Below are 208,593 nucleotides of genomic sequence, written 5' to 3'. Positions count from 1 at the left end.
TGATTTGAGCCCAATGATGTGACGTCCGTGGGCCTACATAGGGTAGCGTTTGGCCAGAGCATGCAGAAATAAAAAAAATCCAACCCTGAAGATGTTTATATTGGTCTGCTAAAACAGGACCAGTAAACACCATACAACCGAAGTCAGGGTGTATGCACCCCGCCTGCCACAAGGAGTCACTGGAGTGCGATGGGAGAAGCACATCCGGCAGGCTGGGATGCAGTCTCCAATCAAATCAAATTTTATTTGTCACATGCACCGAATACAATTGGTGTAGACTTTACCGTGAGATGCTTACTTAGGACCCCTTTGCCAACAATGCATTGCCAACAATGAGTTAAAGTGAGAAAAAATAAATGCTAAATAAAAAAAGGAAAATAGTAACACAGTAAAATAAGAATAACGATGCTATTTACAAAGAGTACCAGTACTGAGTCAATGTGCAGGGGTACATGTAATTTAGGTAATTTAGGCAATGTGTACAGGTAGGGTTAAGTGTCTAGGCAATCAGGATAGAAAATAAACAGAGTAGCAGCAGCACGTGTGTCTATGTGTGAGTGTTGCATCAATATGCACGTGTGTGTGTGTGTTTTGTGTATGTGTGAGTGTATGTAGTGTGTGTATCTGTGTGTTGGGAGTGTCAGCGTAAATAGTCTGGGTAGCCATTTGATTAACTGTTCAGCAGTCTTATGGCTTGGGGGTAGAAACTGTTCAGGAGCCTTTTGGTCCCAGACTTGGCACTCTGGTACTGCTTGCTGTGCGGTAGCAGAGAGAACAGGCCTTCCTCTGACACCGCCTGGTATATCAATCAAATTTCAGTCAATTAAATGTATTTATGAAGCCCTTTTTACATCAGCCGATGTCACAAAGCGCTGTACAGAAACCCAGCCTAAACCCCCAAACAGCAAGCAATGCAGATGTAGAAGCACAGTGGCTAGGAAAAACTCCCTATAAAGGCAGGAACCTAGGAAGAAAACATAGAGAGGAACCAGGCTCTGAGGGGTGGCCAGTCCTCTTCTGGCTGTGCCGGATGGAGATTATAACAGTACATGGCCAAGAGGTTCAAATGTTCATAGATGACCAGCAGGGTCAAATAATAATAATCCCAGTGGTTGTAGAGGGTGCAACAGGTCAGCACCTCAGGAGTAAATGTCAGTTGGCTTTCCATAGCTGATCATTCAGAGTTAAAGACAGCAGGTGCGGTAGAGAGAGAGAGAGTCGAAAACAGCAGGTCCGGGACAAGGTAGCACGTCCGGTGAACAGGTCAGTGTTCCATAGCCACAGGCAGAACAGTTGAAACTGGAGCAGTAGCACGACCAGGTGGACTGGGGACAGCAAGGAGTCATCATGCCAGGTAGTTCTGAGGCATGGTCCTAGTGCTCAGGTTCTCAGAGAGAAAGAGAGAGAGAATTAGAGGGAGCATACTTAAATTCACACAGGACACCGGATAAGACAGGAGAAATACTCCAGATATAACAGACTGACCTTAGCCCCCCGACACATAAACTATTGCAGCATACTTACTGGAGCCTGAGACAGGAGGGGTCGGGAGACACTGTGGCCCTGTCCGACGACACCCCCAGACAGGGCCAACCAGGCAGGATATAACCCCACCCACTTTGCCAAAGCACAGCCCCCACACCACTAGAGGGATATCTTCAAACCACCAACTTACTACCCTGAGACAAGGCCGAGTATAGCCCACGAATATCTAGAGGTCCTGGATGACAGGGAGTTCGGCCCCAGTGATGTACTGGGCCATACACTCAACACTCTGTAGAGCCTTACAGTCGGACGCAAAGCAGTTGCCATAACAAGCAGGGATGCAGCCAGTCAAGATACTCTCAATGGTGCAGCTGTAAAACCTTTTGAGGATCTGAGGGCCCCCAGCCGTGACAATCGGTGGGGGGATTGCCTAAGCCAGGGGAGGCGTACCTCTAGGAATCTTAATCACACAAAGCCTATTATTTGTCAGGGAATACTATTTGTAGATCAGTGATTCTACACTTCACTTTGCTCAAGCTGATCCTCTCCAACATAAATGGAAGTTATAGCTTAAAATGGGTCAATTGGGGCAGTTCAAGGGAAGAGTCAATGAAACCAACCATGGAAGTATGTTTAACAAACCTGTTCAGTTTTCCCCTCCCCACTCAGACCACTCCCAGACAGTCGTAGCAAAAGTCTTGCTTGAGAAATTGATCTTTGCTAAGAAGCTATTTTTGTTTAATTTTGACCATTCTAATTGAAAACAATCACAGTAAGGTACTTCATTTTTAAATGAGCTGGGTTGGTTAAACTATTTGACCAAAAGGGTATACTACGAAGCAAGCTAGATCTACTCAGGGTTTTCTAAAGCTAGCCAGCTTCAGTTTCCCATTCCAGTTCAGAGTTTATCCGTATTACGATGGTGCCTCTGCCTGCCGCTAACTCTAGCAGGCTTGGAACTGCACGTGCATTTCGCATGTGGCTAGTCGAATGCCAAACTCTTCATTAAGTCTAGATGTGTCATTTCCGGTCACAACTTGCAGACTTGTTTACGTGCTGCTGTGCGTTTTAGTTGCTAACCTTACTTTGCTACCTGACAACTTTACGGTTTTTACTTTTTAATTACCATTTATATTTTTAGTTTTTCCCTCACTCAACTTTCTTTCATTCAACTTTTTCACTCCAGACGCTTTATCTGGACATGGGTCGTCAGGACCTCCAACAGCCGAAGCTAAGTATTAACATTAACATGATGCCTTCTAATTGCAGTCGCTGTACTCATAACATACAGGAGAACAATCGCCTTACGGCGAGGATAGCTGTGCTGCAAGCCCAGCTTCAGACGCAATCGTTAGGCAAGGGTAATTTAAGTGTAGGAAAGGATGAAACAGCGTCTGTGCCACCAGTAAGTACAGATAGCAGTATAAATCCCCTCGCACGGTCCCCGCAGCCGGACAACTTTCTCATGGCTTCTGGAGGGAAATGCTGTAGGAATGCTCAACCGGTGTCGCTCATTCAGCCGACGAAAACGTTCAACCGGTTCTACCCATTAAGCAGCAAGTCGGAGTCAGAGGCCGAGCCTTCTCTGGTCTCTATTCCTCCCGTTACGAGGTCTGAGATGCCGAAGCCTCCCACCATTTGCTCTGACAAATTTAAAACCCTAGTCATTGACGACTCCATTACCCGCAGTATTAGAATTAAAACGAATCATCCAGCGATCATACACTGTTTACCAGGGGGCAGGGCTACCGACGTTAAGGCTAATCTGAAGATGGTGCTGGCTAAAGCTAAAACTGGCGAGTGTAGAGAGTATAGGGATATTGTTATCCACATCGGCAGCAACGATGTTAGGATGAAACAGTCAGAGGTCACCAAGCGCAACATAGCTTCAGCGTGTAAATCAGCTAGAAAGATGTGTCGGCATCGAGTAATTGTCTCTGGCCCCATCCCAGCTAGGGGGAGTGATGAGCTCAACCGCAGTCTCACAACTCAATTGCTGGTTGAAAACTGTTTTCTGCCCCTTCCAAAAGATAGAATTTGTAGATAATTGGCCCTCTTTCTGGGACTCACCCACAAACAGGACCAAGCCTAGCCTGTTGAGGAGTGACGGACTCCATCCTAGCTGGAGGGATGCTCTCATCTTATCTACAAACACAGACAGGGCTCTAACTCCCCTAGCTCCACAATGAAATAGGGTGCAGGCCAGGCAGCAGGCTGTTATCCAGCATGCCAGCTTAGTGGAGTCTGCCACTAGCACAGTCAGTGTAGTCAGCTCAGCTATCCCCATTGAGACCGTGTCTGTGCCTCGACCTAGGTTGGGCAAAACTAAACATGGCGGTGTTCGCCTTAGCAATCTCACTAGAATAAAGACCTTCTCCATTCCTGCCATTATTGAAAGATATCGTGATACCTCACATCTCAAAATAGGGCTATTTAATGTTAGATCCCTCACTTCCAAGGCAGTTATAGTCAATGAACTAATCACTGATTATAATCTTGGTGTGATTGGCCTGACTGAAACATGGCTTAAGCCTGATGAATTTACTGTGTTAAATGAGGCCTCATCTCCTGGTTACACTAGTGACCATATCCCCGCTCATCCCGCAAAGGCGGAGGTGTTGCTAACATTTATTTCAATTTCAATTTACCAAAAAATAAATGACGTTTTCGTCTTTTGAGCTTCTAGTCATGAAATCTATGCAGCCTACTCAATCGCTTTTTATAGCTACTGTTTACAGGCCTCCTGGGCCATATACAGCGTTCCTCACTGAGTTCCCTGAATTCCTACTGGACCTTGTAGTCATGGCAGATAATATTCACATTTTTGGTGACTTAAATATTCACATGGAAAAGTCTACAGACCCACTCCAAAAGGCTTTCGGAGCCATCATCAACTCAGTGGGTTTTGTCCAACATGTCTCCGGACCTACTCACTGCCACAGTCATACTCTGGACCTAGTTTTGTCCCATGGAATAAATGTTGTGGATCTTAATGTTTTTCCTCATAATCCTGGACTATCGGACCACGATTTTATCACGTTTGCAATCGCAACAAATAATCTGCTCAGACCCCAACCAAGGAGCATCAAAAGTCGTGCTATAAATTCTCAGACAACCCAAAGATTACTTGATGCCCTTCCAGACTCCCTCTGCCTACCCAAGGACGTCAGAGGACAAAAATCAGTTAATCACCTAACTGAGGAACTCAATTTAACCTTGCGCAATACCCTAGATGCAGTTGCACCCCTAAAAACATTTGCCAAAAGAAACTAGCTCCCTGGTATACAGAAAATACCCGAGCTCTGAAGCAAGTTCCAGAAAATTGTAACGGAAATGGCGCCACACCAAACTGGATGTCTTCCGACTAACTTGGAAAGACAGTACCGTGCAGTATCGAAGAGCCCTCACTGCTGCTCGATCATCCTATTTTCCAACTTAATTGAGGATTGAAAATTTCTTTTTGATACTGTCGCAAAGCTAACTAAAAAGCAGCATTCCCCAAGAGAGGATGGCTTTCACTTCAGCAGTAATAAATTCATGAACTGCTTTGAGGAAAAGATCATGATCATTAGAAAGCAAAATACGGACTCCTCTTTATATCTGTTTATTCCTCCAAAGCTCAGTTGTCCTGAGTCTGCACAACTTTGCCAGGACCTAGGATCAAGGGAGACACTCAAGTGTTTTAGTACTATATCTCTTGACACAATGATGAAAATAATTATGGCCTCTAAACCTTCAAGCTGCATACTGGACCCTATTCTAACTAAACTACTGAACGAGCTGCTTCCTGTGCTTGGCCCTCCTATGTTGAACATAATAAACGGCTCTCTATCCACCGGATGTGTACCAAACTCACTAAAAGTGGCAGTAATAAAGCCTCTCTTGAAAAAGCCAAACCTTGACCCAGAAAATATTTAAAAAACTAATCGGCCTATATTGAATCTCCCATTCCTCTCAAATATTTTAGAAAAAGCAACTCACTGCCTTCCTGAAGACAAACAATGTATACGAAATGCTTCAGTCTGGTTTTAGACCCCATCATAACACTGAGACTGCACTTGTGAAGGTGGGAAATTACCTTTTAATGGCATCAGACCGAGGCTCTGCATCTGTCTTTGTGCTCCTAGACCTTAGTTCTGCTTTTGATACCATCGATCACCACATTCTTTTGGAGAGATTGGAAACCCAAATTGGTCTACACGGACAAGTTCTGGCCTGGTTTAGATCTTATCTGTCAGTTTGAAAAAGATATCAGTTTGTCTCTGTGAATGGTTTGTCCTCTGACAATTCAACTGTACATTTTGGTGTTCCTCAAGGTTCTGTTTTAGGACCACTATTGTTTTCCCTATATATTTTACCTCTTGGGGATGTCATTCGAAAACATAAATGTTAACTTTCACTGCTATGCGGATGACACACAGCTGTACATTTCAATGAAACATGGTGAAGCCCCATAATTCCCCTCGCTGGAAGCCTGAGTTTCAGACATAAGGAAGTGGATGGCTGCAAACTTTCTACTTTTAAACTCGGACAAAACGGAGATGCTTGTTCTAGATCCCAAGAAACAAAGAGATCTTCTGTTGAATCTGACAATTAGTCTTGATGATTGTACAGTCGTCTCAAATAAAACTGTGAAGGACCTCAGCATAACTCTGGACCCTGATCTCTCTTTTGACGAACATATCAAGACTGATTCAAGGACAGCTTTTTTCCATTTACGTAACATTGCAAAAATCTGAAATTTTCTGTCCAAAAATGATGCAGAAAAATTAATCCATGTTTTTGTTACTTCTAGGTTAGACTACTGCAATGCTCTACTTTAAAGCTACCCGGATAAAGCACTAAATAAACTTCAGTTAGTGCTAAATACGGCTGCTAGAATCCTGACTAGAACCAAAAAATTTGATCATATTACTCCAGTGCTAGCCTCCCTACACTGGCTTCCTGTTAAGGCAAGGGCTGATTTCAAGGTTTTACTGCTAACCTACAAAGCATTACATGGGCTTGCTCCTATCTAACTTTCAGATTTGGTCCTGCTGTACATACCTACACGTACGCTACGATCACAAGACGCAGGCCTCCTAATTGTCTCTAGATTTTCTAAGCAAACAGCTGGAGGCAGGGCTTTCTCCTATAGAGCTCCATTTTTATGGAATGATCTGCCAACCCATGTGAGAGACGCAGACTTGGTCTCAACCTTTAAGTCTTTACTGAAGACTCATCTCTTCAGTAGGTCCTATGATTGAGTGTAGTCTGGCCCAGGAGTGTGAAGGTGAATGGATAGGCACTGGAGCAACGAACCGCCCTTGCTGTCTCTGCCTGGCCGGTTCCCCTCTCTCCACTGGGATTCTCTGCCTCTAATCCTATTACAGGAGCTGAGTCACTGGCTTACTGGTGCTCTTCCATGCCGTCCCTAGGAGGGGTGCGTCACTTGAGTAGGTTGAGTCACTAACGTGGTCTTCCTGTCTGGGTTAGCGCCCCCCCTTGGGTTGTGCCGTGGCAGAGATCTTTGTGGGCTATACTCGGCCTTGTCTCAGGACGGTAAGTTGGTGATTGAAGATATCCCTCTAGTGGTGTGGGGGCTGTGCTTTGGCAAAGTGCGTGGGGTTATATCCTGCCTGTTTGGCCCTGTCCGGGGGTATCATCGGATGGGGCCACAGTGTCTCCTGACCCCTCCTGTCTCAGCCTCCAGTATTTATGCTGCAGTAGTTTATGTGTCGGGGGGCAAGGGTCAGTCTGTTATATCTGGAGTATTTCTCCTGTCTTATCCGGTGTCCTGTGTGAATTTAAATATGCTCTCTCTAATTCTCTTTTTCTCTCTTTCTTTCTTTCTCTCTCTCTCTCTCGGAGGACCTGAGCCCTAGGACCATGCCTCAGGACTATCTGGCATGATGACTCCTTGTTGTCCCCAGTCCACCTGGCCGTGCTGCTGCTCCAGTTTCAACTGTTCTGCCTGCGGCTATGGAACCCTGACCTGTTCACTGTGATTACTATTATTTGACCATGCTGGTCATTTATGAACATTTGAACATTTTGGCCATGTGCTGTTATAATCTCCACCCAGCACAGCCAGAAGAGGACTGGCCACCCCTCATAGCCTGGTTCCCCTCAAGGTTTCTTCCTAGGTTTTGGCCTTTCTAGGGAGTTTTTCCTAGCCACTGTGCTTCTACACCTGCATTGCTTGCTGTTTGGGGTTTTAGGCTGGGTTTCTGTACAGCATTTTGATATATCAGCTGATGTAAGAAGGGCTATATAAATTAATTTGAAGACAACACTGAAACATCAATCCATGTGCCACATTTTCATTTGTGCCGAAATCAAAATGAAAGAAAAGTTATCTTTCAAATTCAGCAGGTTATGGTATGAAATAGGCTTTTAGAAGTGTCGTCTTTATTTTACTACTTATCATTAATGCCGCCTTTGGTGTGCTTATCAATGCACAGCACCTTTTTTCTCACTCTTATCGATAAACATTTTACTGTGTGAAGTATCAAATGCATTTGTCATTGCTAAATGTGTAAGGTATTTTAACATGACAATTCTTAACACACAAAACACATTTGATTAATATTTAAATTAAATCACATTTTATTTGTCACGTAACCGTTTAGCAGATGTTATTGCGGGTGTAGCGAAATGCTTGTGTTTCTAGCTCCAACAGTGCAGTAATATCTAACAAATCACAACAACATACACAATACACACAACCTAAAAGTAAAATGTAATTAAGGAATGTATAAATATTAGGATGAGCAATGTTGGCGTGGCATAAACTAAAATACAGCAGAATGGAATAGGGTACATACACCACCGTTCAAAAGTTTGGGGTCACTTAGAAATGTCCCTGTTTTTCATGAAAACATACATGAAATGAGTTGCAAAATTAATAGAAAATATAGTCAAGATGTTGACAAGGTTATAAATAATGATTTTTAATTGAAATAATAGTGTCCTTCTAACTTTGCTTTTGTCAAAGAATCCTCAATTTGCAGCAATTGCGGCCTTGCAGACCTTTGGCATTCTAGTTGTCAATTTGTTGAGGTAATCTGAAGACATTTCACCCCATGCTTCCTGAAGCACCTCCCACAAGTTGCATTGGCTTGATGGGCACTTATTACGTACCATACGGTCAAGCTGCTCCCACAACAGCTAAATAAGGTTGAGATCCGGTGACTGTGCTGGCCACTCCATCCATTATAGACAGAATACCAGCTGACTGCTTCTTCTCTAAATAGTTATTGCATAGTTTGGAGCTGTGCTTTGGTTCATTGCCCTGTTGTAGGAGGAAATTGGCTCCAATTAAGCGCCGTCCACAGGGTATGGCATGGTATTGCAAAATGGAGTAATAGCCTTCCTTCTTCAAGATCCCTTTTACCCTGTACAAATCTCCCACTTTACCACCACCAAAGCACCTCCAGACCATCACATTGCCTCCAACATGCTTGACAGATGGGGTCAAGAACTCCTCCAGCATCGTAAAAATGTTTATGCATCTCATGAATGTTCTTCTTTGTGATCCGAATACCTCTAACTTAGAATTGTCTGTCCATAACACTTTTTTCCAATGTTCTTCTGTCCAGTGTCTGTGTTCTTTTGCCCATCTTACTCTTTTCTTTTCTATTTAAGGAAGCTGCCAGTTGAGAACTTGTGAGGCGTCTGTTTCTCAAACTAGACACTCTAATGCACTTGTCCTCTTGTTCAGGTGTGCACCGGGGCCTCCCACTCCTCTTTCTATTCTGGTTAGAGACAGTTTGCGCTGTTCTGTGAAGGGAGTAGTACACAGCGTTGTACGAGATCTTCAGTTTCTTGGTAATTTCTCACATGGAATAGCCTTCATTTCGCAGAACAAGAATAGACTGACGAGTTTCAGAAGAAAGGTCTTTGTTTCTGGCCATTTTGAGCCTGTAATCGAACCCACAAATGCTGATGCTCCAGATACTCAACTTGTTTAAAGAAGGCTAGTTTTATTGCTTCTTTAATCAGGACAACAGTTTTCAGCTGTGCTAACATAATTGCAAAAGGGTTTTCTAATGATCAATTAGCCTTTTAAAACGATACACCTGGATTAGCTAACACAACGTGCCATTGGAACACAGGAGTGATGGTTGCTGATAATGGGCCTCTGTACGCCTATGTAGATATTCCATTACAAATCTGCCGTTTCCAGCTCTTGTCCAGATGGGATAGGGCAGTATGCAGTGTGATGGCGATTACATCGTCTGTGGATCTATTGGGGCGGTAAGAAAATTGAAGTGGGTCTAGGGTGTCAGGTAAGGTAGAGGTGATATGATCCTTAACTAGCCTCTCAAAGCACTTCATGATGACAGAAGTGAGTGCTACAGGGCAATAGTCATTTAGTTCAGTTATCTTTGCTTTCTTGGGTACAGGAACAATGGTGGACATCTTGAAGCAAGTGGGGACAGCAGACTGGGATAGGGAGAGATTGAATATGTCCGTAAACACTCCAGCCAGCTGGTCTCCGCATGCTCTGAGGACGCGTCTAGGGATGCCGTCTGGGCTGGCAGCCTTGCAAGGGTTAACGGGCTTAAATGGTCTTACTCATGTCAGCCACGGAGAAGGAGAGCACACAGTCTTTGGTAGCAGGCCGCGTAGGTGACACTGTTATCCTCAAAGCGGGCGAATAAGGTGTTTAGCTTGTTCGGAAGCAAGACGTCGGTGTTCGCGACGTGGCTGGTTTTCCCTTTGTAGTCCATGATTGTCTGTAGACCCTGCCACATACGTCTCGTGTCTGAGCTGTTGAATTGCGACTCCACTTTGTCTCTATACTGACATTTTGCCTGTTTGATTGCCTTGCGGAGGGAATGACTACACTGTTTGTATTTGGCCATATACCCAGTCACCTTGCAGTTTTCTTTAATTTTATTAGGCTCTCTTTTAGTCCTCATTTGGACTAATCTTAAGAGTCCTTAAACATTAAAATAAAATGTATAATACGATCACATTTCACATATAACACACTTTTACAAACAGACATAATACACTGAAAGTATTGAGGTAAATACTCTAACAGTCTGAAAAGAAAGATTGATTCTTCATCTACCATAGTCCAGCACAACCTTCCTATGTATTATATTTAAATGGTTTTAAAGTGTTGTTTCAATTTATATATTGAAAGGTTTCTGGTTTGCTCAGTTAAAGTAATCCATTTCTTTATTGCTCTAAATCAAAATGTTATTTTGCCTATTTACCTTTTCTGTCTGGATAACACATATACTCTGAAAAAAAAATAGAAAAGAGGACCCTGTCTTTTAAAGATAATTCGTAAAAATCCAAATAACTTACTTCACAGATCTTCATTGTAAAGGGTTTAAACACTGTTTCCCATGCTTGTTCAATGAACCAAAAACAATTAATGAACATGCACCTGTGGAACGGTTGTTAAGACACTAACAGCTTACAGACGGTAGAAAATTAAGGTCACAGTTATGAAAACTTAAGACACTAAAAAGGCCATTCTACTGACTCTGAAAAACATCAAAAGAAAGATGCCCAGGGTCCCTGCTCATCTGCGTGAATGTGCTTTAGGCATGCTGCAAGAAGGCATGAGGACTGCAGATGTGGCCAGGGCAATAAATTGCAATGTCCGGACTGTGAGACGCCTAAGACAGCGCTGCAGGGAGACAGGACGGACAGCTGATTGTCCTTGCAGTGGCAGATCACGTGAAACAACACCTTCACAGGATCGATACATCCAAACATCACACCTGCGGGACAGGTACAGGATGGCAACAACAACTGCCCGAGTTACACCAGGAACGCACAATCCCTCCATCAGTACTCAGACTGTCCACAATAGGCTGAGAGAGGTTGGACTGAGGGCTTGTAGGCCTGTTGCAAGACAGGTCCTCACCAGACATCACTAGCAACAATATCGCCTATTGGCACAAACCCACCATTGCTGGACCAGACAGGACTGGCAAAAGGTGCTCTTCACTAATGAGTTGCGATTTTGTCTCAACAGGGGTAATGGTCAGATTCACATTTATCGTCGAAGGAATGAGCGTTACACCGAGGCCTGTACTTTGGAGCGGGATTGATTTGGAGGTTGAGGGTCCGTCATGGTCTGGGGTGGTGTGTCACAGCATCCTCGGACTGAGCTTGTTGTTATTGCAGGCAATCTCAACGCTGTGCGTTACAGGGAAGACATCCTCCTCCCTCATGTGGTACCCTTCCTGCAGGCTCATCCTGACCCTGATCCATGACCCTCCAGCATGAAAATGCCACCAGCCATACTGCTCGTTCTGTGCGTGATTTCCTGCAAGACAGGAATGTCAGTGTTGTGCCATGGCCAGCGAAGAGCCTGGATCTCAATCCCATTGAGCACTTCTGGGACCTGTTGGATCTTAGGGTGAGGGCTAGGTCCATTCCCCACAGAAATGTCCAGGAACTTGCAGGTGCCTTGGTGGACTAGTTGGGTAACATCTCACAGAAACAACGGGCAAATCTGGTGCAGCCCATGAGGAAGAGATGCACTGCAGTACTTAATGCATCTGGTGGTCACACCAGATACTGACTGTTACTTTTGATTTTGACCCCCCCTTTTGTTCAGGGACACATTATTCCATTTCTGTTAGTCACATGTCTGTGGAACTTGTTCAGTTTATGTCTCAGTTGTTGAATCTTATGTTCATACCAATATTTACACATGTTAAGTTTGCTGAAAATAAACGCAGTTGATGTTTCTTTTTTTGCTGAGTTTAGTAGCCAACAGACCATATGAGCATACCATTTGTTTTTCATTTCATAAACCATGAAAACATAAATGAAAAGTGACCATCTAGTTCTGCTGACAAGTTCACTAGAAAGACAGGCTGTATATCTGTTCATTTCCCCTCCTATGCATCCCAACAGGGATACAGCCTAGTGTGATAGGAGTTACCATACAGCAATAGCAGCATCCACACACTATTTATTTATTTATTTATTGATACATTTTGCAATCGCTCCATTTTCTTTTTCCGCCCGGTATAAAAGATTAAGTATGTGAACAATTTCCGTATGTTAAATGTTTTAATTCCTCTTTCCTGACAACCCATGTTAGAGTTCAGGTCCTCTTCAATATTGATGCCAGTGTTACGGAAACATTTCCTGGCTTTGCCATGTCACGCATTTTGTGTACCCCAGTCATGTACAGCTTTGCTTTTCCTAGTTAGTTTTTGCAGAATGAATTTACTCAAGGCCAGTGCACCTGCTCACTAAGTCAACTCAGGTTAGACAAGGAATGGACTGCCATCTTAACTCTGCATAGATGGAGTACAATACGTACGTACTGAAGTAACATGCACGGTACCTATGTCCCACTCCCAACACTATCTATCCCCTGTTGAGAAAACCTTTAGGTATATGCACCCTTATGCTTTTTATTTCAAACTAAGAACATTGAGCTTTCCCATAAGTTGTGCTAAAATAAACAAAAGAGAATGCAATTCAATCTTTTGAACTGGACAATTTAACAAAAAAAACTTGAAAGCAATTGAATTCAATCTATTAAATAAACATTCAATGAAGAACACCTCCCCCTTCTGGTGGACATTAGACTTTTTACTAGGGAGGAAAGAAGTCTGACATTCACCATATATCCTGGTTGTTGTGTTATTTAATATTCGGTTGTAAAACCACTACTTTACAGTCTGGCACATCAAAACATGATCAGGAACAACAAGGAAACAGTACACAGTAAATATCATGCATGCAACATTGCAGTACAAAACATTGTAAAAGTTCACTGGCAGTAGCACTTCCTCACAGCACCAGAATCAGTGATGCTTCTTCTTGCCTTCATCCTAAAATGACAAAAGACATACATTTAATAAAAGATAACCCTAGTGATTATGTACCACATTAAGGTGCCAGTATGAACCATTACATGTACTAATAATAAACACTTGTCTTGGGTGAAATACGCAGTCAGGCCCTGATGTGACTGTTGGGCAGGTAACACCTTTTTATTGCTCTCCTATCTGATCTGTTTTCACAGACACACCTAGTAACTCAGAGCATTCTTGTCCATTTCCTCTTTTACATTAACGGCACGACCAAGGTTACATGTCTTACTGTCTTGCCAATATACCTAGCGACAACAGATAACCTTTACAGTAAGAGGTAGCATGAATAGACTGCAAACGGAGATCTGTTTCTAAAATGATGTTTTACTAGCTGATAGTGTATGGAACCGCATGTGATAGTAGAAGTTCTGAGTCTCAAGTGTTGTAAATGGCAACAACCACACCTACATAACTAGGGCGTTTAACCCGAAAAACTGCCACAACTGGCATAACCTGCACAGCCTCTATTGACTTACCCATATTGATAGTAAGGAACCCTTGAACTAAAGGAGTGGTTGTCAACACGACTTGTTGGACCCCATTCTATAGCAGTCATATATTAACATTCGTTGGAACAATAATCACAACAACAAAAATAACAAATCAAGGCTATTGTGCACTACCTCATCGCTGCTGGACGAGGAAGATGATGACCCATCATCTTTGTCCTTATGCTCCTTTGGCTTCTTGTCTTTCTTCTTCTTATGACCTTTGTCCTTCTTGTCACCATGTTTCTTGTCTTTATGTTCCTTAGACTTGTCTTTGTCCTCCTTATGGTCCTTTGATTTGTCATGGTGCTTACAGTCCTTCGATTTGTCATGGTCCTTTGATTTGTCCTTGGACACACACTGAAAGTTGGTATACAGTCAGAATACTTTGTATGCAGTGTGTGCATGATTGTCAGCATTAATTGCACACAAATTGCCATTGTTGGCTGAAATACAATTGAAGCACTCATCAAGGAACTGGTTTAGGTAATGGTAACAGTATGTTTCTTACCTTATCCCCATCTTTGTCCTTCTTCTTCCCCAATCCAAATAGGGCGTTCTGTTCCTGGCCAGAGGCATCATCCTTTTTCACATGATCATCTTTACCTACAGCTGTGGAAAATAACAGACAGAACATGTAGGCTTAGTTATCTTTACATGAACAATCACAGCCTAATAAACTGACCAGAACCTTTTCATTAAAATTATAGGTTACCATCCTCAATAGCAATAAATAGATAGTGGCACTATGCATTCTTCAACTGAAAGGACATAAGGCCTACTCCACCTGTCCATGTTCGATTGCTAATCATGTAATATATATATATTTATAAGTCCTTCAGAGGCATATTTGCCTTCTGTCATTACTAATGTAAACATATTGTCTCAACTAAGGCAGTCTTCAGAATAATGAAATGCTTAATAGGTGTGAAGTGCATTCAATCAGCTCAAATAATAGGAAAATATTAGGCTCACATCTTAGACTAATAACCACCAAATCAATTGAGAAATGCATACAATGTAGTTTCTGTATTTCAGATAATATTTTAGAGTGGAACGAGCTGAATTCAATTATGATTCAAGAAATCAAGATTTACCTGAAGCCAAATCGAAATCCATGTTGTCTTGAGAGCACACGGCAGTAGTTACAGCCAGCAAGAGCAATGTTGCACTTTATCAACGGAAAAACTCATGCAACGCACCTACCTGTTGACCCCACCCCACGACCACGTGACCAACACACGTTCATGTTGGTCAGAAGGCACAAAACGGCATAAGGAGTTTTAAATGGAGGAGGGGCTATCTGATTTTGTCCAATAACAATGATCATGTTTTTTTAACGGTTTTGAAAGAGCCCCTGATTGGGCCAGGGTGGCATTTACCTGGTGGAGTCTTAGTCCGGTAGCATGACGATTAAAACTAAATTATTGTCGTCCGCTACATAGGCAAATTAGTCTGAGACTGCAATCACGGAGGGGGTTCGCTTATCTGGCCCGAAGAGTTTGAACCGGGTGAAACGTGATTGCTTTCGTTTTGGAACGGGGCTGCCTCCGGGGCGTGAGCCAGTGCCCAGCGCTCGCCGACCGCGAACACTGACAAAACAAACGTGACATAGCCACGCACGTGTAGTAATGAGTGGGATTGTGTTTTCACATGCAAAGGTAATTGCTTTTTATAACAATGCATTATCTGCCTTCCCAATAAAAAACAGTTTTGTAAATTCAAACATTTATTCCGAAAAAAAATGTTTTTATATTTTCTTCTGGATGATGGACCATGCTGCCTTATTGTCCGCATGATTTGAGCCCAATGATGTGACGTCCGTGGGCCTACATAGGGTAGCGTTTGGCCAGAGCATGCAGAAATAAAAAAAATCCAACCCTGAAGATGTTTATATTGGTCTGCTAAAACAGGACCAGTAAACACCATACAACCGAAGTCAGGGTGTATGCACCCCGCCTGCCACAAGGAGTCACTGGAGTGCGATGGGAGAAGCACATCCGGCAGGCTGGGATGCAGTCTCCAATCAAATCAAATTTTATTTGTCACATGCACCGAATACAATTGGTGTAGACTTTACCGTGAGATGCTTACTTAGGACCCCTTTGCCAACAATGCATTGCCAACAATGAGTTAAAGTGAGAAAAAATAAATGCTAAATAAAAAAAGGAAAATAGTAACACAGTAAAATAAGAATAACGATGCTATTTACAAAGAGTACCAGTACTGAGTCAATGTGCAGGGTACATGTAATTTAGGTAATTTAGGCAATGTGTACAGGTAGGGTTAAGTGTCTAGGCAATCAGGATAGAAAATAAACAGAGTAGCAGCAGCACGTGTGTCTATGTGTGAGTGTTGCATCAATATGCACGTGTGTGTGTGTGTTTTGTGTATGTGTGAGTGTATGTAGTGTGTGTATCTGTGTGTTGGGAGTGTCAGCGTAAATAGTCTGGGTAGCCATTTGATTAACTGTTCAGCAGTCTTATGGCTTGGGGGTAGAAACTGTTCAGGAGCCTTTTGGTCCCAGACTTGGCACTCTGGTACTGCTTGCTGTGCGGTAGCAGAGAGAACAGGCCTTCCTCTGACACCGCCTGGTATATCAATCAAATTTCAGTCAATTAAATGTATTTATAAAGCCCTTTTTACATCAGCCGATGTCACAAAGCGCTGTACAGAAACCCAGCCTAAACCCCAAACAGCAAGCAATGCAGATGTAGAAGCACAGTGGCTAGGAAAAACTCCCTATAAAGGCAGGAACCTAGGAAGAAAACATAGAGAGGAACCAGGCTCTGAGGGGTGGCCAGTCCTCTTCTGGCTGTGCCGGATGGAGATTATAACAGTACATGGCCAAGAGGTTCAAATGTTCATAGATGACCAGCAGGGTCAAATAATAATAATCCCAGTGGTTGTAGAGGGTGCAACAGGTCAGCACCTCAGGAGTAAATGTCAGTTGGCTTTCCATAGTTGATCATTCAGAGTTAAAGACAGCAGGTGCGGTAGAGAGAGAGAGAGTCGAAAACAGCAGGTCCGGGACAAGGTAGCACGTCCGGTGAACAGGTCAGTGTTCCATAGCCACAGGCAGAACAGTTGAAACTGGAGCAGTAGCACGACCAGGTGGACTGGGGACAGCAAGGAGTCATCATGCCAGGTAGTTCTGAGGCATGGTCCTAGTGCTCAGGTTCTCAGAGAGAAAAGAGAGAGAATTAGAGGGAGCATACTTAAATTCACACAGGACACCGGATAAGACAGGAGAAATACTCCAGATATAACAGACTGACCTTAGCCCCCCGACACATAAACTATTGCAGCATACTTACTGGAGCCTGAGACAGGAGGGGTCGGGAGACACTGTGGCCCTGTCCGACGACACCCCCAGACAGGGCCAACCAGGCAGGATATAACCCCACCCACTTTGCCAAAGCACAGCCCCCACACCACTAGAGGGATATCTTCAAACCACCAACTTACCGTCCTGAGACAAGGCCGAGTATAGCCCACAAAGATCTCTGCCACGGCACAACCCAAGGGGGGGCGCTAACCCAGACAGGAAGACCACGTTAGTGACTCAACCCACTCAAGTGACGCACCCCTCCTAGGGACGGCATGGAAGAGCACCAGTAAGCCAGTGACTCAGCTCCTGTAATAGGATTAGAGGCAGAGAATCCCAGTGGAGAGAGGGGAACCGGCCAGGCAGAGACAGCAAGGGCGGTTCCTTGCTCCAGTGCCTATCCATTCACCTTCACACTCCTGGGCCAGACTACACTCAATCATAGGACCTACTGAAGAGATGAGTCTTCAGTAAAGACTTAAAGGTTGAGACCAAGTCTGCGTCTCTCACATGGGTTGGCAGATCATTCCATAAAAATGGAGCTCTATAGGAGAAATCCCTGCCTCCAGCTGTGTCCTGTGTGAATTTAAGTATGCTCCCTCTAATTCTCTCTCTCTTTCTCTCTGAGAACCTGAGCACTAGGACCATGCCTCAGAACTACCTGGCATGATGACTCCTTGCTGATCTCAATCCCATTGACCACGTCTGGGACCTGTTGGATCGGAGGGTGAGGGCTAGGGCCATTCCCCCCAGAAATGTCTGAACTTGCAGGTGCCTTGGTGGAAGAGTGGGGTAACATCTCACAGCAAGAACGGGCAAATCTGGTGCAGCCCATGAGGAAGAGATGCACTGCAGTACTTAATGCAGCTGGTGGCCACACCAGATACTGACTGTTACTTTTGATTTTGAACCCCCCTTTGTTCAGGGACACATTATTCAATTTCTGTGGAACTTGTTCAGTTTATGTCTCAGTTGTTGAATCTTGTGATGTTCATACAAATATTTCCACATGTTAAGTTTGCTGAAAATAAACGCAGTTGACAGTGAGAGGACGTTTCATTTTTTGTTGAGTTTAGATGGTGGACAACCTAGTATTTACTGAATGTCTGTCTCTTACCAACTGAATACTATTGTGAATAGAGTTTGGCCGTTTTAAATGGTGTGTATTATGAAATAAAATAAGCATGTTTTTTTCAATTATCTTGTTTATTGATGACCAACCAAGAGCATTGCGCATGACTACCACAGAAGAACCATATCTCCACCTTAAAACAATCCTTGCTGCTTTGTTCTGTTCAATCTGCAGCCTCCTAATTTCACTTGCTGATGCATGTCCCCAGACCACAGAACAGTAGTTCACCTGACTCCCAATTAATGCTTGGGTTATTTGCTTAAGAATCTTTCCTGGTAAATATTTAGCTATCCTTCTGATCATGCATGCAGTTTTAATATACACTGCTCAAAAAAATAAAGGGAACACTTAAACAACACATCCTAGATCTGAATGAAAGAAATAATCTTATTAAATACTTTTTTCTTTCCATAGTTGAATGTGCTGACAACAAAATCACACAAAAATAATCAATGGAAATCCAATTTATCAACCCATGGAGGTCTGGATTTGGAGTCACACTCCAAATTAAAGTGGAAAACCACACTACAGGCTGATCCAACTTTGATGTAATGTCCTTAAAACAAGTCAAAATGAGGCTCAGTAGTGTGTGTGGCCTCCACGTGCCTGTATGACCTCCCTACAACGCCTGGGCATGCTCCTGATGAGGTGGCGGATGGTCTCCTGAGGGATCTCCTCCCAGACCTGGACTAAAGCATCCGCCAACTCCTGGACAGTCTGTGGTGCAACGTGGCGTTGGTGGATGGAGCGAGACATGATGTCCCAGATGTGCTCAATTGGATTCAGGTCTGGGGAACGGGCGGGCCAGTCCATAGCATCAATGCCTTCCTCTTGCAGGAACTGCTGACACACTCCAGCCACATGAGGTCTAGCATTGTCTTGCATTAGGAGGAACCCAGGGCCAACCGCACCAGCATATGGTCTCACAAGGGGTCTGAGGATCTCATCTCAGTACCTAATGGCAGTCAGGCTACCTCTGGCGAGCACATGGAGGGCTGTGCGGCCCCCCAAAGAAATTCCACCCCACACCATGACTGACCCACCGCCAAACCGGTCATGCTGGAGGATGTTGCAGGCAGCAGAACGTTCTCCACGGCGTCTCCAGACTCTGTCACGTCTGTCACATGTGCTCAGTGTGAACCTGCTTTCATCTGTGAAGAGCACAGGGCGCCAGTGGCGAATTTGCCAATCTTGGTGTTCTCTGGCAAATGCCAAACGTCCTGCATGGTGTTGGGCTGTAAGCACAACCCCCACCTGTGGACGTCGGGCCCTCATACCACCCTCATGGAGTCTGTTTCTGACCGTTTGAGCAGACACATGCACATTTGTGGCCTGCTGGAAGTCATTTTGCAGGGCTCTGGCAGTGCTCCTCCTGCTCCTCCTTGCACAAAGGCGGAGGTAGCGGTCCTGCTGCTGGGTTGTTGCCCTCCTACGGCCTCCTCCACGTCTCCTGATGTACTGGCCTGTCTCCTGGTAGCGCCTCCATGCTCTGGACACTACGCTGACAGACACAGCAAACCTTCTTGCCACAGCTCGCATTGATGTGTCATCCTGGATGAGCTGCACTACCTGAGCCACTTGTGTGGGTTGTAGACGCCGTCTCATGCTACCACTAGAGTGAAAGCACCGCCAGCATTCAAAAGTGACCAAAACATCAGCCAGGAAGCATAGGAACTGAGAAGTGGTCTTTGGTCACCACCTGCAGAACCACTCCTTTATTGGGGGTGTCTTGCTAATTGCCTATAATTTCCACCTGTTGTCTATTCCATTTGCACAACAGCATGTGAAATGTATTGTCAATCAGTGTTGCTTCCTAAGTGGACAGTTTGATTTCACAGAAGTGTGATTGACTTGGAGTTACATTGTGTTGTTTAAGTGTTCCCTTTATTTTTTGGAGCAGTATATATTTTTTTACATAGATTAGTTATTTGAGACAGTTTTCTTCCTCAAATGAAGTGGATGATGAAGTAATCTTTGCGAGAGGGAGAGAATCTGATTTAATTGGTCCTCAACTCAGACACTTCAATCAGGATAAATGTAGTTAGCCCTGGGTTAGCCTGCCCCGGAGCAGATTTACCAAATTTACCTGGCTTAAAGGTGAACCACTTTCATGGTACGGGTTGCCCCAAAGTTACCTCGCTAACTCCTTAAACTACATTCGTAGTATTGGGCTCTGGTGTGCAGTCTGACCAGCTAAGCCTGCATGAACACTGCTGGAAATTCCTGCATGTGTACACACACACACACACACAATTATCTTCAATCTTCTCACTTTTCTTTAGATAAACAAATTGCATGTCACTCACGTGTTGTCACAACTTCCGCCGAAGTCGGTCCCTCTTTTGTTCGGGCTGCGTTCGGCTGTCGACGTCCCGGTCTTCTAGCCATCACCGATCCACCTTTCATTTTCCATTTGTTTTGTCTTTGTTTTCTACACACCAGGTTTCATTCCCCAATTACATGTTCATGTATTTAACCCTCTGTTTTCCCCATGTTTTTGTGCGTGATTGTTTCTATGTTCATTCGGTATGTTATGGCTGGTATTTCGACAGGTGCCGTTTTCACCCGTGCGTAATTGATAACCGTTTATTGTTGGTCAAGTGTATTGTTACCTTGTGCCTTTATTTTGAGTAAAGCACGTTGCTCACTCATTCTGCTCTCCTGCGCCTGACTTCATGCACCAGCTACACCCACTTTCTGACACGTGTGAGGTTTCCAAAGAGCCAAAAGATTATTCATTGTAAAAGTTAACCAGCTTCAGTTGGAAAAGAGATTCACAAAATTGTACCCATTGACATGATTTCTTTATTTCTGACAGAATGTTCTACATTTGATCACTTTTAAGCCTGTACACCTGATTGTAATGAGCATGAATCATCTTGACCTATTTTCCAATCTCCATGTTAATTAAGGCTGAACAGATCAATGGGTTTGAGCAGTGTGGTTCTGCTGCTGGCTGGTCCTCTCCCGGTCAGTGGGTCCCCATCACTGGTCTTGGCTGGGTTCCCCATCAGGGCCTCCATGGGACTGAGTGGCAGGCGGGAGGGGCTGATATCCCTGGGACTGAGAGAGGATGAGGAGCTATAAAGGAACCCATGGCGAGTGTTGGGTCTGGCGTCCGCCAACAGCCCCCAGGATTCCAACTTCAGGGTGGGTTTTGGAGAAACAGCTGATCCCTCGTCAGATGGTTTTGTATCCATGCACCCTCCTCCCATCACCAAGCCACCTGCATGTTTCCCCTCCTTCTTCAGCTCTCTACAATTTTCATTCTCAGGTCCATCCTAAAAGGGAATAAAGGGGATGTTATTAGAATGGAACTGATATGTTTTAATGAAACTCTTCTCCCAGGCTCGCACCTATGAATGGCTTTTACTTCAAAGCTGTCCTAAATACCTGCTTTAGAACTGAGACATTGAGGAGATGATTGGACTACACCAGGGAAAACCTTGAGGGTTTGGCTTTCTCTTTGCATAGAATTCCAATATTCACTTCCTGATACCTACGTCTTTCTTGTCATCTTTCTTCTGTTTTTTCTTAGATTCTCCCTCAACATCGGAACAGTCCTACAACATACAAATGACCAATGTACATTTAAGGAGAATGAGTTTCTAAGCTATTTTTGTATCACATGTTTGTTTGTATACACAACAAAAGTCTACCAGGAATTTCCTTAACTTTTTTTTATCGTCTTCTTGTCCTTCTCACATCCGGAGGAAAGACAGTGTTCAACTCAGTATCATGTGCATCTCCAAATAACATTTACTTTCTTGGTACTTACCTTCTTGTCTTTCTTCTTTTTCTTCTCCTCATCATCATCACTTCCAGAAGAGGAGCCCTACAGGGCAAACAGAGGACATGGTCCATCAGATTCCAGTGTTTACCTCACTGTTGTTCATCGCCAAATAACATTTGCTTTAATGGGGACTTACCTTTCCTTTCTTCTTCTTCTGCTCCTTCTTCTTCTTATCGTCATCACTTCCAGACGAGGAGTCGTCCTAGACACAAATAAAATACAGTATATGGTGATCCATAACAATCTTATATTATTAGCCTCAACTATGTGCACTGGGCTAAAAACTCATAGAGGGGCTCATAAATAACCTACCTTTTTCCTCGTCTTGTCTTTCTTCTTCTTCTTGTCTTTCTTCTTCTTATCCTTCTTCTTATCTTCCTCGCTGTCAGAACAAGAGTCCTGGGTACACAGGAGGAACGTTCCACAGTCACATTCTGATAGTTACTGTTGTTAGTTTGAGGATCACTCTCCAAGACAGTCAATTAAAAAACATACCTTGTTCTTATTGTTCTTCTTCTTTTTCTTCTTATCAACCTCGCTGTCAGATGAGTCCTGGACACGCATAAGAAATATTCAGCTCATTCAGTTGTCATTAAATATCTGAAATGAACAGTTATTTCAATTATAATTGTGTTTTACACCCAATAAAAAACCTACCTTCTTATGCTTCTTCTTTTTCTTCTTGTCCTTCTTCTTTTTCTTGTCTTCCTCGCTGTCAGATGAGTCCTGGACACAAATAGAAATATGCTGGTCATCCAGAGGTCATTAGATATCTCAAATGAACTGCTCTTTCAAAATAAAACATTTTAATAAATACCCTCCTCAAGACAGACATTTGAAACATTACCTTCTTCTTTTTCCTGTCTTCCTCACTGTCAGAGTCCTGGACACACAAGATAAATATTCTTGTCATAAGATATCGCAAATGAACTGTTCTTTAAAAAATGGACCCTCCCCAAGACAGCACAATAGAAAACGCACGTTATCCTTCTTTTTCTTTTTGTCCTTCTTCTTTTTCTTGTCTTCCTCGCTGACAGAATTGTCCTGGACACACAAGAACAGTTTCATTTGATATCTCCGATATCTTTCAAAATTGAAAAGACCCTCCCCCAAGACAAACAATAGAAGAAAACGTACCTTCTTCTTATCCCTCTTCTTCCTCTTCTTCTTCTTCTTGTCTTTCTCGCTATCTGAATCATCAGAGCTGGAATCCTGAAACAGACAAAACTTTAAATCAGACATCTATCCTGTGTTTTCCAAAGAATAAGAAGCTTTGTAACATGTCTGCCTTTGCTTCCGTGCTGTAGTGCTGAGGAGATAGAGCCAAAGGGGATGCAATAGCAATAGCCAATGGAGTAGCTAGGGCAATATCGACATTTCATTGCTGCACTTACCTTTTTCATCTTCTTTTTCTTCATCATCTTCTTTTTGTCATCATCGCTGTCAGAGGATGAAGAACTAGAATCCTGAGGGACAACAACAAAAAGCAGGTCACTATGAAGTACTTAACATCTTTCTAGGACAGATGTCTGTCATAGGGCTATAGATGGCCATAGTTTTAGTTATGGCCATAGTTTAGTCACACTTTTATTGTGATCCAGAAGTTACCACAGTCAATAGTGAGTCAACAAAAACAATAAGCTTGTTTTGTGTTAAATCATACAACACATGGATTTCTCACCTTCTTTTTCTTCTTCTTTTTCTTTTCCTCCTCGCTATCAGAAGAGGAGGAGGAAGATGAAGAACTGGAATCCTGTGGCAAAGACAGAGTGTCCAATCCATCAGTCATATTGGGATGGTGTGGACCATCCAACAATACCATAGTAAACAATGTAGTTGCTAGTTTGGAATCACAAACTTCAGATTTCTTCTTCATGTTCTTTTTTTTCTTCTTTTTGTCATTCTCGCTGTCTGAAGAGGAAGAGCTATCCGAGGATGAAGAGGATGATGAACAGCCAGAGTTCTTCAATTGAAAAAAAACACTCAGTAGGTTAATTACAGCTATATTACTTAATTAAATACATCAATACATGACACTTTTGGAGAGGAGCTCAAGTCCTAGGGCAGAATAACACAGCTCAGCTAAATATTTGTGGGAAAGGTTGTCTGTACTGTAGCACAGGGAGCCAATGGGAACTGAGTTGAGTACCTTCCTCTTTTTCTTCAACTTCTTCTTTTCTTTCTCGTTCTTCTTGCCTCCGTCTCTCTCGTCATCACTCATATTTCCAGCTTCCATTCCTTCAGGAACATCTCCACCGCCTCTGGTCACGGGAAGGAAGACTATCATCCTCAAGATTTCCATCTCTCTTCTGAGACAATTCTTTTTTGATTTACTTACAAATCCATTCAGCTGTTGCGCCACCCTCCTTTCCTTTGCCTTTCTTGCGCTGTGATAGGGGAGAGGGTATTACAACAGACACAGTCATTCAGTGGATACAGAGAGTTTCAATTCAAATTGAGGAGAGGAGTGTCTGTCTGTAGATATGTTTGTGTTACCTTGTCACCACCATCACTCTGACACAGAGCCCAGAGAAAGAGTGAGAGGGTGAATTCCTTTGAAACTTTAACCTGTTAATCTCAGACGCTCTCTGCTGACATTTTCTAAGCGACACATATATTGTAAACTACCTTCATTAGATACATTTCGATTTCAAAACTATAAGTCTTACAAACACACGCTTAGTACTGTTAGAAAGGTAATAACCGTGGGCTTCTGATACGGGTGTACATTAACAAATTGACTATTAAAGAGCCAGAGCAACAGCAGGCAAGGAAAAGCAAAAGAAATGCACACTGAGTGCACAAAACATTAGGAACACCTGCTCTTCCCACGGAGTGCGTACCACTTAAGCTGAGCCGACGCTGTACTGGGTCCAAAACAACCGCTCAGAGTTTAACAGTTGATATAGGTTAAGAGATGCATGTAAAATAAGCTAATCATGCTTATTATGACCATTGATGGACCACATTATGAGCATTTCCGCTTCAGCACGTGACATGTTTCATGCACCTCGATGACCTCACCTTGTCCTTTTTTTTGTCTCTCTTGTTCTTCTTGTCTTTCTTCTTCTCATCTTTCTTCTTTTTTCCTTGACATGATTTCTGTCCCAGGGTGCCCTCCAGTCCGGCACCCTCCTCGCCTGCAGAGATACATGGGTTCGGTCATCATTTCTTGTTGCCATTTTTTCTGCCCAATGAAACCAAGTAGATAGGCGTCCATTGTGGACATGTTTATTGACGTTAGATAAATGAACATGAAAGATCTGATTTGATGTTCTGTTTACAATGACGAGGATGAGAATAGCTTTGCATGTAGAACATGCTGTGAAAAGACATGTTGTGACATTTGAAAAGAAGAAATGACATACCAGCTGCTGAAACGCCAGCAGAACAGCTGTACTCATCCTTGCCCTGTCCGTCTCCCTCTTCTCCCTGTTCCCAAAGACAACAGAACAGAACAAATGTAACTTTAGACTCATTTTAAAAACAGCTTTCAATGTTTTTGCCATGCTACCAACACGCTACAACTCCTAATCTGGTACTGTATATTACCTTATTTTTGTCTGCCTCGTTGTCGGAGGAACAGCCAAAATCCTAGAAGAGAAATGTCCATGAGTCAGGACGTCAGGTAAATGTTTCACAATAATGTCAGGTCATATTGTAAGGTTTCAGTCAGATTTGCTGATTTGGTTGAGGAATGATATCCAGTTTATAACACTTTGATATTGTTTGGCCACAATGGTGCAATGAGACATTTCCTTACCTTTTTCTTTTGCTTCTTCTTCTTTTTCTTCTTCTTCTTCTTCTTGTCCTTGTCGCTGTCCGATGAGGAGGATGACGAGCTATCAGAGGATGAAGATGAGGAGCTGGAATCCTGAAAAATAATCCGAACAAATAGTTAGTGTGCTGTGTAGACAAAATGGGCACCACACATTTCTCTGATGTCATGTTGAATCAAACCTTTTTCTTCTTCATGGTTTTCTTCTTCTTTTTCTCCTTCTCTTCCTCACTGTCTGACGAGGATGATGAAGAGGATGATGAGCTGGAAGATGAAGAAGAGGAACGGGAATCCTGAGAGACAGAAAACAGGAACATCGAATAGGACCTCTTTCATGAGACATTTCACACGTTACCACCTGATACAGGAGAGGTACAGTACATACTTTCTTCATCTTCCTCTTCATCTTCTTCTTCTGCTTGTCCTTTTCAATGTCTGAGCCTGAATTCTAAGAGGTGGGGACAAAAATGCATGTTCTAAATACTGCCATGGTAACATTGAAGTAAACGCGGACTTACTCTGCGATATAAAGTATTAATGTCGCTTCTTGTTACTGTACACACTCCTGGAAAAGGAAATTGGCCATGATGATGATAAGAAATGACACAACAAGTTATGAAACCCACTTACATCCTCTGTCTTCTTTTTCTGTGTTTCCTCATGGTTTAAATCAGTGCAGCCTTCAAGCCCTGCAAACAGCATGTCAATATGTTTTAGTGAACAAGAATATAATATTTAGAATAGTATCATTGTTCTGTGTATTTTGTGGTGTTTCTGTATAACGATGATTGATTGAACATAAACAATGCACATGGTCAGATAAAACGCCAACAGTCAACAAAAGTACAATCAACTGTAAAATTGCAATCAATACATGCTCTTTAGACTGTGATTACCCACCTATCCACCTACCACACCCTCGCCTACCCATATTCCATTGCTTTATTATAAAACAAATCGTGCCATAACCATGGTGTCTATACATATAATGTGAATTGAGGTGAATGTGTCACTTGAGCAGTAGGCAGGTAGGTGTAACATTTGGTTACAAGCAGTGGTGTAAAGTTCTTAATTAAGTAAAAATACTTTAAAGTACTACTTAAGTAGTTTTTTGGGGTATCTGTACTTTACTTTACTTTACTATTTATATTTTTGACAACTTTTACTTTCCTAAAAACAATAATGTACTTTTTACTCCATACATTACTCCTGACACCCAAAAGTACTCGTTACATTTTGAATGGCTAGCAGGACAGGAAAATGGTCCAATTCACACACAGACTCTAGTAGACTCACTAAACACAAACGCTTTGTTTTTAAATTATGTCTGACTGTTGGAGTGAGACTCTGGCTATCCGTAAATAAAAAATAAAAATGAAATTATGCCGTCTGGTTTGCTTAATAAGGAATTTTGAAATATTTTGATACTTAAGTATATTTCAGCAACTACATTTACTTTTAATACTTAAGTATATTTTAAACCAAATACTTTTAGACTTTTACTCAAGTAGTATTTTACTGGGTGACTTTCACTTTTACTTGAGTCATTTTCTATTAAGGTATCTTTACTTTACTCAAGTATGAGAATTGAGTACTTTTTCCACCACAGGTTACAAGGTAGGGTCATTTGTGTATAAAGACAGTCATGTACTACAGTGCGTAGCTTTCAGTACACATGCACAAACACACATGGGGCGGCAGGTAACCTAGTGGTTAGAGTGTTGGACTTCGAATCCCCGAGCTGACAAGGTAAAAATCTGTTGTTCTGCCCCTGAACAAGGCCGTTAACCCACTGTTCCTAGGCCGTCATTGAAAATAAGAATTTGTTCTTAACTAACTTGCCTAGTTAAATAAAAGGTAAACATAAACACAGGCTTCACTCACCAGGCTCAGATATGAAGGCTCCACCGTGTACTATGATATCCCCAGTGCCTTCTTGCTTTGCCTTCTTCCTTTTCTTCTTCTCATCCTGCAGACAGAAGTTACTACACTCACAGCGAGTTTGACTCATTCATCTAACGTTAACATATCAGAACAAAAAATATACCCTGACAGGTTGGACAAAAGCGCCTGTAGGAACATTGGCTACATCTCCTTTTAGGTCACTGGGTGTACACTGGGTGTACTTTCCTTTCAAGGCATATTGGGGTGTAAACATAGATTTATTCCAGGACCTGCCGTAACAAAAAGGTTAATTCAACAGAAATAAACAATCATGACTAATAAATGACTTATACACGCACGCACATACACCCACACACCATTCACACGCAGCCACGCACACACCATTCACATACAGGTACATCCACCTTATGCATAATTGTTAGTTTGTTTGTTTGAGTGTTTTGACAGATCATATCAGTGCATATTCCAGAGAGTAAGCAAATCCCTACCACATGAGTGGTAAGGGACCTCTCTGATTCCTGATCATGTGGGCACCAGCTCAACAGGTTATGACTGGATGTGTTTCCTATGCCTATCTTAGATCTGGGTCCCGAGGGTCACAGCATGCCTACCATATGGGTTTCAACCCCACATATCTCAAGCAATGAAACCTGTGTCTCCTGCTTACTAACCATGGCAGAACAGAGTGCCATTATTCCAGACCAGCATACAGCGCTGGCGGTTGAGTTTCTGCTGTGGCATCAAAGTACCTGCATTCGATAATCAAAGCAAATCTTAACAAATTAACTTATTTCACATTCGAATAAACAGGTGCACTCATTTCCCAAGACACATTTCCCAAAAATGTGATTCACATTTTTATCCTTGTATGAAAGACAAATCTAAATGATTGGACATCTAAAAGTGAGAAGAGTAAGATTAAATAAAGCAATTACATTAGTCACATTTTTATCAAATAAAAACTGCCCAGCCCAATGTGGCATAGTAAGACGATACTACATCCACTTTATAAAGCTGTGTGCTATGGCAAGAAACCTAATTTGGATGCGCTTGACAAGAGAATTCCCAGGATTAAAGCAACATTGGATTGGTTTCAGGTTAGATACCATCTTTGCCAAAACACGCTCTATAAAGCAATTTGGCTTCCTTTCACTTTAATTGTGTCATTGGGGGATTCAAGTCTCCTTTTGGCTTCGCATGAACAAGATATTTGTCTAAAACTAAACACACAGCCCAATCCAACCAAAACGTACTCTCTCTCTCTCTCTGTTTGTTCAGTGACTCATTCCAAACAGGCAGCTTTAGACTGGACTGCCAGATGGGCAGGGTTCACACTTGTATGACTTTTCTATTTGTTCCATTGCACAATACACGCTCAATCAAGCCCAGATCTTGATGTGATGCTGATGAACATTAGGTCACATGTTAAGAGATTTGCATAGCTTACTTCAATGTCTGAAAAGCTGCTGTCAGAGGAGGAGGAGGAGGAGGAAGAGGATGAACTGGAATCCTGTGTACAAGAAAAATAAAGAGGTTATTGCATAATTGACACCACTAAAGTACATGTCAGTAGATACCTCACCTATTTGGTTAGTTCCTACTTTACCTTTCATGTGTGAATGTAATGGATATGCTTCTCTATTGAATTTAAAAAGGGTCTTACAGAATGCCCACTATTAAATAACAATATTTCTAGATAACATACTTAGAGATGACAGACAGGTAACAGATAGCCACTCTCCAATAGGTTACTGCAAACACAATAACAAAATACATCTATGTTTTTGGAGATCAACATTTTTGGGCTCCCGAGTGGCACAGCGGTCTAAGGCACTGCATCTCAGTGCTAGAGGCGTCACTACAGACCCTGGTTTGATTCCAGGCTGTATCACAACCGGCCGTGATTGGGAGTCCCATAGGGCGGCGCACAATTGCCCCAGCGTCATCCAGGTTTGGCCGGTGTTGGCCGTCATTGTAAATAACAATTTGTTCTTAACTGACTTGCCTTGTTAAATAAAGGTAAAATAAAAAAAATCTGCCCTCAGCTGTGGAGCGACTACACCCTAAACGAGTAGTGTAGAGCGTACAGTTCTGAAACTGCACACTGACATGACACTGCATTTACGTTCGGGTCTCTTTTACCAAATTGGAGAGGCTCTAGTAAGCAATACATTCCAAGTAAGGAATGTTAAAACTGGAACCACTTAGGCGACTCACCTTCTTTTTCTTTTCCTTCTTGCCTTTGTCCTCATCCTCGCTGTCTGAAGTCTGGGAGCTGTCAAATGAGTACAGGTCAACCTGAAGGAGAGAGAGAGAATGTAATTGTTACAACTGACAGATGGATATGACGGAGTAAAAATAGATGTTAAATATACTATTGCTTTCATACTGCGCGCATGCACTAGTGCACACAGTAGTTGACCCATTGTTGCTTTCCTTGTAGAGTCTTTGATTAAACCATGAATAGAAACGTGCACTATATTCTCCCCCTATCACAACATTTTTGGCCTACTTTCATTGCCTCCCCAGCCCTCCCATTGAACCTGACCCTCTCCGACATACCTTTCCAGATCCTCCTGCAGGGGCTTTGGGTTCTGTCTTGGCTGCGTTAGTGGTGTCGGTTGCAGACAGCCCTCCTAACCCTCCATGCTCTGCAAGCACCCATTCACTCCTCCCAGGCTGGATCTCATCCAGCGGGCTCAGAACCACTCGTCCTCCCTCTCCCCCCACTCCATCTCCATCTACAGGCCCTGGAACTACACAAACCAGCATAGATTAATACACAATTATATTTTCCATCCACAAATCAATGTTTATTGTATTGCATGTGTTAGAATATTTGTTCAGTTGTCTTAGACTTGTATCCTATTGTACCAATCACCTACAGACTGAGGCTTTTGCAGTGCAAACAATATTAAATACAATACAAAAATGAGAACCAGAGTATGAAAAATGCATAGGCCAACTGTTCATGTATGAATGGCATAAAATTCTATTAATATTATGGTTTAAACATATTATCTAATGCACTTCCTTATTTCTCACACTGTACTCCATCCCATGTAATGATGCATTCACCTCAGAGTACATTTGCAGCCATAACGCACAAAACAAATTGACTACATCTATATATTGTCTGTTCTAAGTAGAATAACTGACAGATAACTGAATTATGCATGTTGAGTGACAACAACAGCACAGAATTGCATGACTTTTACTTCAGGTTTATTTTGACCACGCTCCTGCATGACCCTGAAAAAGACAAATATTTGTAGAGCTTTACAAAACAGTGCACCGCTTCAAGTGTCATATCTACATGTTTCAAATGTACGCATAAAGTAGACTGGAGTAGATTATACAGTTGGTAATGAGAAATGATTGTTACTTTTACCGGGGAATATACTTAAAGAACGAGACCCATTACATTTTTAACACCACATAAAGCTTTAAACATATGTCGGTAATCTATAAAATCTATAAAAGTCACTAAAAGTGCACGATCACCATACCTTTGGGTCTGTTGAACTCCATTCAACTCAACAGCCGCTCCAGTTACACCTCGTCGTTTGCTGTGAAATGATGAGCTGACTGAGTTACAACGATAGTAACTCCTTCTATATGGCCATCGGCCAAGGTGTGAGTGTTGTGTTGTTTAAATGTGTAGGCCTGTGCAGAACAGGTAAATCCGTTTTTCACAGTAATGGGCTGACCTTTCACATTGCATGTAGAACATTAGCCTAATATCTTTCAAAAATATATATTGTTTATGTGTCACAAGTGTCGTATTGAAAAGACCAAGGCGCAGCGTGGATAGTGCTCATTCTTAATTCTTTAATGAATAACACTTTACAAAATAACAAAATCGACCAACAGTTCCATCAGGTACAACAACTAAATGGAAAATAACCACCCACAAAACCCAAAGGAAAACAGGCTGCCTAAGTATGGCTTCCAATCAGAGACAACAAAAGACACCTGCCTCTGATTGGAAACCATACTCAGCCAAACATGGAAAATGAAACAAAGAAATATAAAACTAGAACAAATTCCCCTAGAAACAACAAACCCCAAAACACACAAAACAACCCCCCTGCCACGCTCTGACCATTCTACTATGGCAAATTACCCTTTTCACTGGTCAGGACGTGACATTATGTCTGATCTATATAATACGTTTTTGTAAGTTTGTCCAAATGTATTCTCTTCTCACAGTACATGGAGGTACAAAAAAACTAAAAAAACTATAAGTGTATACACATATAATTGTCAAAACATTACACCTGTCAGTGTGGTCAGTGATGACACACAGTATTGCGCTGAATACAATTTTTTATTTTGATATCTTGGAGTGCTAAAATTGATCTCTCAACTACAACCAAGGGGCAAATTATGGACATTGTTTGGTTAGAATTTAAAGGGTTATGTAGGCCAACCAAGGGTGTAACTTGGGGTCAGGGTCAATGGGGGATCCTGGGGCATTTATTTAAAGAAATAGCATATCGTAGCTGTGAAATGGTTGTTTCTGGTGAATGTTACAGGGAAAATCCAACACTTGATATTTCAGTCAATATACCCCAATCACAACTCAAATACCAATATTTTTCTGTATTACTTTAAACCATTGGTCTAACTCTAACAGTTCAGTAAGCCACCACCCCTTCTTTATGTACGGTAAATGTTAAAACATATTATTCTATTTGTGTAGTCTACCTTTCACAACACTTGGCTAGTAGGCTACATTTAATTTCATTTAACCTTTATTTTATCAGGGAGTCATATTGAGACCAAGGTCTCTTTTACAGATGAGCCCTGAATTACATAAATGACAGAAAATACACACATTAATATGAACACAAAATGCAAGTAGAAAGAAAAACAAGGTCATACAAAACAAACACATTCATCAGTAATAAGGTCCTCAATCAGCCTTCTGAATTGCACAAGGCACCAAAACATCAAATTCAAGAACATTTTGAAGATTGTTCCACAAATAAGGTGCAAGAAAACTAAAAGCTGATTACATAACACCCTAGAGACCAAAGGAATTTCTAGAGTTAGCCATCCCTGAGACCGGAGGTGGTAACTTGTATGTCTAAAGTAAAGATGTTAGGTACAGTGGGACTTTTTGTAAAAGGGCTTTATAAATGAAAAAATAGCAACGTATCAACCTACGTGACATCAAAGAGGGCCAACCAACTTTCTGCTGGAGAATGCAGTGATAAACTGCATCTAACAGCTTTAATGAAGTGGCAGCTGCATTCACATAGATGAGGTCGCCATAGTCTAGGACCGATAGGAACGTTGACTAAATAATCGGCTTCCTACTATTTAGCGGGAGGCAGGACCTATTTCTATAGAAGAAGCCCATTTTTATTCTCAGCGTCTTTACTAACTTATCGATATGCTTTTTAAAAGACAGCTTTCATCTCTGCAGATGCCCAGATATTTGTAAGCAGGGACATGATCAATATGGACACCATACAAAGTACGTAAGCTTATTTTTATGCGCTCTAGAGAACAATATATACTTAGTTTTATCTGCATTCAATATTAATTTCAGGTCAATAAAGTATTTCTGTAATACAATGAAAGCAGACTGTAGTTCAGATAGAGCCTGGTCAACTATTGGGGCAGTAGCATGCACAACAGTATCATCGGCATGCAAGTGCAGGGTTACAGTTTTTTTCAGACAAGTCAATATTGTTAATGTAAACAGTGCAACCCAGAATCGACCCCTGCGGGACATCTTTCGTAATATCCAGGAAACCTGATTAAACACCATCAATAGATACACATAGAACTCAATCTGTCAAGTAATCTTTAAACCAGTTACATGCAGCCTGGTCTAGGCCAATTGAGGAAAGCCTCTGAATTAGCAGTGAGTGATCAACAGTATCAAAAGCCTTTGACAAGTCTATGAAAGGGCAGCAGAATGTTGCCTTTTATCCATACAGTTAACCACATAATTTATAACTAGGGATGCAACAGAGATAGATACATGGTTTTGAAATGACTCATTTCTAATACCTAATTAACTTAAATGGCAGCTGAAGTCCAAAAACAACTTCTCTGGTTGAAAATGGTCTATGTTGCATCGATATTAGTCAGAAACATTGATTCAATTTTTTTAAGTGACTGCAAAGTGTAAATAGCATAATTTTGGTCATAAAGTCAGTGTTTTCCAAAACTGAGATTTGAGAGATTTACAGAAGCTATTACTTTCCTAGATCCAATTGAGGATTGGGTTTTAATTTCAATCATGCCCACTAACACGGGATGGGAACACCTAGGGAGAATTGTCATGCACAGAGAAACAGCTGCGCTGATTGCGCTCTATCCAAACGTAGTAACAGAACCTACAGACAGTGAGACAGACCTGTCCACATGACTTGTTTACATGAGACAATACCTCACCAATGTTGTGTTGAAAGCACACTTGGACCCTAAGCCCTTTATTGAGTGGTCACTTGTTGATTTGTTTGGGGCAAAATGAGGATTGAGATGATGTGCACTTGCATCCCAACTGCTACTTGTCAATATTCCAAAATTCGAAACCCATTTGCAAGCATCTTGTGTCCTGCTGCAACATGTTTTGTAGCATGAGTCGCTGTGAAACACTGCCAAACAGAAGTACACTCTGGTAATAGACAGTGAGAAAGTATATTGATTTGATACAGACTGAATAATGTAGGCTTATCTGTTACAACTAACTCGTGTTACATTTTAGCCCAGTTTTCCCCTATACAGTTGAAGTCGGAAGTTTACATACACTTAGGTTGGAGTCATTAAAACTCGTTTTTCAACCCCTCACAAATTTCTTGTTAACAAACTATAGTTTTGGCAAGTCGGTTAGGACATCTACTTTGTGCATGACACAAGTCATTTTTACAACAATTGTTTACAGACAGATTATTTAACTTATAATTCACTGTATTACAATTCCAGTGGTTCAGAAGTTTACATACACTAAGTTGACTGTTCCTTTAAACAGCTTGGAAAATTCCAGAAAAGGATGTCATGGCTTTAGAAGCTTCTGATAGGCTAATTGACATCATTTGAGTCAATTGGAGGTATACCTGTGGATGTATTTCAAGGACTATCTTTGCTTGACATCATGGGAAAATGAAAAGAAATCAGTCAAGACCACTGAAAAACAATTGTAGACCTCCACAAGTCTTGTTCATCCTTGGGAGCAATTTCCAAATGCCTGCAGGTACCACGTTCATCTGTACAAACAACAGTACGCAAGTATAAACACCATGGGACCATGCAGCTGCCATACCGCTCTGAAAGGAGACACGTTCTGTCTCCTTGAGATGAACGTACTTTGGTGCGAAAAGTGCAAATCAATCCCAGAAAAACAGCATAGGACCTTGTGAAGATGCTCGAGGAAACAGGTACAAAATTATCTATATCCACAGTAAAACGAGTCATATATCGACATAACCTGAAAGGCCGCTCAGCAAGGAAGAAGCCACTGCTCCAAAACCACCATAAAAAAGACAGACTATGGTTTGCAACTGCACATGGGGACAAAGATAGTACTTTTTGGAGAAATGTCCTCTGGTCTGATGAAACAAAAATAGAACTGTTCGTCCATAATGACCATCGTTTTGTCTGGCGGAAAAAGGGGGAAGCTTGCAAGCCGAAGAACACCATTCCAACCGTGTAGCACAGGGGTGGCAGCATCATGTTGTGGGGGTGCTTTGCTGCAGGAGGGACTGGTGCACTTCACAAAATTGATGGCATCATGAGGCAGGACAATTATGTGGATATATTGAAGCAACATCTCAAGACATCAGTATGGAAATTAAAGCTTGGTCGCAAATGGGTCTTTCAGATGGACAATGACCCCAAGCACACGTCCAAAGTTGTGGCAAAATGGCTTAAGGACAACAAAGTCAAGGTATTAGAGTGGCCATCACAAGGCCCTGACCTCAATCCCATAGAAAATTTGTGGGCAGACCTGAAAAAGTGTGTGCGAGCAAGGAGGCCTACAAACCGGATTTAGTTACACCAGCTCTGTCAGGAGGAATGGGCCCAAATTCACCCAACTTATTGTGGGAAGCTTGTGGAAGGCTATCCAAAACATTTGACCCAAGTTAAACAATTTAAAGGCTATGCTACCAAATGCTAATTGAGTGTATGTAAACTTCTGACCACTGGGAATGTGATGAAAGAAATAAAAGCTTAAAAATATCATTCTCTCTACTATTATTCTGACATTTCACATTCTTAAAATAAAGTGGTGATCCTAACTGACCTAAGACAGGGAATTTTTACTAGGATTAAATGTCAGGAATTGTGAAAAACTGAGTTTAAATGTATTTGGCTAAGGTGTATGTAAACTTCTGACAACAACTGTAGCTTCATGGGAACTTGACGGAATGAGGGAACATGAGGGAATGAAACACAAACTGTAAATAGGCTCATCACTATTTGAAACATGTAATTAACTAAATAGAATTACATTTAGGCTGCAATATGCTATGGCCAAGTAGGACCGCCATGGTAGCCTACATAAGAAGAAGAGGGCATGAATAAAAAGTGAGGAAATTCATTAAAAAAAATCAGAGGTAACAGATAAAACATCTGAGGGAATGGATAAAAATCAGAGGGAACAGATAAAAAAATCAGAGGGAATGGATAAAAAAACCCAGAGGAAATGGATAAGCCTGGCTGTTTTTTTTTCTCCACCACAACACCTAGCTCTGTGGTAATGCTTACAAATTGTACCATTTCTCTGAAAGTACCAGAGATTCCACTCTGACCATAAAGCAGGGTTGGCCCCCCTTTTGTAGGCCTGATGATCAATTTCCAAAAACGGGGCCCACGACCAAAAATATGAATAATAAATAAATAATTAAATATACTGTTGAGAGTTAGAAAAGTAGAATACACAGGGTGCAATTTCGAAATGTGGTTGTCTATCAGTAGTTTCTCTCTTGTTATGTCCACCACTCAATTAGCCCGACGCGGCGTGTCAAGGGGGCCTGACCTCCAGGGGGCCCCCATTGATTTTGTTAGTCCCCCTCACTCAGACATCATATTAACATGGCACAAGTAATGGCAAAATGTGTAGAATTGCAGGAAATTTGCTTTACAACTGCAAAAAAATGCTTTAAAACTGCTCTCCACCCCATGGCAAAATGAGTAGAATTGCGTGACATTAGTTAAAAAATTGTAAAACATTCTCTTCTGCCACTTGGCAAAATGTGTAGAACTGCAGAAAACATGCTTTAAAACTGCAACATTTTCTCTAAGCTCCTTGGCAAAATGTGTAGAATTGCAGGAAATTAACTGTAAAACTAAAATGTTTCTCTCTGCCATCAAGACAGGGGGCCAGTCAAATGTTTTGCACGCAAAGTACAGGTGCCTACCAACCAAATCTCGCTTAGGGCTCCCAAAAGGCTGGGGCCGATTGCACAATTTGACTGTATGTGTGGGTATGGATGTGGGTTCCAAGGTCAATACCCTGTAAGGGGGTCTGGGGCATTTTAAAAGAAATAGCTGTACATCCAACACTTTGGTGATATTTTAGTCAATATAGCCCAATCAAAACTCAAATACCAATATTTTGATGTATTACTTTAAATAGCAACAACTGAAGGCAAAAATCAACTTCTCTGGTTGAAAACGGCCTATGTGGCATTGATATTAGTCAGAAACATTTATTCCAATGCTAAAATTTACTAAAAAGTGTAAGTAGGCTAATTTCTGTGAGATTTGTGTAACTGAGATCATCACGATTTACATGAAGGTTGGGTTTGGATTACATTCATGCCCACATGAGACCACTGCCTGGCGCAGTCTAACCACCCCTGGCAGTAATCAAATTATCTGAAGCACAGCTGCCCAGTGTGCTGCAGTGCATGCTATCCAATCGCTCACCAGGACTAACCATTAGCACGCAGCACCTCGGACTTGTTTTGACAACGATATAGCGATACAGCCTTCCCTGTAGCTCAGTTGGTAGAGCATGGTGTTTGCAACGCCAGGGTTGTGGGTTCGATTCCCACAGGGGGCCAGCACAGAAAAAAAACAATTATGAAATGTATGCATTCACTACTGTAAGTCGCTCTGGATAAGAGCGTCTGCTAAATGACTAAAATGTAAAATGTGAATGTAATATAGACAAGACATCGTCGCAAATGAGGTCTTATAGGAAATCAGGTCTAATTAGGCTGAAGTTTATATCATGAATAAAATTATACAAGTCTTGTGTTGGAAAACCTGGAATCAGAGAGGCTGATTACTTTGGACATTTCTGACATTGATTTTTCTACTCCAAAATGAATAAAAATGTAAATGATAATGACACCATTTAAAATAAATACTTCCCCTCTATAAATGAGCTAATATCATATATTAGTCCATATTATAAGGCAGGTGTGCTATATCACATAACTGATGCAGCATAGTGCCTGTAAATAAATAGGCTGAAGCATGGGCATAAATACGCAATGATAAGATTTAACAATTAAATGCACGAGGACGCCCTGACCAAATTAATGCATTTAATAAAGTCACGAATGACCATGGAATAAAGTATGTGGACACCCCTTCAAATGAGTGTATTTGCCTCCATAGACAAACATTGGCAGTAGAATGGCCTGTACTGAAGAACTCAGTGACTTTCAACGTGACACCGTCATAGGATGCCTCCTTTCCAACACGTCAGTTTGTCAAATTTCTGCCCTGCTAGAGCTGCCCCGTTCAACTGTAAGTGCTGTTATTGTGAAGTGGAAACATCTAGGAGCAACAACGGCTCAGCTGCAAAGTGGTATGCCATACAAGCTCACAGAACGGGACTGCCGACGCTGAAGCGTGTAAAAATCATCTGTCCTCGGGTTGCAACACTCACTACTGAGTTCCACACTGCCTCTGGAAGCAATGTCAGCACAAGAACTGTTCGTCGGCTTCATGAAATGGGTTTCCATGGCTGAGCAGCTGCACACAAGCCTAAGATCACCATGCCCAATGCCAAGCATTGGCTGGAGTGGTGTTAAGTTTGCCGCCATTGGACTCTGGAGCAATGAAAATCCGTTATCTGGCGTGATGAATCAAGCTTCATCATCTGGCAGTCCGATGGACGAATCTGGGTTTGGTGGATGCCAGGAGAACGCTACCTGCTCGAATGCATAGTGCCAACTGTAAAGTTTGGTGGAGGAGTAATAATGGTCTGGGGCTGTTTTTCATGGTTTGGGCTAGTCCCCTTAGTTCCAGTGAAGGGAAGTTTTAACCCTACAGCATACAATGACATTCAAGACAATTCTGTGCTTCCAACTTTGTGGCAACAGTTTGAGGAAGGCCCTTTTCTGTTTCAGCATGACAATGCCCCCATGCACAAAGTGAGGTCCATACAGAAAAGGTTTGTCGAGATCGGTGTGGAAGAACTTGACTGGCCTGCACAGAGCCCTGACCTCAACCCCATCGAACACCTTTGGGATGAATTGGAACCCCAACTCCGAGCCAGGCCTAATCACCCAACATCAGTGCCGACTACACTAATGCTCTTGTGGCCAGATGGAAGCAAGTCTCCGCAGCAATGTTCCAACATCTAGTGGAACGCCTTCCCAGAAGAGTGGAGGCTGTTACAGCAGCAAAGGGGGGACCAACTCCATATTAATGCCCATGATTTTGGAATGAGATGTTCGACGAGCAGGTGTCCACATACTTTTTGGTAATGTAGTGTAGCTTTGAATGTTGTCTGTGTTCTGTGTTTTGGATTGTTTTATTGTTTTTTTGTGCCTTGTGTGTGAAAAAAGTGCTTTACAAATTAAATTTATTATTATTAATACTATTATTATGATTATTATTATTATAATAAAATATTTCGTTATGGTTATCATCACACAAAACAAAACACAAAGTGCTGCCTCAAGACCGGGCCCAACCAAAATAATAAATGTCGAAGGGGTGCCAAATAAAATAATAAAATAAAATTGAGTAGGACTGTATGGTATAAAAGCACAGAATGCAAGTAGCTGCCTGGCGCTTTAAATTGGGTAAAGAATTTCTAATCAATCAAATTCATTCTGGTATAGTATTGAAGGGATCAAATTTAGTCAATTTTACACTGGGGTGTATTCACTAGGAACCAAACTAAACGGGAGGAACCTACCTGAATTTGTCCAATAGAAACTCTCATTTTCGTTGCAAGGTTGCCTACATTTAGGCATAACCTTTCTGGTCAAACATTTGGCGAATGGTGAGAGGACACCACATTCTATAAGCCTACTCACTACATGTAATTGTAATTGAAAGTATTTGTTCATCCTATCAATCACATTTTGAGGTGTGGATTTCCCATAGGGATTTCCACATAAACATTTGCTGGCAGTCCGGCACTGGTCTCAAATTTGCTGCCCGCAAATGTTCAGCGTTCAGATGGTTACGTGATACTTTGGCGCCACCATGTGGAAGAAATTAGTACAAACCATGGACAAAGAACCTACATTTTATGTCCCCTTTGGTTTGCCGTAGCCAGTGTTAATGGCTTACAGTAGCTCGCGCTGATGGTCCTAGTCGTGGGAGGTACATGGATGGGATGATCCACATGTTGACTAATGGTTGTTCTGAAAAACAACATGTATTTAGGTAAAGAGATGACCTGAAATGATACATCCCAGAAGATGATCACAGCGCCGTGACTAGCGCACTATCCATTGTGTGCAGTAGAATGTCTCCACGGGTGGCGACTCTGCTGTCCGGACTGTGGCTGTTCTTGGTTCTGTCTTGTGCTGCTAGGTCGATGTGGCAAGCCTGTGACAATGGGAAGGTACACTGTGAATCATTATGGACTATTTTATACTGCCATATGTCACTTCACTTGACTTTGTATTGCCTGCATCGAGTATAATTGCTAGAACAACGACCATGAAGAAAAACCATAGCTATCACAATGCAATGACATGATTAATATATGTGCCATCGATTGTATGTTACCACTCTAGACAGCAAGCAAACTGTGGCAGTTTTGTGTCTGTATGATGTGTTTTCTGTGACTGACAGCTCTTGCTGGGGAGAGACCTGCCCCCGTCAGTTGTATGGAGCTGTCCTGTGATTTCCTGGCCAGAGTCCACTACCCAGGTAACCATAGAGCTAACCACTTGACCTATTGAACTACTGTTCCACATAACATACAAACCGACTGGTAGTAAACTACTGTAAGCATGAGTTACATGTAAACTTGAGCATTTCTGATTATGTAGCCTATTTATCTTGTGCACTTGGCTTCATATTGTGCATTTGTTGTGTGCATTTCCCCGAGCAAATCCATTGCTGGAACACAGTGCAAACCAGATCTCTCTCCTCTGTTTGCAGAAGATTCCTAGCATTGACACAAAGTATCCCCCACAGGTAAATCAATCAACTTGTCAAACAGAAAGCACAATGAGCTAGCATTATCTCTCATTATGAACACATTCTTTCCAACCCCTTAGTGTAGCTATAACTGATAGTGATGAGTCTTTAGAGCGACTGATTCTTTACACAAAAATACTATCAAAGATCCACACATGACCTGATTGTTAAATTAAATGTAATTCAATCATAAAAAAAGATTTATCCCTCAGAGGCAGCAACAAGACAACATATCACAGTGTTTCTGTCTGGAACGATAGGATGCTGACGTCGCCTAATCCTGGGCCCCGTTCAGCAGGGCACAGCGTTGCAGAACGTTCACATAGAGATGTATTCTCTGACATGCAGAATGAGAAATCACGCCTGGTCTCTTCATGAGATTTGTATCAGCTCATGGCGCTGATACATATGTCTGCCCTCTTTTCCTGTCTGACCTCAGCCGATTGAGCACGTCTGCATGGACACACCCATCACCTACAATCACACTATCCCCAACAGGTAAGATGCTGCAGACACACACACACACACAGGAAGTGTTACATCACCAAGTACTGTACACAAAATACACACCTGGGAACCTGTGTCAAATCCCATTGTCAGTTAAATATGACAGGCTGTTAAATATTACTTTGTAATAACTCTTTAATGTGACAATGTAATAAATGTATGTAAACAGCCAAATACATTTTCTGGGCAAGTGACAACCATAAATAGAAACAGCTCCTGACCTGCATGATGGACAAGTGCCTCTGAGAGCTTAATGTCAATTCCTGTGTTGGGCTCCATTTGCTATACTGTCATTATGTGGGGGGTTTGTATAGTGGAGCTCACCGGGCTGTAGGGGCAGAGAGTGGAGAGTACCTGTACTGCCCCCCTCAACGCTGGCTCAACAACCTGCAGGTAACCACTAAAACCATGACCGCACACACACACACACACACACACACACACACACACACACACAACCAACCTCACAGAGATGGCTAATATTTTTCATGAGTCCAGTATTGCCATAACTGATTGTCCAACTCTAATCAGCCTCTAGTGATGGTGTGTGTATGTGTATGTGTGTGTGTGTGTGTGTGTGTGTGTGTGTTTGCAGCATGGAGCAACAGTGTTGCTGTACCATCCGTGTGCTCCTGTTCGTCAGAGTGACCTGCTGTCTGTCCTGGGCCACTGCTGTCTGTCTGACTACATCCTAACGCCACACCCTGACCTCAGCACACACCGGGTGAGTGAGTCACACACACACGATAAAGACAGTCTCAAAGGAAACATTACCTTTACTTACACTAAGATATCAGTAGAAGTAATTTACCATCTACTCTGTACTAGCTTGTGAATTGGCAGATATCCCAATAGATGTGCTAAAATCCCAAGGGAACCATCTCCTTACCAATAGGATTCTAGAAAACCCACGATGGCACTCCGTAGTGGCTTAGTTGAACCTGATTATAGAGTACACTGAAAACAGACGACAACATGTCTATTGTGACAGCAGGGCATTCAATTGACATCCCAACAGATGCATAGACAAAGTCGTGACGGTGAAACAAGACACCAGAATGTTCCTTCTTACAATGGAGAACACAGTAGAACACATATATTCAGTGGCATGTCATTGAAATGAGGGTTGTGTTCATTAGGGCACACAGTTACAAAACAAGGAGGAAAACAAGCATTTCTTATTGGATAAGCACTTATCAGTTTTTTTTCCATTTGGTGCCTACTGAACATGACCCTGTGGTGACTGAATCTCTCTCCTGTTGAAGCCGTTAGCGCTGGTGTCATGGGGTCGCACTCTGGAGCTGTCCCAGGTGACCACGCTGGAGGTCTGTGATTGGTTGCAGTTGACAGCGGCACAAGGTAACAGTGGCGATGTGGGTCCAAACAGGAAGTATAACTTGCTGATGACCCATGCTGCGGATCACAAACACGCATACCCAAAGAAGGTGAGCCAGAAGACAGAGCGAGGGCAGGGCACTGCATGTTTGAACATTTGAAAGACAGCGTAACGCAGTGCTATTCAAACTTTTTCAGTGGGGACCACATTTTTTGGGCCAGAATTTCTGGGGACCCCATTCCACCCCAAATCTAATGAAACAACCTTCAAATCTGTACATTGAGTTTCACATCAACAAATGACCTTCAATTCATTACATTTTCATCTCTTATCCAAATTAAAAGAACCAATATACATAAAATATTCTGTACTCTGAAAATATATACATTTTAGGTATTTGGCGAACCCACTAGAATTTTCCCACAACCAGGGTCGCGACCCCGACTTTGAATAGCACTGGTGTAAAGTAACATGATGTCCTGAAGCTGTCGTAGAATGATTTGACTGTATGATTTACTGAGTGTGCCTATTTGTTGATCATCACCAGTCTCTGAAGCAGTGCTGTGAGGAGACCCTCTCTCTGCTGCTGGATGGACAGCTGGAGGTGACAGATTGGAGGAGAGGGAGGGTTCGCAAGAGCCGAGCTGCACTCGGGAACGAAGGGAGGGAGAAAGAGAGATGGACCACCGTGGTGCCGCCTCTAGCAGTCACCAAGACCAGCAGGACTACCCTGGATAAAACCGGGCCAAACAGACCTGAAGCACAGGGCCCAGCCACAGTGAGGGTTACACAGAGAGATACGGACCAAGGACTCAAAGTGACTCAACCTCGCCGCAGAGAAAATTACACAAATGAAAAAGAGCCCCGAGGCAAAGTGAGAGAAACAGACTGGCTGAACCAGAACGAAGCAGAGGACAAGAGGCAGAGTGGGAAAACGGGAGACATCCAGGAGAGAGAGGTGAGGAGCAGCAGACACGAGGGAGAGACACAGCCCCGTAACACTCCAACCAAGAGGAAAAAGGCTCTGTCTCAGAGTCGGCGCAAGCAGCTGGCTGTCACACAGGCGAACAGCCAGGACAGGAGAGCAGACTGTGATGGTAGGATGGGCCACAGCGAGTGCACCGAGACTGTAGCTCCACTAGGGGGCGCCGCGGCTGGACCCAGTGACAGGATGCTGCCCACTCCGCGGACAGACGAGGCGGTGTGGGCGGCAGCAGCGTTGGGCTTCCTCCTGGTGCTGCTGGCACTCTCTGTGCTGCACACCCGCCTTTACCGCCAGTGGCGCACAACGCCCAGCATGTACTGGCATGACCCCAAGCAGGACTACGACAGAGTGGCAGGTGGGTTCATTTGGATTTAAACACACACCCCCCACCCAACACACACTTCTTAGGGCCCTATAAAATCTGCGTTGCATAGAATGTGGACGGAATTACAGAATGCAGACATTAAAACGGAATTCAACAATATAAAAAAATTGATTTAACTTAGAGCATTTACAGTGAGGGAAAAATGTATTTGATCCCCTGCTGATTTTGTACGTTTGCCCACTGACAAAGAAATGATCAGTCTATAATTTTAATGGTAAGTTTATTTGAACAGTGAGAGACAGAAAACAACAAAGAATCCAGAAAAACGCATGTCAAAAATGTTATAAAATTATTTGCATTTTAATGAGGGAAATAAGTATTTGACCCCTCTGCAAAACATGACTTAGTACTTGGTGGCAAAACCCTTGTTGTCAATCACAGAGGTCAGACGTTTCTTGTAGTTGTGTGCAAACCTGGTGGCCATCTCAGGAGGGATTTTGTCCCACTCCTCTTTGCAGATCTTCTCCAAGTCATTAAGGTTGAGGCTGACGTTTGGCAACTCAAACCTTCAGCTCCCCCCACAGATTTTCAATGGGATTAAGGTCTGGAGACTGGCTAGGCCACTCCAGGACCTTAATGTGCTTCTTGAGCCACTCCTTTGTTGCATTGGCCGTGTGTTTTGGGTCATTGTCATGCTGGAATACCCATCCACGACCCATTTTCAATGCCCTGGCTGAGGGAAGGAGGTTCTCACCCAAGATTTGACGGTACATGGCCCCGTCCATTGTCCCTTTGATGCGGTGAAGTTGTCCTGTCCCCTTAGCTGAAAAACACCCCCAAAGCATAATGTTTCCACCTCCATGTTTGACGGTGGGGATGGTGTTCTTGGGGTCAAAGGCAGCATTCCTCCTCCTCCAAACACGGCGAGTTGAGTTGATGCCAAAGAGCTCCATTTTGGTCTCATCTGACCACAACACTTTCACCCAGTTGTCCTCTGAATCATTCAGATGTTCATTGGCAAACTTCAGACGGGCATGTATATGTGCTTTCTTGAGCAGGGGGACCTTGCGGGCGCTGCAGGATTTCAGTCCTTCACGGTGTAGTGTGTTACCAATTGTTTTCTTGGTGACTATGGTCCCAGCAGCCTTGAGATCATTGACAAGATCCTCCCGTATAGTTCTGGGCTGATTACTCACCATTCTCATGATCATTGCAACTCCACGAGGTGAGATCTTGCATGGAGCCCCAGGCCGAGGGAGATTGACAGTTCTTTTGTGTTTCTTCCATTTGCGAATAATTGCACCAACTGTTGTCACCTTCTCACCAAGCTGCTTGGCGATGGTCTTGTAGCCCATTCCAGCCTTGTGTAGGTCTACAATCTTGTCCCTGACATCCTTGGAGAGCTCTTTGGTCTTGGCCATGGTGGAGAGTTTGGAATCTGATTGATTGATTGCTTCTGTGGACAGGTGTCTTTTATACAGGCAACAAACTGAGATTAGGAGCACTCCCTTTAAGAGTGTGCTCCTAACCTCAGCTCGTTACCTGTATAAAAGACACCTGGGAGCCAGAAATCTTTCTGATTGAGAGGGGGTCAAATACTTATTTCCCTCATTAAAATGCAAATCAATTTATAACATTTTTGACATGTGTTTTTCTGGATTTTTTTGTTGTTATTCTGTCTCACTGTTCAAATAAACCTACCATTAAAATTATAGACTGATCATTTCTAAGATTAACATAATACAACAAAATGCATCAGTGATTCGTATTTACCTGCAACTTTCTGAAACGGCACAGGGAATGCCCGTGTGTGTGGGTATTGTGCGCACGTACAATATGTCTAATTTGAACTCATCACGAGGGGACGCAGTTGCTCGCGGGTTTGCATATCCACATCCATTCCCCCCCACACACACACACCCACCCACATTGTGAGCAAAACATTTGAATGACCCCCCTTTTGATAGCGGGGATAGTTTTGGTGTTCATTTCAGGTAAATCACATTTTGCCATGGGGTGGAGAGAAATGTTTGCAGTTTTGAATATGATATCTAACAAAATCTATAGGGGCCCACTGGCCAGTAATTGGACCATGACAACATGTTTAGATAGCTAGCCGCTAAACTAACTTAGCAATCTAAAAAATGTTAGCTGACATGGGCTAATTGACTCACTATCAGCGACTGACATGGAGCCAAAAAGCTGATGCACAACCACATTTCGAAATTGAACTTTAAAGTTGAGACCCCGACTGAGTTCCTAAAAAATGTAACATTTGGGGGGAAATTGATCAGAGGTTTAAAAGTCTAGTTGTGTTTTGTGTCTTAGATGTGATTCACAGGAGGCTGAAGATACCAGGGAGGAGGAAGAGGAGGGCGTCCAAGAGCCGAAGACAGGAATGTGTCCTCCTACCACCCAGCTCCAGCACAGAGGACGACGAGTAGAAACAGACATCTGTTTATTATAACCGTCTTGTCTTTAGCCCTGTGAGAAGAGAGGTAAGAGGAGAGGACACTGGGACCTAAAAGCAGGGTACACCCATTTGCCTAATAACACTGCTCTGCTGAAGAAACTGAGCATTTTATGGATTTTTTTGTAAGGAGACCTCAGATTAATCTTCTATCGCCGGTAGTTAAGGAATATTTTAGTATTTTAACTGTCATACAACGCTCCATAGTGCAAAATCCCATTCAATCAGGTCTCATTCACAATCACCACCAATGATACTATTTTACTACACATTCAAATGTTCTCGTAGGGGCCGATTCAGACTTAGGAAATGTACGCCTTTCCTACGCACGCCATTCCTACGCACTTCTAAGTAGTTGGTATTTAGACTTGCCATATGAAGATTTGCAGGTGTGGCTCCAACAATAAATGTAATTCAACCCCAGAAAACACACCCACTAGTTGGCCGACAGAATTGACAAGGGGAGTTTTCGCTCAATTAATTCTCTGTTCATTTATCTAAGGTAATCCCTTTAAATATGTATTTGGACAGTGAAGCTAACAATTTTTATGTTAGATCAAATGTTTCATATGAGGCAACCTTTAATTTGAGGGTATTTTCATAAATATCTGTTTTACCTTTTAGAAATTACTTCTCCATTTGAAGAAGTATTTGGACAAATTCACTTAGTGTATTAAAGTAGTCAAAAGTGTTGTATTTGATCCCATAATCCTTTGCACTCAATGACCACATCAAGCTTGTGACCCTACAAGCTTTTATTGTAGGAAGAGAATATGTTTCTGAACACTTCTACATTAATGTGGCTGCTACCATGATTATCGATAATGGATCGAATGGATCGTGAATAATGAGTGAACGCTAACCTCTCCTGTTATTGGAAATGGTGAGAGGTTAGCATGTTTTGTTGTAGCCTATGTTACCTTCTCACTCATCATTATTCATGATTCATTCACGATTTGTCTTAATCATGGCATTATCAGGATTAATTTGGAAGTGTCCAGAAACATCTGCTCACATAGAAAGAAATTTACTCCAGTCATCATTAATTTCCTATTGGGCAAAATATAATCTGAAACACAACCAAAACAAACTGAAAATGCATCCAACAAATTGTAGAGCCAGAAGCTTCATGTAGTCACGGAGTTCAAGGAATATGTAGCCAAATGCTCAACTTTTGATTATTTTACACTAAGTGAATTCTTCAAAATGGGGGGGCTAGATAAAGTGCTTTCCTTTCTAAATGTTAAAACATATGTATGAAAATACCCTCAAGCTGACATTCTGTGCCGTCACCTCATGAATCATGTGATATAAAATCCAAAATGCTCGAGTTTAGAGCCAAATGAAAAGGTTTAGCTTCGCTGTCCAAATAAATCTGGAGGGGAGTGTAGTTGCTGTTGTAAGCAACAGACTGTCGGTTGCACTGTGTTGCAGTAGTGGGTACGAGTCCATCAAATGCTGTTGTGTGATAGTAACAAATCGTTTTTTTTAAATCATGTTTTGTGAGTTATTTAATATGACGGCTGCAGTGACTCAAGACATGGACAGAGAGGTTTTGTATGTAGCAGCAATACCCTGTGAAGGCTTTTTATTTGTTTCTATCTACTGTGTGATGTTTACTAGTAACCCTGTACCAGATGTAGATGTGTATACTCTTTTACAATACTAATGTATACATAGTAGGATATGACTGAAGATCATGATTCTAAGTAATGAAATTAAAACCATGAACACAAAAATCACCATAGATGTGCTTACCATAATGGAGCAGCTGTAGCCATATACAGTGTACAAAACATTAGGAAAACCTTCCAAATATTGAGTTGCACCCATTTTTGCCCTCAGAACTGCCTCAATTCTTCAGGGCATGGACTCTACAAAAGGAGTCGAAAGCGTTCCCACAGGGATGCTGGCCCAATGCTTCCCACAGTTGTCAAGCTGTCCTTTGGGTGGTGGACCATTCTTGATACACATGGGAAACTGTTGAGCGTGAAAAACCTAGCAGGGTTGCAGTTCTTGACACAAACCGTTCTTGATACACATGGGAAACTGTTGAGCAGTAAGTGCAACTGGCACTTACTACCATACCATGTTCAAAGGCACACATACACAATCCATGTCACAATTGTCTCAAGGCTTAAAAATCCTTCTTTAACCTGTCTCTTCATCTACACTGATTGAAGTGGATTTAACAAGTGACATCAATAAGGGATCATGGTTTTCACCTGGGCAGTCTGTCATGGAAAGAGCAGTGTTTCTTAATGTTTTATAGGCTCAGTGTATCTGTCAATGATTGGCTGTCAATAGAAACTTTAGGGCTCCCTTATGCCCTGGTCAAAAATAGTGCACTGGCCTCCTGCGTGGCGCTGCGGTCTAAGGCACTTTGAACGGTGTTTCTTCCGACACATTGCTGCAGCTGGCTTCCGGGTTAAGCGAGGCCGGATGTTAAGAAGCAGGGCTTGACGGGTCATGTTTCGGAGGACGCATGAAATCGACCTTCGCCTCTCCCGAGCCCGTTGGGGAGTTGCAACGATGAGACAAGATCGTAATGATAAAAGTAAAAAAAAAGGTGCACTACATAGGGAATAGTGTGCCATTGTGGACGTAACCATTGAAATGGTAAATGTCTGTCCCTAATAGGCTTCAGCATGTCCAACATCACGTCCTCAGACCGTTAGTGTTGTACGCGTACCAAGTAGTGCACTATTTTTTAGTGTGGCCCATATAATCTCTCATGGAAAGATTCTTCATGTAAACCGAGAGAATCTGTCAGGACTGAATGCGGAGGACAATGAGCAGCAGTACTTCTGGCGCTGGTTATTTGTACAAATCCTGATTTCTCAGGTGTTCACCTCTTTCATATTTTGGTACGAGAGGGGACATTTGGCCTGTAACATGCGAAGAGAGAGGGTTCTGCTCCCCTCTCTAGCATCTCTTCTCAACACGTATGGGCCCAGAATTTAATCGAGCAGCTGACAAATTACGTGACACTTTAGTTCTGGGTTAACCGAGATTATGGCCCATAGGGTTCTGGTCAAAAGTATTGCATTAGAAAGGGAATAGGGTGCCATTTGGGACACATATGCCATTACTATGTAATGAGCTGTGATTAAATGTTAAAGACTTCCGACATAAAAGCTAACAACCTGTGAAATCATTCACACCAGAGGACGGTTAAAGTGTGACTACATGACCCAGAGAGAGAAAGTAATTTGTACAGCTTACCCAGAGATGGTCCTTTGATGCGGCCTTTGGCTTACCTCCTGATGAATGTTTCAAGCATCAATCTAAACAAAAAATACATACATTTAAGACAATTCACTTGTTTGTTTTTTTATTTTTATTAGAAATGTACAGCTTATGAGTTTCCATTACGATTGACCTTTTTTCAATGTTCTACTTTTTACAGTTTTTACTTCTGTTAAAATAAATTCTCCCATCACTGATCTCCCAGGTTTGTGATACACAGAAAACCATACTGGGCACAGAGCAGTGCTACTGTCTGAACAACATGATGACGAGTGTGTGTGTGTGTGTTTGGGATGCATATGTGAACATGTGCACAACATGGAGGCAGACTGACATGTCCCAACATTCCCACTAAAAAGGGACCCTGTACTAAGTGTTCACTAAGAAGAAGAGGGAAGGCATAGCATTGTGCAATAGCCCTTTCCCCTCAGACTTGAGATGAGTTTAGTGCTAACCAGTGGCAGACTTCAGACCCTATTCACTTACCCCTCAGGCCTGGAACCCACCACGGCAAGCATAAATAGATCAGATCTCCCAAACACAATACGAACATATAGCTTAATAAAAAAATAGCATGAAAATATGTTTATATATAGGCCTCTATTCTACAACAGGTTGTCTGAGAGGTAACAGAGGACATTGTAATAGGGAAAAAAGTATTTGATACTGTCCCAGTGTGTGAGATGTAGATAGATAATCAACTCAGGGAACCCAAACAGCTACAACATCACTAAGTATTAAGCCAGACTAGCAGGAGATGTGCAAAGGCAATCATGATTGGAACGTTACATTTGACAATCTTTTGGACATGATTTGACGGGGAACAGATAAAAGATCTCATCTCCTACAGGTTCATTAAATGTAGTGAGCACGAGAGCAGTCAGGCGGATAGTGAAACGACGGGACGCCGTGGCTAAGAGAACATGAGTCAAGCTGACATGGAAGCGCTTGTGTGTGTGTGTGTGGGGGGGGGGGGGGGTCCATGTAGTCTCCCTGTTTCAGTCCGTTTTCAACCGTTTAGTTCCTAATTAACATGACCCAGATCCATCCGACAGACGATCACTGAAGTCCTTGAAGCCAAGAAATCAAACTAAATACGTGGAGTGCGTGTCACTAAGCTAAGTGTGACCGTTCATTTGTTTAGCACAGTATAAAAACAGGACAGCTTCCCCAGTGCCCCCACAACCTACAGCAGGTGCAGTTTGTCATTTTGACAAAACATTTGTTCCCCATCTAGCTAGTCTGCCTCGAGTTGGCATATGTTGAAGAGCGAGCTTTGTATGGATCCCACTGTAGTGCGATTGAGATGATAAGCTTTGCCTAGCGACTGAAGCAGCCAATGGCGGCATAATATATAATACTGTCATGCCGCTTCCAGGGATTTTTCTAAAGATCGCATATTATACCCCTTCGGCATCTGTTCAACCCCTTGGCTACTGACATATTAGAACATGACAGGTAGAGAACAAATCATCTATAGGAAGTAAAAAGTCAAATGTCACCTGGGAGGAATTGGACTGCTCCAGGACCATTTCACAAGTTAAGTGTTTGTGTGTGCGCACGTGTCAAGACCCAGTCAGACAGAAGGAGAGTGAGTATTGTCACAGCTCTTCCTGGTCCCTAAACAGGAACCATCATACATGAGACGACGTCAAAGTAAACATACATGACAATGTAACTCATGACAGTAAAAATACAAATCAAATGGGCATAATAATAAATCACAATAATTCCAGTGTAAGTGTTTTTTTTTTTTCTTAAGTCAGTAATTCTTGTCCCAGAGGTACAGGCCAATGGATTGGCAAAAAAAAATAAAAAAATCCCCTAGTCGTTTGTCCACGATGCCAAGACATGCTGTAGTGTACCGGGGGTCTGAGGGAGTAGCAAGGGCCCTCCTTAGCAGAGCCTGGGACTATAGTGGAGGCGGTGTCAGAGAGGGGTAGAGTAGGGTGGATCTCTTCCAAGGCCTGGCCCCCTTGTAGGCCACACTGACTGGCCCCAGCCCCGGGCCCAGCCTGCCTCGGTCTCATCAGAGTTTGAGGCGTTGCACAGAGAGGGGTGTTGAAGTAAAAGGATCCCCCCTCTCCAAAGGAACGATAGACTTAGATCATAGTGAGATGAGAGCTGAGCCGCTGTGGAGCAGTGCCCATCTCCAGCATGCAATTACTCTCTCAATGGTCCACATTCCTCCTCCTCCTTAGAGTCCCCTCCCCCATAGAACTGCACTCAGTCCACTCAGGTATAGTATCAAGGGCTGCAGTGGATTCTCAGCTTTGTTCTATTGTCATATAATATTACCACCTGGTCTTCCCCCGCTCTCCATTCCCTACCTTCGACTCCTCATTTTCTATTTATTCATAGAGATCTTCTTTTCGGTCTGCAGCCAATATAGCTTCTCCCCTTGGCTGGCATTTCCCTCTCCCTCGAGATGCCAACCTTCCAAGTGTCGTTCATCACTCGACTAGGAAGCTTGGAAATCGAGGCTACCTCCATCCCTCTCCTGCTCCCTCTCCCCTCCCTCCGTCAGTCTTGCAACTCCCCTCGCCACTCCCCTGTCCGTCCCCTCTCTACCCCTGTCACTGTTTCTTCTCGCGGGTGGTGATGGTGACCAGTTGCTTGGCGGCCTTGGCGATGTCATAGGCGCACTGGATGACCTGCTGGGTGAGCAGCTGGTAGTCGACGGCGGGGGCTGACGTGTCCGGGGGTGCCGCCTTGCGACACTCCACCTGGAGGCGGGAGGCGCTGGACGCCAGGAGGCGCAGGGAGCAGTGCACGGCGTCTAGGGCGGGCCGCTGAGGGGAGACGGAGAGAACAGTTAGACACAGAGGAGACAACACTTACTGCTTACAGCTAGAATCTGTATTTGGTCACAAAAATGTGCAGTATATATTCTTCTGTTCTATCAGGCAGCCAAAAATAAAATAACAAATGTTTGTTGTTTGAAGCAACCTCTTTGGTAATAATAATAACTGTTGGTGGCAGTTTCACGCAATACGGAATCTCTAAGGAAATTCTACAAAGAGGGAGAGCTAGAGCAAAACCTTACCTTGGGAAAGAGAGAGGCCATTTCAGTGACAGCAGAGTGGATCTTCTCAGAGCATGGAACGAAACTAGGGAACATAAGACATCCTCTTGTTACAACCATAGATAAAACGTAAGCCAAATTATTGTTACCCCCGTAGACACAACGTAAGCCTCAGTCCGACTGTGTCATGGAGTGAGTCTCGTAGTCGGGGCCCTACCTGTCGTGTTTGAACTCCTGTGCGGCCCTCAAAAGCTCCTGGATGTTTTTGGTCACCTGCTCCGTCTTGAGGATGACGTCTTCAGTGCAGGGCAGGGTAGGATCCGGCTCACCCCCCTCACCCCCACCCCCACCCCACTCCTCCGACTCCCCCCGGCCCTCCTCTTCACTGCTGCGCCCCCTACTGTAGGACGCACACAATCAGTACACTCTAACATTAGCCTGCAATTCCCACATTGAGCAGAGAGTTAAGCATCTCTGAAGTAATCACCCACAGTAAATATGTCCTTGACAAAGACAAACAGTCAGCCAGTCTGCTAGATGTATAGGTAGACCCTAGAGCCTGGCCTGTCTGCCCCTGCTACATGTTGGTGGAGACCCCAGAATGACTCGTTCACTGCCCAGCCACCTGCTCCAGATATTCCCCCCCCCCCAGCCTTACCTTAGCGACAACTCAAACATCTGAGTGTTGTCATAGTCACTATCAGTGCCACTGCCGTGCTTCTCTCCTTTAGGGACCTGTGGACAAACAGAACACCTTAAGGCTGACATCAGTGAGAGTATGGCAAGGCCTTTATTTACCAATCAAAAGCAAGTCATTCACACAAACATTTAAACTAAGCCGCAATATATAATCCTCAGCAATGCATCAGCTCATATTGGTCTATAAAACAGTGTCAGTCAGTATCAGCTTTCATAAGATGCCACTGAAGGTTTCAGCCGTCACGGTCTGGGGTTGGTCGCGAAGTAATCTAATAACCCTGGAAGTCACAGATGAGCTGACCAACTGTAACGGAGGGCAACAGCCAGCCAGTCTTACCATGTATCTCCCCATCTCCATGGAGCTAGAGAGGTGCTGTCCTCCATATGGTGTCGGACCTCCAGGACCCCCTTTCCTCACCTGGAGGATAGACAGAACGGGACAGGAACTCAGAGAACGAAAAGAGGAACCGCAGAAGGAACACTGCCTGACAGAATTTTTACGTTTTAGTAGGAAGATTCCAAATCAGACACTGATATGCGCTATACATGCTTGAGCAGAGTCAGCTCAGCTTTGTGCAGGGAGATAGTAGCCTATATGTCGAGGTCAAATTAGATTGTTTTTGTCAAATAACTGACTGAACCTCAACAGCCAAACTGCCGAGCAACTTTCCCCAGGACAGGTTTATACTGAAAATGTGTACAGCCCAAGTTGACTGGAATTCAAAAGGAAATGTGTGAGTCTTGAGCTAGGTCCTGCCAAGTGAATCACTATCCCGGAACAACTCACACACAGGAGTACATCATTAACATTACCAGACACACAAACATACTGTCTGACATACACAGGAGAAGACAGAGGAGCCGGTTAACTTTCATTAGCTTGCCTGACATCACGTCTCCTCTCTAGTCACATTCACAACAGATGTATTCATAAAGCATCTCTGAGTAGAAGTGCTGATCTAGGATCAGCTTAGGCTTTTAAAATTAGAATAAATAGGGGGGGGGGGCTGATCTTAGATCAGCACTCCCCAGAAACACTTTATGCAGGCCCAGACAGTCAGCACGATTATAGACACATCTTTAGATACAGCTGGCTGACATAAGGGGCTATGCTGTATGGTTCCCTAGCGGAGAGCTAACTAGATGAAGACTGAACATCTGTATGCTGGCATATGCTTTATGATACACAAATAATGTCCATAAAATGAAGTCATCGGTGCTTTTCAACAGAGCACTGGGTTTTTACCACTGTGTGGTCCAATATCTATGATGGGGTCCAAACTGTACAACTTTAAAAAAGGGGCAATCTGGGATTGGTACATTGATTTATTACTTATAAATACGGTATGAGCAACAATGCAAGACATATACAGAAAAAAAACACATTGTAAACACAACTTAACACAATATATCCTAGCATATAGAACTCTAAATTCTATACAAAATAAAAATGTTTTTCTAACTACACAATAAGAAATTGTGCATTTGCTAATTGCTACGCTGTAATGCCCTACAAAATACAAACTAAAAAGAAACACGGATAAATGCACAGATAAACCAAACTGAATTGGGATTTTGCCTCACCCGCATGGATAATGGAATGTAAAGGTTGAAGGCAACAATGAGCACAACAAAAGACACACAGGATAGATAGATGGAAGTGCCCAGCATACGAGCAACAAATAGACAGAGACAGGAGTCAGGACAGATAGAGAGACAGACTGACAGACTGACTTTACCTCCTGGCTTCCCATTCAAGTTCCACACCAGTTGAAGTGTCTGGAAGCAGGGGTGAGTGTGTGTGTGTGTGTGTGTGTGTGTGTGTGTGTGTGTGTGTGTGTGTGTGTGTGTGTGTGTGTGTGTAAGTAGTGCATTAGCTTAGAGCGCCTTGGACCACAGATCACCGCCGTCATTTTCTGTTCATTTCCACATGTTGAATTGCCACTGTTTGTCAACACACCCAACAGTTGATCCACACTCGTTTAAGTCAGCCTGCCCTAGTGACCGAGTGGGTCAGTGACTGACAGGATCCATTGAGAAGAGCATATGGCTATTGGCTAACGGTGCAGGACAAACCACTAACTCTCCTCGTGTTTGAGCTACTCACACTAGAGATAGGGAATGGGAAAGCTATGATAGACACTCCCCTAAGGTTTGGACATTTTCACTCAATGGTGGGAAAGATACCTGCCATCTTTGCTTAAAAAAAATGACATTCTACACTCAAAAGAAACCTCAATCTGAGAGATAAACTCATGTAAAGTGAGTGGAGGCGAAGAGTGATTTGCCACAGTGTCGAAGGCTGTGTATTTGTGTGTATTTGGGGCAGGTGCGGGCGTGCAGCATCTGGCCCAGAAAGCTTTGCGCCAGCGGTAGAGGCTGGGGGTCAAAGGTTAGGGGTTAAAGTAGAGGCGCGCTCCACTGGTGAGCGGTGTGTGCATGCCAGACAGCAGTAGAGAAGGTATGCAGCAGTAGCGACAGAGAGGGCAGGTGGTGTATATCACCATGACCACGGCCACCTGGGGGCCGTAGCGATTTGCTCACACTTACACTGGGGTGCAGAGGCTGCAGGCGGCCCGTCAGGGAGTCCAGGCCCGGGGAGTGGGAGTGGGGCTTGGGGGTGGCGGGCCCCGGCTCGTACATAGAGAAAGCCTGTCTGTCCCTCCGGTGGGCGGGCGACGAGGACATGGCTAGGCTGGAGTGGTCCCCTCCCCTACCTCCCCCTCCGCCGCCTCTCACCCCCCCTTGCCAATGTGCCGGGCTGCCTCCTCCCCCGCCTCCCAAACCGCCAGCTCCCCCTCCTCCGATGACCTGGCCCCCCCGCAACGCACTGTTCTCCGTCTGCATCCGCGAGATCTACAGGGAAAGGTGGGGACGGGGGAGGAGGGTCACCTTAATGTGTCAAAGGTCACATGGACAAGTATCCACATACACAGGTACTGTACAGGGAGCTTCATTTCGCTAACCACATACTAGATATGGATGAAGGTAAGATTATAAATGGGGATCAAGGGAGTCTATAGGCCATCTATAGTTTATACTGATGGGTGGATATAAGGGGTTAAACTGGCTAGTCTGTGGATGGGTATAACTACATACTGGGTTACAGTGCCTTCGAAATGTACTCAGACTCCTTTTCTTTTTCCACATTATTAAGTTACAGCCTTATTCTAAAATGGATAAAATAAAATTAAAATCCCTCAATCTACATACAATACCCCATAATGACAAAGCGAAAACAGGTTTTTAGAATTTCTGCAAGTAAAAAACAGAAATACCTTATTTACATAAGTATTCAGACCCTTTGCTATGAGTCTTGAAATTGAGCTCAGGTGCATCCTGTTTCCATTGATCATCCTTGAGATGTTTCTACAACTTGATTGGAGTCCACCTATGGTAAATTCAATTGATTGGACATGATTTGGAAAGGCACACACCTGTCTATATAAGGTCCCACAGTTGACAGTGCATGTCAAAGCAAACACCAAGCAATGAGGTCGAAGGTATTGTCCGTAGACCTCCGAGACAGGATTGTGTCGAGGCACAGATCTGGGGAAGGATACCAAAAAATACCTGCAGCATTGAAGGTCCCCAAGAACACAGTGGCCTCCATCATTCTTAAATGGAAGACGTTTGGAACCACCAAGACTCTTCCTAGAGCTGGCCGCCCAGCCAAACTGAGCAATTGGGGGAGAAGGGCCTTGGTCAGGGAGGTGACCAAGAACCCGATGGTCACTCTGACAGACCTCCAGAGTTCCTCTGTGGAGATGGGAGAACCTTCCAGAAGGACAACCATCTCTGCAGCACTCCACCAATCAGGCCTTTCTGGTAGAGTGGCCAGACCGAAGCCACTCCTCAGTAAAAGGCACATGACAACCCGCTTGGAGTTTTCCAAAAAGGAACCTCGAGGGATAGATGATCAGAGCAAAGTACAGAGAGATCATTGATGAAAACCTGCCCCAGAGTGCTCAGGACCTCAGACTGGTGCGAAGGTTCACCTTCCAACAGGACAACGACCCTAAGCACACAGCCAAGACAATGCAGGAGTGGCTTCAGGACAAGTCTCTGAATGTCCGGACTTGAACCCGATCAAATATCTCTGGAGAGTCCTAGAAATAGCTGTGCGGCGACGCTCCCCATCCAACCTGACAGAGCTTGAGAAGATGGGAGAAACTCCCCAAATACAGGTGTGCAAAGCTTGTATAGTCATACCCAAGAGGAATCAAGGCTGTAATCACTGTCAAAGGTGCTTCAACAAAGTAATGAGTAAAGGGTCTGAATACTTATGTAAATGTGATCCGTTTTTTTTTTTATATACATTTGCAAAGAAATCTAAAAACCTGTTTTTGCTTTGTTATTATGGGGTATTGTGTGTAGATTAAGGGGAGAAAAAAAACAATGTAATCCATATTAGAATAAGGCTGTAACGTAACATGTGGAAAAAGTCAAGGGGTCTGAATACTTTCCGAATGCACTGTATCTTAACCAATACACATACATATTAGCGGTATTGGGGGTTGATCTTTAGTATCTTGGAAAATAATGGAACTACACATGCATGGTTTATTGAGGGGTACGGGGGGGGGGGGCGCTGCTCTCACTGATACGGTGTTTTACCTGTATGTACCTGTCAACCTATCAACACTGGAAGAGAACTGCTGTGCATTTCCCAAGTGTGTGTGCAGGGGCTGACGTATGTGTGTCTAGGGGCTGGTATTTCTCCTGGCGTTAGACATGAGTGATGGGACAGACATGGGACAATAGCTCAGGCATTCATGAGAACAAAACAACAATACCACCATGGAGAGACGGCACAAAAACAAAGTGACTAAATATGGCGTAACAGATGGGAACGAAACCTGATATTTTGACAAACTGCAGTGCTTACACTAAAACTAACAGATACTGTTCTGAGCTGCACAATTTGCTTACTACAGTATAAGGACCGCTCTGGGAACAGACTAGATCAACACTGATAGTGATAACACACTAACATACTGAGGGAGAAAGGATATATCTTCCATTAACTAAAAATATAATTGAAAAAGCAGCTCTTGGTGTATTATAAACACATCAACTGGTAGACATATTGAAATTCCTCCCATCTTTCTGTCGTGCATCCTGCCCTCCACCCTCCCTAAAACTCTCCCTCTCCACTCCCTCCATCACTCTATCCATTCCTCCCGTCCATACCTCCCTCCTCTCCCTGCCATCGTCCCTTCCTCACATTTTTTTTTTATCCTCCCTCTCCTTACCTCTTTCTGCAGCCGGCGCAGCTCTTCACTCAGGTTGTTGTTGACCTTCATCAGCTGCTGGACTTTAGCCTCGGAGGAGGCAAGGGCCTTCTTAACCTCCAGGTACTCCTGCAGAGTGATGGGCCCGTCCGACAGGTCCGACGAGTCCATGCTCTGAGGAGACACACACACACACACACACACACAGAATATAGAAATAAAACAATCTAAAATACACACACAAGCATTTGGGAGTCATTTATGTGGGATATTGTCTGAGCAATAAGCGGCACTCGATTTCATCATCAGTCTTAGCAGTAAATGGAGAAGTTAAAGCACAGCTTAAAATAATCTTTTCACATTCAACACTGAAACCATAATTGAGAAATCTCTTCTTAACTGAAAATGACTTTGAACAGCCTTCACCATTCACAGCTCAGCCATATCTGAGAAGCACAGAGCTTCTGTCTGTATGACACCAGAACAGAGCTTCTTCACACATGAAATTCTCATTTTACAGCAGCTTTTCCACCACGTCCTGTGGCTGTGGGAGCGTGCTTTAACAGGGTTTCCACCCCCTCTCCCCTCCTCTCACTCACTCACCCACCCCCTCCTCTCACTCACCCACCCCGTCTCCCCTCCCCTCCTCTCACCCACCCCCTCTCCCCTCCTCTCACCCACCCCCTCTCCCCTCCTCTCACACTCCCTCTCCTCCCCTGCTTGTAGAACAATGCTCCTCTGATTGAAGACCCAGAATAGCTGTGATGTCACTGTGGAAGTATGTGGCAGCAGCAGCACTGCCACTCCCGCAAGGCATGCTGGGACAGGCTGGGAGGAAGATACAGCTGGCTGCTGGGGATAACACTGCAATCACTAGAAGAAGCTAAGAAGAACTATGTGCTGATTTACAATCAGTTTTGCGTTTTAGATCATAATGAATATGATTACATGGACAGGGGGGACCTGATCCTAGATCAGCACTCCTATTTTGAGACTCTTGACACGTATGGACCCTTAACTCAAAGCAGGGCTGGGAGCATAGGACCACTTCCTGGTCACTTTGCTCCACCTCCATTTCTCTCAGTACACATTTTATCCATCTATTTACTGGGTTTAAGGGGAATATTTTGGCTGTTCTCTGGTACTCTAATATTGGCCTGTAGAGAAAAACATAACACAACGGTTTGCAATGGAAAAAGAAAACAAGAGCTTCTTATTAGGCGAGTTCCGAATAGTACCTCCCCCTTTCACTATGTTTCAGGCTGCTTGGTGCCAAGTGAACACTGTGTATTCATTAGTGCAAACCGGTGCAAAATGTTTCCCATTGGACAAATTCAGGTAGGTCCCTCCTCATTTGGACCTATTCGCTTCCGTTTGGTGCTTAACTTCTTATGGATGGTGGCAGTATTGAGTCGCTTGGATGACTGACGTGCCCAGAGTAAACTGCCTCCTACTCACTCCCAGAAACTAAGATATGCATAGTATTAGTAGATTTGGATAGAAAACACAGAAGTTTCTAAAACTGTTTGAATGATGTCTGTGAGTATAACAGAACTCATATGGCAGGCAAAAACCTGAGAAAAAATCCAACCAGGAAGTGATTTGTAGTTCTATCTAATCCCTGTTCAAACTACAGTGTCTGTGAGATCATTTTGCACTTCCTAAGGCTTCCATTGGCTGTCAACAGCCTTTAGAAACTTGTTTCATGCGTCTCCTGTTACTGGGCAGAGAATAGGAGCTCAGTCTATCAGTGGACTGCCTGGGACCAGTGAGTTGTTTACTTACTGCGCGGGCACGTTTGGCGCACCTCTCATTCTTTTTCTTCTGTAATGAATACGCTATTGTCCGGTTGGAATATTACCAACGTTTTATGTTAAAAAGACCCTAAGGATTGATTGTAAACATCGTTTGACATGTTTCTACGAACAGTAATAGAACTATTTGACTTTTTGTCTCTTATTTTACACTCACACGTTATGCCTTTGGATAGTGGTCTGTACGCACGAACAAAACGGAGGTAATTTGGACATAAATATGGAGTATTTATAAAATAACATTTCTTGTGGAAGTAGGAGTCCTGCTAGTACATTCCGACCAAGATCAGAAAATGTATAATACTAATTCTGAGTTTAGTTGACTCCAGAACTTTGCTGGTAACTGTATAGCTTGCTTTGATGGTTGAGCTCTGTACTCAGAATATTGACAAATGTGCTTTCGCCGAAAAGCTATTTTAAAATCTGACACAGCGGTTGCATTAAGGAGTAGTATATCTATAATTCTTTCAATAACTGTTGTAAATTGTATCAACGTTTATGATGAGTATTTTTGTAAATTGATGTGCTCATTGAAAGGAAGTTTGGTGGGAATACATTTTCTGAACATCACGCGCCAATGTAAAATGGGGTTTATGGATAGAAATATGAACTTTATCGAACACAACATACATGTATTTTGTAACATTGAGTCCTGGGAGTGTCATCTGATGAAGATCATCAAAGGTTAGTAATTCATTTTAGCTGACTTTCTGGTTTTTGTGATGCCTCTGCTTGCTTGGAAAATGGCTGTGTGGTTTTTCTTGTTTAGGTGCTGTCCTAACATAATCTAATGTTTTGCTTTCGCCGTAAAGCCTTTTTGAATTCGGACACTGTGGTTAGATTAAGGAGAATCTTATCTTTAAAATGGTGTATAATACTTGTATGTTTGAGAAATTTTAATTATGAGATATTTGTTGTTTTGAATTTGCGCCGTGCACTTTCACTGGCTGTCGTCATATCGATCCCGCTAACGGGATTCAAGCCATAAGAAGTTAATAAGCACAACCCTGCAGTCCTTCTGTGCCCTTCTCTCCTCACCTTGGCCCGGTTGTTGCGCTGAGTGTTATTGTTGTTCTGAGTGGTCAGCTCGCTGTCCGTGTCCTCGTCCGACGCTACGCTGTCGTAGTCATGCTGGTCGTCGTCGGCCCCCAGGTCCAGACTAGAATCTACAGGGATGGATCAGAGCAACAACATAGGCCCTGGCTCAATCTCAATTCATCTTTCCTCGCGTACTCTCCTCGCTTCCTTCTGAAAATGCATTGGAGAAGAAAGTCCGAGGGGAGGGAACTTGGACCGTTTCCTTGAATACGGTTGAGAAGGAGGTGAGGAGACAGGATGTGAAGAATTGCAGAAAGACGTTTTGAGATTAAGCCACAGAAAAATCAGGAAATACTACAGCTCAACTTAACTAGTGACAACTTAACCATAACACAACCAGGCAACCCCAACATTTAAAATATATCTCATTAACTTTTCCTTTTCACTCATACATCGCAATGGAAGGATTGACTGAAGTGTGCCAAAACAGCTTAAAGTCCAGAGCATACTTAATTCATAAAAGACCTTGTTTGAACTGGCTCAGTCCCTGTCTTCTCCTCTCCTCTCCCCTCTGCTCCCCTCCCCTTCACTCCTCAGTCCTCTCCACACCTCTCCCTCTCTCACCGGTAGGGCTGCTCAGGCCTTTCCCCTGTTGCCTCCTCTTGGCGTCACTCAGGATGTCGATGATTAGCGTTGCGAACTCACGAGCGTTGAAACGGGCCAACTTCTGTCTACCCTGAAAGGAAAGAGAAAAATAGGCAGGGGACACGCATTCATTCTTGAGTACGGTACTCAAAAACCCTCCCGACGCATAGACGTAGGTTTACAGGAGAAAGATGAATTCAGACATTTTTGGTGTATTATTAAAGAAAACACAAATTGAAGCCACAGTCTCTGGTATTGCAGTCCTGTGGTCACTGGTCATGTGGTGTGGAAAATCATAGTCATAGGGGCTACAGTTGATCATAGTAACACACACACACTAAACATTGCACCTAGCAATTCACATTTGTGTTTGCATAAGGGGACAAAAATGCAGGCTTTGTATCCATGTGGTTTCAATTCTAAACACGGTCCGACCGTGAGCACACTGTCGTGTGTGTGTGTGTGTGTGTGTGTGTGTGTGTGTGTGTGTATTTTCTCCCTCAGTCTCTCTTGCATGAAACATAAACACTACTACTGACCAGTCAGATGGCTCCAACCCTATTCAATCCAAGCCTAGCTGGGGATCTCACTGTGGTGAGGGTGCTGATGTGTTAAGGCCTATGTTTACACTAACGAGCTAGCCAACTGTGGGAGGACCCACAATCACACACAACCCCTTTCGTTTCCCCTCACCCTCCCCCACAGCTGGAAAATCTCTCTCGCTGTCTCTATATCCCACTGGCCAGTGCAGAAGCTCAGACATCCCGGTGCAGCCACAAAACTATTAATAGAATGTGATCTTTCATCCCTCTCTCTCCATTTCAGCCCAGACTTTATCTTTCCTCGTCTGCCCTTCTGTTCTCCTCTTTTGTTCCCGTTTTAAAATCTGTCATGCTCTCAGAGGATTTCTCCGTAGTCTCTTCTACTGCCTGCCTGTGTCACTGTGACTAGCATCGTCTTCAGCCTGCTGTCATCACTAAGCCTACGCAGCGGTTGGAGAAGGATACATACTAAGATATTCAAGCATTTGCTGGCAGTCGTCAAACGTTGTTTTCGCGCGCGTGTGTGTGTGTGTCTGATAGTAGTGGTGGTGGTTACCTGGTTGCGTGTGGCTGAGTATTCGGGGTTGACAGGCAGGAAGGGCACCGCGCTGCGCTCCGTCACCAGAGTACTGTGGTTCTGAGTCGTCAGCCACACTGGGGAAAGGGGGAGGAAGGACAGAAAGAAAGAGAGATATTATTCACTGATGTGTGAGTGAGAGAGAAACAAGGTCATTTCAGCTGGAAGTTGGAACATGCACAGCAACACACCCTGCCTGCCGCCCACACACACACACAGTGCACAGCTCCACTGGAACAGACCACAGAACAGTTACAGTCTTACACACTTTCTCTCCTCTGAGAATGTCCTGCTATACCTAGAGCTGTGTGTGTGTATGCATGTGTGTGTGCTTGAGCGTGTCCGGCTCTCGGCCTCAAACCCCATCCTGCTTACCTGCGGAGAGTCTCTGTCAGACAACGCAGTCTGCGACTGCTTCTGAGAGAGAGCGAGGGAGGAGAGTGAAAGAGAGAGAGACTCCAGAATTCCTGAGGCACTTTTCTCACCAACTCGCTCTCTCCTTCTCACTTGCTCCTTCCCTCTAAATTGCCTCTCTCTCTCTCCCTCTCTCATCTTAGACCTCACCCAGTGCCCTTTTACAGACTTTGCTTATGCGTTTTTTTATGTTTCCTTTCTAAACAGTGACTCCTTCTCCGGGGGAACAGCCTACACTAGGGTCATGTCCCACATAACACCCTATTCCCTTTATAGTGCACTACTTTTTTTTACCAGGGCTTGGTGAAAAGTAGTGCACTATATAGGGAACAGGATGCCATTTGGGACACAGACCCCAGAGTGGCCCAAACAGATTGCATGACTCAAAAAGGCAAAGACAGAAAGAGGAGCAGGATGGAGAGATCTAGAGAGAGGTGGAGGAGAGGGAGAAGCAGGGGATGGGTTACACAGGAGAGGAGAAGAAGAGGAGGAGGGGGGTGTCTCACCTGCATCGTTCTCCCTGCGGTCCACTTCGTCATACACATCCATGGCCAGCTCCTCAAACAATCGATTGTTCAGCTGTCACACACAGGACATTTATGGGACGCAGACCGTGTACACAAGATCAATGACAAACATAAGCAATGCACGCCAAAACAGCAAATACCAGCGAGGGAAAAATATAACACACACACACGGTTAAAATAATAGGACAACCATGTACAGCAATGCTGTCAAAACAAACAGTAGCACTACACTAAATGGCTCTGTCCTTTTACTGCCCGGGCCAAAGGAGAATTGATTATACCATACACAGGAAATGGGGAAAGTCATTGTCCTCTGTCATAGACAATTAGAGTCACTGATACAGACATGGCTCACTGCTTCAGTTTATTATCAGATTAGCTCGTTTTCTGGGTCGTGTGCATTAGGCACCAAATGGAAGAAAAACAGGGAGGGATACCTCGTTTTTGTTTTCCTTTGAAAACGTTTCAAAATGTTTTCCCTTGTGTGTCCTAATGAACACAAGCCAGGAAGTCTACCAGATGGATAGAGCCTTAACTCTAACCCATGACCCCTACCCTTTGACCACCCAGCACTACTCACCGCTTGGAGCTTCTTCTTAGCTGCCTTGGCCAGTTCTGAGAGGTCCAGGCTACGCAGAGACACAGAGAGACAAAATGCCACAATGAAACAACCACAAACACCAACAGAGAGAGGGGGGTGAGGAGAGAAAGAGAGGACAGAAAGGTAAGGGAGGTGGAGGACATGGAACTGGGGGTTTTCTCAGGGTGGTGGGTGGGAGGGGTGAGACAGGAGGGGTGTTAGGTCATGGAGCGAGGGCCATGGCAGATAATTAGGTGAAATATACAGGTAACTGCCAAAATAATGGAAACACTTAGGGATACAAAGTGTGATTCCTGAGTTAATGAAGCAAATAACATCTCTTCATGCTTAGGGTCATGTATAAAAATGCTGGGCAGGCCATTATATTGGATACCATGGCAATGTGCCCGTAGGATGACAATGCCCCCATCCACAGGGTACGAGTGGTCACTGAATGGTTTGATGAGCATGAAAACGATGTTAATCATATGCCATGGCCGTCTGTCACCATATCTCAACCCATTTGAACACTTATGGGAGATTCTGAAGCGGCGCCTCAGACAGTGTTTTCCATCAACAAAACACCAACGTTTTGGGAATTTCTTGGGGCAGAATAGTGTCGCATCCCTCCAATAGAGTTCCAGACACTTGTAGAATCTATGCCAGGGGTAGACAACCCTGTCCCAGGAGATCCACAGTTACTGCTGGAGTTTGTTCCAACTAGGCACCACACCTAACCAACTAAGCTAATTGGTCAGTTCAGTGATTGCCAAAAATCAACACACCTGGTCTTCCAGGTCAGTTAAATGAAAAACAGAACCAGGGTTACCTACCGCTGATCCATGCCAAGGTGCATTGAAGCTGTTCTGGCTTGTGGTGGCACAACGCCATATGAAGACACTGTATGGTGCGGTTCCTTTAATTTTGGCAATTACCTGTAGCTCCTTCCATTTCAGTTTGGCAACATTCAAAACTATAGGCCTAAGTACTTGTATGATCTACAATGAGTACTGGTGGTCTAGATACGGTAACCAACCTGATATTTAAAAGCAAAAGGGCTCTCGTCAATGTTTATTGAATCAAGACATCAAAGTAATACTACTATATAAAAAAAGCAGACAAAATATTACAGGAATCCCTCCCTCCCCTAACAACAGCGAGAAGATGATGAGCGCATGGGATAAAGACGGAAAAAAAAGGGGGGATGTTGAGTGAGTGAGTAAGAGAAAAGAGAGAGATACCTCTGTGTCGGGCACTTAGGGCGAGCTCTGCCTCCACAAGCGCAGCAAAGATGGAGAGAACAGAAAACGAGTGAGCGAGACAAGAAAGAGACAGGTAGAAAGTAAAAGAGAGAGGGCGGGGATACACTCCATTTCAACACAGTCTCTCAGAGTAGGAGTGCTGATGTAGGATCAGGTCCCCCTCTGTCTATATAACCATATGAATTATTATCTAAGGTAAAACTGATCCTAGATCAGCTACTCAGGCGCTTTGTGAATACCGCCCACTAGTTCTCCACAGAGTATAGTACAGTATAGTACAGAGTACAGTACAGTAATAGCAGTGTTGTAGAAGTCTGTTGTTGCTCAGCAGACAGACATGCAGTCTGCATCAGTGTAACAGGGGCCCTCCTCTCCTGTCTAACAGTACAGACTGACTAACGACAGGGCACAACCTACTGGTCAAAACACTGCAATACACCTAGCTACTTCACTTGTGCCAGAATATTACATGGTATTCATAACATTTCATTGTAGATTCCAGAAAATCTAAGGCATTGCCAGAATATCATGTCACGTCAAAGACAAAAATGCTCAATAGAGAATCTCATTTGAAAATACGTTATAGTCCAGGATTAGCCTTAATCTGTGCCTGAAAAAACACCCATGTATACTTAAGCAATAAGGCCAGAGGGGGTGTGGCATATTGCCAATATACCACAGCTAAGGGCTGGTCTTAGGCACGACGCAACGCAGAGTGCCTGAATACAGCCCTTAGCCGTGGTATATTGGCCATATACCACAAACCCCCGAAGTGCCTTACTGCAACTATAAACTGGTTACCAACATAATTACAGCATTAAAAATACATATTTTGTCATAACCGTGGTATACGGTCTGATATACCACGGCTGTCAGCCAATCAGCATTCAGGGCTCAAACCACCCAGTTTATAATAAATATCAACCACCATGCAGATTTATAAATATAGGCCCCACACCCTCCCACCCATTCTATGTTGACCCTGAACACGACCCTTCGACACTTACCTGTCAGCCATCTGAGGAATGATATAATGCCCATTCTTGTGATCTACAGGATAGAGTACAATGGAGTGAAATCATTGTATAGTGTAAAACAGTCATTGGGTGAAAAATCACCCTACTAGTTAAGCCTAACAGTGGGTCCATACTTGGAGCGATAATCAGCAGCGAACTATCAACCACCAACCAGTCATGTTCAATGGAAGGAGACACAAAGAGACACACAGCGACTTAGCGGTCGGCGAGGAGAGAACTAGTGACCAGAATTGAAAATGTCCCAATATTATGCAAATTTAGGGAGAGGGCAGCTCTTGTTAGCAAGCTCTGACATTAGCGAACAACAAAACTACTGTCATGCTAGCTGTTTGAAGGATACACCCACCAAGCGAGATCTCAACGACTTGATTGCTGATTATCGCTTCAACTCGGAGCCCTCTGTAAGGTCCTTGGCAGGTGTAAAAAGGTCACCTACCAGGGCGTCGGCCACACAGGTAGAAAGCCAGCCTGTCTGTGAGCTCGTACTGACACTCAACCAGCCGCTCTGCCAGCTCCACCTGGCCCGCTTGCCTGCCACACACACACACAGTACAACGATCAGATCCTATAACTGTATGACACAGCTTACTGACACAATACAGCAGAAAAAAATAACAAATAAACTGACTACCTTATGACAGAGTCATGTGTATGAATACTATGTTTAAAAAGTGTGAGCCGGGGGTGTATTCACAAAGTAACAAAAGCAAACAGGATGAAACGGGAAGGGACTACCTGAACTTGTCTGATAAGAGACCCTTGTTTTCCTTTAGAACATGTTTTGGAACAGTGTACACTAATGAATAGACCCCTGGTGTAGCCTACCTGGCGTAGTCCATGGGTGTGCGTCCGTTGATGTCCAGGGCTCCGGGGTCGGCTCCGTACACGACCAGCAGCTCTGCCTGCAGAACCTGGCCTGCCTTGGCTGCCACGTGGAGTGGAGTGGTGCCCTTCTCCTGAGAGGACAACCGCAAACGCACACACGCACACACCATAACTTCAAATTAGGGAGCATGGACACAGCATAGACCGATTGGACCGATGCTCTATAGTCAAGTTGTGAGTGTGGTGAGAAAGTGGGTAATTTGCAGTAACAGGGGGTGGCAGGGTGAGTGGTGAGAAAGTGGGTAATTTGCAGTAACAGGGGGTGGCAAGGTGAGTGGTGAGAAAGTGGGTAATTTGCAGTAACAGGGGGTGGCAAGGTGAGTGGTGAGAAAGTGGGTAATTTGCAGTAACAGGGAGTGGCAGGGTGAGTGGTGAGAAAGTGGGTAATTTGCAGTAACAGGGGGTGGGAGGGTGAGTGGTGAGAAAGTGGGTAATTTGCAGTAACAGGGGGTGGCAGGGTGAGTGGTGAGAAAGTGGGTAATTTGCAGTAACAGGGGGTGGCAAGGTGAGTGGTGAGAAAGTGGGTAATTTGCAGTAACAGGGGGTGGGAGGGTGAGTGGTGAGAAAGTGGGTAATTTGCAGTAACAGGGGGTGGCAGGGTGAGTGGTGAGAAAGTGGGTAATTTGCAGTAACAGGGGGTGGGAGGGTGAGTGGTGAGAAAGTGGGTAATTTGCAGTAACAGGGGGTGGCAGGGTGAGTGGTGAGAAAGTGGGTAATTTGCAGTAACAGGGGGTGGCAGGGTGAGTGGTGAGAAAGTGGGTAATTTGCAGTAACAGGGGGTGGCAGGGTGAGTGGTGAGAAAGTGGGTAATTTGCAGTAACAGGGGGTGGCAGGGTGAGTGGTGAGAAAGTGGGTAATTTGCAGTAACAGGGGGTGGCAGGGTGAGTGGTGAGAAAGTGGGTAATTTGCAGTAACAGGGGGTGGCAGGGTGAGTGGTGAGAAAGTGGGTAATTTGCAGTAACAGGGGGTGGCAAGGTGAGTGGTGAGAAAGTGGGTAATTTGCAGTAACAGGGGGTGGGAGGGTGAGTGGTGAGAAAGTGGGTAATTTGCAGTAACAGGGGGTGGCAGGGTGAGTGGTGAGAAAGTGGGTAATTTGCAGTAACAGGGGGTGGCAAGGTGAGTGGTGAGAAAGTGGGTAATTTGCAGTAACAGGGAGTGGCAGGGTGAGTGGTGAGAAAGTGGGTAATTTGCAGTAACAGGGGGTGGGAGGGTGAGTGGTGAGAAAGTGGGTAATTTGCCATAACAGGGGGTGGGAGGGTGAGTGGTGAGAAAGTGGGTAATTTGCAGTAACAGGGGGTGGGAGGGTGGGGGTGGTATGGGTCTCACCGGGTGGAAGAAGTTGGCCTGTGCTCCCAGGGACAGCAGCCGTAGACATGTCTCCAGACTCCCCGTCCTCACACTGGAGTGCAGTTGCTGAGACAGAAAGAGAGAGAGAGAAAGAGACCCTGTGAATCCCCTCATTAGTGGTGTTTAATAGGTCCACACAGCGGCTTCCATTAGTTATTCCTGTGGTGTCATTAAGGTGCTTCCTTCCTGCCAACAGGGGAGAGAAGAAGAAAGGCAGGCTCTGTGTGTGTGTGTGTGTGTGTGTGTGTGTGTGTGTGTGTGTGTGTGTGTGTGTGTGTGTGTGTGTGTGTGCCCGGCCCACCAGCCATGGCCCTGAGTGGACGAGCCCAGCCTGTGAAGGACGTCAACCTCTTACCCCTGACCTGAGGGGGCGGGGCCTCACCTTACTGAGATCCTTGGTGGTAACACCGTCGTCATCGCGGCACGGCAGCTTGTGGACAAAGGATAGCATCTGGTACTTGGAGCGGATGAACTCGGACTTGGTGGGACTGTGTAAGACATAAGGTAAGACATAAGCTGTATGTATTTTTTTTTTTACCCTTTTTCATGGTATCCAATTGGTAGTTACTGTCTTGTCTCATCGCTGCAACTCCCATACGGACTCGGGAGAGGCGAAGGTCGCGAGCCGTGCGTCCTCCGAAACACAACCCAACCGCACTGCTTCTTGACACAATGCCTGCTTAACCCTTGAAGCCAGCCGCACCAATGTGTCTGAGGAAACGGCGTTCACCTGGCAACCGCCACAGGAGTCGCTAGTGCGCGGATGGGACAAGGACATCCCTGCCAGCCAAACCGTCCCCTAACCTGGACGACGCTGGGCCAATTGTGCGCCGCCCCATGGGTCTCCCGGTCGCGGCCGGCTGTGACAGAGCCTGGACTCGAACCCAGAATCTCTAGTGGCCCAGCTAGCACTGCGATGCAGTGCCTTAGACCACTGCGCTACTCGGGAGGCCCTTATCAGCTGTATGTATGAATCATTGCAGCAGGAGATGCCAAGGGGCAAATCCTCTCTGATCTCATAATAGTCTGATACTAGTTAATGACCCAAGGCTGAGCTGCATCTAACACATAAGCTTATTAGCCTGATCGGACTATAACAATTGACCGAGTGAAAAGAATCTCGAGATCTTGGTGGGGGAGAGTGAGTTCCACAAACAGAGACTATACGTAAGCGGGGAATGTTCCCACCCAGGTCATCATTGTAAATGAGAATTGGTTCTCATCTGACGTATCGTGAAATATATGTTGTGAAATAAAAAATAAACTTACTGGACTTTGTCCTGTGGGTTGGGTTTCCTGCGGCCGCTCTGCACCTGTGCTGGGTCAAGCAGGGAGTGCTCCCAAATCGAGTTAGCCCCATTACTGGCCAGGGTCTGCACCATCTAAAACACACACACTAATGAGACACGACAACACAGCCCTAACATGAAATGATCTAATGTTGGGGTGGAACGTCCTCGTAGAGCAAATCAAAGCCTCTTCCAGTGCCTGAGGCTGGTCTAGTGGGTAAAGCCACCGCCTGCAGCACCTATACACCACCAAGCGTGGGTGCGAATCCCGACCCCAGAGCCACTCTCTGCATCTTCCTCCCCACTAATTTCCTTCCTGTCTGAATAAAGTACAAATAGAAGAAAAAAAATCCAGTTCCTAACAAAAGTCTTCTCAAATCTTTTCTGTCCAGCAGCCAGGTAACATTTACTTTATATTAGTGATGGAGGGAAAAAAACAATTGATAGTTAAATATTGCAACATTATTTTAAATGTATTTAATAGTTTTTCTAGGTAGCGTTAGCTAGCGCTAGTCGGCTGTGCGTGCGCCAAAACGCCTGTATTTTTCATCCTATAGCTTGATCTCAATCATCTTTTTAAATAGTGAGCCAACATGTTTTCAGCACTTTTATTTCCATGCTCACTCGTCTCTCTGCAGCAGACATATAGTAAGCAATATGTTTGGGACATCAATTCGCAATAAAATCGTATTATCGAATCTCAATAAAAATATAGAAATCGGGAGAATCGCAATACATATCATATTGGCACCTAAATATTGTAATATCGTATTGTGAGGTCCCTGGCCCTAATTTATATATAGTTTATAAACTGTTCTTTATCAGTATGGATTTACATGTTATAAATCTGTAATAAACAGGTAAAGGCCTAATACATTGGTTGAATTGGGTTACTTGTCATTTAGCTGCTTGCCAAATACTGAGCTACTTGTACACCCATCAGTAATGATCCCCAGTGCCCACTCCAGCCCCCTATCTTGTCCCTCCCCCAGGTACCTGCAGCAGTGCAGGGGGCCAGCCGCTGTGCCGCAGGTGCTTGACGATGGAGATGTGGCGTCCCAGGCTACGGTGCACCGAGCAGCACTCGTCACAGATCAGAACGCCCCTGTTGATGCTGGTCCAGCCCGGATCTGAAAACACGGAGAAAGAGATAAAGTGAGAGAGAGGTGGGGGTGGGGGTCAGGTGTGTACAACTTAGGCTATTTAGCAAAGACCCACCTCTGACAACTGTCTACTAGGCCCAGGTCATCTCAGGTTCATCGTTAGGCCTATAGCTTTGTTTTACCGTTTCTTACCGGTAATAAAGTTAGGCCTAATATTTGACATTATTGTTTACTGCACACATTTAAAATAATCAAATAGCCTAATGTGAGGGTGATGAATAGGCTGACAGTTTGCCTGACATGTGGAGTTCACAATGAGGAGTTCTCAAAACCATAAAAATCAACAAAACATGTATTATTAGCATCATACTGTATAGCCTAAATACAAGTCTGACCTTAAGAATTCTGGTACCACCCAATTGTGCCTTTAGGTGGTAATGAGATCATCATACTAGACAAGTCCAGAGTTCAGTGCGCACAGAGAGAACCATGGGCCACACAGTCTAGTCATTAAGTCTGGCTGGGGCAAGGTTAGCCTACACCCTCAGGATCCTGCTACAATTAGGCTAAGCTAACTGTGTACGACATGCAAACGGCCTATTTTATCCGAGGAACTAGATGGAGCATTTTTTCTCAATTGGTAGGCCTAAGAGCTTAACAGATTGGGCTGGGGAGGAGCGAATATGTGCAGAGAGAGAGAGATCTGTTCTTGAGGGACATTTTTTTTTTAAATAGCTATTGGCAATACTCAACAAAGCATGCCTACTGTTTTCCAATATTATAATCTATGAAAAGCAGCTATTCATTAGCCAACAGCATACCACCCTGCATCCCACTGCTGGCTTGCTTCTAAAGCTAAGCAGGGTTGGTCCTGGTTGGTCCCTGGATGAGAGACCAGATGCTGCTGGAAGGGATGTTGGAAGGTCAGTAGGAGGCCCCCTTTCCTCTGGTCAAAAAATAATATCCCAATGCCCCAGGGCAGTGATTGGGGAAATTGCCCTGTGTAGGGTGCTGTCATTCGGATGGGACATTAAACAGGTGTCCTGATTCTCTGTGGTCACTAAAGATCCCATGGCACTTATCATAAGAGTAGGGGTGTTAACCCTGGTGTCCTGGCTAAATTCCCAATCTGGCCCTCATACCATCATGGCCACCTAATCATCCCCAGCTTACAATTGGCTCATTCATCCCCTGTAACTATTCCCCAGGTCGTTACTGTAAATTAGAATGTGTTCTCAGTCAACTTACCATGTAAAATAAGGGTTAAATAAATAAATAAAGCAGAGCGCTAAATCAAATGTTAAGAGTGGGGAGCAGGACTCTTCATTGGTATAGATTCCAATCGTTGACACTAAAAGTTAAATCTCGTCATAATTCATGCTTCACAGAACAACCCCATTGCTCTTCCTCTCCATGTCCACACTTACTTCCACTTAGTGTGTGTGTGTGCAGCACCTAATGGGATTTCATGCACAGACACTGACCTAGGCTACACAGACACAGCGCATATGGGGCCACTCTAGTCTCTGTCAACACTACTGAAGACTATAGCCCTCTCTTCAGTCTAGCATTCTACCACATGCTGTGCTGCCCATCACAACAACCCCATAAAATGAACTATATTATGATAGAAAAACAAATAGGCCTTACGAGTATACTGGCAATAACAACATTTAATAGCCTATAGTGGCTTTATGACTTCTTCCAAAATATGGAGGTTGTTTATGAGTCCAGTAGTTATTCCAGTGTGGAGGGTTGCAAGGAGTCACACATTAGTGGCTTGGATCAGCAGCTTGATAGAGCTGCCACTTCCCAGAAGGAGACAGGCTGCCGAGGCAGCAGAAAGCTGACGGTAGACTATAAGTAAGAAAAAGAAACGGCACAGTGCACACACAGAGTAGGTATACAAGCAAGCCAGGCTAACGCAGGTAACTGCAGAGGAGTGATGGTCAGGAGTGTCATAAATCAGCTGGGATAGCAGAAACACATTCCTGAAGGGAGAGCGGCTGTGAAGGAGAGAGCAGCTGCCCTGCCCTGCACCCCACTCCAACCAACCCCCATCCCAAACTCTCCTCCCCCCCAAAATATTGGGGCAGGTGGGGTTAAATGTGTAAGGCCAAGGCTATGCCGGCAGAGAGGGCCAGGATGCCAAGGTTGGCATCACATCAGAGTTGTGGGTGCACAATAATGTTGTAGAAAAACACAGTTGGAAAATTTATTCATGATTTTATGAGCAATTACAAAAAAAATGCCATTAAGGATGAAGCAAAAAAAATACATGTTTTATGCCTACAGATGGAGCAGTCTAGACAGGTCAGGGGTCCAGATTACAGGCACTCACTCAATCACTATTCACAACCTATACTATCAACGCCCCTACGCTGCGCCGCACTGCTTGCTAACATTGGCTAGTTGCAGGCAGCTAGCTAGCCAACTAGCTTCAACTACTATTTTATGATAATTTAACTAGCTAGCTCGCTAACTAACAACGTTCAACTAATCTTCTTGACTCTAAACGTTAGCACACTAGCTAGCTATCTGACGTTACATAAATTACAACGTGAAATTGGTCACATTTATAGAAGTACTCTGGAGGAAAACATGCCAAACTAGCTAGCCTGTCGTCTTCAAATGTAACTAACTACCTAGCCAGCTAGCTAGTTAGCCCGTGTGGCTACAGAGCCAACTTTACAGACAAACAGATGTGATAGCAAGCTATTCAAGTTAGACCAGACAAGACTGACACCCTTTCTCATTTGTTAGCAAACTAGGTACGTAGTTAGCTACCAGACAGATGTGGCGGTTAACACGAGAAATAAAAGCAAACGTTATACGTTGCTTGGCTAGCTGCGCTGGCTAGTCAAGTAGGCGAAACAAATCCGACACTCAAATTCATCTACAGAATATGATTCTTATCAAATAAATCAAAGTAACTTTCTAGTCACTTCATTTATTCACATGCACTGAAAATGCAAATTTCACTCTGTTTAAAGGCCTGACTAACTAACTGCCTGTGAACCTGCGCCGTTTTATTGTACTACTGACAGCAGGCACAGGCCTCCGCCGTCCCACCGACATGTCGCCAGCTAGCACATATCAAAGACTAAAAACAACACATTGTTTCAGTTTTCATCGTACCTGGTGCACTGCAGTCGGCGCATACTTCGGTTCTGTGGACCTTTCTTGACATGTTTAGGGTTCCACTACAGCAGTGGTTGTATATCTAATGGATGCTCGCCCTTCCGAAGACCGCCTTCTGCTGTTTCTATATGCTGCCCTGAATCCCCGGAAGCCGGCGTTGTGGTCTTTGGCTCTCCCGGCCCGAAGCTTTCCCTTTTCTTCCTAACCGGTTTCAGTCCTAAACTCCGGATTCAGTGAGTCGCAGGCCTCGTCAGTGGGATGATCATCACTGGCTAGCTCATATCTAGAGGGATATAATACACTAGCGCACACTGCATTGCCAATGTCGAGACCTAGGATAACTGCGCTCCGTCCTACCGTCACTCGACTCGCTCTCCCACTACTTGCTCTGCTCGCCACTCTCTCTCACCAATGCCAATGGGAATAAAGATAGCTCTAAAATCATATCGTATTCGTCAAAGCTTGGAATCTCATCAATACCCATTCATGTAGGCCTACACCTATAAATGTTCATATTTAGCTAGGTCTCTAGATATTATTTATTTGATTTTGTTTTGTTAAGCTTTATAGTGGCTTAGGCTAGCTTATATTACAGGCGGGGCTGTCGAAGGAAAATAGTGGTGGCTGGCAACGCAATTCTGATGTTTTAGACATTGACTAATCTGTAATAATATGGGGATAAAAGCAGGTTTACAAATAGCCTAAATAAATGTTCAGAGAGCTTCATGTTGCAAACACATTGCCGTGCTATAGCTTAGCCAATGAGCCAATAGAACAGCATCAAGGGTGTTGGCCTTCGGGCTATTTGGATGTGATAACGTTATAGGCTAAGCTATATAGGCTGAATCTTTAGTTTATTCATATGAAGTGAAATGTGAATAACTAACTCATAATGACTGGCAGGGGGCGTACAGTATGTAGCCACACTAGCCACTCTACTCGCGTGCACCTTATACATCACTCTCATCAGCATCCCTTCTATTTGATTGGCTGCTTACATTTTATTGCGGGCAGTCATCACTATCTCGCAACAGTGCAGAGGGCATCTCACAGTCACCGTTCGCTGTGATGGGAGGGAGCGGAGAATAGATGGGCGTCTGCCTCGCTAGTTTATTCAAGGAGGAAGAGAAAGGTATGCGAGGGGCAGGGCATGGAGAACAGAGGTAGGCTAGATTAAATACAAGTAAGGGGTCTCTTGCAGATTCTTCTTAGATCTAGGGCTGTTGACTAGTCATTATCATAACCAACAGACTCCAAGGGAAATCATTGAAACATTGTATTCATACTTTCACATTATAATACGGAAGGCATGTCTTGTAAAGTGACATGTCACGACAGAGCGAGAATATGAGCAAATAGTCGGTCAAAAGCGAAGTCTTAAGATAGGTTTATACGGAAAAAAAAAAAACAGAGGAGAGAAGGCGAACTATGACCGAAGATGATTTCTGCTAAGAAAACTCCGGAAAAGAGTCGTTATCCTATTCACTATATGGTGTGGCACGACAAACATCGGCAACTGGAGAAAGCGCTATCCGCAAACGAGCAGGTGAGTCTTCGGACGACACGTCCTCGTCTATCTGATAAAAAAGCGTGGGCCATGCCAATATCATTTGGATAGGTTTAGGTTAGCTGTGCCATCTAATGTGACCACAGTTCACGAACCGTGGGCTCGTAGAATAAATTGAACGGTAGGAGGTGGTGGAAGTTACATATGTTTCAATAGGTGGCTACCTGCCATGAGTTTACCTCGAGATTGCAAATTAGTCCATGCCATGAAATACCGTAAACCTCGTTTGAAATGTGTTTCCATCGTTGTCGTTCAGTGGGAGTCAGAAAATGTGTCTAGGCTTTGCTACAATTCCATATAATGATGTCATTGCATTTAGCGACCACATCATGAACTTGCAACATTGTATCATTATTGAAATCATCTCCTCTAGCCTAGTCCATTTCATTACAATTTCCTTGCTATTTGTTACATTTTCGCAAGCCATAGCTGTGCGTGTGTAAAGCTGCTAGTAATACTATTTCGTGTTGTGTCCAATACTGTACCTACCCACCACCTAAATGAAGAGGAGGAAACCGTGGGAGACAATGCAGATATAATGGGAGCGAATTGATGCACATGCACAGTGATGGAAATAATACCAGTCTTGACTCGGCTGTCAGAAGAGGATGTGTGGCTATGCCATGTTTACTATTTCTATGATATGTCCATTCCTACAGAATGAAATTGCATAGGTGGTCATGTATTCTTTCTGGGATGTACTGTCGGAACATTTTAGCCTGTCCGTCCATTTATTTGAACCCATAAATATCTAGAACATGGTGCATGCATACAATGGAAATAGGTACTACAGGACAGACTGTTGGACAAGGCATGACAGACAGACACCTGAAAATACTGTCTTAAATGAACAGTCAGTGCACCTCTGCAAGAATATGGAATATCTAACACAGGTTTCCTGCAGTTTCCCAGCCACACAGACAATTCAGTAGGATGAATACGACTGAACTAAAAACCTCAACCTGCACACTATGCAAAGATTTAATTTCCATTTCTCATGAGGATCTGCATTATTTCACTGCCTTATTATTTCAAGCAAGATTAATCACGTGTTTATAATACAAAGCATATAATGCAATGCATTTAATATTGACAAGAAATGGTAAGCAATTGCGAGAGTGCAGGTTTTAAATGACAGTAGACTGACATGCCAGTTCCCTGTTCTGCTGCTTATTATGCACCAGGTTGATGTGCAGTACAGGCTTGGCTTCCCTACTGTAACACTGTCACATCAACATAAGGGCTGTGGTTGTTTTTCACTCTGAATGTGAGCAAAAAAAACTGTTTAAAGGGGAGTATTTGCATGTCCTTCATATGTCCGGTCACTGTGATTGACACCTTATTTACATTTAGATTTTTTTTAGGACATTTATAAGACTAGTTTACTCTCACTCACATCTCCGAACCTGTCTCGAATGTCATACCTGCTCAGTCATATTTATATACTAATCCAAATTCAATTCCGTTCGAATAACTTTATTTGACAGTACACACTGTTAAAACGTATGGTAAACGCTCAGGCCTAGCACCCCTTGGCTCGGATGCAATGCTGTGCAGCGCACTGTGATGCTGGTGATGATTCAAGTCTGAGCCTCATTGATTATAACTATATAACGCACCCCCAGTTGATGTCATTTACAGGGCGCTGACAGATAAATCTTGGCCTCTCTTGGCAAAGCATGCAGGCTTATAGAAGTGTGTTTATGGCTCCATCAGGGGAAGAGTTAGACTGGCTGGCCAACTGTCTGTCTGGAACTCCCAGACTGACTGGCTGGATGTATGGATGGTCAAGTGTGCACATGAGTGGATTGGATATGGCTGACGGTGGTTGCATATGTGTCAAGGATCAATGGTATCTAAAGGAGTGCCGGACACAAGAAATGCACAGGGTGTAGGGTGTAGGGAGCAAGTGCACACAGGGTAAGCAAGGCTTGCGCCTCACTGATGAAAGAACAGAGAAGTGCTGCGCCAGCAGAGAGAGAAAATGTTATTGGTATTGGGTATCCGGGAAGGAGAAGAAGAAGCACATAAAAGAGCAAAAGTCAAAAAAGATAAATTGAGCGGGGAGGAGAGTGAAGAGGGAGAGCTCAATGCAGCTTCTTTAAGCAGTATCATCAAACAAAGCAGAGGGATTCTTGGATATAGAGACCTGACAAAGAGGAATAGCCAGAGGTTGTAAAGTCACATGAGGATGCAAGTGGGATAGTGAAGGGAAGAAACGAGGGAGGAGTGGAAGGAAGGGAGTGATGAATAACAGCAGTGTGCAGCAACATATCACCATATCCTGATCCAAGCACTAAAAATGCATCCCAGATATGTTTGAAATGGAACAAGATCCTTTTCTAAAAAATAACCTTCTACCAAAGAGGCGAAGAGGAGCCACCCTCACTCTAATGTGTACGATGCTCACAGTCTCAGCTGGGCGCTCATGTCAACTCAGCAGTCTTGAAGTCTGATGATATCATACCGGGTGGGGACAGGCCTCACAAATTACATTGTCCTCCTTCCTCGTTTGTCTCTGCTGTACCATCTGTCTATCCCTGCCTGTAATCTACAGTAAATTTCCCTGACCCGTTATACACAACATCCATCCTCCCCTCTGTCAGTTTCTCGCTCCCACACCCAACGTATCTTAGTTTTCCCCCGATTCCCCTCTATGGTGCTCCATACCTCCATCTCCTCTCCCCTCTACTTACCTCTACAGTGCAGTGAAACTCTACGCTAATTGCAGCAGTGCAGTGTCACTGGGGATAGGGGTGTGATTCGTCTACATTTAGTTCAATTGCGGAAAGCTTTTAACCGAGAGAGAGGACAGAAACAGACAGCAGTACTCCTTAAAGCTTGAAAAGATGTCCCTGCTAATATTGGGTTGCATTTGTGTGCCTGAAAAGGAAAGGAGGAAATGAATGGTACTTCGTGGCCCATATCTGCCTTTGCAAACCATAACGTAGGGACAGACTTACTGTATATTTGCATGCGCACACACACACACACACACACACACACACACACACACACACACACACCACACATGCACACGCTCACACGCATGCACACACACACACACCGGTTGTAAATAGCTATGCATAAAACTCTCTGAGGTTAGTACTGAATTCAACCTCCAATTCTCCATCAGTTCACAGACATTGTTTGTGATATCCTAATCTATATCAACAATCAGACATGGAAAGAGTTGTTCCACAATAGTCATGTTATTGTTTCCTGAAACAAACCACCCCTAAGCAATTCCCGTTTCCGTTCCGACATTTTGTATTGATGTTTGCTTAACCACGGTATCTTGTAGTCATTTCATTATGCAAATCCAGGGTATTTTCAGCTTCTATTCCGTGCAGGAGATCAAATGTGAGGTTCCTACCTTAGAGATAGGAGTAGGTTCCTCTTCGCTTTGCATTGTGGGGGACTTTCCGCTATCCACTGTTTCGCTATTCACAACTTCCTCCTCCCTTCACACAGAATACCATCTGTTGTCTCCTATCACTGAGCAAAGTAATACATGTTATTACATTAGTCTTATGGTGGTCTGACAAGTGACAACAATGGTTACAAGACATGTTGCCAATATAATGCGTCTTCAAAGTTTTAGTGATTTAACAGTAAAACCTGTAGCATAATGAAGGTTTGACTTTGGTTTAAAACACTAACACAAGTGTAGATGATTGTGAGGTTCAGTGGTGATTCAGATTAAACACTAAAGGCTGTAGCCTAATAGTTTGCCATTGGTTTGCATATTATCCCAAATATAAATGTATAGGTGATCATTTTCACCCTCATCCGCAAGTATGAGAGAGCTTAGAGTCTCTTAGAGTCTCTTCAGTTGGACATGTATCAGAGACTAGTGCTGTCACATCTGTTATCGAGGAGGAGGGAGAGACCCACATATCTCTCCCCGCCCTGCCTGTGACAGGTTCACTGACCATGGCAGAGTTATTTCACCCAGCACCATCCTCCTCCATCCTTCCTCAGTCCCTCTGCTGCTCTCACCTCTGCCCAGCCGTCCCTCTCGCTCAAATTTACTGGGCTCAGACTGTCAGGCTCCAACTACTCACTCCTGCTCTGGCCTCATTTTCTTTCTCTGGCCTGCATTTGGTGATAGAGGGATGGCAATGATATTTAGTTATTTTGAGATATCTATAGGTCGATCGCACACATGCATCTGATGGTGTGGTCTCATTTGCATACGCCCCACTTACACCATACACTCGCATAGAGAATGACTGCATAAAGATACATTATCCCAAGCGCTGTCATGTCGTCATATACAACGTTTGGCTATAACTCTCCAACACATATTGAAAATGGATCAATCACAGTTGTACATAGTAACTACCGAATTTATAAAGAGTAACACTGAAAATAAGGGGGACAGGTTGATTTTTTTAACCCCTCCCAATGGAGCACACATATGATTCTCATGCGCTCTCCGCCCACCACAAACATATTTTGGTCTCACAATAAATGATTGATGTTGGTTTAAGTAGCTGCCAGAGAACATTAAGGCAAAGCAGAGAGAGTGCAGGAGTAGACAGAGATGTCTATCAATTATGCAGTTTCCACGGAGAGGGAGAGAGGGGAGGACCAAGGGAGGGGTGGAAGGGTGGAGGAGGAGAGGGAGATAGCGGAGGACCATGGGAGGGATGGTGAAGGGTGGATTGAGCCACGGATGGACCCAATGTGGAAGAGAAAGAGAGTGAGCAGGCACTACGAGTCAGTCAGTGGGTGATTAGGATGAGCAGAGAGAATGGGGAGACCCAGTATGACATAATATCCTTACTGTAACCACCTGGGCCAGTCGATTCTGTAAGTGCCTCAGAGTAGGAGTGCTGATCTGGGATAAGGTCCCCCAAATCTTATTCATTATGATCTAAAAGGTAAAACTGATCCTACATTAAATCAGCATCTATACTGAGACTCTAGCTAATGCCTGCCCTGTCTGTGTGGGTGTGTGGGTCTGTACGTGTTTGTGTGCTAGATAGTACGGCTCTATTTGTGGGCTGTTTGTTGGTCAGAACCACATTGTTCACATGTGAATGAGTAAGTGTGCCACTGTGTTTCAAGGTTAATGTGTGCTAGTGTGAAGACGTGAGGATGAGGTGTGGACTAAGAGGTGCCGTGTGTCTGTGTACCACAGCAGAAAAGTGTTCGATTTGAGTGTATTGGTTTAGCGTGTCAGTCCTATACCGTAACTGACCAATAATGTTATCAGAGTGTTGTTGTCAAGAGTGGTTTCCTTTAATATATATATATACACTGCTCAAAAATATAAAGGGAACACTTAAACAACACATCCTAGATCTGAATGAAAGAAATAATCTTATTAAATACTTTTTTCTTTACATAGTTGAATGTGCTGACAACAAAAATCACACAAAAATAATAAAAGGAAATCCAATTTATCAACCCATGGAGGTCTGGATTTGGAGTCACACTCAAAATTAAAGTGGAAAACCACACTACAGGCTGATCCAACGTTGATGTAATGTCCTTTAAAACAAGTCAAAATGAGGCTCAGTAGTGTGTGTGGCCTCCACGTGCCTGTATGACCTCCCTACAACGCCTGGGCATGCTCCTGATGAGGTGGCGGATGGTCTCCTGAGGGATCTCCTCCCAGACCTGGACTAAAGCATCCGCCAACTCCTGGACAGTCTGTGGTGCAACGTGGCGTTGGTGGATGGAGCGAGACATGATGTCCCAGATGTGCTCAATTGGATTCAGGTCTGGGGAACGGGCGGGCCAGTCCATAGCATCAATGCCTTCCTCTTGCAGGAACTGCTGACACACTCCAGCCACATGAGGTCTAGCATTGTCTTACATTAGGAGGAACCCAGGGCCAACCGCACCAGCATATGGTCTCACAAGGGGTCTGAGGATCTCATCTCGGTACCTAATGGCAGTCAGGCTACCTCTGGCGAGCACATGGAGGGCTGTGCAGCCCCCCAAAGAAATGCCACCCTACACCATGACTGACCCACCGCCAAAGCGGTCATGCTTGAGGATGTTGCAGGCAGCAGAACGTTCTCCACGGCGTCTCCAGACTGTCACGTCTGTCACATGTGCTCAGTGTGAACCTGCTTTCATCTGTGAAGAGCACAGGGCACCAGTGGCGAATTTGCCAATCTTGGTGTTCTCTGGCAAATGCCAAACATCCTGCACGGTATTGGGCTGTAAGCACAACCCCCACCTGTGGACGTCGGGCCCTCATACCACCCTCATGGAGTCTGTTTCTGACCGTTTGAGCAGACACATGCACATTTGTGGACTGCTGGAGGTCATTTTGCACAGCTCTGGCAGTGCTCCTCCTGCTCCTCCTTGCACAAAGGCAGAGGTAGCGGTCCTGCTGCTGGGTTGTTGCCCTCCTACGGCCTCCTCCACGTCTCCTGATGTACTGGCCTGTCTCCTGGTAGCGCCTCCATGCTCTGGACACTACGCTGACAGACACAGCAAACATTCTTGCCACAGCTCGCATTGATGTGCCATCCTGGATGAGCTGCACTACCTGAGCCACTTGTGTGGGTTGTAGACTCCGTCTCATGCTACCACTTGAGTGAAAGCACCGCCAGCATTCAAAAGTGACCAAAACATCAGCCAGGAAGCATAGGAACTGAGAAGTGGTCTGTGGTTACCACCTGCAGAACCACTCCTTTATTGGGGGTGTCTTGCTTATTGCCTATAATTTCCACCTGTTGTCTATTCCATTTGCACAACACCATGTGAAATTTATTGTCAATCAGGGTTGCTTCCTAAGTGGATAGTTTGATTTCACAGAAGTGTGATTGACTTGGAGTTACATTGTGTTGTTTAAGCGTTCCCTTTATTTTTTTGAGGAGTATATATTTTTTTTTTCATCTAATTTTACTGAGCAGATAGAGAGAGAGAGGACTTGTGTCTGTGCGTGATTGCATGTTTGTTTGTGTGAGAAAGTTGCTGCTGTAGTGTTTCCATTTGAGTGTCTCAATGGTGTAAAAATAACATCAGACTGGGTCAATGGGGGCCACTTGTCTTAAACAATAGGAGTTTCCTGAACACTCCCTCTCTATTCTCTCCCTTACTTATCACACCTCTCCGCCTCATAGTCAAGACTTCTTAGAAGGCTCTATGCTTTTATACTTAATTAGCTTTATACAACGGGTGGGTCTAATCCTGAATTTGTTAAAACCACATTCCAGCCAGTCTCTATTCCACAAGTTACCACCGACTAAATCTATGACGTTAAAATGCCTATTTACTCTGTTTCATCTGACTGCGCAATCCACTGTCTTATCAGCCCAGCCAGGCAATTTATAAACTTGATCTCTACTATAAAAAGCATCTAGACATTGTCTCACATTTCTTTTAGACAAACATTTCGTTTTCAACAGTGTAGATTTGTATAAACCTTGCTGTCTGTCTGTCTCAGACATTTACTCAATACTACAGTAAGAGTAGATTGTCCACATGTGTTATCCCGGCAAAAAAAGAGAAGTCGGCAAAATAACATTTAGATTCAGAGTAATAATACATTTAATAATATATCTGAGCAAACCAAAAACCATTCAATATATACAGTGCATTCGGAAAGTATTCAGACACCTTGACTTTTTCCACATTTTGTTACGTTACAGCATTTTTAAAAAATGGATTAAACTGTTTTTCCCCTCATCAATCTACACATAATGCACATAAAACATCGCCACAACATGAGGCTGCCGCCACAATGTTTCACCGTAGGGAGGGTGCCAGGTTTTCTTGGTTCAGTATTGGTTTCATCAGACCAGAGAACCTTGTTTCTCATGGTCTGAGAGTCCTTTAGGCGGCTTTTGGCAAACTTCAAGCGGCCTGTCATGTGCCTTTTACTGAGGAGGGGCTTCCACCTAGCCACTCTACCATAAAGGCATGATTGGTGGAGTGCTGCAGAGGTGGTTGTCCTTCTGGAAGGTTCTCCCATCTCCACAGAAGAACTCTAGAGCTCTGTCAGAGTGACCATCAGGTTCTTGGTCATCTCCCTGACCAAGGCCCTTCTTCCCCGATTGCTCAGTTTGGCCGGGCGGTTCCACACTTCTTCCATTTAAGAACGATGGAGGCCACTGTGTTCTTGGGGACCTTCAATGCTGCAGGAATTGTTTGGTATCCTTCCCCAGATCTGTGCCTAGATACAATCCTGTCTCGGAGCTCTACGAAAAATTTCCTTTGAACTCATGGCTTGGTTATTGCTCTGAAATTCACTGTCAGCTGTGGGACCTTATATAGACAGGTGTGTGCCTTTCCAAATCATGTCCAATCAATTTAAATTACCACAGGTGGACTCCAATCAAGCTGTAGAAACATCTCAATGTTCAATGGAAACAGGATGCACCTGAACTCAATTTCGAGTCTCATAGCAAAGGGTCTGAGCGTCTGTTTTCTATTTGTAATACATTTGCAAAAATTCTAAAAACCTGTTGTCGCTTTGTGAAAATGGGGTATTGTGTGTAGACTGATGAGGAAAAAAAGTTATGTAATCAATTTTAGAATAAGGCTGTAACGTAACAAAATGTGGAAAAAGGGAAGGGGTCTGAATACTTTCGGAATGCACTGTATATATGAAGAAATATCAATAGAAAACAGGTCAAACTAAATGAAGTGCAGCTAGTTGCAGTCTTTCCAGCTTCAGTTTGAAGTGATTGTATGAGCTGTGTTGTTGGCTAACTCCTCTGAACAACAGAGAGCACGTTTTCTATGCCAGGAGAAATCAGCCATCATTAGCTCATTGTTATGGATGTATCCAAATAAATGTCACTAGAAAACAGTTAAACAAATGCAAATGCAGCTACTTTGTTGTTATTCCTGCTGCACTGTTTGACGTGACTGTAAGTTAGCCGTAGTTGGCTAGCTAGCAAGCAAGGGATAAGAATGTTGCCAGCCCGTATCGCAATAAAACATTTAGAACGAACGACTTGTTCTGTCCATAGATACAGAACAAAAATAATTAACAACTGGGTCGTGTTGTCTCTGGCAACCGATAGAACGAACGACCAGCCGGCTTGGGTAGCAACCCTAGATTTGTGTCGGGACTATATCTTGTGGAAGGATGAAATACTATGAATAAATTCATCAAAATAAAGTTTTTTTTATTCAAATCATTATTTGAATATGTTGGTAACCCGTTGATAATGCCCGTTGGTAACCCCTTGAAGCCGGTGTTTGGAGGATATATTGGCACAGTTTTCCGGCCCGAGAAGAAACACCAGCTTCTAGGGTATTATCACTTAAATATTGTAGCGAATGGTGACAGTGCAACACCCCTTGTGGCTTTTGAACCCAGGCCTCCCAGCCTGTAGGCAATCTTGCTAACCAAGGCAATCTCATCCAACACTAGATTGTAATGAGCTTAGTTAGACAACAATCGTTACAATATTCCCCCTCAAATCGTCAGAATACTACCGCAATCTTTTGCTGCTCTGCTCTTGCTGTTTATGTACTTTTCATTGTTATCTGCCAGTTTCACTCCCTTTCTTATCCTTTTTTCTATCTATCTATCCATCCATCAATCAATTCTCTCTCTCTCTCTCTCTCTCTCTCTTTCCTCAGTGTCATCCCCAGGGCCACTTGGAGGGCCCTACAAAGCCACTCTGACATCAATCGCTCACTACCCATTATTCAGTACACCCACAGCCTACGCCATCACCACCCTCTCTATCTCACAGTGCAGCTGCCGCCACTCAACCAGTCAGCTCCAACGCATAGCACACCTTCCTCCTCCTTCTCCCTCTCTCCCGCCTCTTCTTCTCTTGGTTGCTATAGCGATACACCTCTATTCTCTCCCTCTATTCCCTCCACACCTCGTCCTTCACCTCTGACAGTGCCTGTGTGGATTCCTCCTCCTGTTTTTCTGCCGTTCCATTCCTCCTTTCCTCTCCGGCGTCCCCCTACCCCCTCTTTGGGATTAGGAGCCCCGGTTGTTGCTTACGATCAAGCGGTGGCGTCACTAGCACTAACGCTGGGCTTGCTAATTACAGAACAGGGCGTGGCCCCCAGGGAGGCCCCTGGAGAGAGAGGGAGCGCAGCGGGGGAGTTGAGGAGGCTCCACGTGGGAGGAGGGATGCTGCTCCTGGTGAAAAACAGCCCAGCCTCATCCCTCTGATGTACTGTACAACACACTCCACAATAACACACTGCAAAGTATACTCAACACACCAACACCAACCGTTGGGGCTGCACTGACCTGCACTGGGGCACACGTGAACCAAAACGCAAGCCCTCACACAATAGTGTGTGTACTTTGTGATTTGAAACATTTCCAATGCAAATATGAATAGACACAAAGCTCGGATGGAAGTGTACCATAAAGCTATTGCGCTTATTCCCTGTTACAACTGCTCCTCCCCTCACAACAGCAAGCTCCATCCATCCATCCATTTCCATTTCTTCAATACATTTTCCACATCCACCAGTAAGGCAGATTCAGATTCCCTAGAGCGTCTCCTTGTGTGCATCCCAAATGGCACCCACACCAGGGCCCTCACAGAGCTCTGGTCAAAAGTAGAGCACTAAAGAGGGAATAATGTGCCATGTGGGACGCACCCCAGTCGCCTTCTATCAGCCTCCCTCATTAGGATGTCAGCGTGTGGTTGGTTTATTCTTGACCTTGGAACCTGCCAGGTGCTCTAATGAACTTTGTTTAATCACAAGCCAGAGACCAGATTTATAGACATAGAGACTTGCTGATTTAGACCAACTAGACTGCGGAGCAGAGAGCCTACATCAAACACACTGCAGTAGTCTACTAGACTGATATAGCTACTGTATCAAAACTGAGGCAGGAAGAGGCTGAGACAGACAGAGAGAGATGGTGTTCCAAAAAAGGTCCTGTTGCCAGGACCACAAATACAAATTCCATCTAGACACTGTTGCCCTAGAGCACACAAAAAAACGATACATACCTCGGCCAAAACATCAGTGCCAAAGGTAACTTCCACAAAGCTGTGAACGATCTGAGAGACAAGGCAAGAAGGGCCTTCTATGCCATCAAAAGGAACATAAAATTCGACATACCAATTAGGATCTTGCAAAAAAATACTTGAATCAGTTATAGAACCCATTGCCCTTTATGGTTGTGAGTTCTGGGGTCCGCTCACCAACCAAGAAATCACAAAATTGGACAAATACCAAATTAAGACTTTGCATGCAGAATTCTGCTAAAATATCCTCAGTGTACAACATGCAACACCAAATAATGCATACAGAGCAGAATTAGGCCGATACCCGCTAATGATCAAAATCCAGAAAAGAGCCGTTAAATTCTACAACCACCTAAAAGGAAGCAATTCCCAAACCTTCCATAACAAAAAGCCATCACCTACAGAGAGATGAACCTGGAGAATAGTTCCCTAAGCAAGCTGGTAATGGGGCTCTGTTCACAAACACAAACAGACCCCACAGAGACCCAGGACAGCAACACAATAAGACCCAACCAAATCATGAGAAAACAAAAAGATAATTACTTGACAGACACATTGGAAAGAATTAACAAAAACATTTTGCAAACTAGAATGCTATTTGGCCCTAAACAGAGAGTACACAGTGGCAGAATACCTGACCCAAACTTAAGGAAAGCTTTGACTATGTACAGTGAACATAGCCTTGTTATTGAGAAAGGCCGCCATAGGCAGGCCTGGCTCTCAAGAGAAGACAGGCTATGTGCACACTGCCCACAAAATGAGGTGGAAACTGAGCTGCACTTCCTAAACTCCTGCCAAATGTATGACCATATTAGAGACAAATATTTACCTCAGATTACACAGATCCACAAAGAATTCTAAAACAAACACAATTTTGATAAACTCCCATATCTATTGGGTGAAATACCACAGTGTGCTAGCACAGCAGCAAGATGTGTGACCTGTTGCCACAAGAAAAGGGCAACCAGTGAAGAACAAACACCAAGTGTAAATACAATCCATGTTTATGTTTATTTATTTTCCCTTTTGTACTTTAACTATTTGCAGATAATATGACATTTGAAATGTCTTTATTATTTTGGAACTTTTGTGAGTGTAATGTTTACTGTTAATTTGTATTGTTTATTTCACTTTTGTTTTATCTACTTCACTATGGCAATGTTAACATATGTTTCCCATGCCAATATCGCCCTTGAATTGAAATTGAGAGAGCGAGAGAGATTAACTCTAGAGAATGACAGAGATGTTACATCTAGACACTTACAGTGTAACTCACTATATAAAGCCGACCCATCTAGAACACTGGCACTCCGTTCATGTGAGGATGTGATAGCTCAATTATCACCTGTCTCTTCTCCTTCCATCACTCTCTCCTCCATACTATCTCTCTCCTTGCCAGATGAACCCTGCACACCATACAATACAATGACCCCAATTCTCTCCTCTTCTCCCTCAGGTGGATGTGGAGACCCTGGACCCCCGGGGTCGGACTCCCCTCCATCTGGCTGTCACTCTGGGTCACCTGGACTGTGCCCGCCTGCTCCTCCAACATGGTGCTGACGTCAGCAAGGAGAACCGCAACGGCTGGACGGGTGAGACAGGGAGGGGTTGTAATAGTACGGTGGCATTTCGCTCCACCCGCAATAACATGCTAAACACGTGAATGTGACCAATAAAATGTGATTGTTTTAATTTGTGTAGTAATAGTAGTAGTAGTAGTAGTAGTGATAGTAGTAGCAGTAGTAGGCCTATTAGTAGTAGGAGTAGGAGTAGTAATGATGGTAGTAGTAGTAGTAGTAGGCCTATTAGTAGTAGGAGTAGGGGTAGTAGTAGGAGTAACAGTAGGAAGAGTAGTAGGAGTAGCAGGAGTAGTAGTAGTAGTAGGAAAGAGTAGTAGGAGTAGTAGTAGTAGGAGTAATAGGAGTATGAGTAATAAGAGTAGTAGTAGGAGGAGTAGTAGTAGTAGGAGTAGGAGGAGTAGTAGGATGAGGAGTAGGAGGTGTATGAGTAGTAGTAGGAATAGCAGGAGTAGTAGTAGTAGGAAGAGTAGTACAGTTAGTAGTAGTAGGAGTAATAGTAGGATGAGTAATAGTAGGAGGAGTAGTAGTAGGAATAGCAGGAGTAGTAGTAGTAGGAAGAGTTGTACAGTTAGTAGTAGTAGGAGTAATAGTAGGATGAGTAATAGTAGGAGGAGTAGTAGGAGGAGGAGTAGTAGGAGGAGGAGTAGAAGTAGCAGGACTAATAGTAGGAGTAGAGGTAATAAGAGTAGTAGGAGGAGTAGGAGGAGTAGTAGGATGAGGAGTAGGAGGTGTAGTAGTAGTAGGAGGCACGAGTAGGAGTGGTAGTAGGAGTAATAATATGAGTAGTAGGAGTAATAGTAGAAAGAGTAGAGTAGTGGTAGTAGTAGGAGGAGTAGTAGTAGTAATAGTATTAGTAGAGGGAGGAGTAGTAATAAGAGTAGTAGGAGTAATCGTAGTAGTAGGAGTAATAGGAGTAGTAGGAGTAATCATAGTAGTAGGAGGAGTAGTAGTAGGAGGAGGAGTAGTAGTGGGAGTAGGAGGAGTAGTAGTAGTAGGAGTAATAATAGGAGTAGGAGTAATAGGAGGAGTAGTAGGATGAGGAGTAGGAGGTGTAAGAGTAGTAGGAGGAGTAGGAGTGGTAGTAGGAGTAATAGTATGAGTACCGTAATTTCCGGACTATTGAGCGCACCTGAATATAAGCCGCACCCACTGAATTTAAAAAAAAATATTATTTTGAACATAAATAAGCCGCACATGTCTATAAGCCGCAGGTGCCTACCGGTACATTGAAACAAATTAACTTTACATAGGCTTTAACGAAACACGGCTTGTAACAAAAATAAATAGGCTTTAACGAAACACGACTTGTAACAAAAAAATAAAAAATTAGCAGTAAACAGTAGCCTACCAAGAAAGTCATTAGTCACTATCTTCCTCCTCCTGTGCACTGAAACCACTGAAGTCATCTCCTTCGGTGTCGGAGTTGAATAGCCACAGAATTGCTTCATCCAATATTGGATCGTTTTCGTTGTCGCTCTCGTCACTGTTTGACCTTAACCCGTTCGGCAATTTCATTGGTCTAATGAAAGCTTCATGCCGCCAAAAAACTGAGCACGTCACATAGTGTTTTTTTAGAGAAAAAAAATTGAAAGCGGGAAAAATCCATATATTAGCCACGTCATTGTTTAAGCCGCGAGGTTCAAAGCGTGGGAAAAAAGTTGTGGCTTATAATCCGGAATTTACGGTAGTAGGAGTAATAGTAGAAAGAGTAGTGGTAGTAGGAGGAGGAGGATTAATAGTAAGGAGGAGTAGTAGTAGTAATAGTATTAGTAGAGGGAGGAGTAGTAATAAGAGTAGTAGGAGCAATCGTAGTAGTAGGGGTAGTAGGAGTAATAGGAGTAGTAGGAGTAATCATAGTAGTAGGTGTAGTAGGAGTAATAGGAGTAGGAGTAGGAGGAGGAGTAGGAGTAGGAGTAGTAGGAGTAATAATAGGAGTAGTTGTAGTAATAGTAGTAGGAGTAGTAGTAATAGTAGCATTATCATTAGTAGGATTAGTACTAGTAGCAGTATCGGTAGCATTAGCGGTAGAAAACTTTATCTACCCTCAAGGGGAAATTGTTTTGTCAGCAGAATCATCCATAAAACACAACAGGCATGTGTACTGTGAAAGCATAGATAAATTGGCTAGGAGAAGTCTAACAGTGACTCACAAGTAAAGGCTGGAAGGATGTACTGGATGGAATCTCTATAGAAATAGATTGAGGGGATTGGATTCTACGAATAGGAACCATTTGTTTGTGGATTAATGGTGAGCCAAATGGCCGTTGTGGATGGATCTAATCAAGTAATTAGTCCCACTTGCTTTTAAATGCACTTATTGATAATTTAAAATGAAATTGAAATTGATTCGGTAGGTTAGTCAGTTTCCTCAGAGAGTTGGTTAGTCTGAGTTTCCTCAGAGAGTTGATTGAGGACTGTGGCACTGGGAAGGGACTTGTATAGTATTGTAAGGCACGACGCTGGAGACAGGAAGCAAGTACATAGAGAACATTTAATCAACTACGGAAATAAAACAGGACAGGACCAGCGTCTGGACGGGACAAAGTAACGAAATCAATGCTGTGACACAGGGAATAACATGAGGAACAGACAGATAAAGGGAAGGCAATCAACTAATAATAGAGTTCATGTGGGTCCAATGAGGCGCTGGTGCGCGTAACGAAGGGGACAGGTGTGCATAAAGATAGGCAGTCTGGCGAGGGAGCAGGCATGACTAGCCCCCCCCCCAGGTGCGCCACCTGGCGTCCCATCGGGGGGCGAGCCTGACAGGCCAGCCGAGGCATGAGCGCTGGGCATGCCGGCTGGGGCGTAGAAGCCCGATGAACTGGCAGAAGCGTGGGAGCTTGGCGAACCGACTGAGGCGTGGGAGTCACTGAGACTGCCAGTCAATCAGCATTCAGGGTTCAAACCACCCAGTTTATAATATACTATAGTGTAGTGTAGTATTGTGCATAGCACAGTTCAGAGCAGCACAGTACAGTCCAATATACACTATTAGGTACACCCATCTAGTACCGGGTCAGACCCTCCTTTGCCTCAAGGACAGCTTGAATTCTTCAGGGCATGGAAACGTTGCTCAATTGGTATCAGGGGTATCAAACATTCCCCACACCATTACACCACTGTCACCAGCATGTACCGTTGACACCAGGCAGGATGGGCCATGGACTCATGCTGCTTACACCAAATCCTGACTCTGCCGTCAGCGTGACACAACAGGAACTGGGAATCGTCGGACCAGGCAATGTTTTTCCACTCCTCAATTGGCCAGTGTTGGTGATCGCGTGCCGATTGGAGCTGCTTCTTCTGGTTTTTATCTGATAGGAGTGGAACCTGGTGTGGTCGTCTGCTACAGTAGCCCATCCGTGAGAAGGACCAACGAATTGTGCGTTCCGAGAGGCCGTTTTGCACACCACTGTGCCATTATTTGCCCGTCTGTGGCCCGCCTGTTAGCTTGCCCGATTCTTTCCATTCTCCTTTGACCTCTCATCAACAAGCTATTTTCGCCCACAGGACTGCCTCTGACTGGATGCTTTTTGTTTGTCGCACCAGTCTTGGTAAACCCTAGACACTGTCGTGCTTGAAAAGCCCAGGAGTCACTTAGCTCACTAGTTTTGCCCATTCTAATGTTCAATTCAACAGTAACTGAATGCCTCGATGCCTGTCTGCCTGCTTTATATAGCAAGCCACGGCCACGTGACTCACTGTCTGTAGTTAATTACATCAAGACGTTCCGCTAGCGGAACACCACTCCAATATCCAATGATAGGGCGTGGAGCGAAATACAAACTCCTCGAAAATCCGAAAACTTCCATTTTTCAAACATATGACTATTTTACACCATTTTAAAGACAAGACTCTCCTTTATCTAACCACACTGTCCGATTTCAAAAAGGCTTTACAACGAAATCAAAACATTAGATTATGTCAGCAGAGTACCCAGCCAGAAATAATCAGACACCCATTTTTCAAGCTAGCATATAATGTCACAAAAACCAAAACCACAGCTAAATGCAGCACTAACCTTTGATGATCTTCATCAGATGACACTCCTAGGACATTATGTTATACAATACATGCATGTTTTGTTCAATCAAGTACATATTTATATCAAAAACCAGCTTTTTACATTAGCATGTGACGTTCAGAACTAGCATTCCCACCGAACACTTCCGGTGAATTTACTAAATTACTCACGATAAACGTTTACAAAAAACATAACAATTATTTTAAGAATTATAGATACAGAACTCCTTTATGCAATCGCGGTGTCCGGTTTTAAAATAGCTTTTCGGTGAAAGCACATTTTGCAATATTCTGAGTAGATAGCTCGCCATCACGGGCTAGCTAATTTGACACCCACCAAGTTTGGTACTCACCAAACTCAGATTTACTATAAGAAAAATTGGATTACCTTTGCTGTTCTTCGTCAGAATGCACTCCCAGGACTTCTACTTCATCCACAAATGTTGGTTTGGTTCCAAATAATCCATAGTCAAATCCAAATAGCGGCGTTTTGTTCGTGCGTTCAAGACACTATCGGAAGGGTAACGAAGGGTGACGCGCGGACGCGTATCGTGATTTTTTTTTTTCAAAATATTACATTACCGTACTTCGAAGCATGTCAAACGCTAAAATCTATTTTTATGCGATTTTTCTCGTAAAATAGCAATAATATTCCGACCGGGAGTCGTTGTTTTCGTTCAAAGACTGAAAAAGTAAAATGGACTCTTCACGTGCACACCCGTCTCATTGTTCTCAGATCGACCACTTACCAAATGCGCTACTGTTTTTCAGCCAGTAACTGCAGAGTCATCATTCAACGTTCTGGCGCCTTCTGAGAGCCTATGGGAGCCTTAGAAAGTGTCACGTTACAGCAGAGATCCTTTGTTTTGAATAGAGATGACAAAGAAGGCCAAGAAATGGTCAGACAGGGTACTTCCTGTACAGAATCTTCTCAGGTTTTGGCCTGCCATTTGAGTTCTGTTATACTCACAGACACCATTCAAACAGTTTTAGAAATGTTGGAGTGTTTTCTATCCAAAGCTACTAAATATATGCATATTCTAGTTTCTGGGCAGGAGTAATAACCAGATTAAATCGGGTACGTTTTTTTATCCGGCCGTGAAAATACTGCCCCCTATCCATAACAAGTTAAGAACCATTAACTGGCCCGTGAGTGTGTGTCTATACGTATGGTGAAGATTGTCTTCCTCTCCCATAGTGCTCCAGGAGGCAGTCAGCACACGAGACCCAGAGCTGGTGCGCCTAGTTCTGCATTACCGTGACTACCAGCGGGCCACTAAGAGACTGGCGGGAATCCCTGTCCTCCTGGAGAGACTACACCAGGTGAGAGGCACTGACACTGAACACAAGTACAGAGCACAACTACTTCAGACTACAGACATTTAGGAAATACTTGAATATTTTGCATTAGCACTTATCTGATTGAACAACACTGTAAAAAAAAAAATATTATTAAGTAACTGGTTCCACAGCTTTTTTTGTGTTTACTCAACTATTCGGTCAAAGTGATACCCAGAACTTAACATTTTTAGTTGGCCCAAACTTTTAGATGGCCCAAAAATTCAGTCAACTTAAAATGATGCGTTTGCTCAAATTGTCTCATATGTTTATTCAACTACAAATTCTTGTTTGGGCATTTTACCTAGAAAAAGGCTGTGGAACTAGTTACACGCACACAGTGCTTTCAACATACATTGTATTGAATGTACATATTTGACACCTTTTGACAATGTGCATGTTCATTTATACAGTAATTAATATTCAACATTTCCTCACTTGGGATTTGACCTCACAACCTCTTGATTCACAGCATTCCTGCTACGCCACTATGTCTGTGTCAATAACTGATTTCACCTGTATTGCTACAGAGCAAAGTACATCTCAACTCTGTTAAAAGTACACTCCAGATTTTTTAGATTTTTTTTATCATAACGATTAACACCGAACCCAAACCGGCTACGTCCATAAATGTATTGTGTCCCCCTACACCAAACGCGATCACGACACGCAGGTTAAAATATCAAAACAAACTCTGAACCAATGACATTAATTTGGGGACAGGTCGAAAAGCATTAAACATGTATGGCAATTTAGCTAGTTAGCTTGCACTTGCTAGCTAATTTGTCCTATTTAGCTAGCTTGCTGTTGCTAGCTAATTTGTCCAGGGATATAAACATTGAGTTGTTATTTTACCTGAAATGCACAAGTTCCTCTACTCCGACAATTAATCCACACATAAATCGGCCAACCGAATTGTTTCTAGTCATCTCTCCTCCCAGGCTTTTTCATCTTTGAATGTATATGGTGATCACATGTAAACTTTCATAGTATTACCACGACGACCGGCAAAACAGTTCGTCTTTCAATCACCCACGTGGATATAACCAATGAGGAGATGGCACGTGGGTACCTGCTTCTATAAACCAATGAGGAGATGGGAGAGGCAGGACTTTCAGCACGATCTGCGTCAGAAATAGAAAGGAGTTCTATTTTAGCCCTTGGCATGCAGACGGTCGTTGGCGGGCGCGAGCAGTGTGGGTGCAATAATTGAATAACATGTATTTCTACATTTATTTTGTGACGCTCGCGCACGCGACATGTCCGGTCTGGTCAGCATGTAAGGAGTAACATTAAAACAGAATAATATGCCCCACCAACAAGGGTATGCGCAATGCCGTCAGGGGTACGCCAAATAAAAATGTGATTCACATTTTTTTAAATATTTAAAAAATGCCAATGCCAATGCCAATACATTTGGGTGAGGTTTTTTTCTCACCTGAGTAGCCTTGTTTCACTGCCAAAAATAAAATTTAACCATCTAGTGTTCAGCAAAATAACAACACAATGTCAAATGCAGGTAGCATAGTAAAATAATTAGCACCCAATCACATTAACTGTTACTCTCTTGTGGGAATTCCACTAGGCCAAACATAGCTGCTTTTCATGTTGGTATCTATACTGATGGCGAAAAGCGATGGCAGGGAGACATAGTGGAGCGGTAACTCGCGTGCAAGCAGTTGCTCCCGATGCCCCTTGGGTACGCTGCAGCATACACCGAGAGGCTCTTGCTGCCAAGAGAATGCCTGACAGCTTGAAAGACGTTTTGGACACTACAGTGAAAATGGTTAACTTTGTTAAAGCAAGGCCCCTGAACTCTCGTGTATTTTCTGCATTATGCAATGATATGGGCAGCGATCATGTAACGCGTTTACAACATACAGAAGTGCCCTGGTTATCAAGGGGCAAAGTATTGATGTGTTTTTGAATTGAGAGACTAGCTTAAAGTTTTTTTTACTGACCATAATTTTCACTTGTCTGACCACTTGCATGATGACGAGTTTATCTGAGTGATGTTTTTTCTCGCATGAATGATTTGAATCAATGATTACAGGGACTCTCCGCAACTATGATTAAGTAGTTGGAGCACTTTTCTGTCTGCATTAACAAGGACAACACACAGGTCTTTCCATCGATTTTTTTGTGTGCAAATAAACTCAAGCTTATGGACAATGTCAAATGTGATATAGCAAAGCACCTGAGTGAGCTGGGCGCGCAATTACGCAGGTACTTTCCCGAAACGGACGACATAAACAACTGGATTCGTTATCCCTTTCATGCCCTGCCTCCAGTCCACTTACCGATATCTGAACAAGAGAGCCTCATCGAAATTGCAGCAAGCGGTTCTGTGAAAATGGAATTTAATCAGAAGCCACTGCCAGATTTCTGGATAGGGCTGTGCTCAGAGTTTCTTGCCTTGGCAAATCGCACTGTTAAGACACTGATGCACTTTGCAACCACGTACCTATGTGAGAGTGGATTCTCGGCCCTCACTGCAATGTAAACTAAACACAAGCATAGACTGTGCATGGAAAATTATTTAAGACTCAGACTCTCCCCAATACAACCCAACATTGCAGAGTTATGTGAATCCTTTCAAGCACACCCTTCTCATTAACCTGTGGTGAGTTATTCACAATTTTTGATGAACAAATAAGGTTTTATATGTAAGATGGCTAAATAAACAGCAAAATTATTGATTATTATTATATTATTATTTGTGCACTGGTCCTATAAGAGCTCTTTGTCACTTCCCACGAGCCGGGTTGTGACAAAAACTCACACTCATTCTTATGTTTAATAAATGTATTGTATAGTGTGTGTGTGTGGCAGGCTTACAATGATGGCAAAAAACAACATTTGAGAGTGCGCTTACCCTGGTGCTAGAGGGGGTACGTAGCTGGAGGTTGAATGTTTGAAGGGGTACGGGACTATAAAACATTTGGGAACCACTGCTCTATATTATACTGTACGCTTTCTTGAATTAGTTGTGGATTTGGGGACTGTGAAAAGATGCCTGGTGTCATGTCTGGTGGGGTAAGTGTGTGTGTGTGTGTGTCAGAGCTGTGTGTAAGTTGACTATGCAAACAATATGGAATTTTCAACACATTAATGTTTCTTATAAAAAGAAGAAGTGATGCAGTCAGTCTCTCCTCAAATCTTAGCCAAGAGAGACAGGCATGCATAGTATTAATATTAGCCCTCTGAATACAATGAAAAGAAAGATGTGCCACTCTTTTCTGGGCCAGCTTCAGCTTAACTAGGTATTTCTTTGCAGACCATATGGACAATGATCAAGATAAGACAAAACTAGAGCCTGCAGGGTTTGCTTTTTGGAGAGTGATGTCAAAAAACAGAGCATCTCTTTATTATGGACAGACCTCTCCCCATCTTTACCACCATTGAATCTATATGTTTTGACCATGACAGTTTACAATCTAAGGCAACACCAAATAATTGAGTTTCCTAAGCTTGTTCAAACGCCACACCATTCAATGCCAGATTCAGCTGAGGTCTAGAGCTGAGGAAATGATTTGTAACAAATACAATGCTCTTAGTTTTAAAGATGTTCAGAACCGAATATGGTTGAATCATCAGCATACATGTACACACAGGCTTTGTTTAATGCCAGTGGCAGGTTAGTGGTAAAAATAGAAAAGAGTAGAGGGCCTAGAGAGCTGCCCTGCGGAACACCACACCATACATGTTTAAAGAAATCCCTCTTAGTTCTATGAGATATATATAGTTGAAGTCGGAAGTTTACATACACTTAGGTTGCAGTCATTAAAACTAGTTTTTCAACTACTCCACAAATTTCTTGTAAACAAACTATAGTTTGGCAAGTCGGTTAGGACATCTACTTTGTGCATGACAAGTAATTTCTCCAATAATTGTTTACAGACAGATTATTTCACTTATAATTCACTGTATCATAATTCCAGTGTGTCATAAATTTACATACACTAAGTTGACTGTGCCTTTAAACAGCTTGGACAATTCCAGAAAACGATGTCATGGCTTTAGAAGCTTCTGATAGGCTAATTGACATCATTTGAATCAATTGGAGGTGTACCTGTTGATGTATTTCAAGGCCTACCTTCAAACTCATGGGAAAATCAAAAGACCTCAGAAAAATAATTGTAGACCTCCACAAGTCTGGTTCATCCTTGGGAGCAATTTCCAAACGCCTGAAGCTAACACGTTCATCTGTACAAACAATAGTACGCAAGTATAAACACCAAGGGACCACGCAGCTGTCATACCACTCAGGAAGGAGACACATTCTGTCTCCTAGAGATGAACGTACTTTGGTGCGAAAGGTGCAAATCAATCCCAGAACAACAGCAAAGGACCTTGTGAAGATGCTGGAGGAAACAGGTGCAAAAGTATCTATATCCACAGTAAAACAAGTCCTATATCGACATAACCTGAAAGGCCGCTCAGCAAGGAAGAAGCCACTGCTCCAAAACCACCATAAAAAAGCCAGACTACGGTTTGCAACTGCACATGGGGACAAAGATCATATTTTTTGGAGAAATGTCCTCTGGTCTGATGAAACAAAAACATAACTGTTTGGCCATAATGACCATCGTTATGTTTGGAGGAAAAAGGGGGAGGCTTGCAAGCCGAAGAACACTATCCCAACCATGAAGCACGGGGGTGGCAGCATCATGTTGTGGGGGTGCTTTTCTGCAGGAGGGACAATATAGATGGCATCACGAGTTAGGAAAATGATGTGGATATATAGAAGCAACGTCTCAAGACATCTTGTCAGGAAGTTAAAGTTGTGGCTTAAGGACAACAAAATGGCTTAAAATGGCTTAAGGACAACAAAGTCAAGGTATTGGAGTGGCCATCACAAAGCCCTGACCTCAATCCTATAGAACATTTGTGGGCAGAACTGAAAAAGCGTGTGCTAGCAAGGAGGCCTACAAACCTGACTCAGTTACACCAGCTCTGCCAGGAGGAATGGGCCAAAATTCACCCAACTTATTATGGGAAGCTTGTGGAAGGCTACCCGAAGCATTTGACCCAAGTTAAACAATTTAAAGGCAATGCTACCAAATACTAATTGAGTGTATGTGAACTTCTGACCCACTGGGAATGTGATGAAAGAAATAAAAGCTGAAAGAAATAATTCTCTCAACTATTTTTCTGGCATTTCACATTCTTAAAATAAATTGGTGATCCTAACTGACCTAAGACAGGGAATTTTTACTGGGATTAAATGTCAGGAATTGTGAAAAACTGAGTTTAAATGTATTTGGCTAAGGTGTATGTAAACTTCCGACTTCAACTGTAGCTCTGAATCCATGATATGGCAGAGGTTGAAAAGCCATAAAATATGTTTTCTCAACAGCAGGTTATGGTCAATAATATCGAAGGCTGCACTGAAATCTAACGGTACAGCTCCCACAATCTTATTATTATCAATTTCTTTCAACCAATCATCAGTCATTTGTGTCAGTGCAGTACATGTTGAGTGCCCTTCTCTATAAGCATGCTGAAAGTCTGTTGTCAGTTTGTTTACAAAGAAATAGCATTGTATTTGGTCAAACGCAATTTTCACTAAAAGTTTGCTAAGAGCTGGCAGCAAGATGATAGGTCTGCTGTTAGAACCAGTAAAGGCCACTTTATGAATGACTTTGGTTTCCCACCAGGCCTGAGGACAAACACCTTCCTCTAGACTCTAGATTAAAGATATGACAGATAGGAGTGGCCAGTGAGTCAGCTACCATCTTCAGTAGCTTTCCGTCTATGTTGTCAATGCCAGGAGGTTGGTTCCCACACTAACTTTACAAAATCCAAACTTACAATAATTTGATTTCATTATTTCTTTTTTTAATGCATGAATACAATGGCTCACTCTTCATTAATTCGCTGAAAGATTTTTTGATCTTTCTGTCCATCATTTCTTTTAAAGTACTCCAAAGTTTTTTCCCATCATTCTTTATATCATTGATCTTGGCTTCATAATGCAGTTTCTTTTTCTTTTCTCAATTTGTAGTAAGTCAGCCAGTCAGATGTGCTGCCAGACTTATGAGCCACTCCTTTTGCCCCATCTCTTACAGCCATACATCTTTTCAATTCCCAATTTGTAAGGCTCGGGCGTAGTGGACGAGGAAACAGACGCAGGAAGCAGCGAGAAGGTTGATAGCTTTTAATGCTCGAAAAGCAAAACACCTGCCAACCCAACATGCGAACTTAGCGCACACAAAATGAAAGTGCCCCAAACACAGGGGACAAAATACAGTGAGCGCAAAACGATGCACTAGCGCAAAATACAGACGGCGCTTACCCAAGCAACACACAGAGGAAACAATCCCGCACAAAGAGCAGGCGGGCCAGCTAGCTCATATAGCCACGCTAATCAACCCAACTACGGACAGGTGCAAACAATAACAGAAAGGGGAAAACAAAAAAGGAATCAGTGGCAGCTAGTAGGCCGGTGACGACGACCACCGAGTGCCACCCGAGCAGGAGGGGGCGCCACCTTCGGTGGGAGTCGTGACACAATTCCCCATGGAGCCTTAACAATTCTAACAGTCAGTTTCTTAACAGTTGCATGTTTATCAGTAATTGTAAGCAATTTCATAAATTAATCAAGTGCAGCGTCTGGATGCTCCTTATTAATCACATCAAACCAACAAATATTTTTCACATCGTCCACATCAAGAGTCACAACAAAATATTTTGTATGACCTCTTATATACAATTGTAGGCCTAGCTTTTGGAACTTTGTGTTTCCTGGATATAGCCACTATATTGTGATCACTGCATCCAATGGGTACGGATACAGCTATAAAATGTGTACGGATACAGCTATAAAATGTGTACGGATACAGCTATAAAATGTGTACGGATACAGCTATAAAATGTGTACGGATACAGCTATAAAATGTGTACGGATACAGCTATAAATGTGTACGGATACAGCTATAAAATGTGTACGGATACAGCTATAAATGTGTACGGATACAGCTATAAAATGTGTACGGATACAGTTATAAAATGTGTACGGATACAGCTATAAAATGTGTACGGATACAGCTATAAAATGTGTACAGATACACCTATAAATGTGGACGGATACAGCTATAAAATGTGTACGGATACACCTATAAATGTGGACGGATACAGCTATAAAATGTGTACGGATACAGTTATAAAATGTGTACGGATACACCTATAAATGTGTATGGTTACAGCTATAAAATGTGTATGGTTACAGCTATAAAATGTGTATGGATACAGCTATAAAATGTGTACGGATACAGCTATAAAATGTGTACGGATACAGCTATAAATGTGTACGGATACAGCTATAAAATGTGTACGGATACAGTTATAAAATGTGTACGGATACAGCTATAAAATGTGTACGGATACAGCTACAAAATGTGTACAGATACAGCTATAAATGTGGACGGATACAGCTATAAAATGTGTACGGATACACCTATAAATGTGGACGGATACAGCTATAAAATGTGTACGGATACAGTTATAAAATGTGTACGGATACACCTATAAATGTGTATGGTTACAGCTATAAAATGTGTACGGATACACCTATAAATGTGTATGGTTACAGCTATAAAATGTGTACGGATACACCTATAAATGTGTATGGTTACAGCTATAAAATGTGTACGGATACACCTATAAATGTGTATGGTTACAGCTATAAAATGTGTACGGATACAGTTAGAAAATGTGTACGGATACACCTATAAATGTGTATGGATACAGCTATAAAATGTGTACGGATACAGCTATAAAATGTGTACGGATACAGCTATAAAATGTGTACGGATACAACTATAAAATGTGTACGGATACAGCTATAAAATGTGTATGGTTACAGCTATAAAATGTGTACGGATACAGTTATAAAATGTGTACGGATACACCTATAAATGTGTATGGTTACAGCTATAAAATGTGTACGGATACACCTATAAATGTGTATGGTTACAGCTATAAAATGTGTACGGATACACCTATAAATGTGTATGGTTACAGCTATAAAATGTGTACGGATACACCTATAAATGTGTATGGTTACAGCTATAAAATGTGTACGGATACAGTTAGAAAATGTGTATGGATACAGCTATAAAATGTGTACGGATACAGCTATAAAATGTGTACGGATACAGCTATAAAATGTGTACGGATACAGCTATAAAATGTGTACGGATACAACTATAAAATGTGTACGGATACAGCTATAAAATGTGTATGGTTACAGCTATAAAATGTGTACGGATACAGTTATAAAATGTGTACGGATACAGCTATAAAATGTGTACAGATACACCTATAAATGTGGACGGATACAGCTATAAAATGTGTACGGATACAGCTATAAAATGTGTACGGATACAGTTATAAAATGTGTATGGATACAGCTATAAAATGTGTACGGATACACCTATAAATGTGTATGGTTACAGCTATAAAATGTGTATGGTTACAGCTATAAAATGTGTATGGATACAGCTATAAAATGTGTACGGATACAGCTATAAAATGTGTACGGATACAGCTATAAAATGTGTACGGATACACCTATAAATGTGGACGGATACAGCTATAAAATGTGTACGGATACAGTTATAAAATGTGGACGGATACAGCTATAAAATGTGTACGGATACAGTTATAAAATGTGTACGGATACACCTATAAATGTGTATGGTTACAGCTATAAAATGTGTACGGATACAGCTATAAAATGTGTACAGATACACCTATAAATGTGGACGGATACAGCTATAAAATGTGTACGGATACACCTATAAATGTGGACGGATACAGCTATAAAATGTGTACGGATACAGTTATAAAATGTGTACGGATACACCTATAAATGTGTATGGTTACAGCTATAAAATGTGTACGGATACACCTATAAATGTGTATGGTTACAGCTATAAAATGTGTACGGATACACCTATAAATGTGTATGGTTACAGCTATAAAATGTGTACGGATACAGTTAGAAAATGTGTACGGATACACCTATAAATGTGTATGGATACAGCTATAAAATGTGTACGGATACAGCTATAAAATGTGTATGGTTACAGCTATAAAATGTGTATGGATACAGCTATAAAATGTGGACGGATATAGCTATAAAATGTGTACGGATACAACTATAAAATGTGTACGGATACAGCTATAAAATGTGTACGGATACAGTTATAAAATGTGTATGGATACAGCTATAAAATGTGTACGGATACACCTATAAATGTGTATGGTTACAGCTATAAAATGTGTACGGATACACCTATAAAATGTGTATGGTTACAGCTATAAAATGTGTACGGATGCAGTTTATGATTGATATGCACCCCTTTCTTCATCCCTCTCTCTCCCAAGTCCAGAACCTTGCAATCCCCCCACTAGTTCTATTATTAATCCCACCTCCTCCATATCTGTCTCTGTCTCACCACCAGCCCTGGGATGGGATTGGAACAGCTACAGTCCTTTGTTCCTGGCCACCCTAACCAAATTACTCTCTTTTTTCCTGTGGTGTCTTCCTTTCTCCCTCTCTTGTCCCTGTTCTCTCTGTGTGTGTGTGGGTGTCTCCCCCTTCTCTCTCTCTTTCTCTCTCTCTCTCTCTCTGTGTCTCTTTCTCTCTCTCCATCTCTCTCTCTCTCTCTGTGTGTGTCTCTTTCTCTCTCTCCGTCTCTCTCTCTCTCCATCTCTCTCTCTGTGTGTGTCTTTTTCTCTGTCTCTGTCTCTCTCTCTCTCCCAAGGCTCAGGACTTTTACGTGGAGATGAAATGGGAGTTTACAAGCTGGGGTAAGTCATAATAAGTAATGTTATCTGCCTCTCAGATTTGTATCTACATGGATGATGGCTTCCTGCTTGACTGTATATGAGCTTGGTGACAGACTTCCTTTCTCTGTGGGTCTGCATTGTCTCTATAGAAATAGAATCACTAAAATGGGTAAAGACCCCCAAATCACGACAATAAAAAAGTTACACTCAAAATAGCCACCAGTCCAACCATCACAGGGCCATTGACTAGAATGGGAGTGACCCCTGTTCTAGGAATTATATTTATATGACTGTCTATATCTCTCTCTCTTTCCTAGTGCCGCTGGTGTCTCGTATCTGCCCCAGTGACACGTACCGCGTGTGGAAGAGTGGCCAGTGTCTGCGCGTAGACACCACTCTCATGGGCTTTGATCAGATGACCTGGCAGAGGGGCAACCGAAGCTTCATCTTCCGGGGTCAAGGTCAGGGGTCAGGGTCCAGTGTGTGCATGTCCGTGTGTGTGTGTGCATGTGTGTGTGCGTGCGTGCGTGGATGCGTGCGTGTGTGTGTGTGTGTAATAGTGTGTGTGTATGTGTGGTCGAATCCTATTTTCTATTGTCACAGGACTTCCTTCCTTCCTTCCCCCTCTCACTGTCATCATTATGTTAGTCACTGTCTGACAGATCTCTCCAACTCAGGACTATATCCTGTTTTGATATTACTTCCTCTCACTGTCTTTTATTGACTCCTCCAGCTTTTTAAATCCTCCTCCTCCTCCTCCTCCTCCGTCTTTCTGTTTCACTCCATCTCTGTCTATGTGACCTTTCTCTTCACTCTCTCTCGACTCTCCTCCTACGTAAGTCAGTCTGAACCTCCTCTTTCCCACCTCTATCGCTCTCTCTTTAGTTGAACTGTTCCTCCTCCTTTCTGTCTTTGTTTCTCTTACTCTCTGTCTATCTCTCTCTAACCTGTCTTTCTCTCCCTTCCCATCTCTCTCTCTTCTCCATCCTTCTCTTTGTCCATCTCTCAGTCTATCTCTCTCTGAATCCATATATCTTTCTCTGTCTGTTGCTCTCCCTATTCCGTCCTCCTCCTCTCCCTCTCTCTCTAGCCTTGTCTAAATCCAGTTCTGTCCATTTATCAGTGTCTTTAATCCACCCTATCTCCCTCTCTCTCTATCCAACCCATCTTTCTCTCTGTCTTTCTTTCTCTGTAATCCATCCCTCCCCCTCTCGCTCTCTCACTTTCATTCTTACTCTCACATTCTCTCTCTCTCTCTAACTACTCCTCCTCTCTGTCTATCCGTCAGACTCCAGTGCGGTGGTGATGGAGGTGGACCACGACAGACAGCTGGTGTTCTGTGAGACCCTGTGTGTGTCCTCTCTGACGTCTCCCACCTCGCAGCGGGGCACTGCCGGCCTGGGCCTCCTGGGGGCACTACAGCCCAGCGGGGAGCAGGTGGTAGCCCGCCTCTCTGCCCCCGTGGTCACCACCCAGCTAGACACCAAAAATATCACCTTCGAGAGGTGAGAGTTGGAGGGAACGAGAGAGGAGGTGTTAGCATTGAGCAGGAGCAGAGAGGAGGTGTTAGCATTGAGCAGGAGCAGAGATAGGTATGAAAAGACAAGGACTAGAAGAATGATATAGTGAGAAAGGGATAAGGGAATGAGGAGAGGGGATGAAGAGTTGACCAGACACATCTCTCATGCATGTCAGATTGTAAGTAAGGGAGGAGAATGAGAGAGAGTGAGAGGTGAGAAGGAGGGAGAGTGTAATCATCATTTATTGCTTGCTGAGTGTCACCTCTGTCATTTTGGCAGCGTCAGGGGGATGCTCGACATGCCAATAATCCATTTATGAATATGAATTGAAGGGAGGGAGAACCCCACCTCTAAGTCAGGCCTGTTGTTTTGTGTTTGGCTCTGTCTGTCTGGCAGGAATAAGACTGGCATCCTAGGCTGGCGCAGTGAGAAGACAGAGATGGTGAACGGGTATGAGGCTAAGGTACAGACATGTAGTTGTTAATCCTTCTATCCCTGGCTTTCAATTTGGTTTTGCTCGAATGACCTAAAACACTCTAAAGTTCAAGATGTACAGTATATAATGTCATCTGTTCCCTGAGCGCTGGTTCTAGTGTAAAACACTATCAATATACAGATATACATAGACTCAGCAGTGAGCCCACCTCCCTGCTACATCACTAACCTAAAGCAGTCACAGAATGTGCGTCCCAATTGGCACTAGGAACCAGAGTCTCATAGCCATGACATTCTTCTTGTCCTTTGTTTTCTCTGTTAGGTTTACGGCGCCTCCAATGTGGACCTGATCACTCGAACCCGAACAGACCATCTCAGTGAGCCACTCAAGGCTAAACCCAAAGGTGTCTCTTTTTCCTGAAGTTCTACATATTAGTTTAAAAATCCCCTTGCATCAATACTGGTAATCTTCCACGTCACTTCCACATCTTGGCTTAGATGCAGTAAAAGGGCCCAATTCAGAGCTAAGATAAGCGTGTGCAACACAAACTTTGGTGTAAGTCATTCATTGACATCAATGGGAGAATTGTGCAAAGATTTGAGTTGAGCGCGCTGATCTCAAGTCAGGATACAACCCTAAATAAACTGGAGTGTATTCGTGAGGAATCAAACGGAAGAAAATCGCTGAAACGGGGAAGGACTAACCTGAACTTGTCCAATAGGAAATGCTTGTTTTGGTTGCAAAACATTTAGCTATGGTTTGCACTAATAAAGAAGCTCTGATGGTGATAATTGCACAGAAGCCCCAAGAGATGGCCCTAAAGCATTTTCCACAGTCATTTCCTTGGCCAGAGAAGACTATTGTCCTTGCTCTTGTCTGATCACCGGGCCGTCCCTCTCAAAGCCCTCCCTCCAAGAACTCCCCCAGTCCCTTACCCAATGTCCATCCCTCCAAAATTGACAAGAGACAGCAGTCGAGAATTCTTAGGTTAGTGTTGCAGACAGAAATAGTATTAGTAGAACAGAGATTCCCACTCCCACTACCAGGTCAACGTTCCACTTTTTGTTTTTACCGTTCTACTAACCCTATTTCTATGGTCACAGACTTGTTCTGAGTTCCTCTCATAAATGTTCCATTGATGTGACCTTTTTCTCAGTCGGTAAGACGCCCCTGCAAAACTTCCTAGGGATCGCCGAGCAACACATGGGGCCCAACAATGGGGTTAGTGGTCATAGTCATCATTATCCTCATCATCATTTATCCAAATCATTATCCTCCTCATCATCCTCATCCTCCTCATCACCATCATCAATCCTAATCATCATCCTCATCCTCATCATTGAATAGGGATTTTACCTTATAGTTAGAGTGGCTGTCAATTTTGACATGAGTAAAGAGTTCCCTGGGCATCTCTTCTCTCTCAAATATTGATCACCATTTGAATTGTCTTCTGCTGGCAAACCCGCTGACAATCTTTATCCCCCTCTCTCATTCTCTCCCTCTCTTTCTTTCTAACTTTTAACCCTCCCTCCTTTTATCCCTCTCTCTCTCTTTCTCTCGATCTCTTTCACTCTGTCTCAATCTCTTTAAATCTGTCTCTCTTACTCTATATCTCCCTCCCTCCCTCTCTCTCCTCTCTCCCCATTCCCCCTCCCTCCCCTTCTCTCAACAGGCCCTAGTGACTCAGATGTCATGTCCTGCCGTGACCAACCCCACAGCCCTGACAGCCGAGGAGTACTTCAATCCCAACCTGCCCCTGGGCACCCGGGATATTGGCCACCCCTGTCAACTCACCACCAAGACTCAGAGGTGACAGCGACAGCCATCACAGCCCTTATAACACCCTCTATGCCTGGGGCCCTTGGCTATAATAGCCCTATCCAGAACCATACAACATGTCTGAATCCCAAATGGCACCCTATTCCCTTTATAGTGCATTACTTTTAACCAGGGCCCAAAGTAATGCATTATATAGGGAATGGGGTGCAATTTTGGATGCAGTCTACAGTATGTCTCTGGCCCTGTCATGTGTTTTGGCTCTGTCCCATGCATGTACATGTTTTCCTTCTATCCAATCTACAGTATGTAGGCTGTGTGATCTGATAAATTACTATGAAAATTGAGATCACATCAATAGCCGTTTAGAATTCTGCTGGTTATTGGATAGATTGTGACAAGACAACAGTGAGATGGTGTCCCAGCCCGATCACTAGGCTACTAGTACATTATCTCATCAGTTGAACATAAACATTGATTGTTCTGAACAGAAACCAGTGCAACAAATTACAAGATTTGATCAATGTTCTAGGATGAGATAGAACTAGAGTTCCAGTCTCTCACAGTTTTTCAATATGCCTGCATGACCAACAAAGACTCTTTCTGTGGGACACATTCCTGCATTGCACTGTGAGTAGCACGTAACGGAATAAAAATTCAACAGAGAGGGACTACTCTTCATTTTACGTTTCCAAACATTTTGCTACGGTGAGCCCTACTGAACAAGAGTCAGGTGTATTGTATAATATATACACTACTGTTCAAAAGTTTGGGGTCACTTAGAAATGTCCTTGTTTTTGAAAGAAAAGCACATTTTTTGTCCATTAAAATAACATCAAAGTGATCAGAAATACAGTGAAGACATTGTTAATGTTGTAAACGACTATTGTAGCTGGAAACGGCTGATTTTATAGGCGTACAGAAGCCCATTAACAGCAACCATCACTCCTGTGTTCCAATGGCACATTGTGTTAGCTAATCCAAGTTTATCATTTTAAAAGGCTAATTGATCATTAGAAAACCCTTTTGCAATTATGTTAGCACAGCTGAAAACTGTTGTCCTGATTAAAGAAGCAATAAAACTGGCCTTCTTTAGACTAGTTGAGTATCTGGAGATTCAGTATTTGTGGGTTCGATTACAGGCTCAAAATGGCCAGAAACAAAGACCTTTCTTCTGAAACTCGTCAGTCTATTCTTGTTCTGAGAAATGTAGGCTATTCCATGCGAGAAATTGCCAAGAAACTGAAGATCTCGTACAACGCTGTGTACTACTCCCTTCACAGAACAGCGCAAACTGGCTCTAACCAGAATAGAAAGATGAGTGGGAGGCTCCGGTGCACAACTGAGCAAGAGGACAAGTACATTAGAGTGTCTAGTTTAAGAAACAGACGCTTCACAAGTCCTCAACTGGCAGCTTCTTTAAATAGTACCCGCAAAACACCAGTCTCAACGTCAACAGTGAAGAGGCGACTCTGGGATGCTGGCCTTCTAGGCAGAGTTGCAAAAAAAGCCATATCTCAGACTAGCCAATAAAAATAAAAGATTAAGATGGGCAAAAGAACGAAGACACTGGACCGAGGAAGGTTGGAAAAAAGTGCTATGGACAGATTAATCTAAGTTTGAGGTATTCGGATCACAAAGAACAACATTCATGAGATGCAGAAAAAAATGTAAGATGCTGGAAGAGTGCTTGATGCCATCTGTCAAGCATGGTGGAGACAATGTGATGGTCTGGGAGTGTTTTGGTGGTGGTAAAGTGGGAGATTTGTACAGGGTAAAAGGGATCTTGAAAAAGGAAGGCTATCACTCCATTTTGCAACACCATGCCATACCCTGTGGACGGTGCTTAATTGGAGCCAATTTCCTCCTACAACAGGACAATGACCCAAAGCTCAGCTCCAAACTATACAAGAACTATTTAGGGAAGAAGCAGTCAGCGGGTATTCTGTCTATAATGGAGAGGCCAGCACAGTCACCGGATCTCAAATCTATTGAGCTGTTGTGGGAGCAGCTTGATCGTATGGTACGTAAGAAGTGCCCATCAAGCCAATCCAATTTGTGGGAGATGAAATCTCTTCAGCTTACCTCAACAAATTTACAACTAGAATGCCAAAGGTCTGCAAGGCTGTAATTGCTACAAATGGAGGATTCTTTGACGAAAGCAAAGTTTGAAGGACACAATTATTATTTCAATTAAAAATCATTATTTATAACCTTGTCAATGTCTTGACTATATTTCCTATTCATTCAACTAATTTCATGTATGTTTTCATGGAAAACAAGGACATTTCTAAGTGACCCCAAACTTTTGAATGGTAGTATATATATATATATATATATATATATATATATATATATATATACATATATATATGTGTATGTATATATACAGTACCAGTCAAAAGTTTGGACACACCTAGTCATTCAAGGGTTTTTGTTTATTTTTACTATTTTCTACATGGTAGAATAATAGTGAAGATATCAAAACTATGAAATAACACATATGGAATCATGTAGTAACCAAAAAAGTGTTACACAAATCAAAATGTACAGTACTTTATATTTGAGCTTCTTCAAAGTAGCCCCCTTTACCTTGATGACAGCTTTGCACACTTGGTATTCTCTCAACCAGCTTCACCTGGAATGCTTTTCCAACAGTCTTGAAGGAGTCCCCAAATATGTTGAGCACTTGTTGGCTGCTTTCCTTCACTCTGCAGTCCAACTCATCCCAAACCATCTGAATTGGATTGAGGTTGGGTGATTGTGGAGGCCAGGTCATCTGATGCAGCATTCCATCACTCTCCTTCTTGGTCAAAAGCCCTTACATAGACTGGAGGTGTGTTGGGTCATTGTCCTGTTGAAAAACAAATGATAGTCCCACTAAGCGCAAACCAGGTGGGATGGCGTATCGCTGCAGAATGCTGTGGTAGCCATGCTGGTTCAGTGTGCCTTGAATTCTAAATAAATCACTGACAGTGTCACCAGCAAAGCACCTCCACACCATCACACCTCCTCCATGCTTCAAGGTGGGAATCACACATGCGGAGATCATCCGTTCACCTACTCTGCGTCTCACAAAGACACGGCGGTTGGAACCAAAAATCTAAAATCTAAAATTTGGTTTCTAATGTCCATTGCTCGTGTTTCTTGGCCCAAGCAAGTCTCTTTTTCTTATTGGTGTCCTTTAGTAGTGGTTACTTTGCAGCAATTCAACCATAAAGGCCTGCTTCACACCGTCTCCTCTGAACAGTTTATGTTGAGATGTGTCTATTACTTGAACTCTGTGAAGCATTTATTTGGGCTGCAATTTCTGAGGCTGGTAACTCTAATGAACATATCCTCTGCAAAAGAGGTAGCTCTGGGTCTTCCTTTCCTGTGGCTGTCCTCATTTGAGCCAGTTTCATCATAGCTCTTGATGGTTTTTGCGACTGCACTTGAAGAAACCTTCAAAGTTCTTGACATTTTTCGGATTGACTGACCTTCATGTCTTAAAGTAATGATGGACTGTCGTTTCTCTTTGCTTATTTGAGATGGTCTTGCCATAATATGGACTTGGTTTTTTACCAAATAGGGCTATCTCTGTATACCACCCCTACCTTGTCACAACACAACTGATTGGCTCAAATGCATTAAGAAGGAAAGAAATTCCACAAATTAACTTTTAACAAGGCACACCTGTTAATTGAAATGCATTCCAGGTGACTACCTCATGGAGCTGGTTGAGAGAATGCCAAGAGTGTGCAAAGCTGTCATCAAGGCAATAAGTGTCTACTTAAAAGGATCTCAAATAGAAAATATATTTTGATTTGTTTAACACTTTTTTGGTTACTACATGATTCCATATGTGTTATTTCAAAGTTTTGATGTCTTCACTATTATTCTACAATGTAGAAAATATAAACCATTGAATGAGGGGGTGTGTCCAAACTTTTGACTGGTACTGTACATACAGTGCATTCGGAAAGTATTCAGACCCCTTGACTTTTTCCAAATTATTTACGTTACAGCCTTATTCTAAAATGGAAGAAATAGTTTTTTCCTTCATCAATCTACACATAATACCTCATAACAAGTTTTTAGAAATGTTTTCAAATGTATGAAATAAAAAAAATGGAAATATCACATTTACATAAGTATTCAGACACTTTACTCAGTACTTTGTTGAAGCACCTTTGGCAGCGATTACAGCTTCGAGTCGTCTTGGGTATGAAGCTACAAGCTTGGCACACCTGTATTTGGGGGAGTTTCTCCTGTTCTTCAAATCAAATCAAATCAAATATATTTATATAGCCCTTCTTACATCAGCTGATATCTCAAAGTGCTGTACAGAAACCCAGCCTAAAACCCCAAACAGCAAGCAATGCAGGTGTAGAAGCACGGTGGCTAGGAAAAACTCCCTAGAAAGGCCAAAACCTAGGAAGAAACCTAGAGAGGAACCAGGCTATGAGGGGTGGCTAGTCCTCTTCTGGCTGTGCCGGGTGGAGATTATAACAGCATATGGCCAAGATGTTCAAATGTTCATAAATGACCAGCATGGTCAAATAATAATAATCATAGTAGTTGTCGAGGGTGCAACAAGTCAGCAACTCAAGAGTAAGTGTCAGTTGTCTTTTTCATAGCCGATCTTTGAGAGTATCTCTACCGCTCCTGCTGTCTCTAGAGAGTTGAAAACAGCAGGTCTGGGACAGGTAGCACATCCGGTGAACAGGTCAGGGTTCCAGCAGGTCTGGGACAGCAGGTCTGGGACAGGTAGCACGTCCGGTGAACAGGTCAGGGTTCCATAGCCACAGGCAGAACAGTTGAAACTGGAGCAGCAGCACGGCCAGGTGGACTGGGGACAGCAAGGAGTCATCATGCCAGGTAGTCCTGAGGCATGGTCCTAGGGCTCAGGTCCTCCGAGAGAGAGAAAGAAAGAGAGAAAGAGAGAATTAGAGAGAGCATATTTAAATTCACACAGGACACCGGATAAGATTATTTTCTGCAGATCCTCTCAAGCTCTGTCAGAGTCGATGGGGAGCGTCGCTGCACAGCTAATTTCAGGTCTCTCTAGAGATGTTTGATCGGGTTCAAGTCCGGGCTCTGGCTGGGCCACTCAAGGACATTCAGAGACTTGTCCCGAAGCCACTCCTGCGTTGTCTTGGCTGTGTGCTTGGGGTCGTTGTCCTGTTGTAAGGTGAACCTTCGTCCCAGTCTGAGGTCCTGAGCGCTCTAGAGCAGGTTTTCATCAAGGATCTCTCTGTACTTAGCTCCGTTCATCTTTGCCTTGATCCTGACTAGTCTCCCAGTCCCTGCCACTGAAAAACATCGCCATAGCATGAAGCTTCACTGTAAGGATGGTGCCAGGTTTCCTCCAGATGTGACGCTTGGCATTCAGGCCAAAGTGTTCAATCTTGGTTTCATCAGACCAGAGAATCTTGTTTCTCATTGTGTGAGAAACAATGGCAAACTTTTGGCAAACTCAAAGTGGGCTGTCATGGTGGTTCCAAACTTCTTCCATTTAGGAATGATGGAGGACAGTGTATTCTTTGGGACCTTCAATGCTGCAGAAATGTTTTGGTACACTTCCCCAGATCTATGCCTCGACAAATTTCTAAAAACCTGTTTTCACAGGTTATTATGGGGTTTTATGAGGTTTTGTATGTAAATTATTGAGGCATTTTTTTGTATTTAATCCATTTTAGAATAAGGCTGTAACGTAAAATGTGGAAAATTCAAGGACTCTGAATACTTTCTGAATGCACTGTACTTGTTTCCCGGTTTCCTCAGGTTCAAGGCTAAGCTGTGGCTGTGTGAGGCCCATCCACTGTCCCTAGCGGAGCAGGTGGCGCCCATCATTGACCTCATGGCAATCTCCAATGCCCTCTTCGCCAAGCTCAGGGATTTCATTACCCTGCGACTGCCACCTGGCTTCCCTGTCAAGATCGGTGAGAGAGTAGAGTACACTCCTGTAACCAGATAGTTTGCTCTGCATCCTAAAGACCTGGCACATCATGGTAGTTAAAGTGGAGAGAAACCGGGAGTGGGTGATTATCAAAAGTAGACTAGTGGTGTAAAGTACTTAAGTAAAAATATTTTGAAGTACTACTTCATTAGTTTTGGGGATATCTGTACTTTACTATTTACATTTTTGACAACTTTTGCTTTTACTTCACTACATTTCTAAAGATAATAATGTACTTTTTACTCCATGCATTTTCCCTGACACCGAAAAGTACTCGTACATTTTTAATGGTTAGCAAGACAGGAAAGTGGTCCAATTCACATACTTATCAAAAGGACATCCCGGTTAATTCCTACTGCTTCTGATCTGGCACATTCGCTAAACACAATGCGTAATTTCTAAATGATGTCTGAGTGTTGGAGTGTGCTCTGGCTATTCGTAAATTTAAAAAACAATAAAATTGTGCTGTCTTGTTTGGTTAATATAAGGAATTTGATTTATACTTTTACGTTTGACACTTAAGTATATTTTAGGAATGACATTTACTTTTGATACTTAAGTATATTTAAAACCAAATACTTTTTGACTTTTACTCAAGTAGTATTTTACTGGGTGACTTACACTTTTACTTAATAGAAAATGCTTTAAGTTATCTTTACTTTTACTCAAGTATGACAATTGAGTACCTTTTCCACCACTGAAGCAGACCCACCTGTCCTTATTCCATGTTGGACTTTCTGGCTACTCCTTAAATTCATTCAGATGCTGCCTCAAATATGGTTAATTGGGATATTCCCAAAATGTGGTAATTTGAGCTCTTAACATGTTTGGAATATTTACATCTATTACACATTAATTATGAATCCAGTGATAATCGTAAATCCTAAACATCTCTGTCACTGTCTCTGTCATCTCTTCATCTTCTCAGAAATTCCCATCTATCACATCCTGAATGCCCGGATCACCTTTGGGAACCTGAATGGGTGTGAGGAGGGGTCGGCGACAGGGCCGGGCCGGGTGGAGGGGGAGGTGGACGGACAGAAGGACAGCAGCCCCAGGACTGACACAGACACACCCTCCCCAGGCAGCGACTCTTCTAGTGTCTCCAGCTCCAGCTCCACAAGTGAGAAACACACACATGGACACACACGCACACAGACAGTCACACACACACACAATCCATCTTTACTCGACAATTAGGGCCAGGAGTGTTTCCCAATCTCATGACTTGACTAGGACAAAGTCAGTTTTACCTGGTTGGACAGGAACAACTTTGACTCATAATAACATAACATAACATGAGGGTCAGTCTTACATTGATGTGGGATTTGGGTATGACATTTTTATTTAAATACACTGCTCAAAAAACTAAAGGGAACACTTAAACAACACAATGTAACTCCAAGTCAATCTCACTTCTGTGAAATCAAACTGTCCACTTAGGAAGCAACACTGATTGACAATAAATTTCACATGCTGTTGTGCAAATAGAATAGACAACAGGTGGAAATTATAGGCAATTAGCAAGACACCCCCAATAAAGGAGTGGTTCTGCAGGTGGGGACCACAGACCACTTCTCAGTTCCTATGCTTCCTGGCTGATGTTTTGGTCACTTTTGAATGCTGGCGGTGCTTTCACTCTAGTGGTAGCATGAGACGGAGTCTACAACCCACACAAGTGGCTTAGGTAGTGCAGCTCATCCAGGATGGCACATCAATGCGAGCTGTGGCAAGAAGGTTTGCTGTGTCTGTCAGCGTAGTGTCCAGAGCATGGAGGCACTACCAGGAGACAGGCCAGTACATCAAGAGACGTGGAGGAGGCCGTAGGAGGGCAACAACCCAGCAGCAGGACCACTACCTCCGCCTTTGTGCAAGGAGGAGCAGGAGAAGCACTGCCAGAGCCCTGCAAAATGACCTCCAGCAGGCCACAAATGTGCATGTGTCTGCTCAAACGGTCAGAAACAGACTCCATGAGGGTGGTATGAGGGCCCGACGTCCACAGGTGGGGGTTGGGCTTACAGCCCAACACCGTGCAGGACGTTTGGCATTTGCCAGAGAACACCAAGATTGGCAAATTCGCCACTTGCGCCCTGTGCTCTTCACAGATGAAAGCAGGTTCACACTGAGCACGTGACAGACGTGACAGAGTCTGGAGACGCCGTGGAAAACGTTCTGCTGCCTGCAACATCCTCCAGCATGACCGGTTTGGCAGTCATGGTGTGGGGTGGAAATTCTTTGGGGGGCCGCACAGCCCTCCATGTGCTCGCCAGAGGTAGCCTGACTGCCATTAGGTACCGAGATGAGATCCTCAGACCCCTTGTGAGACCATATGCTGGTGCGGTTGACCCTGGGTTCCTCCTAATGCAAGACAATGCTAGACCTCATGTGGCTGGAGTGTGTCAGCAGTTCCTGCAAGAGGAAGGCATTGATGCTATGGACTGGCCCGCCCGTTCCCCAGACCTGAATCCAATTGAGCGGTATATATTTGGATACATTTTCCCATTCTAAATACATCTAATATGGCAGCTTAATGACTTTAAATATGTTTTACCATTATGAGAACATTTTGCCACCAGTAGGAGTAGTAACACCAATGACGGTAACACAACCAATGACAAATTTGAGGTAATTGAGGATTTTGTTAAATTGAAACCACAGCTCAAATCTAACTCTTAGATGTTAAGTACCTCATATGGTTTCTGGACTGGTTCCGACTGACATTTTGGTGTGAAAAGTGCTCTGTGAACGCCATAGGGTTATAGTTACTTATAGTACCAAAAAGGGCCATCTGTCTGCTTTCCATTTCCACACCCTCTGCAGAGCTATATTTAGAAAGCATTTCAGTTATTTCAAGCTATATTGCCCCACTTTTGTTAAATAAGAACAAAATCACATACAGTGCATTCGGAAAGTATTCAGACCCCTTGACTCTTTCCACATTTTATTACGTTACAGACTTATTCTGAAAATGATGAAACTGTTTATTTCCCTCATCAATCTCCATAATGACAAAGCAAGCATTGTTTTATAAAAAATAAAATCTAAGCAAATTGAAGAATGACCCATAACATCCCATCACTCCTGTCCTGTATCTCTCCTCCATGCAGCGTCGTGTCGTGGAGGGGAGATCCCCCCATGTGTGTTCGAGCCCCCTCAGGGTTACACTGTGCTGGGAGGCAACCAGAGGGACAACAACATGCGTGGTGATGAGGAGGAGGACCTGCTGCAGTTTGCCATCCAACAGAGTCTGCTGGAGGCTGGCTCTGAGTACGACCAGGTCAGACTCACTCTGGCCCCTCATAGGGCTAACTGCCATCTCAAAACCTGGCTCGTCTTCATTAAAGAACATAAAGGAAAATGGAAAACATTTTGCAACGGAAAATGAAAATGAGCGTCCAGGTTGTCCCTACATGTTTAGTTTGTTTCCTGCCTCTTGGTGCCTAATGAACACAAATGTATGGTATGATGGTAGTCCTCTTCATTCCTAAGTGAAACATAAGGCATCGTTTGGTTGTTTTGTAACCTTAACTCTCATTCGGATGTTAATCAACTACATGCACATCGCATTAATAGTGTGTACAGTTGTGCAAAGAGCTACAAATTCCATATACACTGTAAAGACGTGTAAGTCTGTCCTAATCAGCTAGATAGACAAACAGTTGACTTAGTATCCTAGGGCATAATCCAGTATCAACACTGAGATTGAAACATTGAAATGACAAGAAAGTTTGGTGAGTCTTCTTGTTGACTTGACTGACTATCTCTCTGACTCGGTCTGTCTACTTCCTGGTCTGTGTATAGGTGACTATCTGGGAGGCGCTGACCAACAGCAAGCCCAGCACACGTACTCTTCCCTGTGACCCCAGTCGCCTGCAAAGGTCTGCACTTTCTCCGCACTCGACTCGCTATCATTCTCAGCGTTTGTTTGCTAAAGCCTTGGCTCGTCCTTCTTCAGCACACTGGAGGCCAGAGAGCTTCCTGGCTGCATTCACAGCACACAATGTCACTATTGACTCACTCCCAGTCATGCACACACTGTTGTCTTTGTCTGCATTCCCTGCACCTCATACAGTAGATACACTCTGAGTGACTGGCCCCTGATATACAGTAACTCTGCCTCTCTCCTGTATCCCCTCTCTGGGAACAATACACTGCATGTTACATAAACTCAAACTAGCACAATTTTGTGTGTGTGTGTGTGTGTGTGTGTGTGTGTGAATGTGTGTTTTGGTTTTACTATCCTTGGTTTTTACCAGATGTCCTCACAAGGATAGTAAAACAAGGAAAACTTGGACAAGTGGGGACATTTCGCCGTTCACCAAAAGGAAAAAGGGCTATTTTAGTCTTGGGTTAGGTTTAGGGGTGAGGTTTAGGGGTTAAGGTTACGGAAAATTATGATTTTGAATGGGAATCAATTGTTTGGTCCCCACAAGGATAGTAAAACAAAAGTGTGTGTGTGTGTGTGTGTGTCGGTGTTGTTGTGTGTGTTTGCATGTACACGTACGTGTGTGCATGCACATGACAACCCCTCTTTCCTACTCAAATTATGTCCTGTCAAAATGAATCTAGGTCTACCATATTTTTCAACCATTTCCAGTGTCACTGTCAATTCCTTTATTCTCCTTACACAATAACCAGGTTTCCAACCTCATTGTCTCCAACCCACTCACCCACCCACACTCTTCCTCCAGGACTCCCCAGCACAGGCCTTGCCCTCCAGCCAGCCTCTGTAACACGCCCACCAAGAAGCCCCCCACAACCTGCAGCTACGACCAGCAGCTCCGCCTGGCAATGGAGCTGTCGGCGCGGGAGCAGGCAGAGGCCGAGCTACGGCGACGGCAAGAGGAGCAGGAGCTGCAGCGGATCATCCAACTGTCACTCTTGGAGAAATGAGAGCCTGATTGGCCAGATGGGCTCTAGGAGGTATGGGAGGAGGAGGAGGGTGGAGGTCCAGAGAGGGTAGTCAATAAGTTCACTCTACTCCTGGCTGTGACAGCCTTGCTCCTCCGACCGTCCCATATCCCCTTTCCCACTGCGCTCCTTCAATAAGAGCCTGTCTGTGTGGCACAACAGGGCTCTACAGTGCTGATACAGCTACAGTACAGACTCACTACTCTCTGGTGCCACTCTGCACTCACAGTCAGTGCAAGTTTACAACAAGAAACAAGAAGAAACACTTAATGGAATGCTACATTGACCGACCACATCAGTGGGGCTAGGGTAATACAAATTGTGTTTGTGTTTGTGTAGGCCATTCTTTAATAAATGGTCCTGTGATTGGGGTATAGGGTTTGTGTCCACTTCACAGAACTGGGTCTTATTCATTAGGCACCAACGAAAGAAAATGTAATAAAACAGGGATGGACTACCTGAAATTGTCCAATAGAAACACTTGTTTTTGTTTACCGTTGCAAATCATTCTGCTATAGTGTGCCCTAATGAATACTGCCCTCTGTGTGAGTGTCAGGTTGGTCAAGTGGGGTGGGATGTTGAAATACTCTTACTTCCTCATTTTTAATAGATTGCTACATCCCCCCCCCCTTTCATTTGCACAAAATCGAGACGTACTGTAATTAGACTGTGGATGGACACTTGATGACTGTTAATGGTTCTAATAAGTAGAGAGATAGAATAATAACCCTATAGAGTTAATGTTAATATGTTAACACTATGACAGGAGTAAAGGTTAATATGATAACACTATAGAGTTAATGTTAATATGATAACACTATGACAGGAGTAAAGGTTAATATGATAACACTATGACAGGCGTAAAGGTTAATATGATAACACTATAGAGTTAATGTTAATATGATAACACTATGACAGGAGTAAAGGTTAATATGATAACACTATGACAGGAGTAAAGGTTAATATGATAATACTATAGAGTTAATGTTAATATGATAACACTATGACAGGAGTAAAGGTTAATATGATAACACTATGACAGGAGTAAAGGTTAATATGATAATACTATAGAGTTAATGTTAATATGATAACACTATGACAGGCGTAAAGGTTAATATGATAACACTATGACAGGCGTAAAGGTTAATATAATAACACTATGACAGGAGTAAAGGTTAATATGATAACACTATGACAGGAGTAAAGGTTAATATGATAACACTATGACAGGCGTAAAGGTTAATATAATAACCCTATAGAGTTAATGTTAATATGTTAACACTATGACAGGAGTAAAGGTTAATATGATAACACTATGACAGGCGTAAAGGTTAATATGATAACACTATGACAGGCGTAAAGGTTAATATGATAACACTATGACAGGCGTAAAGGTTAATATGATAACACTATAGAATTAATGTTAATATGTTAACACTATGACAGGAGTAAAGGTTAATATGATAACACTATAGAGTTAATGTTAATATGATAACACTATGACAGAAGTAAAGGTTAATATGATAACACTATAGAGTTAATGTTAATATGATAACACTATGACAGGAGTAAAGGTTAATATGATAACACTATAGAGTTAATGTTAATATGATAACACTATGACAGGAGTAAAGGTTAATATAATAACACTATGACAGGCGTAAAGGTTAATATGATAACACTATGACAGGAGTAAAGGTTAATATAATAACACTATGACAGGAGTAAAGGTTAATATGATAACACTATAGAGTTAATGTTAATATGTTAACACTATGACAGGAGTAAAGGTTAATATGATAACACTATGACAGGCGTAAAGGTTAATATGATAACACTATGACAGGCGTAAAGGTTAATATAATAACACTATGACAGGAGTAAAGGTTAATATGATAACACTATGACAGGAGTAAAGGTTAATATGATAACACTATGACAGGCGTAAAGGTTAATATAATAACCCTATAGAGTTAATGTTAATATGTTAACACTATGACAGGAGTAAAGGTTAATATGATAACACTATGACAGGCGTAAAGGTTAATATGATAACACTATGACAGGCGTAAAGGTTAATATGATAACACTATGACAGGCGTAAAGGTTAATATGATAACACTATAGAATTAATGTTAATATGTTAACACTATGACAGGAGTAAAGGTTAATATGATAACACTATGACAGGAGTAAAGGTTAATATGATAACACTATGACAGGCGTAAAGGTTAATATGATAACACTATAGAATTAATGTTAATATGATAACACTATGACAGGAGTAAAGGTTAATATGATAACACTATAGAGTTAATGTTAATATGATAACACTATGACAGGAGTTAATGTTAATATGATAACACTATAGAGTTAATGTTAATATGATAACACTATGACAGGAGTTAATGTTAATATAATAACACTATAGAGTTAATGCTAATATAATAACACTATAGAGTTAATGCTAATATAATAACACTATAGAGTTAATGCTAATATGATAACACTATAGAGTTCATGTTAATATAATAACACTATAGAGTTAATGCTAATATAATAACACTATAGAGTTAATGCTAATATGATAACACTATAGAGTTCATGTTAATATAATGACACTATAGAGTTAATGTTAATATGTTAACACTATGACAGGAGTTAATGTTAATATAATAACACTATAGAGTTAACGTTAATATGTTAACACTATGACAGGAGTTAATGTTAATATAATAACACTATGACAGGAGTTAATGTTAATATAATAACACTGTTACAGGAGTAAAGGTTAATATGATAACACTATAGAATTAATGTTAATATAATAACACTATGACAGTAGTTAATGTTAATATGATAACACTATAGAATTAATGTTAATATGATAACACTATGACAGGAGTTCATGTTAATATGTTACCACTATGACAGGAGTTCATGTTAATATAATGACACTATAGAGTTAATGTTAATATGTTAACACTATGACAGGAGTTAATGTTAATATAATAACACTATAGAGTTAATGTTAATACTATGACAGGAGTTAATGTTAATATGATAACACTATAGAGTTAATGTTAATACTATGACAGGAGTTAATGTTAATATGATAACACCATGACATGAGTTAATGTTAATATAATAACACTATAGAGTTAATGTTAATATAATAACACTATAGAGTTAATGTTAATACTATGACAGGAGTTAGTGTTAATATGATAACACTTGACAGGAGTTAGTGTTAATATGATAACACTATGACAGGAAACTGGTTCGTTGGCAGCTAGTCTGCTCACAACAGTTACAACATCCTATACCTTTCAATGTGTACGGCCATCATACAGCTGCTGTTGCTCACCCTTTGGACTCCATAGGGGCTAGTATAACCATGACCTACACTATATGGCTACACATAAATTAATATATACACTGAAGAAAAACATAAATGCACATGCAACAATTTCAAACATTTTACTGGGTTACAGTTCATATAAGGAAATCAGTTAATTGAAATATATGCATTAGGCCCTAATCTATGGATTTCACATGATTGGGAATACTGATATGCATCTGTTGGTCACAGATACCTTAAAATAAAAGGTAGGGGAGTGGATCAGAAAACCAATCATTATCTGGTGTGACCACCATTTGCCTCATGCAGCAGGACACATCTCCTTTGCATAGAGTTGATCAGGCTGTTGATTGTGACCTGTGGAATGTTGTCCCACTCTTCAATGGCTGTGCGAAGTTGCTGGATATCATACACGTCGATCCAGAGCATCCCAAACATGCTCAGTGGGTGACACGTCTGATGAGTGTGCAGGCCATGGAATAACTGGGACATTTTCAGCTTCCAGGAATTATGTACAGATCCTTGCGACATGGGGCCGTGCATTATCATGCTGAAACATGAGGTTATGGCGGCAGATGAATGGCACGACAATGGGCCTCAGGATCTCGTCATGGCATCTCTGTGCATTCGGATAAAATGCAATTGTGTTCGTTGTCTGTAGATTATGCCTGCCCATACCATAACCTCACCGCCACCATGGGGCACTCTGTTCACAACATTGACATCAGCAAACCGCTCGCCCACACAACGCCATATACTGCCATCTGCCCGGTACAGTTGAAACCGGGATTCATCCGTGAAGAGCACACTTCTCCAGCATACCAGTGGCCATCGAAGGTGAGCATTTTCCCACTGAAGTCGGTTACGACCCCGAACTGCAGTCAGGTCAAGACCCTTGAGAGGACGACTAGCACGCAGATGAGCTTCCACGAGACAGTTTCTGCAGAAATTCTTCAGTTGTGCAAACCCAGTTTCATCAGCTGACCTGGTGGTTGGTCTCAGACGATCCCGCAGGTGAAGAAACCCGATGTGGAGGTCCTGGACTGACGTGGTTACGGTTGTGAGGCCGGTTGGACGTACTGCTACATTTTCTAAAACGACGTTGAAGGAAGCTTGTGGTAGAGAAATTAACATTCAATTCTCTGGCAAGTTATCTGGTAGACATTCCTGCAGTCAGCATGCCAATTGCAAGCTCCCTCAACACCTGTGACATCTGTGTGACAAAACTGCACATTTTAAAGTGGCCTTTTATTGTCCCCAGCACAAGGTGCACCTGTGTAATGATCATGCTGTTTAACCAGCTTCTTGATATGCCACACCTGTCAGGTGGATGGATTATCATGGAGAAAAGCTCACGAACAGGGATGTAAAAAAAACTAATTTGTGCACATAATTTGAGCGAATGGAACATTTCTGGGCTCTTATTTGATCTGATGAAACATGGCACCAACAATTTACATGGTGCATTTGTATTTTTGTTCAGTGTAGATCCATCTTTTTCATTGAGGTTATTACAGGGAGCACAGATATTGTAGGTTTCTGTTATCAAGGGAGAGGTGAGACATGGAGAGAATAGAGATGACAAATGGGGACTGGTGGAGACACGATTCATGGTGAGCTTTGTGAGTTTCATATTCTAATGAAAAAGCATCTGTACCTGATATGAATGGAGTTGTGATGTGTTTGTCTGTGTGGTGTGGAGTTGTGGTATTTGTATGACATTTCAGCATAGCCTACACTTGTGTGGGTTTTCATTTCTGACCTGAGCCAAACTCTGGGGGGGGGGGGGGGGGGGGGGGAAATATATATGGGCAGGTGTCACAAGTTGCTTGGTTTTTAGTACAATTTTTTTTTTAATTGTATTAGAACATCAGCACAAGTTAGGAGTCTGATTCATACTCCTATTTATTGTTCAGCTTGCCAGATTAGTATTATTATTTTAAGTGGCTAGTTTTCACGAAGTAGGAGCTAGAGGTAATGAAACATTGTGGCGTATATAAGGAAGTCAATAAAAAAAACGTTTTTTTTTTTTAACATCGGTGGTATTCCCGTTTCTTTCATTAAAGGAGCAATTCACAGCTTTTTAACATCAGATGACTTATCTCCAGCAACAAACCAGTGTCTAACAGTGATGTTAAACATTCTGTTAAAATTATACAATAAGAAGAAGTATTAAGAATTACTCTGGATGCCATCATAGAACAGGAAATACAATAACATGTATAAACCAGCATAATCTTCACTGCAGTTTATGACAACCCAGTACCTTGACTGATCTCTGAATATACTGTACTTCGTGCCAGCGGCATACCACCCTGCATCCCACTGCTGACTTGCCTCTGAAGCTAAGCAGGTTTGGTCCCTGGATGAGAGACCAGATGCTGTTTGAAGTGGTATTGGATGGCCAATAGGAGGCACTTTTTCCTCGTCTAAAAACACATCCCACAGCAGTGATTGGGGACATTGCCCATCATAGGGTGCTGTTGTTCAGATGTGATGTTAAACGGGTGTCCACTTATTGTAGGTGTGTTAACCCTGTTGTCCTGGCTAAATTTCCAATCTGACCATCATGGCCACCTAATCATCCCCAGCATGTGTGGTTCCCACCGTGAAGCATGGAGGAGGTGTGATGGTGTATGGGGGGGCTTTGCTGGTGACACTGTCAGTGATTTATTAAGAATTCAAGGCACACATAACCAGCATGGCTACCACAGCATTCTGCAGCGATACACCATCCCACCTGGTTTGGGCTTAGTGGGACTATCAATTGTTTTTCAGCAGGACAATGACCCAACACACCTCCAGGCTGACAACCCAGTACCTTGTCTGATCTCTGAATATACTGTACTTCGTGCCAGCGGCATACCACCCTGCATCCCACTGCTGACTTGCCTCTGAAGCTAAGCAGGTTTGGTCCCTGGATGAGAGACCAGATCAGATTCAAGACTGTTGGAAAAGCATTTCAGGTGAAGCTGATTGAGAGAATGCCAAGTGAGCAAAGCTGTCAAGGCAAAGGGTGGCTACTTTGAAGAATCTCAAATATATTTAGATTTGTTTAACACTTTTTTGGTTACTACATGATTCAATATGTATTATTTCATAGTTTATGTCTTCACTTATTATAGAAAATAGTAAAAATAAAGAAAAACCCTTCAATGAGGTGTCTAAACTTGACTGGTACTGAATATAAAAACATTCTATTGAGTAGTAATGTTACTATCCTCACTACAACAAATAAATTCTTAAATACATGTAATTTTTTCCTTGAAATACTGTAGGATTCCATTCATTCCTATGGAGGACTGCTCCTTCTGAGTACCACCAATATGGCAGCCGGTAGCTTCAAACCTCATTGGCCATTACACAGCAATCCAGGGTTTATACACATCATTGGGTGATATAACCTTCCTACGTAGTTCAGTATCTACTAGCTAGCTCACCAAATGACTGAGAAGTGAAAGCACGAGCACAGCCCAGGAACCAGACCGGCTGTTTTGAGCAGCATTCACATCCACTTTCATCTTTAAAAACAAATCTGATTTTGCTGGAACGAATAACATTAAAACCACTAAGAGGGGCTCAGCGCTGTAAAAGTGTGGAGAATCTTTAGAGGTAGAGGATAAATAAAATATCCATCCCAAATGCATTTGGAGGGCACTAAGTCAAACATCTGCACCAAGGATGAGACTCTTCATTTCAACACTCCTCTACATTGACATCAGGGAGGGCAAATATTGAACTTCTTAATAAATCCATTCAAAATGTTTTAGAGTACCATTTCACAAATATTTCTACGTTTAAGTTAAACTACTGAGTTTTAGGGGAAGGCTTTACATTTTATTCACAAGGCAGATTCTTTAAAAGCTTTCCAATATGACAGCACCCTGTGTATATCAGACACTATATCATCTGGGAGGCTGGCAACCTAAATCTCAGACTATTTTAATTAAACTGATGAACCAGGGAAGTAAAACTGTCAGTGTTAAATATTCTGAAGTGCAGACTTCACTACCTTAGGGAACCATTACTTACATGTAGAAGCTGGATATTTTTTAGTTAGTGGTGCTTTTTCAATTGCCATTTCCTTAACTCCTTAAATGAGTGGGACCTTGGACCTTCTTCAATACGTTTGAGAGGAAGGTGAGAAGACAGAATGCGAGAAATCACCGAAAGCCGAAAAGATGTGGAGCCAGCGTCTCCTCCCCAACTTAACATTGCACTTCCTGTCCTGTCCACATGGGGGACGTCAAGACAGATCCTCAATATAAGGCAGAGCCATTGAAACCGGGCCGAGTTCAGCAGGGCACAACGTTCAGCAATGTTCACATAGAAATATGTTACGTAGAACAAACATACCTGTCTGACATGTAGAATAAGCGACCATGTCGTCTCTGTTCAGGACATTTCTATCAGCAACGCTCCACAACTGAACACAGCGCACAACAGGGGATCTCTTAAATAAAAATACAAAAATAAAACTGCTCTTGATTTCAATCATGAATCACAGGAGTCATGCTGTATGTATTCGTTTTATTTAATAGGTAACAGCGACGAACAAGATAAAAAAACAACTGTCTCGTTTAAAATAAGAATAAAGGATGTGACTTACACTTCTCTTCACATACACACAAACAGGCTACCATAGAATCAGTGCAAAAATATTCCCCGGGTAAAAACTAAAAAAGATTAAAACAAGAGTAAAGTGCATGTTTTTTTGAGAAACAGCCCCCTAATTTTAAGTCCACACTAACAGATTACATAGGGTCCAACACAGCTAGTCAGTGCACACATACGACAGACAAAGGCCCAGGGGGACAGTCTGGGCCACCCCACACACACACACACACACACACACACACACACACACACACTCTCATAGACACCCGGCCTAGGGCCGAGTGTAGTGAGGTTACATGGTATTGTAGAGCACAGTGGCAGTCCGTTTCTTGTCGGTAGCCTTGCGGACCCGCCGCAGTAGTTGACTCTTCCCGCTCTTCGGGGACTGGGTGCAGGTGAGCTGGGGGGAGAGGTCTATCTCTAGCTCCTCCTCCCCTTGAAGAACAAGAGATGGAGGTGAGGAGGGAGATGGGGGACCACTCCCTGCAATCTGAGAGCCCATATCAGTCCTGTCTGGGTCCAGTGGGTACACTCCCTTTAGGGGGGCCCTGGGGGTGGTGGGGGGGCTCCGAGACAACACCCGCTGCTTCTTGGAGACATCTTCTAAGCTGGGGTGATGGTGGGAGCGGGGTGTGGGCACCAATGTATGTCCGTGAGGGCTGGCAGTGGTGGGCCGTAGGTCCCAGTCACTCAGGTCGTTGGCTGACAGCTCCAGGCAGTCCAGCTTGGCCAGCGAGGCTGAGCGCTTCATCAAGGAGGGGGGCGTGAGGCCCGCCTGGCGGATCCGCACCTCGATCTCCATGGCCCTATGCCACACGGGCGTCTCCCTGTGATGCAGGCCCTGGAGCTGATGCTGCCCCTGACCAGGTCTCTCTCCAGCCCCCAGTCCCAGCCCCCCCGCCTCATACAGGAAGGCCTGCAGCTCCCTCAGGGTCTCCTGGATCTTCTCCAGCTCCTCACTGCTGCGTGCCAGGGCCAGCCTTCCGTGGTGGGGCGGGGGAGGAGAGGGGCAATCCGTGTCTGAGTCCAGGGCCGTCACTCCCTCCAGCCACAGCAGTGCAGGGGAGGCCCGGAGCTGGGCCCTAGATGGCTCCAGAGACGGGCACACAATGATTGGGATAGGCTCAGGGGTGTGGCGGGCGTCTGGGTAGTGAGAGAAGGAAGGCTCTGGGGCTGGGGCAACGTCCATGTCTAAGACGACAAACCCTCTCTCCTCTGTCGCTCTGGTTAACTCTGTGTCTCCTTTGGGCTCTGCAGACAAACTGAATGCCTCGTTCAGTATTCTTCCTTGTTCAGGAGCAGGGGGGCAGTCTGTGGTAGGAGCGAGGAGGGGTGGGCAGTCCGTGCTTGTCGTTTGGAGAGGAGATCGTGTGGGGTGAAACTCTGCACTGGGGGAGTGGAGAGGGGAGCGTTGGGTAGACGTGTTGCTGAGAGGTAAGTCCAGCTCCTGCTTCAGCCTCTGCTCCAGCTGTTTGGTGGCCCTGCGCACTGAGCCGGCCGGCCAATCCGAGGGAGGCGTGGAGGGGGATTGTGGGTAGGAGGAGGGCGAGGTCAGTGGGGTCTCCTCGTCCTGGTCGTCTGGGCACAGCTGCTGGGGGCTGCGGAGAGCATGCTGAGCGGAGGAGAGGGGCGTCGCTGCCGGGGGGTGGGATATGGACTCTATCTCTGTGACGATATGGCGGACTGACACGCCGTTGTCGTGATGGGGAGGCGGCGAGGCTTTGGCGTGACTGGATCGGTCACTAAAGTCCTCCGTATGGGGGGAACTCTGAGATAGAGACGGAACAGAGAGAATGGTTTGAATGTCTGCTTTAAAATGATACCTAAGCAGTTACCTTTGTATTAATGCTGGAGCGTCACTAAAAGCTTCCAAAAGACATTTTACAGAAAGAAAAGGACACCACCATTACAAAGTCTGTAGACAACAGCTGTCTAAAAAGGTCTGGGTCCATATGTACTGTATCAGGCGCCTCAGACTGCTGATCTAGGATCAGCTCCTCCTGTCAAGATAAAATTATTTGTTGTGATCTAAAAAAGGCAAAACTGATCCCAAATCAGCCCTCCTAGTCTGAGACGCTTGATACATAGGCTATTACATATTAGCAATGTATTAGCAATGGAAACTGATCATAATGTAAAGGTACTTCCAATAGGTGGCAGTATTGTACAAACCATCCCCAAAGACATCCTTGTGTTGCTCCCTCCCTATCCAATGGATTTGATCATAATCCATTCGATTGACTGTCTCCATTGAGTTCTGTAATCTTGAAAACACTCTGAATTTTCTAAAACAGTTTGAATGGTGTCTGTAAGTATAACAAAACTCATATTGCAGGCAAAAACCTGAGAAAAATAGATTTTTAAAAAATGAGAATTTTGTGGCTGTACTATTTAGTGTCATTGTTTATTAGATACCATAGTGAGAAAGGATTCAGTTCGCAACTCCTACGGATTCCACTAGATGTCAGCGATCTTTATAAAGTTGTTTGAAGCTTCCATGATTAACAGGGAGCAAATAAGAATGCATTGAAGTTGACGTCCGTGGGATGTCGTCACTTCCATTATGGCCTGCACCTGCGCAATCATGAGACACGGGACATTTTTCAAAAACGTTTTTCTAGACACAGGTGAGGTCGGGTTGAAACATTACTGATGTTTCACGTTAAAAATGGCTCTAAAGATTGATGCTAAACAACGTTTGACATGTTTGAACAAACATAAACAGATTATTTTTCAACTTTTTGCCGTGACTTCACACACCCCCCCCGCGCTACTTTTTAGTAGCCACCGAAGCGCTAACAACATGGAACAACTTGGAGTTCTTTGGACATCAATTATGAACTTTGTCAAAAGAAACCACATTTGTTGTGGACCTGGAATTCCTGGAACTGCCAATGGATGAAGATAATCAAAGGTAATGGATTATTGACAATAGTATTATTGATATTACATGGTTACAAGATGATGCTAAGCTAATTAGGCTAGCTTATTGTTCTTAGCACAGCACCTGGTTTATTGCAACTTGTGATTTCCCAGTAAAGTTATTTTGAAATCTGGCAAGACAGTATCATTTACGAAATGTTAAACTATAATTATTTGAATGACAATATTATAATTTACCAATGTTTTCGAATAGTAATTTTGAAAATTGTAACGTTGTTCACCGGAAGCATTTCAGAGAAGAAAAAAATCAGAATTTCACAGCTACTGTAAAATGCGGTTTTTGGATATAAATATGAACTTGATGGAACAAAAAATGCATGTATTGTATAACATAATGTCCTAGGAGTGTCATCTGATGGAGATTGTCAAAGGTTGGTGCATAATTTTAGCTGGTTTCTGCTTTTGGTGACGCCTGACCTTGAATTGAAAATGGATGTTTGTACTTTTGTGGCTATGTACTGTCCTAACATAATCTAACTTTATGCTTTTGCCGTAAAGCCTCTTTGAAAATCGGACAATGTGGTTAGATTAAGGAGATGTTTATCTTTTAAATGGTGTAAAATAGTTGATTGTTTGAGAAATTGAAATTATTAGATTTTTGATGTTTTGAATTTCCAGCCTTGCTAGCAATCCCGTCTCAGGGTTCATTGCTAACCCGTGGCCTCAACAGGTTAATCAGTCAGTAACTCTCAGCAGGGCTGTGGAGCTCTGAAGGCCATAGACATGAGGCTGGCGTTCATCATTCGAAGTAATTTCAATGTAAAAAAAACAAAAAAACATGGCCGCCTCACCTTTCCCTGTTCCTCTTCCTCGGTGACTGGCAGTGCTCCAGCAGGGTTCTCGGGGGACAGCGGCTGCTGCTCCTGGCTGGGGCACCGCGGCTGAGGCGTCCGCTGAGCCATCTGCTCTGAAAGAATCCGAGTCCTTCCGTCTTGGGACAGGCCCAGGAATTTCTCCAGGGCGCTGAAGAAGTCGATGCTGTCTGTGCTGAGGTTGGAGGACGCGGTAACGCATGTGGTGTCAACGGGGTTAGCGAGGACAGTGTCTTTGTCACCGCCGCTGGGGTTGTTGTTGTCATCATTGGCGTAGGGTCCTAAAGACAGAGGTGTTGTTGCGGTGAGAGGGCTCACGGCCATGGGGATCCCTGGGGACGCCATAATGACACTTTCCTCCCTCTCGCTCAGCGGGTCTGACAGGGAGCGTCCCAGGGTGTCCGAGTCGTCGCTGGACTCCAGGGTGGCCTGAGATGCGACCTCTGAACTGCTGAGATCAGGCAGATCGAGGGTCAGCGCTACACTCTGGGCTTTCTGTTTAGGCACAGGACTGGACAGCTGTGTGCTCAAACCTAGATGGAGGGGTTTGGCCAGTGGCTGGGGGAAGGGAGAAGGGGGGAGTATATGCAGTGAGGGGGGAGGATGGGGGACGGCGGTGATTGGCACCGTCACGGCCACCACCGCCAGAGCAGAGTTGTCCATTCTCTCCTCGGGCACCACCGTAGCCGCCCGCGGAGTAGGCAGCAGCGGGAGGAAGGGGTCCTGGCGTGGTCCTCGCCCTCGAGAAGACAGGTTCTCCCGGGAGTCACACAGACCGTTGGACGCTGACGGGCCAGGGGAGTGGGAGTGGGAGCGAGTGAGTCGGACGGGCTCTGACTGTGTGTCTGAGATGTGGGAGCCCTCGGCCTTGTTGTCAGGGTCATTGGCGGCGTCAAGCGCCTGGAGCAGGAAGCGTTGCAGGGAGGGGGTGGGGCCATTGTTGTTGTTGTGGGGGTCCGAGCGGCCCAGAGTGTGGCTGTGAGGGCGCGTCTTACACAGCAGAGACTCGTGGCGCTCTGAGAGGTCGCTGTCCGAGTGGGAGCGCCACAACTTGTTGTGCCTCTGCTTACTGCAGAGAAAGGAGGAGGAAAAGAACAAACAATTGTCAATTTTCTTCATTCCATCATTTACACTGGAAAAGAGTCACTGCAGAGCCAGGTGTCTGTGTGGCCCAGGATGTGAGAGCTGTGTGTGTGTGTGTGTGTGTGTGTGCGCCTACCTGGCCAGCAGGATACCCTGGTACTCCTCCAGCTGCTTCATGAAGGAGGGGTTGGGCTTGGTGACGCCGCGGCGCTCCTTGACGTAGTCGAAGGCCCTGTCTAGGTCCCAGCCGTACTCCTTCATGGCGTAAGCTATCACCGTGGAGGCCGAGCGACTCACACCCATCTTACAGTGGACCAGGCACTTAGCCCCTGCTTTCCTAATAGTGGAACACACATACACCCGTCCCGGGTTAGAGAGGGAGTGAAGAGGACAAGCTGATGACATTCACTAAGTATTCAGACCCCTTCTCCACATTTTTGTTATGTTACAGGCTTATTCTAAAATGGATTAAATTGTTATTTTTTTCCCCCTCATCAATCTACACACAATACCCCATAATAAAAAAGCAAAAACAGGTGTAAAAAAATAAAAATAAAAAAAGGAATACCTTATATGAAATATGACATTTACATAAGTATTCAGACCCTTTACTCAGTGCTTTGATGAAGCACCTTTGGCAGTGATTACATCCTTGAGTCTTCTTGGGTATGATGCTACAAGCTTGGCACACCTATATTTGGGGAGTTTCTCCCATTCTTCTCTGCAGATCCTCTCAAGCTCTGTCAGGTTGGATGGGGAGCATTGCTGCACAGCTATTTTCAGGTCTCTCCAGAGATGTTCGATCTAGTTCAAGTCTGGACTCTGGCTGGACCACTCAAGGACATTCAGCGACTTAGGGTCACTGTCCTGTTGGAAGGTGAACCTTTGCCCCAGTCTGAGGTCCTGAGCACTCTGTAGCAGGTTTGCTCCGTTCATCTTTCCCTCGATCCTGACTAGTCTCCCAATCCTCTCTCGGAGCTCTAGGGACAATTCCTTCATACTCACGGCTTGGTTTTTGCTCTGACATTCACTGTCAACTGTGGGACCTTATATAGACAGGTGTGTACCTTTCCAAATCATGTCCAATCAATTGAATTTACCACAGGTGGACTCCAATGAAGTTGTAGAAACATCTCAAGGATGAACAATGGAAACAGGATGCACCTGAGCTCAATTTCGAGTCTCATAGCAAAGGGTCTGAATACTTATGTAAATAAGGTATTTCAGTGGGGGGTTTTCTCCAAAAAATTCTAAAAACCTGTTTTCGCTTTGTCATTATGGGGTATTATGTGTAGATTGATGAGGATTTTATTTATTTAATCCATTTTAGAATAAGGCTGTAACGTAACAACATTTTGAAAAAGGAAGGGGTCTGAATACTTTCCGAATGCACTGTATTGTACCTTGATATAGTGTCTCGTAGTTATGTCATAGAGCCTTCAACCTCAACCTAGAAGCCAGTTTCACTGCTTGTTTTCATTGTTCCCCTCTAATCAGGGACTGATTTAGACCTGGGACACCAGGTGGGTGCAATTCATTCTCAGGTAGAACAGAAAACCCGACCATTCACATTGCTAAAAAGAACAATGCTAAAACCAAATTTTACTAAAAACGTTCTCAAAATTAAAGCGAATCCTCTTAAAACCGAATTAATAACACTACATTTTCTTTGACAGATGGCTTTCTAGACACTCAAAGACACCTAATAGAGTGCATCATATCAGAGTTCCTACTTGGCCTTGGTGATGAACTTGTAGGTGTCGTTCCAGTACTCCAGCAGGTTGGTGGCCTCCTCGTCGTACACGCGGATGTTGTGGTACTCAAACATGCCTGGGAAGAAGTTGTCGATCTCCCGCGTCACGTTGAGGATGTACCTCACACTGAAGGAGTGAAACGGAGAACGTTACTCATTGGAACTTCTACTCAGTATTGAAACTGTGTTGCAACTGTCACAGTAACCAACAGTCTTTGACATGATGATAGACAACTCAGAATGGTCTCTAACCCGCTGTTCTGCAGCTCCTCCAAGTTAGAAGCGTTCCACTCAGAGCCCTGGATACAAAAACAACAGAATTAAGTCCAAACTCCACAGATAATCTTACAGATATCAGCAGACAGTTAGAAAAAGGGACATTAAGAGGAAGACTACTTAAAAGTAGTGCACTATATAGGCAATAGGGTGCCACGCAGTCCTTGACCGTGTTCTTACCAGGTAAACATGGTCAAAGATCTCTGTGGGGCTGTCCATCTGACCCAGGATGACGATCATCTCGTTGTCAATAAACTCCTTGAACTCCCGAAGGTTACACACCATCTGCATCTCCAGCTCTGTGCGAATCTGAGGAGGAACCAGTAGAGAACCCATTAGAACCCATATATAACCTGTTAGAACCAGAACCAGTAGTGTGTGCGTCAACATCTTTAACCTACCTCTTTGGAGGTGACATTCTCCAGGTCTTTCTGCATCATGATCTCTCGGAGGCGAGTCTTGATCAACCTCTCTGTGCGTTCTCTCTCTGTGGGCCTGTGGACACACAAAACACAACCTCAGTACACACACCTCTCAGTCTACCTCGGAGGGTTACGGGGGCTCAATTTAACTCTCACCCAGAACAGCTTGACACACCACACTAAATATGACTTAGAGGAACTCACTAAAGCCACTTAGTGCCCCAGGTTCTCCACATCATACAAAACCACAGAGCTCAGTCCAGATTTCTTCTTGTTATAATGAGTCCCTGCCCTCCCCTCTCTAACTGCATTTGAGGATACATTTAGCCACTTGCGCAGCACTAAGGGAAACATGCCCTGATTAGGTCCCATGAGACCCCGCTTCTGTTCCCCCCCATCACTCGCTCTATCCGTTCGCTCGCTCACTCACTCTCTCCCCTCCCTCTATCCTTGTCTGTTCCCCCTCGCTATCTCTCACTCCCTCTCCTGCCAAATCACCTCTCGTCACAATTCACACCGTAATGTAGGTCAGTGGCTATGCTCCCACAAGTCAACACTGTGCAGCAGCAGCAACAGGTGTGTGTTGGGCCTTTGTGTTGTTGTCCCAGTCTGATGATCCGTCATGCTTATTATTATTATTATTATTATTATTATTATTATTATTATTATTATTATTATTATGACACGTCCTTATTGGAACACCGGAAAGAGCCAGGGGTAGCTTGTTTATAGAAACAAAGACTTGATTGACCTCTTGAGGAAAGGGTTTGGGGACTTGGGACACTTGTTGCACATTCCAGGATGAGAGAGCTACTGCCGGGGTTGGGTTACTGGCTATGCCAAGAGAGCCTGACCTCCTTGAACACACACACACACACACACACACACACACGCCAATGAACTCAAGGGTAGGGGTCCATTTCATTTTAACTCAGTAAATTCAGGAAGTAGACTCGGAATTGGAATCCATTGGAATTTCAGTTGACCACCTGAATTGAAGTTGACCCCAACACACTACAGTCGTAAGCGCTACACTGTATGCAATTGCACACATTCAAGCTATACATGCACATATTTGCAGGGACAAATCTGGGTAAAATCAGAGCATGGCCTCAATACTGAATAGAAGGAATGTGCAAAGAGCGAAGGCAAATTTGATGTCTGTCATCGACAGGCATCTTAGCTTTGGCAGTGACCCCAACAGGATTTAATAACACTAGCATAGTCTGCCTTTAAGTGTGTGTGCACAGTACTCAAGCCTAACCAGGGTGCGTGCGCACGTCTTTCCACTGTGCCTGTATGGCGCGCCTTAACGCTAACTGGGACGTTTGATGTCACTGCGGAGGCTTAGGGAAGAGGCTTACTCTCCTCATCTCTCCAGGAAAATACCTTTAAAAATCGCTTTTGGTTTGACCTCTTTCCCCTGCCTCGGTGTCACTCAGTCCAATCCTCTCCTTAAAACGTCTCCCAGCGTGTCAAGTGGTATTATTTCTACTCAATTACTCATCAGTCACCCCTCCATCGTTTCGATTGCCCACCTGCTTCCGTCCATCCGTCCGCTCGTCTACCTCTGTCTAGCTACTTTTTCCATGCATAAATAAAGCGGTCACGGAGAGGGGGCTATTTTAGACGCTGCTGGCACGCAAGCCGAGTTCCGGCGTTACAGAAAGGCCCCCCCTAAACGAGCAGGCACACGTGACAGCGACTGGGTGGGGAATTTCCTTGGTTAATACAAACCTAAATCCCAGAGCTGCATCCTCCTGCTACAGCAGATTGTTGATACCTCGGTCATAACGAGGCTGGGTGTCGTGGCAACAAGGGAAGCAGATGGCACTGCACTCGTAATTGGGCAATGTTGTTTTCTTTGGGAGATAAGTTGGTCTGAGTCCAGCTGACCTACCACCGACAAGACCTCACCACAGTTGCTTAATATGGAAGTGTGTGTGTGTGTGCGACTGACAGTGGTATACTCACACGTCGGTGAAGAGGACGGGCGAGTCGGCGCGGTGGGACTGGACGTCCTGCATGGCGTTCCACTCGTTGATGCAGACCTGGTCAGAGGAGACCTGGCTCTGGTAGTAGCTGACCCAGGTCAGGAACAGACTGCCGGGGTAGTAGTTGTGACAGCGGGCCACCTCGCACGCCTTGTGGAGCGACTGCAGGGCGGACCTGGGGGTGGAACAGGTGGAGGTGGAGAGATAAGAAGAGGGGGAAAGAGCGTACTAACAGGATAAACAGATAAAACAGGGGACAAGTCAGAGGAAGACAGCGAGGGGGGGGGGGTCAAAGTCTCAGGAAAAGAGACGAAGATGACAGGAGTGCTCACCACATGGCCTGGACAGAGACCGGTTTGAAGACATGGACCCTGTTGACCGTGGACACACTGAAGCCCCTACAGAGACAGACAGGTTATGTGACAGTCCCACTGGGCAGAAGAACTACAGTAAATGCAGGGAGGAGGAAACGGGTGTAGTATCGCTCTTCTTACCCATCTCCGTCCAAGTGGATCAGTGTGTCGCTCCACAGGGGTAGAACCAGCCCCATTGTGCATGAGCTGCAGGAGAACAGACAGCTGTTAAAGATGTTACACACACACACACACACACACACACACACCTCCAAAGATGTGGGTCTCTGTAACACACACACACAGCGGTGGTAACTACGAACCTGTCTGCGGAGCCAAAGTCCATGCCCAGCACCACGCTCTCCTCCGTGTCCTGTCTCCCATTGCTGGACACCACCACCATGTAACGCGTGCACTGAGGCTGAGCGTACGCGCTCTCCAAGCGCACAGCCTTAGGGAAGACGGGAGAGAGAGGGAGAGAAAAGAGGGATGAGGTCAAACTCTCTGCATTTGGAAGTATTCGCCAGAATAGTTCTAGACTCATTTGTCTGCCATGTGAATGAAACGTCATGAATTTGAGCTTGATGTATGCGAGCGTGAGAGATGGCGTACCAGGCGGATGTTGTCTTCTGGCCGCAGCACAGTGAACATGGTCTGCAGGTGCTGCTGGAGGTCACCTGAGTAAGAAGAGAGCGAGAAAGATAAATCAGTCCACTAGCAGCATCGGACACATTGCACGCCATCTGTTCCTACTCATTACTCCTCTGGGTGAAGTAAGTCCACATTATGCAGGCATACAACACACAGTGTCTGATTAAACGACGCTAGAAACTCCAAAAACACAGCTCGGAGAAACATTTACATTCAAAAGCAGCCGAAGAAACAGGAAGTATCCTTCACAGTTACTACTACAGGGGCCAAAAGGACATTTGTCACTGAAAATAAGACCCCATCTAGGGCTGGTACATCCCACTAACAGAGTTGGGAAAAACCTCCTAGCAAATCCAGTGGAGTAGAGTTACAACAATTATCTCTGCCCTTGAACACAAGGACACTGGTATGGAAAAACACACGCCTAAATAGCAACTCTATGGCAAGGCAACATGCAGTCAGTGGACCACCTGTGTCATATTGTAACGGCTATGGGGTCAATTGAACTGGACAGCTCTGCTCTGGTGACTTACACAACAGTGCAAGGGTTGGTTCCCTCAACACTGCAGAGTGCCTGCTGTATTCCAACGATAAGCAGCACTATGGTTTGGCCTCACGTTGGGGCTGTTTCCCATGAGTCTGTGTTGAGTTTTGGGGCGCGTTCAGCAGGACACAATGTTGTGGAACATTCAAATAGGCTATTTCTATGTTATAAAGAGCTGAACAGACAGGCATCCCTGACATGTAAAGTAAGGAATCGTGTTGGCCGTATTTGTGGCATTTCGATCAGGAACGTTTCACAACGTTTGCCTAATGAACTCACCCCTGTCCTATGGTTGTGTTTGTTGGTTGGTTTATTGTCAGTCAGTCCGTCAGTGGGAGGGCATACCTGTGTGTTTGTTCTGCCGCTGGCTGATGCCTGGCACCGAGGAAGGAGAGGAGCCATTTCCCCGAGGCAGGAAGACGGCGGCGCCCTTCACAGTCAGGAAGCTGTCGCTGATGCTGATTGGAGAAGAAAGAGAAAACACAGGGTCACAGAGGGGCCAGAGACAGAGGCTAACAGAATGTTCCGGGCCAGAGGTTCACACACACACAGAGCTTCATAAGTCAGTCTGAAGAGCAACAACAACAACAACAACAACAAGGTCCAGGCGCTAGCTACTACTCGGTGTAACTACATGAAATAAACAGACAGAGCCACGTGCACTCCAACACAGAACACAATGTTCCCCTCTGGCCAGGCCGCATCCTCTTAACAGCTGGGAGCTGGAGGCTTGGGGGGGGGGGGGGGGAAATAGAGCCCCCCCCTGCACAACTGGCTCAGATGGAGCAGAGCTCCCGCTGTGGGAGTTCATGTATGGGATCACTCCTCTGTGGTACCGCATAATCACGTTAACTATAGTACACAGCACACCATCACCACACTAGAACAAGAGACGAGGTCACGCGATCTACAGGGGTTACTAGCTGATGGTGTGTGTGTGTAGCTTACATCTTCACTATCTACACAGCACAAAACATATTCTCACATGGTGGCACACTGACCTTACCTCATATCAGAGGGCGAGGAGACCTACTGAAGACTGTGTCAGGTGACTGATATAGGCCTAGGCTACCATTGTGCCTTATTGAAGAAGAAGTGTGTCTTGATGAGCTGCTACTATGCTACGCCCTACGTACTGATCCATACCCACACAGCCAGCCTCATTTCCACCACACAATCACATCTAGCGTGGATGATTGAGAGGCATAGAGTCAGTACTGTTTGTCTGTCTTTGTCCTCCCCTCACAGAATGGGGAAATGAGCAACGATGAGCCGAATAGCAGAAGCATGAGGGTGGCGTGGCAGAGAGAGGCTGTGCAATCTGAGGAGTGAGGGGGACACGCCTTGACCACAAATAGAAAGAATACAAACCGAGAGAAAAACACTCGGCCCAGGTTGAGCTCATTTCCCATCCTGACCCAGCTGTTTCCTCCTTCTACATCTCTCGCTCTTTCTTCACACCGCTATGTCGCTGTGTTTCACACGGAACTCTTCTCCCCTCCTGTACTGCTGTATCTAATCCTGTCTGAACCACGGGGTGGAACACATGCAAGCCCAGGGCAGGAAGGAGGAGGCGCAGAGCAGCACCTCACATGGTGTGTACAGTACGTGCATTTGTGTGCACGCGAGAGAGAAAGCGAGAGAGAGTTATGCATTCACCGTGTTTCCCACTACAAGACACTTGAAAACGATGAGTAGCTATCAGACAGACAGCACCACAGGCAGCAGCAGCAGACAGGACAGAGCTCCAGCAGACAGGACAGAGCTCCAGCAGACAGGACAGAGCTCCAGCAGGAAGCGGCACAATGTGAAGTGTAATACAACACTGACCCCTTAGTGAAGAGCTTTGCACCTCTCGCCGGCGTAGGAATCCAAAACTAGGTAGCCAGACGTACATCACTGTCGAGTGGATCTTTACTGTTACTACAAAAAAATATTTAAATTTATAAATTACTACAAATAAAATAACTAAATTAAATAAATGACTATAGACTAGACTGCCTTGATCAGCCACCTTAATTCACATTCAAATGAAGCACATGAAATGGCTCTCCTTCAGGTATATCTTTGCTGTGTAAGATAAACCCAACAGTCGGATCAGTAGACAAAGGGGGCATTGTTGGCCACTAACTTGCTCGAACACTCAGTAACTGGTTCCAATGTGAAATATTATCCACACCTCAACAACTGATAAGGCCCCTGCTGATCATTTCCCCAATATAGTTTGAAACTCATACACGGTCTGTCGTAAATATTTCAGAACTATTCTGACTATGCTAGAGTGTTCCGAAATCACTATGTGTGCGTGTCCCAAACGGCACCCCAATCCTGAAATAGTGCACTACTTTTGACCAGAGCCCTATGGGTGCAGCCCCTAACAGTGGAAACAATGAGTGTGTGGCTGTATGATGGTAGAAAGAGAGCCACTCTAGACTAGAGCCACTTTGGCCGATTCATGTCTACGGGCAGCAGGAGCGGGCATTGAGGCAGAGGCGACACTCATCTTTCGGCATGCGGCACAGGGCAGTACTTGTTAGGGCACAGACACAATCATCACTAAGTGAGAGGCCCTTCTCTGATAGCCTAGCGCCCCACTCTCCTCCTACGCACAGAAAGACATGCGTGTGTGTGACTGACATCCCCCCCCCCCCCCTGCCCATATTAGTCCCATTAACTAGGAGAGATACAAATATAGGCCCAGGCTGCAGAGGCCTGGCTGCCATGGCCGGCACTGCTGAAGGCTCTATGAGTTCAGGCCAGAAAGATAGGGGTGGTGGTGTGAGTGTGTGAGAGAGAGGTGGATAGAGGGGCTGCATTCTAGCACTTCCTAAGGTACAGATTAGGCAATGAGAGAGAGGTGCACGCACTCACACAGAGATGTGAATTAGCGAGCTATGTTTAAATACAGAGCAAGAGTAGCCTAACGGACGAGGGGAGATAATTATGCCAGAGACCCTGAGAGCGAGAAGCAGACAGACAGGGAAAGAGACAAAAAGGCAAGACTAAAGAAACTGACTCAACCTGCATTTATCACTAAACAGGTCTCAATCATTATCATAAAGGGATTGTTTTTTTGTTTGTTTACAAATACCTAATGCAACAATGATGTAATGTTACTAGGAGGAGAAAAGCATCTTTCAAATGATATCCCATGGTTATAAAGCACTCTGCACGTCATCGTCGTTAACAGTTGGAAGCGCGGCAGAGAGTGAGACAGGGAAGTAACAGCAGCGAAGTTCTGTATGGCAATACTTTGATAATGTTAAATGAAAAAGGCGGTTAAATAAATACACAAACTTGCAAGGCGGAATTGTGCTACAGTGGCAGTACAGGTGCAATGCTTAACCATCTGAAAAGGGAGTCACCATGAGACCCAACCCGTTTCTGGCGGCAGTGAGGAAAATCACAGTGCTGATTACAGAAATGATTTCAGTTGATACGCAGCCATGGTCAATGGTAGAGGATGTCCTCTTCACTGCCCTGATAGCATATCTAGAACAAAGACTACAAGAAGCCACGTCGAAAAACCCTGACTGCCTGGATGGAGAAATTTTACAATGCTTGTTATGCAAGTATAAACCGCAAGCATACGTCACTGCAACGACCCATCACATTGATGAGAAGTGGGACATGGAGTCCCATGTGCTGACAACTGAGAAAATAGAGAGGGATACAGCAGAGAACCTAAAACGGCATTAACTACCATTATTTCTGAGTGGGTGGGGGACAGCAGTAAGGTGCACACCATCTGGTAAGTAGCCAGGATCGTGGTAGATTGAACTGCACTGCCCCCTAGCGATCACACGCAGGATCATATCTGAACTGTGAATTCACGTCATTTAGGATTTTTTTCTTATTGTTTAAAACTATAGAAAATTGCAGTTTAAACGTTCAAAACATTTGTACGTTTGTCACATCCCCATTCCCTACATAGTGCGCTACTAGTAGCATCAGCATGGTAATGTCTCACTGGATTGCTGATGAACCAGACCTGTAACATCTCATTAATGTCCATGTCTCCCGTTCTGTTTATCATTCAGATTTCAGGTTTCCAGCAGGTATCCAAACACTGTAAACCTACAATTAGCCCAGCCCATGGTTAAACATTAAAGTCTTGCTGACACAGGCATTCCTCTGGCTATTTATAGAATGGTTACACACTAATAACAAAAATCTGTTGGTAAATCAAAACCCATTGATTTTCTGGATTGGTTGGTTGGACATAGAAGAGTAAACCATGACGCCATCATATAGCCTATAGGTGGTGGTTTACCTACCCTGAAAAGGCTAAGAGAAAACATACTAAAACCTGGCCAAAGTTTTCCTCCAAAACAAGGAAGTTGGCTTTCTTACATCTGGTGCCATTTATGGCGTACAAGTGCCAGTGCGGGCCAGCGAGAGTGTGCGTGTACAGTACTTGTTTCTCAAATGAAGACAAACAAAGTCAAGGCTATTCAAATGACTAACTAGTCCAGACCATATAATAACGATGACAGCCCTTGTCATACACACAGTGAACTAGTAAGTGAGGAAATAAACTCTGCAAAAAAAAAAGGAAAATTCCCCTTTTCAGGACCCTGTCTTTCAAAAGATCATTTGTAGAAATCCAAATAACTTCACAGATCTTCATTGTAAAGGGGTTTAAACACTGTTTCCCATGCTTGTTCAATGAACCATAAACAATTAATGAACATGCACCTGTGGAACAGTCATTAAGACACTAACAGCTTACAGACGGTAGGCAATTAAGGTCCCAGTTGTGAAAACTTAGGACACTAAAGAGGCCTTTCTACTGACTCTGAAAAACACCAAAAGAAAGATTCCCAGGGTCCCTGCTCATCTGTGTGAACGTGCCTTAGGCATGCTGCAAGAAGGCATGAGTACTGCAGATGTGGCCAGGGCAATAATTGCAATGTCTGTACTGTGAGACGCCTAAGACAGAGCTACAAGGAGACAGGACGGACAGCTGATCGTCCTTGCAGTGGCAGACCACGTATAACAACACCTGCGGGACAGGTACAGGATGGCAACAACTGCCCGAGTTACACCAGGAACACACAATACCTCCATCAATGCTCAGACTGTCTGCAATAGGCTGAGAGAGGCTGGACTGAGGGCTTGTAGGCCTGTTGTAAGGCAGGTCCTCAGACAACACCGGCAACAACGTTGCCTACGGGCACAAACCCACCGTCGCTGGACCAGACAGGACCGGCAACGAGTCGCGGTTTTGTCTCACCCAGGGGTGATGTTCGGATTTGCGTTTATCGTCGAAGGAATGAGCATTACACCGAGGCCTGTACTCTGGAGCGGGATTGATTTGGAGGTGGAGGGTCCGTCATGGTCTGGGGCGGTGTGTCACAGCATTATCGTACTGAGCTGGAGGTCATTGCAGGCAATCTCAACGCTGTGCGTTACAGGGAAGACATCCTCCTCCCTCATGTGGTACCCTTCCTGCAGGCTCATCCTAACATGACCCTCCAGCATGACAATGCCACCAGCCATACTGCTCGTTCTGTGCGTAATTTCCTGCAAGACAGGAATGTCAGTGTTGTGCCATGGCCAGCGAAGAGCCCGGATCTCAATCCCATTGAGCACGTCTGGGACCTGTTGGATCGGAGGGTGAGGGCTAGGGCCATTCCCCCCCAGAAATGTCAGGGAACTTGCAGGTGTCTTGGTGGAAGAGTGGGGTAACATCTCACAGCAAGAACTGGCAAATCTGGTGCACTCCATGAGGAATGCAGCTGGTGGCCACACCAGATACTGACTGTTACTTTTGCCCCCCCCCCCCTCCCTTTGTTCAGGGACACATTACTCCATTTCTGTTAGTCACATGTCTGTGGAACTTGTTCAGTTTGTCTCAGTTGTTGAATCTTATGTTCATACAAATATTTACACATGTTAAGTTTGCTAAAAATAAAAAACGCAGTTGACAGTGAGGACGTTTCTTTTTTTGCTAAGTTTACAAGGCACCTACGCTACAGATAAGGCCTGCACTATCAGCAATGATATCTAATATCCCCAATAAGCAAATAAGTACTACTACTACCACCCATGTAGCCATGGAAACCAGTGCAAAGTGAGTAAATGGACAGCTGACAACACATTTGCATGTCTTCATTCAGCACTCATCAGAGCAAATGGTCAATCAATGCATAAATCAGTCGGGAGCAACATCAGGGTTGCGTAACATCCAACACGGCCTGGACAGCCAGTCATTGTCACAGGGAATGTGATTAAAAAAAAAGTTAATTGCAGCTTTGATGGTCCGGTATTTGCAACGCAGATATGGCCTTTTTGATTCAAGCATATTGCATTGGTTCATCCAAAACACTGATCAAGTCTATTGATAGACTGTTACTGCCCTGAAACACACTGTAGACCTAGACTAAAACTCTGGAGCAAGGGTGTCTAGGCTAGTTCCACCATATTAACACTAACAGCTTGACTAAACTTGTATTAATCTGATGGACTTACACCTGGAAAGACAGGTTCCCTTACTTGAGTGCTTTCCTACGCAACAATCAAACATACAAATACAACCCACTACCTACCCTTCATCAGGCGGGCCATTTCTCTGTATTCAAAGCACTCCCCTTAACGGGTGAGTTCTAATCATTCCTGTGTCATGTTCACACCTGTTCTACATGCCAGCTATCAAATCATTCTCTGGCCGGCCACCGGGATCTGATGACTGGTCTCACTCACACTGTATAAAAACAGAGGCACAAGTATGAACACCTCAGCCAATTAGCCTAGTTAGAATGGCTGCAAGCTTCAGAACAAAGAGCTTCAACTCAAAAACACAGATAGATGGGCTATAGAATGTTGTATTACGTGTCCTGAGAACAATCAGAAAACACATCTGCCAAAGCATAATTGATCATCTATAAACACACATACACACATAAATAACCAGCGCAAAAAAATCAAAGGGCCTGCCATACACCTGGAGAAGCCAGTTTAGGGGCTTAGAGGACACAGAGGAAAGCCATACACCTGAAAGGGGGGGGGGGGGGGGGGGGGTGAAGTGAGACTGGCAGGCTGATTCTCTGGCTTTAGTTCATAGAGCAGACACTGTTGCTTTATATGGATATCTGACTGACAGGATTCGTCAGACCAGTTTGGAGACAGCCAGGTAGATGATTCAGATATCACGCCATGCAGTCAAGGATAACCCATTGTGCTATCTGTGCTTTTATTTCTCAACCTGGAGAGGAAGCCCGGTCAAGATGACTTGCATCCTGTTACGTCACTCTCCGGGAAATACATGCAGTCAGGATGGACTGTCACAACGTTATTAGAAAATAAGTCGGATACCTTCACAATAATGTTGCAACATCTAAGACGAGTGACAACTGAGCTAAAGTAAATTCTCTTCAATATTGCATGTCCACTACATGGGGAAATTATTCCTGTTGGCAAATTATAAATGGGGAAATGTTTTCGTAATTTTTGAGTCACAAAAATATTAAAAATCGCAAAAATGTACAACTCACAGTTGGTTGATCTGGTTCTGAGACACAACTCCGTTGGGCGTCATTTTCGCTCCGCAGCAGGAGCAGAAGCAGCCCTCCGCCGAGCTCCCGGTGGCGGACACACTCCCGAGCGTCATGACTGGACCACCGAACAGTAGACCGATCGTTGATGAGACCCGCGGCGTCAAATATCCTCGAAAATGTTCACTCCAATCCGACCATGGTCAACACTTATTAGTCCAACGAACCCAATAGATATTTGACAGTATGTATGTCGACCTATCTCCTTTGCGGCATTATAAAATAGGCAGCTAGAAAATAAAGTATCCTGTTTGTAAAATAAAAAAACGTGTAGCTTATCATAAACTTATGAAACACACATTTTACTGGATATGAAAGTACAGTATTCTTTAATTGCAACACAAATTCTGTAACACCGTACGGAATTATTCTCGCGGTAGGATCCTTCAAAAACGACCTATAATCAATATCTGTCAATGAAGAGCACTCGTGTCCGTCCTAAAGTAAAAGCTTTCAACTTCTAAACGGGACACAGGCAGCCACTACAAACTCAACTCGTGGGAGGGAGGAGTTGCTAACATGTGCTTCGAAGGGCCCAATGGAAAGAGGAGGGGAGGGCAACCAGGAGACAACACACTGGGCACACCTACAGCGTCAAGGTTGTGGAAGAGTAAGACACAGCCATATTTATGACTGACAAGTACAGTGAGGTGCTGAAGAGTGGAAGTACAGAACGAGCACACAGATAACTGCCAAAATAAAGGAAACACCAACAGTGTCTTAATAGGGCAATGGGCCACCACGAGCCAGAACAGCTTCAATGCACCTTGGCATACATTCTACAACTGTCTGGAACTCTATTGGAGGGATGAAGACACCATTCTTCCCTGAGAAACACAATCATTTGTTGTTTTGTTGAGGGTGGTGGAAAACACTGTCTCAGGCACCACTCCAGAATCTCCCATAAGTGTTCAATTGGGTTGAGATCTGGAGACAGACGGGCATGGCATATGGTTTATATCGGTTTCATCTCAGGAACCACACCTGTGGGGAAGCACCTGCTTACAATATACCTTGTATCCCTCATTTACTCAAGCGGTTCATTATTTTGGCAGACGTGAACATAGCTATTGCAACCACATGTTCTGTGTGAGCTGTGTTTACCAACAACTCACTCCTTGGGATTGTGCTTGTGGACACTGTTTCACCTTACTGAGTACACCCAGACAGCAACTTGACAAAGTCTCAAACACTGCTAAATAACTGAGTGAATTGGATTTGGGAACAAACTGCAAAATGAGCTGTACCTTTACCATTCCGATCAGATGTAAGAAGGTGAACCATATCATATTCATGGAGTGAGAGACTGATCTCCTTTCTCACACTGACCAGGAGACAGTGATGTTACGCAAGGGGCCACATGAGAGGAAAACCAGGCGCGGTAATAAACCTATGACACATTGTCCATGGGGTGCATGTCAGTTACGTGCCCCATTGTTATACAAAAACTATTTTGCGATGCTTATCTTAGGCCAGACTCATGTGTTGGCCTGTTATCTGGATCAGACTGTCAAGCGATATACAGTTTTTAAAATAGGAAAGTGAGAGGTCTATAAAGCAGTGTAAAATAGGCTACACGAGGGCACCGTGTTTACAACCCAACTGAGCTATATTCTATTCCACTGGGCTTGAGATCATTTGGGCTCATAGGACATGAAGAGTCAAGGAAGTACAATTAAGATGCATCAAATGTCAAAGGCTAGCTAGTTAAGGGATTTTTATTACCAAGAATATACTTCTTTTTCTTAATTCGACTTAGTTTGTGCCCATTTCAGACTTTAGAGAAGTGCGCAACTTCGATTTTTGCATATATTACTCAATGGGAGACGTTAAAAAAATTGGAACAGAGATCTCAAGTGCGAGTACAGAAGTTCGTCACTGATCAAATTAAAATGTATTTGTCACATTAGCCGAATACAACAGGTAGACCTTCCTGTGAAATGCTTACTTACAAGCACTTAACCAACAATGCATTTCAAGAAAGAGTAAATAAAATAATTTACTAAATAAACTAAAGTAAAAAAAAATCTAAAATCGGTCAAAAGGTTACAAGAAAAGTACATAATAACGAGGATATATACAGGGGGTACTGGTACCGAGTCAATGTGCGGGGTACACGTTAGTCGAGGTAATCACAACAGTATCCCCAGAACTAAGTGACAAAGCGGACTCTATGGAAGCTATTTTAGTGTGTCTGTTGGTGTCCATAAATGTTCCTATGTCACTGCACTATTACTGTACAAACAAGGCAGGCAACCGTACAGTATTTAAGGTCTGTTCTACAATGAGTCCCCAGAGAGTCAACAGCTCCATCTCCTCTTCCTGCTCCCCATTGTCCCTCGTCTCCGAACCAAGAGAAGCTAGTCAAGGAATTTCACTTTAACACGACCTGGCCTTGGATAAAGAATGAAAGCGGTAATGCGTGTACACAACAAAAGGTGATAGTTCTGAGAACACAGCTCTTCCTCTGTCTTTTACTTCCTTCCTTAATTCCTGGTCCGCTTCAGCCAAAACAAACATTGTATAGGCTTACATGGCTAAATGTCCACCTAATAAAACAGGCCATAGTATATTTAAAACTAAGCTATAGCTTCATTTGGCCTCACTCATATTGGAAAGCTTCAGATGGTGGCGGCCAATGTACTTTCAAATGCTTTCCCACATGCTGTCTTTCCTTGGTTCCAGAGAGGCTAGGTCTGTAAGCTGTATTATGCAAATGTGGGGCACTTCGTCAAAACACTCCATTGATGTTTCCACTCCCCACGGTCTGCCATTACCCAAGACACTACATAACACATGCAGCTGGTACACAAACAGGGAGCTACTATGCAAGTTCCTCTCTAAAGTCATAAAACCTAAGTGGCCAGAGAAAAGATGAGAAGGCTGGCCGCGACGGCGTGGGACATGGTTACACTCCATGTTTACAATGTGTGTGTAACACTTGACCCCTCGTGCACTCAGAATAACATGACAGGGAAGGAGACGTAGAAACACACATACCTGGGTGTCTTCGGTTAGAGAGCATCGTCACATGGTCTTCTCCATTCAGCAGTTCATGAGGTTTAGCCAGTCACCCATTGTGTCATCATCCCAGCCAAACAACACATTAAAAAGCACTCTGTGACCGGCATCTGTGCTAGTTATGTGGCACAGAATGTTTTGCACAGCTATTAATAGGCGAGACCCACTACTAAATCACATTGTTTTGACTCTGGTAATGGGGTACGAACATGTGGGGGCAACACGTGAGTCCGATGGCTTGTCTCTCTCTCGCTCTTTGAATGAGAGTAAGCAGAAAAAAGGTCAAGTGTTACAGGCAGCAGTCAGTCACTGGGTCTCTGTGTACTCCCCAAGTTACCCCTTAAAACCCAGCGAGCAGCTGTTTCCTATAGGCCTGCTTCACTGGAGTTAGTTAGAGGAGCGCAGGGCTGAAATGAGACAAGCCAGAACACTTAGCCTACACTAACTGCAGCACTAGTAACAGACCTGGACATAAACACTACAAGGCCAAGCACAGGCTAATGCATGCCCCGTCAAGCTAAAGTGTTTTTTACCTACCACTTCACCTATTTGGTTGTGATCTGAGCACCTTGGGACCTAAGTGAAGGGATAAAAAAAAAAAAGAGAAACTTAAGGCACCAGGAATTAGAAGGAAAACAGTGATATGATCAGGAAAATCATTGTCAGTTGAGGTTAGTAGGGCGGTGCTGGTAGCCAGGAGAGGTGTTCCCGCCTGACAGACAGGTGTGAGAAACAGGACTCCAGGCCAGGGGTTTGAGTCAGCATGTACAGCTAGCTGGCTGCGTCTGCCATTTCCTTTCCACAACCGGTAATGGGACTGCGTGAACACTGAGCACAAGGTAACCCAAATCCAGAAGAACCTGCTCTGCCAGCCACATCTGAGGTGCTGCAGCAGGCACATAGATTATATAGTCAACCTGCGCCCCTCCCACTCACCAAGTGCCCTTTTGGGTGGTGGTAACTTATTTAAATAAAGTTTGTCGTTGTTATTCTGAACCCATTGCTCGCAAGTCGTTGTGAAGTTCGCCACCCCGTCCGTTGGTTGCGCCTGTTGGTCTGCCCTGTACAGCGCTTGCGCACGCCCGGTTGCACCCGTTACCAAGTCCGCCTTACACTGGGATTGTGCACACCCACTATCCAAACATGCATGGCTTGAGATGTGGTCACCGATTGAGTGTGTGTGGGTGTGTAGCTAGTTACCTAGTTTGAATAGCAACAGTACTGCCACAGAAGCATAACATTTGATTATAAATTGATTTACATAGTCACTATACGATCTGGTTGGCTGAAACGCGCAGCAGAGAGGATCGGCTTCATCAACGACCCGCCGACTCAACTCCATCTCTTCTTCAGTTGGCAGCAGCAACACAGGTAGTCTAGACTAGCTAATCGCCATATATCATGAAGATTATGATACAGCGTTGAAGATAAATCACAAAATCAGTAGAAATCACAAAAATCAGTCAAATAAATCAAAGCTAAACATTTTAAGGAAAGCAATCCAATGTTTTTTGTTGCCTAGACTTTACTGCAAATGACACTTAAGTCCAGAGAAAAACACACTAATATTGCAGTTAGCCACCTTTATAATATAACGCCCGTGACCACGCACATCTAAAATATCGCACTTGGGAAACAAACGTCTTAAAAGTAGAAATAGAATGAAACAGGCATTCTATTTTTGCTCTATTATAGTGGCCACTATAGTAGACATTGATTAATTGCACAAGGCTACATGTGTGTAAAAATAACATTCACTGAGTAAAAATGTATTTTTTTTTTATTTTTTTAAATATCACAAAAATGTTACAGTATGTCAAGTGCAACACAACAAAAACAATATATAACGGTCTACACTGCGCATTAGTACGTTCTACACTTTGCCTGTGTACATCTGTTCTACAATGTGCCAGCAGCAGAGAATGAGACCCTGTTGGCATAATTGATCTCTTTCAGGCAGAGAGTACACCTGGCATACCATTTTTTATCCACCTTATTGAAAAAGAGGGAAAGTGTCGGCATCCAGCTTAAGCCAGGCCCAGCTCCAGCTACACTTGATCCTTGAATCCACTTGTAACAAGCAGCGCCTCATTTTTCACCTAATTATCTCATTCTGAAAATTAACCAGAGGGAAAACATTAGTTTATAGCTAGCTAACTAGTTAACATTTCAGATTGCCAGAGTCCAGTGAGCAACTAACGTAAACGCACCCCATTCAGTACAAATGTCGAGGCTGCAATGAAAACCAATGGGACTGTAGTGACTGTGTTGGCATCGAAATCCGGGGTGTGAACTACGTTTCGATGCAGCGTTGATTGACATGGTAATGGACTAACAGTATTGGAGAAGAGATTAAAAAACGGACCCCTCTTGACGCTGTATGTTACATCGTGACACTACGTAACGTACAGCACACATTAGCAACTCATTGTGTGCCGTACAGCCTCTTTCCACCAGGGGTAGGTAGCCCTTCTCTCGCAGATTAAAATCATGCTTAACCATATACACTTGTAAGAAAACTTCATTATTCATGATTTGTCTAAATTAATATAATTATTGCTAATATTAAACTAATATTTCTTGACTAGGGTACCAATTGCATCTTTTTGCGCGTCATTACTGCGAGCCAGTTCACTTGTGAGGCTAACGTTAGCGCAGCCCTAAACCCCTCTTCAAATTTGACACAAACCTTCAAACAGGTATGTGATGAGACATTACATAAACTCTGTTTTATTTACATTTTAAAGTTGATTAGTTGGACAAATTGGATGAAAAAAAACCTAGTTTCCTTACACAACATATTTCCCCCTTTCACGATCACTTCATAGCCTTCGCTCCTCACCCGCCATTATTAAAAAGACCCGACGGAGCTCATTGCCTTCTTGAATTATGCAGAGATGGGCATCATGAAGGTCTCGTCATTGATTTTGCTGGAAAGGGGAGAAATTGTGCTTTACGTTGATATTACAGTTGATCTGGAAGTATTATGTTTTTTGTGCGCAAAAATACGGTCAATTGTACGGACCAATACGATGTACAAAAGTGAGTGAGTTTACGTTAACGTTATAGCTTGAGGAATGGCAAGGAGTCATATACACCAGTTAATACTACAGCTAATAGGTAACGTAAATAATGTTCCCGAGGAACCAATCTGATGTTGCAACGTCAGCTAGCTGTCTGACTGACTTTGTTAGCAAGCTAATTTTCAAACTCAATTATTTGATCAGCTAAGTTAGATAATGTTGCTCAAGATCTCTCTGGCTAGCTAACAGATCATTTGATCCAGCTACTGTAGCAAGATAACAGTACTTAATGCTAACAAAACTTGTTCCATCACACTTGCTCCCTCACCTCAAACTTTCCAAATACCAGTTTTTCGGTTACAGCTCATGAAGTATGCTTCATCACCAAATCAAACTGCCTTTCCACTCTCCACTCTTTCCAGAACGCGCGCTGATGCTGTAACTAGCAAGTTCAGTCTCTTCAGTCGCGTGCTGCATTCTGCATTCTGTGAACGGCTGGCTGAGCCCAGGCGCGAGCCTTGGATATAGACATTATTGCTCCAAAACGCTCATCACTGGTTTGCTTACAGCCATTAGTGACCCAAATGTACATAGAGAAGCCCCCAGTCACAAAAATGTACACGAATCACAGTTTACCTATTTTGGATTAAAAACGGCAAATTTCGCCAAAAGGTGACTAGTTTGCATCCCTGTGCTCCAGAGTTCAATGGCGACGAGCTTTCCACCACTTGTGTGCGGCTGCTCGGCCACGGAAACCCATTTTATGAATCTCCTGACAAACAGTTCTGTGCTGACGTTGCTTCCAGAGGTAGTTTGGAACTCGGAGCTCTTTAGTAAGACCATTATACTGCCAATGTTTGTCTATGGAGATTGCATGGATGTGTGCTCAATTTTATACACCAGTCAGCAAACGGTGTGGCTAAAATAGCTCAATCCATTAATTTAAAGCTCTATTGTCCACATACTTTTGGGTATATATAGTGTAGCTTGCTTATAATTTGTGATGAGTGAATGGGTTACATAAATAAAAACAGACCTATGCTCCAAAAAAATGTTTAAAAAAAAATTCTATACAGGAGGTATGTTATGAATTGAGATTTTTAAAGACGTGTAAAAAAATATATATATTTTTTTTTTTGTTAAACTTGCCCCTGAAAGGTCTGTGCACAGCCCTGCACATCAGTGTGTGTCTACCATCTCCAATCTTACGAGAGCCATGTTGAAGTTATCAGTAGGCATTTCCTTTCAACTGCTAACAATGAATAGACAAGGTCACAGAGAGGACCCTGAACATCCTTTAGCCTATCCCTTCTCCCCCTCAATAGGCCTGCGGTCCAACAGCCCTCTCCTTACTATTAATGACAATGAAGTAGGCCTAGGCCTGTACTATATAGTACGTTGTCCTTGACATTCATCGCGGTGCATACACGTCACACAGCCAGAGCACAGATTAATGTATTACAGTATGTTACACTTAAATCAGAGCAGTGGAACCAACAGCTGTCATGTCTTTCGCGTGCGTGTTTGTGCGTGGCACAGAATAGATGACATTGGCACTCTTACCATAAGTGGTAAGGGCTGAGCAAAACGTGGAACATCGAGTACTGCACAATTTTCCCCCCTGAAACATTGCCTTCAATGTATTTCTAGTACTGGAATCCTTATGAGGTTTATGCATGCATGCATGCATGCATGCATGCATGCATGCATGCAAGCAAGCAAGCAACTGTTAATTTGGGATTCTTGTTACATAACCAACGAGGGGGTCAGGCTGTTACAATAAAGGGGTTGGGTGAGAAGGAGTTGGGGGAGGAATTGGCAAAAGAGGCAGCCAAATGACAAAATAGCCCAAGATCTGAACACTCTCACAGAGGACATTGAATGGGCAGGGCGGGGGGAAATGACCTCACCATCGCAATAGTATTACCTAATAGATAATTGAGCCCACATGTCCTGCAGCATTGGAGTGCAGAGTGAAGTCAGTGCAAAAGCATAATGGGCATTAAATGTTCTGGGGTTGTACTGGCCAAATGCACACAATGTCATGTTGGCTCCTTCTCAGCATGAAGCCCAACAGTTCACAGTGGTGGAGCCAGTATGTTTGCAAACTAGAACTGCACTGGTATGGAGAACTCTGATTCCTATCTTGCATTAGCAGAATTCAATAGACTAATTCCTGACCAGAAGTAAAATGAAATCAAGGCACAGAAAATACGCTACATTGCAAGGGTTAGGTGTACATAACAGTAACACGAGAACATAAACAGCCATGACAGCTGAATAGGCCTATAAGCAGTTAGTACAGCAGACATTATAATGCCGTCTTGATGCAAGCCGACTAGCTTACCAAAATAATGGCTTTTTCTATTACTGTGTAAAGTTAGGCTTGTTACAACGATCAGCTCTGCCATCAATTAATTCTATGTAATATCATTATCATGACGTTGTGAATTTCTGAAGGTCCTATGATTGAGAGTTCAGGTGAAATTCTACTGACGAGAACAATACTTGACATTAGGCCGATACTCAAACCCAGACAAACACACACCCTTGTTTGTTAGTTCCAAGGGTACTATAGCCAGGTCCTATTAGCCTATAGCAGGGTTCATTAACCAATTTGGCCCCTCAAGTTCTGAGCTAAGAAATAATACATACAGTCAAAGGTTTGGACACACCTAATCATTCAAGGGTTTCTCTTTATTTTTACTGTTTTCTACATTGTAGAATAATAGTGAAGACGTCAAAATTATGAAATAACACAGAATCATGTAGAACCATCTCAATTGGGTTGAGGTCAGGGGATTGTGGAGGCCAGGTCATCTGATGCAGCACTCCATCACTCTCCTTCTTGGTCAAATAGCCCTTACACAGCCTGGAGGTGTGTCGGGTCACTGCCCTGTTGAAAAACAAATGATAGTCCCACTAAGCGCAAACCAGATGGGATGGCGTATCGTTGCAGAATGCTGTGGTAGCCATGCTGGTTAAGTGTGCCTTGAATTCTAAATAAATCACTGACAGTGTCACCAGCAAAGCCCCCCCACACCATCTCCATGCTTCACGGTGGGAACCACACATGCGAAGATTATCCATTCACCTACTCTGCATCACGGTGGTTGGAACCAAAAATCTCAAATTTGGACTCATCAGACCAAAGGACAGATTTCCACCGAATGTCCATTTCTTGTGTTTCTTGGCCCAAGCAAGTTTCTTATTATTGGTGTTCTTTAATAGTGGTTTCTTTGCAGCAATTCAACCATGAAGGCCTGATTCACACCGTCTCCTCTGAACAGTTGATGTTGAAATGTGTCCGTTACTTGAACTCTGAAGCATTTATTTGGGTTGCTGAGGCTGGTAACTCTGTTCATTAGAGTTAACTCTGGGTCTTCCTTTCCTGTGGCTGTCCTCATGAGAGCCAGTTTCATCAAAGCGCTTGATGGTTCTTGTGACTGCACTTGAAGAAACCTCCAAAATTCTTGAAATTTTCCAGATTGACTGACCTTTATGTCTTAGTGATGGATTGTCGTTTCTCTTTGCTTATTTGAGCTGATCTTGCACCAAATAGGGCTATCTTCTGTATACCTCTACCTTGTCACAACACAACTGACTGGCTCAAACACATTAAGGAAAGAAATTCCACAAATTAACTTTTAATAAGGCACGCCTGTTAATTAAAATGCTTTCTAGGTGACTACCTCATGAAGCTGGTTGACAGAATGCCAAGAGTGTGCAAAGCCATCAAGGCAAAGGGTGGCTACTTTGAAGAATCTCAAATATATAATTATACAGTACCAGTCAAAAGTTTGAACACACCTACTCACGCTACCATAAAGGCCTGTTTGGTGGAGTGCTGCAGAGATGGTTGTCCTTCTGGAAGGTTCGCCAATCTCCAGAGGAACTCTGGGCAATCAGCTCTAGAAAGAGTCTTGGTGAACGGTGTTCTTGGGAACCTTCAATGTTGCAGGAATTTTTTGGTACCCTTCCCCAGATCTGTGCCGCGACACAATCCTGTCTCAGAGCTCTATGGACAATTCCTTCGACCTCGTGGCTTGGCTGTGTGCTAAGGACAACGACCCTAAGCATACCGCCAAGACAATGCAGGAGTGGCTTCGGGACACGTCTCTGAATGTCCTTGAGTGGCCCGGCCAGAGCCCGGACTTGAACCCGATCAAACATCTCTGGAGAGATGTGAAAATAGCTCTGCTGCAACGCTCCCCATCCAACATGACAGAGCTAGAGAGGATCTGCAGAGACAAATGGGAGTTGGGTGCCAAGCTCAAGAACATTCAGATACTTGTCCTGAAGCCACTCCTGCATTGTCTTGGCAGTGTGCTTAGGGTCGTTGCCCTGTTGGAAGGTGAACCTTCTCCCCAGTCTGAGGCCCTTAGCGCTCTGGAGCAGGTTACCATCAAGTATCTCTCTGTACTTTGCTCAGTTAATCTTTTCCTTGATCCTGACTTGTCTCCCAGTCCCCGCCGCTGAAAAACAACCCCACCGCGTTATGCTGCTGCCCCCACCATTCTTCATCGTAGGGATGGTGCCAGGTTCCCTCCAGATGTGACGCTTGGCATTCAGGCCAAAGAGCTCAATCTTGGTTTCGTCAGACCAGATAATCTTGTTTCTCATGGTCAGAGTCCTTTAGGTTCCTTTTTGGAAAACTCTAACCGGGTTGTCATGTGCCTTTTACTGAGGAGTGGCTTCGGTCTGGCCACTCTACCAGAAAGGCCTAATTGGTGGAGTGCTGCAGAGATGGTTGTCCTTCTGAAAGGTTCTCCCATCTCCACAGAGGAACTCTGGTCACTCTAACAGAGCTCCATCGGGTTCTTGGTCACCTCCCTGACCAAGGTCCTTCTCCTCCGATTGCTCAGTTTGGCCAGGCAGCCAGCTCTAGGAAGAGTCTTGGTGGTTCCAAACTTCTTCCATTTAAGGATGATGGAAGCCACTGTGTTCTTGGGGACCTTCAATGCTGCAGAAATGTTTTGGCGACTTTACCCAGATCTGTGCCTCGACACAATCCTGTCTCGGAGCTCTATGGACAATTCCTTCGACCTCATGGCTTGGTTTTTGCTCTGACGTGCACTGCCAATGGTGGGACCTTATATAGACAAGTGTGTGCCTTTCCAAATCATGTCCAATCAATTGAATTTACCACAGGGGGACTCCAATCAAGTTGTTTTAACATCAAGGATGAACAATGGAAACAGGATGCATCTGAGCTCAATTTCGAGTCTTATGTAAATAAGTATTCAGACCCTTTGCTATAAGGATTTTTTTTTTTTTTTTTATACATTTGCCAACATTTCTATAAACTTGTTTTCGCTTTGTCATTATGGGGTATTGTGTGTAGATTGAGGACTTTATATTTATTTAATCCATTTTAGAATAAGGGGGTAATGTAACAAAATGTGGAAAAAGGGAAGGGGTCTGAATATTTTCCCAATGCATTGTATACATAGTTTGTGGAATTTTTGACTGCAAAAACACCAGGAAATCTACTCCAAGTTTCTTTGTTTTAAGAAATCGGATCTCAAGTATTCCCACGCACAATAGGGAGTCACGTGATTGTATACAAATGTAAGCAAGGTTCGAAAGGATTATGTTTTAGTCAAACATTAGCTCTGTTTGGGCTTCTTGCTGTCAATTTGCAGTCTATAAATTACGTAATTATGTTCTGCCCCCCGACCATTCACTCCAGAAAAAAAGAAATTGTCCCGCGGCTGAATCTAGTTGATGATCCCCGGCCTATAGACTATACAATAGGTTAGCCTATAGGCTACTAACCTATAGGGTAACCCATTATAACCTACAACCTAACCTAAACTAAACTCAGCAAAAAAATAAACGTTTTTCAGGACCCTGTCTTTCAAAAGATACATTTGTAAAAATCCAAATAACTTCACAGATCTTCATTGTAAAGGGGTTTAAACAGTTTCCCATGCTTGTTCAATGAACCATAAACAATTAATGAACATGCACCTGTAAAATGGTCATTAAGACACTAAAAGCTTACAGACGATAGGCAATTAAGGTCACAGTTATGAAAACTTAGGACACTAGAAAGATGCTCAGGGTCCCTGCTCATCTGCGTGAACATGCCTTTGGCATGCTGCAAGAAGGCACGAGGACTGCAGATGTGGCCAGGGCAATAAATTGCAAAGTCCGTACTATGACAGCGCTACAGGGAGACAGGACGGACAGCTGATCGTCCTCGCAGTGGCAGACCCCGTGTAACAACACCTGCCCAGGATCAGTACATCCGAACATCACACCCGTCGGAACAGGTACAGGATGGCAACAACAACTGCCCGAGTTACACCAGGAACGCACAATTCCTCCATCAGTGCTCAGACTGTCCGCAGTAGACTGGGAGAGGCTGGACTGAGGGCTTGTAGGCCTGTTGTAAGGCAGGTCCTCACCAGACATCACCGGAAACAACGTCGCCTATTGGCACAAACCCACCGTCGCTGGACCAGACAGGACTGACAAAAAGTGCTCTTCACTGACGAGTCGCGGTTTTGTCTCACCGGGGGTGATGGTCGGATTTGTGTTTATCGTCGAAGGAATGAGCATTACACCGAGGCCTGTACTCTGGAGGGGGATTGATTTGGAGGTGGAGGGTCCGTCATGGTCTGGGGTGGTGAGTCACAGCATCATCGGACCGAGCTTGTTGCCATTGCAGGCAATCTCAACGCTGTGCATTACAGGGAAGACATCCTCCTCCCTCATGTGGTACCCTTCCTGCAGGCTCATCCTGACATGACCCTCCAGCATGACAATGCCACCAGCCATACTGCTCGTTCTGTGCGTGATTTCCTGCAAGACAGGAATGTCAGTGTTGTGCCATGGCCAGCGAACAGCCCGGATCTCAATCCCATTGAGCACGTCTGGGACCTGTTGGATGGGAGGGCTCGGGCCATTCCCCCCAGAAATGTCCGGGAACTTGCAGGTGCCTTGGTGGAAGAGTGGGATAACATCTCACAGCAAGAACCAGCAAATCTGGTGCAGTCCATGAGGAGCAGATGCACTGCAGTACTTAATGCAGCTGGTGACCACACCAGATACTGACTTACTTTTGACCCCCCCCCCCTTTGTTCAGGGATACATTCAATTTCTGTTAGTCACGTCTGTGGAACTTGTTCAGTTTATGTCTCAGTTGTTGAATCTTATGTTCATACAAATATTTACACATGTTAAATTTGCTGAAAATAAAACGCAGTTGACAGTGAGGACGTTTCTTTTTTTTTGCTGAGTTTATAACTATTAGTATGACCTGTGTGAATGAACCTTATTCCAAGAGACAGTACTGATAAACCCAACTGCCAAGACAAGTGAACCAACACAAACAAGAACAGCAGTGATGTCCTGTCCTTCTATAAAACACACACTGACGTCAAGCGGCAGGTAACACAGATATCAGATACAACTACGCAAATATATCAGCAGGAGTAATCATACACGAGTACTACAAACCAACTCAAATACTTACACTGGCTGACTATTTTGCATTTCAAAAATCCTAGTGTTTTGGAGATGCAAAACCACAACCATTACCTTACGAGTCTACATGTTGATAAAAAGTAATTTAAGATATTAGAAAATATATTTGATCATATACTGTAAATTGAAAGGAGATATGTAGTCCCTCTTGTGTGTATGCTTTTTATAACAGCCCAGGCCTAGTCATCAATTACATTTTGTTATTTTAACTAGCCAAGTCAGTTAAGAACACATTCTTATTTATAATGATGGCCTACCAAACCCTAACGACGCTGGGCCAATTGTGTGCCACCCTATGGGACTCCCAATCACGCCCAGTTGTGATAAAGCCTGAAATCGAATCAGGGTCTGTAGTGACTCCTCTAGCACTGAGATGCTGCCTCACTCGGGAGCCCAATGTTCCACACCCGCCTGTATAATATTCTTGTTCTGTTCAAGTGTTTGCTGAGACCCCCTCTGTCAGTCATTGTGCTGCCTCGGTATCAGGCTAAATGAGAGTCAGTTGACTCTGCAGCAGAGTATGTGAGCGGAGTTGATCCAAGAGACAGTATTGATAATCAACCCAACTGCCAAGACAGCACATTAACTCTGGTCAACACACTCCCCCTGGTTGACAGTAGCTGGAACTACAGCTGAGCTTCCAGAGTTCCAATGACAGACATTTGTCGTCTCAGCTGACTCAGGCACTGAACACAACAATAATTGAGGAGAAATTCAGCCGGGCCTGGAATGTTGTCAGTGCAACGCCCAAAAATACTTCAGAGTTGTTCGATTACAAAACGTTGACTTCTAACAGTAGGACTCAGCCAATCACGTCAGTGTGACTTGTAATGGTCTCATCTTACCTCCGGGGCTGGGAGCGACGGTCATCCTCACCACTGTCTGCCTCCTGGGGAGAGAGCAGAGAACCAGTCAGAAACCAACAAACGCATGCACGTACACACTCTAATGTATTCATAAACGGACTACAGTAAGACTTATTTACAGACAGACACACCCATCAATAGGTGGCCGCACAGACAGAGACAGCTGCCGTCACATGAATAGACAAGGTTGCTTGTTCACAATAACCGGCCTGAACAAGGAGATAAGCATATGAATCAAGTCAAGTGACTCAAATATCTAACAATGAGCCAAACAGATTCCTACAACTCATCCAGAACGCCGCAGCCCGTCTGGTGTTCAACCTTCCCAAGTTCTCTCACGTCACCCCGCTCCTCCGCTCTCTCCACTGGCTTCCAGTGTTAATAGGCAAGTGCTTGCCTACAGAGCCGTGAGGGGAACGGCACCTCCGTACCTTCAGGCTCTGATCAGTCCCTACACCCAAACGAGGGCACTGCGCTCATCCACCTCTGGCCTGCTGACCCCTCTACCTCTGAGGAAGCACAGTTCCCGCTCAGCCCAGTCAAAACTGTTCGCTGCTCTGGCACCCCTATGGTGGAACAAGCTCCCTCACGACGCCAGGACAGCGGAGTCAATCACCACCTTCCGGAGACACCTGAAACCCCACCTCTAAGGAATACCTAGGATAGGATAAAGTAATCCTTCTAACCCCCCCCCCCCCCCCCCTAAAAGATTTAGATGCACTATTGTAAAGTGGTTGTTCCACTGGATATCATAAGGTGAATGCACCAATTTGTAAGTCGCTCTGGATAAGAGCATCTGCTAAATGCCTTAAAAGTAAAGGTAATGTAGTACTACAGCAATATTAGAGGTGTGCCTCTGCCAGACCTTCTGAACAAGAACTCCACACCCAGTCGAAACAGCTGTTAATATTTAGGCTTGGTAGATTTAAGTGTATAGCTATCTATTCAAGGGAGATTTTGCATCAGGCACCGAGGAAGAGTGAATTAACCTTATTTTAAAGAGGATAATGAATTCCACAATGGCTAAATGTGCCGCTAAATATCCACTTTCATCCATGTCATGGGGTTTGGCCGTTGTGATACTTCACAAAACCCAGAATAAAGCAGAATATATAAGGGTTAAAATGGCTGCCGGCCTGTTTGAAGCATCCCTCTTTCTCCACCCCCACCCCCCCACCCGCCCAGGCCAGGCAGTCTGTTGTCCCTGCTCAGACAGACAGGCCATAATCCCAGCCTGTTCTGCTCCAGTAATCCCCAAACTCAGGGAACTTTCTCCCAGGGATCAGGCTGTCAATCCTGGACACAGCAGCCCTAGCAGATCCCCCCCCCCCCCCACCTCTGTCCAGCCACACGGGGGGGGGGGGGGGGAGAGAGCGAGAACTGGGTTAATAAAGCCCAATGCACCACACATTGGCTACATTCACCATGTCCTATACAGACACATGATGTACATGACACACAGGGGATGGGAAGAAGTGGTTCAGCGAATGCATCTCCATAGAAGAGCAGAACACACACACAACAAATTCCAGAGAGAGCTCAGGCCTATACTCAAGAATACAAAAATGCTTACATTTAGGCCTCGTCTATGTAAAGAGATCTGCTTGTTGGGCATGGGCGCATGACCAAGATGGCGCGCAAACATGCACAAATCATAAAGCAGACAGGTGTTAGTTAATGCTGGACTGCCACACTGAATGTACTGTAGACTACTACAATGGAGGCAAACATGTCTCGGCCTGGACATTAACCCTCACACATCAGAAATACAGTAAAGAAACATGGTGACTCAGGAGAATTATGATTCGAGGGAGCCAGCCGTCCCTTCAATGTGACGAGCTTTCCAAAACATCTCACCCGCTGTTTTTCAAACGGCGAAAGCAACAGAGGCCAATAGGCTGCTATAGAAAGGTGTTTTGGTGGAGAAGTGGAGAGACCGCAAGCTTCCTCCTCTCCCCGTGGTTAAGTCACCATACATGTAATACTATGTACAAGCCTATCTCCATGGTTACCATGCCACCACATGGAGGAAGGATGTACAGTGGATTGCGTCGAGCCAATGAGAGGGGAGGATTTAGTGTGCTAATAGGCAGATTTCCCCCATTCAGCAATCCCCCTCTGATTCGATGTTCAGAATACAGAGCAGGCTTAATTAATAGGTGAGTCAATATTTGACACTTCAGTCTGCGCTGATACTTGCCTAAACAATAGTCAGTGGTCGGAGTGACAGAACCGGCCTAAATCAAATAAGCTAGGCCTAAAGTTTCCTTGCATGGTGTTAACGTCAATGGGATGTCAGACACGGAGCTAAAAGAGATGAGAGCGCTATGTCCACACAGAGCAAAGGCAGTCAACTGGAATCAACATCCACGTCGGCGGCGGCCGGGGAGCAGTTGTGGGGGGGGTTAGGGGCGTGTCTCAGTCACCAGATTTCAACCAAATTGAACACTTATGTGAGATTCCGGAGCAGCGCCTGAGACAGCATTTTCCACTACCATCAACAAAACACCAAATTAGGGAATTTCTCTTAAAAAAGAATGGTGTTGCAGCCTTCCAATACAATTCCAGACACTTGTCTAATCTATGCCAAGAGTCATTGCAGCTCTTCTGGCAGCTTGTGGTGGCCCAACACCCAAACGTGTCTGGCTGACAGGTTAGAAGAGTATCCTAAACTCAAGAGAGCTGATCAAAGTGAAGGAGCGGATCTCAACCACCAACACACACCCCCCATCTACCAAACCAACACTGATTCAGACCATCCTACCCATGCTAGATTACGGAGACGTTATTTATAGATCGGCAGGTAAGGGTGCTCTTGACCGGCTAGATGTTCTTTACCAGTCGGCCATCAGATTTGCCTCCAATGCTCATTATAGGACACATCACTGCACTCTATACTCCTCTGTAAACCGGTCATCTCTGTATACCCGTTGCAAGACCCACTGGTTGATGCTTACTTAGAAAACCCTTAGGCCTCACTCCCCCTTTTCTGAGATACCTACTGCAGCCCTCATCCAGCCCTCATCCTCCACATACAACACCCATTCTGCCAGACACATTCTGTTAAAGGTCCCCAAAGCACACACATCCCTGGGCCGCTCCTTTTTTTCAGTTCACTGCAGCTAGCGACTGGAACAAGCTGCAACAAACACTCAAACTGGACAGTTTTATCTCAATCTCCTCTTCCAAAGACTCAATCACAGACACTGGCAGTTGTGGCTGCTTTGTGTGATGTATTGTTGTCTCTACCTTCTTGCCATTTCTGCTGTTGTCTGTGCCCAATCATGTTTGTACCATGTTTTGTACTGCTACCATGTTGTGCTGCTGCCATGTAGTTGTCATACTATGTTGTTGTTGTTTTAGGTCTCTCTTTATGTAGTGTCTCTTGTCGTGATGTGTGTTTTGTCCTATATTTTAATTTTAAATCCCAGCCCCCGTCCCCGCAGGAAGCCTTTTGGTAGGCAGTCATTGTAAATAATAATTAGTTCTTAACTGACTTGCCTAGTTAAATATAGGTTTTTAAAAAAAATTGACACTTTAGTTTCTTTATTTTGGCAGTTACCTATAATAGTCTATCTGCTCCATTCACCTACATAACCTGATTTCTCTGACTGACTGCTCTTAACACATCTCCACATTTCAGTGTTGACCTTTGCTTTAGCTGTTTTCATGGCTGTTGAGAGAAAGCTAGTGCATCCCTCATGGTCCTCTTTCCCATTTATACTGGCCTAATGTGATTCAGGCATGACAATTCGCACAGAGACATGTCACAGCAAAACAGCAACTATTTTTCTCTAGCCACAGACTGCTCGCAATGGTTACGTCACAAATAGCACCCTTTTCCCTATAGTCCACTACTTTAACCCTCGATGACATATGGATGGAATCTTCCCCAATGTGGATCATAAAAAGGTCGTTTGACTGCCATGTCATACTAATCCGGTTTTCATGCAAAATATGAGAATAACTTGAGCCTAGTTGATATGGAACTGTTGTGAGAGTCCATTACATTGTTTTAGCCAGGTCTTTTTAATAAAAATGATGAGTTTTAACTCTATACAGTACAAACACTTATGGCAGTGACCGAGTGCAACACTATGATCAGCTAGCTATGCGCAGGTAAACTCGCCAACACAGATTGACACCGACTAAGAAAGTTAAGCTATTGATGAGCTGGCTTCTTTGAGTTCTTTAAGAACATGTATATAATTGACTTGGGGATAAACAGGTCAGATATGCACTGAAGTTATTTGCATTGCAAAACTGTCACTACTGTACCTAGCTAGCTAACTTCACTAGCTAGCTGGCCAGGCTGTAGTAGCTAAGCGACAAATTGTCTGGAAATGGGGAAGTTCAACTTTGTATATGCAAAAGTCAAGTGTTTTTATACACAACGCAGACAGCTAAATCACATTTCAGTTTAACCATTTCGTAGGAACGCATGCGCACAAAAAAAGCAGGACATAGCCAGCTACTGTAGATAGCTGGGACACTTTTCACCGCACTTCGTTTCAAAGTGATTTTCCTCGCAGGTTAGGAGACCTTTTCCTAACCTTATCCTAAATCTCCTGCTACGAAAAGGTCACTTCGGTATCGAAATGCCGTGAAAAGTATATCCCCTAGCTAACTAACAGTAGTGCATGGGACAACAACCTGCTTGTTAGCTATATCCACCCTAAACAATAACGTTAGAATTGAGCCTTAAATCCCGTGCTATGACAGACGACCAAGCTCGACAACTCACCGACACGCAGGGGCTGGAGGTAACGCTGGGTGTTGGCGAACGCTGAACCGTGACCAACGCCATTCAAGGTCCAGGAAAAGGATACCTTAGTTAGAGAAAGCAGAGGTGGCGAGATGTTCATAATTTGAGTAGAAGATGTGCAAGGCGCCCGAGGTTATTCGTTCGTTGCTGATTTCCCTCCTATTCATTCAGCAGCGTATTTTGGCGCATGCGAGCCACTGGCCAGCTGTCAAACGACATTTGTTTAATGCTGCATTGATAACAATTCGTAAATACTAGCATACGACTGGGAAAAATCCACGTGAACGCCCCTCCAACTCGTAATTACTTGTGGGGAAATCATCTCTGAGCTCCACCTTCTCCCACATGATGAACTCAAACGTCACATACTAAGGGAATAAAATCAAATTTTATTGGTCACATACACATGGTTAGCAGATGTTATTGAGAGTGTAGCGAAATGCTTGTAAATGACTTCGATAACAGAATTTTCGGCAGTTAAATTTAACAAAACATTATATATAAAAAACGATATATTATTGTAATTTTTTAACAACATAATTTGTTTGAAAGCATGATAGCTGTACTTTCACCGCTAGATTGACATCATCTGCATAGTGTTTAAACCGTAGTCAAAATGTAATTTTCAAACGTGTAGGACTGCATTATTTTCTTCCACTCTTGCCTGATACAGTTTCCAGCATGGTTTTGCTGCGTTCATAACAACTGGGAAACCTGGAATATACTAGGCCTACATGTAAACTGGAGAATAGGGCTGTTGTGTGCATTCATATGCTTTGAACTCGATTGACAAATTTTGTGAACGGGATTTAAGGCTATGAACGCAGTAAAACCATGCTGGAAACTGTATCAGGAAAGGGTGGAAGAAAATAATGCAGTCCTACACGTTTGAAAATTACATTTTGACATGAGGCTCCTAACACCAAATATAGCTAATTACATAAATCTACGGTTTAAACAGTTTGCAGCTGAGAGATCTGCAATGGATGTGAAAAGGCAATCCACTCTGGGCACAAACTGGTTGAATCAACGTTGTTTCAACGTAATTTCAACCAAAAAACTCAACGTGGAAAACTGATTGGATTTGCAAAAAAGTAATCAGCAAGGGATTTTAGTATTTTTTTCACCCAAATTTTAACCAAAATACAACGACATGGTGATTTCTTTTAGTTGATTTTACATTAGTTGACAACTCAACCAAATGTAAATCAAAACTAGATGTTGAACTGACATCTGTGCCCACTGGGTAGTTCCTGTGAGACTTCTTATACAGTGCCTTCAAAAAGTATTCATACCCTTTCTTATCCCACATTTTGTTGTGTTACAGTCTTAATTCAAAATGGATTTAATAATTTCTTTCTACACAGTATCCCATAATGACAAAGTGAAAACATGTTTTTAGAAATTGTTGCACATTTATTGAAAATGAAATACAGGAATATATAATTTACAGAAATGTTCACACCCCTTAGTCAATACTTTGTAGAAGCACCTTTGGCGGCGATTCCAGCTTCATTACATTGTCTTGGGTATGTCTGTATCAGCTTTGCACATCTGGATTTGGGGATTTTCTCCCATTCTTCCTTTCAGATTTTCTCAAACTCTTAAATTAGATGGGGAGCGACGGAAAGCAGCAATCTTCAAGTCTTTCCAACGATTTTCAATGAGATTCAAGTCTGGGCTTTGGCTGGGCGACTCGAGGACGTTCACATTCTTGTTCTGAAGCCATTCCAGTGTTGCTTTGACTATGTGCTTGGGGTCATTGTCCGGTTGGAACGTAAATCTTCGTTCCAGTCTACGGTCGTTTGCACTCTGAAGCAGGTTCTCATCAAGGGTTTGCATGTATTTGTCTCCATTCGGACTCCATCCTAGCTGGAGGGGTGCTCTCATCTTATCTACGAACATAGACAGGGCTCTAACTCCTCTAACTCCAGAATGAAATAGGGTGCAGGCCAGGCAGCAGGCTGTTAGCCAGCCTGCCAGTTTAGTGGAGTCTGTCATTAGCACAGTCAGCGTAGTCAGCTCAGCTTTCCCCATTGAGACCGTGTCTGTGCCTCGATCTAGGTTGGGCAAAATTAAAAATGGCGGTGTTCGCTTTAGTAATCTCACTAGTATAAAGACCTCCTCCATTCCTGCCATTATTGAAAGAGATTGTGATACTTCACATCTCAAAATTGGGTTACTTAATGTTAGATCCCTCACTTCCAAGGCAGTTATAGTCAATGAACTAATCACTGATCATAATCTTGATGTGATTGGCCTGACTGAAACATGGCTTAAGCCTGATGAATTTACTGTGTTAAATGAGGCCTCACCTCCTGGTTACACTAGTCACCATACCCCCCGTGCATCCGGCAAAGGCGGAGGTGTTGCTAACATCTACGATAGCAAATTTCAATTTACAAAAAAAAAAACAACAACGTTTTCGTCTTTTGAGCTTCTAGTCATGAAATCTATGCAGCCTACTCACTCACTTTTTATAGCTACTGTTTACAGGCCTCCTGGGCCATATGCAGTGTTCCTCACTGAGTTCCCTGAATTCCTATCGGATCTTGTAGTCATAGCAGATAATATTCTAATTTTTGGTGACTTTAACATTCACATGGAAAAGTCCACAGACCCACTCCAAAAGGCTTTCGGAGCCATCATCGACTCAGTGGGTTTTGTCCAACATGTCTCTGGACCTACTCACTGCCACAGTCATACTCTGGACTTAGTTCTGTCCCATGGAATAAATGTTGTGGATCTTAATGTTTTTCCTCATAATCCTGGATTATCGGACCACCATTTTATTGCGTTTACAATTGCAACAAATAATCTGCTCAGACCCCAACCAAGGAGCATTAAAAGTTGTGCTATAAATTCTCAGACAACCCAAAGATTCCTTGATGCCCTTCCAGACTCCCTCTGCCTACCCAAGGACGTCAGAGGACAAAAATCAGTTAACCACCTAACCGAGGAACTCAATTTAACCCTGCGCAATACCCTAGATGCAGTTGCACCCCTAAAAATTAAAAACATCTGTCATAAGAAACTAGCTCCCTGGTATACAGAAAATACACGAGCTCTGAAGCAAGCTTCCAGAAAATTGGAATGGAAATGGCGCCACACCAAACTGGAAGTCTTCCGACTAGCTTGGAAAGACAGTACCGTGCAGTATCGAAGAGCCCTCACTGTTGCTCGATCATCCTATTTTTCCAACTTAATTGAGGAAAATAAGAACAATCCAAAATTTATTTTTGATACTGTCGCAAAGCTAACTAAAAAGCAGCATTCGCAAATGGAGGATGGCTTTCACTTCAGCAGTAATACATTTATGAACTTCTTTGAGGAAAAGATCATGATCATTAGAAAGCAAATTACGGACTCCTCTTTAAATCTGGGTATTCCTCCAAAGCTCCATTGTCCTGAGTCTGCACAACTCTGCCAGGACCTTGGCTCAAGGGAGATACTAAAGTGTTTTAGTACTATATCTCTTGACACAATGATGAAAATAATCATGGCCTCCAAACCCTCAAGCTGCATACTGGACCCTATTCCAACTAAACTACTGAAAGAGCTGCTTCCTGTGCTTGGCCCTCCTATGTTGAACATAATAAACGGCTCTCTATCCACCGGATGTGTACCAAGCTCACTAAAAGTGGCAGTAATAAAGCCTCTCTTGAAAAAGCCGAATCTTGACCCAGATATTATTTAAAAAACTATCGGCCTATATCGAATCTTCCATTCCTCTCAAAAATTTTAGAAAAAGCTGTTGCACAGCAACTCACTGCCTTCCTGAAGACAAACAATGTATACGAAACGCTTCAGTCTGGTTTTAGACCCCATCATAGCACTGAGACTGCACTTGTGAAGGTGGTAAATGACCTTTTAATGACGTCAGACCGAGGCTCTGCATCTGTCCTCGTGCTCCTAGATCTTAGTGCCGCTTTTGATACCATCGATCACCACATTCTTTTGGAGAGATTGGAAACCCAAATTGGTCTACATGGACAAGTTCTGGCCTGGTTTAGATCTTATCTGTCGGAAAGATATCAGTTTGTCTCTGTGAATGGTTTGTCCTCTGACAAATCAATTGTAAATTTCGGTGTTCCTCAAGGTTCCGTTTTAGGACCACTATTGTTTTCACTATATATTTTACCTCTTGGGGATGTCATTCGAAAACATAATGTTAAATTTCACTGCTATGCGGATGACACACAGCTGTACATTTCAATGAAACATGGTGAAGCTCCAAAATTGCCCTCGCTAGAAGCCTGTGTTTCAGACATAAGGAAGTGGATGGCTGCAAACTTTCTACTTTTAAACTCGGACAAAACAGAGATGCTTGTTCTAGGTCCCAAGAAACAAAGAGATCTTCTGTTCGATCTGACAATTAATCTGGATGGTTGTACAGTCGTCTCAAATAAAACTGTGAAGGACCTCGGTGTTACTCTGGACCCTGATCTCTCTTTTGAAGAACATATCAAGACTGTTTCAAGGACAGCTTTTTTCCATCTACGTAACATTGCAAAAATCAGAAACTTTCTGTCCAAAAATGATGCAGAAAAATTAATCCATGCTTTTGTTACTTCTAGGCTGGACTACTGCAATGCTCTACTTTCCGGCTACCCGGATAAAGCACTAAACAAACTTCAGTTAGTGCTAAATACGGCTGCTAGAATCCTGACTAGAACCAAAAAATTTGATCATATTACTCCAGTGCTAGCCTCCCTACACTGGCTTCCTGTTAAGGCAAGGGCTGATTTCAAGGTTTTACTGCTAACCTACAAAGCATTACATGGGCTTGCTCCTACCTATCTTTCTGATTTGGTCCTGCCGTACATACCTATACGTACGCTACGGTCACAAGACGCAGGCCTCCTAATTGTCCCTAGAATTTCTAAGCAAACGGCTGGAGGTAGGGCTTTCTCCTATAGAGCTCCATTTTTATGGAATAGTCTGCCTACCCATGTGAGAGACGCAGACTCAGTCTCAACCTTTAAGTCTTTACTGAAGACTTATCTCTTCAGTAGGTCCTATGATTAAGTGTAGTCTGGCCCAGGAGTGTGAAGGTGAACGGAAAGGCTGGAGCAACGAACCGCCCTTGCTGTCTCTGCCTTGCCGGTTCCCCTCTTTCCACTGGGATTCTCTGCCTCTAACCCTATTACAGGGGCTGAGTCACTGACTTACTGGTGTTCTTCCATGCCGTCCATGGTAGGGGTGCGTCACTTGAGTGGGTTGAGTCAATGATGTGGTCTTCCTGTCTGGGTTGGCGCCCCCCCCTTGGGTTGTGCCATGGCGGAGATTTTGTGGGCTATACTCGGCCTTGTCTTCGGACGGTAAGTTGGTGGTTGTAGACATCCCTCTAGTGGTGTGGGGGCTGTGCTTTGGCAAAGTGGGTGGGGTTATATCCTGCCTGTTTGGCCCTGTCCGGGGGTATCATCGGATGGGGCCACAGTGTCTTCTGATCCCTCCTGTCTCAGCCTTCAGTATTTATGCTGCAGTAGTTTATGTGCCGGGGGGCTAGGGTCAGTCTGTTTCATCTGGAGTATTCTCTTGTCTTATCCGGTGTCCTGTGTGAATTTAAATATGCTCTCTCTAATTCTCTCTTTCTCTCTTTCTTTCTTTCTCTCGGAGGACCTGAGCCCTAGGACCATGCCTCGGGACTACCTGGCATGATGACTCCTTGCTGTCCCCAGTCCACCTGGCCATGCTGCTGCTCCAGTTTCAACTGTTCTGCCTGCGGCTACGGAACCCTGACCTGTTCACCGGACGTGCTCGTTGCACCCTCGACAACTACAATGATTATTATTATTTGACCATGCTGGTCATTTATGAACATTTTAACATCTTGACCATGTTCTGTTATAATATCCACCCGGCACAGCCAGAAGAGGACTGGCCACCCCTCATAGCCTGGTTCCTCTCTAGGTTTCTTCCTAGGTTTTTGGCCTTTCTAGGGAGTTTTTCCTAGGGAGTTTTTCCTAGCCACCGTGCCTCTTTCACATGCATTGCTTGCTGTTTGGGGTTTTAGGCTGGGTTTCTGTTCAGCACTTTGAGATTTCAGCTGATATACGAAGGGCTATATAAATAAATTTGATTTGATTTTGATTCATGGTTCCCTCTATCCTTGCCCGTCTCCCAGTCCCTGCTGCTGAAAAGCACCCCCATAACATGATGCTGCCACCACCATGCTTCACTGTAGGGAAGGTGTTAAACGGATGATGAGCTATGCCTGATTTTCTCCAGACATAGCGCTTTGTATTCTGGCCAAATACTTCAAATTTGTCTCATCAGACCACATAATATTTTGTCTTACAATCTCAGAGTCTTTCACGTGCCTTTTTGATAACTCCAGGAGTGCTGTCATGTGCCTTTTTCTCAGGAGTGTCTTTCGTCTGGCCACTCTTCCATAAAGCCCAGATTGGTGAAGTGTTGTAAAGACTGTTGTCCTTCTGGCCCTCTCAGCCAAGTACCTCTGTAGTTCTGTCAGAATGGTCATTGGGTTCTTGGTCACCTCCCTGACCAAGGTCCTTCTTGCCCGGTTGCTCAGTTTGGTCGGAGACCCACCTCTAGGCAGAGTCTGGGTAATTCCATATTTTTTCCATTTCCCAATGATGGAGACCACTGTGCTCTTGGAAACTTTCAACGCTCTCGAAATTGTTTTATACCCTTCCCCAGATATATGCCTCGTCACTTGGACTTCATGGTATAGTTTCTGCTCTGACATGCACTTCTTTTTTGTTATCATGGCGTTCACACATTTTGTTTGTGTGGTACTGTGTGTTCAATCACGTTACATTTGTGATACAATAAATATAAAGGGGGAAAAAAATAACAATTGCACCACCAACCAACCCTACACCTATATACCACTATTTAAAAGAATAAAAAAGTCTCAAAACATCTTACAACTCTTCTACAGTAAAATCCTCACAACCAGGTACTTCTCTGCAGCTGCCAACTACATTAATAAAAACCCACTTCCCTATTCCACTACTTTGACCCCATCTGCTCCTGCACCATGCCAACGGCCTGGGAGGAAAGGCTACCACCCCTCAACACATCCTGTAACTCTTCTGAAGTCAAATCTCATATACCCAAATACTTTTCTGCAGCTGCCACCACAACATCCATTTTCTGTGATTTACATTCCATTTCTGCGGTACAGTTGACAACCATTGCTATGAACGCTAAGAAGACAATCTCACTGAAGCATAAATCACTCATTGGCCTATCCCTCTGTGCTGGCAAAAATCTATTACTCACTGGGATCCTCTTAGGATCCCTCACCCTTGACCCATCCCCCTCTACTTTATTCACTGCCTCAGCATACAACGCCTTCTGCACTAATCTGACTCTGGCCACTTCAACCTGCCTCTCTCCCCTCACACTTCCAATCCGCAGCAACATGGGCACCCCTACAGTTGACACACACAACTTTATCCACCAAAACTGCACAATCCTTTGTCCCATGCCATCCTGCACACTTCCCACATTTTGGAATCTCCCTCCTACACACTGCTACGACATGACCATAAACGCTGCACCTGAAACAACGCAATGGATAACTGAGATATGCTAACATGACTTTGTCTGGCAGAGACTCTGACTCAAAACTCAAAAGGACTGACAGTGACTCCTCTGTTTCACCAGGCTCCCCACCTGGTCTGCGTCACACCAAACGGCAGGTGTCACAAACACCAGGAATTTTCTATATCAATTGCTCCACCTCCACACTTAATGCTACTACAGAAATCACTCCTTTCAATGGTGCCTTGTTCCTAAGAGAAAAGCAAGAAACAGATCTTGAATTTCCACTACAGGTTACCTTCACTGATTCAACTGCACCCAGCTAATTTTTCATCTACCCTGAAACCACAAATGGATCTGCCAAAAGGTAAGGGTCCAATTTCTCCATAAATTTCACTCCTACTGGACCAGATTCTTCTTATCATGTACAACGATGTCAAGCTCGGGTTCCAAGCTCTTCACTTCACTTAACACGCCCTCATTCACTTCCATTTCCCCTCCAGAACTCAGTCTGGCGCAAGTCTCACTCTGTTTGCACTCACTCTGTTTGCACGTATTAAGAATCTCGCAGAACAGTTTCATGGGCTGAGTAGACTCAAATGCAGAGAACATGCCTATGAATTGGCATATCAAAACAACATCCCTGTCCCAGACAACTGGTCAAGAAATGGAAGGGTAAGTGATATTGAACACAGATCTATATCTGAATGTAGGCATACATTTAAGATATGCAATATACCACACCCTATCTTAATTTTTATCACCATCTTCCTCAGATTCAAATCCAACCTCTGCTTTCCTCATTCTCTTCAACCTCCTCTTCCTCATTTTTTGCCACCATTCCTCTTCAGAAAACCACGTTTCTGTGTCCCTGTCCCAATACTCCTGTTCTTGTTCTATGCCTCCCGCATATGTCTCTCCTCAAAGCAGCACACTAAACTAAAAAAACTCTGACATACTCTTCTTCTTCTTCTGTGGGTTTTATGGCAGACTACAACCCAAAACGGTGTATTGCCGCTACGAACTGTACGGGATTGAAAAAACACGGTAAAAAAAACATTCATACAGAAAACTAACTTAATCCACCCCCCAAAACAATTGTACATTGACAAAAACAAAACTCCCACTTCTATCCTTCAAATCTCAATATTTCTCTTCTCATGCTCTTGGGCCTGAGAGGGTGGTACGGCTTGTGACAATACTCCATGCAACTCCTCCGCCGAGAAGTTTTTCAGTCCCAGGAACCGCTCTACCGCATCCACAACGATATCTATTTTCCTGGACTTCCTCTCCAAGTTGGCAGTGCCATTAGTCACCATAGCTATAAAGGCCACAAAGTCCACCTTCTTAACCTTTAAAATATCTGGGTCATGCTGGATAGAAAAACGATTCACTTCTTCTTGTAAGGACCAACGCCGGAGACGAGAAGCAAGTACAGGGAGTGAACATTTAATGGAAAAATGGACATCAAACAGAGGAAGGACAGTGTCTGGACAGGGGTAACTTAACGACATTACAACAATAATGCTGACACAGGGAACAAAACTGAGGAACAGACAGATATAGAGGGGGAAATCAACAACGTGAAGGAGTCCAGGTGAGTCCAATGAGCGCAGATGCGCGTAAAATGGTGACAGGTGTGCGTAATGAAGGGCAGCCTGGCGCCCTCGAGCGCCAGAGAGGGAGAACGGGAGCAGGCATGACAGTACGCCCCCCTCTAGGGGCGCCACCCGGCCTCCCACCTAGGTGAGCCTGACGGGCCGGCTGAGGCATGGGAGCCCGACGATCCGGCTGAGGCGTGAAAGCCCGACGATCCGGCTGAGACGTGGGAGTCTGACGATCCCGCTGAGGCGTGGGAGCCTGACGGGCCGGCTGAGGCATGACGTGGGATGGGAACCTGATGAGCCGGCTGAGGCGTAGGAGCCCAACGAGCCGGCTGAGGCATGACGTTGAATGGGAGCCTGCCGTGCCAACTGAGGCAAGGAAACCTCTCGAGCCAGCTAAAGCGTGGAAGCGAAGCCCGACGAGCCAGCTGAGGCACCCCCGGTTCCATTGGCTGTGGCACCCGGTCCCGATGTCACCACCAAAAACAAAAACTCCCTGATGCTTCAAATAGTGGTGTCAGCATTCTGTAAGGACCGACGCTGGAGACAAGAAGCAAGTACAGGGAGTGAACATTAAATGGAAAACGGACATCAAACAAAGGAAGGACAGTGTCTGGACAGGAGGAACAAAACGACATTATGACAATAATGCTGACACGGGGAACAAAACTGAGCAACAGACAGATATAGAGGGGGCAATCAACAACGTGAAGGAGTCCAGGTGAGTCCAACAAGCGCAGATGTGCATAATGATGGTGACAGGTGTGCGTAATGAAGGCCAGCCTGGCGCCCTCGACCACAAGAGAGGGAGAGCAGGAGCAGGCATGACAGTACCTCCCTTCTAGGGGTGCCACCCGGCATCCCACCTGGGCGAGCCGGACAGGCCGGCCCGAGGCATGGGTGCTGGACTAGCCAGCTGAGACTTAGAAGCCCGACAAGCCGGCTGAGGCGTGGGAGCCAGACAAGCCAGCTGAGGCATGAAAGCCTGAGGAACCCGCTGAGGCGTGGAATCCTGACAGGCCGGCTGAGGCATGACGTTGGATGGGAGCCTGATGAGTCAGCTGAGGCGTAGGAACCCAACAAGCCGGCTGAGGCATGATGTGGGATGGGAGCCTGTCGAGCCAACCGAGGCAAGGAAACCTCTCGAGCCAGCTAAGGCGTGGAAGCACGACGAGCCAGCTGAGGCACCCACGGTTCCATCGGCAGCGGCACCCGGACCCGACATCACCACCAAAAATAAAAAACAAGAACTCCCCGATGCTTCAAATAGTGGTGTCAGCATTATTGTCGTCATGTTGTTTTGTTCGCCCCATCCAGAAGCTGTTCTTGTTTTGCTTGATGTCCGTTTTCCATTAAATGTTCACTCCCTGTACTTGCTTCTCGTCTCGAGCATCGGTCCTTTAACTTCTTCATTCACCACACGATTCATCCAACGTGAATCAATCACTCCAGGAATATTTTTAATCTCTGTAACATCGACTTCCCATAAGACGCCAGATATTACCCCCTTGAGGGGTGCCCTGTTCCGAAGAGACACGACACAACAAACTTCTCAAATCGGTTGAGACGCAACACACTTTCCGTCTGATCCTCTGATGTAAAAAAAAAAATCTAATCCTTACAGCCTTCACTTTACCCAGCACTCTCTCCACCAGTTTGTATATCTCAAATGGATTCTTCAAGATTGGCAATCCAATCAACTGCTCCTCACGCCCTGACCTTGGAGATCCTTTTATGTCTCTATTTTGGTTGGTCAGGGCGTGAGTTGGGGTGGGCATTCTATGTCCTTTTTTCTATGTTTGGTATTTCTTTGTTTCGGCCGGGTATGGCTCTCAATCAGGGACAGCTGTATATCGTTGTTGCTGATTGGGAGCCATACTTAGGCAGCCTGTTTTCCTTTGGGTTTTGTGGGTGGTTAATTTCTGTTTAGTGTTTTGCACCTGACGGAACTGTTCGGTTGTTCTTTTGTTTGCTTGTCGTATTAGTGTTCAGTTTTAACATTAAAATGACGAACACTTACCACGCTGCATTTTGGTCTGATTTCTCTTCCCCTTCAGCCGAGGACGACGAAGACCGTTACAGATATTCTCAGCACTGTATGCTACTTTGCTCCGTTTTCAATCCTTTTGGACAATAGTCCCAATTCTCCTTGATTCCACCGCCATTAGGTTTAAGCTCCACATCAATTTCAACCATATTTTCCTCCAAAACTCTGCCCTCTGACATGCACTGTCAATTGTGAGACCTTATATAGACAGGTGTGCTTCGTTGTAGATCATGTCCAAACAATTGAATTGGCCACAGGTGGACTCCAATCAAGTTGAGAAGTCTCAAGTATTGTCACGACTTCTGCCGAATACTTGACAATACTTTGTTCGGGCGGTGCTCGGCGGTCGACGTCACCGGTCTTCTAGCCATCATTGATCCATTTTTCATTTTCCATTGGTTTTGTCTTGTCTTCCTAAACACCTGGTTCCAATCCCATTCATTACATGTTGTGTATTTAACCCTCTGTTTCCCCTCATGTCCTTGTCAGAGATTTTTTGTTGTTATGTGCTCGTGTTTTTGGATTGGTGCGCGACGGGTTATTGTACCCACGTTTATTTTATTATGTACTTTGGTTTTGGAGTTTGTTTTTACTTTATTAAACTACTCCAGTTACACCAAGTTTGTTTCTCCTGCGCCTGACTTCCCTGCCACCTACACACACACGACGTGACAAGTATGATCAAAGAAAATTGGATGCACCTGAGCTCAATTTGGAGTGTCATAGCAAAGGGGTGTGAATACTTGTTTTCACTTTGTCATTATGGAGTACTGTGTACAGATGAGTGAGAAAAGGAATCAATCCAGGCTGTATCACAACAAAATGTGGAATAATCAAGGGGTATGAATACTTTCTGAAGGCACCGTTGCGCTTTCAGAAGGATTTTTAAAGATAGCTTTTCAGTGAGTTTCAGTTTTATGATGCAGAGAGTATCAGGTCATTGTACAAAAGGTTGATTTGAAAAGGAAATGTGAGTTCTGTCACTTCCCAAATACCATGACCTAGCCTGCACTTCCTCTTGAATGCAACAGAGGGGGGGAAATGGGAAAAGAAAACACAAGAACATTTTGTGCAAAAATACAGGCGCCAATGTATATTCCAAGTAGACTCCATGTCACAGTGCATTGACAGATTATGTTGAAACAGTGGGATGGGCCCAGTTGGATGGGTTTAGCCCCTCTTGAGGTTCTTGAGAGAGCAGCCAAGGAAGTGAGAGAAGGAAAGATGTCCATTCAAGCAACAGCAAGGGATGAAAAAATGACTGAATGACACTAAAGAAAACAAACGTACCTGTGTGAAATAGAGGGTACAATACAGTAGCAGAGGCACACAAGGTCGTATCTGATGACATGGAGTCTGAGATTGCTAAACATATTAAGAATCTCGCAGAAAAGTTTCACGGGCTTAGTAGACTCAAATGCAGAGAACATGCCTATGAATTGGCATATCTAAACAACATCCCTGTCCCAGACAACTGGTCAAGAAACGGAAGGGTAAGTGATATTGAACACAGAGATCTATATCTGAATGTAGGCAAACATTTAAGATATACAATATACCACACCCCCATTCCATGAATTCAACTTTGACCTACCAGCACCATCACCCACCGTCACAGGACACCATCTACCACTTACCCCAAGGCGGCTCAACTTACCCTGTCCCTATGCTCAACTTACTCCATACCCGGAGTAAGTTGTGCCAAGAGACCACTTTTTTTGGACAAGCGATGTTGTTAAAACTGTTATTTTTACATGAATTCTGATTATTTCCAGGGATAGACAACATCCTGAAATATATGTAGATATATTTATTAGAAAAAATACTATATTTCCCTTGACAAAGTGATGCTGAATGTAAAAAAAAGGCTTAACTTACCCCTCTCTTTCCCCTATTGTGAAAAGGCCTCCCAATTAAGTGTCAAAATAAAAGGGAGGCAATCTATCATATGAACCACACACTGCTCTGCAGTGAAGCTGAGCTGAGCGATGAGGTCATGTTTCAGTGGCTGTGACCCCTCCCTCCCTCCCTCCCTCCCTTTGCCTCCTCTCATTTACAACAAGTGATCTTTCTCCTTCCCTTGCTGACCATCAAACAGAGACCTGTGCCTAGCAACAAGCAGACGCCACCCCTACACACACCGGGGAGGGTGTTGTTGGCTACAGGGGTAGATCGAGATTTGAGGTGCAGAGATTAATTTCCATTGGGTTGTTTATTGACTGCTTGCATTGCCACCATTCTTTGGGAATTGTACTCAAGGGGAGAGAAAGGTGAGGATTGGAATGTTGCCAATCCATTTCACACAAGGAGAACAGGAAAAGGTAAACAAGGAGTCTGATGCAGAAGCCAAAGGGAAAATATCAGGGGGTCAGGGGGTTATTTGTGTATTTTCCATAAATTAATCATATTTCTTAGGGTAGTTTGTTATGCATCAATTACTCTTGGTTATTCAAGCATTTTCTGCACAATTCTGGCATAATTTTATGTTTTTTGTTGTTGAATATAATTATTGTATTGCACATGCATATCAGCAACAACCTCTAAAATGTAAATACCTATCTTAAATACCTTCTTTCTGAAAGAAAATTAATTTGAGTGCAAAATAGCCTACAAGCTCCACTCCCCTTTCTGCCAAAGATACCCACCAATCAGATCCGTTGCCCCAGTTTTCTCCTAATTTTTACATTTTACAGCAGACCCTCTATCCTCTCTCCATCTGAGCAGGGAAATGGGGGATGAAAATGGAAGGGTCTCAGGAGGACAGAGAGGGGTGGGAGAGCACTCTGGAGAGACAGATCACCAGCCGAGGGTCAGAGCTGGGGCGCAGACTGGACTTCCACAGGGAGTGTGTCCGCAAAGCTCAGCTGACCCAAGGGGCGTGGGCCTTGACTGACCCTCTTACCCAGTGCTGGCTCAGTCAGGATGGAGCACAATCAGCTCGAATTCAAATCAAATCAAATTGTATTAGTCACATGCGCCGAATACAGCAGGTGTCGACCTTACAGTGAAATGCTTACTTACGAGCCCCTAACCAACAATGCAGTTTAAAAAAAAATATGGACAAGACTAAGAAATAAAAGTAACAAGTAATTAAAGAGCAGCAGTAAAATAACAATAACGAGACTATATACAAGGGGTACCGGTACAGAGTCAATGTGCGGGGCCACCGGTTAGTTGAGGTAGTATGTACATGTAGGTAGAGTTAATTAAAGTGACTATGCATAGACAATAACAACAGAGAGTAGCAGCGGTGTAAAGGGGGGGGGGGGGTAGCCATCTGGGTAGCCATTTGATTAGGTGTTCAGGGGTCTTATGGCTTGGGGGTAGAAGCTGTTTAGAAGCCTCTAATCTAGGCATCCATGGAGTCTAGGTTAGAACATTCATCTCCCCATTCCCCAATCTGATGTAGCTCATTTAGCAAGAAAATTTGCACCACCATGTATTATTCATGAACATGTGCTGTCTTTGCAGGATTTACCTGCTGGAGAAGGTCTTACCATCTCTGGTCCCATGTGTGGTGCAGCTCCTTAGAGGCAGAGCGGAGGGGAGAGACTGAGGGAGAAGAAGGGGAAAGGAGGAGGGCTGAGGTTGAAGAGGGTTCATCTCCATTCATTCCCCTGCCCAGTACCGCCTGGGGGCTGGAGCTCACCCTGCAACTGCTACAGGTACCAGGCAGCCAGTGGGATATATTCATCACCTCTGAGCGAGATAGAGAGGGTGATAGAGAGGAAATCACAGATGGGGTGCAATACCAAAGTGAAGACGAGGAAGAGAGAGGAGGGGGGAGAGGGAGAGATGATTGCATATGGAGTAGAGACAGAATGATTGATGGCATCTCCCCCCCCCCAACCGTATTGCTCCTCTTCCGTCAGTGCAGGCTTGGTTAGGATGCTACTCTACCCTAATAAGAACCGAAAGTGACAATCTACTCATGCGCCTAATTCTCATACCGTGATTGTTTCTTTAAATTGGTATTTGTATTCAATAGAATAGCAATATCCTGGTGGAGATTTGTTGATGGTGGAACGTACAGTGTATCTGGGCCTCCATGTGCCTATATGCTCATTCCTTGGCTCATTGATTGTCACAGCCCAGAAGGCTGCTCTCACCCGAACAGAAGTACTGTAGTACCTTATTTCTCTCATGTCTCAAATAATCTGCCACACTGTTATTCAACTGAAACATACACGGTACTCCTCATTTGGCTACGCTCTCTCTCACACACAGAAACAGGGAGAATCGAGAATTGAAGACAGACGATTGTACAGCATTTTCATCAGTAAGCACTCTAAAGACCATGATGGAGGCTGTAATCTACTGTATTCTGTCAACAAGACCCCCCCCCCCCAAAAAAAATACAATATGTATATGCAATTGCTGTGTAACCCACCAGCGCTGAGTACTTTTAAAGACAACATTGAGATGTAAAGTGACTGGTTCTTCCACTGTGTTCTACTAGAGTTATATCACCTTGCAGCAGAGCAATAGGTCACACTTTGTTTGGATAGTCCAGATAGTCATACTATCAACAAACTATCTGTTGATAAGCAACTGCTTGCTAAGGTTAAGGTTAGGGTTAGGTTTAGAATAAGGGTAAGGGTTAAGGTTAGGTGTAGGGTTAGGATAAGGGTTAAGGTTAGGGTTAGTAGATAGTTATTTGAAATGTTACTGATAGTCTGTAGAGCATCTACAGATGGACTATCCAAATGAATTGTTACCAAGCAATATTGTGGGAATTTAATGGATATCTGTTCAATGTCCAGGGAAAAGCATACCATTTTGGAGAACCCCTACAAACGTCCTTATTTAACCCCTGGTTAACCATTCCCATTTTTCCTATGTTGTCCCAGCTTGTCTGAGCTGAAGAGGCAGATGAGGCAGTGCAGGGTGGAGCTGCAGAGGGGAGAGGAGATCCAGAGGCGTACCGTGGAGAGACGGAGGGAGTGTCTGGCACTACACTTCACTGACTGGAGGCGCCAAGCCGACCACACATTCTCTCTGCACCTGGTAGGAACAGACCACACTTATAAAGGGAGGAGGGGTTGACATATGAGGAATACAAGGTAGGGCGTTGTATGATGAGGTCCACAAGTTTTCCCTGACCATATAGGGTCCAGAGTAGTCAGGAAAACGTCCTGACCCTATTCATTGTGTATATCAGACCATTACAGTGCAGATTTGTACATTGTACCTCAGTGTTGATCTGAGCTAGTGTCTATCTACCTCCGTGTGGATTAGTGGATTGGAGAGAGTAAGGATTAGGATTAATGCTGGGGATAAAAGCTTTGGGGGTTTAACGTCAAGACAGACAATAAGACTACAGAGAACCCAGCTTTTAATTAAAGCTGCTCTGTGTTTGGATCAGTGACAGGGACTGGGAGCAGGGCGGACCTTAGAGATGTACTGTACAGAATGGAACAGAGGAGACAAGCAATCTTGTTCTGTGTTTTAATCCAATTCACTCAACGAACATCAGACAGAAATGAAAAATAGAAGTAAATCCGTGTAATTTATATTGGGGGGGGTACCTTCAGTACTTTTCATCCTCAATATTGAGCACCAGCCAGCCTCAGGTAAATCTCTGAGACCACTCCTGTAAGCCCTACAAACAACTGGAGTAGACTATGCTCACTGTTTTTGCTGACCACCCACTCACTTTACTGATTGTTCAAACTCGCAATTGCATTTTCAAAATGAAAACTCTTCGCTATCCATATACACTCTTAGAAAAAAAGGGTTCTTCGGCTGTCCCCATAGGATAACCCTTTTTGGTTCCAGGTAAAACCCTTTTGGGTTCCATGTAGAACCCTCCATGCAAAGAGTGTACTTGACGTCTCTGAGCCCACTAACACTTTGATATGTTGCAGGTGCGGAATGCTCTACTCAGCTTCAAGGAGGTCCTTCATTCCAGAAGTTTAGGTATGTTCAGGTTATGATGCATTTAGAAGATTCTCAGGCATTAGAACCAGTGTACAGGTGTAGGATCTAATATGTCACTGCAGTGGGCTAAATCAGGGCCATGCAGAGTGATTCTTCGTAGTCCTAAACAAATCTACTTAGAAACAAAGGCAAAATAATCCTGCAGCAACAGGATTTGAACATTTAGTCCATAATGTTGTTTGAGCGGTGGTTAGGCTATTAGCTGGCTAAAATTAGACTACATGAAAAGTGCAATACTGTTAATATAACTGTGTGTTAGTGAAGGTTTTCAGAAAATTCATGTAAATAACGAAGCTCATCTGCATTTCCTGCAATGCAGGAAAATTCTCAACAACAAAGAGTGATCAAATTAAGATCCTACATCTGTATTTAAGAGGGATTCTTTTTCAGATGATCAGTTGGCCTGGGACCTGAACACCGATGATGCTGGCACACCTGACTCACTACAGCAAGACCAATTTGTCCATGTAAACATTTTTTTTTAATCTTCCCCCTCGTTCGTGATTTGTATAGGCGATCAGTGCTCAGTATTTCTCTTCTGTTATTTTAATCTATCTGTTTGTCTGTTTGTCTGTCTGTGTCCCAGTATGTGTGTCAGTATGTCTCGGGGCTCTCTGAGGAGCAGTTCCAGCTGTTTCTGGAACATCTCTCCCTGTGTAGCCGGGAACACGGCTGTGCTGAGAATTTGAGGCACTGGACAGAGGCACTCTCTCAGGCCTCTTCCCACTGTGACTGTGCTAAGGTGACTGACTGAACCATGCTTAACCACCTCCGTTAACACACTGCAGTAAATACCATTGATTAACTTTGTTTACAGAACATCATTCCCCATTAGCTCGTCACATTTTTCTACTGCATAACGGATTGTAGCTTGTGGGGAAATGATCGCAGAGAATCACATCAGGATTGACGGAGGATGTCATTTAACATTATAGAATCCAAGTGCTTTGAGATCTGATGAAAGTATCTATTTGTTGGTTTAGACTGGGTGTCTGGACCTATAGAGTGTTGTTCCTTCTTTTGAGTTTCTATCATGATCAGAATGAGAGCACACAGGAGTCCATGCATGATCTTAACAACTGTGAGTAAACACACACACACACACACACAAACACACACACACACACACACACACACACACACACACACACACACACACACACACACACACACACACACACACACACACACACACACACACACACACTCACACACACACACACACACACACACACACACACACACACACACACACACACACACACACACACACACACACACACACACACACAATTATGTTCACATAAGGCCTGAAGATAAACAGTCACGAGTTAATGGTTCTGAATATCTATAAAACTCACATGATATACTACAACGGAATGACATCATCCCAATGTGTCCGTGTATCTCTAGTCCATCTAGTGGACAAGTTGTAGTATTACTGACTTACTGCCTTCAAATGTAAAGGCGTATGTTTACTGACAGGACATAGACATGTCATCGTTACCATTATTCAGCTTGAATGTTTAAATTCAAGCCAGGAAAACAAGCCAGGACTCATTGGAGAATCAGTAGTCAACAACAACAACAATCACAAGGGCCGTTACAAGAAGATGAACATATTACCTTTGGTCTCCTTTGAAGCCCTATTGCCATGAAGACAGAGAAGACCTGTATGCCATGTGAAGCTGGACAGGGGGACATGCAGCCTCCATGCCTTGAGATAAAGGGTGGAGAAGAAAGGAGGGGAGAGGGGAACAGGGTTACCCCCACAGAGAGCCTTGAGTGGGGCACCAAATTGCCGTACACAGCCCAGAACCTCCAGAGGAACGAGGGGACATAGAAGAGGTCATGAAGGTGTCAGGGTCAGACACCCCAGCGCTGGACATAGAGGGGCTATGTGTTGTCATGGAGTCTGGTCCCCTACCTGAAGGTGATTGTGTTCAATTCCTTGGTTGAGGTTCATATATAGACATTATAAAAGGAACTAATACATAATGTGATAACTTTGAGGAAAGAGAAGCCCTGCCATTGCTCTTGCTCGTATCACTTTAGTCAGAGCAAGAGGCTGACACGTAAGCTTGAATAAAATAAGTGATATGAGACCAGTGTGCGGGTTTCTCTTCTCTTTGAGATGGACTCTTGGCAAGACACAGAGCATAAGAATACAATGGAGACTTTTGATTCAGTTCGAGGAACAAAAATCTCTGAAATCATGATCCTAGCCGTCGTTTGTTTGTTCACCATCTATTCTCCAGAGAAGCAGAGGATCCTGGGTCATGCTGGACAATGTGGGCCTATGAAAGTGAAGCAGTGAGCCAAGGGCAGTTCCTGCAGCTTGGGCTCAGCTTCCTGGGCATAGCATCCAGTGGCGCTATGGTGGACAGCCTGGCTGGACACATCAAAGCTGGCTACAGAGACAAAGAGAGCCCATAGAAATGTAATGACTAGTGTATTGTGCTACACTGTACAATAGCCGTGGTCTGAGGGGCTTTTCCCGGCCTACTATTTCTATCCTGTGGACTCCAACTTAGCAAGCAGTGGTGAAATACAGAAACTGTGCCCAACTGTGTACCTAGGCCTTATGGGCTGTGTAGAATTCAAATAATGGAGTCTACTGTGTTGCCTTTAGTGTAGCCAGCAGAAAGAGGACAGGAGGTGTTGTCTCTTTTCTTCTCCTGGGACAGCGAGTTTAGAGGAGCTGTGGACAAAGAGGAGGTAGAGAGCTAAGTATGTACAAGGATGCAGCAGAGGAAGGGGCCTTACAGAGAGGTCAGAGGTCACGGGGACTTGGCTGTGGAGGTTAACCAACATAGTAGACCCCAGCAAGCAAAACTGCCTGAAATGACATAATTACAACCACATTACAAGGAGAACTACCAGTGATCTAGTTGTAATGATGTATTTTTTTTGAAGTAGCCGCTGTGCTATGGGGGATGATTAAGTCCACCACCTGTGAGTGCTGTGAATACTTTATCTGTCCATTTCATTCAACCTTAACCACACTCTCTCTCTTATGCCCCCCTCCCCCCCTCCCCGCCCGCTCTGTTTATACCTGGCAGCATGGTGAGCCACCTCTCTCCAGCTGCTCTGTCCTCTCTCTGGGACAATTCCAGGCCTTACTGAGGGCTTTCCTGGTGGAGCTGCGAGGGGGCAAGGACAGGGTAGAGGGGCAACCAGGCAGGCCTGGCTGCAGGGGATTGGGAGAGCAGCCCAAAGAGGTTCAGCCCAGATGGAGCCTGTTTATGGGGACGTGTTTAGCGCCGTGCTCAGAGTGAGTCTGACACGTGTAGAATAGTGGAATAACACCTTACATTTCAGACATGACAACATTACTGTAGATTCACTTCAACCTAATGGCTGGCCAGTAGCATACAGATTCATAAAACAATAGTCAACAGTCTGAGATAGATACTATAGAATGATATTGTATAATATGTATACTTCTTAAAATAAGTTGTGGTTCTATATAGAACCTTGTTGATCCTCTTGGTCATAAGCATGCCACTGAACCCGTTTTGGTTCTATATTGCATAATTTATTCTTAGACTCTTATGGTGAATGTGGATTTGTTGAAGACAGTTTGTGTAGTTTGTCCAGCTGATCACAGTAAACCACTTTTTACTGTAAAGCATTTTGTGACAACTGCTGATATAAAAATGGCTTTATAAAATAAATGTGATTTTAAGCCACACTGTGTGTGGCAGGCAGGATGGTGTGGCAGGATGGTGTGGCAGGATGCAGAGGTGAATGTGGAGGGGAAGCTGTTGAGTGTCTCTGTAGCCCTGCTGGAGGAAGAGGAAGAGGGCTCTAGGCAGCGTTATGTGGCCTATACTACTACTGAGGATGCCCGGCTGGTTCTCAACAAGATGCCCCAGCCACACCAGGCCCCTGTCAGGTCAGTGTCTGGAGATAGTGCTGCCCTTGTCAACAACGCATCAATCAACCAATCAATCACACAATTAGTCAATCAGTCAATCTAGCCTTTAGTGTAACCGTCTTACCCATAGCAACATGTCAGCTGCAGCTTGCGTCTGTGTTATTTGTTGGTTTAAGTCTTTTTAGCCTTTAAACCATCCCCTCTAACCCTGTAGCCCCTCTATGTCCTCACTCACTCCCTTACTCGCTCACTAATGCCATTTCAGTTTCAACCATAGGCAGATCTGAAATGTTACAGTTTCTTATGGTTTTTGGGAGCACAGGAAATTCTTTCAGAACCCTGTTACCCGTTATTGTAGCTATCATCTCTCGCTCTCATTATAGGATCTCTGACTATCTCTTTTACTGTTGCTCCCTGCGGTAGTTTCTCAGCCATAGAGCGCTGTAGTCCAGTACACGTGCCCAGAGTGGGCGTTCACGGAGGGGTCTACATTTTTAACAAGTCTCGAACCTCTTCACAGTGTTATGGCTCGTTTATCGCCATTCCCATATTGGACCCCAGAGGGCAGGGACGAGCTATTGGGGTGCTGGGTCTTGACACACTCTGAGATTCACACGACACACACCTGTTCTCACGCCATGAGATAGACTTCAACCAGGTGAGAGGAATTGCTGCTCCCAGATCTGTTTGTGCTGTCTTACCAACATTTGGCTGACAATGACCACAGGAGTTAGCAAGACAGCACAAACAGATCTGGGACCTGGTCAGAATGGCTGTATTATGCAGTATACAATTCAGGTCGATATTTCTATAAAGCTCAAGGAGTATTCAATGAGGAAGTAAATATCCTAAAAACACCATTCAATGGCTCATTGGCTTTGAATCAGTAATGATATCCTATTTTTGCCCAGAGGGGTGAGCAGTGAATTCAGCAGAGCTCTCCAGTATGTGGTGACTCACTGCAGCACACTGCACATTGTGGAGAGTGCCTCACTCTGGCTACACAGCAGTCTCTCTGCCATTCACAGTATCACCACCTATCTGATGGAGCCTTCAGATGGACAGAATATGCTAACATCAATCCAATACAGGCTACTTTGTATACACAGCATTCATACACTAAATAAACCATTTAAACAGACATATCACCCCAACATTAGCTTAACCACAAGTTCAGGTACACAGAAGTTACCAAATGGGATATCAAACCAACTTTAAGTAGGCTAATGAGCACCATTTACAGGGCGGTGACTACTCTCTGAGGAAGATGATGGTGATGGAGGGTGGTTCTAGTCGCTCCCATTGGCTCTCCCCTCCTCCTTCCTTATGCCGCTCAGATCACTTCTCCAGGTAAATCCTTGGACCTGTTTTAGTCTGTAATGTATGGCTTTGCTAGTACTGCAATGCAATGTCAAACCACTGTAGTGACACATTGATCTACCAGCCTATGACAGTCTATGGAACTACTGTGATTGTCCTCATCCAGTGTCCACATGAAGTTCTAGCCTGATACTAGATATGTTTCTGCTGCGTATACAAAACATGACAATGATCATAGGAGTTCAGGCTAATGTAGATCTACCTGTTCCAGTACGGTGACACCTCCCAGATTGGGCACTATGTGTTGTTTGGGGCGTACAGACTGGTGCTCCCTGTGAGGGACACAGCTGGATGGGCCCTGGGAGTGGTGGACATGGAGTTAGAAACCCTCTCACCGGGCCACCAGGGGGGGCTGCAGCCTCACGAGCGCAGGGACCTGTCTGCTGCAGGGGCTGCCTGTGTTCAGCTGCACAGAGCGAGCACTGAGCGGAGCAGGCAACACACACTGCTGGGTGAGAGGCATGGTGGTAGGGGAAAGGTAAGAGGCCAAACTAAAACACAGTAGGACCATACTGATCATTACTGGTCATACAACATACATACAGTGCATATTACACACACTCCTGCAGTTTTTTATGGAACCAGTAGCCGTACACAAAAGTTTCATTACCAAGACTTGCCAAAGAATTGAATAATTAATTAATTAATTGCTAATCTAAGACAATATTTATCTTCTACAGAGGCGGAGGCCCTGGGAGGGGAGCGGCGGGCGTCCATCTTGTTCCTATGTTTCACACTGGAGCACCTGCGCCATCGCTGTCTGTCCTGACTGGACCAACCAATTGTAGTGGAGCTCCATAGCTCCCAGGATACACCTCACCACCTCCCTCTCAGTCAAGGTGTGAAGGTGGTGCTTCTAGTGCTGTACCCTGAGAGGGAGGGCTCTGTCCATGTAGACGATTGGGGCCAAATTAAGAAGGTGGGAATTTCACTAGGTTTGAATGCAGGCTCATCTCTATTTGCGTAATGGAAGACAATGGCCCTATTCTGAGAGCATACATACATCTTCATTAATCGCAGATCACCAACTGAGCAGACTGACTGTTCTAAAAATAATAATGAGAAACTATTTATCATGCAAGGTGATTTGGAGATCAGTCAGTCTGCAGTAGCCGACTGCAATGTAGTTGATCTCAAACATGACCAATATGCTTTTAGTAGGCCTACTTGATACATCATGAGGATACAGTATGCATCTCTTGTCTTCCAATTACCTTTGACCTTTCGCATCAGATGGTGAGCTCTGACCTGGGCCACAGGCTGGCCAGGTTTGACCCCTTAGCCAAGGCAGTGAGAGTGGACAGGGAGCTGGTCCACAGCTGCATAGCAGGTAGGCCTATAGCAATGAACCAACCTCTAAGAGACACGCTCCGGGGTGAAATTTCCCATAGATACAAATCTAGGATCAGCTTCCCCTACCCTGATTCTAACCTTAACCATCACTTTGGAATATGCTAAACTGACCCCAAATCAGTGTCTCGGGGAAACTTCACCGGTTCACCCTACAGCTACAGCCTGGTCTCATAGACTAGACAAAACATAGTAAATGAAAATCAGGAACACTCAAATTAGTATGATATGTTACTTTTGGAATGGTTACATAAGACAGAAGGGAGGGTGATTGGTCAGGGTTGCGTGTTCACATCTCATCATGGACAACTTTAGCATTTTATCTAATGAGCAACTTTGCAACTCCTTACTACTTTTGACCTACTTTGCAACTACTTAGCATGTTAGCTAACCATTACCCTAACCTTAATCCTTTAACCAAACTCCTTACCTTAACCCTAACCTTAACCCCTAACCCCAAGCCTAGCTAACGTTAGCCACCCAGCTAACATTAGCATTAGCCACCTAGCTAATGTTAGCCACAACAATTGCAATTCGTAACATATCATACGAATTGTAATAAGGAACATACCATATGAATTGTAATTTGTAACACATCATACAAAATCGATGATGGACTTCTCCAAATTAATACATACCATACCAAACAAAACACATCACACTAATTTGAGTGTCCCTGATTTTCATTTACTCTGTTGTACTCAGGTTGACACCTGAGTGAGCTGTAACATAAACAAAACCAGCTTCAGATTTGATCATGAATAAGCAAAATGAAGCCTTGAGGATCGTTTTGCTAATTCATTCGGTTTTCTATCGCTCATTTGCACGTCATGTCAATGATATCATGTCACCATGTGGGACTGTGGGTCAATGAACCTTGTCGGAGTGTGCGCCCTGATTCTAATTTGTGAGCTAGGCAGGCTACTGCCTGGGAAGGTCTCCCACTCAGAAGTACGAGATGGGGAGGGGGCGGGGGTAGGTTGACCTCAGGTCTCCCCACAGGAAGCCCGATGTAGGGGGATCGGGGAAATCTATCAAATAGCGCCCCTCTAGCTTTGTACAGTACTAATGCAATTAGTAAAATCAGTCACACCACGAAATGCTACCAAATAAACCACAATTCATTCATAATACTGTGAATATATAGTTTCACAGACATATTGTTGCATTTTTTTCTGGTTTGTGCGAAATCGTTAAGAATAATATAAAACCAGTCTGCACACCACCAAGGTGAATTGGTTTAGTCTTGACTCTTGGTTGACAGTGTTGGGGGATGGGTAATGTATTGATGCTCGAGTGCCAAATCAACACAAATTTGTTTCTATTTGTCTTTGTTACTTCTTTTTGATATGTATGAGTGTTATTTTTGTATATCTATTTGTATATTTATATAGTTTTAAATGTTATGATTATTTATTTGTGTTGTTCCAAACATCTGAATAAAAATTACAGTTAGTGCAGAATGGTGCTTTTTGGGGGGGCTGAAGGGGGGGTTCGCCCAGGGAGCCATACAAGCTAGAACCGCCACTGCTAATAGTAATATATACATGTAAACAAGAGTAATAGTGACCAGTAGCATGATAAATAGATACAGTGCCTTCAGAAAGTATTCACACCCCTTGACCTTTTCCACATTTTGTATTGTTACAGCCTGAATTAAACATGTATTACCCCATAATGTCAAAGTGTAATTATGTTCGATTTTTTTTTTTTACAAATGTATAAAAAATGAAAAGCTGAAATGTCTTGAATCAATAAGTATTCAACCCCTTTATTATGGCAAGCCTAAATAAATTCAGGAGTAAAAATGTGTTTATCAAGTCACATTATAAGTTGCATGTACTCACGCTGTGTGCGATAATATAGTTTAACATGATTTTTAATGACTACCTCATCTCGGTACCCCACATATACAATTATCTATAATTATCCGTAAGTTACAGTTTTGACTTAAAACTACTTGAAAATCTATGACGAGACTTGAAAATTGTTGTCTAGCAATGATCAACAACCGATTTGACAGAGCTTCAAGAATTCTGAAAAGAATAATGGGAAAATGTTGCACAATCCAGGTGTGGAAATCTCTTAGAGACTTACCCAGAAAGACTCACAGCTGTAATCGCTGCCAAAGGTGCTTCTACACAGTACGGACTCAGGGGTGTGAATACTTATGTAAATTATATATTTCTGTATTTCATTTTCAATAAATGTGCAACAATTTCTAAAAACAGGTTTTCACTTTGTCATTATGAGGTATTGTGTATAGATGGGTGAATTATTATAATGTTTTTATCCATTTTTAATTCAGACTATAACAAGACAAAATGTGTAATACGTCAAGGAGTGGGAATACTTTCTGAAGGCACTGTAAATACTAACAGCAATAAATAATCAGCAGGTAGCCTAACGGTTAAATGCGTTGGGCCAGTAACTGAAAGGTTGTCTTAGCCTTCCTATGTTGAACATAATAAACGGCTCTCTATCCACCGGATGTGTACCAAACTCACTAAAAGTGGCAGTAATAAAGCCTCTCTTGAAATAGCCAAATCTTGACCCAGAAAATATAAAAAACTATCGCCCTATATCGAATCTTCCATTCCTCTCAAAAATGTTCAAAAAAGCTGTTGTGCAGCAACTCACTGCCTTCCTGAAGACAAACAATGTATACAAAACGTTTCAGTCTGGTTTTAGACCCCATCATAGCACTGAGACTGCACTTGTGAAGGTGGTAAATGACCTTTTAATGGCATCAGACCGACGCTCTGCATCTGTCCTCGTGCTCCTAGATCTTAGTGCTGCTTTTGATACCATCGATCACCACATTCTTTTGGAGAGATTGGAAACCCAAATTGGTCTACACGGACAAGTTCTGGCCTGGTTTAGATCTTATCTGTCGGAAAGATATCAGTTTGTCTCTGTGAATGGTTTGTCCTCTGACAAATCAACTGTAAATTTCGGTGTTCCTCTGACAAATCAACTGTAAATTTCGGTGTTCCTCACTATTGTTTTCACTATATATTTTACCTCTTGGGGATGTCATTCGAAAACATAATGTTAAATTTCACTGCTATGCGGATGACACATAGCTGTACATTTCAATGAAACATGGTGAAGCCCCAAAATTGCCCTCGCTAGAAGCCTGTGTTTCAGACATAAGGAAGTGGATGGCTGCAAACTTTCTATTTTTAAACTCGGCCAAAACAGAGATGCTTGTTCTAGGTCCCAAGAAACAAAGAGATCTTCTGTTGAATCTTACAATTAATCTTGATGGTTGTACAGTCGTCTCAAATAAAACCGTGAAGGACCTCGGCGTTACTCTGGACCCTGATCTCTCTTTTGAAGAACATATCAAGACTATTTCAAGGACAGCTTTTTTCCATCTACGTAACATTGCAAAAATCAGAAACCTTCTTTCCAAAAATGATGCAGAAAAATTAATCCATGCTTTTGTTACTTCTAGGTTGGACTACTGCAGTGCTCTACTTTCCGGCTACCCGGATAAAGCACTAAATACATTTCAGTTAGTGCTAAATACGGCTGCTAGAATCCTGACTAGAATCAAAAAATGTGATCATATTACTCCAGTGCTAGCCTCCCTACACTGGCTTCCTGTTAAGACAAGGGCTGATTTCAAGGTTTTACTGCTAACCGACAAAGCATTACATGGGCTTGCTCCTACCTATCTTTCCGATTTGGTCCTGCCGTACATACCTACACATACGCTACGGTCACAAGACGCAGGCCTCCTAATTGTCCCTAGAATTTCTAAGCAAACAGCTGGAGGCAGGGCTTTCTCCTATAAAGCTCCATTTTTATGGAATGGTCTGCCTACCCATGTGAGAGACGCAGACTCGGTCTCAACCTTTAAGTCTTTACTGAAGACTCATCTCTTCAGTAGGTCCTATGATTGAGTGTAGTCTGGCCCAGGAGTGGGAGTGTGAACGGAAAGGCTCTGGAGCAACGAACCGCCCTTGCTGTCTCTGCCTGGCCGGTTCCCCTCTCTCCACTGGGATTCTCTGCCTCTAACCCTATTTCAGGGGCTGAGTCACTGGCTTACTGGTGTTCTTCCATGCCGTCCCTAGGAGAGGTGCATCACTTGAGTGGGTTGAGTCACTGACGTGGTCTTCCTGTCTGGGTTGGCTCCCCCCTTGGGTTGTGCCGTGGCGGAGATCTTTGCGGGCTATACTCTGCCTTGTCTCAGGATGGTAAGTTGGTGGTTGAAGATATCCCTCTAGTGGTGTGGGGGCTGTGCTTTGGCAAAGTGGGTGGGGTTATATCCTGCCTGTTTGGCCCTGTACGGGGGTATCATCGGATGGGGCCACAGTGTCTCCTGACCCCTCCTGTCTCAGCCTCCAGTATTTATGCTGCAGTAGTTTATGTGTCGGGGGGCTAGGGTCAGTCTGTTATGTCTGGAGTATTTCTCCTGTCTTATCTGGTGTCCTGTGTGAATTTAAGTATGCTCTCTCTAATTCTCTCTTTCTCTCTTTCTTTCTTTCTTTCTTTCTCTCTCTCAGAGGACATGAGCTCTAGGGCCATGCCTCAGGACTACCTGGCATGATGACTCCTTGCTGTCCCCAGTTACCTGGCCGTGCTGCTGCTCCAGTTTCAACCGTTCTGCCTGCAGCTATAGAACCCTGACCTGTTCACCAGACGTGCTACCTGTCCCAGACCTGCTGTTTTCAACTCTCTAGAGAGAGCAGGAGTGGTAGAGATACTCTCAATGATCGGCTATGAAAAGCCAACTGACATTTACTCTTGAGGTGCTGACTTGTTGCACCCTCGACAACTACTGTGATTATTATTATTTGACCATGCTGGTCATTTATGAACATTTGAACATCTTAGCCATGTTCTGTTATAATCTCTACCCGGCACAGCCAGAAGAGGACTGGCCACCCCTCATAGCCTGGTTCCTCTCTAGGTTTCTTCCTCGGTTTTGGCCTTTCTAGGGAGTTTTTCCTAGTCACCGTGCTTCTACACCTGCATTACTTGCTGTTTGGGGTTTTAGGCTGGGTTTCTGTACAGCACTTTGAGATATCAGCTGATGTAAGAAGGGCTATATAAATACATTTGATTTGATTTGATTTGATGTTTGAATCCCCGAGCTGACTAGGTGTAAAATCTTTTCATGTGCCCTTGAGCAAGGCACTTAACCATAATTGCTCCTTTAAGTCGCTCTGGATAAGAGCATCTGCTAAATGACTCAAATGTAAATGTACTCAACGGAGAGCAGTTTAATGGAGTAATAAATCTAATCAATTATCATTTTAGCAGCAGCGTAGGTTGTGTCTGAGTGGGTGGAGACCTGTGGATGGGCGTAGAGTCAGTGTGGATAGTCTGTGGGAGAGGAGCAGTAGTTGGCCATTTAACAGTCTTATGGCCAGGGGATAGAAGCTGTTTAGGAGTCTGTTTGTCTGAGCCTTGATGCACCGTTACCGCCTCCCGGACGGGAGCACGGAGAACAGTCCATGTCCTAGGTGGCCTTTCTCAGACACTGCCTGGCATGTACATCCTGGATGGCTGGGAGCTCGCCTTGGTGATGTGCTGGGCCATCTGCACCACGCTCTGTAGGGCCTTCCAGTTGTGGGCGGTGCAGTTGTCATACCAGATGGGGTGATTACAACCAGTCAGGATGCTCTCAATGGTGCAGCTGTAAAATTTCCTGAGGATCTGAGGGGCCATGCCAAATAGTTTCAGCCTCCTGAGGGAGAAGAGGCGTTGCCATGCCTTCACGATTGTTCTGGTGGCACTAAAGAGAATGACCATGCTAGTAAGGGTAAAAAAGCCTATAGCATTCTCAACATATACTGTACATGTAGATGATCAACTTACTCTATCCCTCCCTCTTCCTTTCTTTGCTTGAGAAACTTAAGAGCTGAGACCTCCGGCAAACAAGCAGCATTGTATTGGCACAGTTACTTTGCTACAGTGCCAGTATTTGAACAAGCTCCCTTGTGATGTTCTCCCAATCAAAAGGAAAAGTTTTGATCAGAGGTTATTGCAGATTGTTAATGTTTCATGAAACTTACAATAAAAAAATATACATACTGTAAGAATGTATGATTTGACATTACACTTTGAGAATATTTTGGGACTGAACGCTTTGATCATGAGATGCTTGCAATGTTCTGTTTGCTTTGCTGTTATCGTTTAATTGATGTACTTACAACCCCCAGGTTATATGTGCAGGTAACAGGTCCGGCTATAACAGGTCCGGCTATAATCAATGAACGAAAAGGTAGTTAATTGTAGATATGAATGCAAATCTCTCCAAAGTAATGAGAAATGGTTGGCTTTAATCAAGCTACTGTTTTAGAGCCATAGACTGCCTCAAGTCATAAAGCCCAATCCCACATAAGGCATCTCTCACTCCTGCTCTCACTCTCTCTATCCCCGTCTCTCTCTCTCTATCCCCCTCTCTATCCCTCTCTCTCCCCCCTCTCCCTCCCTCTCTCTTTCTCTCTCTCCCTCACTCCCTCACGCCTTTAATGAAAAAGCAGATAGGGGGAAGTTCTTGGCATTCTGGAAACAATAATATGACCTGTGGATGGAGGATTGAGGAGGCAGCAGCAGAAGAGGAGAGGAGAGGGGGACGTGTGTGGCGATAAGATTGCATTCTCAGTGTGCTAAAATGAGTTCATTAGGCAAGCGGTGGGTCTGAGAACCAAGCCGTGGCCTGATAAAGGGAACGATGGTGGGAGAAAAAAGGTTTAATTTCCTGCCTTCACAGCTCCGACATATCAGAGAAGATCTAGAAGAGCCAGGGCCGGGTATAGCAGCACCAGAGGAGAGGCACCAGGAACCAGAAGAGAGGGGGAGGGAGAGAGAGAGAAAAATACAAAAAGAAAGAAAGAGAACTAGAGAGAGAGAAAGATACCAGGATTCACAAAGCAATCAAATAGATCAAAATGAAAAAAAAATCACTCATTGGAAAGGGAGTGAGGAGAACTCATGTCAAACAAGCCTATGTATCTTGTATTTTAGTGAGAACAAGGGCTATCGTGTCAAGTATTGCCAAGAGGGGGCTGTCAAATTAACATATCACATCAAATCAAATTGTATTGGTCACATACACGTGTTTAGTAGATGTTATTGCGGGTGTAGCGAAATGCTTGTGTTTCTAGCTCCAACAGTGCAGTAATATCTAACAATTTCACAAAAAGACACACAATACACACAAATCCAAAGTAATGGAATGGAATTAAGAATATATAAATATTTGAACGAGCAATGTCAGAGCAGCATAGACTTAAATACAGTAGAATAGAATAGAATACAGTATATACATATGAGGTGAGTAATGCAAAAAATATGTAAACATTATTAAAGTGACCAGTGATTTCAAGTCTATGTATATAGGGCAGAAGCCTTTAAGGTGCTACTGATGGCTATTTAACAGTCTGATGGCATTGAGATAGAAGCTGTTTTTCAGTTTCTCGGTCCCAGCTTTGATGCACCTGTACTGACCTCGCCTTCTGGATGATAGCCGGGTGAACAGGCAGTGGCTTGGGTAGTTGTTGTCCCTGATTATATTTTTGGCCTTCCTGTGACATCGGGTGCTGTAGGTGTCCTGGAGGGCAGGTAGTTTGCCCCCAGTGATGCTTTGGGCAGAATGCACCTCCCTCTGGAGAGGGTGGGTGGTGCAGTTGCCGTACCAGGCATTGATACAGCACAACAGGATACTCTCAATTGTGCATCTTTAAAAGTTTGTGAGGTTTTTAGGTGCCAAGCCAAATTTCTTCCGCCTCCTGAGGTTGAAGAGGCGCTGTTGCGCCTTCTCCACCACAATGTCTGTGTGGGTGGATCATTTCAGCTTGTCAGTGATGTGTATGCCGAGGAACTTGAAGCTTTCCACCTTCTCCACTGTGGTCCCGTCAATGTCGATAGGGGGGCGCTCCCTCTGCAGTTTCCTGAAGTCCACGATCAGCTCCTTTGTTTTGTTGACGTTGAGTGAGAGGTTATTTTCTTGGCACCACACTCCCTACCTTCTTCTTGTAGGCTGTCTCATTATTGTTGGTAATCAGGCTGTTGTGTTGTGTGCAAACTTGATGATTGAGATGGAGGCGTGCATGGCCATGCAGTCATGGGTGAACAGGAAGTACAGGAGGGGGCTGAGCACACACCCTTGTGTTGAGGATCAGAGAAGTGGAGATGTTGTTTCCTACCTTCACCACCTGGAGGCGGCCCATCAGGAAGTCCAGGACCCAGTTGCACAGGTCGGGGTTGAGACCCATGGGCCCCGAGCTTAATGATGAACTTGGAGGGTACTATGGTGTTGAATGCTGAGCTATAGTCAATGAACAGCATTCTTACTTAGGTATTCCTCTTGTCCAGATAGGATAGAGTAGTGTGCGGTGCGATGGCGATAGCATAGTCTCCGGATCTATTGGGGTGGTAAGCAAATTGAAGTGGGTCTAGGGTGTCAGGTAAGGTAGAGGTGATATGATCCTGGACTAGTCTCTCAAAGCACTTCATGATGACAGAAGTGAGTGCTTCTATTACCTTTGATTTCTTGGGTATGGGAACAATGGTGGACATCTTGAAGCAAGTGGGGACAGCAGACTGGAATAGGGAGAGATTGAATATGTCCGTAAACACTCCAGTCAACTGGTCTCCGCATGCTCTGAGGATGCGGCTAGGGATGCCGTCTGGGCTGGCAGCCTTGTGAGGGTTAACATGTTTAAATGTCTTGCTCACGTAGGCCATGGAGAAGGAGAGCCCACAGCCTTTGGTGGCGGGCCGCGTAGGTGGCACTGTGTTATCCTCAAAGCGGGCGAAGAAGGTGTTTAGCTTGTCCGGAAGCAAGACGTCGGTGTCCGCGACGTGGCTGGTTTTCCCTTAGTAGTCCGTGATTGTCTGTAGACCCTGACACATACGTCTCGTGTCTGAGCCGTTGTAATTGCGACTCCACTTTGTCTCTATGCTGATGTTTTGCCTGTTTGATTGCCTTACGGAGGGAATAACTACACTGTTTGTATTCGGCCATATTCCCAGTGACATTGCCATGGTTATATGCTGTGGTTTGCACTTTCAGTTTTGCGCAAATGCTGCCATCTATCCACGGTTTCTGGTTATGGTAGGTTTTCCTATACACTTCTTGATAAACTCAGTCACCGTATCAATCAATGTTATTCTCAGAGGCTACCCGGAACATGTCCCAGTCCGCGTCATCAAAACAATCTTGAAGCGTGGATTACGTTTGGTCAGACCAGCGTTGAATAGTCCTTACCATGGGTACTTCCTGTTTGAGTTTCTGCCTATAGGAAGGGAGGCACAAAATGGAGTTGTGATCAGATTTGCCGAAGTGAGGGCGGGGGAGGGCCTTGTAGGCATCCCGGAAGTTGGAGTAGCAGTGGTCGAGTGTTTTAGCAGCGCGAGTACGACAGTCAATGTGTTGATAGAACTTCAGTAGCGTTTTCCTCAAATGTGCTTTGTTAAAATCCCCAGCTACAATAAATGCGGCCTCAGGATATGTGGTTTCCAGTTTGCATAAAGTCCAGTGAAGTTCTTTGAGGGCCGTCGTGGTATTGGCTTGAGGGGCAATATACATGGCTGTGACTATAACCGAAGAGAATTCTCTTGGGAGGTAATATGGTCGGCATTTGAATGTGAGGTATTCTAGGTCGGTGAACAAAAGGACTTGAGTTCCTGTATGTTATCACAATCACACCATGATCAGCTAATCATGAAACATACACCCCCGCCCTTCTACTTCCTGAAGATATTTATTCCTGTCTGCGCGATGAACTGAGAACCCAACTGGCTGTATGGACTCAGACAGTATATCCCGAGAGAGCCCTGTTTCCATATGTAAAAACAGCAGGAGAGTGTCTGGCAGCCTTGTTCATGGGCCAAAGTAAGAGGTTTTAAAAGAAGACACTGATATGGTGGAGAAAACATCACAATGAAAAAGTCAAAAAAAAGAAAGAGATAAGAATATGAGAGGAGGGTATAGATAGAGGGACAGATGCAGAGATGGAAAGTGAGTAGAGGGGTAGGGAGGTGGTATGGTGTTTAGTATAGATTCAAGTTTTATAACGCCAGACATATAAATAGGAAGTTTCAACCACTTAGGGGATTGGAGCCCAGAGGAAATTGCCACACCAAAATATACAGAGAGAAGAGCCTAGGGGTGTGTGTGTGTGTGTGTGTGTGTGTGTGTGTGTGTGTGTGTGTGTGTGTGTGTGTGTGTGTGTGTGTGTGTGTGTGTGTGTGTGTGTGTGTAAGTATATGTACGTGTGTACGTGTGTAGGTTTGTTTGCACATGCTACTGTGTCCTATCCTTCATCTCATTTTGCAAACAGGTTGGTCTGTATCAACTGAAGAAAAGTGTATAGCAATGGGGAGTAGACAGGACATGACTGTGAGTGTCCCTAAGAGCATGTACCTCTGTGGTACAGGGATCAGGAGACACAATCGTAAATTAAAGCCAAACTAACCATCAGGGTCATATTCATTAGGCACCCAAATTATTCAAAACCTATTGAAACAGGAAGGGACTTCCTGAACTTGTCCAATAAAAAACCCTTGTTTTAGTATTCCATTGCAAAGTGTTTTGCTACGGTGTGCCCTGATTTATAAGACCCAGGACTGACCTCTAAACTCACACACAAAGTAGCCTACATGCATTTCTCTTTGTGTGAGACTTGCACCTCAGATCATGGGCTTACTCACTAAGTACGGGCTCATGCGGCTTGAAATTCAACACTGTGTGTATCTGTGTGTTGTTGACTAAGTGTGTGAACATCATGGAGTGTTTACTGAAGCTAAAGGCTGCAGGATTAAGCCTTGATGACAGAGACCCCGCCACGGCCTGCAGGCTGCAGCCATCACACATGACCAGCCCCAGGTCAGGTGACACCACAATTAGATGATGCAACCTCAATGGTTCCTCTTTGAACATCACGCTTTGTGACGGACAGCCATGCCGTTGTATGTGCTGTATGGCCTGTAGACCGCAATAGATGATTGAACTTCGCTGCCGATGCTGCGTGAAGCCGCAATCCTTGATTCGTCACTATTCTTCATCAATCAATGGATATATACTTTGTGGAATAGACAGTAAGTATTGCAGATTGCACCTTTAAAATTGTATTCTGTAGCTTTTACCTCGTTCTCTATTCGGTGGTTTTGAACTGCTCTCACTCAGGGCAACAGTACATACAGGGTCTGAGAATAATCAAGCATTATCTTCAAAAGACAAAGCGGCCGATACAAACACTCAGTCATATACAAACAAATCTTAGAATCTTGTAGAGTGAGCCCTGGAATAGAGGGGAGACAACCGTGTACAAATGAGGGGGAGAGCTTACTAATGACCAAGGGGTGAGCAACAAGACAGTGTGTGGGCCTGTGTGTTTTTACCTGAGAATTCATCTCAGAAAGACAGAAGTCAAATCTTGCGTAATTGCTTCAGATGCTTAATCTGTTCTGAGGGAGATGTGTAATGCTGGGTAAATAACTAAGTGGGAAGGTGGTATTTACCACATACGACTGGGGAAAATCCACTTGAATGCCGCTTCAACTAGTAATTACTAGTGGGAAACTTTGTCATCCCTGAGCTCCGACTTCTCCCACACGCTGACCTCTGACATCACACCTACTAAGGAAATGACTTTGATAACAGCATTTTCGGCAGCTAAATACAACCACAAAAAATATAATTTGTTTACATGCGTGATAACTGGGGGCGTAGTCATTACGCTGATTCTTTTGCAAAACGAAAGCAAACAGAATGAAACGAGGAGGGATCTAACTGAATTTGTCCAATAGAAACTCTTAATTTCGTTGCAAAACACAACTATTTGCAACTATTTGGACTAATGGTTACAGCCCTACACTTTTAGTTGACACAGCTTGTTAGCCATTAGCCAATCAGTTTCAATGAGTTCAAAGCACAATAATGCATCCAACTGGCATTTACGACTTCACAACGGGTAATAACCACCTTCCCACTTAGTTAGGAACGCAGCATTAGAACAGATACTACCAAAAATATAAACGCAACATGCAACAATTTCAAAGATTTGACTGAGTTACCATTCATTTTATTTTAAATAAATGTTATAGGCCTTAATCTATGGATTTCACATGACTCCGCACCCACTGGGGAGCACCCCCCCCAGACGATCCCGCAGGTGAAGAAGCCGGATGTGGAGGTCCTGGGCTGGTGTGGTTACACGTGGTCTGCTGTTGTGAGGCCGGTTGGACGTACTGCCAAATTCTCTAAAACGACGTTGGAGACGGCTTATGGTAGAGAAATGAACATTAAATTCTCTGGCAACAGCTCTGGTGGACATTCCTGCAGGCAGAATGCCAATTGCACGCTTCCTCAAAACTTGAGACATCTGTGGCATTGTGTTGTGTGACAAAACTGCACATTTTAGAGTGGCCTTTTATTGTCCACAGCACAAGGTGCACCTGTGTAATGATCATGCTATTTAATCAGTTTCTTGATATGCCACACCTGTCAGGTGGATGGATTATCTTGGCAAAGGAGAAATGCTCACTAACAGGGATGTAAACAAATTTGTGCTCAAAATATGAGAGCGTACTGTATGGAACATTTCTGGGATCTTATTATGTCAGCTCAGGAAACATGGGACCAACACTTTACATGTTGTGTTTATATTTTTGTTCAGTATATATACAACCAGGAGTGGAAGTAGGGCGTTAGTTTCGGCAGAGAGGAAGAAGTGAAAATGTCCACGAAAATAAGACCACGAAGTGAGGAATTTGTGTCGAATTTGGTCAACAAAAAATGGTATTGCTAATTTGCTACGTGAGGCTTATTTGATTGAATATAAGTTTCATAATGGTTAGGTTGTAAGGAATGCACTGATTTAAGTGGACGCACGCAGCATTTAGCCAACTTTGAAAAAAAATACTTTATATCGAAGTTGTGCCGGTTGTTCACCCGCGTATCTGCCCTCTCATTGGCTAGAAAGGTCCCACCTGATCTCGCCTCCTCCCGCCTGCCTTCCATCTTTGGGGACATGCATTTCCATTGTTAGAGCGGTCACTCGGCTATTTTGTCAATATAATAGAAAATCTTCGACCCACCTCTCAATAACTAATTACCCGCCAATCACCCACACCTGTGAGCAATCACTTATCAAGCCTTGCTGGTTCTTCAAGCACCTGGCCCTAGCTACTGCCCTGAGCTACTGCCCCGAGCTACTGCCCCGAGCTACTGCCCCTAGCTACTGCCCCGAGCAGTGGGATGTGTATAGTGGAAAATGGTCTGTCTAACTGTGCCCTAAGCACTAAACTACCTCATTCCTAAAATAATCTCAGAAATAAACCCAATTCAAGAGTTACAATGTTACAAATCATAAAAAACTGTGTTACAAAAGCATTGCGGGGGAAAAAATGCAAGAGGCATAGCTACTCATTTACATCTTAACTTTATTTATCTATTAATTCATATATATTTATATCTTTCTTCTATACAGGTTTATTTCTCGATACAATCTTTTACAGACGTACATAGATCATACATTATGTAGGCTCGAGAGGTACAAGGGAGGGATTTAACATCATCTTCATTGGATATTTTGGCGAAGTACAAGACGAGAGAAGGTCACTTCACAGACACAAGTTGAAGCACAGGTTACACACATTGGCATGCACACACTCACAAAGTCTGACTGCTACTTCTGTTCATAATGTACACACACACACACTCATGTATGCACGCTTGCACATACACACGGAAGGTATGCACGCTCACACGTACATCAATCCTGAGTTAAAATACTATTTGAAATCCTTTCAAATACTTCAGATTTGTTTGTCTGGTTCAATGGAACAAATAGAACAGTCGGAAACCTGCAAACCCCGCCCATCTGGCACTAGGCAGGCTAAAACAAACCCCGCCCATCTGGCAATAGGCCGGCTAAAACAAACCCCGCCCATCTGGCACTAGGCCAGGTAAAACAAACCCCGCCCATCTCGCACTAGGCCGGCTAAAACAAACTCCGCCCATCTGGCACTAGGCAGGCTAAAACAAACCCCGCCCATCTCGCACTAGGCAGGCTAAAAACAAACCCCGCCCATCAAGCACAAGGTAGGCTAAAACAAACCCCGCCAATCTGGCACAAGGTAGACTAAAACAAACCCCGCCCATCTGGCACTAGGCAGGCTAAAACAAACCCCGCCCATCTGGCACAAGGTAAGCTAAAACAAACCCCGCCCATCTGGCACAAGGTAGGCTAAAACAAACCCCGCCCATCTGGCACTAGGCAGGCTAAAACAAACCCCGCCCATCTCGCACTAGGCAGGCTAAAAACAAACCCCGCCCATCTGGCACAAGGTAGGCTAAAACAAACCCCGCCCATCTGGCACAAGGTAGACTAAAACAAACCCCGCCCATCTGGCACTAGGCAGGCTAAAACAAACCCCGCCCATCTGGCACAAGGTAGACTAAAACAAACCCCGCCCATCTGGCACTAGGCAGGCTAAAACAAACCCCGCCCATCTGGCACTAGGCAGGCTAAAACAAACTCCACCCATCTGGCACTAGGCAGGCTAAAACAAACCCCTCCCATCTGGCACAAGGTAGGCTAAAACAAACCCCGCCCATCTGCCACAAGGTAGGCTAAAACAAACCCCGCCCATCTGGCACTAGGCCGGCTCAAACAAACCCCGCCCATCTGCCACAAGGTAGGCTCAAACAAACCCCGCCCATCTGCCACAAGGTAGGCTCAAACAAACCCCGCCCATCTGGCACTAGGCCGGCTCAAACAAACCCCGCCCATCTGCCACAAGGTAGGCTCAAACAAACCCCGCCCATCTGCCACAAGGTAGGCTCAAACAAACCCCGCCCATCTGCCACAAGGTAGGCTCAAACAAACCCCGCCCATCTGATAAAGAAAACACAAAGTATTTGAAAGATTCCCTATAGTATTTGAACCCAGGTCTGAGGCACGCTCAAACATACAGTAATGCGTTCCAAGAGTAGACAGGTATTCACAGAACAAAGAGACATACACCGATACCAAGACTCACTTAATACACACATACATGCCATATTTTTTACTCCCATTCCAACACACAACAGATGATTTGGTAGAGAGCAAAGACAGATACCTGTTTCAGACGCAACCTTGAGGACTGAGCGATGGAGATGATAATAGTTGTGATCGATATTTGGTTCCCACTATAAGTAATTAACATGTAAATGGTGTTTTACATATTAAGAAACTAAACCAAACTAAATCAGCATGTTTCGGTAAATGACATGAAAGCATACTTAGATTTGACAGCAATAATAATTATTTAAAATAAATATATATATATATATATTGCAATAATATAACCCACGACTCCTTCTAATCTGCACAGGGTAACTTCTCCCCACATTCCTTCCATTTTTTTCTGACACACACACACACACACACACACACACACACACACACACACACACACACACACACACACACACACACACACACACACACACACACACACACACACACACACACACACACACACCAGAGCCTTCCGTACTGCAACTCAAGAATCCCCCCACATACGACTGGACAAAGCCCTGTGTTCTCTTCTGAACTTGTCTCTGCGTTCCCCAACAACCTGGATATGCTTACAGAGCATAATCAGTACTGCAGTGCGTCACACTACACCAACATACAGCTCTTCACCGTGTGGAGACGCTCATCAAGGCCCTTCATAGGTTCAGCCATCCAATTCCCATTCAGAAACACTGACAAGCTCCCACCAAGTCATCCTAAAACATGACCACGGCTCACATCTGGAAATACCTGTAGAAATATCCAATGAACATTTGGCTTGATTTAGACATGTAAAAAGATTCCTGGATTTTGCAATCAATGTCCGGCTAAATATCTGAACGCAGAACTCATGAAACAAGGATCAAAGGTCAAATGAAGCCGTGAGACATTTGTTTGCGATATAAAAGTGGACCTGACAGAACAGAGACAAGGAAGAGTGCGTGTGTATGTTAATGAATCATACTGAATGGATGGATTCCAATTGTAACAGTACACATGTCATTGTGCTGTGGCATCTAAAACCCTCTGTCTGGGGGTTGAAATGCTCTGACCAGCGTGGGCCAGTGTGAAAACAGTGACGCCATTAGCCGCTAACGGTTAGCTAACAGAATGAGCCAGGAGGGAGGTGACGGGAGGAGGGGTGGGATGCTGCAGACAGTGTGGTCCGGCACTCCACCTCACCCCTGGGGTCAGTGGGATGGACGGGGTGCCTTAGTGCTGAAGTCTGCTGTGGGGGTTCTGGAGGAGAAGCCTGCAGTTGTGCTCTATGTCCAGCAGAGGGGGGTGTAGTCCACCGGGCCTGGTCAGACCACTGGGTCAGACAGCGTGGGTGATGGTAATGTCACTGTGAGGCCCACTGGGTACAGGGGTGATGCCCTTCAGGAGACGCTGAGGGATAAGGAAGGGAGGAAGAGAAAAGAGGGGTAGGAAGGAACACTAGGTTATTTCATGTCATCCATTGTAATTGCGAGTTGGGTTCCCCTTGTAACAGTCTGGTTATACTAGAAGTTATCTTGTGGAATCACAGAGATTTCTCTTTGTGGTTCTATATTTCGAACAACATGCAAATTGGCACATTGGCTGTTAGCCTATCCAGCACAGTGTCAAAGCTATCTAGCGAGACCATCCCTTCGCGCCACTCATAAGCTGGGACTTTCCTGTGTCTGCTTCCGTTGAAAGTGACTGATTTCTGGTAGCCTGAGCACAATAAGTAGTGCCTGGTATAACTGCTCTTATTGAGCGCTGTCACACAGACATTATGTCATCCTGACCTCGCTCTGATCCGTCTGTCTACGATCACTGGCCGCAGCAGCAGGTTAGGCATACAACGCTCACACACGTAACGCGCACACACACTAACACAGATGTACGACCAGAACACTACACGTAACACACACACCCCCCCCCCCCGCTGACACTGTCTTTCAGTCCCATTGTGCGGTGAGGCACTGGGGCAAACACTGGGCTTATTGGATGACAGGTTAATCAAAGGCAGGGTGAGGTGGGAGGAAGGTGCTGTGTGTACCATGCTGTTTGATGTCTGTCTGTCTGTCTTCTCACACAAGGGGCTGTTTTCTGGCTTGGCAACGTGACAGTGTGCAGGTGCCGCGGTGTCTGTCGCTTGTCTATGTTTGCGTGTGTGTCTGGAAGCCGTGTTGGCTTGTATTCCTACTCTCTGCATCTCTCCTTTTGATTGTGTCTTCTGTTAGTAGCCTGGTGATGGCAGGGGGAGGGAAGGGGGACTGGAGGGGGAGAGGCCCTCCCCAAGCCCTCTGGAGGCTCTTACCTGTTTAAAGGTCCCTTTGGCAGTGAGCAGGTGGTACACCATGTAGGCTGGTACACAGATGAAGGAGGACACTCCGATGCAGTAGCCCAGAACAGTGGTCCAAGGTGGGTAGACGTAGTCAAACAACTTGACCTCCGGGGGGAACGCCAGGAAACTGACAATGATGAACTGAGGAGAGATGAGACATAGAGGTGGTGGTGTTTTGAACAGGTAAAGCTGAAGTCGGAAGTTTACATACACCTTAGCCAAATACGTTTAAAATCAGTTTTTCACAATTCCTGACATTTAATCCAAGTAAAAATTCCCTGTCTTAGGTCAGTTAGGATCACCACTTTATGTTAAGAATGAGAAATGTCAGAATAATAGTAGAGAGAATGATTTATTTCAGCTTTTATTTCTTTCATCACATTCCCAGTGGGTCAGAAGTTTACATACACTCAATTAGTATTTGGTAGCATTGCCTTTAAATTGTTTAATTTGGGTCAAACGTTTCGGGTAGCCTTCCACAAGCTTCCCACAATAAGTTGGGTGAATTTTGGCCCGTTCCTCCTGACAGATCTGGTGTAACTGAGTTATGTTTGTAGGCCTCCTTGCTCGCACGCGCTTTTTCAGTTCTGCCCACAGATTTTCTATAGGATTGAGGTCAGGGCTTTGTGATGGCCACGCCAATACCTTGACTTTGTTGTCCTTAAGCCCTTTAGCCACAACTTTGGAAGTATGCTTGGGGTCATTGTCCATTTGGAAGACACATTTGCGACCAAGCTTTAATTTCCTGACTGATGTCTTGAGATGTTGCTTCAATATATATATTCTCATGATGCCCTCTATTTTGTGAAGTGCACTAGTCCCTCCTGCAGCAACTTCACAAGGTCCTTTGCTGTTGTTCTGGGATTGATTTGCACTTTTCGCACCAAAGTACATTCATCTCTAGGAGACAGAACGCGTCTCCTTCCTGAGCTGTATGACGGCTGCGTTGTCCCATGGTGTTTATACTTGCGTACTATTGTTTGTACAGATGAACGTGGTACCTTCAGGTGTTTGGAAATTGCTCCCAAGGATGAACCAGACTTGTGGAGGTCTACAATTTGTTTTCTGAGGTCTTGGCTGATTTCTTTTGATTTTCCCATGATGTCAAGCAAAGAGGCACTGAGTTTGAAGGTAGGCCTTGAAATACATCCACAGGTACACCTCCAATTGACTCAAATTATGTCAATTAGCCTATCAGAAGCTTCTAAAGCCATGACATAATTTTCTGTAATTTTCCAAGCTGTTTAAAAACAGTCAACTTAGTGTATGTATGTAGACCCACTGGAATTGTGACAGAGAATTATAAGTGAAATAATCTGTCTGTAAACAATTGTTGTAAAAATGACTCGTGTCATGCACAAAGTAGATGTCCTAACCAACTTGCCAAAACTATAGTTTGTTAACAAGACATTTGTGGAGTGGTTGAAAAACGAGTTTTAATGACTCCAACCTAAGTGTATGTAAACTTCCGACTTCAACTGTATGTACAGCCGGTGTGTGTGTGTGTGTGTGTGTGTGTGTTTGTGTGTGTGTGTGTGTGTGTGTGTGTGTGCCTCACCAGTAGGAAGATTGGGCAGATAGCCACCCAGCACACCCTCCAGAACAATCCAGGGGAGAAGCCCAGCATCATATGGACATCAGCACAGAAACGACTCGTCCCTGAAAATGGACACAAAGACACGGAATGAAAAACATGCACACACAAACACTTTAGTGTCTCAATATGGAATCGCCTTATCCATCCATGCATCCATCCATCCTTTTATTGTCAGAATGAGACATGTCTAGTGCAGTCAGGTTACAAACCAATCACAAACACACATCCATTAAATCCAAAATTAAAAAGCTGAATCCAAAGAATGTCAGACTATGTGGGCCTTGTCAGCAATATCATTGTCAGTTTACCGTAGAACCAGGAAACGGCGATGACTTCTAGGAAGACCACAGTGATGACAGCAGGTCCCGTGGCGTACTCCTCAAACAGTTTCACCACAAATGCACCTCCCTAAAACAGAGTTCCAGAGAAATGCATGGGTGTTGGGAAGAAAGCTATAGAGACTATAGAGACATTTCTACAGTATATACCACTGATGTTCCACTTTAGCTTATTTTCGACATATTTCCTGACAGCATTGCTTCATGCCATTCAGGAGATTCTGGACATTGCTAAATAACAAGCAAAAAAACAGATTGGATGAAAGTATAATAACCTGGGTAATGAGCCAAGGGGACTGAGGCTGGCTGGAGTGGGACTGAGGCTGGCTGGAGTGGGACTGAGGCTGGCTGGAGTGGGACTGAGGCTGGCTGGAGTGGGACTGAGGCTGGGTGGAGTGGGACTGAGGCTGGCTGGAGTGGGACTGAGGCTGGCTGGAGTGGGACTGAGGCTGGCTGGAGTGGGACTGAGGCTGGGTGGAGTGGGACTGAGGCTGGCTGGAGTGGGACTGAGGCTGGGTGGAGTGGGACCGAGGCTGGGTGGAGTGGGACCGAGGCTGGGTGGAGTGGGACCGAGGCTGGGTGGAGTGGGACCGAAAATGGGTGGAGTGGGACCGAAAATGGGTGGAGTGGGACCGAGGCTGGGTGGAGTGGGACCGAGGCTGGGTGGAGTGGGACCGAAAATCGGTGGAGTGGGACCGAAAATCGGTGGAGTGGGACCGAAAATGGGTGGAGTGGGACCGAGAATGGGTGGAGTGGGACCGAGGTTGGGTGGAGTGGGACCGAGAATGGGTGGAGTGGGACTGAGAATGGGTGGAGTGGGACTGAGGCTGGGTGGAGTGGGACCGAGGCTGGGTGGAGTGGGACCGAGGCTGGGTGGAGTGGGACCAAGAATGGGTGGAGTGGGACCGAGGCTGGGTGGAGTGGGACCGAGGCTGGGTGGAGTGGGACCAAGAATGGGTAGGAGTGGGACCGAGGCTGGGTGGAGTGGGACCGAGAATTGGTAGGAGTGGGACCGAGACTGGGTGGAGTGGGACTGAGGCTGGGTGGAGTGGGACCGAGGCTGGGTGGAGTGAGACCGAGGCTGGGT

At 44.0% G+C, this 208,593-nt stretch overlaps 7 protein-coding genes across 15 annotated transcripts in view; 2 read left to right on the top strand and 5 right to left on the bottom strand.

The window, feature by feature from the left end:
* Positions 1 to 12,935: 12,935 nt before the first annotated feature.
* Positions 12,936 to 15,045, bottom strand: LOC115206068 (putative uncharacterized protein DDB_G0292636). Its single transcript, XM_029772637.1, has 4 exons — positions 14,917 to 15,045; positions 14,331 to 14,431; positions 13,955 to 14,179; positions 12,936 to 13,289 (listed from the first exon to the last, which is right to left on the bottom strand). The coding sequence occupies exons 1-4, from the start codon at positions 14,936 to 14,938 to the stop codon at positions 13,263 to 13,265; spliced, it is 375 nt and encodes a 124-aa protein (XP_029628497.1). The 5' UTR covers positions 14,939 to 15,045; the 3' UTR covers positions 12,936 to 13,262.
* Positions 15,046 to 21,064: 6,019 nt separating this feature from the next.
* On the bottom strand, positions 21,065 to 26,084 carry LOC115206067 (cylicin-2). The gene is made up of 20 exons (XM_029772636.1): positions 26,033 to 26,084; positions 25,836 to 25,946; positions 25,625 to 25,666; positions 25,441 to 25,504; positions 25,097 to 25,212; positions 24,411 to 24,459; positions 24,222 to 24,331; positions 23,931 to 24,035; positions 23,754 to 23,825; positions 23,467 to 23,538; positions 23,210 to 23,284; positions 23,054 to 23,116; positions 22,890 to 22,955; positions 22,730 to 22,798; positions 22,568 to 22,624; positions 22,385 to 22,471; positions 22,209 to 22,274; positions 22,058 to 22,114; positions 21,783 to 21,842; positions 21,065 to 21,560 (listed from the first exon to the last, which is right to left on the bottom strand). Exons 1-20 carry the CDS (start codon positions 26,045 to 26,047, stop codon positions 21,183 to 21,185), a joined length of 1,734 nt encoding a protein of 577 aa, XP_029628496.1. The 5' UTR covers positions 26,048 to 26,084; the 3' UTR covers positions 21,065 to 21,182.
* Positions 26,085 to 40,211: 14,127 nt separating this feature from the next.
* Positions 40,212 to 48,482, top strand: LOC115206066 (uncharacterized). Its single transcript, XM_029772635.1, has 9 exons — positions 40,212 to 40,536; positions 40,770 to 40,847; positions 41,082 to 41,117; positions 41,560 to 41,618; positions 41,942 to 42,020; positions 42,223 to 42,351; positions 42,893 to 43,072; positions 43,511 to 44,303; positions 46,602 to 48,482. The coding sequence occupies exons 1-9, from the start codon at positions 40,438 to 40,440 to the stop codon at positions 46,715 to 46,717; spliced, it is 1,569 nt and encodes a 522-aa protein (XP_029628495.1). The 5' UTR covers positions 40,212 to 40,437; the 3' UTR covers positions 46,718 to 48,482.
* Positions 48,483 to 50,060: 1,578 nt separating this feature from the next.
* LOC115206065 (ARF GTPase-activating protein GIT1) lies at positions 50,061 to 75,561 on the bottom strand. Of its 3 annotated transcripts, none has more exons than XM_029772632.1 (21): positions 75,149 to 75,561; positions 71,904 to 72,037; positions 70,888 to 71,000; positions 70,001 to 70,106; positions 69,598 to 69,684; positions 68,212 to 68,342; positions 67,823 to 67,917; positions 67,357 to 67,399; positions 66,329 to 66,355; positions 65,088 to 65,136; positions 64,487 to 64,559; positions 63,546 to 63,643; positions 62,427 to 62,538; positions 61,803 to 61,930; positions 58,972 to 59,124; positions 56,267 to 56,572; positions 54,054 to 54,134; positions 53,676 to 53,752; positions 53,235 to 53,417; positions 53,039 to 53,102; positions 50,061 to 52,784 (listed from the first exon to the last, which is right to left on the bottom strand). In XM_029772632.1, exons 1-21 carry the CDS (start codon positions 75,198 to 75,200, stop codon positions 52,569 to 52,571), a joined length of 2,328 nt encoding a protein of 775 aa, XP_029628492.1. In that variant the 5' UTR covers positions 75,201 to 75,561; the 3' UTR covers positions 50,061 to 52,568. The 3 variants fall into 3 exon arrangements, with proteins under 3 accessions (XP_029628492.1, XP_029628493.1, XP_029628494.1); XM_029772633.1 differs by having other exon boundaries at positions 53,235 to 53,414; XM_029772634.1 differs by lacking the exon at positions 66,329 to 66,355.
* Positions 75,562 to 76,058: 497 nt separating this feature from the next.
* Positions 76,059 to 122,418, top strand: LOC115206064 (ankyrin repeat domain-containing protein 13B-like). Of its 5 annotated transcripts, none has more exons than XR_003880735.1 (16): positions 76,059 to 76,697; positions 89,109 to 89,244; positions 94,457 to 94,581; positions 104,370 to 104,415; positions 104,712 to 104,855; positions 105,683 to 105,899; positions 106,311 to 106,377; positions 106,672 to 106,753; positions 107,507 to 107,571; positions 108,023 to 108,159; positions 113,893 to 114,050; positions 114,996 to 115,190; positions 117,175 to 117,344; positions 117,869 to 117,945; positions 118,759 to 119,812; positions 119,845 to 122,418. XR_003880735.1 is itself a non-coding variant. In XM_029772630.1 (15 exons), the coding sequence occupies exons 1-15, from the start codon at positions 76,590 to 76,592 to the stop codon at positions 118,958 to 118,960; spliced, it is 1,929 nt and encodes a 642-aa protein (XP_029628490.1). In that variant the 5' UTR covers positions 76,059 to 76,589; the 3' UTR covers positions 118,961 to 122,418. The 5 variants fall into 5 exon arrangements, 1 of the variants encoding a protein (XP_029628490.1); XR_003880737.1 differs by having other exon boundaries at positions 118,759 to 120,372; positions 120,677 to 122,418; XR_003880736.1 differs by having other exon boundaries at positions 118,759 to 120,432; positions 120,645 to 122,418.
* A 4,437-nt stretch (positions 122,419 to 126,855) lies between these two features.
* Positions 126,856 to 164,923, bottom strand: LOC115206063 (protein phosphatase Slingshot homolog 2). 3 transcript variants are annotated; one of them, XM_029772628.1, is made up of 15 exons: positions 164,492 to 164,923; positions 159,727 to 159,770; positions 138,133 to 138,245; positions 137,205 to 137,269; positions 136,916 to 137,043; positions 136,734 to 136,799; positions 136,572 to 136,637; positions 136,220 to 136,414; positions 134,225 to 134,318; positions 134,004 to 134,132; positions 133,800 to 133,846; positions 133,528 to 133,674; positions 131,931 to 132,131; positions 130,691 to 131,780; positions 126,856 to 128,724 (listed from the first exon to the last, which is right to left on the bottom strand). In XM_029772628.1, exons 1-15 carry the CDS (start codon positions 164,552 to 164,554, stop codon positions 127,249 to 127,251), a joined length of 3,924 nt encoding a protein of 1,307 aa, XP_029628488.1. In that variant the 5' UTR covers positions 164,555 to 164,923; the 3' UTR covers positions 126,856 to 127,248. The 3 variants fall into 3 exon arrangements, with proteins under 3 accessions (XP_029628488.1, XP_029628487.1, XP_029628489.1); XM_029772627.1 differs by lacking the exons at positions 159,727 to 159,770; positions 164,492 to 164,923 and adding an exon at positions 145,284 to 145,977; XM_029772629.1 differs by lacking the exons at positions 159,727 to 159,770; positions 164,492 to 164,923 and adding an exon at positions 138,794 to 138,853.
* Positions 164,924 to 203,533: 38,610 nt separating this feature from the next.
* The window catches only part of slc6a4a (solute carrier family 6 member 4a), a gene marked incomplete at its 5' end in the record, with an annotated part of 8,477 nt that continues 3,417 nt past the window's right edge, over positions 203,534 to 208,593 (bottom strand). The window contains 4 exon segments of the mRNA XM_029772626.1: positions 203,534 to 204,646; positions 205,545 to 205,712; positions 207,130 to 207,230; positions 207,477 to 207,576. Coding sequence (XP_029628486.1) covers positions 204,575 to 204,646; positions 205,545 to 205,712; positions 207,130 to 207,230; positions 207,477 to 207,576 — 441 coding nt within the window.

The sequence above is a fragment of the Salmo trutta genome, chromosome 13 (genome assembly GCF_901001165.1).
Source record: "Salmo trutta chromosome 13, fSalTru1.1, whole genome shotgun sequence".
Taxonomy (NCBI): Eukaryota; Metazoa; Chordata; class Actinopteri; order Salmoniformes; family Salmonidae; genus Salmo; species Salmo trutta.
This window is presented reverse-complemented; position numbering and strand designations above follow the sequence as displayed.

What these genes read in the sequence shown, in the direction of transcription:
- LOC115206068 (XM_029772637.1), bottom strand. Translation starts at nt 14,938, where the DNA reads ATGGATTTCGATTTGGCTTCAG. An exon ending in GGATTTCGATTTGGCTTCAG is followed by an intron (nt 14,432 to 14,916) that starts GTAAATCTTGAT and finishes TATTTTCCACAG; the next exon opens with CTGTAGGTAAAGATGATCAT. An exon ending in AGGACAAAGATGGGGATAAG is followed by an intron (nt 14,180 to 14,330) that starts GTAAGAAACATA and finishes ACCAACTTTCAG; the next exon opens with TGTGTGTCCAAGGACAAATC.
- LOC115206067 (XM_029772636.1), bottom strand. An exon ending in TGCTGGCGTTTCAGCAGCTG is followed by an intron (nt 25,213 to 25,440) that starts GTATGTCATTTC and finishes GTATCTCTGCAG; the next exon opens with GCGAGGAGGGTGCCGGACTG. An exon ending in AAATGTCTGTCTTGAGGAGG is followed by an intron (nt 22,799 to 22,889) that starts GTATTTATTAAA and finishes ATTTGTGTCCAG; the next exon opens with GACTCATCTGACAGCGAGGA.
- LOC115206066 (XM_029772635.1), top strand. Translation starts at nt 40,438, where the DNA reads ATGTCTCCACGGGTGGCGACTCTGCTGTCCGGACTGTGGCTGTTCTTG. An exon ending in AATCACACTATCCCCAACAG is followed by an intron (nt 41,619 to 41,941) that starts GTAAGATGCTGC and finishes GGGTTTGTATAG; the next exon opens with TGGAGCTCACCGGGCTGTAG. An exon ending in AACACGCATACCCAAAGAAG is followed by an intron (nt 43,073 to 43,510) that starts GTGAGCCAGAAG and finishes GATCATCACCAG; the next exon opens with TCTCTGAAGCAGTGCTGTGA.
- LOC115206065 (XM_029772632.1), bottom strand. Translation starts at nt 75,200, where the DNA reads ATGTCAAGAAAGGTCCACAGAACCGAAGTATGCGCCGACTGCAGTGCA. An exon ending in CGCCGACTGCAGTGCACCAG is followed by an intron (nt 72,038 to 75,148) that starts GTACGATGAAAA and finishes CCGTGTTTTCAG; the next exon opens with ATCCGGGCTGGACCAGCATC. An exon ending in AGGCCAACTTCTTCCACCCG is followed by an intron (nt 68,343 to 69,597) that starts GTGAGACCCATA and finishes TTGTCCTCTCAG; the next exon opens with GAGAAGGGCACCACTCCACT.
- LOC115206064 (XM_029772630.1), top strand. Translation starts at nt 76,590, where the DNA reads ATGATTTCTGCTAAGAAAACTCCGGAAAAGAGTCGTTATCCTATTCAC. An exon ending in TCCTGGAGAGACTACACCAG is followed by an intron (nt 94,582 to 104,369) that starts GTGAGAGGCACT and finishes CTCTCTCCCAAG; the next exon opens with GCTCAGGACTTTTACGTGGA. An exon ending in ACTCAAGGCTAAACCCAAAG is followed by an intron (nt 106,754 to 107,506) that starts GTGTCTCTTTTT and finishes CCTTTTTCTCAG; the next exon opens with TCGGTAAGACGCCCCTGCAA.
- LOC115206063 (XM_029772627.1), bottom strand. Translation starts at nt 145,399, where the DNA reads ATGACGCTCGGGAGTGTGTCCGCCACCGGGAGCTCGGCGGAGGGCTGC. An exon ending in ATCCACTTGGACGGAGATGG is followed by an intron (nt 136,638 to 136,733) that starts GTAAGAAGAGCG and finishes CTGTCTCTGTAG; the next exon opens with GGGCTTCAGTGTGTCCACGG. An exon ending in GAGGAGCTGCAGAACAGCGG is followed by an intron (nt 133,675 to 133,799) that starts GTTAGAGACCAT and finishes TCACTCCTTCAG; the next exon opens with TGTGAGGTACATCCTCAACG.